This window comes from Excalfactoria chinensis, chromosome 1, assembly GCF_039878825.1.
Source record: "Excalfactoria chinensis isolate bCotChi1 chromosome 1, bCotChi1.hap2, whole genome shotgun sequence".
Lineage (NCBI taxonomy): Eukaryota > Metazoa > Chordata > Aves > Galliformes > Phasianidae > Excalfactoria > Excalfactoria chinensis.
The window spans coordinates 112,877,941-113,166,298 of record NC_092825.1 but is presented as its reverse complement, the minus strand read 5'-3'; the positions used below and the strand labels follow the sequence as shown (position 1 = coordinate 113,166,298).

Below are 288,358 nucleotides of genomic sequence, written 5' to 3'. Positions count from 1 at the left end.
GGCTCCAGAAGTCTCAGCAGGAATAACCCTTTCAGACAAATGAATCATGACATGATTCCAGAAACTTTGCAACTAGATCAGTAATGCTATGCCTTGCTGCACCACAGGCTTCAGACACCAGAAAAAGCTCTTTTTCTGATACTTGCCTGGGTAGAGAAGAGCACACATAAATATGTATATCCACGTATATAAATGTACATATGTGCATATACAGTATGTATGTATACACACAGTCTTCCATAATATGGGAAATCAACTCTGTAGTGAGAGGAATATCTGGCGTTTGTGGTTTTTTTTTGCTTATCATAAGCAAGTTTTCTAGACAATCCTGAGAAAAACTAAAATATATTGTTTTGAGCATTGTCTCACGCATAGTCATAGAGAAGAACATTTTATCCACTCTTACTGATGTTGAGTTGAACCTTAAATTGTTCATCTTCACAGTACTCCTATCCTGGAAAGCATCATGGTGAGAAGTAGAATGCCTCATTCTGTTGAAATTCCCTCTTTTCCATAGAGGATATATAAGGACTATTGGATTTCTGTCAACAACTCACTGCAGCCACAAAAGAGTAATAATTTCTCACTAGTAGCCTGAAATGGAGAAGAATTTTATATCCTTTGATAGAGCCTGCTTGCCTTAATTTTCAAAGCTGCTGGAGTGAGGGTTGTTTGTTGTTTTTTTTTTTTCAAAGCAAGCAAATATTTCAAGGTTGGGGTTTTTTTGTTGTTTTGTTTTCTGTTTTTCTTAGTAAAACTAGAAATGGTCAAGAACTTTGAGAAATGTTTTAAGAAACATTTTCTTTCAGGCATGTTGAGGTTGATTGTTAAAATTTACAGTTTTGCTTAGGAAGGCAAAAGTCTTCACTCACCATCATGTGCACCAGATTGATTTTTTGTACTCTAATCTCCCTTTCTAATGGCCATGGAGATGTAAAATGGCTTATTCGATCTACATCTTAAAATTGTTCTACTTCCACAAAGTAAAAAAAAAAAAAAAAAAAAAAGGTTCCATGTAAAAAAATTATCTGAAAATATTTAAACTGCTTTTCTTCTTTTCTATGAAAATATGGGCATATTTCAATTTTAAGGCAAAGTTATATGTAAATAATCATAACACTGAGTAAAGTGATGGGAACACACTGCAAACCAAATGGAATGGAGATGGTCCTGCCAACCAGGCTCCTCACCCTGAAATCCCTTTCAGGCTTTCTGAATAACAAGCAGAGTATTCAATGGAGAGTGCTAAAAACTAGGATTTAATGCATAACTTTCAAGCAGATGCTTTTTTGAAAGTGTATATTTTGAATATTCAAAGGCATTTTTCTCTGCAGAGCAGCTTTTAAAAAGATTGGCATGCCAGACACATTTCATATTGTCCCTATCTTTATTTAAACAAATTCCCAGACTTGGTGCTCTAAACTATCAAACTTAAATCTCAGCTGAGCCATGCCACAAAAAGAGCTGTTTGTACATACAACCAGCATCAATTGTAGCACACAAAACAGAAAGCATCTTGTTAGTAAATACATTCAACTATGAAGTAGGAATGTTTTGGCTGAAAAGCTCTACATATAGCAATATTTTGTCCAGAGGAGTCCAGTTTAATTAGCACCGGCTAAAGAAATAGATCCTATAAACAAAGTCAATTTGATAGTTTGCTTATACTTGGGAAAAAATTAGATAAAACTTTTGAATATTATTAGATCCCAGTCAGCAATCTGGTCACTAATTTATAAGCTGTTCATTGACCTGATGAGGAGCCACAGAAAAATTCTGGAGTAGAAGGCAACAATCTATGAGCCAAAGATGGAATTATTAAATGTTCAGCTCTGAGCTTCTTTGGTTAAAAGCTGGGGGAAAATATTAAACATATTCTGATCAACATTGTAGCTTGCTGAAATAAGAGTTTAAACCAAAATGTTATATTAAAAAAAAAAAAAAAAAAAAAAAAAGGAAGAAAAAGAAAAAGAAAAAACCCTGCCATTTCAATATAAACTTACTATAATTAATTTTCAAATTACATTTTATTCTTTAGTCAATCAATTAATTTAATAAAAAGCAGATTCCTTCCCAAGACTTCTTTTGATCAATAGCATCAGTAGGAAACACCACTAATGTAGATGCAGAATATCTTGAACTCCAGATGTTTGACCTCCTTATTAGCTAAAACACATAGACTTTGATCTAAGCCCTGATACTAGTGGAAAGGTTCCTGCAGATTTCAGTGGCTTTTGGAACTACCTCATAGTGTTTTTTGCCTCTCTTTTTGCTAAACATAGTTCAAGGTGATCCTTGACCTTGTCAGAGGCACCAGTTGGCTGGAATGTTCTTCTTGATTCTCTCAGTTGGGAATGGAAGGGAAGTTGAATGAATATACAATTAAATTCTTGCTTTAAACTGGTATTTATAGAGATTATGCAAACAGATTAAATGATATTCTGTAAAGTCATAAAAACCATAGTGCTTTATAAAATCTACACATTTGTTTCTCTGCATCTGGTAGTCTGCAAAGACAACTTGAGCATGAAAATAATTTGCTGGACCTGAACCTTAATAGGCAGCGGTCTACATTTGGGAAAACATAACTGGAGTTTCCTTAGAAATAGTTATTTCATTGGCGTGTATGTTGACAATATTTCTGTAAAGAAAATGTGAGATAGATTTGGAAAATGCATACTAGATCTCTTATTGTGTGAACTCCTCAAGAACCATGATTATCAGGTATTTTGGAGCTCTGAAAGATGAGAAATGTATAATGAGAGAAAACTATTTGTAAAGGATATTATGAATCATTAAACCATAATGGCATACAAAAATTTTTGATGACGTTGTCAAATACCTCAGAAAAAAAAAAAAAAAAAAAAAAAAAAAAAAGTAATTTAGTTATTTTAGCTATCTCTGCTCATTTAGTAGCACCCAATCCATACATTTTTGTTTCTCCCCAAAAGTCAGAATGGAATGAAAAATCCATCTTCTTTTTATGTACCATGGAAAAAGGTGCACTTTCTTGTCTGACACATACATTTTATGGTCGACAGTTGTTGTATAAGGAGCAAATTATTACTATATTTAATCATATGTTGGTGGGTGTTATGCCATGAAGATTCTCCTGGAAATGCTGGAAGAGCTGTTTAGTGCTTTTTAGGAAGAAGACAATAATGCAAAATGCACAACAATGAAAGAACCAAGAATTATGTTATGTTTCACATTCATATGTTAATGTTCCGTTGTTTACTAAATTACAACCAAAACAGGGGCCTTGCTGTGCTATGTGAAAAAATCAAAAAAACACAATAAAACAGGACTATCAAATTTTGCGCACATATGCGTTAGCAGAAAAAAAGATTAATGAAACTTAAACATCAAAGTTAATATGATGAGGCATATAAAATTAGGGTAAAAGTCATATTTTGGATTGTTTCAGGCACACTCACTTGTCTACAGTTTGTGTATGCAAGAGACAGTTAAAGTAGAAAGCTTTGGGGGAAAAGAAATTCAGTTTATTTTTCATATAAGCCAATAAAACCTTTAGTATTATTTCATTCATGCTTAGTCCCAGGAACACCTTGATGTGGTTAGCATGCTAGAAATAGAAGCTGCAGTCTTGTTTCAGCAGAGGCTGATGGATGAGTTTCCCATTGGCTTCAAAGACAGCAAGACTGAACAGTGGATTATTGCGGCAGATGAAGCAAAGAAAGATGCTGCTTTGCTAAAACAAAATGTTTGTCTTGTACCAATGCCAACACGTGTTGGGGCTGTTACTGTACTAATTTAAACTTGATTTTATCCTCTGCAACCAGGCTCAAATTTAGCTTAAAAATTAAATTCCATCCAGGCAAATTCTTTCAGTACAGCAGTATCAATAGAATCATCACAGATCATCTCGTTCTTTGCATATTGACTCCTTCAAAATTCTTTTGCACTGTCCACTAAGGTGATGCTCCCCCCTGACCGAAAAGTATGGAAATAACAACCTAAAAAACAGTGTTGACTTCCTAGTGATGACTTATGTCTTTTGGGACTCTGTTTTTCAGTACTGCCCAGCAAGCAGCGTGAGTCAAAAAACTTTCAACACTTGCAGTGATTGTTGATCATGAGGTTTACAGAAGCAAAACCTGAAGCAATTTATCAAAAATATTTCTTTTTCAGGTGCTAGGCTCTAGACCTGTGCCATTTTAGTGTAAAGCTTTGAGTCAAAAGTAGCCAAATTGCTGCAAACATGGGAAATGAATGACTAATCAGGAGAGCTTTCATGATATATCTGAATGCTGCCCTTTGTTGACCAGGTAAGGTCTGCAGAATGAGGCATGCTGCATATAGTTAATGTTCTAAAGTAATCATCACAGAAAGTAATATTTTACTGCTGGGATTGAAGCACACAAGGAATCAGGCTTATTCTGTATTATAATATAGCTATTGTAATATAGCTGTTGCAGTCAGCACAAGTTGCCATATTGAACCCTGGATTTGATACTGTCCCTTTGCACAGCTGTTGCAAGCTGGCAAACCCATCCTTCTCATCTTCATAGTAAAGATGCCCTTCAAATAACACATGAGATAGGTAGCAGTGCATATTGTTGCTCCATACAGGCAACTAAGAGGGCACAGACTTAGGAATGGGCCAACTCTCTGACCCTCTGCACTCCAGCTCTGCTTCTTTGCACTTCAATTTCTGAAGAAATGAATCCTGGACAGGCCCTGGAGCTATGGAGTGCTCCAATTCTATATACAATGTTGATATCCAAGCAAGATGAACCATGCAGTGCTTTTCAGTATGTTACCATAGAAATGGCTTTCAGTATATTTTGGTACTGAAGATGTTTTGGTGTTTTAAAGGCTGTCTTTCCCCCGTGCCTTAACAACTATTCTCTATGCATTTAGTCATCTAGTCCTTAAAAAATGTTTTTTCTAAGAAGTTTAATAAAATCAGTTTGTCTTTCCATTTACATCACCATGAATATCTCTCTTAAACTGTTTGTTGTTTCCTCAAAACTAATGCTGCATTTGGTGCCAAGAAAAGCAGATTCATCTCTGCTGAATACTCTGGAATAAGAATTGATCTCACTGTTTTTTCTACCTCTTTTGAAATATCTGCAGTTCCAAAAACATGTTCAACAACAACAGCAACAACAACTCATTTTATTTTGTTATTATGGAATGATAAAGAACAATAATAGAGAATGGTTAGAGAAGTACATTCTGTTTTGGAGACATCACATACAGCAGCAGAACTTGTCTCTATCTTATAGTGGGGTCATGGCTTGATACCATCATATTCTGTGTTCTGCAGATCTGGAAGTGCTTCCTAGCATACTTGCTTTCTGAATTATCCAGTGCATGTCATCAGAAAGAATTAAGGGGTGTTATAGCAGCCTTAACTCAAGATCTCTCTGTAACCTTCCCTGGTAACTCAATCATCCGCTTTGCTTACAGTTGCTCATTTTTACTTATTCATTATGTGAACTTATCTTTCAGTTACTTATTACACTAATTCATTTTTCTATAATTTCACTAACTTCATTTCTAATGTGTGTACACTTCTAGTATTGGCAGCTCAGATGGTGGTGCATGAAGAGTCTGCGCTCACCTTAAGAACATTCTTTATTGCTGTTCATTTAGTCAATACCTAGATAATTTAAAATCTTTCCTTGGTCAATGTGCTGGCCTTTTTATAGACTCCTTCGTTCAAACACATTTTTCCCCCAAGTGGTATAGATCAATAGCTGACTTGTCTTGACATTGTTTATTCCTAGTGTCTATGTAGGTAGGTTATATGCCAACCAAAGTAAGAAATACATTCAAGTTATGGCAAATGTTTCTCAAACAAAAGTTTTTCAGGAAATGCCGGTTGTGAACTCCATCCCACCTATTGTGAATTTGTGACTATACTAATTGAAAATGTAAGCTATTTTAAAATCTAAAAAAAAAAAAAAAAAAAAAAAAAAAAAAAAAAAAAAAAAGTATGTTTTCAAAACTACTATACTCACAGTAAATATGTCGGAGAAGGTTTTAGGTTCCAGATATCTTTAGGGTATCTTAATCTACAGCCAGAAAATATAAACCCACCAGATTTCAAAAAAACATGAGAGAATTTTATGCTCTGTGTAAAGCCCAAGGATCTTGCTAGAGAAGAGCAAGTTTATCTTCATGATTTGGAATGTGCTCCATGATAAGGTCCAGGACTTTTAACTTGTAAGCTTAGGTGTTAGCCAGACCTTCACTGTGAGCCAGACTTTTTCAGAAGATTGGCAAGATTTGAGAAACTGGACACAATACTTTTAATTGTTTTTCATCAGGCTTTTGATGCAGTGTATACATCAAGTTCTGGCTGCCTCCACTGATTGCCAGACTCCCCAGGAGGCTGGTATTATTCACAGGAAACTTCCAATGGGACAGGAAGTTTTATGTGAGTTTAAGGAAGGTTCATGGCATGGTTCGTATAGATATATTTTTTTAAAGAACCAATTCTTTTCAGTTGTTTCAGGAAGGGGAAGATACATATGCAGATGACATTAGTAGATTTGTGTGGATCAAGATTGTTTTGATGATAGTATTTTTTTGCTGATTTTCTAAGTCAAGAAATAAGGCATAATACTTTGTTTACTGAATAAGACTAAATTAAGTAACTTGACTGCCTAGCAAGCAGCTGATAACTTTAGATTTCAGTCTTCTCTATGTAAACTGACACAGATATGATAGAGTCAACTGAGGCTGAAATATCAAATCTTCTTGAAGTGTTTTCATGGTGCTATTTAAATGATTTACATACTTCTATGGGATCAGTTATTTCTAAAGGCTTATGTAGTCCTTTTGTGGCAAGTCACAGGAACAAGATTTGGTTCCTTTTACTTTGTTTACTAATTAGACTTAGTTTATCATGCAGTAGCCTTTACTCATTTGTTACACGCTTTCCATGTCTTTGTTCAACAGTGTGCTTGAACAGTATCTGTTTTTCTTTTTAATTCTTTTAATTCATTTAATCTCTCTATCTTTAACTTTGGATGTTTAACAGAACAATTTTAACAACTTTATCTGTTTTCTGTTACTTTCTGGATAGCATCAAACACAAGCTTCACAAATGATGTGAACAGATAACTATGAAATACTCATTTTTTGTCAAGCAGCCTTTTGACACAGCTGGATGAGAAATGAGATCTTATTGTCCTCACTGGAATGGATAAGTTCATTCAGTCATGTTAGATGGCACTATTGCTGAAGTAATATAAGGTCTTACTCAACAAAGAGTTAGTAAAAAACCCTGGTACGGGCTATTTTAAAGTTGTGTTGACTGTTATCCTTTTTTACTGATGAATAGAAGAGAGAATTTTCCTTTTCCTTCTTTCCCTAGTTGAGCCTATATCCTAGATGAAACCCATCCTTTTAGAATATTCCAGAGTCAGTTTGTTTCCAGACATATCCAAAAATACATTTGCGATCTGCTTTTTCTTTTTCTTTTTTTCACTTAGGAAATAGGAATCGGGATTGTCAAAGGATGGCTATTTGTTTATATATAAGATCACTGTATCATTTCAGATTCCTTAATTTTACAAATTCTTTAAAGTCTATGTTTGGCATTTTTATTTATTTTATCATTTAAGCCATGGCATTTGGGCAGGTATATGACAGGATTGATTGTGCTATGATTTATTTCAGAAATGGAAGAAACAGCATGTCAAAAAGGAATGGGCTAATGAACGTCCCTGGCCAAGAATTTGCCCAGTTTGGACCTAGTTTCAAGTCCCCAGTCCTTCCGCTTGTCATTAGCCCCATTTGGCTCTGTCAGCTAGAAGCAGATTTTCCATGTATGCCCATTTCTCATCTTCAGCAATAGTTTCTGAGCATAGTCATTTCTGGCACCCTAATTCTTCACTTTGCATGAGAGTTCCATCTGACATGAAAATGCACCCTTTACAGAAAGTTCAGCTGCTTTTTTTTTTTTTTTTTTTTCTTTCTTTCCTTTTTTTTTTGCAAGTTGGCCAGAATAATGGAGAGAATATACAGATTGCTTTTCAGAGACTTTTGCTGACCACCTGCTTCTGAGTGAAACTGGAGGTGTTGATTTAACAAGCGTAGGTCCTCGCAGGCTGCTTCTTTCTGCACAAGCCAGACAAAGAACTGAGATTGGCTGAGGTATTTTTTTCTTAAAAACCCTTCACATTGTATGGTAGGGGAAAACAGGGGCCAGAAGGGCTCAGGAATGACCACTATCCATTGGAATTTAATTCCTTCATTGTTCGTTCTGAACTAGTCTCTTGACCTTGGAGGCACACTGTAAATCACTGCTATTCATTCAGACCTTTGCTTTTGAGCATTCAGTGAGAAAATCCAGCAAAGGGGACTCTGTGGTTTTGATGAAGTTATTCAACCTTCTTTAATTTTTCATGTATGAACATAAAGCTCATTGCCTGAAAATACTTTATACATTGGGAATAATATGCAAACAAATTCTAATGATTTTAAAGGTTGAAAATGAGTTTTATTTTATCCCTGTTTGCAAAACTCAGGTACACCATTAAAAGGAACTTAATTAGCATATTGGATGTTATTACTGATTTTTGCTGCAGTTGTAGCTTTCCTATTACTATGTCCATGGTAACAGAGATTCTCACTGATGTTAGTAGCCAGACAAAGCATAGTTTTATGTGTTCTGTGCAAAATACTTCTCTGGAGCTGTCTGTTCCTGCTATCAGTTACCTTTGCGACACAGACTTGTGGAGCTGGTCATGCTTGGGTGTGAGTTCAAAGGACATCTTGTAGATTCTCATACGGTGAGAAGAGGGCAGATTTCAGCTCATGAAAGATGGAGCTACCTGTGCATAACAGCAAATGGTATTGGTTTCTTTATGGCACTGGAGTCAGGGTGACAATCGAAGATAAAGTACAGTGGCAGGTCACTAGTTTGAAGTGAGGTGGTGTTAGAGCATCTTGTAACTGTTAAAGAAGTTGAATAAAAGTAGACTATGGGAGCTGTTGAAACATATTGACAACATCTAAATCACTAACTGTTTGACAAGGTCAGAATGTGGATTTGTATTTCTAACAAGCTTCAGTCTGGATGGCACTACAATTTTCAGTCTGCAGTAGAGCTGGAGGCAGTCACAAAGTTTGAATCAATGTCTCAGTGCTCTTCCCTTTTCACTTCTTTCTTTCTCTGCCTCTATCTCTCATAAGCACACACACACATATACATAAACACATGCAAAGCTCAAAAATCTGAATTTGAGGTTGGTGTTTTTTTCCAGATTCCTCTGTATATTGCTATTAAGCTAGAAAAGAATCTATGAAGGCTGGTCTGAAAGCAATGACTTCTATTTAATTAAAGCCAAGGACATCAGAGGCAGATGTTGGTGATATGACAGCAGAGGTTGAACCTTTCCACCAACATCCCATTGCATATTATTGCCATATGACAGATGGCAGCAGAGGGCACAATGACATGAAATTGTGGATGAAGCAGAGGGGTGTATGTGAATTCCTCCACACATAAAAAATGGTACCCACTGACATTCATCGATGCTTGCGGAATGTTTAAGAAGACCAAAGAGTGGATGTGAGCACAGGGAAGTGGTGAGTGGTGTATTTCAGCAATGGTGACAGCAACGTGAAAGACAAGACACATTCTGGATGGCTATGGCCAACTGCCACACCACAAAATGAAGAGCATCTCAATCAGTTCAGTGTGTTGGAAAATATGCTGATAATGTTAGAATATCTCAAAATCTGTGCCAGATGGGTCCCACAGTTGCTCACACAAGAACAGAAAGAGCACTGTATTGTCCTGTTTGTCAGGACCTATTGAACCAACACTAGGCTAAAGGTGACAATTTCCTGGATTGCATCATTACTGGTGATGACATGTGGGGTCACCACTGCAAGCCAAAGTCAAAACTCAGGGAGTAAAGCGGCAACAAGTGAATTCCACAAAGGAAAAGTTTAAGACACAGCTCTCAGTGGATAAAGTGGTGTATCTGGGGATAAGAAAGGGCTGATCCTTCTGGATTTTCTAGAACCCAGACAAACTACCAACTCTGACCACTATATCACAATGCTGACTAAGCTGAAAGACAGAACTTCCAGAATTCAGCCGGAGAAGACAACCTTTCTCTTGCAACACAATAACATCAGACATCCACACCAGTTTGAAGACTGTGGAGCACGCTGTCAGTCTTGAGTGGACTGTCCTACCAAACCCATTGTATAGTCAGGATTTGGTGCCTTCTATCTTCCATCTGTTCAAGCTGATGAAAGATAGATGGCATCAGCAATATTTCCTAGCAAAACTGCTGTCATAATAGCTGTGAAACAATAGGTCACCTCCATTGGGACAGAATTTAATGAGCATGGCATGCAAGCTTTTGTTCATTACTGGTGAAAATGCATAGCTAGTGGTGATGACTATTTTGAAAAACAGTGTTCTTTAACAGAGAAATTGCTCTATCAAATGGTGTTATTGTATTCTTTTTAGGTATTGTCATTTCCATGAAAGTAAATTAATATATAGGAGGCATTACTTTCAAAGCAACTTATATATCTGAAGATATTTGTTGTTTTTCTGCATTATTTTGTTGGCATTAAGAGGTCATTGGAAACTATACTGAATGCTAAAAGAGAGAATGGATATTACTGTGGATTAATAATTGGATAAAAGATCACCTTCAGGCTTACAACAGATGGAATGAATATGAGTATAAAACACTATTAATAGCAATGGTTTTATATAATTCATGAAATATCGAAGTTATTGGAGAGATTTACCCAGCTAGGGGCCAGCTCTTCCACATTTCTTGTTACCAACCTTAGTGCATGTTGTCTATCTGAAGAGCACAGAAACAGTTCTGAGAAGAAAGTAATGCTGAAGTAGGGGGAAAAAAAGAGTTCTGCTCTGTACTGAAATAATAGAAGTTTCTGGGATAAAGTCTACTGAGTTTGCTCGCATTTTTTTTAGGTTCATGGAACAATCTGAATTTAATAAATGCATCAGTTAATCAGTAGTTACTGCACTGACTTTTCAAGAAGTGCATCACTTCAACAAACATATTTTGTGAATTTAAGTGTTCATAGAAGGCATTATCAGGGAAGTTGACCCGTGAAGAGAATTTTGAATAGTTTAATCTTGAAGTAACAAAAGCATGAATAGGCTCTGGACAAGACACATCTGGCTGCAGAATGATCGTATTTTTTAAGCACACTCAACAGGAATTTGATTAAACCAGAAAATAAACAAAAACCCCAGGCAAATTACTATTAAAATACAGACAACATCAAAGGGGCTAGCAGCAAAATAAAAAAATTGGAGATGTTTTGATCTAAGGATAATTTATATTCATTTTATCACCCTTTGCACAGAAATTTTTTTAGGCTCCAGGCATGCACATTTGACAAGATTGAATATATTCATATCAAAATGGCAAGCCATGCCTGTCTTATCCATTGATTCTAATTTCTTTCTGCTGGATGAACATTTAGATGCTCCTTAGTTATTGAAACCAGGTTTTGTTTTGTTTTTATTTTTTCTCTCTCTCTCTCTCTTTTTTTTATTTTTATTTATTTATTTATTTGTTTATTTATTTATTTTTAACCTTCTTCCCTCTTCTCAAAACCTGCCATGAAGTTAGTAGTAGGGAAAGAGAGATGACCTCTGCTCCCACACCTGTTAGAAGGCAACAGGAAGGCAAGTAGAAAAGTGTAAACACAAAATTTATTTTGGCTGTTTCAAAGACAGAAAAAGTGAGTGAAATCATTAAAAAAATTAAGATAGTAAGAGACAAAGATGGTTAAAAGCAGATAGTGGTTCTCTCAAAGGATTCTTGATGTGGGGCCATTTAAAGACAACTCAAAAGTGACCAAATACCAACAAAATAAATCAACCCAAAAAACTGAAGGCTGAGCTCTTCTATTACTGATGACCCTAAGTCCCATGGCAGAATGTATCTAGAATGCATATTCAACCAAAGAAGATCAGAAATCTCACTATGTTGAGAGAGGCACTGGTATGACACAAGAATGAAGTCCAACTTTATTTTGTTATGTTTGAATTGGTGACTGTGGTAATTTTGCAGGCAAGTAGCTACATAAACAGTTTAAAATTTTACCAGCATCCTGATTTTTAATGAAGGTTGTGTGCACATTTGCAAGGATGGGCTTTGGATCAACACCCATTCAGCTACAGCTGCCTTTGGGTAGGATTCCAGGAGTATGTCCACTTCTCTTACTGGCAGACAGGTAGTATTTTGTGGAAAAAAGGGTTTAATTTTGGCATGCAGAGCACTGAGTCAAGGGCTGGCTGTACTGCTGAGCAGCTCTTACAGAGACTGAAACACATTGTGTTGTCAATACTCTACTCCTCCTTCTTCCTACAGTCTGTACCCTGTCCTCTGCATATACTGTAGCAGCTCAACAAGATGTGAAATATTTTCCTTTTAAATCTGTCCAGTTCTTAGAGTAAATGAGACTCAGATAAGCGAATAATCATTTAACTGACACTGTGAAATAAATAATTCATAAGACAAAACTACTTGCAGTTTAGTAGTCCAGTAAGTTATGATGCCCTTTCCTGAAGTGTTCTCATATGCCAGGCTCCAGCTTTATTACATATCCACACAGAAGAACCAAACTAAGGGTTTTACAGAAAAGAAAAAGATTAATTTCTCATTAAATTAAGGCAAGCATAGTATCAGTTAGAACCAGGGAAACCATACAAGGAGATCTCTAGTTTAAAACACTTACTATTTAAAAAACACCTAATTTTATTTCCATTTATATACACACTGGAAGTTTTGCTAAATGCTAACTGTCAGAACAAAGGGACAAAGCTGAGAGAATACACATAAGTGTGTTGCTCTAATATTTTTTGTTTATTTTGTTATGCAGCTACCTTCTTCCATTTGTCCCACATCTGCCATTCAACAGAAATAGTCAAATTAAAATAGGCAATCCACATTCTTCATGTTGTTGCCAGTGTAGCCTAATCTTGCTTCTATTAAAGAAATAAGTAGACTCTCTTCTTGATTCGCTGTTGGAATTTTTCGAGCAGAGGAAATAGACTGACTTCATTAGCATTTGTTTACTGACACCCAAGTTAAGTTGTAGGAACTGTCATCCACATCATCCCTTAAATCCATTTTCTAAGCAAATTTTAGCTTTGGATGTTTTGGAAAAAAAATAGAGATTAAATCCTTTCCATTTTTTCCATGGTAAGGCAGTAGGCTGGAGGCAAGCAGAGACAAATTTCTTATGCTTTGAGGAGCCTAAGACCCCCCAAAATAAAACTAGGTCTTGAAACCAACAACTAAACAAGAAGTCCCATTGCTTGCAAATCCACCAAGTGCTTCATACTAAAATAGATTAGCTAAATCTCCACGGTGAACTATGCTGTGTAACTTTCCGTGACAAACCAACAAAAGGTAGTTCTGTGAATAAACACTGACTTGACAGGAAGTTAGACAAATCCACTCTAACAATAGCTTTGGTATTTCAAACAACAACAAAAAAAGTATTTAGAGAAAAACTGGAGGGAAAAGAAAAACCACAAAAATAAGCAACAGAATGAACAAAAACATCTCCAAAAACTGCACAGAGTTTCAACCAAATGCAAATCTTTACCATAAATGAACTGGTGAAATGGTGCTTTTGAGATTTACAGAAGTGAAGCCTCACATAAAATGTGAGGTTTAGAGGGATAGTTGTGTGAACACCAGCATCAGAGGATAACCATCATGCAAATCCATCTTTGCTTTGGATGGCTGTCCCCTGTATTTGATGAACAGTACTTCCAAAGCACTGTTCCTTTGAAGATACAGAACAAATTGTTTTTTTGTTGTTTTTTGTTTTGTTGTTGTTGTTGTTTGTTTGTTGTTGTTGTTTTTCCCCATGCAGTTTTTTGGTCTTGTTTTGTCTGTGCAAAGGAAAGAGAAGTATTCTGCCAGAGGCTTGTGTATCTCCTAAACATATTTATCCACACTTTCAGGTTGTGCCCACAGCATATGCTTTTTTGTTCAGTGTTAAGTGTGTTAATCTGAATTGTAAATATTCATGTAGTGCTAATGCAGGCCACTCCGCATCTGGCATTCTGCAATTTAACACGATTCTAATTTTCTACCCTTTAGTGCAGAGCTTCATCAGGCAACAAGGGCTGGATTACAAGAAAAATATGCTTCTGGGACTTATCCTTCCCCAGTTTCATCTATGTAACTGAGCTGAAATTCTGAATTGTGAATGTGAAGTATATGAAAAATTAAAGATATCTTGCTGCTTATAAAAGTTCTGATTAGAAGATTTCATTCTATTGATTAGAAAAGAAATAAATATTTGAAGTGAACAGAGGCAAACTACTCTCATACTGGCTCACACTGGCTAATCAGCTGCACAAAAGTACAAAATTTATGCAAATCTAAGTCTTCTCATGAATGCATCTCTTCAGCAACGTGTTCGTGAGGTCACTTGTTTTAGATTAATAAATCAGGCAGTTTTAATAGCAGCATACTTGCCAACATTAACCTCTTTAATCAACAGTTCATTTGCTTCCTGGAGGAAAGCTGTCCTCCATGATTGTCATTTCCTAATTAAACATATGCTGAAGACATAGAATAAAGGATACAGAAAGGTTTCAAGAAGAGCTGGTTTTTATTCTGACCAGTGGAACATGCTGAAAATCTTCCCTTATATCTAAAAATACTGTTATTTTTTTTGAAGTAAGTCTGTGCTAATAAAATCCAGGAAAAAAAAAAAAAAAATCTAGCCCAGGTGCAAGCGGAAAGTAGACTATCAGGACCAGCAATGGAACCTCTGAATGTGGTCATGTACTTCTCTATAATGGAAAGTCGTGAAGATTAAATGAATATATCTTCATTGACACATGAGAGAAAGTTTCTTAACTTGCGTACTGCCACACACTGATCTAGTAGTTCTGATAGTACAGATATTTTATTTGTTGAACATATCTTTGACATTTTAAATTTCGTGAGTGGACATATACAGAAAAATTGTAAGGAAAAGGATGGGAACCAGAAATCTGACTCTCCCCTCTAAATCCACTGGTGAGGCTGCTATTGTCTTTAATACTATGGCCTAAGATTTTCAGTGATTCTCAGAAAAAACCTGTAAGATATTATGCTGTCAATCATTGTTAATCATCATAAGAAGAGTTTAATTATTACAGAAAGATCTCATCCTGTGGTAAAAATTCTTACAGCCTCTTTTCATACTTGTGGGCTTCAGTGCATGTGATCTGATTACATTCTGGACATATCCCAGACCGAAATATGTATTGTCCCTCTCAGCCTGTCCAAAGCATGCTAATGTCCCTCTTGAGTGTGGTGGCCCAGCAGGGATGATGTGGTGAACAGGGCACCAGAACAATGAAGTTCAGCATGACATCAATTGTTTCAGCAATTTAAACATGATATACCTATTTCCTTTGGAAATGTCTGCAAGTCATAGGCTGCCTTCATTAGCCATTTCCAAACTATGGAAGCCAGTTATCAGCTCATGATGTCTAATTTGGTCTTCTTTAGTTGTACAGGTTCTTTACACATAAGAGCTCAGAGGTCCATCATGGGTTGAACTCCTCATTTTCAGAGCTGTTAGAGAACAAACTACAAAAGCTGTTCTCAGGGAGGGAGTTTATACTGTGTAGTTTTGAGCTCAACTTTTAATTCAGCATACAAACAACTCTGATTAAAGAGGACATCCAAAGAGGAAAAAGCACAAGTTTCTTTTAATTTTCATTGCCTTGACCTGTGAAGCTCAAGCACTTTCCATAGTGTGTCATAAAAAATTATAACTGTGTGTATAGCCTTCAAAGCAAATATATGCTTTCATTAGCCTTGATCCCAATTACATGTTTTGTATCGCCAAGTAAATGGTAAGTATTTGTGCATGTTCTGTCACTCATTCTTTTGTGGTTCCTGAACAGATAAGAAAGGCTCTCTCTAAAAATGTCTCTCAAACTTAATATTTTATACATTTGTTTCTTCATTCATTACTATGAAATTCCAAATTAAAATTCAGAATGTTCCTGATGCAGAATTCCTTTAACAGGAAGATCAAACAGAAAGAAACCTAATGAATTATTACTTATGCTTATACAAATGTTAAAAATCAGAGGAATGTAATATAAACCTTATAAATGTGTACTATGAGGCGTCTAAAAAGAAGATGATACATGATTTCCTCTCTAAAGTGTTAAACTCTTACAGCTGAACTATGTTGATAGAAATTCCTGTTCAAAGAGAGAAAGAAAGGTTTTCTTTTTATGGTACTACAACAGCTGGAGGTTGCAGTAAGTGTTGTGTCTTCTGTTGCTCTGAGCTTTCCATTTAAACATGACCAATCAAAAGACAGTTTATGGTCTAGAGAGCATGTGTGAATTTTAAGACTGTAAACATAGATGGAAGAGATGGTTAGGTAGAATGGAAAAGAGAGAATAAAAAGGGAAAAGGAGGGGTTAAATACATAATAGTGAACATATGGCTTAAATTGATGACATCAATTGTTTCAGCTCACCTCACACTGAATTCTTTAGTCTTTCATTTCCCATTTTATGAAGGAAATGGAAATAATGAGAATACAATGAATAATGCATATTCATATGCCAGCCAGAGAGTACAGACTAGCACTTTTGCTAATTTGTAATTTAACAATATTCTGTGGAAGGAACAATGAAATTCTCTTAGTCAGGAGACTGGCTCAGAGTTGTTAAGAGAGATGCAAGCTCACAAGTCAATTTTCTGTTCAATTTTTTGGAAAGTCCTTCTGCTCCCAGACATTAGATGCTCTAGTACTAGGCAATTAAGAACACTGCTGAGCTTTCACAGAAACCACTTCCTGATTATTGCTTGGCTTTTTTTGGCAGAACTGTTCATACAGAAGTATTCTTAACAGAAGACTACAAGGAGCTGACCATCTAAAAGGACAAAAGGAAAACACACAATTAAATTGCAGCAATAATAAAAGGAAAGCCTGTTATGAAAATACTTTTTTCATTTAAAAGTTTCAATTTCAGCCAAAACTGACCAAAATATCAGAACTATTTTTAATAACTGCTTTTCTTTTTTTTTCTTTTCTTCTTTTTTTTTTTTTTTTTCTTCTCTTGATGAAATAGCTGGCAATAGAGGTGGTAAGTATGGACACATATTTGCCTATTAATTTACCTTTATTTTTTTTCTTCAGCATGAGAGAAAGGAAGAATAATTAAAAATAAGAGAATTTCATCAGAATTTAAAAGGAGGAAAACATTTGCTGATTTTTTTTTTTTTTCAAATTGCAATGTTAAATATCTTCAATGTCAAAAAGGTTGGTTTTTTTTGTTTTTCTTTTTTTTTTTTTTCCAGCAAAAACAAGTTGTCAAAGCACTTTTTTTTTTTTTTTTTTTTTTCTCGACAAATTGTTTGTCTTGACAAAGTCATTGATCTCTAATCAATCTCCACGTTGCTGAATATGAAGTGCCAGGCTCTTCCAGTTAAACAATGGTGTTGGGAGGACTTATGCATGTAGCAGCAGCCTACGCAAATATGTCAAAGAATAAGACCAAGAGTTGGGAAGAGACATGAGGAGATTTCTAATGCATGTGTACCATTATAAACAACAACTAAAAAAAGCTTTTATTTTTCGGTCAAATTTTACAAGACTGGACTCATGCAGCACATTGTACTTTTCTGGTATGAAATAAAAAGTGACTCTCAGCCCATTTTATTGACCTCCTTCTGTTTCCTTCAGGCTGACAGAAAACTCTATAGCTGGAAGATAACTCCCTAGAGCTGTCTTCTAAGATGAATTCAGTATCTGATATGGAAAAATTGTGGGGATCAGAAAGTGACAAGCCAGAGAGCATGGCCCAAAGTATCTCTGTGCTTTGTGCCTCCCTTTGATCCCATACCCAATACAGATTAGTTAGATTCAAGGACTGGCACCCTGCCTGTACTACGGTAGAAAAAATGATTTGTGCATAAGAAGTCATAGGACAATATCTCCAGTCAGCATAAGCCATCACACCTCTACTGTTTTATTTTGATTCATGCCTGCAAAGGATCCAGCCCTTCAGTAGTTTAACAAAGTAATAGACATAATCTGTACCAACAGGCTTTTAAATGACAATGCCTAAAGCAGGAGTGCATGTAGTTACTACAAAATAGTCTTTTTCAGTGTCCTGGTGTGGACAAAGGAAACTGTGATACTGCACATGCAAAGGCCCTACATAATAATTCATGCAATTCAGGGAGCATCACTGTTCATGAACTACTGAACTACTGCCGTAACTTTCACAGTCCTCCAAAGACTGCTATGTAGATACTAAGATTTCAATTTGTAGATGGACGCCCTTCTTTTTTTTTTTTTTTTTTTTTTTTTTTTATCTTTAAAAATACTACCTAATGATTGTAAACTGCTGTTCAGCTTCCTAAAAGTCTATACTGTAATACATGGGCATGGTTTCATAGAAGTTGTCCTGACTGTCTTGGGCTCAGAGGGGAGCTCATATCCCTTCTGAGATTCAGAATCATGGCAGCAAGACCTGGTAAATTTCTGTCTTCCTTGGGCTCTAGTACCTCTTGGTCTCATGAAAGGATTCTTGGCCCCACAGCTTCCTCCCATACATGATATGTCTTCCTACAGTCCACAAATGTGTATATTTTTAAATCCAAAGCATGCCCAGGAAGGAAAAATATTGCTTTCCCTTTCCTCAGAATGCCCTTTCCATCCCTTCCTTCAAATCTTCTGACAGCTGGCTACAGAACATTTAGAAACACTGAACTGAAAGACTGGTTACCACCTTGCCTTACTGAGCAACATCTCTTAGCTCTCATATTTCAGTCCTTTGTTCCTTCTACATTTCAAATACTTGGCTGGAAACAAGAGAGTTAATGTCTGAGGAGTTCAGGACTGGGATTAGTGTTTGTGGCAATGAATTACTCAGAGGAGCTGCCTGTGCACACCAGTTTTCATGAGGTTTGACACATCCAGTACTTGTCCATATGCGAAGTTTTTCCTACCTGGAAATTCTCCTTTTTCCTGAATTTGATCTCCAAACTTCCTTAAAGTTGGTCTTATATATTAGGAGCTGAAGACTCTAACTCAGCACACTGAAGTGAACTATATTAAGGAAGTTTTACTTGGAAACATAATCCTGAAATGTAGTTGAAATGAACCACGTAGAACTCAGTCTTGCTTTGAGCCTGAGAGAAGTCAAAAAACCTAATCCCACACTAAGGACCTAATTGCCATGCAATGGTAGGGCCCTTGTAATGTGAGCAATATGCTACAAATGATGACACTGCAACATGTACAAAGATTATTTCTAGGATGTTAACGCACATAGAACTTATAATACCCATTTCATGCCTCCTTCATGCAAAAGTAAACTGTATTTAAAGGCATTATACATGCTTGCTATGTAATTACATTAATCAGAGAAAGCTTCTTCTCTGTGTTCCTCTGGTGTTGCCATGGCAGCATCCCCATGTTTGCAAAGTGCAGAGCACCCATTCTTAATTATACTTACAAAGCAGCTACATTTCAAAGGAACACAATAAACACAAAGTTAAAGTGAAGATGCTGTACAGCACGGATATGAACAAACACATTGTTATCACATCTCAATCTCACACACATTTCTTACCCGCTATTAGAAGGTTCCCCTTAAGCCCCAGCTTCCTTTTGCACATTTATGAAAAACTCCTGATTTCTGCCTTCCAGAAAATGCAGTGTACGTCACAGACCCCAGAGCTAGTTCTGCTTCTAACTTGGGAGCTGATCTTTATGAAACCAAAGAAGCTCAGAGAAACCTTTGAATCTGCACCCATCAAACGATGGCAAATGGGAGCATCCTCTTAGTTTCCACTAAGCAGTCCAAATGTCACCACTGCTATTCATTCCCACCAGTCCTCCAGCACCCACCCAGCAGATGCTCAGTGAGCTGCTCCCTGCTGCAGTCACCCATCTCAGTGCCACCATATTGTTTCTGGTGACAGAATGAAGGCCTCACCACCATCAGCCTGAGATGTGAGATGAGGCTAACCAAGCAGAACACATTTCCTATAGAATGCATGATCTCCCAGCTTGGTACAGCACACAGTACCAGCACAGTCCTTGCTTCCCAGTGAATGAATAACAAGGAAACTGAAGTCACAAAAATTTGCATTTTTACCCCTTTAAAGAAATGAGGGATTCCCTCTTTCTGAAATTAATGCTCCCCCTGAAGTTGAACAGAGCTCATGCAGATACGATATGCAGATAATGAATAATGTATTTTCTGGGGGTGGAATGTCATGCAATTTCAGTGCTATTCAAGCCACAAAGATCCATTGGGAGTGAAGTAATTAGAATATTTCAGAGCCCCAGATTTACATTTCTTAAGCTTGTGAGCAAAATGAAATTGGCTGCCTCCAATTTACATGTCTACAATCACACCATGAAAAATCTGTCAGATCACAGCTTTTGGATCTGAAACCTCTGGGGAACAAACAGGTGCTCTGACAATTGGTGGTGTTGCTTTGGTGTGCACACAGCTCATTCCAAGATGAGTCTCTGCTGAGGTCTAGGGTGAACTGGGTTACTGCCAGTATATAAGCACAAGTAGTAAAAGCTGTTGAATCAGACTTACAGGTCAGAAGCTCTATTTTCCTTCTTATTTGTTTCTAGTTTAACTTGCTTTCCCCACATGCATTTAATTGTCACCTTCCACACAGGAAACTGTAGCATTTTCACCTGGCATGTGCACTCAGCCATAGAAAAGGGAAGCATTTTTGTCTTCTCAATGAACTGTGCTCTGAGTTAATTACCTGGGTAAGCAACATGGCCTGTGCATGGCTAGCATATAAGGGCATGTGTGAAGTGATGCTTCTTTTACCGTAACAGGGAAAATCACTCTACAGTATGGGCTGTGAGTTGTAGCCAAACATTGTATTCTCCTGGCTCTGTCTGCCCTGTCCAGATGTATGCCATGGCAGTGGCATTTAGATTGCAGTGACTTCTAAATAGTTTTTCCATCTCATTAGACTCCAGCTTGACAAGAGGGGTTACAAGATTGCCATGACTGGAGCTGGGGATTGAACAAGAGGCCACAAGATCATTGCAAGACAGACAATGGTTGTTTCTCGCAGCGCATGCTGATTCTCAGTACTAGCCTCCACAGATGCATTTGCTTTGCTTACTCTGCAGACAGAACAGGAATAACGTCAGGGTGGCTTGGATAACTACCACAAGGACTTTCCTTTCATTTTGACTTGTACAGGCTCACATTTCCAGAGTTTTTGTTCTGGGACAAATTTTCTCCACAAATTTGAGAAATGTACTGTTGAAAGCAAAGATTATGTAATAAGACTGACTTTTCTGTATAAATATTTGAAATTATACACACACATTTGTATGTATATGTGTATAGATATACATGTATATATTCCTGGTTGTGCTCATACATGGAGGCTGTCCTGCTACCGCCCCTATGTAGAACACAGCTGTTATATAATGTTACCAGCCAGGAACAGAAAAGCAACTATATGACTAAGCATGGAGTGTGACTTATGAATAACAAATTGTACATATTCCCTAAGATATTCCTCTAGCTGATCTCCAAAAAAAGTAATCTGCAAAACAAATGCTTTTGAGAATTCTCCCATCTCCTCCAGGACTACAAGGAGATACTTGAGGACAATGAGATAGCAGAAAAGTAGATGGAATTTATTTCCTATATTTACGTTGTTCCTTGTAGATTACTCATTTTGGCTTGACAATGACTTTTCACCCACTGTGCTGCAGTAGTGCAGTGTGGTTGAACTCAGTTTTGCAGCTGACAGCAAACCCAAACACTCATGGGAGGACTCTTTGAGGGAGGTTCAAGGCTCAGAAGGGTAACAGCTGGGGAATTTGCTCTCCTTCTTCTTGACAAGAAAGAAACCTGCATACAGACACCTACAGGCCTTGTAGAGTTAAAAAGCCTCTCAGTTTGCCAGTACCTCCTGTATGAACTGACACCTGAAGAGACCTCTGAACTTTTCTGTCTGCATAGCAAGGGCCCTGCGAAGTGATGGCATCAGCAAGGCAGACACTGCTAAAATCTTAGAGCCAGATCCTTCTCTTGCAGAAGTGGGCAGGGCTCCAGTGGCACCAATAAAGCTGTGCCAGCTGATTCCTGCTGGGGTTCTCAGAATCTGATTTCTCAGGGAAAAGATATATCAAGTTGATGACAAAATAAGAGAGGGAAAAGCTTCTAATGCCTGAAATATGATTTGGAGACAGAAAAAGAAGGGCCAGGGGCAAAGAAACAAGTATGCGCTTGAAATGATTCAATAAGCAAATAGAAAAAAAAAAAAAACACATGAAAGAAATATCACAGATAATGAGAGAGAAGGGTGATTATTTTCTATCTCCTGTCTGAATCCACATTTTATCAAAGCTATTGTGGCTCTTCCATGGAGACAACATGATTGCCTGATCCAAAGTGCTGTGATTTAGATAACACATCTTCCCACAATAGCATCCTCCAGACCTGGGATCCCTGCTTGGCTTGGAGCTGATAGGGTGATTATACAATGCCCTTATCTTCTGAATTTGTATGATGCTCCCCTTGGAGCAGGCGTGCCTGCACCAGCACCGCAGGACAAAAGAGAATGCTAAGCTCCAGCTCTCCTTCACTGGTCAAGCAGAGCTGAGTCATTACAAATCTCTTTGCAGTTTACTGCTGGCCTTGCTCAGCACAGGGGAGCATCCAGGGAGCAGAGCCATCAGGGGTTGGCACTGAAGCACTGCACTGTGTTGGACAGAGCCTTAACATCATGTTCTTCTCGAAGGCTCAACAAAGCCAACCATTTCTGCTGACTTTTTCATATACTCACCAGTAGGGCTGTTCTCTTATCCACACCGACTCACTCTGCCATTCCCTTGCTTGCTCCCCAACAGTGCAGAGTGAGATCTTTCAGGGTGGATGAAGGCTACTGCACTACAAAAAAAAAACACCTCCTCTCTGGCTTTTCTTGCTAATGAGGGCTTATTCTTTATCTTTTTCTCATTCTGCACTCTTCTCCCCTCCTCTTTTAATCCTAAGGTTTGTTTTAGCCTATCCATTTAGCCTATCAAATCATGGTCTTATTTCCCCTGTGCAGAGGAATACCCCTTTACACGAACAGGCTTTTAATTGCTGAGGTCCAGAATCTGGATGCCTTGGTGAGAGAAAGCTCAGTAGAGTGCAAGGTTCTGAGCAGTCCAAGCATGATACTGCTCTGAAGAGTGAGGACAAGATAACCGATGCTGATACTGACTTTATGGCTGACTACAATTTGAGCTGGATAGGCTTTTACCAAAACAAGTAACTATGTTTAGTGGGTGCTAATTATTTTATGGCATGGATACAGCTTTGTCACACCAAATCTGAATGTAAAAAATGGTGATAAACCATCCCAAGGAAATCAAATGAACACAAGTAGTTTGTCCAGGAACATTCCAGAGATGTACCAAGGTTAAAGTATTTGAGGTCCACCAGCAAAGGGAAAAGGATGCATGTATGGGCAGGCTACTGAAATTATCAGTTCCAAATGAACTACTACCTGATTTGGAAGGACTTCAAATACCTGGAAAATGAGATCCGTGTGCATTTAGCTTCTAATTTTCTAAAGAACTAAAATGAGTGCACACCATAAATCTTTCCTCAGTGATATATTTGTCAAAAATGGTGATAAGGCAGCAGCATAGAGACAACAATTTGGGCAACTCTCCTTCTTTATGCCTCATTTCATACCTCAGACCAACTCTTTGAACTCCCTGCAGCTGTCAGCTCTGGTGAGATTTATTCACCAGTAATAAAGATTCCAGGCATTCCCAAGAAGTGAACACGTTCAAACATTTACACCAACCTGTTCCTCTCTTCACATTAACTCTCCTTTGTGCCCACAGCCTCTCTTCACAGATACTCTGTGACTTCTCCCTTAGCAACTATGCTTTCCTCTCATCGACTGTTTCTGAAAGCAGCCACTCTCCAAGCTAGCAGTGGTTGAAAATATGCCATAGCAGAGAGAGTGGAGTTTTGTGTTCTGTCTTTTGTGCTATGCTTTTTTTTTTTTTTTTTTTTTTTTTTTTCCTTGTAATTGATTTATTTTTCTCAAGGTGTGACTTCACTGTGTAGCAGAACACATCTCATACAACTAATAACAAGCATAACCAATACTGACTGAAAGAGCTCCCAGTGTGGCACAGCACTGTTAGCCTGGTGCTGCCCACAAGATAATGAGCCTTAAGCACATTGCTATGCTAATTTGTCTGTCTCAAAGACTGAAATACATCCTCTGCATGATGTGGCTTGGTATAATACTTTTTGATTCAGGGACTCAGGAAACACACCTGTATAGTATAGGGATGTTCTTTCCACCTGAGAGCAAAAGTGAACAGCCATCCCTTTCCCCAGAACAATCAACCAGCCAGACAGACAGGCAGTGGGTGTTGCAGTGCAATGAAACAAGTCAGCGCACATCAGTGGAGGAAGCTGGTTTACTAGAAGTCCCTTTTTGAATGGTGAGACCCACTAGACACCTCCAACAACTCTGAGTCTTCAGTTATGGCAGTGCTTTTCCTTCTGCAGAGTAAAAGTAGTCTCTCTGCCCTCTATGAAAATCTGTAGGAACATGACATCCAGCACATCTACTAAATTTGATTCCAGTGAGTTCGAAAAAGCTGTGAATAGGCAGGTAGACTTGCACATGCACACCCATGCACATTCTTATTCCAGTAGTCTATAGTAACAAAACTGCAATCTGAACTTTGAAATAAAATGGCATGCTCTATCCATGCTTAATAGAGTTCAAAGTGAAAGAAGCCTAAGTATACATTTATTAATGCTAACCAATGAGTATAATGACAAAGCACATTTAAGCCCTATGGAACCACAAGATCTTGAGCATATGTCATTCCGTTCTCCTCTGCTGCAATCATCATTTCAAAAATTCCATGCAGCAAACACATTTTGTCCTGTGGAAGGATTTTGAGTAGTTCATCATATTCTGAACAAAGCAATGAGAGGACACTACTATACAGCAATATATGGGTGCTTTATTAAAGACAGATAGGCTGCAACACTGCATTTTCTTTTCTACATAGAATTTTATTTTCTTTGGCTTCCTTCTTATATCTAGGTCTATGTGAAGTTATCCTCTTGGATTTGATAGTTGATAATGAACAAATAAAACAAGATCATCAAACACTCAAATTAACTATTTGTGTTACGGACAGCACTGTTTTTGACTATTTATGTCCATCAGTTTTAGCAAGGACAATTGACCCCTTAGCAACCAACAAGAATTAAGGCTTTATATCTGTTGAATTTTTGCCTTTCTGGTGGAAGTATAAGTATTTTCTAGTGATATGTATCCTGTACATATCACTAAATGTACCAGTATTTTATGTCCTTTCTGTGCACCGCCACTCTTCAAAGCATAAGCCTATACCTTATGCTTTGAAGAGTCAGTTTAATGAAGAACTACGTGTGAGTTTTTCCTTTATTTTCATTTGAGCATGCACTGTAACACACTGCTAATTTTAAAGCAGGTAGTACAACTTAAGATGTTTGCTTTTCTAGAGTAAACAGGCACTTCTGGTTCTACCGTTTAGTTTGGTCCCAAAGTATTACCAGCCTTTCCCAGTGTGATATTTACACAGAAGGAATGCAAACTCTCATCCAGCTCAAGTGATTTTTATGGTCCACTGAGTAACAAGATATTAGTCACCAGAAGGTCTTCTGACCTCACTCATTTTTACCTTCTTTTCTGCTAATAAATATATTCCTCTTGTTATGAACTGACCAAGTTTTATGCAGGAAAGGTCACCTTCCTGGAAAATCTGCCAAAAGCAAGTCAATTTCAGATCATTACCTTGGAACTTAAGACAAACAAATTATTAACTTGGATACAAAGTTTTAACAACAACACCACAAAAACAATTCTACTGACCTCTACAGTACAGGAATATGGAGAAATGACATTGTGCACACTGGCCATAGAAATAACTTTAACTCCTCTGTCCATGATCCCTGGATTTGGGATTTCCAGGCTGTTTAGTGGAATCCCCTCAGGCCTTTTCCAGCTGAAATACAAAGAAAGCCTTCTGCCCAAGACATCCCATGGCTGGAAGAACCATGTAATATTTTTGCAATATGAACAGAGCTTAAGAAGAGGAAGGTTGCACATTCCTTGGATGTGGCACAGGGGAAGAACTTTTTTCTTGTGAGACAAACAAGAGATGTGTCTACCCACAACTTCTTCCAAGGGCTCTGCTGGAGTAAGGGTCCAATCTGGATGAAGCATCTTGCCATGTTAGCAGATGGGCTTGAATAAGGCAGCCAAAGGATGAGAGAAAATGGATGTTTGTGGCAGAGAGACAAAAAGGGACTTCATCAGAATTGAAGGATGCAGACAGCTGTTATATTTGTAGACTGCAGTGAAGAAACATAACTGCACACAAACAGTGAACTAGAATTAAGTCTTCAGCAATAGAAAAGCAGTTTTTTTACAATGTGAGAACCTGAGAAAGCAGGTTCATTACCCTCCATGGACAGCATTGTGCCTTGTCACAAGAAGAGGCTGGGGGGACATGTCTTCATCTCAGAGCTGGCATGTTACTCTTGCTGAGATCATATGTAGCTCTGTGCTACTACACAGCAGGAACACAACCACCAAAATCCTTCCCAAAACCAGCAGAAAAATGCCTGAAATGCCTCAGCTCTCTAAGCTGAGCTCTGAAACCTCTGCAGTGAAACAATATTGTTGAGAGCTTCTAACAGTAGTCTGTACAGAAAAATGGTAGAATTAGTTTGTTTGCCAACTGGTAGTGCTCAATCTGCCAATTTAACAGTCAGCTGCAGTCTATGGACAATATAAACTGCTCTCCTGCTGCAGTAATTGTATATTCTAACAAAACTGTAAGATTCACCACTGAAACACTATTTTTGTATATGTTTATCGGGAACTGTGAGATTTAATTAGCAAAAGTGCAAGCATTTTATTTTGTCTGTTGCAGACAGAGATTGGAAATGTGTATATTCTTTGTGGGCAAATGCTCTTCCCAGAGAAACTCTCTTTTATCCCAATTGTTAATCCTGCCACTTTTCCTCTAATTTTTGTTATATGTCTGTTGTACATGGCAATTTTGCAACAATAATTGGTAGGATACTTTTGTGAAGGTCATGTCAGCAAAGGCTGCTCTGAAAGTAATGCCTCCATGACATCAGAGGTGGGTGGTATGGCAGCAGAAGTTGAACCTTCCCACCAATATTCCATTACATTTTGTTGCCATATGGCAGATGGCAGCAAAGGGTCAATCTGACACAGTGGCATCTGACATGAAAGTGCTGATGAAACAAAGGGGTGGAACTGGATTCCTCCATGCAGAAAAAAAATGACACCAACTGACATTCATTAAAGCTTTATGAGTGTTTATGGAGACCAAAGAGTGGATGTGACCACAGGAAGGTGGTGACTGGTGTGTTTCAGCAGGGATGATAGTGATAATGTGCTCTGCTGGTTCAGATTGTTATGAGTGCTGCATGAAAGTTCCTGTTCATCCCTGCAGAAAATGCATGGCTCCTGCTGGTGACTGTGTTAAGAAATAGTGTTCTGTATCTGAGAGTTTGCTTATTTCCATGGAAATAAATAAGAGGTATTACTTTTGGAGTGAACTACGTATTTTGAAGCCTCATTGAACATGCATGGCAAAAGAGGCTTTGCCACAGAAGCTAATATCTGTGAAGGACACAAGAGCATTGATTTGAGTGCAAGTTTCTGTTTCAGGAGCTAAAGCAGACAGATTACATGGAATTGCTATCTGCAACACTTTTGAAGAAGAGCACAAGCTTTCAGAATTGCCCAGAGATTAAATACACTCCATTTTAATGTCTTGAAAAAGCCCTCTTTCTTAAGAGTGGTTTGTTTTCCTTTTTTGAGGTTTCAAACTTACCAAGATGTTCTAAAATGTGTCACAACAAGCAGAAGAATACAAGCATTAACATCACTCTTTTCAGTTCAAGATATATATTCTATCTCAGTATTATAACTTGAGCATTTTTTGAGACTTTTCTGGTTCTTACTCCCAGATGGACTGCAGAAAGCATTTCCTACTCTGTCTTTGTTTAATAGATCCCATTAGTTTCCAAAAGAAAGAGATATAATCTAGCAAAGTGCTTAAGCTGGTGCATACCAGCAAACATACGAGTAATGTTATTGAAGTCAAGGAGAAACACCACCTACATACATACAGTCAATAGGGACTGCAGTGTTTTGCTAGGTCGGGCCTCACAAGGGATGCTGATGAGGTTGGGTAGAGGACAGGCTTTACTCAGACACATCTACCCACTGCCTGTGCAGTGGGGAGGGGCTACAGATGGTGAGAATTTCCAAAATTTCCAAAAGAACATTCTTCAGTGTCTACATCCTCTATGGATGAATCAAGCTCTAATTTTACAGGCTATTGGCTGCTTTCTACATATCCACTTAGATTTTTCAGTACTCACCTGGAATGACTACTACCAAAACTAGGCAACCACTTGGTCTCTGTGCAGCGTTTATCACTGCTGAGCCCACCAAGAAAGGGCAGCAGCTGCTCTTCTACTTTGTTCTGTGCCAGGAACTGAGCTACACTTGCTGGCTGACAGGTAGGAATTACTTCTGACTGTGAGAAATCTGAGATAGGGTGAAGAGATAATTAATCTCTCTCTATTGTCCACCACTCCATTCTCTGAGATATTCAGCCACTTCTTAACTGTGTAGTTACTTCTACCTTCTCAAAATATTCTTCTGAGCAGTGGTGTCATTTATCAAGTGATGCAAAGCACCCACTCTTAATGGATGATAACCTATAAAAAAACATGTTACTAAGAATAGTGCACTGAGACCTTGCTTTAGTTTTTGTCATCACAGCTACTGTGTGGGGAGTCCCAATGAAGACCCAGAGGAGTCAGAGCATCCTTGTAAGGAGTGGGACTACGAGGGAGCTCTGGGAATGCTCTGCTGGCATGTGAGCATCTCCAGCCTGGTGGTAAACTGCTGTGATTTTAGTCACTGGCAAAAAGGAGGGCAAACAAACATAAAGAAATTCAAAGAGAAACATCAAGTTACTGTAAGCAACCTGAATTATGCAGGAGTCATAAGGGGAAAACAGACAGACGTGGATAGGAAAATTACTGAAAAATGTATAGCAACATCTGCCTTGTGTCTGTATCAGAAGTGAGACTGGACTGGGAAACCTGTTTTGATGACATGCTGTGTGAGACTAAACCATTTCTTATCCCTCAAAGAGAATACATAAAACACTGCTCACTCTCTCTGGTAGCACTTTCAGCCTTGCCTGTGCGTTTCTGCAGGACCTGCAGATCAGAGGGGCAGCCCCTCTCTGTGCTGACATGGGTGGACCCCAAGCTCGGCACTGCCAAGGAAGAGGCGTCCTGGTGCCAGAACGAGGCCCTGCTGTTCTTCTTCCTGCTGACATGCTTTGACCCATGATGAACACCAAATCCAGTGTCTGGCAGGCATGGGAGGAAGGCCGTGGCCCCACCAAGAGGTCAGCATGATTGGGTCAGGAACTCTTGCTTTTCAGCCCAATAACTGCAGCTCTAAACATGAAAAATCCTTGTGGACAACAGAGAGGGAAATTCATGAAGGGAGAGCTGCAGCAGTGCCTCCTCAGCTGTCTCTACTTTTCTCGTTTGCAGCACATCCCACATCATGACGGGTGAGGCACACCCCAAAGCACCACCAGCTGTTTTCACACCATCTGCAGTGATATCGGGAATCAGAACACCATCCAGTTTATGTTATTAGACGCAGAGACGCAGAGCAAAGCATATAAGCTAATAGTCTGCTTGTCTGAGACAGAGACATTATCACCAATCAATCATAATTCTGAAAAGATATCATGTAAAGGGATGGAGGGGATATCTTTTCAGAGTTTCTGAGCAAGGATGGAGGGTTTTGAGGAAGAAGTGAGAAGATAAGGTGCTCTTCCTTATATTTTCAACCATTTCCTTTAAAAATAATTTTATAAATCTCGTTCCATTTTTTCTGCCTGAAGTACATTAGTTTCTATGGAAACATTGTAGTCCTTTTTGCTCATAGTGTTTTCTGATATCCATATGTGGAGTAAAAGGACGAGGTATGTCACTGTTGTGAAACAGGCATTTATGTGATGCTTATCACGACTATGTGCAAGAGAGAGGATGCTTTACAGTGGTGTATAATAGATGCAGATATCCAGATGCAGGGAAGCAGCAGTGATCTCAGCTGCAGAATTTAGCACACTCAATACATCAATAGCCTCACTGAAGAAAAATGAGATATTCACGTAATATTTTGATTTTGCCTATTTGGTGTCTTCACTGTGTAGAGCAACACTTGAACCTCAGCGAATTAATCACTGCAGAGTCCAATGATGTAACTCATCCTTTCTGTGACAACATCCAATACTGCTGAAGGAAAGATAAATAAAACAATCATGCTGTTTCTGCTTCATGAAAAAGACAAAATTATATTGTGACACAATGTGTAAATAACAGAACCAAAGCCACCGGTTTTCTAAGTATCTCATTCAGTAGCATAAAACAAGCTTCCAGCAAGTGATGTATGTTTCTTATGTTTTAATCAGGCTTTTATGAATCTACATTTCATATCTGCTGAAGGATTAGTGAAATCCTCCCTATTTGAGTTACATTTTAAAAAGCGATGCTACCACAGTTCAGGAAATATAGACTCCATTCCAGCTTTACTTTTTGATTTATAATATACAGAAGCACAGTTTGACAATTTGTTATCTTTTCTACCATTAATTTCCTCTATCAAGATGTAGAAATCAGCTTCCTTGAATATGCCTGTGCAATGAAAATTAAACTGTCACAGGATTATAACCTCTAATACACAGATCAGTTGTCTTACATATAATATCACAATACTAATAACCAGCAAAATCTGTAGTGATATGGCAGATTGGACAAATTAAACCATGCAAGCAATTGAAACCAGGCAGATTTCTCTGCTAAGAAGACATAGCAATACTTGTAAGTTAGTACAGACAACACAAAGAAAAATACTTTTGTAGACCCTTCCTGTTGGGCACAGGATTCTGCACAGTCTTTCTTTTTGAAAGACATATAGACCTCACATATGTGATGAATCCTGACACATGGGAAGAAGCAATATTTCCTCTAAGAACAGCTTTGGGACTGACAATATAAGCAGACTTTTGCTGTTTCAGGTCAATCTGAATGGAAAAATAATATATATGTATATATATATAGGTAGATAGATAGATAGATAGATAGATAGATAGATAGATAGATAGATAGATACAGTACGAAGTGAATCTTAACAATGAAAGATGTGCGGTCAACATGCTAAGAAATATAGGTTTTGATGTCATAGAATAACAGAATCATTAAGGTTGAAAAAGATCACAGAATCACAGAATCACAGAATCGTAGGTGTTGGAAGGAACCTCTAGAGATCATCGAGTCCAACCCCTCTGCCAAATTTGGTGAATTTATCTTGCCTTCTGCTTCCTCTGAATCTCTCCATTAGGCAAATGCTCACTTAGCCATATCATTCTTCTTTAAGAAGTTTCTGCTTCCATGAGTTTTCCCATAAAATGAAGGTTGCTGAGGCACTCACCATGGTGGCAGGGAAGAATATAGTGAAGAAGCCTTTATGTATACATATTGCCAACTTTAAATACATTTTAGCTTGAGAAGCTATTTTTCAAGGGAAATGGTAAAATATTTGTCCTGGTGCAAGGAAATCCATTCTAGAAATATAGGTCTGGAAGTACTATGGGATAAAACTATTGCTGAATGTAGGATTTGTTTTAATAATGCTCAGTACTCTAAAATGACATCACAACTCCAGCCTCATATCTTTTTCCTTTGTTTTGTACTTCCAAGGAGAGAGGTTTCTGATTTGTAGTAATGTCAGATGGGTCAGCTAGGAAAAAAAGAACATGTTAAAAGGATTGAGAAGCATGGAAGGGGAGGAAATGCTGAATATTTATTTTGGTATTGTCTCTGGGAACTGTTCCAGATCTCAGCTACAAGATGCTATGTCAGAAGGAGAGATAGCTGACAAGCCTCCAGTCTTTCTGAACTATTTCTTTCAGCATTGCATTCAGCATTCCATTTCCAACCCAGAAGAATGATAGCTAAGATATTTCCTATGAATTGCACCCTGGGAAAGGGTGTGATTTTCTTAACACATGTTCTGCATGTATTCCATGAAATGCCGAAGGTAACATCACCATATGTTCTGTAGCATAGAAAAGCTGACTGAATCTGTGTTTATGATACAGTGGATTGTCCCTCAAGATTATTCTGCTAATGCTCATTGCTTATGGCTATTGAAAATGAACTGTATCTCTGCCAGAACTGAGGATGGTTGATCCTATTTAGCTGACATTTATTCAACTGTCTGTAAATCAGTCCTTTTCAATTTATTGTCTTTTAAAGATAGGTAGCAATTTCTCTTCTCTTAGAGCTTTATTCTGTCACTTACTGCTATAACATGTACAAGTGCTACATGCGAAATCAATAGTAATAACAAATTCCCTGGTGGACTTCAAGGAACCTCTCACACATTTTAAAGCCAGATCTGTGCCTGAGGAAGCTGCTTTGACTGGTGAGTTTGCTCTGTTCCACCCTGAATGAATTTAAAGAAGCTGAGTACTAAATGGGGTATTTTATTTGTTAGCACTACAACTGGAACAGAGGCTTTTCCATGGAGGATAGTTTTTAACATCAGGCTCAGCTCTCAGCACTTAGACATCGCTCCAGCTGCAAATGCCCTTCCACAGGGCTGGAGCCATCTGACCCACTCCATCTACAGGGTCAGAGCTGTTTTCACAAATTTTGGCAGGGCTGTGGCTCAGTACATTCATTAACTGATTTGAAAACTGAAGACATGACATCTTCTTGGGGCTGGATGCTGACTGAGGCTGGAGCCTGGCTGGATTGCTGCCAGCAGCTGCAGGCCGTGAACAGCCAGGCTCCCATCTGCAGGCAGCTCTAGGGTGATGTTGGCTACAGCAAGTTATTTGATGCCAACATGGATGATACAAATTCTGTGGTCAAGCCCTTGTCTAGATTACAAGCAAAAAGGATGTTCAAAAAGGAATTTTTACATGTTTGTTTAACCTCATAACCTCTCTGCAGGGAGCCAGATGGAAACATAGGGCCTTGCACCAGGTGGTGAAGTGATGCTGTTGGTGGAAACTGGGAAGAAAGTCTTCTAAGACATCTCTTTCTTCTTGGTGTTCAGCTTCAGTTAATTGTTCCTTTGATATTTTAGTGGGTTTATCGGGTTCAGATGATATCTACATATCTATACACGTAAATATATCTGTGTCATCACCAGTTTATCTGTATATATTCATGCATAAAACCTCTATCATCATCCCAAGGCATTACAGCATGTTGTCATTTCCTAAGGCTTTGCTGTAGCTTTTGATGAGAAGACAGATTATTGCAAATATCTTTAGGATTTCCATTCTGAATACAACTGTTGTATAATGGCTTTTTATTTCTTATTGTTTTTTAATATTTTTTTTGTGCCCAAAGGATCTGTTCCAGAGGGTATCACTCTAATGTTTTCCTCAGAATTTTTCAGGTGTGCTGGAAGCAATCTCAGGCAGAGACAGTGTGGCACATGATGAAACTGAAGCAAGGATCCTCTTTTCTCACTTGTTTAATATTATGCTAATATTTAACAACGGTTAATTAACAAGCCTGCACCGACTGATGTTTTCATAGAAATGTGATTATTTTGCAATATCTTTTCAAAGTAGAAAGTAATGATCATCAGCTAACAGCTGGGGAACAGTCCCTCTGAAGGCAAGTGCCTTCACGTTCATACTAAAAGCCTCAGATGGCAGTTGTGGAAGGTCGTGATCTGACCACCACAAACTCTGTTTTGGAAGGTTGTGCTCTGACCACCACAAACTCTGTTTTCTTCTGAATGTGTGAGGTTTGCAAGGTCACAATCTGGTCATTGCCTGAGCTACTGTGCAAGCAGATGGATGCACATTAGCAACTCTTAGGCCTATCTTCACCTGTCACCACAGCTCCAAGAGAAATCCTTGCTCACCCATTCTGCAAAACATTGGAAGAATGAATGAGCAATTGAGCACCTAAATGTCTTCAGCAGCATTTTATACTCATTCAGCCAAATAATCTTATATTGGCTATTCAGGATTTCATCTATGGGAAAAACTTCTCTAAAATAAAGGGTAGAATTTAGGCCATAAAAATACTGTCTTACAAGGAGCTATTTGTTGCTTTCAAAAGGCAGCAATATATGATTATTGTCTGTGTTGAATAACTTAGTTTAATGCACAGTATTATGAAACCATCAATTTCTAATGTTTTGTGATATATGAGATTTTTCATCAAACTGTCTTCATGAACCTGAACACTTTGCTCGAGAATTTTGAAGTATCAAGGAGTCTGGAATTTACTGTCACTATCCTATGTGAGTATGATGACTGTTTTCTAGGAGATGTATACTTCCTTTGGCTTCATTTTCAACTGTTTTATTTTCCATCTCATGGTAAGGTAAAAACATGTGAAAATACAGATATCAGCCTTTATGTCAAGAATTTCTTCTAGTGGTAATAGTTGTAAAAACCCTCTGTTAGAGAGTCAATAAGCAGTACTCAGAGATGCCTGACACCCACAACCGACCTGACGGGAAAATAATATCTAACTTAATATTCTCTTCAAAGCAGTCTTTTCTCCAGTTCTATTTAACTATGCTCCATGCTAAAACACTAGCTGTTAACATTGCTCTATATGCCACAATATGTGTGTAGGAGCCAGACCCTTTTACAGTCTCCAACAGGAGACAGTTGTGAGAGGAGCATGGTTGGATGGTTAGAAAGCAATGTATGCATCTATGCCTACAGTCCCACCTATGCTTATTATCCTGGAGCCCCTGAGCAACATCACCTTCTTGATGCCTTCCCCTCATGAAAGAGCAAGTCAGGGCATGATGGTTAAGCAGACTGGCGTCCCACCAGCTGCTGTTATCTTCCTCCCTGCCCCACTTTCTGCAGGGCAAATCTTTTTACTTACTGCTGCCTTTTAATCTCCAACTTGTAAAAACATCTTGTCAAGCAGCTGAACATAAGGCGGGGCTTCTGCACAGTTCTAACCTAAGCGACCCAGTCTGGGAACTTTTGGGGAGGATTCTTAGCAGTGTTGTGTTTCTTGCTTTTGTCCATCATTCTCTTAATCTACATTAAGGAACATCAGAACAAACATTCACACCCCCACAGTACTCAGAAGCATATTGTAGGTTTTTTTCAAGTATAAGTTGTGTGTGCTTTCCTAGGATACAAATTCTAACTGAATAGCACATACACAGTGTCTAGCACTATATATGGATTTTAATTATGGTCTAGTACACACCTTAGTAAGATGACAGGTAAGAGTAAAGAAAGAAGGATAACATAACGAAAAGAATACACTTATACTGGAAAATAAATGCTGTGCATTTTATTGCATATGAAATATTGATGAAAAACTGGAACAACTCCATTTAATATAGTGCTGTTCAGACAAGCACAGTGGTTCAGATACCAAAAATATTTAAAACACAAAAATGCTCTCAAGACTTCTTACATGTATACATGTCAGACCTGAGCAAGACGATCTGAGCAGGACTGGGGAGGAATACAAGACTTTTTTTTTGTGGGAGTGCATGAACATTTAGCTGAAACTTCTGAAAATCATCTTGTTTTCCAGGGCAGGTGGAATAGCATAGCGTAGCATAGCATAGAATAAAGCAGACTTGAATAGTTCCAAGAAACTCAGAAAGACCATCAAGTTCAACTGCCTGACCACTTCAGACCTAACCAGAAGTTAAAGCACATTACTGAGGGAATTGTCCAAATATCTCTTGAACACTGATAGGCTTAGTGCATCAATAATCTCTCTAGGCTGGCCAGTGCAACAGTGAAATTAGTTGAGCAATTCATTTCCAGCAAATGAACAGAACCTTATCAAAATTTGTTGTTACAAAGAGGGTTTAAAAAGAAAAGATTCTTCTCTTGACTACAACACATCTCTGCACTCTATTCACACCTATGAGGTTCTCACTTAATTCAGCAGAGGTAGGATCAGGCCCTCCCTGTACTTCTTTAGCAATTGTTTACTCATACTCCCAAAAGGCAGACAACAGTGGAGGTGCAGCTTTCTTCAGCTATGACAGAAGCCCAGGCAGCAACTTCTAGCAGATGGAGGTGCTCCCCAGCAGCTGCTGTTCCCACAGAACAACGATACAATAGTGCAATCATCTGCCCCACATCATCATGAACACCCTGTTCAATATCTTTATTGATGCTCTGGACAAGGCAATTGAATGTGCCCACAGAAATTTTGCAGAGGACACCAAGCTGAGAGAATATGTCAATTTGCATGAAGGAAGAAGGCCCTATGGAGGGATTTGGATAGTCTGAATCAATGGACTGAGGCCGATTGCATGAGCTTTAACAAGACCAAGTGCCAGCTCCTGCACTCTGGCTAGAGCAACCCCACGTGTTGCTGCAGCCTTGGGGCAGAGTGGATGGAAAGCTACACTGAGGAAAAGGATCTGGGGGTGTGCTGGTAGACAGCTGGCTGAACATGAGCCAGTAGCATGCCCAGGTGGCCAAGAAGGCCAATGGTTTCCTGGCTCGTATCAGAAATAGTACAGCCACCAGAAGCAGGAAGGTTCAGGCCAGATATTAGGAACAATCTCTTCTCAGAAGTAGAGGAGAGGCACTGGAACAGTCTGCCCAGGGAGGTGGTGGAGTCACTGCACCATAATTGTTCAACAGACGTGGAGATGTGGCACTGAGGGATATGATTAGTGAGCACGGTGGATTGCTGTTTGGACTAGATGATCTTAGAGACCTTCTCCAATCTCACTGTTTCTATGATTCTATGTCATCTAGAGAGCAAAAATCCTACTAGGGAAACTTTGTTGGGTAGAAGTAATTGCTCACACTGAAATTAAGCCAGAAAACTTTGCCTAATTGCACTGGTTATTAATTGCATATGAAGTGTGTGGTATTTCAGATGCCTTACAAGTTAAAATGTCATGAAATTTCTGCTGACCAGAAGCAGCTAAAAATTCATTTTTACATTTTTACCAATTTCTGCATTATTGCTCTTGCTCTTAATTACTTGCAGTTAAAAAGCACTTTAAGATCAGCAGTTTACTGTGTAAATGTACATGATGTATTGTTTCAAAAGGCCATTGTCTTCAAGTATCCAGCATCCATCTGACTCTTCATTGTTTCCAGTAGCTGTTGCAGGGCCATGAAGAGGATTTACCTGATGATAACTCAGAATACTTGAGCGACAGAGTCATTTATATTTACCTCTAGGTTGGGGTCCCCCTTGTCCTACACTAGCTGTGCCAGCCAAGCACTTAGTCCAAGGTTGCCCCTCTGCAGCTAATGTAGACAGAAGGACCCTCAGAGGGCAATTCACCTTAACTGTCATAAATGTTGTTTCCAGACAGTGTGTAATTCTCCAAAGGAACATTTCTTTCCCCACTGATCATGGAAGAACTATGCAAATCTATCCTCTGCAAATCTATCCTCTGTGTCTTTAGAAGCATTAAGCAGAACATCACAGAAAGGTCAGTTGGTAAAGAAAATAGCTAGATCTCTTACTTTTCCCTTCCATGCTAGCTTCCATGCTAGGCTGAGGTCTTCAAAACCCGATTCACAAATGAAGCCAGAGCCTGTGTTTAGCCAGTGGCTTTTGGAGTTTTGTTCAAAGTACAGTAAGATCACAGGATAATATTTTTCAATGTTAAAGAGATATTGGACACCCAAGAAATATTGGCAAAATCTGGTAATGTAAATGATTCTTTCTGTTTCTTACTCCTGCTAAGAGATACAAATGAACCTGTGCAGAATTGGGGTTGTCTGTCATCTTGTTAATATCATTTTGATTCTTGGTAGCTTGCGAACACTGCATTGATAACATGTCCCATCAGACCCAGGATCATATTCTGCACTGAGCAAAATCTCACTCGTATTTACACAGCAGTTTCTGAGTAACTAAATAACAAATGCACAAACAGTACAGACTTCTGATGAATAAGACCCTAAAGGGCTCTGTTACTGACTATAACACTCCAGTTGTAATTTTCTTTGTTTCCATAGCTGAAACAGTACAAAATAAATGTTTCCAAAAGAACACAGCTCTTCCAGGGTATCCCTGCATAGGCTGTGATGCACACACATTGACAAAATACTGCACATGCACATCTGCAGAATCAGAGGTGTTCCCTGTGTGCAGGCAAGCAAACAAACTACTAGAAAATAGATGTGTTAATCTTTCACAAAACACTGCTAATCTTCCTCCCACTGCTTTTGTATGTTCTTTCCTTCAGATTCCTTTTCAGCATTTGGAAACTTGTCATTAACCATTTGATCTAGCAACTGCAATTCTGCCTGGTCATCACAGTTATTTCTTTATATTTTAAAGAGATGAATCTATATTCTTTGGGAAAACTATTTTCCAGCACTTCATAGAGTGATTTATTTATCATTAATCAGTGGGTGATTAGAATGTTCTGTCCTAGCTACAGACTGCAGAAGTTTCCTTCTTGTTTTATCAAAGAAGAAAAATATTTCTTAAGGAGGTTGTTTTTCAGTTTCTTGAGATAAGAAGGCAGAGAGTTGAACTGTAGTTTCAGCACAGATAGGTAGAGGATTGGTCTTTCTCTTTTTCAAGAGTACAGAAAGAGTACATGGCCACATCTAAAATACTGTAGTACTTGACTTGAAACTTCCTTAGAAGTGCTAGACCTTGTCCCCAGTAAAAAACAAACAAAGAAACAAACAACTGCTAGTATTTTGCTTATGAGACCATATACATTTGAATGCTTCAGAAATGAAAATGAGTCTGTGTGTGATATTTGAGAGAATGCATTCCTTCTGCATAGCACTTAGTGACAGGGAAACAAATTGCAAACATGCGTATAGCTTCCGAATTACCTCTTGGCTTACACAATGAAAAAATACTGTGAGATGAAGTGTCACTGTCTTACATCATGAATAAGTATCGGAACATAAAGCATGCGGTCAATTCTTTACAGCAGTGGCAGCAATCCAAAAGTACAGCTATGCATGTGCTTAAAGGTATACACGCAAATATCTCTCGTGATTTACAATAAGTGTACACTTAAATATTTTTCCAGGTCAGGGCCATAACCTCTGCTCATTTGTATTGCAGCAGAGTTCTATCTCTCCATGTTCTGTGCTGCCATGCAGGAATTCACACCAGATGTTACACATTCGTGTCTTTCAAGTTCTGAAGATGAGAGGTTAACCAAAATTAAATTGTGCAAATTAGTTCAGATAGAAAGGAGAGAAAATTGTTATTTGAATCTGACAGACAATGTGGCTGCACTTTGGGAATGAAATACAAGTTTAAATAGGAAGCAGTGAGAGGAGATAAGAAAACAGGTGCATTGTATGTTATCTAGCAATGAAAAACCTCAGTGATATGGGAATAGAGAATTTATTTGGAAAAGGTGAAAATATATAGAATGGCATGTATTGAACAAAAAAAAAAATTATTTGCAAAAAAATAATAAATTTCCATCAGAAATAATCATGAAGCATGTCTGACTCCATTGGCAGCCCCTTCCTAGGCAGCAGGTGAGGCTTAGGGAACGGGTCCAGCTCAGGCAAACAGAGTGGAGATGCTGTATTGTATTATCCCCAAGCTTACCACCAGTAAATTCCCCTTGACTTCTCTGGGGCATCTGGGAAAGGCCAGCCACAGACTGCCTTTGAAGATTTCATTACCATGAGCTGAACAGTTCATTAGTCACACTGCGCATTCTTTCTCAGCGAATCTAAGACACATAAAGTAGTACTGAAAAGGTCATGCTGTTTAATGTGGGATAAATAAATGCGATCTTATTTTAGTAGGAGTCAATCATATTTCAGTGTTATTATGGAATAGGCAGTGTCAAGTGCCAGCATCTTTAGCAAGCACTTTTGTTTATTGTTTTGTGTATCTCAGGGAGAGTAAAGAACAACTTCACTGGGAAGAAAAGTACCAGTAATATGTCAAAATAGTATTAATGTATTTCTCAGATTTACTAGCTTATCCTTTTCCAAGTGACCGAATTTACGAAAACCAAACTGAAGAAATCAATAAGAGGCAGCTTGTTGTTATGAAGTCTGAGACAGAAGCAAAATGCTCAAAGTGCAGAAGCAGCAATAAGGCTGGGAAAGAAGTTAAATAAATATTTATTTACAGAGATACTTTATTACCATAAAATATTGTAGTTGAAGTTGTGAGTTGAAATGTGCATAACAGGTAACTAAAAAGGGAAATCTATTAATACATTTATGAATTCATTCCTTATTCTCTTTCAAAATCTGGTTGTATAACCAAATATTCAAGTTGAAATATTCAAGGCACATGTGATACAAAGTTTTTAATAAGGTAGTAAGAAATTTTATTCAAGATGCCCAGCTTAATCATTGGACTGGTCAATTCAGCAAACCACTGACAAATTGCGTTTGAAGTTGCCAAACTGAACAACTGTGGAGAAGCAGAACAGAAGCTCTCTGAGATAAATAAACTGGGTCATTTTTTGTAATTACATGTTGGCATTAGAACCAAATCATTGTTAAGAATAAAATAGTCTGTGGGCTGTATGATTTATTAGCCATTATGTCCAGTGACCCAAATGGCCCTGACAAAGGGCTTTTTGGCCTTTCTGTTCCAAAGTGTTCACTTCAGTGAACTGTTTAATTATTCCGCTAACCTGAAAAAGATATAAAGGTCAAACAAAACCTATGTGGTTAGTGTGCGTGTAACATGCTAAGTAAATAATGAATAACATGAATTATTATTTTAAGAAGACAGAAAACTTAATGCTCACCTCAACAGGTTAGAAATCAATCATCTGAACATTTTATGAGAGCTGATTTCTCCCAGAATCCACCATGGGAAAGTAAATAATATATGTGAAAAATTGTGTTATGCAATAAGCAGAAGCATATTAAGACAATGCTCTGTTACTTTGACAAAGTTTTCTTCCCCAAGCACACGAATAGCACAAATAACCAAAATTTTCACATATTTGTTATGCATATATCATTCTATATTTTTGTCTACAGGGCTAAATCCCACCAAGGATAAATAAACAGCGTGATTTGTACTGGCCAGCAGTAACTTTGCTTCCCATTAGCTATCTTTGATATTCCAATGTCTGATGGGTAGAGGTAGGCGAGTGGCAGAGAAAGAAGAAAAAGGAGATGGGTAAAGAGAAAATGTATAGCTGAGGGAGATTCAGTATTCACATGAGGTTTTCCTTGTGTTTGCAGTTTAAGAAAAAGTGCTCTGAGTTTTAACATTTAGGGACACTTCCACAGTAACATACCATTTAATGAGAAAATGTGAACTATTTTACGTTGCTTTGCCCCTGCGAGTCACACTTTAATGTTTGTTCTTCTATTGAAATACTTTGTTTCGAGTTTAGTCAATTAGTCAATATAACATCCAAACCATATTCAAATGTTGTGGATGTTTAGTTTGAGTTGTCGATGTTCAGAAAGTGCCAAGAATATTTACTTTTGACTGGAAATACTGAGAAATGTGGATACTCTAAAATGTGATCATTTTTGGAAAAGTAAGGTTACCTAAATAAACACTTATATTAAAGACAAAACTTTAAAGAGCTTGTTTGGTATAAATTATAACAACTTCAGAACATTTTGAATTCTACATATTAGATACAAGGTAAATTTCAAAATAAATTAAAATTACAGTTATTGTTTCATTCTACAAAATCTTTATCTAACCACTTTTTCTTTCTCTCACTCTCTGCCCTCCCTGTGACTGAAGTATATGAAGAAATAGAAGTTAGAAAAGGAGTAGAAGGATGAGGAAAAAAGTTAACTGCCTACTTCATGAAATATATTTCTAAATTTATTCTAGATTGTTCAGAATATTCTTGCTGGTGATATGAAAATAATATAATTGAAGATTTAAAATGTGCTTATGCAGAGTCCTACTTTCATTTCTGTTTCTAGATGGGGAGGGAAGGTGAGGAGGGTAGGGGAACATAAACTCTTCTTATTTCAAATGAATGTGTCAAATATATAAAGAAATATTTTTATGATTTTTCTAAAGCTGCCATTTCCTCATAAATCTCTGATATCATGATCTTTTCAAGATTTTCCATTTTAAGATGCAAGATCATTCAAATAACACTTCAAACAAGTTGAAAGGAGTTCATGCCTACCATCCACTGAACTACCTTAGTATCACAGACTCTAGGGACTTAAAGTGAGACTAGGATACCATGAGAGCGGTAGTGTGCTCCTGAAACTGCCGTGGTGGCCACTGCCTGACGAGGGTTAGCCATAGATGAACACTTCACAGGTGGCCCTTCCATAGGTGGGCTACCACTGTGTATAGGGTGAGGGATCTCACTTGCCAGGGCTGAGGCTCAGAGTCTTCCCTGGTTCAAACTCCACCAGATTAGGTTAGTTTGTAGCTCCTACCTTCTGCCCATTTTGATGTCCACAATGAACCTTTATTTATGCCAGAAAATGACTTGAAGTCAGAAGAAGCCTCTGAAGGCATTCTAGTCCAGGTTGGATGGGGTCTGAGCTGGTTGGTGGCAGTCATACCCATAGCAGGGGGAAGGAACTGAATGGGCTTTAAGATCCCTTCTAACCAAGCCATTCTACGATTCTAAATTCTATAACCGATAGTGCTGCAGCCTGGGCTGAATCTCTGGTTGGCAAAGGTGGGGGTAGCACAGCCCCATTTCTGGCTTGGCTGCTTTTAGAACAGCAGATCCAGTTGTCTTTCCTCTCCTTGCTCAGTATTTATCCAATTTCATGAGTTCAGAATCAGAAACAACACATTTCTGAAAGGAGCATCTGTCACACTACTTCTATTAGTTTTGTCCTAAAACAAATTTAAATAGGATTTTTAATGTTCTGAAAGACCTCTGTTAGAAATAGATTAAAATGTATGAAGAACAGCATCCACCATGTACACAAGTCAAAGTGTGAAATATTTTATGAGCTCAGCCTCTTTTAGGTCTGTGTGAAAATACAGCTTTTTTTTCTTGGTGATCTGAGCCATGTAAACAACCAAACTAATTCTTCAGGGAGAAGTCTGAAGGCACAAGAAAAAAGAAGCCTAAGAAAAGAAAATCCACGTGGAACTCTGGGGCATACTGTTTAAGTATCCTTAACAGCTTGTTCCAATGCCTGACCACTCCTTCAGAGAAGATATTTTTCCTAGTATTTTACCTAAGCCTCCAGTGGTGTGACCTGAAACCATTCCCCCTAGTCTTGTCTCTGTCACCGGGGAGAAGAGGATGACCCCCTACTCACCGCAACCTCCTTTCAGCAGTTGTAGACAGCAATAGGGTCTCCCCTTCTCCAGACTGAACAGTGCTAGTTACCTCAGTAGCTCCCCACAAGAAATGTGTTCCAGATCCCTTACAGCTTTGCTGCCCTTCTCTGGACACGCTCCAGGGCCTCAATGTCTTTCTTGTAGTGAGGGGCCCAAAACTGAACACAGTACTCAAGGTGCAACCTCACCAGTGCTGAGTACAGGAGGACAACCACCTCTCTGCTTCTGCTGGCTATTTCTGATACAAGCCAGGATGCCATTGGTCTTCTTGGCCACTTGGGCGCTCTGCCAATGGTGTGGCATGGAGGTCCTGCGGGAGATAGGATATGTGACACTGGAAACAAAACAGCTAAAAGCAACTCACCAGTGAGCAAAAATGCAGTCCAAATGCTCCAAAATAACACTGTGAGAGGTATGGAAATGCCTGGAGGATATCACAGAAGAAGTAAGTATCTACAAGGTACGTATGTACCTCTACACGTCTCCTAATTACTTTTGGTTGATGGGATATGCAGGAGTAACCTTGACTCAGTTAAGTTTCAGGTTAAAAAACATACACAGGAGCAGCTCCAAAAGTAATACCTCCTGTTATATTATGTTGTCCCACAACATCAGAGGTGGATGCTGGTAGTATGGCATTAGAAACTGAAACTTCCCACCAATATCCCATTATGTTTAATTGCCATTTGACAGATGGCAGCAGAGAGGCAGTCTGACACAGAAATGCAGGTGAAGCACAGGTGTGTCATTCACTGAATTCCTCCATGTGGAAAAAAATGGCACTCACTGACGTTCACTAATATTTGCCGAATATTTATGTAGACCAACCAGTGAATGTGAGCACAGTGAGGGGTGGGTGGTGCATTTCAGCAGTGCAGACAGTGACAGTGGATCATCTGTGCTGGTGCAGATTTTTCTGAGTGCAGCATGCAGGCTCTTTTTCTTTGCTGGCAAACAGTGCATAACTCATGGTGATGACTATGTTGAAAAATACTGTTTTGTACCTCAGAATTTGCTTTATCAAACATTGATATTGTGCTCTTCATAGCTGCTGTATGCTCCATGGAAATAAATAGGAGACATTACATTCAGAGTGACCTACAGACGTGAGTACATAAATACATAAGAACATTTTCTATCTTTATATTATTAACAAAGTATTATAGTTTTCTAAGGAAACATACATACAATATTTGTTCCCATATAAAATATACAAAAATATATATTTTTATATAAATATATACATAAAATATATATATAAAATATAAGGAAGGCATGCCATTCAGAGGGACCTTGACAGACTTGAAAGATGGGCCTGGATGAACCCAATGAGATTCAATACAGCAAAGTGCAAGGTTTTGCACTTGGTCCGGAAGAACTCCAGGCACCTGTACAGGCTGGGAGGAGTGGTCCTTGAGAGCAGCTCAGCAGAGAAGGACCTGGGGTTCCTGATAGATGAGAAACTTAACATGAGCCAACAGTGTGCTCTTGCAGCTCAGAAAGCAAATGGTATCCTGGGCTCCATCAGGAGAGGGGTGGCCAGCAGGGATAGGGAGGTGATTATCACTCTCTACTCTGCTCTTGTGAGGCCCCATCTGGAGTACTGTGTCCAGGTATGGAGCCGTCAGTACAAGTAAGACAGAGAGCTGTTGGAGAGGGTCCAGAGGTGGGCCATGAAGATGATCAGGGGGTTGGAGCACCTCCCCTATGAAGACAGGCTGAGAGAGCTGGGCTTGCGGGGTGACCTCATTGCAACTTTTCAGTACCTGAAGGGAACCTATAACCAGGAGGGGAGTAAACTCTTTGAAAGGGCCGATAATAGCAGGACAAGGGGAAATAGTTTTAAGTTGAAAGAGGAAAGATTTAGGTTGGATGTTAGGGGGAAGTTCTTTACTAGGAGAGTGATGAGATCCTGGAACAGGCTGCCCAGGGGGGTTGTGGATGCCCCATCCCTGGAGGTGTTCAAGGCCAGGTTGGATGGGACCCTGGGCAACCTGATCTAGTAAATCTGGAAGTTTGGTGGCCCTGCCAGGCAGGGAGGTTGGATCTTCATGATCCTTGAGGTCCCTTCCAACCCGGGCCATTCTGTGATTCTGTGATATTTGGGTAAGGTGGTTGGATTATTTCAGTCAAGCCACATCATCTGAGGACATAAATTTATAGAACAAGAATGAAGGGAACGTGAATGACCTCCTTAAACCAGGAATTATTTATTGGACAGGGGAAAGTTCTCACATTGTTCTGGGGATAACTGGTGATTTTGGGCACCCAAAGCATGCAGTACTTTCATAACATCTGCTCAGAAACAAACAAGCCCAACATTTCTTTTGTTGCTTTGTCATATCAGACTCTACATATTCATAGTCACAGACTATCAACTCTGTCTTCTCAGAAATTAAATACCTGAGTCTGAATTATTCACAAGTGGATCTTTTTACAGCCTGTTGAAAGAAACAACCATTTCCAGAAGGCAATTCCTCTTCTTTTAAGTTAAGTCCTTAAAGCAAATCACCCTCCAGAAACACTTGTTTCTCTTAACTGGTCTTTGAAGGTGAACAGCTCATACTGAGATGTCAAGAAGTTGCTTATTTAATGTTGGTAAAGTGAATCCCTCTCAAAGTCTGTATGTGGAGGCACATAATAGATGTTTATCAGTTCCTGCCTATGTCTAATCAGAAGGCTGTAAAACAAAATCATGTGCTGTGTACGGCTGCAAAGATGGATGTGTATAGGACTGTCTAGTATCCTTGAGCTATGAAGTCTTGAACTTTATTGACAATCTAATGAAGTCACTTATTGATTTTGAAAACAAACACAATTTTATTTATTTATTTACTTTACAAAAAGAGGTGTTATGAATGTGGTTTTCTTTATATTTTTAAATAGAAAATAAAAAATAAAAAATAAAAAATAAAAAATAAAAAAAATAAAAAATAAAAAATAAAAAATAAAAAATAAAAAATAAAAAATAAAAAATAAAAAATAAAAAATAAAAAATAAAAAATAAAAAATAAAAAATAAAAAAAAGCCACAACATTTGTGTGATAATTCCAAGTTTAATTCTAAACAAATTATATGATATTTCACAAATACTGCTTGAAAAACCTTCGATGTTTATGTCTTTCAGTTACAACTTTTAATGATGATCTTTGATTCCACTAATTTTTTTAATGACTTTTATCATACGATTGTTCTAATAGTAATAGTAATAATATTAAGCTATACAATGAAGACAGTAGAAGATACTTAAACTTTCTCAAATTGTCATTTTAGTAAATTTTTATTATTACATCCCTTCTTGGCAAATTTAGCATAAATCTCTATCATATTGTTGCAACAGCCACCACTAAGCTAAATGATACACAACCATAATAAAACCATATTTATAGAATAATTCAGGACAATTCAGGGCAACTGAGCTCAAGAGTAACCTTGGTAAGGAAGCCAAGTGTGCTGTTCATAAAGTGCATCAGCTGTAGGGGCTATTACCATCTCTCATCTCCCTACCAGAGGAAAGGTCATAGCAGCAATGAGTGGTAAGGAGGAAGCATTGTGTTTGTGTACAAGAGAGCAATGGACAAAGGAAGGAACTGCTGCATGTAAGTGTCTCAGACAGATGAGATTTTGCCTCAGCATCAGATCCTCAGGTCTGACCAGCAGTAAGGCAGAGCAGGTGAACCCCATTGCATACAAGCATATGCAGAGGGCACACACATATATATAGGAAACACAGATTTATATACACAGACACACAGATCAACACAGGCTGAAATGCTCAGTACTTGTGCACATACAAATAGCACCAATGTCGTCATCTTTCTTCCCCTCTAGCTTATTAGTATGAAAGTCTTTCAAGGGAAACCTTATACACACAAAATCATAGAAACATAAAATCATAGAATAATAGAATCTTAGAATCATAGAATAATTGAATGATTTGCATTGGAAGGGTCCTTGAAGCCCATCTAGTTCCAGCTCCTCTTGTTGGCAGGGCTGCTCGACCAGCTCAGGCTGCCCACGACCCCATCCAACCTGGCCTTGAGCGCCTCCAGGGATAGGGCACCCAAAGCTTCCCTGGGCAGCTGTGCCAGTATATCACCATCTCTGAGTAAAGAATTTCATTACTTAATAAATATCATACAATCATAGAATTACAAGGTTGGAAAGGACCTACAAGACGATCTAGTCCAACCGTCCTCCCATTACTGTAGCTACAACAAACCACTAAACCATCTCTCGTAGCTCCTCATCCAGACGCCTCTTGAACACTGCCAAGGATGGCGACTCCACCACCTCCCTGGGCAGGCCATTCCAGTGCCTGACTACTCTCTTAGAGAAAAAGTTCTTTCTTATGTCTTTAGCTAAACATCTTCTTAAACAACTTGTGGCCATTTCCCTGGGTCCTGTTTGTTGCTTGAGAGAAGAGGCCAAGACCGTCCTCATCTAAAACCTTCCTTTAGGAACTTGTAGAGTGTAATGAGGTCTCCCCTGAGCCTCTTCTTCTCCAGGCTAAATAATCCCAGCTCCCTCAGCCATTCCTCATAAGAGTTGTGCTCCAGACCCCTCAGCAGTTTCATTGATCTTCTCTGGACATGTTCCAGGGCCTTGATGTAATTCTTGTAGTGAGGACCCCAAAACTGAACACAGTATTCAAGATGCGGCCTCACCAGTGCTGAGTACAGGGGGATGATTACCTCTCTGCTCCTACTGGTCACACTATTTCTTATACAGGCCAGGATGCTATTGGCCCTCTTGGCCACCTGGTTGGCTCATGTTCAGCCGAGCACTGACAAACACCCCCAGGTCCCTTTCCTCTTCACTCAACCCCAAGCCTATAGTGATGTATGGGGTTATTGTGGCCAAAGTGCAGGACCCAGCACTTGGCTTCATTGAACCTCATCCCATTCACCTCAGCCCAGCAATCCAGCCTATCCAGATCCCTCTGGAGGGCCTCCCTACCCTCAGGCAGATCAACACCACCTCCCAACTTGGTGTCATCTGCAAACTTACTGAGGGTACACTCAATCTGGGTCATCAATGAAGATATTAAACAAGATGGGCCTCAGTACCGACCCCTGGGGGACACCACCTGTAACTGGTCACCAGCTGGACCTAACTCCATTAACCACTACCTGTTGGGCACGGCCTTCTAGCTAGTTCCATACCCAAATGAGAGTGTACCTGTCCAGGCCATGGGCAGCCATTTTCCCCAACAGAATGCTGTGAGAGACTGTGTCAAAGGCTTTGCTGAAGTCTAGGTAGACTACATCAACAGCCTATCCCTCATCTACCAGTCTGGTAACCCAGTTGTAGAAAATGAGGTTGGTCAACCACAACCTGCCCTTCATTAACCCACGCTGGCTGGGCCTGATCCCCTGAATGCCACACACATGCCACGTTATCTCAACCAAATTGATTTGTTCTATAACTTTCACCGGTACCAAGGTCAGGCTGATGGGTCTGTAGTCCTCTGGATCCTCCTTACATCCCTCCTAGTAGATGGGAATTGCATTGGCAAGCCTCCAATCCTCTAGGACCTCTCCAGTTAACCAGAAGTGCTGGTAGATGGCAGAAAGCAGCTCAGCAATCACCCCTGCCAGCTCCCTCAGCACCCGAGGGTGAAGCCCGTCCAGTTCCATGGACTTGTGGCAGTCCAGGTGGAGCTCTTTAAATGTCTCCACCTGAATCAATGGGGGTGTATTTTGTGTTCAATCACAGACTTTCAGATCAGGACATAAAATGCCCTGAAGATAACTGGTCTGCCCATTGAAGGTGGATGTAAAGAAGGTACCGAGAACCTCAGCTTTCTCCTTGTCCTCAGTGGTCACATTCCATGCTGCATCAGTTAGGGGTGGACGTTTTACTTGGTTCTCCATTCACATACCACTGATATATTTGTAAAAGGATTTTTTATTTTCTTTTACTGCAGTGGCCATATCAACCATCTTTCAGTTTAAAAGCATTATCTCTTCTCTTTTCACTATGAGTAGTCAGCCCCCAAAACTAAAGTATCTCTCCAGTAACCAGCTTAGTCCCCTTCATTCCTCCAGTAGCTAATGCACAAACCCTCTGGACCTTCTAGTGTCCAAGCCAAATCCCTGGCTGCTACTATACTTGGCTCCCAAGTATATTCATCTGTATGGGAAACTGTTGATCACAGCCTGAACCTCTGATTAACCACCTGAGGCAAGCAATGAGTCAGCTGCAGGAGCACAGGTGAAGGTAATTCAGCTGTGCTACCAGAAGGGGTGGAGCTTGGCTCCACCTCTCCCAGATCTCATTTAAGGGCTGACCACCACTAAGGTTGGGTCTCTTTCTTTGGAGATTGTTCCTTTGTGGAGTTTACTGCAAATCCTCAACACTGGTGAGTACTTTCCATTTATCATAGATATCTTTCATATGAAACATCTGTTTAACCTCTGTTTACCTGTTGACTGTATAATTGTATAACTGTAAAGGTGTATAACTACATCATCTAACTGGCTAGTCATTCCTGGTGTTTGCTACAAATCACACTGACACACCCAACCCTTCATATACCACTTGTGGCACTGCATGCACACAGAAGTGGAGTCTTAAGGTGCTCAGCACAGCCTCTCTTTGATTCCATGGTTATGGTAGTTTCTTTGGCCATGGATCTGGTCACCTCCTGTAGGAGCCCAGGGAAGCTGGATCTCCTTTTTTTTCTGAGGTTACTGGTGACTCTCTGCCTTCCTGTCTGCCTTTGTGTGTGAGGAGACAAGTTCTTAACCACATAAACAGTAAATAAATGCCAATTAATTCCAAATGAATGAAACCATTGGGAGCGACTATCTAAAGAAGCAGAAAACATCGACTCTTTGGCATAATACCTTCTTCACTGAGCAGGGAAACTGCACAACATACACTAGGGTAAGGGTTTTTTTTTAAATGCTGTTCTTACATTCCCAAAACATATACTCTTTCCATACCGTTTCTCTTAGTATCTGGTTTAGTCTACAGAATCACTTAAGTACAAAAGAAAGTTCAAGATTTTTAGAAGTTGCAGTATCTGGTACTAAACCCAAGGTTCAAATCTGAGTGCACACGGGCACTTGCATACTCATTGGAAGAATTTTTTTTTTTGGCTCAGTACAACTCTGTTTTGGGCTTTAAACTCCTTTGCAGCTGGAAGGCCTTAGTTGTGTCATTGGAGTCATTCTGGTGTATTTTCGTCCAAAAGGAATCCACATTTGTATTCACAGACCCATTTCTAATGAATCAAAGTACAATAAGTCCAGACAAGCAAGAACCTCACCTCAGCAATGCACTTTTGCTGTGGACAGAAACTTGACTGCAGGTGTGCTTTCACTCAGAGGAAAGGAAAAATCATATATAGCATGGTTTCTGGCACACACAGGAGCAAACTCAATGTGAGCATTTTTCTAAAGAAAATCTAAAATGCATATATTGGGAGGGATCTACCCTTATTCCATGGGGCTACCTGCTAACACCAACATAAACCTGTGAAAGGCTTCTGCCTCCAGACAGACTCATACTGCCTTCCCCGAAGGGTCTCCATGGCCAAGCCTCTGCAGATGTTGTGCACACGTTTTGGAGGGACCTTGTAAGGTCATAGCAGAAGAGAGTGTGAATGTATGCTAACAGGGATGGTTTGAGGACAGAACCTTGAAATGATCTGTGGACTTAGGTTATCTGCCTGATAGAGCTAGCACCATCTGAAAGAGATACTTAGTTACATTCCAATAAAGAACATTTCTGTTGAAGTGCCAATTCTAGTACAGTATGTCTTTTTAATTTCTCCTTTAAAGCAGAAATATTTAATTTTGCATATTTATTAAGCAACTATTATAGCAATTATAATGTAATTACAGTTTCCAGTAGATTCCATGTTAGTTTGTTAATCGGGAATGGTATTTGTAAATGTAGTGTATCTTAGGCTCCCTGAACTAAATGAAAAATCATAGGCCATACCTATTATGAAGGCATGCGGGGAAGTTAATGAAATAAAGGTGGAAGGCAAGTAGGCCTAAACTGCAGGTTGATAAATACCATCTGGGTGCTTTTATGCAGGAATAAAGTGGCTTTCATTTTCTGTACCTTAATTCTGTTTAAATTGCTGCAAACTCTGGCCTCTTTATCCTGAGTGAAAACACATGTTCAAAGGGTTTAACGTGCTTGACCTTATGCCTGTTAACTTCACCACTTCATTACCCATACCTTTCCCAAGTCTCCCCAACCAAACTTTGCTGTGAAAGCAACTTCTTGCTCCTGCTAATATGCAAGTGCAGTGGTGTGGCTCAAGCAAGACGTGAGCACCACGTTAGCTGTGTGGGACTCCTCTTGTGTGCCCTTACTCTCATGTTTGCATGTATTTTAGGAATTTTAGCTTTCAAAGACAACAAGTGAAGCAACTGAAAGAGCTAAAAGTATTCTGACTCTTCTCTGCACCTTTTCTGAATTTGTCCCAAAAGAAACAAATATAAAAACGATGCAAGACTGGTAATGCGCATCAAAAAAGACTATGGCATTCTCATAGCTGGTGTCAAATATCAGTAAGTATGTTGCCCTCATCTCTACTAAACTCCTCAGGAAGACAAGCTGCATGTTGTCCTGCTTCATCTTACCCACACAGTACCCTTCAATATTTAGAAGGGAAATATTTCTCGATACACTGCTTCTGATTTAATTTCCAGGTTTAGCTTTGTATAGTATTTCTCACCATTTAAAAATACAGGAAGTAATAAAAACAAGAAAAAAGGAAGAGCAATAAACACAAACTGATTCATAACTGAGGTACCAGCCTCGTGCCCAAACAGTGTGGCATGCGTTTGATGTACAGGATGATGAGAAAAATTTAATAACAGCCATTTCATTTGTGTGCTCCTAAATAGGGCAAGAATATTCAGGGAATGTGCTTTACCACTAAATAATTCACTCATTGCAGGTCTTGTTCTCTGGAGAACAAAGGTAATACTGCCTTGATCTATTTTGGTGCAGACTGACACCAGCCGTAGTTCCCCACCCGTGGCAGGAATGCCACTGGCATCACACAAACCACTTCCAAAGCAATAGCCAGGCATCCTCCCTCTTCCTAATTTGAATTCCTTGGCAGAGGCAGTCATGGGGAGCTGTTTTTGCAGGCATCAACCCCTGGCTCAGGTCCAGGCATTCCTGCCAGCAGTTCACTGACCTTATGTTCAGTCAGTTGATTTGAGAGATGGAGTGGTAACAGGGTGGGTTGTGGGGCTGATGCCCCAGTGTATGCAGTGCCAGAAGAGTGTAGGTGTTGGAAGAAGATGTGGGCAGCAGGGGTAGAGACAATGTTCAGTGTTAACATGAGTGGCAACAACACTGTATGTATCAGGAAATCTCTGCCATGCAGCACTGCTTTCCCAGCACCTATGAATGACAGTCTAGAAAAAAAAAGTATAATGATGAATGATAAAAACTCTTCCTCTCTGTGACTCAGGTTGCTGTACAACTCCATGTCTTCGCTGACTTTCAGGAAGTTTTACATTTGCTGTGCAACCTAGAGGGAAAAAAATCCAAACCTGCCTCCTTCAGATGGAAAAGTCTGAGCTCCTTGGATACAGTTGCTATAATATACCTTTATAACTCCATCTCTGGACTACAGATTTGCTTTCAGAACAGGCTTTTGATGAGAAAATCTGACTCTTTTGGAAGATCTAAAATCATATCACGAAAAGTACAGAGAAGTTTTATTTTCACTAAATAATCCCCTAGGGTCATACAATCATCTGCGTTGGAAGGGACCAATAAAGATCACCTAGATCAGCTCCCCTGCAATGAACAAGGACAGCTACATCAGTTTGTTCAGAGTCTTGCCCAGTTTGAGCTTGAACATCTCCAGGAATGGGGCATTCTCCACCCCTGTGGGCAATTCATGCCAGTGCCTCACCATCCTTATTGTAAAAAAACTACTTCCTTATACCCAATGTTAATCTCCCCTCTGTTAGTTTGAAACTACTTCCCCTTGTCCTATAGCCAGAGATTCTGTTAATGAGTATGTCCCCTTCTTTCTTATTTAGAGAGAGCCCCCATTTAGATGCTGAAAGGCCACCATCAGGCCTCCTCCCCAGAGCCTTCTCTTCTCTAGGCTGAACAGCTCCAGCGATCTCAGCCTGTCCTCTTAGGACAATTGACCAAGTTGTTCACATGAATATCATGAAGCAGACTGAAAACAATTAAATGAGTCTGCTTGCTCCATTCTGTGGCAGAAGCACAATCTACATGCTTTCCATATTCAGGTGTCAGGTTAAAAGATTTGGTGCATAAATTTGGATATGTAGTTATGAAAAATACTTCTGGACTTCTGGTAATTCATCAGTCAATCCTTTCTAAACACAGCACTAAAAAAAGCTTAACCTGCCCCTAATACCAACTTCCTGTTCCTTATGTAACTGAGAAATGTCAGTTTATATGGAATTTTTAATTCCTGTGTACTACTGTAAGTGCCATGGACTGCGTGGAAAAGAACACAATCCCTTTTACAGTCTTACATAATTTTCTCTGATGCTTTGAGCTCCTTTAAATTGCCACTTGAGTACAAATTATAATACACTGGACTTTTCATATATAAAGCCTGAGATGTTTTGAAGTTTTGTGCAAAATATGAGCAGTACACTGAATTAATATCAGTAGAAAACTAACCTTTGAAAAGACCCAGTGTTTTCCCATCATGAACGTTTTCTTTCCTCTTCTAACTCTCTGAAAACATAAGTAAAGGAAATAACATTATTGTTATACTACTGTTTGTGGGGTTTTTGCACAATATTCCTATAAATGTTTTTCTGTTGAAGTTTCTACTTTAGAAAGATCTGATATGACTGACATAGGCTTCTGATGCATTATAACGAAATGAACTAATTGACTTTTAAGAGAAAAAGATCAGAACAATTTATCCTGCTCCCATATATCTTTCTCTGGGCAGAAAGGTCATGATGACAAAGTTACAAAACTGAAAAATGATATAACTTTCAAAAGCATGCAAAGCCCCCATTACTCTTCCCCATGACAGTCTTGTGACAAAGATAAGACTCGAACAAACTTCAAGATACTTGATGTTAATAAGCAGTGATGAACGATGAGGTTTCAGTTCTTCCATCAGGTGCAGGGGTGTTCTGGGGATAGCAGCACTGCTGAAGCCAATATGCTGAATTCCATAGTCCGTAAACTTAATGTTCACTTGCTCAGTGCTTTGAAGTTAATGGAATTCTGTAGTTAATTGGGTTTAACTCAGAGGACAATAGGACCCACTAGAATGAGTGCTAACACAAAAGGCTTTGCAGTCAGGCCTGTGTTGCCGGTCAGAGAGATTAACATCACAGAGAAAAGGGACCTCTCAGGAAGAGGGAAGGACAGAATGTGATGTAGAGGAAAGGTGCCCCATCTTTTGAGCTGGCAGCTGTATCGCATACTGTGATGGAATAGGAGTCAGTCAGTACCTCTCTCTGATGATGCCAACCAAATATTTCCTCAGTCTTTCATCACAAAAGCAAAGTGGATAAGTGAGGATGAATAAAAGAGAGCAATATAGAGAGTTAATACAGGTTGCCATCTGAGAAGATGTAGGATAATGATTACAGAGTTCAGAAATAGTCCTATCTGATACCTAGAATTTACACATGCAATTTCACTAAAAAAGTAGTCATTGAAAATACATTTTTTATATTGTTTAAAAATCTTTCTAAGTTCAAAGATCACATCAATTATAACTTCTCATAGTAATATCAGGTTGTTGGTAAAAACAATTTTTATGACAATTTTCATTCTCAGACTGAGAATGATGCAATCAGCTACTCCCAAACTTTCATCTACTGTTACAGCATGCATTGATATAGTAATCACATTTGTGGTACAGTATGCAAGCCCATATAAAGTGCCCCAAATAAAATTCCTCCCTAAGACTTTGATATCCTACAAATAAATGCATATTAAGCAGCAAGGTTTTATCTTTCACAGACTGACTCATTTCCTCTCTCAGTAAATGATCACTGCGTAACCCATTGAGTTTCTCCATAATTATTGACAGCTATGAGAAAGATTTCTTGCACTAACAATAAGGCAGGTGCCATGGAAATTGGGATACATTCATATTGCTTTATCCATTTGTGAAGAATTCAGCCTGTAATTACTGGAGATGAAAATTTCCTGTAGAGTGCAGGAGGTGTCAGATGTAAAACCTGCTCAACATCCCCCCCATTTTTAGCTGTTACTTTTTGTCTCCTGGACTGAAAGAAACAAATGGATGACTGATAATTTTTCAAATATACTGAGTTCATACATTTCTAGCACCAACAGCAAGGAGAACATTTCCTCTTGGCATGAACTATGAACAAAGGATATTTTTTCGTTGTCTGAGGCACACTGCATGCTTTTGCTTAGAAAAAGCTGCTAGCTTCCAAAGCTTTTTCATCAAAATAGAGATGCAACATGTTTGTTCAAGTCATGATGACCATCCAAGTCATTCTGAAATTATCTCTGAAGGCCAGAGAAGCACCTGCACCTTTTTCTCTGCAGACATCACCTGTGAAATTATACAGGAAGTTTTCCTTTTTTACCCAACATCTGAGTATAATAGCTATCATGCTACAGCCTCAGACTGGGTAAAAGTGGTTGCAGAGTGAATGTGACAAGAGGGTGATAGGGGAGTGTAAAGCAGGGAGGATGTTCATGTTGATGTTTTTCATCTGGAGTCAGTAGACCTCATCCATTGCTGCCATTGCTGCCACATTCTGACTTGGTTCTAGGACTTTTGACTTCCAGTGATCTAGCAAGCTCAGAAATAACCTCAGCTCCAGAGAGGAATCTGTAAAATCAGATTGGTTCAAGACAAAGCAGGTGGCCCACAAAGAAAGGGAACGTATACAAATAAATTTTTGTGCTGTTTCCAGGCTCTAACCTGACTTTCAGCAGTTTTGGTGGACTCACTCCAGACTATCTGCAAGATAACCCCTTTCTAAAAAGCCATATGACCACATTTTAACAGTTGGAAATTTGCATCAGTATAATGCATTGTGCAAAATTTGATATCAGCCTGTACACAGATGCAAAGCAGGTTAGATATGATGCAGTTCCATTTGGGGTATGCAATTGTGTACAATGCAGCAGTGCAAATATAAATATGCGCATGTGCGACATATCTACTACTGAAAAGTCTTTGGAACAAATGTGCTAGCACAGTGTTCCAGTGTATCTTGACAAAGGGAGAGGGAAACTTTCTTTGAAAGTCCCTCCTTCAAGAGACTGGAAGAGCCACAGACACTGACATGCTCTGGCTAGAACTCAGGACTCTTTTCTATCATTGCTTTCCCACAGTAATAACTTTAATAATAATAATTAAACAAGACGAGTTATATTCCTTCTCCTGCATGCATTAAGACAGAAGAGAACCCAAGATCGATATTAATTAGATTATGTAGTAGACTCATTTAATTCTCTAAAATCCTCAGAATACTACAGAGAAGAGCACAGTGAAAATGTGCAGGAAGATTATATTAAGTAGGTGCAATACCTGACTGCCACTGGAATTAATAGTTTTTTAAATTGGGGTGGTTGGAGGTTTCTGAGATGTTTCTGTGGCTTGCATTTTTGCTGAGCAATTATTCAGGTAATGCCTGAGAGCTCTGCCAAAGTTCCTATTTCCTGACTTCCCAGTGTTCTTCTTTGCCAGCTGTAGACAAAAACTTCAGGAGGCCACTAGGCTGGGGCAGCACTTGGGAGTAACTTGGGAGGATGGCCAGCTTTCAGTTGGCAGTTTCAGACAGTGAAGCTAGAAGCATCTAATGAATGAAATAAAATGGTTTTATATGTAATGTGATACTGTTTGTCCTGCTTTTTTGAAGAACAGGTGTGTGAGAGGGTGCCTTATGGGAAAATGAGCTTCTGTGGTGCATCTATTTCCCTGAGACCACATTTAGATTGCTGCCTAAAGTCATATTTGGAATTTGTCACACCTGAAAGACATCCTTAGATGCAGGATGCCAAAGTATAGGGACTAGGAATCACCTGGAGGTATTCTGAGCCCCACCCAACCCTGATTTCACTGCTATGGCATTGAGGTAGTGCTGCTTGCCCCAGTTTGAAGTTGATTCTCCATCCAGAGCACAGCTGAATGCAAACCTAGCCCTGGAAAGCAGTGCCAGAACGTGTGACACAAATGTAGGCTCTGTCACTGTGTCTTTAGAAGTAAATGCATAAAGATATTGAAATATTTTCAGGCATGAGAATGATTATACAAACAACCTGTTCAAATGGTACCTGGCAGTTCTGGACTATGACAGCTAACAGCCCCCAAACAAGTCCCAAACACAGCCTGGGTGTTAGCAGAGTCAAAAACAATTCAAAATTTGCATACTGTATGCAACTACTTGGTTCTGGAGGGAAAGACAGTGTAATGCTATGCATGCAAGCTATTCTTTAGTAGCTGATACCAGTGTTTAACATTGAGCCAGGCATGTTTAATTCAGCAGAGTTCAATTCAGTAGCCCTGCTTCACCATGGAGCAAGAAAAATACCAGCAAGTAAGCTCCTGTTTAGTACTTGATCTAGGACTTTTTCTGAGGCACATACTTACTTTCCTGATTTATTAAAGCTATTTTGACACTTTCCCCATGGTTTAATTTCTGTTGAGCCTCTTCAGATATTTAAACCCATGTTGTTCAATATGCTTTCATAAAATTCTTCTAAAGTTTGTCTATGTTTTGGATTTCTTGGCTTTGATGATGATATGCTTAGATTTTCTCCTTTATTTCCTCACAGTTTCAATATTCTTCCTTATCTTGTCATGTCACTACTTTCTACTCTTTCCAACATTTTTTTTTTTTAAATTTCCCAGTCTTAATTTCAGCTCTGTCTACAGATTGAGCTGCTTATAAATTTGTGCTTTTGTTTTTCCAAATTCATTGTAATTCCTACTGATTATTGCACTGCTTTCTGTAGCCTGTTCTCTGCCACTCTCTTTCACTCCTCCTATAATAACTCATTCACCTTGACCCCCAATTCCTACACAGTTACTTTTTCTTCATAACCACAATTCCTTGACACTGAGAGTGTTCTTTCTCACCCAAAAACATTTACCTGTATTTCCTTTTCAGAAGACAATACTCTTTTCCCCATCCTTATTTCTTGTGTTTTAACCAGGTCTGGCTGTAAACCATAGTACAAAATGAAAGTTAATGACATGGTGGTACAGAAAAGTCCAAATTGAAACACTTAGAATGCTTATCATATTTACATAAATTGAATATATATTCTTGTTAGTACTGATCTCCAGAGATCTTTCTGATTTAACCATCAGCCTCTCTAAATTCCCTTTAGTTTTAGCATCACAGCCTATGGATGGAATTTACATTGAGGCCCAATATGACCCAAGGGGAAATATGTGGATAGTTATGACATTTTGTAAAAGAAGGAAATTTGCTTACAAAATTCTCAAGTTTTAAGCACGAAGTTTCACGTAAATATAAGAAATCCCAAATGATTTCTAATCACAAGAATATCAGGGTGAATCAGATCATATTCTCTTGTATCTGCTCCTTTATACAAAAAACTGAAAATGTTTGCCTTTCCTTTCCTCTGAAACACATCAGAAGGTACTAGATGCTTCTTAAAGCTGGGAAATTCGGGGCTATTTCCATAACAGTAGGTTTTAGAGAAAGTTGTCAGGTCCAAGAAATAAAACAAATCTGTCAAGTTTCCCTAGTCATTAGCAGAAAAGGTTTTCCTGCCCACTTCACCCACAAAAGCTGACTGATATGAAGTCTTGTGACACTGGAAGATTTATACACTCTTTAATTTATTCCGAATAAATACTGTCCCTGTGGGATAGAAGCCATTCAGTGTGAACAAAGAACATGCTATATTTAAGAGGACATTACTAACTTGCAAGACATATGGTAATGCTTCCTGAAGTCAGAAATATAATGTAATACTTGTAATACAGCATGTAATACTTTCTGTTCTCCACCAAATTACCAGGGAGACAGACTGTGCTTTTCTGAGTATACTGACAAATGTCCCTTCTCATTATGGTTTTGCCCTTTTTATATTACCATATCATTATTCTTTTTATTTTGTATTATAGTGCACAATTTAGTTGACTGCATTCTTAGGCAATTCTAGAATGTTGTTTTATTTTCAGAATTGCTGAGAAAATTGTCAGATATTTATCATTTTTTCCCTAAGACAAATTCATCACTAAAAACACACACCTCAAGGGGAAACACTCATTGTGCTTAGCCAAGTTGCCAACCAGGCCAATGGTAGCAAAATAACATTTATAACCAGGAACAAAATGCTATGTTTTTTCCCAATGAAATTTCAGAGCTGATTCTTGTTGGCAGCCATTTTACATTTGTGATGTTAATAATGAGTAGGAACCTGATGTTAGTAATTAGTAGCTGTTTGCTTTTATAATCTTTCCTAACAATTTTAGCACAGAAGCAAGCTTCCCTCAGGTTTCCCTCAGAGCAGTGCTGCAAATGTAGCCTAGCAAAGCAGCTGCATGAGCAAGCATCCTCCTCGAACTTGTGCCTAAAGAAAGAAGGAACCCCACTTAACACCTATGCATGTCTACTTTCATGAAGAACTAGAGAATTCTCCAAACTTTTATTTCAAGCCAGCAGTTTCCTTCCACCTCTCCTTGAAAAGGTTCATGAAAAGACCCCCAACAGCATGGGTCATATCTATTGCCCCCCACTACAAGCCTGTAGCTTCTTTGTAGTCAGCATCGGTGAGACTGTACCTTGAATACTGTAATCAGCTTTGGGCCTCTCACTGCAAAAAATACGTAAAGGCCATGGAGTGCGTCCAGAGACAGTGGAATTGAAAGGTCTGGAGCAAAAGTCTTATGAGGAAGGGTGGAGGGAACTGGGATTATTCAGGCTGGAGAAGAGGAGGCTCAGGGGAGGTCTCATTGCTCTCTACAGCTCCTGAAAAGAGATTGTACTAACATGGAGTTTAGCCTCTTCTCCCAGGTGTCAGTTGATAGAATGAGAGGAAATGGCGTCAAATTGTGCCAGGGGAGAATTAGGTAGAGTATTAAAAAACGTTTATTTTCAGAAAGTAGCGAGGTATAGGCATTGGAACAGGCTGCCCAGATAAGTGGTAGAAACACTGTCCCTGCAGGTGTTCAAAAAACATGTAGACCTGGCACTGAGGGAAATCGTTTAGAGCAGTTGCAAGCATAGGCTGCTTGTTAGACCAGATTTTAGTGGTCTTTCCAACTTCAGTGTACTTATGATTCTATAATTCTGCCACAAAGTTGCCCCAGAGCCTAGTCCTTTGTTCAGGGACAAAGAGCAAAGGCAAAAGAGGATGTGGGACTGTGGGATTTCCAAATCCTTCCCTTATCTCTGCAAATGCCTCATACTAGTATACTAGGATAGGCTAGTGAGCTCGAGACTAGTGATTCTTTTCTTGGTATAGCTAGACACAGCCTGACTAATCCTCAAAGTCCTGTCCCCTAAGCCCTGGCGTTAAACATGTTCAGTGATGTGCTCACCTCAGTTGGAAGCAACCATGTGGTGCAGACAGAAATACAAAATTTGTTGACCTAAATTTCCATTCTTTTCAGCCATTCACTGAGCGAACCAGACATTTTACTGCATATTGGAGGACATGAAAAACAAGTACAATTTGGTACAAAGAGGAGATATGGTTAAAGAAGAGATAATTCACCTCACCACAGGAAATACTGGATAGAACTTTTCAGCAAGCATTAATTTAAGAGGAAGAGTCCAGATGATCAGGGTGGTCTTTCCTAATCTTAGAAATCTATTATGTCTTTGTACATTTCCATATGCCTGGGGAAGGAAGTAATAATCAGCAAGCAATTACTTGAGTCCACTGCTTGAGAAAAACAGTAGGACCCAAATTGTGTGCAGAAGGGGTTTTTGTTGGTTTGTTTGTTTGTTCTTTATGGTGAATTCTAATTAAAATGATAGGAAATTCCTGGAGAAATTCTCAGACTATTCATTTTTTAGCATTCTTTGTATTAAAATCGTGTTTGAAGTCCTTGAATTTTTACCCTTTAGCCACCTTTAATCTATTTTCTAATCTCCTAATAGCCTTAATTGAATTCTGAATGCTTGCAATTATTAAACATCTTTAGGGAATTGTGATTTGTATTTCAGATTACACAAAAACAATGTCAATTGCACAACACCTCCACTCCAATCTTTATGTCAAATTAAACCACCAGGTATGTAAGGCATATAATTTACAGGCATGATATTCGCCTTTGAAATACTATTCACCTGTGGTTTCAAGCAGGTTGAAGGATATAAATGAAGAGAACTGAGGAAACAGAGAGATCTAAATGTGGGCCTGAAGTTATGTTAGTGCTGTTGTCTTTTTGGCCTCTTCACCCCCTGTGCAAGGCTGGAGTCCAGTGGAAAGTTCCAGTCAGAAGCAGATAGAATCATAGAACAATAAAATCATTAAAATTGGAAAAGATCACTGAAATCATCTAGTCCAACTGTTGGCCCATCATCACCATGCCCACTAACTGTGTCCCTCAGTGCCACATCCACACAGTACTTGAACACCTACAGGGATGGTGACTCCATCATCTCCCTGAGCAGCCTGTGACACTGCCTCACCATTCTTTCAAGGAAGATTTTCCTAATATACAACCTGAACCTTCCTTGGTGCAACTAGAGGCCATTACCTCTTGTCCTAGATCCTGCATTACTGTGAGATGCAGTCCTAGGCCAGAGCCTACAGCTGGGAGTGGTGTGGAGACAGGGCATTCACTGTCTTCACACTCCCATGCTCCTCCAGCATCCCTTCACAAACAGTTTGCTAGGAGGTTTCACTGAGCTTCCTGCATCCTCAGCCCCTGGACCAGGTCTTGCCCTCAGGCAGTGATGTATTTCTTCCTACAGGATTCACCCCAAACATGCTGGACCTCTCCATCTCACCCAGGACCCCACGGTCTCTTCACACTTAACAGATCCCAGAGCTGCACTGTCCTCCAGGTCTCACTCTTGGACCTCTGAATTGGTCCGGGCCTCCAGCTTCATCTGAATCTTTTTATTTCTCTAAAATTTCCTGGTTTGCCCTGCATATGCCCTCTTCCTGCTTCAGAAGCTTTCAAACATTTTGTACCTGGACTTTCTCCTTCTTCTTCCTCATCTTATCTGCAGCCCCTGGCACCAAAGCTGTTTTTTATTCCTCTCTCTTTTTCATCATTGCCACTTGTTGAAGGGCAGCTGCGCTGCTGAGAAAACCAAACCTCCCCCTTGCTAGGGGTCAGCTCAAACACCACTCTGAAGACAGAAGACTCTGGGAAAGAGGATGGATGGCAGTCCTACCAGGCACAGAACAAACCCACTGCCTTTATTCAAGGACTGGAGCAACTTCCTACTCTCAAGAAATACAAGTGTGCCTTGTAAAAATCAGGAACTTGATATCAAAACACAAACAAGTTTCTGTAACTTGAAGAAAATGTTACTTTTCTCTGTTTGCTTGTTTGTTGCAATACATGTTTTTTTAATTACTGTTAGTTTCCTGCCACTTGTATAGAAGTATTTGTTTTTATATGCAGCACCAGAAATAAAATCTTTTAAAAAATGAATTCCTTTCCTTAACTTCAGGGCAGGATTTCAGCTTGTCATTGCTGAGCATCTCGAATGCTTTCTAGAGACCCTAGCAGAAAATCCATGACATTTCAGGGGAAACCACAATTATGCTTGAATCCATCCCTTGTAGCCACTACAGAATCTGTCTTCACACAAATAAAACAAATGCCCACTCATTATGCTAGTGTCAGAGCCTGGACTTAGTTCTTCTACCTTTATTTAGGCTGAGCAGTGTTCTACTTTGGGAGCTGTTCTATTTACCAAATAGGCATGAAAAGGAGAATTACTGGATATATTTGAAGCATTAACAGATATTATTTACAATCTGTATTGTCATAGCAGCTGATTGCCACTCAAACTCTAGAGAGTTGTGTTTTTGACTGTGTGCTATTACAAAAAGTCTATGTTTGATCTTTCAAGCTGATGTGATCCAGGAGGCATGTGTACCCAAACCTACCCACTGGGACTGTCCATTTGTGCCCATGAACATTTGGAGAAATGATATCGAAGCAGATATATGTAGCATATACTGCTAGATTCAGGTTTGTACTTGAATTATGAACTTTGTACCACAAAAATGATCAAAGGTCAGGAGCACCTCTCCCATGAACAAAGGCTGAGGGAAGTGGCCTTGTTTAGCTTAAAGAAGAGAAAGCTCCAGGGTGACTTCATTGAGGCCTTCCAGTACTTGAGGAGAACTTACAAACATGAGGGAGACTGACTTTTTACATGGTCTGATAGTGATAAGACAAGGGGGAATAGATTTAAACTAACAGAGAGGAGATTTAGGTTAGGTATCAGGAGGAAAATCTTTATTCAGACTGAGGTGAGGCCCTAGTGCAACTGCCCAGAGAAGCTGTTGTGCCCCATCCCTGGAGGTGCTCAAGGCCAAGTTGGATGGGGCCATGGGCAGCCTGGGCTGGTGGGGGGCAGCCCTGCCCATGGCAGCAGGGGTTGGGGCTAAATGGGCTTTAAGCTCCCTTTCAACTCAAGCCAATCCATGATTCTATAATTTTTCCTTGAATATTGAGCTTCACTGTGCATTTGCTTTTACATTTGCTACATAATACATTAAGAGTTTCCTAATAAAGACATGTATATTTAGATTTTAAAAAAAAGACAAAACAAACAAAAAAACCCCACACAAACCAATACACCACAGTCATTTTTACTGCATTATGCAGACTGGAGTAATCATAAAAGATGAGTTAGGACATAATTCTGCAGTTCAGCATCTGTGCAGAAGCCTGCCCCATATGCTGTACATAAAAGTCCTGACTCATGCAGGTGTGACTGCAAGATGGGGCCACTAAACTAAAAGATGAAAACAGCTGAAAAACTTTGGTTAAGACACTTTGGCTGAGATGCTTCAGTTTAAGCAGGTCAGTATGAAAAGTCATTCAGCTCTCCTTTGGACTTCTTAGCCTAGAAAGAGAGAACAGTAATAAAATCAGGCAGCAATAAATTTAGAGCAAATTATATTAAAAAAAAAAAAAAAATACTTCTATGTAGCACATGTCCTGACTATGGAATAGTAATAGGTCATCAAATTAAATACAATGACTGGATGATTTTATCATCACTCATACTGAGCCATGTCTAAGCCAACCAAAACAAGAATATTTGCCCAAGTAAATGCAGGATTTACCCCAGTAGTTGTGAAATTGCTACGATCAATGAGAAGAACAAAAATGTAATTAGAACTCAGGGTCAGTGCATCTTCCATTTACTGTAGTGGGGGAGTAAGCTCCCTTTTATAATTCCATAATTTGCTAGAACTACTGCAAAGGGGCTTCAAAGTGATAGGTACTGCACACTGGTACAGTACTGGGTCACAGATGCTATACTGAGAACCTGACTCTAGCTCCAGATTATGCTAGCAAGCTATAGGGATCATAGCACATTCTGTAATGAGGAACTATAGGGCTTAGTACATATTTTCTGAGAGCTTACTTCCCCTCTCCTCATCCATAAAGAACTTCTCAACACAAAGAGACTCACACAATGGTGTTATAAATTATATGCCAGGTTTCAGTCTGATCTCAGGTATTCACTTCCAAACCTTTCAAAATACCAGTTTCTAATTAAAATTATGACACGTTCTTTCAACAACAATAACCCAGTATGCAAGGACCTGTGTACCTTTCAAATCTTTCATAAGGCAAAGAGTCAGCCTTAATTTGCAAGTAAAGTTTATTGTTCCGGTGGCTTTAGGTAATGAAAACTCGTTAGAAACAGACTGCTGTGTCAGGAATGTGACACAAGACACATGGCTAGGGCCAAATTTGAAGGAATCTAGACAGCCTAGGTCTTTAGGGAGAAAGGTTTTGGATCCTTTGAGTGCCTTCTTAGCACTCATTGACAGAATTTCAGTCCCGCATAATGAAACAAGAGAGCTAGTGTCCCCTTGCTATGCAAAGGGATGCCTTTTATCACGGCTGCTTCAGGGTGGAGGGAATCCTCTTTTTTCCTCATGTATAGATATTAAATATCAGAGTCAGCAGCTGGCATTCTGCAGTCATCAGAGGGAACATCTTGATGGCCGTTGCCTCAGCCTTGGCAGGAGAAGCAGGGGGAATGCGGATGTAGGCAAAAATCTGCACTGGCCAACTCAGAAGCAGGAAAACACCCTTCAGTGGTATTTATGCTTGTCCTGAAGCACTGGGAGGAAAGAGGCTACTAGAAAAGGTGATGGAGAAGCGCTCACGGCCATCCTAGGAGGAATCCTTTAGCACTGTGAGGGATTCCTACAGCCAAAAGCGATGACACAGGGTCTGTAGGAATTATCCCTTTGGGGAAGCACTGACCAAGCTTTGATCCTTCCGGATGAAGCAGCGTGGGGGGCAGCCACCACACCTCAGTGGTGAAACTCGGTGGCCAGCATGAGCCCTCCTGGCTGAGACCGCCTAAATCCTACCCCGAGTCTGCCGCTGGTCCTCCAGCCGCTTTGCCCCATCACCTCTCCCTCTGGGCGAGGCAGTGAAGTAACACCCTCTCCTTTCCCTATCCTCTCGGGGCTCTATGTAAGCGTTAGGTATAAAACAGCCATCTATCATCGGCATTTAACAACCTAGCTTTGCTCGGAGGGAAAGAAAAAAAAAAAGAGAGAGAGAGAGAGAGAGGAAGGAAGGAAAAAAACCAACCTTTACCACCCACGCAGAGATGCTTTTTTAAAGGAAGAAAGAAAAAAAAAAGCACAGAGAACCCAACCGAACAGCAGCGCGATCCTTCGGCTGCTCTCCCCGTTCGCCCCCCCCGGCGCGGTGCCCCCAGCCGGGCAGCAGCAGGTGCTCATCCCCCCGCACCTAGCGACTCATCCCAACCTCCCCCCGCCCCGGGCGGCCTTCGGGTGCCGCTTCCCATCGCTCTGGGAGATATTTTCGGGTGACGGGAGCCACCTCGTCATTTCCGCCAGAAGAAAGAGACCCCGCGCACAGGAACCGCTGCCGCGGAGACCCGGCGGACCCAGCCTCAACCCCGCCGCTCCCCGATCCGCTGCCAGGCACCAGAGCCTTCGCCGGGGCCGGGAGCCGCCCGCGGGGCCGCGGGGGCGGGAGGCGTCGGAGCGTGCCACCGCCTCCTCCCCCTCCTTTTTCCTCCTCCTCCTCCTCCTCCTCCTCCTCCCCCTTGCCGCCGAGCCGGCAACATGAACTGAAATCCCTAGAGAGGAACAGAGGCGGCGAGCGAGCGGAACGGAGCGGAGGCAAGCGGGGCTTTAGCGGGGATTTTGCCTCTTTCGGGTAGAGGAGCGGCCCCGGCTGAGGGTAGAACGCTCCCGACGCTGCGCACAGCCTCGCCCCTCACCCGGAGAGCGGCGGCCGCCCGAGCCCCGCGCCGCCGAGCCCCCATGGCCCTCATTATGGAGCCCGTCAGTAAGTGGTCGCCGAGCCAGGTCGTCGACTGGATGAAAGGTGAGCGGCGCGCCCCGTGTCCCCCCAGTCCCCATCCCCGCAGGTGCTCCCAGCCGACTCCCCCCGTGGTTTTGGGCAGGGGTTGGGAGAGGAGGGGAACGGCTGTCGGGTCCTCACCGTCTGAAGGGACCCCGGGCAGCCCCGGGGCGCGGGGATGGGAGCTGCCGGCAGCGCCGGAGGGGCGAGAGGGGGCCGTACCCAGGGGGCTTCGGGCATGGGGTGCGGGAGGCTGTTCTCGGCAGATTCTCGAAATAAAAGTTGGACCCGTGGGGAGGGCACCCCCTTGCCTTCCTGGAGGCAGCCAGCAGTCTGCATTCGGGGAGCGGCCCCCGCCACTTTAGCAGCCCCCGGCTCGAGCCTCGCCCCAGCCTGCGAGCATCCCACGTGCCCGCAGTGCGCAGCCCCTGGGTTGGCACGGAGGGACGCGCCGATGGCGTTAAGCTGGGTGCGATGCACGGCCATTTGTTGGGCTGGCATTTATTTGCTCGGCTCCTCTGTCTGCTCCCGTTCCCTCACCTGTCACCTCCTCTCTTACCCCCGTATAAAGTCTATTGAGAATAAAACTTGGACTTTCTGGAAAGGCTTCTCTCTTATTCTTCATATGCTGGCTTGGCTTTAAAGCTCCGATTTTAAAAGATAGATATATATATATTTCTCCCTTTTTACCTTTAACTTAATCTGCAGCTGTGTTTTGAATAAATCACCCTCTGATATTATGTATCTTTTTATAAAGATAGAATGACCGGATGGGTACAACTTTCGAACAACTGCTACATTGTGGGAGTTCCTTATAGCGTTTTGCATGCTCCTAATGTGACAGTTCCGTCATCCTTAAAATTTCAGGCATATAGCATATGCTCTCCATGCTGGCGTTTATAGCTGCCGAGTTATAATTATGGTCAGTAATGTACATAGTTTTTTTGCAATCCATAGAATTTTAAAAGCTGAATGTCGTGATACTTTGTATTTAAAGGAGCCAGCAAACACAACTAGCAACTTGAAGGAGCTGCAGATGAGCAGCGCTAAATGCAAGCCCCTTTCAACTCCGGAATGTTTCATTGAAGTCATTTGGCTTGCAACATTTTTTTACTTCTAAAACAGATTGTGTTGAGGTTTTTTTCAAAGCAGCCTCTGAGATCCCTCCCTCATGTACTGAAAATGCAAAAACACCAACGAATAATGACTTTCAGTGATTGTGTTTTTCAAACACTTCAAAATTGTAATACATCAAATAGTTCTTGTAAGTGACAGGTGAGGCACATGCCGCGCTCTGTGTCTATATTGCTTCAATATAGAATTGGTTATTTAAAACCAACAGGCTGACTACATGAAATCCAATATTGAAAATAGTGCAGCTGGAGGGAGGTTCAGAGTCAGAAGCCTGGAAATGACACACGGGGCTGTAGGTCTGATTGGAAAAGAATTAGGTGGACTCTACTGGGAAAAAGTGGGGGAAAAATGTTACTGCAATCACACCTACTGTCTGGATTATGAAGCTCACTTTTAAACGTTCAGACTGTTTATTTTGGTGCAAATGCTTGTTTGTTTCTCAGAACTACTTCCATTTTTTACTGAGCAAACAAACCTATGTTGCTTCAAGCTTCCACTTCTTTGTTTTGTATTCTGAGGAGCCAATGACACTTTATGTCGAATGATGTGCACAGAGGTAACTCAGTTGCCTCTGGCGAGAGCTGTGTGAGGGAATCCACCCACACACCCCAGGTAGTTTCAGAGGTAGAAATGAGTAGGACAGGCAACAGTGTGCAGGTCACTCTGCCTGGCAAAGCTGGGGGGAGGACAGCAGTGGGGAAGGGCTGCAGCAACTTTGTTTTCCTGACTTACTGTTTGAATGTGGATGCTGAAATCCAGGAGAAAAGAGGTTCTTCAACTGTTTTAAGCACATAACCTTTGAGAAACATGGTCCGGAAAGTCTCAAAAATAGCTTATTTGTATTTGTCATTTAGAGGTAAATGCCCAAAATGTGAATGAACACATCTTTCTCATGAGAACTTCAGGGTGAGTGCATTAGTGGTCTCTGCATTAATGGCACTTAATTCTGGTCTGCAGAAATTACCTTCAGCTCCAAGATGAGTGAATATTAGGCTGAGTTACTGGGGTTATTTTACAGAATTACAAATGCTGAACTTGGTTTTAACCTCTTTCTTTAAATAAGTGCCCCGTTATGTAATATGCCTGCTAAAAGCAGTTCTGTAGAGTGTTCTTCAAAACAGATTTCAATGTTCAAAGCACAATCTTTCCTGCAAAAGGCAAATCCTACTGTTTAACATTGTTTACAGTTATCTGAAAGCAAGGGGAAATGAAACACTTTGGATTTTATTGCTCTCAGTGTTTCTGTGATGGTCTTGCTGGTATGACCTGAACGTTTGCAATAAATTCCCAATCTGGAATTCTTTATTTAGGCAAAAGAGCCATGACATCAGTAGCATTTTGTTCAGAGCAGTGATAAAGCATTGGGCCTAGCTTTAAGGATGTGAAAAATGAAGACAAGGAAAATATTCCAGCCCTGAAGCGTTACATAAAAGTGCCGACTCTTGGCCAGATGGCTGGATGGGGACAGGGCTCAAGGCAGTGGGTGTTCACCAAATTAATGCAGCTTCCCCAGTGTGCTCTCAGTTTTTAATTTCTTAACATTCACAGTAGGTCTCGGAAGCCCTTAGTGCTCCTTGGGCTCTAACACTGCTCATAGGTGGATATAAACATGAAACTGGTTATGCACTTGAGTAAACCACTGTCTATAGTTTGCTGTGTGAAAATGTGTACAGTAAGATGTTGTGGATCCTAGTGTGTGAACCAGGTGATGTTAACCAATTAAAGCTTTGCAATTGAAAATGGGAAAACAAAGGGAGCCCCTGTCATCAGAGGAGTTCTTGTCTGTTTTGAGGTGAACTCACTGACACTGAATTGACTGTCACAGAGCTGGGAAAAGAGCAGATGGATTAGCTCATCTCTCCCACAGGATGGCATATTGGATGTGCAGGATAAGACGAATATTTAAATTGATTCAAACTGTGCATTATTTCACTTTTCATATATTTAGTACTAATTTTAAAGGCCCTGCATGGATCAGTGAGCTGAAACTGTGTCAATCAACTCCTCTGCCTCTCCTTTTGAGGACATATGTGGATTCCACTCCAGCGTGGCAAGACGTTGGCATGTTGCATGGGCGGGCACCATCGAACGTCATGGCTTTCACTGAGTTGTGAAGGGAGCTTGTCAGATGTGCTTTTAGATTGCTAAGGCTCTGAGCAAACTCAAAGACAAGGCGCTCAATTACTTTCCAGCCACCAGGAGGTTTTTAACTGGGTCTTGTAATTTTCCTTTTTTTATTCCAGGTTATTTCTAATGGCTGTAGTTTGATAAGGGTGTGCTGCTTTTAACAATAATCTAGTTTTAATTCAGCACCATTTTTGCAGTAGCAACTATGTTCAAAAAGGCAATCCACCTGGAAAAAATTGAAATCACCTTATCTAAAAAAAAGCTTAAATATATACATATTTTTGGGAGCTAAATGACAGCTTATAGAGCTTGTACTGAGCTCATACAGCTTGAACTGCTGTAATGGTAGTTATATTGAAGAAGCTGAAATTTGAGGCATGGTGTTGCTCTAAAGGCTTTTAAAGCTAAAGAATGTGGTCTTTTTACCTACATGAGGTGTACTGTACCAGCACTTAGAAAGATGTAAATATTTAGAAGGACTACTGGAAGAGAGAGGCTGATGTGAATGCTCTAGCAAAGACTGTGAAAGTTCCTCCTTTGGATAAGTTAATGTTACATGGATTTAAGAACATTCCCATTTTCAGCAGTACATTTGCACAAAGTCATCAGGGGCTGCTGACAACTGTGTGCCAGTAGATGTAATGGGAACTGTTTGTACTTCAAGAAAATGCAAAGGTTTGTGGAAATGCTCTGAAACCAAGGCTCTAACACTTAATAATAATTAAAATCTTGCTCTGGGGACCCTTTTACTCTTGTTTCTGCATGTGCATTGCCCTAGGACTTCTGTGGCAATATCCAGATTGTGCTGAAGTCTCTAAACTATTAGCCTGCTCATCACTGGAGGCACCTTACCTTGGGATTTAGACTTCATAAGCAATAAGAATGACCACTATATCCAGAGTTACTATCAGACCTACTTGAGAAGTTCATTTTTGCCTTGGCTTTTGCTAAAGAAAATTATTGTGGATAGAGTTTGGGAGAAAGCTTTTTCTGAAGTGTAGGATTGACTGTGCTGCCTCAGAGATCTATGAGCGTCTCCCTCATGGTAGAGAGGAGGTGCATTTACATGTATGTTACTTGCCTTCATTTTGAGCTTTCTATTTTATCCTCTTCAGTTTTCTTTGCTATGTTGAGTTAAAGGTACTTTTTTTGTACTTCTTGCCTACTGTTACTTTTGAGGGCACCCTTAACAAATGTATTATGATATATGTACATTGCTAAATGGTCTTAGGGAAACAGAAGCTTGAAATCTAATAATATGAAAAATACATGCTTTCTAAAACTTTAGTTCATTGTGAGGGTTGTGGCAGATGACTGATGAGCTGCAGAAGAATCATCAACTTGAAGAGTCATTGTGTATCACCGTATGTGGAATAGATCAGGTGTTCAACATTTTGTCAGCATTAAAACAGCATGTTTTTTTTTCCTCCCAAGAAAAGCAAACCAAAGTTCTGCAGTAACAGAGGGCACGTACAGTTCTCCATGAGCTCTGAAGTGATGCTATTAAATATAGCTACGAGTTTTATTGTAATGCCTAGCAAGAAAATCTGTGAAAAAGCTGTAGAAAAAGATGAAGTGGTACCATAGTTAGAGCTTAATTATGATGAAATCCTGAACTTGCTAATTTAAAGGTAGTTACTCAATTCACAAAAATAAAAATTTCACTAAGAGGATTTTGGAGCCTTGCTGAAAGAAGGAGAGGGGGGTTTGTGTGAAGACTGGTTGTCCCTATCGTGAGTCGAACTGTGCTGTTCCAAACTTCAGTTTTAAGGACTCTTGTTTTAAAACTGCAGTGAAAGCAACACTGAAAGATCTCTCTCTTACACTTGTTTATTTTTCTCTGTGGATCTCTTACTTTTTTTCTTGCCCTTATGACGTTAGGAATTTTAATAGCCTCAGTGGCCATCACATCCATCATGGTGATATATTTTAGAGCATATTCATGATTAGGAAACCTCTCCTACCATCATTTATCACCAGAAAATAAAACTGAAACTCCTGTGTAACAATGCCTGACAGTCCTGGTGTTGCCATAGCAAAGGCAATGTTACATAAGCAGCCACTCTGCAAATAATTCACACAGTCAAATTTTAAGCATAAAATGAACTTTCATTTCTAAACTAATGATCTTTTTGGGAGTGAGCCTTTCTAGATGAGGTGATCTCATTCATTGCCAAAATTAATGTGCGAGCTGGGAAGCTCTTTCGACACTGCCCTTTTACACCTTTATTTTGTTTGAACATATTGTTCTGTTTCTGAAACATCTGTTAGTTTAAATATGGCCTCACAATATGTTTTCTCAAGTGTTGTGGTGTTTTTTTTGTTTTGTTTTGTTTTGTTTTGTTTTTTTCAAAAGTTCATTGAAGTTCTATATCCTGATCTTACAGATTCATTTGCATGCTGTTGTATTAAAGCAAGCAATTTGTTAATGATTGTCAAGAATTTTGTAAGGCAGTGATATAAACCAGATGATTTGTCAGATGAGAGTTTTGAAATATATACATATGTATTTTTAGAATTGTTGCAAGTAGTTGTCTTCTAGTGCTCCAATAATTATAAAAGAGGAATTTTTATTTTCTGTAACCCAACAGGCAAATGGTCTGGCCTTCCTGACTGATCCTCAGAAGGGCAGCTAACCATTTAATCTCAGTAAGTTACTGCAGCGTTTGGTTGTACTGCATTTCTTCAGGCCAAATAGTAGTATTTGTTACTGATTTCCAAAGGAATAGCACGAGGCTGTTTTCTTTGTGGGTGGGCTAGAATTCAGAGGTATGCAACTTGGAGAAAGAGGAACGTAACTCCTTAGACTCCTATTCTATGTGGTTGCTGTTCTTTTTCAAGAGGTCAGTATTTTGTAATTAAATTATAGGATAACCATACTGTTGATCTTCTGTAGCAAACAGTTACCCATAGCAAGATACCTTTAGATTTCCAGATCCAAATAAAATGAAAGCGTACCAGTCTCACACTTATTACTTAAATAATTTGTTTCATGAAACCTTTGAACTTTCAGCTTAGAAGCTGAACAGTTATCAAGGCAAATGCTCTTGAATAAGGATTCCCAAGTATCTTACTGAAAAATTGCAGTTCTGAAAGGTCTCTATCATGGAATGGTGAGAAACACGTTTTCTTCATTCTTATCTTTCAGCTTTCCAAATGCATCTACTTTATCATTGTTATTATTTTAAACTACAGAGAGAGAGATCAGTAGTATTTTTTTCAAGAAGAAAAAAATCAAGAGGACTAATACTAGGCTTATGTTATAGTCAAAATACAGAGGAAAGCAACTTACGTGCAGATCTCCTTGCAGAACTATGTGGAGTATTTAATTTCTCCTTGTGGTCTAACAGGACACTCATTCTTAGATTTAAAATAGTTGACTGTCCTGAAGCAAGCATCTGTTGTTTTCAATGATGTTCCTGCAAGTGAGGGATGAAGCACTGAAAGACACAGATACATCAATCTCTGATGCTCAAGATGAACATTGTTCATATATGCATTCCTTCTTCACCATATGTGGGAATTAGGACATGTCTGGTGAACAAAGATATTTTTTCCCATAAGTTTTCCAGTGCAAGGAATCTCTTTTAGTGTAGAAGGAATTAAGCAATGTCTATATCAAGTCATTTTCAAACACTGGAATTTTGGATATCCAGCCTTTTTTGTTCTACTTATCTGCCAAATAATGTCATCTTTGAGAAAAAGCAGTGGGTGTGAACATGTAAGGTATCTGGCATTTCCTGTTTATCGGATTTTTTTTTTTTTTTTTTTTTTTTTTTAGGTAGAAATTTAGGGCACTTGGTACCTCAGATGAAGTGTCTAGAACAGTAATTTCAAAGTGTTTGGCCTTACATGATGAACATCTGCTACAGTGCCATATGGTAGGAATTTCCAAGTAAACTGTTAATTAATATATGAGTGTACTAGAATTAAGCTGTAATTAAGCTATATTCAACCTAAGTGTATTATTTTAATGCAGTAGGATACAAAGTGCTGCATTTTTACATAATACCTCTTATATTGTGAAGAAGAGAGGGGGAGAACAAAACAAACAAACAACTTTAGGAGAGTTAATGTGAGCCTTTAAATTAAAGGTTCAAGTGCCCTTTTTAAAATAAATGGTTTAAGTCTCTCATCAGCTTCAGACGTTCATTGTTTTGAATGGAACAAAGTCTTCCTCTTGCTAATGCTGAATTCCAGATTATTAATGCTGTGGATATTCCACTACTTGGGCTCTACTGATATCTGGACTCTTAACACATAGGGACCCCGTATTTTCATCTCATAAAACCAAGATGGAAAACATTGGAATATGTGCTGTCTGTAAGGGGAGGAGGGTGAAGGAGAAGATTCAGGTCTTTCTTCCTGCTGGGTGGTGCTGACTGGTTCGTGCCCAGTACCTTGGATTAGTACCTCTGGTGAGACAAAATCATGCTGTGTGTATTGGTGAATATGATCTGTAGGAGTGTTGGTATAGGAACTAAAAGTGTGTATGAGCAATGATGCTGCTGGAACCTCTTCCTTGGCTCTCCTCTATGACGCAGGATGGGCATAGTGAAGGATGTCCAGCCATAGAGCCTAGGTCCTCTCTAAAAGACTCCTAGCTCTAACAGAGGATGATTGTTGGCCTTATAGTAGTTTACGGTTTAACAAAGACAGTTACGTTGTAGAATTTATTTTTAGTTTGGCCAGTTTCACCAGTTGCCAATATATAACTGACCCATTTTAAGTATACCCTATTTCCCTGGCCTCCCTTCATTTTCCCTTCTCTCCTGATAATCTTCATGTCAGTAGGAAGGTGAAGAAAATATTCCTCTGCACAATGAGGCCAGGTAAATATAGGTGGGACATTTCTATGCTGACTAATTGACTTTAGGGCATTTTGTTCCTCTGAATCAACACTGAAACTATTCCCAGGGATGCCAACGGTGTTAAGTCTTTTTTGGTGAGATGTGAACCTGAAGTCTTGAGCAGGTGTGTTTGTTGAAGGCCCACTGGCATTATTTATTATAGTGGGGAAGTTAAACCTAGTGCCCTAATAAAATTCCATTTTAATAATTAAAATCTTTGTAACTGAATTCCCCTCATTGACATTCATGGCTGATGTATGCCTTCTTCATTAATTGCACTGTAGTTTTGCTGGGTGCTTCTGCATAGCTGATATTTTGACTGGATTTTGTAAGATTCTCAAGGCTCAGTGCCGTTCACGTCCTTGTTTTCTTTTAGCTTGTCAAGAAATTGTGGTGGAGGGTTCTGTTGAAATTGATGTGGAAGTTTTTTTCTCAGAAAAGCCGACTTAGGCTGAATACAGTTGACTGCTGTGGATATACGCTTGTCCTGCTTGTGTAAATTTTTTAAAAGCAATCAAACAAAAAATTATTATTATCTTTGCCTAATTTAAGTGTGAATGAATTGTAGAACTAAATACTTAAAAACAAAACATAACAAAAACCATCAACAACAAAAGAACACATTGAACATACAGCGCTTTTAGCTGACTTGTTTACTATGCCTTTATCCTCACAGACAGAACCACGATCACTGTCTCCCTTTCTCCAGGTAGCAATCTTTTTGGTAGGCTTTGTTTTACTAGTGCCAGTTCAATCTTAAGCAAGAAAACCGGTTAGGGTGTTTTTTATTTTTGTCGTCTGCTTCTACTTGTTTCTAAAGCCTTCTGTAATTGCACTGTGATGAAGTGGTCATTACTGCTTTTCAGAAAGGTGTTTATTGCCGTTTTTCAAGTGTTGCGGTCTTACCTTTAGTTTAACCTCGAATGTGGAGGCTTATTGTTTCTTAAATTTCTCTTTATGTCTTTTAGTACAGTGTTGAGTGTTGTGTCCCCTAAGTCCTCTTGAAAATATCTGTGGTCAGTAACTCCATTGCTGGGTATTGGACTTTTAAATCAAATGCATTTTTTCATTACTTTAGCCTTTATTTCATTGTATGTTTTAAACCTTATGGATGGATCTTAGCTGTTTAATGCAGTCTGTGGTCAAAAGCCTATTTCTGGAGCTCTGATAATTGAGTCCAAGAGCACAGTGTAGTGTTAACAATTTGTCATGCTCTGTGTGTGGATTTGAGAGAGGTTCGGCCTGGAATCATAATCACTGCATGTAAGAAATTTCCATAGAAGTGTCATTCTGAACCTTTGAAGGAAAGAGTGCCATTTATGATCAGAAAAATAAAGAGACTTAGCTGTAAGACAGCATTCTACATGAGCAAAAAAATACTTTTTTGTTTTTTTAACATGATTTTTACTTACAGCCTTAAAACATTGTTTTAAATGTCTGCTTCAGCAAACTACATTACTAGCATAGCACATTTGAATGCCTGTGTGAGTTATGAAGCTATCCTTAGCAGCTAAAGAAAGTACACAGTTGTGTATGTAATCATGAGACTTTCATGTTCTCAATTAGCATGTTTCCTTAGCGTTTATTTTATTTTTTTCCTTTTAAGTAATGTATTTGCTGTTCTCTTAACTATGTTGGCTTGAAGACAACTTGAGATTCGTGGCAAAGCTAATGAAGGAGTACTTGCTATCTGTATCTCTAAGAGAAATGCTGGTTGTTTTAAATGACCTTTCAAGCTCAGCCACTCTGAAGTCTTTTGAAAACCATTGTATTTGGTGCAAGGCAAAAAATCAGTTTCTTGCAAAAATAGACTGTGTGTAGTGTACAGTATTGAGTAGATGAATAAAAGATGAAATTTGTTGTGGAAAGTTAGGGGTAATTTCAGTTCCTTAAAAGTTTTCAAAGTTAGTTTAAATGGAACTCACTGATTATTTATTTAATTTCTCTCTTTTGATTGATAAAACACTTTTCAGTCACTTACTTTGATATTATTTACTTTATCTCCTTCATCCTTTGCATTGTCCTTCACAATGAACTACTCAATTATGAACTGGAAGTAACGAATGCTAAAGAGATATGAATGAGTAAACCTGAACAGGCTGGACAATTAGTTACTGGCTCTGGTACTGTTGTCAGACCATGGGATTTTATCTGTGTTCCTGAGATGTTTCTTTTTGAATCAGGGTGAGGTGTTGCACTCTGCGTGGCTGTCAGGGCATGTCACTGCAAGGAGTTAGAAAAGGACTTGAGTCTGTAAGATATTGTGTCCTGAATGATTTTTGTATACACAGCTCAAACTCCTGTTTGGAGATGTGAGTTCTGTTTATAGCAGATTAAATGAAAATATAACTTCAGTATATGGAGTTATTTCAAAAAACAAATAAGCAAAACAGAACAAAATAAACATTTTTCTTCCAACTGAAAAGAAGGTTAACCAGAATACAAATGTGGCTGCCCAGATACTCATAGAAGGGGGGAGTGAGGGGAGGGAGTAAAATAAAATAAATACACAACCAAACCTTACCTTTGAAAATGCTTGTTTTTCAGTTGATAATCTATTTCTATATATATTCTCTATATATAATTATAGAACCTTTGAAATTTTTAAGGCAATCCATACTTTGAACTACAAAGCATTTCAATAACATTAAATGACATAGACTGTATTTTTTACAAAGAAAATGGCTTCCCGATTATAGTAACTATAAAAATGAGTAAATAGATATAAAAGAGTCCTTTAGTGTAATGATTAGATATTATAATGTCAAGAGATCATTTAAGTTTGGGCTCATCATTTTTTTGACTTTTGCAGTCCTTTGGAACATTACAAACCCATTTCATATCAGCCCTCATTGTCAGGGAAATAGATACATATGGATCCCCTACTTGAATACGTGCTTCTTTTGTGTAAATAAACACCATCAGAACAATTGACTTGAATGAACTTCTGATGAGTTCTTAAACGCTCCCTGTAAAGTTATCATCATGTGGCAGATGGGAAGTAAATGAGCTAGGAGTTCAGGGAGGTCAGATAAGGCCAGCTGTAAAGGCTGTATGCTCTCTTTTTGTTCTTTCTTCCAATCTCTTTTTTTTTTTTTTTTTTTTTTTTTTTTTAACCATTTTCCCCCCTTAATGACTTTTTTTTGCTCTGACATACGTGGCTTTAAGTTTGCTCTGTGCCCCTCTAATCCAATTGCTTTGTTTAGTCAAATGAATGTTGTTTTTTTTTGTTTGTTTGTTTTGTTTTTTGCTTTGAATTTTGGCTTTTGTTTTTGTATTAAATGTGCATATGTAATTAGGATATGTTGTTAAAGATTAGATTTTCACAATGGGATGTATGCCAGCTCTTGAAATGAAGTCATGCTTGTCAGGAGATAGTAAATAATAAGCTTAGTAAGGTTTAAAAGATGAGTCTTGCAAAATATTAGACCTTGTAATGAGCACAAAGTGGTAACAGCACATAAATATCAATTGTTCTTCTCCAGTGGATCTGTTTCAATATGAGTTTCCTTAATTTGAATTAAATTTTCTTTTGCCAGTTTTATGAAACAAGCAAAAAGGGATGTTTGTCTTTTGAGAAACCGCAATTTCCCATCCCACAACAATGACTTGTTTTGAACTAAGGAGGGAACAATCTGACATTCATACAGTATCTTGTAATCTTTCTTCCCAAAAGCACATTAAAAAAAGAAAATGCAGTCCACTGAGTCCCTGTTTAGCTGCAAGGGGGGAAATTGGGTTCCTAGCTTCACTTTTGGGACCCTATATTTTGTTTTTCATTATATCCCGAATCGTCTAGTACTTCTGGGAACAAGAGCATGGAGCATATGTTTCCCCATGCTCTTAAATATCTTGAGCACTACAGTATGTGAGCATCTTGGCTGGTGTGCATGCATGCATGGGATGATGTGCCCAGGCTACCATTGACGGTGGCATTAGCAGGAACAGGACCTGGAGCCAAGGATGGGTCTGTCTTCTTGCTATTTTAATCTGCCAAAACTCTGTGTAGTCACACCCTAAAAGATTAAAAACTTTTTTTTAGCCTCCAATTTAGGCATCTAATTTCTATCTTTCAAGTGCATAAGTTTTTCCATGACTCAAGGCAGAATAACCTCTGCTAATGATCTGGACAGGAGGGCTGTCCTTGGGTGTTTCTGATGTGTTCTCTGGCCCCTGTGGGAGGAGGGAAGCTGGCACAGCCCTTCTTTGTGGATACAGCTCTAGCTCAAACAAGGTAGGAAGGGGTAACAGTACATCAGAGTAAATATATATGTGATGGGGAAAGTGGGGTAATTTACATGGAGAGGAGAAAAAGGGAGTACTGTGCACACATGCAATTTTTTTATTTTTTTATTTTTGCTTTATATTGATTTTTTTATACCATTTTATAAACTGTGTTCATAAACTTCTTTGAAAATTGCATGTATAAATTCTTTGATTGGGGAGATATAGTATGAGATGTTACCCTGAGAAAGAGAAATTGCCTTCTCTAGTAACAAAATATTTTGCTTAGATTGATAAAAGAAAAACAAAACCAAATAAGTAATGAGGAAAATGTTTATCTGTTTAGCAGTTTAGGGATACTTATGGAGCAAGCAAACCCTCTACCACCTGGTGCTGAAATTAAGTAGCCATTATACTAAGTAGCAGTATACTGCTATGGGTACCCTGGTATTAGATGTACCATTTTTGGCCAGCACCCAGAACTTACATATTTGTTACTGGAAGGCCTTTAAAACCCTTTTGTAAGAAGCTGTTACCTTGCCTATCTCAACAAAAGAATTTTAGTTATACAACCAAATCTTTTCCCATGTGCTGCTGTACCCTCTGTGTTGTTTGGATCACTGTGGCTTCAGTGGTGTTTCAGCAGGAGGTTAAGGTGCTGCTTACCACCCACTGTACTGCAGGTCCTGTGGGCCCTCCTCGTTACAGGGGGAAGAGGAGGTTAAATGCATTCTGTGATCTCTACTTTAAGTAGCAGCACCTCTAAGTGAATGTTGAATTTGTTGTTGTTGTTTTAATTTTAATGAAATAAATTTGTCTTGTAACAGCTTTATATTCCCAGCTAATTAAAATCACTGCATTATATTGTTCTCCGTATATCCTGCTTGGTAAGCAGAAAATGTTTGCTTTTTGACAGATTCATTTCTTGTTGATACTGGACCTGTGCTTGCGCAGCTTAGAAAATAAGGCACTAAAGCATTTTATGCATCTGAAAATGCAAAGATTTGTTAAGCAATTAATACACAAAACATGTTTGGTCTTGTTTAGCATCATAATATGCAATTTGTTCTTCATGTTTAAGTGCCTTGGCATTATGGCAAGACTAAGTTGAAGGACATTTGGTTTGATGTGTTAAGCTTGGGAGTATGTTTTAAATTAAATAATCATTACAAGACGTAGTATGCCTTTGCTAGCTACCTCTTTAAAAGCTTTCAGGCAGGAAAAAAAAAATGCCTTTTTCACTGAAGAGATGGAATCATCTGAGCTTTCTTAGGCACTCAGTGTTGTTTCATGACTTTCAAATTATGTGAAGTCTTGTATGTTTTTCCAGTGGTCTTCTTGTTGCAGCGCTTTGATGTCTTCTGTGCAGATCAGAGTGTGAACAGGTGGGACTTGAAGGCTGCCATACCACCTGTCACTCCTGATCTGAGATCTGGAGACTTGAGGAGCTTCACCCAGCTGGAAATTAGGATTGGTTGTAGAGATGCAACAACCTCCTAAGCCTGTCAGGTGTTGCTTGCTTTTCCTCCTATCTTTTTATTGTGCCAAAAGCTGTGTCCCCTTGGGTCAAGAACACCATGGCCTAGTGGCATGACAGGCAAGGTGAAGTTAATAAAAGCCCAAGTTATTTAAAGGGAGAAATCTGGTAGCAGTATGGTAATTGTGCAAACTTTTGCCCAAGTGGTAGAAGCCATCACAGTTTGCCATCTACTTCACTGTTATTCTTCTGACCAAATGCAGAATGGGAGAGAGTGTTTCTAATTCGTAATGTGATGTTTTAGGAGAAGCTTGATGAAGGAAACCAGCTGGATGGGGGCCTGTTGTCTTGGGCTCTGCAAAACATAGGCTCTTGTAGTCTAGTTTGTCATACATGGAAAGAAAGAGGAAATGCTTGAGAAAGAAAAAGAAGAGTACAGCAAGCATTTATTTTAGAAGGATTATTTGATTAAATGTTTTTGAGCAATAGAAACCCTTTGGTGTAAAACTCCTGTCTGCTCTAAACTGTAGGCCTGCTTTGATCTGGCACATTGCTTACCATTGTTACAGTGATAAGCAAGACACTACAAAACAAATTTATGCTGAAGAGAAATAAACAAATGCATCCTCAAAATCTATTTCAGAATCTGTATGAAGAAAAACAGTGTTTTGACAAGAGTACTGCTACATTCTCTTACTGTGGATTGTAGACGAGTTTGCTTTCTGTTTATTATGAGGGAAGATGGGATTTCAATGCATACTGCTCAGTAAGTTACAAATTACAAGTCAGATCATAGTAGAACTGTAAAGATTTTTTTTTTTTAAAGGCTACTAGATCATTAGGTGAATCTGTGCTAAAATGAATTCAAAAGGGGTCTAATGCTAATTTCCAATAGAGGCATAGTAAATATTTAAATTCTTGTAAGTTTTATATATATATATATAAACATATATATATATATAATTTTTGTGGCTTTTATAGTATTGCTTTCAGGGTTGTTTAATGATATGCTTGAGGAAAATTTGAAATACTGTCCTCATACAGTTTGAGATTAAGTTTTTTTGATTACGTATAAAAATAAATGAAGATACTGAAATGTCAAGACTGGCAGCTAAAGAAGCTGACCCAGTCTAACACATAAAAAAAAAAAAAAAAAAAAAAAAAAAAGTAATGTATTGGATACACTGTGCAGCATTTCCCTTTCTTTGTTTTGTGAAAGTAACATACTGTGAAAAATGCTTTATGGCATTTGCCATGCTTTTACTAGAAGTTCTTTCCTGGCTCTCTTTGTGGGCCGTGGCAGTGTGCTTCTGCATTTCCCTGTGTGGGCACTTAGCAGATGTGCAGCAGGTTAATTCTGGCTATGTTGGCTGAAGCATTGCTTACAGTAGTCCCAAGCATTCCTGCAGAATTAATGGGTTATTCATGTGCTCATCGGGGTGAAATTACCTGGCGCATCATGTGAGAGGCCTACAATTCAGAACAAGCGTGCAATGAACTCTCCCATTAACAAAGAAACCTCTTTCAGTTTGGTTAATCTGTAGGAGGCAAGGTGAAGGGGGGGCTGATATTGTACTTTTAATAAGATTTCTTAGGTTGGCAGCTGCTGATGTAGACAAGTGTGGACTGTATGGTGCGGAGGGCAGTCAGTGGGGTTCCTTGTGTGTAGGCAGAGGCTAAAGCATCTGTGAGATCCTGCATGACCCTGCACTGTGTGACAAGTAAAGCTGTATGCGTGGGGCTTCAGTGGCCAGCCTAGCAATGCTCTGTTTTCAAATCCAACAAAACCAAAAAGCCAAGTATGTGAGTTGCTTTACAGTGTAGCTAGAAACTTTACAACAACTAACTTTTTTGTCATTTTGTTCACTCATTAGCACTTAAGATTAGCTGTGAAGAGACATGAAATGTTTAATCACCATGTCTAACCATGCTTCATTTTAGCAGTAGTCACTAGTGCAAAGTTTGTTTACATAATAGTAATTAAGTAAAAAAAAAATAATAATTGCTTTTTTAATGTTTTACTTGGATTGCTTCCATTTTAAGTGTTTAGATTACTGACCCAAGGAAGCTATGTTTTTGTCTCCAATGAAACAATATTTTTAAATACTTAAAATCTTGAAGTAGCAATAAAATAATCCTAAATGCCAATCAGAAGTCTGGAAGATTCTCTTACTGCCTCTAAATCTTTAGGCTTTTTTAGTGCTTGTTGCAAAGGTGAATAATATTATTCTAAATTGAAGCAAATGATTTCTCATTATCTAATGGTCTTCTATTTCATTTAATATTAAAAGAGTGACACAGTATTGGTTCCATAACATCCACGCATTCACTGAATTGCTTTTTCTTCCGTAGTGCTGGTTAGATATTTAAAAAGCTGTTTGGAGTAGACTTCTGAATAACTGAAATGAGATCTCTCAATTATAAATGTAAGGAAAATTTATCAGCCTCAGAACTCCTCAAAATCCTGAAGCACAGCTGGATATTTAAAATGTTCCAAATAACAATAAAACAGCTAATTCCACCAGGGGCTGTAATTGTAGGACATTTTTCTTAAATAGAGATTTATTCCCCTGCACAAAGTGGGCATTTAATCAAAAATAACTTTTTCTTCACTATATTCTGAAAGCATAGATTATGTAAAAGATCAAAAGCAAACACTCATTTTTAATGGTAATTTTGTGGAACTCTGGATGGAAAGTATCAGTAAAACTTTACTAGTCAATACATAACCTTTTCTTTGCTACTCTAAATCTCAAAGACCTGCTCCAAGCCATGATGGGAGAAGTCTTCACGATGAATTCAGACAGTGGGGATTTCTGCTAGTATTGCTAACAACAAACACATAGACAGGTCTGTGTCAGTGGAGGTGCCTTAGGTGAAATGTTGTGAGAAAGGAAGAAGAAAAGGGACTTGGCTTCTTGCAACTCCTTCCTGGATGTGCGCTGCGATTGGCCACATCTTTCCCAGCTGGAAGCAATATGGTGAGGTGCCCCTAGCATCTACTGTGCAAGATAGTGGAGGGGAAAATGGTGCCTGGATGCAGCAGTGGGTTAGCATAGGGGAATTAGGGATGAGCGAAAGTTCACTGTTGTGCTGTATTGAAGGCTGTTGCTCCCACTTGCAGAGATGAGGTTGGGACTAAGCTGAGATATGCCTGGGCAAGGACAGTGGGACTCAGGGGATGAATGCTGCTTTAAAATGTCATGGGAAAAGCTGAGATGTAGGAAAACAGCCTTTTGCCTCCTACAAATGCTGAAGGATGACACTTTCATCGAGAAGTAACTGTGAAAACTCTACCAAGAAAAACAATACCTTGTTATGTTTTCCCTGCATGTTGATGGAGTAAATTTTCTTATTAGTGTTTAGAGAATGCTGAGTGATGAGATGTGGGTTTGCAGAAGAAAATATTCTGCTGCTGCTTCTATATAGCAAGGGGGGAAATAATGTCTGTGGACCTGGCTGAGCTGTAACCGTGGTGATAGGCAGTGAGGAAGGCATAATTGAAGAGTAAGGCACAAACTAAAAAGGTTGGTTATTGCTGGAACTAAATAGAATTTTTGGGTCTTGACAAAACAAAAATTATTGAGGGGGAAAAAAAGGCAGAAGGATTGTATATGCTTTACAGCTTGTGGAATCCTAAAAATATATTTGTCCTTGGCAAAATGTCTGGAGGTCTGAGAAATCTTAAGATATTACAAGCACTTCACAGGGTGACATCTGGGAGCTTCTCTGCCTGTTGAGCATTCACTGTAGGAATTGGGCTTGAGAGCTACTTCCTGTGGGTAGCATGTCAGATTTTGAAGCTCTGTCAGAGATTAACTCCTTGAAATTTAATTGAACATGCTATTGCATGTTCAAAATGCTGGCTGTTGTGCTGTTTTGTTGTTTTTTTTTTTTTTTTTTGGTTTTTTTTTTTTTTTTCCCTAACATATAGGATGGGAAAATAATGAAATTAAATTTACCAAAAAGGTGGAATTTGAGTTATTCTGCCAGTATTAAAACATTTCTGTATTAGGAAGAAAAATGAAGGAATATGCCCTATGAATGTATAAATTTCAGAATTATTTTGGAATGTTTTCATACATGTTGCACTGGGTAAAACTGTATGCTTAAAGGTGAAAACTTTTTGTAATATCTCTAAATGCTGACACTTCTTTTATTCTTACAGCATTTTAAAGTAGTTATGTTAACTTTTGAGAGACAATGTAAAGCATGCACTGAGGCCTAAGGTTTCCATAAAATCAATGAAACTAGTCATGGCCTACTAACAGGTGAATGGACACAAGTAACTGCAGCTTTCCTGTACAATTAAAGCTTTATCATGCAGAATATATGTAAACTCACAGATACACAGAGCACTAGAGTGAGCTACTTTAATTTCTGTCAGAATGTTTGCGTACTTGAAGTTAAAATCATATATGGTCTCAGCAATGAGGTCCAAATTTGAGAACTTGAACAGCTGAGTTGCATATACCTTGGAAATGTTACTCTGGGGATTTTCTGATTTTTGGCTTTTTTATTTCTTTAGTGTAAGTACTGCAGTCATTTTAACATTTGCTTGAAATGTGGTTAGTCCTTAGTTACTTTATTGACGGCACTATGTTTTTGGGTTGCCAGTAGCTATGAAAATGATATAATAGCAAGTGGTCCTGCAAAAGTACTTTTACACTGATGCTGTTCATCTGTTTTGTCTGGGATGAAAGTTGTGCTTTCTGAGAAGATAAGTGTTTTTTTTTTTTTTTTTTTTTTTTTTTTTTTTTAATGTCTGTGCATTCAGAAAGCTGTTCTCATCCAAAGTGTTCTTAAACAATTACATTCTTATTGCTATTCTTTAATTGCTAATATTTGTTTTAATATGTCTGAGGATGATTCAGCATGCATTTTTTTTTTCTTTATTTTTATTTTTTTCCTGAAGATGGATGTAGACCTTCTTGAAATGGCTTAGAAAGCACTGCCGCTACAAACCTTAGATACTGCTACTACTACCTTAGGTATAAATTGAAACCTGCTAGTTTTCTTGCTATCGTTCCTCAAGTTCTTTCCCTTGCATGGTTTAAAAATCGTTAGGGTCTACATATTTAAGCTTGTCCATGAACACCTCTAATCCTATGTGTCCAAATTAGCCTTCTTCACCTTATGCGCTAAAGGCGGGGAGAGACATTTTGGGATGGAGTTCAGTAGTGTCAGGACAAACCCTGAGAGATTGTTTGCACAGCTGCGTCTAAGCAGGGACCAAACTGTTAAAAAACCTAGCAGGGGAAAATGAATAAAAACTCCTGTTGGCCAGAGCACTGAATTTCCTGGACAGCGCTCAGGATGTTATGAAGTCATTGCACACAGTGGGTCAAGGCTTTTACCCACATTTTCCCCTTGTGCTCGGGAATAATTCCTGCTTTGTTTTGTTTTGGTGTTTTGTTTTTTTTTTGTTGTTGTTGTTTTTTTTTGTTTTTGTTTTGGTTTTTTTTTTTTTTTTTTTTTTTTTCCCAATAATATAATTGGCCTCAAGCATCTAGATGAAACTCTGTATTGATGAATGATGCACTTACCTAGAACTTCAATTAGGGGACCTTTCCCTGTTGGTGAGCTGCTTCTCTGATGTGATAGGAGACAGTGTGTGTATATCTGTCTTGCTTCCTTGCAAATTGTAGATTATGAAACTGGACTACTGAGCAATAATTTAATCAGTGCATCAGAAGAGCATTAAGCTCCATTAAACATTGGGTCACCATCAATGTCAGATGAGTATTAAATTATGGCTTGCAACTTAGCAATACTCATCCAAAAGGCAGTGCTTAGGTTCTTGGCGAGCATGTAACAGTTTATTATGGAACAGATGCTTCAGAGCTTAACATATGACTGGAGTGTCAAGTTGTGTCAGAGAAGATGGGCCGAATGTTAATGCCGTGCTCAGACTTCATGGGACACATGTTAAGGAATCAATCCTTACCTGAACAGTGTAGGTTAAAAGAATTTAATTAACAAGATCTCCTATCAAACACTTGGAATTCAAAGCACAGCTCATCTGCCAAGGGTTGGCTTGTAGTGTGAATAGGTTGCAATAAAATCTCTTTGCAAATGGTGTTTTGTTTTTTTGTTTGTTTTTTGTTTTTGTTTATTTTTTTAATTTAAAAATAAAAAATAATGTTGGAGAGTTGTGAGTATCTTTCTAGTGCTGGTGCACTGCAATATTGCCAGTCTAATACTTGGAGAATGACTTTAGAAGCTTTGCTGCTAGTCATGGGTTTTCCAGGTAGCAGCAGTAAGATGAACGCAGGGACACTTTCTAGGTGCCTTCCTTGATGTTAGCAGCAGCTTGCATGCCGTAGCTAAATCCTCTTATGATCATCTCCTGCTAGTTATGAAAGCAGTGTGCAGAAGATGACAGAGGGAGAAGGGTGGAAAATGGGTGCTAGCATACTGTTGGTTTTTCCATTACTGCAAAGAGAATAAGGGGAAAATGAGGAAGAGCGGTAGTGGGTTGGGCTAGTAAATTAACAGATGTACTGAGGAAAATTATTATTGATGGTGTTGCTGGGAAAAATAAAAAACAAGAGTTGTTTTGATAGAGACAAAGAATACCTAATCTTTACATAGACTCTAGTTTGGTAGTAAGATGGATTCTTCCACTTTGAGTCCTGACAAGATTTCCCTTCCCATCTGCTGAAGATGGTGGATAGTATTCTGACCAAAATCTTGTCCTGCTGTCAAGATTCTCTTATCAGCCTGTAACTTTGTATTACTGTGTGGCAAACTGGCCTTGTAGACTTACCAGTGAAGTACTGTGGTGGGATATCTTGAGCCATGCAGACTTCTATTTGTTCAAGGTTGTGTCACTGGTGCTCAGGTGTTGCCAGCTATAAATTCTTGCTGCTGTGTGAAAACCACAATGCTTCTGCTCCTGGTGGAGTGGGCTGCAGATTGGATTGTTGCAGGTTCAGGTGAAAAAGCTTGGGGCAGCTGTGCAGAAGGCAGTGGTCTTAAGGGAGAAATCCTATCATCTGGCTGTAGGATGAAGTGACTGGGGTCAGTGTATTGCAAAACTCCTCCAGCCTAGAGAAGCTTTTGTCTGTAATTTTCACCCTATTGTACTGTCTGAGAAGTTTGTGTGTCCTAAATTGTCAAACTGCAAACTGTTATTTTGGTTTTCAAAGAAACACCAATGATTTGGCAGGATATTAATGTGAAAATATTCATATTAAAAGTTTAAGAAACCCTTTCCATTTTTCACTTTTCTCCCCACCATTACACAGAGCTGGCCATTACACAGAGCACCAACTCCCATAGAGACTTCATCAGAGAAGATTCCCTCACAAGAAAAGGATTGACATATATCTTGACAGACATTAGATTTTCCAGACCCCCATCTATCACTGCTGTATGTGAGCACGGGGATGCATGTGATGCAGTGCAAGATTAGACCATAGATGATACATATATGTCTAACCTGTTGGCATTTGGAAATGATGATCAAGTGGTGCATTTTATACCTTAGAAGTAGTGCTTGGAAATAAACAAACTCAAATGAAGTAAGTTTTCTTCTTCTCAAAAACATCACCCTTTAAGTCTTACTGAAGTTCAGAAAGATGTTTTTTTAGTGCTACCAAAGAATTCTGTGGTTGGCAACAAGGACAATTGTTTCCTTCACTCTTCAGTGATGAAGAGGAAGGCATGCAAAGTTAAACAGAATTACTATGGTCAACAAGCTATTAATTTATTCAGCTTTTATGACTACTTGAAGTGGCATCTAACCTGTGTTGCAGGCATGCTTTTAAGAGTGCATATGGAATAAGGAAGATCTTGAACAGTTTTTTTTTTTTTTATTAAAAAAAAAAGTAATAAAGATATATAACAAATTATTTTAAGCTATTCAGAGCGAAAGTTCAAATTTCTTGTTTTTCATTAGCTTATTTGTTTGTTTCTTTTTCTAGCTTTTATTTAGGTCTAGATCAAGTATTAAAAGAATACTTATTAGTTTTGTACTGAGTACTCTTTCAAGCAGTTTATAAGTGCTGTTTATATTAACAATGCTTAGTTGGGCAGGAAATGCACAAGAAGCCCAAGATGCATACTGTGGTTGACTGTGTGTAGCTAGCACAAGAAGTATATAAACAACATTTACCTCCTGGTAGTATCTTGGGGAAATAGGTAGGAATATCCAGAACTGGGATACTTTATCACATGTTGATTTATACAAGTATTTAGTTCTACCATTCAGGGATATTGCAGAGTAAAGGATGATGATCATTCAAAGGAAACTCAAGGTTAGAATGAATTCAGTGGTTAAATCCTATATGGTTGTTTTTGTTTGTTTTGTTTTTTTGTTTTTTTGTTTTTGTTTTTTTTTTGTTTTTGTTTTTGTTTTTTGTTTTTTTTTGTTTGTTTTTTGTTGTTGTTTGTTTGTTTTCCCTTTTTCTCATATAAGATCATGATATATTAGCTTGTGTGAATCTGCTGCTTCTGTAAACCTGTCCAGTTTATTTTATCATGCCTTCTATATGATTTGGTGCCAAGCTGTTTGTAAGCATGGCTAAGAAAATGCATGAGGGCATCACTTTGTCCTGTGCCCTTCTGGATGGCTCCCTACTAGCAAAGATCTGAGAGCTGTTGCAGATGACTTGTTTTCTGTGATGTCTCTGGCCTCTTTCTGCATTAATTACCTGGAAGACTGAGAGTGGTGTGCATCCTTCTCTGCATCAATGGTTCTCAATATTCCTGCCCAAATTTCAGGTGGGAGTTTCAGGTTTTCTTTATCTTAATCTCCACATCAGTTAAGTAAATGGGTGTGCAAAACGCATTAGCACTAAACTGCAGCATTTTGCACTAATGTATAGTGTATAACACTAATGTTTGATGAAATACGTCATCCTGTCTTTGCAAAGAGCTTCAGGGACACAGGATTCATGTCACTAATTTAGAGCTATGCAGTTAGTAGTTGGGGAAAAATATATTAATTTTGTGTGATGTATGCACACATTTCTTTCTATGTGTGTGTGCTCGTCTCTTTTTCCTGGGGATATAACATTGATGAGACTTAAGAGACAGTAACATGTCGCTGTAGATTAGTTCAGTCTTTGAAGGCTTTAATTCCTGCTTACTGCTTTTTGCTCATATGGATAAATCATATGAGCAAGTGATTATGCAAAATGAGAAACCAGTGAAACCGTAAGATGTCAGTTCAACAGATTTTTTTTTTTTTTTTTTAATGTAATTACAAGTTATGCAAAGCTGATGACATTATTTTAGACAGTGTATTGCCAAAGAAAGTCGGAAACTAACAAACATATTTTCCCATCACCCAGCCATATAAGAAGCACTCCCAATTTACGTTTTCAATTTGTATTATAAATTTTACATTATGATGTATGTTATTCTCTTTTAATGAGAGAGAGTTGGGAAGAACATGCATTTGAAGTTATACAAAGTAGACGCACGTATAAGCTTTCTACTTTGAACAGGGTTTGTAGAAGGTTGTCTTAGACAAGAAGCTGAAAACAGTAATGTTTTTGACTTATTAACATAGGCGGGATCTGTGCATATCTGTAAAAAATAAAAATAATAAAGTTTGTAGGGCTGTTTGTAAAGTTATTTGTACATGTTCTGTCTGGCAAAGGGTAACCTCCTCAGGGTTTCTTCTCCATTCTGAATTTTTGCTGGGAGAAAGCGGACAGAACCTGTGTACACCAGATGGTCTTGTAGATGATATAAGCAAAGCTGCATGTGGGGGTAGGAAGAACAACTTGGAGCATAGGTGGAAGTTGTCATGTAGACACTCACAGTCAAGGCTACTATCTTGTCTGCTACTGGTCTGCAGAGAGGCTGAGTGTCATTGGAGCATGACCTAGGAATTGCTTGTGTTTTGAAATGAATTGCTTTGCTTTAACTAAACTGCTGGGACTCATGAAATCCATAGACCGTGTGTGATGGCATCACTATATATATCTTGAAGGTTTATCTGAACTATTAGCTGATTTCTGCCTTAGCGTGAAGCAGTGCATAATACTGAAGTAGACTATAGCTTTGACAACTGTTGTATTGTTTCTTCGGGAACATGATGTTCCAGCTTGCTCCAAGAAATATGTATTTTAGCTTAACAAATTCTTGGCAGCAGAGCCGGCTTTCATTGAGAAGAACTTTATTAAAGGCTGTGACAGAGCTTATTTGACTATTTTGTGTAATAGCATATATTAGCCCATGTGAGAGAGGGAGGAGGGCCCTTCTTGTGACAAAAACAGAGCGTTTAATGTGGCTGCTCCAGAGTGTTCTGTGAAAACGCAAACATGTGAAGGCATTTGAAAGAACAACAAGTACTTATTTATTTACTTGGTTAATGTCAGGGGTGTGCTCCGCTTACATAAACATATTTTGACTGTCTTACACATTATACTTGTTTTTCCCCTTTAATATATGATTCATTTATGTTTTGCAGAGCTGTAGGATGGTTACTGAGACATCTGAAGTACTGCTGTAAGGAAGCAAGTATAGTTTTCCCTTTCTTCCTAAAGGCCCTCCTACACATCACAGTATTTGACCAGCGATTTTAAGTTACAGATGTTTCTTTGTCAAGTGGAGGGGGATGTACAGCTTTTTTCTGCCCACAGCCCAAAAACCATCCCAAATCTCAGACTGTGCTGGATTGTGCAAACTTCTGCTCAAAAAGGCTTTGAGCCTGGGAATTGCATGGGCGTTGAGTGGCTCACAGGAGAGTGAGGGGAAGTTCACTCAGAGTTTGGGGAAACTTTCTTGCCTGCCTGCTGTAAGCTGGGACACTTGACAGCTTCATGCTTCCTTTACTCATATGCGATCCTATGAAGTACAGCTGCAAATAATCATGGAAGATGATGGAAAGCTACAGAAAACTGGACTATTCTATCTCAAGTCCTGAGGGGGTTTCAGCCTCCTTGTTCCTTCTAGCTGTTGGAGAAGCCCACATCACATTTATTTAGACAAAGCCCCCTATCCTCTGGGAATACAGTGGTTGCATTTCAATGATTGCAGTCATCTCTTGGTTTATCACTGTTGCACAGTGCAGGACTTTGCATTGGGCAAGTGCTGTGTATCAGTGGGCATAGGGCCGAGTATAGAGTGTAGGGCTCACAAGGTAAATTGGGCCCTTGCTTGCTTTCCCTTGCTCTAGCACTGTTCCATCGGTGCTGGGCTTGATTCCGGCAATGCTGTTTGCAGCATATTTGAACATCACTAGAGTTCTCTGCATCGTTGGGAGACATACTATAGGAGCCATAAAGCTGTATGCTGATGTTGGATCAACAGTTGGTCTCTTTGTAAGTTTTTTCTTCACCAATACAAATATAAGTCTCTAGAAGGCTTACAGGTGAGAAGAACATGAGGAAAAAAATCTTTACTATCATAAATTGCTTTATATTTTAGGTGAAACCAATTAGCAATGAAATCTTTCCTTATAGTCTGATACATTGTAGCAGTCTCTTAGAAAACATGAAATCCCTGAAGGAGTAGAGATTCAGGCAGATGTACAAGGAACCATGAGGAAAAATGGGAACATTTGAAAGTAAAACAAATTTCTGATGAAACACAAATAGATGTAATACATTTTAGTGAGTGGTACTTAGAAACGTAATTTTGTAATGCTAATTGAAAACAGCCTGTATGTTGAGATAGAACACACTGAAGCTAGTTTGCTTCTGGTAATTGGTATAGAAATGTGGTACCTTGAGGGAAGAAGTTAAAGATTGATTGGATCCCAAAGGCTTTTCGAGGTGATCTGCAATCTGGAGTATACATGAAGTAATGGAAGGAGAGAGATCATGAGAGACTGCAAAGTGAAATGGAGTAGAAGTTAAGCTAGTAATTCAGCAGGGATCTTCCTTTCTTGGCTAGCCAGCTTGAATCTTGTGGAGAGTATCTCCTTGTATATTAGTTTGTCCAGAGTCTGTTATCATGGGATCCTGAATATGACCAGACTGACTGGATTCTTCTGTGTCATAAAAATATATTAATCTTTGCGTTCGAAGTGGCAATGCCACTTTCTTCTCTTCCTTTTTGCAACATTTTGTTGGTGTGTTCCATGTCCTCTAAGCTGTTTCAAAAATGAGTAGGGCATACATTAATGTACGATAAAATTTGAGATGATAAAGGTATTCCCTCTTTTAAATTTTCTGTTGGATTTTGATTCAGTCTTTCTAGTTATGCAATATTGATAATAATTGGGTAACTTGTTAGGGAATTTATGGTTTGGGTACTGCACAGTATTAAAAGAAACAACTTTCCTGTTCTCAGTGTCCTCTTTGTTCTGAATACGAGAGGGACTCCTTCATTAAAGAAAAAAAAAAAAAAAAAAAAAAAAAAAAAAAAAAAAAAAGCTGTTGCTGTTCAGATGTTTCTAGTTTATCCCTTGATGTCTCCCAAATTGTGCTGAACTTCTAAGTCTGAATTTAAAAGCTGTCATTTTATACATTCAATTATGAGGATGAATGCATGCTTTCTACCATCCCCATTGTGCCTGCCCTATGCCCCTGTGCCTGGATGTACTGTTTATCAGGAGCAGTGCGTGCTTTCCTTTGATTAGCTTTATTTGAGGGATTCCTGATTTTTAATGATGCTGTGGGTTGTTTGGCAAGCTCTCCTCCCTTCCACTAGCAAAGAGATTTCCGCTGCTGTTATCAGCCGCACTAACTTTTCAGCGCACTTCAGCATTTCTGGTGCGCAAAGGCCACAGCTGGAGTTGTACAATGTAGTTGTTGTAATCCAATAATAAGAGTCCTAAATATAACAATAATTATAACCTCTTACACTGAGAACAATATTGATAATCAGGGATACTAATTCTTGAATTTCAAAGAAATGTAGCTCTGCATTGGATGTTGCAGTATTGTTTGTGTTTTAAGATTTCAAATACTTAGCAAAACTCATGTGTTATGTGAAGATTTGGGTTTGGTATACAGATGGGCATAATGGTAACAAAAAGTGCTCAGAGAAATATGAATAATGACGTTTATCAACAACTAAACACAACACTGGATAGTATTCTCACCATTAACAAGCCCAACTTTCATAATAAGCCTTGATTATAAATAGTTTAACAGCAAAGACTTGTTTTGCTGAAAATCTTGTCTTCTGGACACTGAACCCTGCTTGGTCTTGTATATCTTTAAATCATGTTGGTAGTTAGTCTATATTTCTTCCTTCTCTACTTAGTTTTCTTTTTCTGAAGAAAAAAAATTGCAGTTTATTGCCAACACTCTCATGTAATGAATATTTTTCCAGGTCTCGTGAAAGTTCCTGATTGAGAAACGAGAGTGTATTTGTAGGCACAGAAACAGCAGATGTTTCAGTGGTAGATTACTAGCACAGGACTTGGTTTTTAATTATGGAATTAGTACTGACTCTGGACAGTGCTTCTTACCCCAGACTGGATTTCTACTCAGCACCTTTGCAGATGCCCTTTGGCTTCCCAGTTCTTATCTGCCAATGTTCCTATGGGACTGAGCATTAATTTTTGCTGCCATCCCATCATAAGTAGGCATTTACCATCTACTGAACTTAAAACATTCTTTGCTCGGTCATCTGTCTCTGAGAGCTGTGACATTTGTTTGTCACTTACAATGACCAGGATGTGTTTCAGATCCCGAAGCATCCCTGGGGACAGCAGAACATAATTTTTTGCTTCTAAGGTCAGGAGTGGCAGGTTGGTCATGCTCATGGTGGCTAGAAGATGTGGGGAGTTTCTAGATGTGCATCTCCCATGAACAGATTGTGTTGAAGTCTTTCCTTTTTTTATCACTTCCCTTACATTCTAGTTCCCTAACAGAGGACGTCTGAGTGCATATCCCAAATGGGAACTGCTGATTCTGGGTTGCTGACCATGTCCAGAAACAACCCTCTGCTTCAACTGCATTAAGTACAGAGAGGTTATTTGTTTGCTTGTCTTGCTCTTTGGTGGAAGGAAAGCTTCTTTTTTTATTATGATACCAAATAGGTTAGTATCCTACCAGCTGTGTATTAATAAAGTAAATGTGTGAATCATAGCACAGTGCTTTAACTTATCAACTACTCAGTTGGACATTTAAATTCACAAAATGGTGTGTGATGTAAGTGGACCCATGTGCAGTTTCTACAGTGGTCAGTCCATAAATATAGTTGATATAAATTTAATGCAGATTTACTGGTTTAGAGGAGAGAAAGCAACTGATTTTTCCTTCCATCATGCCAGTTCAGATAAGAATGCTGTAATAGTAGTTTATCCTCTCAAATGGTATTGCTTGGTGCTACACAAATGCCCAGCTTACGTTAAACTCTAGCTTAAACTTTCTTTAAGATGGCTTGTTAAATTCTGTGCTGTAGTCCATTGCCTGAATTCGTTAAGCTGTAAAACTGACAGAGTTCATGTAGAGCTTAGTCTTACCCTTCAGACTGAAAGATGGATTAGTTTGATTTAAGTTACAGAGAAGAATATCCCCGAATGTTCACTTCTTTTTAAGAAAGCAGAATGTTTTCCTCTCCCCTGCAAAATTATTCCATGTGTTGTCTGTATGTTATTACTCTTCAGTAACTGCTGGGTTTAGAGAACAAGAACATACCAAGGGAAGTTGTTAATTTACATCCTCATTCTGATTTACCAAGGAAGCATAAAAATACAGTCCCCTCTCAAAGTTTCAGGTATAACAGTTACACCTGTAGTATTCATAACGTTTCCTTAACCCCAGGGTGGAAAAAAGATTAATAAGTATACAGGCTCTGTCAGTTTCATTGTAGTTCTCGTAAAGAACCTAAAGGGAAAAAACCTAAAGAAAAAAATTCCTTTACCACCAATTTGGGGAATGGTTTTCTATTTAGTTCTCCCTGTATTTAGAGTTTTACCTTCTCTTATAGCTGCTGAGCAGCTGATAAGAAATCTGAGAGTAGATCTAGTTGTGGAAAAAGTTTTTAGTCATATTTTCTAATATTGGTTTAGGGGTGCTGTGATCTTTTAAAGAGACATTGACATGCAAAGTTAGTAATTTACTTTTGTTTGAATTTTCAGAAGAAACAAGTTCATACTTTAGCTATAGCTGAGATGAACTATCACTGTGCTTACATACATATAATCCATGTCTCAGATAGGCAGTGTACTTGCCCTGCATTCTGTTAAGGACCTAGCAAATAGCTCGCTTCTTACAGAAGCGTCCCCAGAGAGGAGGGAGGGAAATTGAACTTCTTGAAAAGGAGCAGATGGTGGGATCAGAACTGAGAGATGTAAGTGACCCTTCAATGAAATACCTCTGATTTACCATAGGTGTGCATAACCTATTCTGGCTCTGAGCTACACGGCTGTAGTTGATTTTCTTGCTTCAAAGGATAACTCCTTACCTGCAAGAAAATAAGATAATACCTCAGAAAGATCATGGAGTGTGTGATTGTGTTATTAGTTAGAAGACTACAAGCAGAGAAGATTTCCCCTGAGAGCAGCATTGCATCTTGCAATCTTTTTCCAGAAAATTGTATGAGTAGGAAAATGAAATTAAACATTTCCCGATCAGGTTCTACTGTGCCACTGTAATAATAGGAATTCACTTCATAGAAATCTGTCTGATTTCGCATCAGTGAGCCATTAAAAATTGTTAATGATTTGATGAACTCTCAGCTTGGCTCACAGAAGGCAGAACTCATTGACAGAGTAGAGAAAAAAATATATAGATATGGTGTGCTCTGCTTGCAAGAGAATTTTTTTTTTCTGGAGAAATTCTCTTTTTTTGATGCTTAGAACACTGAATTCTGAGTAGTTTCCCTTGGAAAAGATTCCCCCTCCCTCTTATTGTTGCTTATTATTTGTTTAGTCGCACAGGATGTAGCTTGCTTTAAACTCAGTGAAGAGTGTTACTCCTTTCTCTGTTAATGCAGAGAACAGTACATGTGCAAACACAGCCCCTCAGTGGTATTCTGGCTGAAAGAGAGTGCAGTGTATTTTCTTCCTGTTGTAGAATCATGGAGTCACCAAGGTTGGAAAATACCTCCAAGATCATCTTCCATTTCCAGACCCCTGTCTGGCTACATAATGAGAATGCAGAGGGGTCTAGCAGCAATGCCAGACTCCTGGATGGTAAGGTCTGAGAGATCCCATGGAGGAGTTTGCCTTCTGGGAAATGTGTGTTGTTTCTGGAATATGAGACTCAAGGACTCTGTCAAAATCCAATCCCAACAACTTAGACAGTAGAGTGTTTCCTTTGTAGAGCAGGCCTAAAAGGTAGAGAAGTACCATCATACAGTTTTACGCTAATGGAACACCTGCGCCTTTACATATACTCAGAGAATCCTGGGGTTATTTGGAAGGAGAGGGGAATGTTGGATGTGAAGCTGTTCCTCAGTTATTGTCATCACAGAACAATTCCTGCTACATCGAGGCTGGGTGCATGCAGTTACATCAATGCTGCAAAAGACAGGCTGCACTAAAGAAAGCTGTGCTTTCCCTGCTGGCTTCCAGGGTGTCTCCATGGACCCCAGGCACTTGGTGTTCTCTGTTACATCTTGTTCTGTCCCAGCTTAAATGGCCCTGTAAACCAGGAACGGCTGTTCCCTGCAGTCTGCTGGCAAACAAGGCTGTTATCCATGCCTTTGGGGGCTGAAAGGTGTGAATGAGGAGTGCTGACTGCCCTTTTGCATTATTAGTGTCTCCTATTGGTGCAGTTTTGTTCATGGGGAAAAAAAATAAAATTGCTTTTCCTTGATTAAGAAAGAGAATGACAGAAATAAATGACTTTATTTTATTTTATTTTTAAAGATATGCTGTTTAGGAAGTGAGGGGAAGTAACTGGCGAGCTATTCTGAGAATGTCATGTAATCTGCAGTTAGATTATTTTGTTCTTTCTTGGGTCTGTGTTTTATGTAATCAGTGAGTCAATCAATTGTCAGTAATATTTTTGTTTTCTTCAATTTTTTTTATTTTACACCAGCTATATGCATCTGTCTGTATTGCAACTGAATGATAAAAATACACATATAACAGCAGGAGGAAGAGTTTTAGCTTTATTTAGAATTAGCTTTTATTAAGTGTTTACCAAGTGCATCTGTCATTCATACTGTGGATTTGTGTTACTAGATTCTTATGTTGGGAATTATTATTATTTTATTTTTGATACCTGATGACGTTGAACATCTTAATTTTATTATTCTCATTCAGCAATCTGTGTAAGCAGTGTGGGACTTAAGTACAGGAATATCAGAGGTACTTACTGCTGTCTTTTTTTAGTCATTTAGCAAAAGCACATCTACAGTCTATTTTAATACATTTTAGATGAAGCATCTTATGTATCATCAAGCATATTCAATTTCTTTCAAAAAATAAACGTCACTGTACGTGAGACAGTGCATGTAATGAGGTTCATGCAGTTAATTTCCCAAATGGAAATCTTGTGCAAAATACTTTTGAACAAAACAGGTACAAATATGGATAAATCAAGGAGGCTTGTGTCGTACATTTCAAGATGATGGTATAGTGTGTGTGTTTCTTGTATGAGACTCTGTAGTAGGTGTGGATGCACCATGAATGAGGTGAAAGAGAAAAGAAAACGCTATGGAAGGTTTATGCTGTATGCTTGGTCTTCTGCTCAACAGTCAGATCTTTGTTCTTTCACACATCCTCAGAGTTTTTGGACATGTTGATTACCAAGTAAAAATGTTCTCACTGCCTTTACAACTTAAAGAGCAGATGCCTTTTCATCATCAGGGAAAGAGTGATGTGCTGCCTGTTGTTTGTAGGCAACCATCAGAAAGGTGGACATCTCTGAAGATAAGTTAGTTCATTCAAATCTTTGCCAATTCCTGCTACTTAGTAGCAATTCTATTAGTCCACTAGGGGATATTCAGTCTGATGCAAAGCTTATATGGACTTCCAAAAAATGGAAGTCTTTCTTATTCACTTTGCACGGAGAGCAAACAGTACTGCAGAGCTTTCCTAGGCAGGGCTCTGAGGCAAAGATTGATTTGGAAGAGATCTCTGAATTACCTCATGCTCAGCAATGCTCTTTGCTCTAGGCAAAAACATGTAGTTGGCAAAACACTGTTGGACTGGCATGAAAACTGAACAGCTATGGTTGGGGTGGTCCCAGAGCAGAATCTGATCCTGTATAAAAGGATACCAGCAGAGTATTAACAATCTTGTAGCATAAGATATTCTATGATGTGATTCTGCTGTTTTGCGCATGGGCTTGTGGAGTACTGTAGTCAAGAGACCCATGAAAAGACAAGTCACTGGGAGATGGCATCTCCAGTGGTGCCACTCCATCATGTCACCTGCAATGGCAGCGGTGTGCTGGGAGAGAGTATAAGAGACATGAATGTTCTTGATGAATTGCATTAAATGTATTCAACCTCTCATTGCCTCTTAGAGTTTGTCTTTGGCACAAATGCTTTCCCTTGTTGCCAGACTCCTACAGAACTCTGTTAACTAATATAATAGGGTACATACAGCACTCAGAGAAGGCCTCCTTTCCCTTGTTCACTCTTTTCTACTCCCTTCTCTGATGAAATAGAGGCCAATATAATTGCTAATATATCTGTTACTAGAGGCTGTCAGATGTGTGATCATTAGCAGAGTATATGGTAAGAATTCAGGGCTACGTTTGGGTTTCAGGAGTAGTTGGTATTGCCCAGCGGTAGAAAAGGCATGGCTGCCATATCTCTCCAAAACTTATATGTTATAACTTATCACAATTGTAATATAAATTACATTTACATATTTATTTTTAAATATAGGACAGATACTCTCTGTATGTATTTATTCATTACCTCCTATGTCAGTATAGACTATTGTTAACTTTTCTCTTTACTTCTTCCATCCTGTGTCTGCAGGTCTTGATGATTGCTTGCAGCAATATATTAAGAATTTTGAGAGAGAGAAGATTAGTGGTGACCAGCTACTACGTATTACTCATCAAGAACTGGAAGATCTTGGAGTCACACGAATTGGCCATCAGGAACTTATTTTGGAAGCAGTGGACTTGCTCTGTGCATTGGTAAAATTCTTGGGGCAAAAGGGGGGGGAATGAATGTTGTTTGTGTATTCAAATTTCTAGTTCTAAAAAGTTTCTAAACAGTTCAAGAATGAACTGTGTTCAATGTATGAATGATTTAACATTTTAAACCAGAGTCAAGATAAAGAAGTACCTCTACTGCTAGGATAGTGCTTGTTAAATAAATTTGCATCAGAGGTTTAAGACTTCTATTTCTTTGTTTGTAGTAAACAAACAAACAAACAAAAACAAACAAAAAACAAAAACAAACAACAACAACAAAAAACCTACCTAAAATTACAACAAGATTAGACTGTGTTTGTTTTGGAATGTAAAATAGTTAGAATCAGAGAAATTAGAATGTAGTAAATGAATGCTAGTTGCCCTTTAAAAAAAAAAAAAAAATGGTCCTGATGTTAACCATGTCATTTTTCACTGATCTCTCATGCAATCCCTCAGAGTATAGCAAATTAAGTTTTTAGATGATTATTTGAGCTGCTTGTATTTCACAGTAGAAAGGATGAAATACTGAAGTGTAAAAAAAAAGAAGTGTAAATAATACATAAATCTCCAATGCAGAGGGATTCTGGTAAGGCTCTATGTGCTAACTTCACTGTTCTCATGAGCTTCTGTGTGATTGTAAAGATTGGGTGCACTGTCTGCATTTGTTGCTGTAGAAAGGATTGTGAACAGCTCTGCTAAGATGCACTTGACTGCCTAAAGTAGAGTTCTGCAGTTTCTAATATGGACTACTTTTCCAAGCTTCAGCAGCAGCTTTAGGAAAGCTGAATCTTCGTAGAGGAAATCAAAGATGATACACTGAAAGGCTCCTCAGAAGGGCTTGTGGTTTCTCAGTACGCAGCAGCTTTTCTGAATATCGCATTACATCTGTGAGGTGTAAAGAGAGTGAAAATAAAAAACTAAAAATGTAAAAAGTGAAGTAAAGAAGTGGGGAAAAGCCTTTTAGTACAGGCTTTAGATTTTCTTCTTTAGAGTATTATGATCTGAAGTAGCTCGGTATGATATTAACTCCATCATTTTTTTAAGTGAAGGAAAAGTTGTGATCCTAAAAAGTAAATTAAAAAAATTGCTATGGGCATACAAGGAGACAGAGTTTGCCACGAAGTACAGACAGCACAAAGGGAAACAAGAAAATAAATACCTTAATTAACTGAGACAAAATCTAAGGTAGGGTGAACACTGAGGACAATTCTTTCCAAGGGAGACAGATCATGATTCTTTCAAATGTAACCTATTTTCACAGAATGAACCTTGTTTATTAGCTGAAATTTCTTTTTTCTGCCTGAGTATATAATTACAGATGTTATCTTTAGACAAACAGACACATCTTGTATTTGTAGCTCCCTTATCTTAGCTAATAGTATATAGAACTAAACTGGCATAAAATAAGGCATTTTTAGTGAAAGCTTGCAATGCATCTTAAATTCATGAAGTAAGTCTCTACTTTCTTGGTCCATGTGGCATGTAGTATTGCCTGCTTTTCTGAGTTGGTTTTAAAAAAAAACTTTATCATTGAAACACAATAGCAAGCATTCAGATTTCAACTTCTAATTTAAGTGGAGGCTTTTGCAGTCTCACAATTGGCTGCTGATGGCTCCTCAGGGACAGAAAATGCGATTGTTATATTGATTTTAGTGGACTTAATTTAAATTTATTGTTCACCAATCAGATAAACCTCTTAGGAAATTTAATTCAGAGACAATCCTTTTGGCTATCCTGGTCCTATACTTGCAGGCTCTCTTTTTATTGCATCAATAAGTATCTGTCCTGGTTAGTGCTTGCCTGTTCTTCTGAATTAGTTTCTAATGTGGACTGTATGTTTATGAGAATGCTAAACCTATAAATCTTCAGCACAGGACAACTGCTTGTACAGGTGGTTACTGTGCTAGTTTTTTTGAAATGCAAGGTGCTGGACTGTTTCTCCTGCTGCACTGGAGTTTAACAGAGGATTTGCAGTAGAATTTGGCATGAGGCACAGGTATTCAATCCAAGAGAATTAAGATCTAATTGGATGTTGGAAATGATCAGTAGTACGATGGCATGGAAACAGTAATATTAATTTTGCCTTGCAAACATAGTCTCTGATTTTGTGCTAATCACGTCCAAACAGATTGCAGCTTCTGATTCTCTTCCCCATCCTCCGAGTTGGTGAGTGAACACCTAAAGAGGTGTTGTGTTTATTTGTTTAATTTTGTTTTTGCACTGAGAACAATTGAGGAGGACAGAACCACCCCTCCCACCAGTCATTTCTGCTCCCTCTCAATGGGGAGAGGTTTTTAAGACAGAGGGACCATCGGTGAGGAAAGCTTCTGTGTCAGCTGATGTGCTTTAGGAGATGCAGCCTTCCTGTCCTTCTCCAAGGAGTTTTACGGGCAAGATTTTCTCTGACAATTTCTGCCTTATAGCTGTGGTTTTGGCAAGACTGGTTGCTTGTGTTGCTTGTTTGCAGTTCATGGGGCAATGTTCCTGGAGAAAAATGAAGGACCTAAGCAAGTATGTTTGGTGATTATGCCTGGGTCCTACTTGTCCCAGACAGGCTGTGGAACAGTACTAAAAAGACAAACTGTTGGCCATGGTAATAATTGTGAACCACTTATCATAGAACCAAGTTTGGAAAATACCTCCAAGATCATCTCACCCAACTGCCCATCTACCACCAATATTTCCCCTTCTAAACCACGTCCCTTCATGCTGCATCTAAATGTTTTTTGAACACCTCAAAGGATGATCATTCTACCATCTCCTTGGGCAGCCCATTCCAGTGCTTGACCTCTCTTTCATAGAAGTTTTTCCTATTATCCAGCCTGAATCTTCACTGGCACATTTTGAGGCTGTTCCCTCTCTTCCTGTCACTAATTATGTGTGATTTTGTTTGGTAGTGTTATTTAAAGGATATTCTTTTTTGACAGAAGGTGGTAGGTAGCTGTGGTCTCTCCCAGTATTCCCATCCTGTCATGAGCATTTGTAACAAATGGATCCTCCAGTGTTTGTTAGTTGATTGGAGAACAAATGTTGGCCCGTGTCTCACTTGAGTCTCTCTTGGCTGACAATTGTCATACTGTGCTGTTAACAAGAGAGCAAGTATCCTGGGAGTGAGATTACACAGGTTTTCTTTTCCTGTGATGCTACAGAAAAGGGGAGAGAAAGACATAGCCCAGCTGCTACTGCTGTTATAGATCTCACTTGATAATAATAGTGGGGATGTGTATTTTGCATGCTTTCTCAGCATGTTACTAATGTATTTTGTATATTTGCACTCTCCTATAGATTATCTTGCTTTTGCATGTGTTTTGATTTATTTTTTTTTTTAATTTAAAAAAAGTGAATGTCAGAAAGAATGAGATGAATGAAACATGCTCTGCAAGAAGGAGGTCTAAGATGGTAGTTCATTGGTAGGAATTTGTTACATGGTTTTGGGTCAGACCTTGAGTAAATGTCATGATAGAGCTGGTCCTTCAGGATCGCTCTATTTCTAGCAAGACATGTCTCTTCTCCCTCCCTTTTTGTTCAGTCTGGGACATGAAATCCAGACCACATGGGTGACACCAACAGATTCCTGTTTGATGTGGATGTGCATGTTTATTCACTGTGACAAAATCTCAATAAATAAATAAATAAATAAAATTAAAAAAAAAAAAAAAGAAAGACATCTCAAAACTTTGTAAACTAAGAACTTCCATACCCAGATGTAAACATGCAGGAGAAATAGCAATGAATTAGGTGTTATGGTATATTTTCTGTGCTTTTGGTTGATGAAGATGAAAATATTTTCATTTGGTTATAAGCATTGTCAAACATTTTTAAAAATGAGATCTAATATGTAAAATATCCTGTGAAGAAAAGTGTATTTAGAAAACTTCACAAATGACTTCTGGATGATCTGAATTATTTTTTAAACAAAAAAAAATTAGTAAAGTCCTGTGAGTTTGCAAAATATTTTTTCAGAAAACATGAATTTATGCATAAGGTATTCTTGTTTAAAAGAAAAACAACATGTTTTTGCTTTATTCAGAATATTCATTTTAGTTCTCATTTCATACTGGTTACTTACATCTGTTGTGACTTCCCAGGAAGTTATTGCACACAGGATATTTCAGTCTGTAAAGATAAAAGATTGCGGCAGATGAAATAGCAATATTACTTGGCAGAGAATATGATGGGGTGTGCTAACAACATGACATTACTTGTCATTTACCACTAATACAAAATGTTTATATGAAAATTGATGTAAAAAATAGATCTACTTCACCCCTGAATGATTCAATTCCTCATAAGAATTATGTCTTTCATCTTAATTTCATCTTCTTGCCATTTCTCACACAAAAATCCCTTCCTTTGCCCTTATCACTAGTCAAATCTTAGAGCTACTTTGTCAGTAATAGTGAATATTAGACTTAATCCCTGTAGTGCTAAATGAGGAATGCTTCATTCCAGAATGAAAATCTGTGTATGCTGTAGTTAGGATTTATTTCTAATATTCTGCATGCTCATAGCAGAAAAATTACTTACTCTTTTTTCTCTTGCCCTTTGTGAGTAAAAGTTCTACTTATCCATCACCTGCTGCCCTGTCTTCAGCCTAAGATAACTTACTGCAAAGAAGGAAATCCTCAATCAAAAGTCCATAACCAGATTGATAAAACTAGAGTTAAAGTCTGTCTGATAGCTGATATTTGTAGCTGTTAGTAGATCTTTTCTACAGAACTGCAGTAAACCCTGTAGTATGCCAAAGGCAGTAAATATGTCCATATGCAAGGAATGAATGTCCTTCCTCTGACCTGTCTTTGGGTTATTCTGAGTTTTGGGCAAGTGCAAAATAGATGTCTCAGCTGAAAAGGACTGATCTTATTTCCTTAGCTGTTTTTTAGAATTTGGAACTGCACGTAACTGAATATGTAACTGTTATTTTGAATTCTGGAGAAGTAACAGGACCTGGCTGACTAAGGACAAAATTACATGAGAAAGTAGGAAAACAAAGAAAACATAATGAGCACTTGGTCTTGCAGAATCTGCTGATTGAATAAGAGTAAGGAGCATAGTTATATAATTGCTCTATTAGTGCTACAAAGCATAACTAGGGCTCGGCTTTTTGATGTGTTACTTGATTGTGTTGTGGAAAAATAACTTTTTTTTTTTTTTTTTTTTTTTTTTTCAGTAAAAGTGATGATAATGATTAGTATTAATCTTTCCTGGGCTCTGCAGGGTTGTTGCTGACATGTACCTGATGGTTTTCTGGTTTTGTTTTTATTTTTTTCCTGACTGGAAACATTTAGGACAAATATTTATATTCTTATAATTGGTATACGTTTAATAACTGTAGTATATAACAAGTGTAATTTGAACTCTCTGGCTTTGTTTCCTATTCTGTTTATTCTCTATCTATGAAATCTGTATGGATTGTGTTTTGTACACATCTAAATTGTCCCATATGTCAGTTCTGTTCGAAGGAGGGATAACCTTAGTGTTGGCATTTCATAATTCTGGAAGAAAGGTCGTTAGAAATATATGTAGAAATGCTGTAGGCAGAGCTGATGAGGTATAAAGTTACATAAGGCACCATCCATATGACAAGCTGTGTTCTCAGTTGTTCACAACTTTGATCTGGTAAACTGCTTCGTAATTTATGGGATGTGTTTAGCCAAATGCTTTTGAGAATGCGGTTCAGAAGAGGATGGATTTTATTTAGTTTAAGAACAACTTTGAAGAAGATTAGAATTTTTCATGGAAAATTTTTAGCCATTGCAAATTTTGAGGCATGGCTTTGAAATGGCTACCGTGTGCCATGGTATCCATGTTATGCAGTTTTGATTATGTATTTAAGAACTTCTGTAGGCTACCCAGGAGGAGAGGACTGTGAACTTTACCATTTCCAGTTAGCTTGCTTAAAAGCAATTAATATTACATGCAGATGTGCATGTCAAAAATTATATTTGGAGGACAAGAGCTCTGAAAAATAGTGAAGAACAAATGTAAACATGCCTGATGATATGTTAAGTACACTTCTATAGCCCTATGCTATTTTCACCTACAGCTTCTGCATCAGTCTGTGAGTAAGTGGGGGAGAAAAATTGTATTAGAAATAAAACTTGAATTCATCCTTGTGATTGCTGTCCAAACTAATTGGAGATACCAAGCATAATTGAGAAGTTTTATTTCCTAACCCACTGTATTTTATACAGTACAGTAACCTAGACTATAATATTTGTTTTTTCAGGAGGTTGCAACTTTGTTCACCTATAAAAACTAATGTTTATGGTGACAAATATTTGCCATGGAACAATAATTCTTTACCTTCTGTAGCTTGTGCAGTCACAGCAGCCTTTCTCCAAGGGAGCAGCAGAACTGACTGAAGTAAGCACTGGTATCTGCTGTGCTGGTGTTATTTTTCCTGTTGTCCCAATTCACCAGTGTTGCAGTGTTGTTAGTTCCCATCTTGCACCAATTCAGTGAGAATCAACACTGGTCATGTAATGTGTTGCGCTCCATTTGGTTTCCAGCAGTATTCTGGGCTGAAAGAGAAGAACCAACTATTTAAAGAGAGGTAGAGAGAACCATATGCTCATTTTTGACTCTTGGATTGTTTGTAGGAATCATATGATGTTCTTGAACGTAATGTGGCCTTTGTATTTAGGAATATATAGGCTTTTGTGTCTCATAAAAAGTTCTAAACAGGACACAGGTTGTAAGAGATTTTTGGATTTGGTAGTGGGACTGTGAGTATGTCTATATAGTATACTGTAGTGAATTCAGATAGGGAATTCTCTTGGTACTTGAAGTTGACATTTTTAGTTAGCGGGGATGTCTTTGTGTTGTACCACAACAGTGGCGGCATACTCTGAAGGTGTGTCAGCAGCCTCTAGTCACCATGTCTGAGCCAGCAGAAATAGAAATACTCTGCTTTCTGATCGGTATTAAGTGTGAGATGTGCTTACCTGCTAGCAAGGTTTAGCTGCATTTAACAAAAGAAGAAATTGAGTTCTGATTTTATTTTTTGTTTTTATTTTTTTAGTTGTTGATCAAACTAGCTTCCAAAAGTTCATTTTGCTCCCAAAACTTGGTAACTTAGCTCTCTTTCTAGCCTGTGATGCTGATGCAAGGATGGACAGGCAGAGACAGGACTAAGCTGGCTCTCCCCACTAATAAAAACTAATCAAAATTCAACACTGGTGATTACAGCTGCTGCTTGTCAGCAAGCAAAGAAAAGAGCTACAATTCTTCACTGACACTGCCATGTGAATCCACACAAAAGTAATTAGCAGGTAAAATGCCTATTAATAGCTCCCACCACCTTTCTCTTGAGCTCCTGCTGACAAGCTATTACACTGCATGGCTTAGCTTCATCAAGTTCTTGTTTTGTGATTGCGAGAAAAGGAGCAATTAGAGCCATTTCTGTTGAGGTGTAGTGTCTCTGAAGATGCTCTTCCTTTGTGGACCCTCACTGAGAAAGCAGATGTATAGACTTGCCTCACTGCTAGTAATCTCTACAAGCACACAGATTTCTTTATGCTTCTTTTAATGACTATAAATTTATAATCTTGGCTAATGACACTATAAGTTGCGTTAGCACGGGCTAAATGCAGAGTAGGTAAAAACAAAATAATTGTCATCTTTGCCTGCAATTATCTTTTTACATTGCTTAGAGATAAACACTATTTCTACAGGAAGCATATTGTTAATGGTATATTACCACATATAAATTATGACTGAACTTGGCAGTTATTATTTGGACAACATTTTCCTCAATATTAGAACACATAACACATTGGATTTTATTTTTATTTTTTTATGAGGACCAGATAAATGAAATGGGGGGTTTTGTTAGCTTGGCTGCTGTTGTAGGAGTCTTCTCATTGAAGGCTTTGTTAAACAGAGCTGCCCAAAATTATGTAGCTTGCTCCAAAAGTAATGCATCTATGGAAACTAGCAGAGCTACAAAGAGCATAATGACTCTATTTGATGAGCAAATTTTCAGTTCAAGAGCATTTTTTTTTTAATTTTTATTTTTTAATAGTCACCACCATTAGCTATGCACTTTCACAAGCGCTGAACAAGAATCTGATCGTTGAACTTATAAAAAATCTGCACTAGTGGAGGTGATCTGCTCTCGCCACTGCTGAAACTCCACCTACTGCCCTCACTGTGCTTGCAGCCACTATTGGGTTTCCATCAACATTATAAGTGTCAACAAACGTCAATGGCTACAATCTTTTCTGCATGGAGGAATTCAGTTCCCCCTCCTTGCTTCATCTGTACTTCCATGTCAGATGTGATTGTGTCATACTGTCTCTCTGCTGCCTTCTGTCACACAGCAGCAAAATGTAGCAGAATATTGTTGGGAAGGTTCAGACTCTATTTGCTGTACCACTGTCATGGGTTACCTAGATTTACCTGTATCCGTGACAGGGCAGCCACCCTGTAGGGCCTCCACAAAACTATGACAACCACCAACATCCACCTCTGACATCATGGGCCAACATAATAAAATAGAAGGCATTACTTTCAGAGCAGCCATTGTATATTCTGCTTGAAATGTTTATCTATGTTTCACATCCCTGCCTATGTCTGTCTCATACAGATGCAGCTGGAGGCTGTGCCAAAATCAACACCATTCCTAATGAATGACTAAACTGAATGCAGCTTAGATACCAGCTGGGCCCCTCTGTTTTTTACATTAAAGAAAACATACAGTATTGGTGAATGTATCTGGACACAGACTTTGTGGTCATTTACATTGTCCCTTCCTTCCCACATATCTAACTATGAAAAAGGGTGTCTGAAAAATGAAAGAGAATATATCTGTATGCGGTAAAAAACAAACAAACAAAACAAACAAACAAAAAAACAAAAAAACCACAACACTAACCTGTTTTACTTGGAGGTATTGTTGCAGCTTATTCCTACTGAGTCCTAGATCTTCATCAAGCTCTTTCAACCACAGCAACCATAGAAAACCGCAGCGAAAGCAAATTTGTTTTTGTTTGATGTTTATCTCTTTAATTTGGGCAGATTTAATAACTTATTAATTATGAGCTGCTTAACTGCATGACAAAGTATCTTTTACTTTTCTGTCCTAATCTATTGTTTTCATCTTGTAAATTTTTAATTTATAGCCTAATTCTATGTATTGTATAATTGCTATAGAATATTTACACGGTGGAAAAGTCTCATTGCCCAAATGTACCTGCTGTCTAATTGGAAACTGAGTGAGGTGGCAGAGGACAGCACCTATGTAGAAACTGTGCAGTTATAAATATTCCCACAGAGCTATTTGTTGGCTGAAATGTGATGTTCTCAGAAACTGCAGTGGAGATTTTTAAAATGCAACCTTAGCATATTTGTGTTTCCCTCTTAAGCTGAATTCCAAAGTAGGAAAAATAACTGACAGTGTAGTGACTCCTTCCTTATTGTCTCTGATTTACAGGTGTCAAAAGGATGTGGTTGGGAGATAGTCCAACCATATTTTGAAGTCTCTCTTTTCCACATTATTTCAGTGTTGTCCTGGGATTAGAACCGTGGAAATGTTAGGGGTTCTGTGTTTACTAGGTCTTACGTCAGTGAAATCTTCCTGGAGTCCCTGTATAATTAAGGAGCAGATAAGTTGATTTAGTAAATGGTTTGGATTAGGAGAATGACAACCACTGTAAATAATCTTTTTTCTTCTTCCCCCCCCCCCCCCCCCCCCCCCTCCCACCCCCCTCATCTTTTGCCTGTAGGGAAGAAGAATAATAAGCTTTAGTAGTCTAAGACTGGAATTGGTAAGCACATCCCTTCTTCTCATAGACAGATCAGTATGTTGACCAAACCATACTAATGACCCAGGGAGTCTGGGATGAGGTAGGGGGTGTTGTTAGCAAATGAGTTTTTGTATGTAGCTGAGGCTTTTTGCATCCTGTTTCATCCACCTTGAATAGTAGCATAGTATCAAGTAGCTTTTGCCTCATAACAGGTTGTAGCCATGCCACATTGTAACCCTATGATGTGTTTTAGGCAAGGAACACTTTTAGCAGTCCCATCTCTTGTGGCAATGATAAGGTAAATTCTCTGCAGTTGCATATTTATATAAAATAGGAAGAAAAGATCTCTCTTGGAATAATGCTAGTGTTCTTTGTGTTTGCGAGGAAAACAAATCTATTTTAGAACTAACAAATTGCTGATGTTTCTGTAATATATTGTAATAGAACATTAAATTAGGATATTCATATTCTCTAGTGCCATTTCAGTACATTTGAAGGATATTCAAGTGGTATTTGCTAATATTTCTGCATAATTATTTCTGTATCTGCTGCATAGTAGAGGACTGGAATTTCAGCTTAAGGAACTGCCTCTTAAATGGAAGCAAAGTTTGCAGATCCAAATTGGCAACACGTACTATGAGCAAAGTAGCATTGTGTTCTTTGGTCTATGATTATGCTGGTCTTTTGCTGCTAACAAGAATAATAATAAAAAAAAAGGTAATAAACATGCTTTCAACAAAAGCAATCTGGTATTACACTGTGTTCATACTGTTTACTTCTGCTAATTGCAAGCCCTCTTACAGGAGACTGAAGGCAGAAATCTGTAACTGTCAGATCTGAGAGAAACATTGGGTCTACTGCTTGGAAAATCAAACCTCCAGACTAGAAAGAAATGTTGTGTGTCTTTTTTTTCTTTTCTTTTCTTTTTTTTTTTTTTTTTTTTTTTTTTTCCTTAGTGCACTTAAACCAGCTAAAAGATCACTCATAATTTTGTTCTTCTTTTGTTCTATTTTTATGCACTTTAGAAACAGAACATGCCATACATTTAAAATCTAATGAGTGGGTTTATTTATACCTTAATTATTAGGAATGGTTAAGTTTTGAAGCAGATCAGTCTTGCTCTTCTTAGTACTTCATGTTCAGTAGCACAGCTAAGTTTCTTTCTCTGTTTATTCTTTTTTTAATTTCAGAACTATGGTTTGGAAACAGAAAATCTGAAAACTCTTTCACACAAACTGAATGCATCTGCCAAAAATCTGCAGAACTTCATCACTGGGAGGAGGAGGAGTGGTCACTACGATGGAAGGACCAGCCGCAAATTGCCAAATGATTTTCTGACGTCAGTAGTGGATCTCATTGGAGCTGCTAAAAGTCTTCTGGCTTGGTTGGACAGGTAAAATCTCCCAAATGTGTTGCAGGTAACCAATTCATAGACATGCAGAAAACCCAACCTCTTTACAGAACATAATGTAGACGATGGCAGAATCCTCTTACAAATTCTAAGCTTTTCTTGTTAGTTAAATGTTAGTACACGATTCTCATAGCATTACAATACTTCCAAATTCACTTCAATCCTACACATTTCTGGAAATACAGTATAGCAACAGGCTGACATGATTGGGATGTTTGCATATTTTGTTAACAATATAGAATAATACATTGCCCTGCATAAATCAGATTCTTTGCTCTGACAAAATAAAACTGATGAAACTATAGTCATACTTTGCATTATGTGGGTGTAAATATATACTTTTACTCTGTGTGAGTGTAGTCTTGCAGGGAAGGTGGGTTGTGTTTTTAATTATTATTGATTGTATTTATTTATTTATTTATTTTAAAAACCACAGTGCAATGCCTTTGAAACTGAAGATGCAGATGAATGGACTCATTTTCTAGCTAATAAAATAAGAATATATGTGGGACCAGGCTCTTGAAATGTAAACTCTTTTATTCAGTAGACTCCAACTACCAGCGCTTCTTCTTCTTTTTTTTTTTTTTTTTTTTTTTCCTTTCTAGCATTCCCTTAGATTTCAAAACTGAAGGTGCACTCCTACATTTCTACTTAGGCACATAACATTAGATATGCAGAGAAATGATTAAGCTTCTTGGAAAAAGTTAAGTACTGGAAACTGAAGACCTGGGAATTTGTCTTTAGCTCTACCTCTAGCTTATTGCTCTGACTTAGAAGAAATGTAGTTCTCTTTTTTTTTTTTTCTCCCTGCAAATAATTTTTGGCAGAGAACATCATATCATTCTGAGTTTTAAAGCAAAAGGAATAGTGTGAAAGCATGTTTTACATAGGTGTATCAGTGTTTGGGACTTCACTGTGTTTAGTAAACATTGATTGTTTTCTCATTTAAATTGTGGATAATGGATAAAGACCGTTAGTTAAGAATTGGAAATAATATTTTGCATTCAAAAGTCTGAAATTTAAAGGTAGGTTTTTGTGCATATTTACATTTAACATTAAAAAATAAGTTCTTGTTTTGGCAAGTAATAGGAAAAAAAAAACAACATAGAATTGCACCTGAGTGCTAATGTGTCAGTGCATTCCTGTAAACTGGTTAGTTGTAGTGTTGGTGAGGGAAGATCTCTAAAGTGTTTTGTTGTGTTTTTTTTTAAGTGTATGTCAGTCCTACTCTCAAGTGAAATGCAAAATGACGTGTGTTTATCTGAAGCTCATCAAACCCAGAAGTTCCAAGAAATTAAAGATGAAGGCAGCAGTGGTGAAAGTTTGCTTTTAACAGTGTTGTATTTAGCATCCAAATGAGGCTTCCTTGAAGCAATATATTAATTTTGTTCAGATTTCTGAGAAAGTGCTTTTGATGTTCTTTGTAGCCTAAACATGTAGTGCTAGCAAATGTTTTCTGTATGATTTTAATTCCTTTCTGATTTATGAGAGTGTGAGACTTTCTTGTTTAGGTTTGTTCTTCCTTATTTGTGAAACCCCCAAGTTGGGTTGAGAGCAGGCCAATGAATGAATCCTTCTCAGGAGGATGGAACATCTGGAGTGCAACAGCATTCTCCTTATTATAATTTTTTTTTTTTTTTTTTTTTTTTTTTTTTTTTTTTTTCCTAAGCAGCTATTGGGGCCACTAGGGGGAGATAGTAAGATTTTAGATATTAAATATTTAAAGTCAGGAATGTGGACTTAATTTCATTCTGCACAGCTGTTGCTATTAAATCTGGGCCAAATCTGAGTTCTTTTGGTTGGTGCCTAACACCAGCTCCATCTGTAGGGTATGAGAGGGGAGAGATTTGGAGATAGAACTTGTTTATTAGGGTTATTCACTCCATATTACTGTCAATTCTACATTGTCCCTTTGTTGATTTGCATCAGAGGTCACTTAAGGAGAAGCCAGCAGCATCTTCACCTTGCCTAGAATCACAGTGATGTGGTGTTTTTTTATGTGTGGGGAATGATGATAATAGCACGAGTTGTGTTTTGCTAGCTGCTCAAGGAAGCCCTCCCTTTATGATATGTCCATAGGATGTTTGCTACTTATAATGGCCAGGTACAATTATCAAACAGAGTGTGAAAGTTATGATTTGCTGGGTTGCTTTTACTATGGCTCTTGTAGTGGCACTGTGCAGAGCTGATCCAAGGATGCTCTTTGTTCCAGGCCTCTGCTTGTAGCAGTTGTACTTACAGATGTATGTCACAAATAGAGGTTTTTTACTGGAAAATAGGTAGCTTTTACTGCTGAGGTTTTAAGGTCTTCAAGCTTAAATTCATTAAGGAACTGGAAATTTCAGAAGAGAATCCTAGCTGTTTTCAAGAGAGGTTGGCTGAGAATATTTAGGAGCATAAAATGGCTTCTCAGTAGTTATGTCCTGCAAAGAACTTGTCATCATAGAAATAGATTATGTCCTTAAACTTTTTAGACTAACTTCAACTTCCCTTTACTTTCTCAATACACAAAATCTTCAAGAAAGTAATTTGTCTTAATAATATTTTATCCTCCTTCCCTAATCTTCAAATTTTTTGCTCGGGGTGCTTAGATTTGAGCTTCCTTGAACAACTGAAAGTCTTTTCTGAAAGCATGATGTATTTCCACTTGACACATAACTTAGCTCTTAAGCTGATGGAAATACATACTCCACACAGTAGCAACAAACTATTCGTCTGGTGTTCTGAATGACTTGGCGTCTAAATGTCTCTGCTGTGAAGTGATACTTCTTAGGAATTAGATAATAATAAGAGAGGAGCTGTCCAGGCGTTCCAGACTTCAAGCTAGATAATAGCTATTATTTTCAGTCTTTGTTCCTGTAGTTCTTGTATCTTGTAATCTTTGAAATAGTAATTGATGTCATCATTCTGATTCTTTCTTCTTCTCTGGTGTACTGGATTCCTGGAAATTCTTCTGTCTTTAATAGGGTTCGTGTACTCCATCCTGAAGAGGTTGAAACCTCAGTGGTTTCTATACAATATGCATAGTTTGCTGAGATTATGTACAACAGTTATTGTGAATGTATTCCTTTGTTTCTTCTGAATGTCAGTGAAAATGCATATAATATTACCTTCAAAGTTGGGGCAACTTTTCTGCAAATTTGTTATTTGATATAAGTGCAGGAAGAAGATGAGTACTGTTAAGCAACAGAAAAATAGACTGAATAGTTAGAGAAAATCATTAGAAAACACGAGGAAAAAACACAGTCAAGAAAGGCATTCAAGTTATGTAAAAACAGGAACTGAGATAAAACTTGTAGGTCCCTCAAGCCAAACATAAACTTACGGTATATCAAAGAAAAAAATCTTTAATGTATGATTAAAGTAGAATTACTGTTGTGAGTCCATTACTGTGGATTCAAAGCATGAATAAACCAATTTTATGGTTTAAAGTGATCTCTAACCTCATAAGAAGTATATTTTTCTGTACAATAGTGTATCCAGTGGTACCTGCTCCCTTAAACTGAAATTAGACATATTTATTTCTGTTAATCCCAGGTAAGGTTTTATTCTTATGTTTTTGCAGTCCTACATAAAATCACTTTTTACAAGTGTTGCTTTGTGTGTGCGTCAGCATTCACTGCCTCTGTGAGATTTCTGAATTATGTACCATTCATCCGAAGCTTTATTGAACTGAAAGCACTATGAACTCACTCTATGTTGATAATCGAGCTGCTTTTTTTGTATTTTACTTGCATCTTCAATGACACCAGTGAAAGATTCAAAGCTTTTGTCCAGGGGGAAGTATGAACTGAAAAGCAGTGACAGAGCGATTCCAGGAAACTATCCTGAGCTTTTCTGAGTTTGGAGTTTAGCGCAGCTTATAAGTAACTTTATGATTAAGACAGAGCTCTAGTTCTGTTCTCACATCTCGTTTATTTTCTAAAAATTTAAGAAGATATAATCAACTTCCCATTAGTTAACTATCACAAAATTTTGTGTGTTGTATTTTGTTACAGATTTTGATGATCATGGATTAGGATTTGCCAGGGAACACTGGATTTTTCATTTATTTATTTTTCTTTTAGTGTACTTTTTGACTCAGCCATCTGTTTGGGCAGCTATTTGGCATGTCTTTCACAGCAGTGCTCCTGTATCCCTTGTTTTTCACCCCAGCATATATCCCCATAAATTCTTAAACTGCTGCTATGGATTATGCTGAAGTCGAAGTAATAGGAGCAAAGAGATCTTGTGAAATAGCTTTTAAGTTCCAGTCTTTCAGAGTTGTGTCTGGAGAAAAATTGGCAGGCTTACAAATATACATGAGTTTGATTAATTTACCACTGCTATTCCTAGTCTGATATGTGAGCAAAACAGCACAAGATGAACAAAAAGCCCTACTGCAAATAGAAACTGTTGGTCCTATTAAAGAGGCGGGCTGAATTGCTGAGAGCGGCAAATGTAAAATTTCAGAATAAAAGACATTCCTGGCAAACTTAGATCTGCTTTCCTGAGCAGTTATGGAATGATGGTGTGTAATCCTTTCACTCTGAACACCAAGTAAGCAAGTTGTATAGTCATGTTCCTAAGTGTGCTAGTATTTAGCAAAGCACTTGTATATTTACTTCAATCCTGTAAAGGTAGGCTCAAATCCATGCCTGAAGTTATGGACATTTAGATGCTTCAGTGGGTGAGTCTGGACAGCAGAACAGACTCTCTGAGTCTGTTTACTGATGCTTTTTTGAGCACAAAGTATAGCCTGCAATTATGTAAATGCTCTTATTTACATATGGCGATTCTAGGTGGTCACCTTCAACACACTTTGCTTCACTGAAACCATTCGAAGTACCTGAGAAGTGAAGGTCCAAGGGACTCAAAAGACTTTTGAAAGAAAGTAATAAAAACTAGAGGTTGATGGAAATGTTTCAGACCAGTCAAGAAATTAATATATATTTTTAAAGTAGATATAAGTGGTCTAATTAAACAAGGTATTCCTCTAACTTGGTATATTTTACAAGTCTTGAGAAGGAAGGTGCTCTAGTAGGCAATTGAAAAGGTGTATGTAGGATTTATCTGCATTTGTATTTGATCTGTTCTGTCAGTGATGCTGTACTGCATTAAAATAATGCATTTTAAAATCAGATATTAATGAAGAGGAGTTTTTGGTGTTGACAGTGTGTCTATTACTGAAATGAGTGATTCCATAATGACTTTTCTATTGCTGTTTATGTTGAAACTGCTTTGTTATATCAAGTCTTGCTGGACTTTCGTGGTTGTAATTGAGATTCAGGATGTAATACCAAAATATATACCCTTTGACAGTAAATACTTGGAGAGGCTTTTGTCTTTGTTGCTTCCCCAGTTGCCTACTGCAGTAGTCCATGTGTTTGCAGATTACCTCCAGTGAAGTGGACTGAACTGGGAAGGGTGTGGAGAGGGAATTCCAATTTTAACGATCCAGTCTGTAGCAGTATCCCATAGAAGCACTGGCAGAGACTTCCATGTGTAAGTCAGTTGGTTAGCTACTGAGTACTACGGAGGAGGTAGCTTGAAGACTGCTTACCTCTTCTGTAGGAAACAAGGACCTGTCATCTTATCCTTCCAAGTAATTAATCACTTCTCAAAATATTTTAATAAGGATTATGTTTCTTAGGAGGCTTCTCCCTTCTGCTGCCACCCATGTGTCACTTCTTTCCATGCTGTTTTCAGTAAATCTTCACTCTGTAAACCTCAGTGTAATAAAAATGAGTAATGTCTCAGTCTCTTTGCCTCCTCTTTAATGTCAACAAAGTTTATTTGGGGCATTTCTAACGTTCTTCACTAAGAGCAGTGCTGGTAAAAATGTCATTATTTTCCTCATGAACCATGAAACCTACTAAATTGTTAAAGTATGAGAGAAAATCATACAGTTTTAGAAGCCAAAGCCTACCATGAGATTTTGTTTAGAGCAATGCTGGAGGCTTTGAAATGTCAAATAGATTCCAGTTGTGTAATTTGAGGATCAAATTGTATTAACATCCATATTTAAAGTAAAAGAATGCCATTTGTTGGCTTGATTTCCTTCATTTTAAGTAAAAATGAGTTCATAAGTTAACGTGACCTTATTAAATGAAGGTTTCAGATAGATTTCAGACCTTGATGGACTCAATTTTAAAGGGGGGGGCGGGTTGTTTTAAATGTTTGAAGCAAGTGTGGAGAAATGCCATCTTTGTGATGGTAATAATGTCTGTAAAAGCCTCATTTGCATCACTGATGGAGTAGAACTGTTTACTTGCAGAAAATTCCAACCCTGCCTAGTGTTTGGCTGCTTCTTGAGTACACAGAATAGATCAAAATGAGTTTATACTTTAAGACAGATTTGTAACACAGAAATCAGAGGACTGCCAGCCTCACTAACCAAATATGTTTTAACAGTGCCTCCAGAAAATAAGCAAGCTTCTAGGTAGACAAGCATTTAAAGCATTCTGACATGAAGTTTAAGGTGTAGGATGCATGTGGGTGACCTCATTAAGTGCTGGATTACACTTTTTATTTCACCGATCACTTCTGACTGTGGCACATTGTGGGGGGATGTTAAGCTGTGCCACCAGTTTAACCTTTGTAGCCGTTTTTGAGTGTTGATCCATCTCTGTCTCTAAATGGCATTTTCATTTGGATAAAGTTTTTACTTCTTCTGAGTTCCTCCAGTAATTACAGTTAGACAACAGATGCGATCCTGGAAATTCCAGTGAATCACTGGAATACTATTCTGGTGCAATTCACACCTGTGCACCATTCATATCAGAGGTACCTTAGTAATGGTGTTCTCAAACAACTGCAGAGCGTAATGTGGGATGTGTTTTCTTGGGTGTGAAAGTAGTTCAGCAATGTGCTGAAAGACTATGAGAAATTGTGCTTGCATAAATGGAGCTTCTTAAGGAAGGAAAAACAAGGAGAGTTGAACATTTTCCATGTATATGTATCCTGCAATTTACAGTTTTAATAATAGATTGTAATATTCTCTGTGCTTTTAATATCACTAGAAAAGAAATACATTAAAAAAGTTCTATGGGCACTAAGTTCATTGTGAACCACTGAAACAAGTGGATATATGCCAATGTCATTTAATTTTTTTTCCTTCTTTCTTCTTAGATCACCTTTTGCTGCTGTGACAGATTACTCAGTAACAAGAAATAATGTAATACAACTCTGTCTAGAGCTGACAACAATTGTACAACAGGTATGTGAGCATCTACTTAGAAATTTAATCTTTTGTGGTAGTAAATGGCCATTATCTTGTGCACACTGTCTTGTATTATTATTTGTTTATATTATTGTTAAACAGTAATCAGGAAATTCTAGTGCTTCATTGATGCTTTTAAAAATTCAGTTTCCTGATTTTATAAAAGTAGCTTGGGCTGTGCTGTACACATCCTTTGTTTTCTCCATGCCTACTTCAGTAGTGAAATTCATCTTGAGTTCTCTAGTTGAATAGCATTACTATAAATTTGTATAGTCTAATTGATAATTTGTATATTTAAAATCTTATATTTTTCTCTTGGAATTTTCATTAACTACCTGGTTGACAAAGAATGCACATATTGGAGGAGCTCTGTTATGCGCTGCTTAATGCAGCCCATATCATCTAGGCATCTGTAAAGTCACCATGTCCCTGTTTAAAAAATACAGAAGCCAACACAGAAACGCTTGCTTGATTTGCTTCTTTTTGGAGTATATTCTAGACAACTTACCACAACCTTTTGTTTCTTCTCTCTAATATGGTCCCTATCTTTGTCTGATGGAAAGGGAAAAAGTCTCCTTTGCTGCAAGTTCATTCTGATGTTACTGTCAAATGCTGTAAAAATAACCTAGGAAGTTAAACTAGATCTATTCAGTCTGATTTGCGGAATCAAACTCTATAATCCAGAGATGGGTTATAAAGCAGGTATGTTTATTTCAGCGCTGGGTGCAAGGGGGATAGCTCCTCCAAACTTGCACACCAACTGGTAAAACCGTGATACAGATATAGGTACACCTCATGCATAGTCAATGACTTCTATCATGCAGACCCCCTCTTGTTATCGCCCATCCTGTCAGGGAGATGCAACTCCTCTTTTGATATTTACAACCCCTAATCCCCTCCTCACCAGATGTCTCAGGGAGTTCTCACTCCTTATCTGCTCTCCCAGACCCACTGTCTCCATTCCTTGTTACTCTACCTAACTAAATCATTTTCTGTCCTTGTTATTCTACCTAACTAAATCATTTTCTGAACACTACCTTTAACTATCCCCCTTCTAGCCCCCCTTTATTCTGAATTCCAGCAGAGCATCTGTTTTCTGCTTCCCTGTTCATTCCCCCCTTTTCTTTAATCTAGCAGGATTTCTCTCCTGCTAGATCATTCCCTTCCTGTGTGTGGCATCTAGATTCACTTATAATTTCTATGTTCTTGTTGATCATCATCCACCAAAACAGTGACTCAAATCCCGCAGCATTTTGATTTCTTGCCTTAAATTTATCAGGGACACCTCTAGGTACCACGACTGAATCTATATACATTTCTTTTTCAAATGCCAGGGTGAATGGTATAACTGATTGAAGAAGTGCCCAGGTGCCTCCCCAGTTAGATGGTTACCATAAAATCTTTCCCCCACAGTACCACCAGAGATCTGCCCTGGAGATTCCCAATCTTGTATAATTTCCTGCTGAGTCCTCCGTAACATTCAAGACCTCATTGCATAAGGAAAAGTTTCCCATAGGCCTGGTAGCCTTCACACCCTGCCGTGAGAGGCAAGCTGTATGGTTACCTACTGCTGTAGAGATTGCAGGAGGAATCTTGACACCTGTATCAGGCATTGGAGGAATGAGAGAGAGAGATCTGCAGTCTCTGTTTCCCAGGCAGTTTTCTCTTGGTACAGGGCTGCATTCTCTTGGGGTCCTTGGTCCACCCCAGCAGAAAGGACACCACCTGAGCTGTGGGCCGTTCTGATGCACAAGCATAGCAATTGCTATGGTTGAGACTCTGGACAGTACACTTAATCCATTCTACCCAGGCATTAATGTCCCCATATCTTGTTTCAATTTCCAGTGTTTGCCTAAGATCTTTTATCTCCTGACCTGTCCTAACTGCAGGGTTTTTAGGAAGATTTTCTACCCCTTTTTAAGCTCTTCAGTATCCTGGACATTCTGGGTATTTAGTTAGGAGTGTATATGTTCAGCCTCAATAGGCAGTTGTCCACCATACATCATTCCATACACTACAAGAGTCCCTCATTCACATCAAAACTATCAGTTGGTCCCTCCCCTGCATTATTGTCAAATTTTACATTTTCCAGATAATTATCAGGATAACGAATGGGTACAGTAGTAAAAACTTCTTGTTACAACATGGAAAACTTCTTGTGAACATTAGTTCTATATAGGTTATAATACTCTCCCACTTACATATACAATTTATTCACCTATTTGAGGAGAAGTTAAAGGTTAGCTAAAATGATTCTGTGGCAACAGTTCCCACGCCTCAGGGCTAGTGGATGCCTTTAACAGTGTGTAGTGAGTCCATCCTTTCTTGGTTGTCCTCACAGCTATTTCAGTCATTAGAAGTACTTGGAATGGTCCTTCCCAGTCAGGCTGCAGCTTTGTCTCCTTCCCCATCTGGATCAGGATCCAGTCCCCAGCTTGAAATGGGTGAAGTCCTTAGATCCTGGTCAATAGCAGGTACCGCATAAACTGCCTTACAGTCTCCTTGTTTCACAAAACTGCAGCTGTCAGTAAACCAGGAACTTCTACATCTTCTAGGGTTTTGTCCTTTAGGTCTGACTGACTGTCTGAAATGTGCAGCTTCAGTTGTTTCAAAGCAGTCAGGAGATACTGGTTCTCCAGGTGTTCGCTAAGGAAAGATACTGGGTTGACAATATTAGTTACAATTATTTCTACAACATTCTGCTCTATCAGGATGGGCCTGGTATTTCAGGAATCTCTGGGGTGAGAGCCAATGTACCCCTTTTGCCTCCAATACAGTAAACACTGGATGAGATATTAAAACTGGGATCCTTTGGCCCAATGTAGATTTACAGGCTTCTTGAATATTGAGCACCAGTGCAGCCACTGCCCTCAGGCACCCCAGCCATCCCTTACTCGCCTCCTGGGCAATTTGCAGCTCAGGGGTTTGGCAGATGGCTTCTTTCCTGGCATTCCTTAAGGTTCAAAGTCCAGCTGTAATCTCCCAAATATGTCACTTGCTGTTGAGTTAGTTGTGCTTTCTGTAAATCAAGAAACTCAGCAGACTCACAGACCATTGCACAGTTCTCTTTTGTTGCTGTGGCATCCACGTGCTGCAGTAAAGTTCCACCCTGGGATGGAGGATCCCAGGTCTCAGGCTCATGAGTTGACCAGTTCACAAAAATCATTAAGCTGTTCTCACAACTCTGGGTAACACTGTTCTGGTTAACTGAGTCTCTTCTCCCCATATTGGCCAAACCAGGCAGAAGAGACATGCTTCAAATCCAGAAGGTAAACTCCACCTATTCATTCCTTAACTGGGTTAATAAGGTGCATGGATTTGCCACCACTGAGTGTATCCATTCAACAATTCTATTACTTGTCCTCAAGTCTTGTACCAAACTATAGCACTTGCTATCAGAAATTTTTGCAAAATTGGAGTCCAAGCTCCAAAAGGTTATCTATTATTTCTTCTATCCTTCTACAGTTACATATCCTTATAGGGCACCGCTTTACCCTGACTGGGCAATCTCTTGCTTTTAACTTCTATTTAGGGCTTCATGTTTGGCCCTGATGCCCACACCCCTAAGTGCATCATATTTGATATTACTGTGACTCCGGGGGGTACAACATTGTTTTTCCCCATTTGTGTTAAAGCTAGACTTACATCTTTTATTCAGTCAATCTTGTTGGACCCTTAGCTTCAGTTTTATTAAATTTCTTGCCAGAGTAACCTGGCAGGTACAAGAATTACTGTATTCCTACTTTTATTTAATTAATCCAAAAATGTAAACTCTTTTCTTGTTGGGCAGTAGCTTCTACTACTGCTACAAAACTATCTATGAGTAGTAAGAAGCACCCATATCCACCAGAAAATAAACCTCTTTATCCTGCTTCCCTAGATGCAGTTTCCTTTGCAGTTTGCACACTGCTCTCCTTCCAGGGGCGGAACCCTCCCTGGGCTCTTCAAGCCCCCTCTCCCTTCACCTCTCCCTGAGGGGATCTCTGGGTCCTATGGCCCTATTCTAGCACCACAACAGTAATAGCTGTTATTATCACCAATTCCCTTGCTATCTGTTTGTCAGTCATTTTGCTTTGTTTTGTTTTCATATCGTTTACCTCTCTTCAGTCCTGATATCCCTGTTATACCTTGCCAGTCCTTGCCTTCTTCAGCCTGTGTCTGTCCCAAACTTTCTCACTTTCCAAACTCTCATCATTACATCAGCTACTAACATCCTATTTCAGTTTTATCTCCTTCTCTCCAGAGGTGTCCAATGCTAACACTGGAATTTCAGGTTTCCCAGACCTCTGCACATGAAGGCTGTTCTCACTTCCAGTGCCCTGTCCCCTTCACCTCCCCCTTTCCACCTCCCCCTTTGTAGTTTACAGCAGCAGTCTCTGTCTGGCTCTCTCTTTCTCTCCAAGAGTTCTTGCGGGGGGGGTGGAACAGTGCAGGGGGTTGCTCTCATACAGGCACAGATAGCTCACCTTCTCTTTAACTCTTTTTCCTTTGCACACTATTCCACTATTTGTGCCCTCAGTTACATTTCCACATACCCTCAGTTATACTTCTGTATCATTAACAATTACACTTTCTTATACCATCAAAGCAGTTTGTTCTATTCCCTTCAGAACCCACAGAACAAACAATACAGTTTTTCAGTTTCCACAAACACCCTTAGTACCATATAACTTTCCTTTAGCAATCCATAGTGTTCAGTTCCTTGGGCTGTTCCACCCTTATTTTTATGGCCTTATTTCATGTTTTTCTTGATTCCCAATTTCATCTTTATCCCCTAGTTTTAATTCAGTATTCTCAAAAATTGGTACTGTCATCCAGGTTCTCTCTACCCCTGTTGTCTTTAAGGTCTCATTTGTTAATTTGAGTCCTGATACCTTATGGGCCAGCAATGAATGAGCTGCCCCTGTATCAACTAAAACCACAACTTCTTCACCCTCAGGTCCCACTTTTATATTTACATGGGGCTCCTGGTGGGACCAAAATTTTGAAAGCCCTAGAAATTGATCTCATTGTTCTGCTGCTCTTACTTTTATTTAACTCAATTTTATTTTTTTTAATCTCAATTAAAGATTTCATTTCCTTCTTAAAATTTCTAATTTCTCCACTAGTGAGTGGGAGTTTACATAGCATATTTGTCCTTGTCCCAGTGGGACCTCCCATAAGGGGTACACTGAGGTGTTGGTACAGCTAGCATCCCTTTCACATTGTTTTAATTCTCTTCAGAGCCCAGCATGCCCCCCTTTTCTGTGAAATGACCCTATGTTCTTTACCATTTTCTCTTACTGGGGCAGTGCCTGTCTCCCTTTGTGCTGCATTGGGGTTACATGGGGGGGGGGTCTAGAGGGTCCCACTGATTAGTTTTTTGTTTGTTTGTTTGTTTTCCTAATTCCTCTCCCTCCTGGTCCCGGCCCTTTTTCTTTTTACTAATTACAGGCTGATTTCTTGTATCTAACAGGCAGCATATTCTGATTCCTCCTTTGAAAAGGGGTTTTGTTCTTATATATATATATATATAAATTCAAGATCTGACAAACCCAAACTTCATCAGATCCATATTTGGCCAAATATTGATTTTCCCTGTAGAGGCTCTCTAGGCCATATCTGTACACAATATTTAAACAACTTTTCCTGTCCTTTTTCCTGATTTTGGGATCTCTTTTTTTTTTTTTTTTTTTTTTGTTTGTTTGTTAGGTATCTCTTTCCCATGTGTTCCCCCCATTACTCTGTACACACACAACGAGGGGGAGCGATGGTTCAAAACAAATTCTGTAAAGTTAACACGTTAAAGCGGAGGTAACACAACCCTATTGTTTCTCTAATCTGAGTCTTTATCACCCTTAAACCGCGGCATTCTCTACAACAAAAGCAACAGGGTCTCGATAATAATTGTGGTTCGCCTTTGAGGGCCTTTTCCACCGCCAGACTTCGTATGCGCTTCGCTAACAATTGCCACAACGCTACCAATAATTAATAAGACAAACACACAGCAACGTATAGAACATGAAAAAAACTTTTGCTTCGTCCGTCCCCGGCCGTTTCCCTCGCGGGAGGACGGAACCGCGGGTCGGGACTCCGCACTCGCCCCGCAGCTGTGCTGCGTCTCACTCACACCACACTCACACAGACTGCACAAGACCGGTCTTTACACACTTCAAGGTACAACATTTCTCAGAAAATATCAAAGTTGTTGGTTCAACACTTAGTTCAAATGTACAGTAACAAGCGCTAATAAGAGATGTTAATAATGGCCAAATACACAACAATTCCTGCTAATACAGCTAGGAAAACCCAAGTTAGCGTTGACAGAGTATCCACTATACTTTGTCACCAACCAACCAACCCCTTAAGGGGGAGCAAAATAGCTCTCCTCGTGCACGTACGGTAATCCCGGTGGGACTCGAACCCACAGCTGAAACTGCCTTAGTGGGACCCAAACCCACAACTAGAACAGCTCAGACCGCTTCAGTGGGACTTAAACCCACAATTGAAACGGCTCAGAGACCGCTTCAGTGGGACTCGAACCCACGATCTACACGGCCTCTGATCGTGATTACACAACCAACAACCCGGGCCCTTTACCAAAGGGGAGAGCATGACAGCTCACAACTCCTGCGTAGGACGTCTCCTCACGACTTACGGATTCCCCTGTACCCATTAAACATACCTTATCCGCCGATAGACGGTCCTTGTCTGCTCCCGCAGTGATCGGATGAGGGAAGGGAGTCCTTCCGAGAAATCTCGGGGCGCGCCAAAGGTGTCCCCTCTCTCAGCCGGTCCTGCAGCCGAACAGAGAGGGTCCCATCTGGGTCGCCAAAATGATTTGCGGAATCAAACTCTATAATCCAGAGATGGGTTATAAAGCAGGTATGTTTATTTCAGCGCTGGGTGCAAGGGGGATAGCTCCTCCAAACTTGCACACCAACTGGTAAAACCGTGATACAGATATAGGTACACCTCATGCATAGTCAATGACTTCTATCATGCAGACCCCCTCTTGTTATCGCCCATCCTGTCAGGGAGATGCAACTCCTCTTTTGATATTTACAACCCCTAATCCCCTCCTCACCAGATGTCTCAGGGAGTTCTCACTCCTTATCTGCTCTCCCAGACCCACTGTCTCCATTCCTTGTTACTCTACCTAACTAAATCATTTTCTGTCCTTGTTATTCTACCTAACTAAATCATTTTCTGAACACTACCTTTAACTATCCCCCTTCTAGCCCCCCTTTATTCTGAATTCCAGCAGAGCATCTGTTTTCTGCTTCCCTGTTCAAGTCAAGCATCATTCTGTACCCTGATGCAAGTATTTCTGAGGTTACAACTTATCTGTCTAATACTGATATCTCTGGAGAGATGTGGTACTATCTTTCTTTCACCATTGTTTTACTAGGTTTTTGGTGTTCTATTTCATAGAATCATGAAGGTTAGAAAAGACCACTAAGATTATCTACTGCAGCTATTTATAGCAGAAAATCAAATGTTTATTGGACCCAAATTATTCTCCTTCAGCTGAGATTGTGAAGCAGCTTGTTGGCTTTGTATTTCTTTTCTCTAGACAAATGTCAGGATAAATTCTTCTCTGTTAGCTGCTGCAGGGGCGGGTCACAGCCATCTGCTGTGAATTGCTGGCCCTCCCTCTGTGTGCATATCCACTTGCTTTGGGCTGCAGTTCAGTGCTGGGACAGGCAGTGCTTAAGGAGAGATGCATGTGGTGCAACAGTGCCCACTATGCAGAGGGATGAGACTTTGGAGAGCATTAGCTCTCCTGGTGTTTCAGCAAGGGCGTGAGGAAAGGGCCAATGCCAATATGGAGAATTTTGCAGGACTGTGCGCACCTAATAAACTGGAGATTAGAGAAGTGTGAGAGGGTGAGCTGGGTAGAAGTAGGAGTGCTGGGGAGAATTTTTTTTTTTTAATCTAGTTTTTAGAAGTACTAGTCTACTGTCACTCAATTGGTCCATGCTAAATATATCTTATGTCCCCTTGGTGTGAGTTTGTTTGATGACACTACTCTTCTTTTTAAATAAATACAATGCATTTTTATCTAATGCTTTCATAAATATGTACAATACCAAAGATTAGCAGTGTTTGCCTCCTCTCTGATTTTGAGAAGAGCAGTGTTGCTAGTCTTCTGTGCTCAAATTTGGAAAACGAAAATTTCTTTTTAATTTTTGTTTTTTTCCTTCAAATATGATTGATGTTTTTTTGGTGTGGTAATGGAATGTGGGATGCCCCCTCCCTACAGATTATATTAGCAAGGGTGCATTTTACTGTCTGGGCAAGAGCTAAGGTGTGTCTAGCCAGTCTTGTGCTTTGACCATTCTGCAATATTGCCAGGCTTCTCATCTTCACTCTGCCTCAAACTGCAACAGAGGTGCCAGTGACAGTGGCTGTGGAAGAAGGCCCCACCTTTGTTTTTGTGAATGGTTATTCAAGGAATCATATGAATGGCTTGGGTTGGAAGAGACCTCAAGGATCATCAAGTTCCAACCTCTCTGCTGCACGAAGAGTTGCCAGCTTCTGGGTCAAGTACTAGATCATGTTGCCCAGGGTCCCATCCAACCTGAACTTGAACACTCCCAGGGATGGAGCATCCACAACCTCCCTGGGCAACATGTTCCAGCACTGCACCACCCTCTCACTGAAAAACTTCCCCCTGATGTTGAAGCTAAATCTTTCCTTGTTTAGTTTAAAGTTATTCCTCTTTGTCCTATTGTTATCTACCCATGTGAAAAGTTGATTTCTCTCATGTTTGTCTCCCTCTAAATATTGGAAGGCTGTAATGAGGTTTCTCTGCAACCTTCTCCAGACTGAGCAAGCCCAGGTACTTCAGTCTGTCTATGCAAGAGAGGTGCTATAGCCCTATGATCATCTTTGTGGTCATCCTCTGGACCCTCTCCAAAAGTTTCTTTCTTGAGTTGGGGGCTCCAGAGTCGAATACAGTACTCCAGATGGGGCCTCACAAGGGCAGAGAGGTACAATCACCTCCCTTGTCTTACTGGCCACCATTCTTCTGATGCAGCCCAGGATACTGTTGGCCTTCCAGGCTACAAACACATGCTGTTGGCTCATGTTAAGTTTTTTCATTTACTGGAACACATAAGTCCTTCTCAGCAAGGGTACTCTCAAGGAGTTCTTCTCCCAGTCTATGTATATCTGGGATTACCCTGACTCAAGTGCAAAACCTTGCACTTTGCTATGTTGAACTCATTAGGTTCTCAGAGGTCCACTTTTGCAGTTTATCGGTGTTCTTTTGGTTGGTATCCCTTCTTTCTGATGTATCATTTTCAGCACTCAGCTTGGTGTCATCGGCAGATTTTCAAAGGGAACATTCGACCCCATTATCTGCTTAACTGATAAAGATGTTAAAGAGTACTGATCCCAAGACACTCTCTGGGGACACTTCTCATCCCTGGCCTTCTTCTGGTTATAGAATCATTGACCACAACCCTCTGGCTGTGACCTTCCAACCAATTCCTTGTCCACCTAATAGTCTACCTTTTGAAAACAGTATTTCCAATTTAGAGATAAGGATGTGGTGGGGAATCATGTCAGAGGCCTTGCAGAGGTCTAGGTAGATGATATCAGATGCCTTTCCATGGTCTACCAGTGCCATCACTCAATCACAGAAGGCCAAGGGAAGACCTTCCCTTGTTGAAACCAGACTGGTTGCCTCAGATCACATGTTTATCCCTTGTGTGCCTCAACGTATATTCTGGGAGTATCTATTCCATGATCTTCCCAGGCACAGGCGAGGCTTACCAGCCTATTGTTCCCCAGGTCCTCATTCCTCCCTTTCTTATGAGTGGGAGTGATGTTTCCCTTTTCCCAATTGTCAGGGACTTTACCTGACAACTACAACTTTTCAAATATGATGGATAGTGGCTTATCAACCACATTGGCCTGTTCCCTTAGGACTCTGGAATGTGTGTTGTCTGGCTCCATAGACTTATATACATCCAGTCTTGTGAGGCTCTCAGTCTTGCTCTGCCTGTGGGCGGGGTGTAGGTGGAATTTGCTCCCCCAGTTCCCACCAAGAAATTCAGGTCTCTGAGGTTCTGAGATGTGCTAAATATGAGAATCCCATCTGCCAGTGAAAACTGAGGCAAAGAACTCACTGAGTATCTCAGCCTTCTCCATATCTGTTGTAGCCACTTATCCTTTCTCATTTATCAGAGGAGGCATACTCTCTTTTGTCTGTCTCTTCTGACCTATGTAACTATGGAACTGTTGTTTTTAACATCCCTTGCCAAATTCTGTTCCACATGTTTGGATGTGCAAAGATGGAATTAGGCACAGCATCCCTGTTACCTTTGCAGGTGATGTTTCCTTGCTTCCACTGCCTGTACTTGCCTTTCTTTCTCCTCAATTTGACTGGCAGATCCCTGCCAAGCCATGCCAGTTTCCTGCCTCTTCTGTCTGTTTTCTTATTTTGAGGGATGGAGAGCTCTTGTGCAAAGTGTTTCTAATCTGTTGTCCCATAGTGAGTTTTGCCCTTACTGAGCTGTGAAAAAGGGTCAGTTCTCTAGGATAGAAAACATACAGGACATCTATTGCCCTTGGCCAGACTGCTTGTTATCCACAGAAGTAATTGTGAGTCACTGTCCAGCTTCTTAAGTGGGAGTAAGAGCCATCTGATCTGTTTTCATTAACTATATAACAATGAAATCATATATGTATGTGTGTGTATTATATGTATGTGTCTGTGTATATATATATATATAATTATATTTCTCATTAATAGTACGCACTATTAATGAGAAAGTGGTTAGAAGATGAACCACTGCAATATTTCCCAGAAAGCCACTGAGTATCAGCTCATATTTATTTATTTATTTATTTATTTAAAGTCATCCACATTCATGATACTGCTGATTTGCTATGGTCTTAGGTAAATAATTTTCTCTGTATGTTTTTCAGTGTGAAATGAAATAGACCAAATGTTACTATTTAATATCTTTGGAAAAAAGTACTCTTAACTTTGCCAAAACTGACATGCTTTCCCAATCAGGAAGCAGTCCAGTACATGAATCCATACTTTGAAGTCAAAAGGAGCATTTGTGTGCTAAATTTAAGCATGCTCTGGAACAGAATTGAGTTGCAGTCTGAAGAAAGATAATGAAAAATTCCATTACTAGCCCCAAACACATGTGGATTGATCTCTACTAAAAATGAATGTGTTCCAGTTTAGCATTTCAAATTGTCTCTGAGTTTTTATTTTGCATGATCATTGAGCACACTGATTATACTTTCTTAAGGCTGAATGCCTAAAACAAAATGTTTTGATATCACCTTAACTGGTATTTTTTGTATGTTTTTTTGTTTTGTTTTAGGACTCAGTTTCTTTTGTACATGAAGTATCTCACAGTATTTAACTAATTTATAGCAATTTGTAATTTAATTTATATATATATTTTCAGTTTATGAAAAACCTTAAAAAGACGATGTTAGAGATGTTTTTAACACTAGTGCTTTAACCTTTGAATGATTATTTAAAGTTGTGTTCATAATACCTACTTAGAAATCAACTTTGGAATACAGTGCAGAATGGCACATACTAGGGATTAACCATTTCATTTTCTGTGTGTGTTGCATGTTGCCCGCCACTTAATTTGCCTTTGGGAGTTAGGTCCCCCAGGGCACTGCAAATTATTACTGTAACCTGTTTTGCATTCACAATAATCCTATGCTTCTATGCTGCTTTATTTTATTTTAAGATTATTGTTTCCTTCCCCTTAAGACAGTAAGGCATTGTTTGACAAGTTCTTCCTATGGGTTTCTCTCTTAATGCCACCCTCCTTTCTGATGGGCTATTAAATTTAGGGCTCTTCAGTAGCTCCCTACTTTGGACTATCTCCAGTATCATAGAATGGTTTGGGTTGGAAGGAACCTTGAAGATCGTGAATCTCCAACCTCCCTGCCAGACAGGGCCACCAACCTCCCCGTTTACTGGACCAGATTGCCAAGGGTCCAACCTGGTCTTGAACACCTCCAGGGATGGGGCATCCACAACCTCTCTGGGTTGCCTGTTCAGCGCCTCACCTCTCTTACAGTAAAGAACTTCCCCCCTGATATCCAACTGAAATCTTCCCTCCTTTACCTTAAAACCACTTTCCCTTGTCCTGCCATTATCAAGCATTGTAAACAGTTGTCTCCCTTCCTGTCTATGGGCTCTCTTTAGGTACTGGAAGGCTGCAGTTACGTCACCCCACAGCCTTCTCCAGTCTGAACAAGCCCAGCTCCCTTATCCTGTCTTCTTGGGGGGGAGTGCTCCAGCCCCTCTGGTCAGTAGCTCCCAGTCTCTCTTTGTACTGGGAATCCAAGACTCAGAATAGAAATGTATCATATAGAATGATTCTATTAACATTGTTAGGATAGTATCAAATATACTATAAGTTAATATCCTTAGTAATAGTAACATTGTTACAAAGTTTCTCTTCTCTATCACGATTCCTCACTTCTTGCAGTCCTAGTTCTCAAGACTTCGTGGACTTGCTAAATAGGGATTTAAAACATTGAATTTAAGGTCGTGCTAAGTAGCTAATTACTATAGATTTCTTTAAGTAGCTTCAGTAGTTAAGTGGTGTGAATGTTTGATTGGCTTCTTATTATACCTGTTATGCATTAATTGGTGTTCAGAATCACCAATGACAATTAATTTTTTTTAATTAATTAATTTTATTTTTTTTTATGTTCTTCCCTCTCCTCCAACGTTGTTATCAAATGCATTCAGGAAATTTTTGTTATTCTCCTGCTACTAATCCCTGCTCACATTTTTTATTAAAAAGGAGGCTTTTCCAGATTTGGAATTTCAAGTATATATGCAGAGTACACAGTTAATACAAATTGCCCCATTTCTGGTAAGTGTATAAGTAGGAGGATAAGCATACAAGTGGGTAGATAAACAAGAACAGTGAAAGGTTAAAAACTGAACAAAAAAGCTCTATCAGAAAACAATACCAAGGCAATATCTACCTTTGGTACTTATGATCAAAATGATATTCCAATAAGAATGTTATAACTCATTGAAAATCGTGCTGACAGAAATGTGAACTGACCTTATATGATGCAAGTGCTGTTGATATGCAAGATTTATTGTTACACAATGTTCAAATCAGTATTCAGAAGCAGTGGTGTTTCAGAATGTGTATTATCGCGTGCAGTTATTTATTCACCAGTCAGTGTATTATGTATAAGGTAAAGAAGAATTTAAAGGATTGCTGCAAGTACAAAACTTGTTTTTGTTTATCAAAGCAGCTTCAATTTGTAATCTTCAGCAGTGTTTTGCTCCTTTTCAAAGTAAGAGTAGCTTATTTCTCCATAGCACGCTTTTACAGAAAATTTCATTTGTAATTTAATGTCAAATAAATAAATGTCTAGTGGGCCACAGATGCCCTTTTGTGATAGTGGTGCATTATTTCTGCAATTTTCCTATAATGTTTTTTGCTGTTTTTTGTTGTTGTTGTTGTTGTTGTTGTTGTTTTTGTTTTTTGAAATGGAATTAGGTAGGGAGTAGACCAAAGGTTAAAACTTTAATAATAGTATATGGGGATATGAACTTCTTTCAGAAATACTTTGCTTCATGATTGGAGGAAGGGGGAAGAAAAAAAAGATTGCTGAGTACATAAGAAGCTTAGTGACTAGAAAATAAGAATGTGTCACTGTCGGCTTATTCTTTATTTGTTTAGAAGATTTTCTTTTAGATTAGTGGACTCTCTCAGTGGGGAAAAATGAAAGAAAAAGCAGAATAACTTGAGGAAGAAAGAGTACTCTTTTTTGAGCATATACTGGTAAACCAGTGTAGCTGTTGAATTTTTTTTTTTAAGGAAAAGTATCTGAGTGGGTCAGGTGATGGTGAAAGAGTCAAGGACTGCTTGGGTTAATTCACACTTGACGGAAAAGTGGCCGGAAGTCCATGGAAACTGAGATCAAGTGTGGATGTAGGGGAAAAGTGTTTTCAGGTGTTTCATATGTTGCTTTTAAATAGAACCTGTATTTTTATTTTATTATTATTATTATTATTATTATTTTTTTTTTTTTTTTTTTTTTTTTTTCCTTAAACTGATTTATGTGGGCACTGTGCCAGTACTTGTTGAGTGCCATCTCTGTTTTCCATTCAGGTAGGGGCAGACAGGAGATACGCTATGCTTCTTCTTTAGTTCTTTGCAAAAGCTGCATTTAGTCCTTAACGATGATGAATTAAGATTATATTAATCAGATCGGTAGAAATGCAGTCTTGGTTTTCACCACTTTTGCTTCAGAAACTCTAATTTTCCTTTTCCAGAGACAGTGTAGTCTCTGTAAGGAGGTGCTATGAAGCAGGATTTCACTGCAGTCTGGAGAAATACAGAAACTGTGTTGCTAGGAAGCCTGCAGAAGCTTTGATCATGAAAAGTGTAGGGTCAAGCTTTATTTAAGGGAGGTCATGTGAGATACATTTGTATTTGTTTACTTAAATCCATTAAAAACACACAAAGAATTTCAGATTAACCAGTGTAAAATGTTTGAGTCATTTCTGAGCCTGAAATGCCATCTTCCTAAATACCATTATGTTTTCTCAAGTTCAGTTATTTTCTCTGATGGCAGAATAACCACCTAGGCACTATGCATCATGAAGTATTTTGCTGCAATTGTGTTTTATAAACCACAGTTCTTTTACATGACAATCCTAAAGGAAAAACAGAAGGAAACTAAAATTATTTACCTCTAAATGATTTTGGAGGTGACGTTGAGAACTTAAGAACTGCAAAACACCTCCACTACAAACTGTATTTTGCATGTCAATAATAAAAGAGCTCATTTTGAATGCCTGACACTGATTTTTCTGTATTAGCAGTGTGGAATAAGGTGTGTTTTTACTTTGTTGTTTTGTTGTTGTTTTTTCTCATTTGAAATATTTTTGCTTTAGTTTCTGACCTCTCATCTGTTGATAGTTTCAGTGGATTCTTTTTACCCATTGAGAATGTCTTTGAGTAGAAGAATAATCCTGAGGTGAAATTCAATTTAATCTGTGCGAGCACTTGGAATCTAGCAAGATAGACGAGCAAGTGTCAATGTGACTTTAGCCAGTGATGAAAAGCTGGCTAGGATTTCTGACCTAATAGACTGCCAGTTCATTTTAGAAACAGTTTTGGAAGAAATGTGATTATATGCAGATGGGTTGATGGCTGGACTAGATAGTCTTACTGATCTTTTCCAATCTTAATGATTCTATGATACTTAAGAGTTAGTATGTGACCAGATCTCAAAGGAAAGCAAGATGATTCTGTGATGCTTTTCATAAAACAGAAGGCAGAAGTGAGTGGAAATGGAAAATGACTTCAGAAATCTGGAAGAAAAGAGCTCAGTGCCCACGTTGCGTGTCTATTAATCCAGGGAGCATTTTTTCCCAGTAGCTGCTTGATCTGTGGGTGATTTATGTAAGTTGCGTTAAATTTTTACATGAAGCATCCTGTTGCTATGGTGATAGGTGCCACTCCACGCAGATTGTTTAAATAATGTTAAAGCAATTCTTTGTACTCAGTAATCTAGGTAATTGCTATTAGTTTGTACACAAGGGCTGTGAACTTGGAAAAAAAGAAGTAATAATAATAAAAATACAATAATCATTTCAGTTTCATTAAATCAAGGGAAGTCTTCAGACTTTTGCATGCATTTGTGTAGATAGCATAGAAAGTATCTTTTTATGTAGCATTTATTTAAGAGCTGGTATTATATTTTTCACAATAGGGATATTTTCTTTTTCCATCAGTATCGTATATGTTGTGTGCTCACCAATCTGCTTTCTCCCATCTCTGTCTTTTTTTACGTATGTTTCTGATGGGGGAAGATAGCATGGGTTGCTGCAGATATAGATGAACTCTGGCTTAAAAGTAGTTAGACAGGGAATAATAACAGAGAAATGATGCCATGGACTCAGTGTCAAGAAGCTGCATGGATTGAATAAATGCAGCATAACTGGAAAAGAAAAAATATTTCTGAATGGCAGTGGGAAGAATATCAACAGGATTTGTGTGGGAAGTGAAGAGGAGTTGGAAATGGCATCCAGGTTGTGAGCTTGTGGGACATAAGGTGGTGGAATTCTTGACAGAGATAGGCAAAGATGAAGGAAGCAGGGAGGATTCAGGGAAATGTGATTTCAGCTTTTCAGCATACTGCGCTAGGGCTAGTGGCAAATATACAGGAGGAGATTCTAAACTGTGATTGTGAACAGAAGGGATGAGAGCTCTGTGACTCATCTGCTCACAGATGATAATTAAAGCAGCATGATTTTTAGGAAGCTGCTGAGCAACAGGGAAGAGGTTGCAGAAGAGGGGAGGGTTAAGGGTAGAGCTCCCTGGGCTGTGGCAGTCTGGAGGAGGAACAGCCACAGTGGGAGACTTTTTTGGAGCACCTCATCAGGAATAAACTAGGAGAAAGCACCATACTTGACTTACAATTCCACTTGTTAATATATATATATATATTATTTATAAGCTGTGTAATTTTAAAACTTAACCTTATATGGCAGCTGTCAAGGACTACCTGTGCAAATGCTGGGATTCTGCAAAGCTTAAGAGCAGCCTTCTATTGTAATTTAGGCAGTGAGATGGGAGAAAGGTGTTTCCTCTTGCTCTGCAGCCCTGCCTTTGTTCCAGACATATATAATTAACACTGTCCCCAAGCCCTTATCTTTTTCATTCAAAACCCTGCTAGATCTTTTAAAATCAAAGATATGACAAAGCATGAGACTAGGAGAGCTGTGTATGTGTCATGCTCTTAATTCTTTGCCTGTTAGCAAAGGAGAATGTTAACTGCTTTCTAGCTTCTTTTTGTTTGGGAGTATTTAAAGGATTTATTTTCTTGTTTTTTGTGGAGAATAGTTGGGAGGAAGAGTTTGAAACAGACCTATATAGCTACCAATTTGTGTTTTATTATTCCAGTAATTACTCAGTTATACCTGTAAATTGCACATTAGGAATTCCCTAATATCCTTCGGTTTTCTGATGTCCTTACTTATAGGACACTGCAACATTTTTACCATACAGTCTATATTGTATTGATCAAGTTTATTGTTTCAAAGCTATCATTGTTTAATCCTGCAATCAATTATATTAGGAATATTTTCCATGCATTTTCTGTTTTAAGTAGTTGAAGACTAAATTAATTGTATCTACCTTATCTTGTCCCTATTTCAAAATCATATACTATTGTCTCAGTCCAAAAAAAAGCAATAAAGGGTCACAATAACCAAGTCTACTATGAAGACTGTGAAGTTTTTGCTGTCTTTTTGTTGGCAAAACTTTAGACTTCATCATGATCATAAAGAACTTTTATGAAAACATCCAGTGAAGATTCCAGTAAACCTCAGTCTTGTCTTTCTCTTGCCATAAATGAACTGGTCAGAATTCAAGCTAAATGAGCCTTCCTGGTGCCAATGACACAAGCTGTCTGGAGCCAAGACTTGAAGAAAGCTTCTTCAAGACAGAACCGCTTGTTTTGGAAGGTGTGGGGAGTCAGAGGGGCCTGGGAGTTATGATGCGAGCGTTCTCAAGCTAATTATTTCTTATTGTTTTAAGTAGCAGGGCTGACAGACAATTCATTTGACATGCACTGGTAACAATTTAGTTACAGTTTTAACCAATTTGAGAAGCAATGAGGGCTTAACTTAATTCCAGCCAATGGCTATGTTGCTCAAGAGACATTTTATACCAAAGGTTTGGCAATGCATGAGGGCCTGAACTCTCTTTTAGCAATCATGTAATTTATTATTTTTGTTACAAATAGAGAACCAGAGTTGCATACTTCAGAATATTTTGCATGACTGCAAAATAACTGTGACGACAATGCTATCAGACATCTGTCCTTAAGCAGTACATAAAATCTAACTTTTGCCATCTTAAAACAAGACACAGAAAAAGTATAGAACTGATCATGAAAAATGTGTTTCCTAAGTGATTTCACTACCATTTAAAAAATTATGTTCCTAATCTTGCCTATATCATTACATCATTGAAAGACTGGTAAAACCTGTACAGTATACATGCATGTATTGTCTTTGTGTAGGTTAGTTGGTCTGTGGAGAAAAGCATATGAAGAAGACAATAGAGCAGCTCCATCAGATGCAGCTCAAAAGCCACTTTGAAAATGAATGCTCTCATAATAACTTCTTGTTCCATTTGACTCCACCTCTGCAGCAAGCAACTTACAAATTCTTCCAGGCAATGCTCCAATAGTGCAAATTCACAAAATATTTGTTCGGGCTATTATGTTATCTGAGAATCAGGAGACATGATTTTTGTCATTGGCAATTGCATAACCTGCTTATATACCTGCTCTGCTTAGGAGATTTCCCTGCCTTGAAGGAAAAAATAAATTAGGATGATTATGTACATGAATAACTGAGTCATTAATCTGAACAACAGTGAAATACAGTGAAGCAACAATGATACAGCTCTATTGCACACTCTCATCTACAAATGCTGAGCCATTTCTGAGTTGTTGCTGAAAGAACAAATACACATCTTTTAGTAGTTTTCCCTGTTCATAAACTGTATGCGTATTTTATGTTCTGAACTGGCATAACTTTATTCTGAAGGTAAGTTGTGGAGTTGTATAGGAACTGGATACTGCCAAAAAGTATGCAGTGCTAAAGATGCCTACAGGATTTGGACAAAACAGTAATAACAATAAGGATGATTATGTTTTCAAAATAGTATTTTGCAACTACAATGAGAAGTGCTTGGAAGTTAATTGCAATGGGTAATTTGACGTGATGCTTACTCAGACATATAAATATATATACATTTTATATGTGCAAAATTAGAAGTGTTTTATTCTAAATTTTTTTCTCATAGTTATAGTACTGGAGAACTGCATGACCTCCACACTTGCTTGGGATGCATAAGCAGTAATTTCAGTTGGCAGGTTTCTAGACCTCTGTATTTCACATTCTGAGTTGAGATTTAATCAACTTCGATGGAAAGAAAAGGACCAAAGAAAATTGTCAGTATAATTAGCTGACCCAGTTCCCCAGTTCTAAGACGTGCTAGGTTAGAAGTTTAAAAACATAGCCATAATAGCAAGAGGTGAAGAAAAGAAGTTAGAAAAAATAAAGCATCATAACCATTGATTTAGAAACAACAACAACAAAATCTATAACTATTTTATAGAGATTACCTCACATGTGAATTGTACTAGCAAAGCTGAGGAACAGAGTAGGGTGAGATACATGTATTCAGAAGCATTGTCACCATGCAGTGCTACTTTAATTCAGTTTATGTAATTGTAAGTGTATGTAATCATTCTTACTTAGGGACATGATGAAATCAAAGTTTTTATAGAAATAATACTGAAGCTCAAAAGTTCTGGAAGAAGCACAATGAAAGTGATGCACCTCAGTTACACTGTAGCATGTCTTGCTAGTCTTACAACTGGAAGTGCAGAAAAACCCTGTTGCTGATTATTGTGGTTTGTTCTTGTTTACTTCTACTGCATTTTTTTTTTTTTTCCTTTATCTTCTAGCTTTGGACCTTATTTTTCCCTTTTTATTAAGAACTTGGCTTACTTCCATCTATCTCTGCAAAGAAAAGGACCAAAAGGGCCCTGTGACACTTTCGGTGCATGAATTAGAGCTACAAAGTGTGACCATGAAAACCTCATGTTAGCAGCTAAATTGTGCCATTATATTCCCCTTCTAATTCTTCTCCTTTGCTGACAGAACTGTCCAATTTTCCTGTCTGAAACTTAATGGCCAATATTTGACTACATCGTTGTAAATGTAAGTTAGCACAGAGTTTGTAGCATACGGAAAAGAGCTGCATCTCATGCTTTGTCAGCAGCCCCCCTCTATAAATGTCTGCTTTTTAATGTTTGTTCCAGGCTGGATGTGGCTCTGGGAAGCCTGGTCTTGTGGTTGGTGACCCTGCACACAGCACGGGGGTTGAAACTACATGATCATTGTGGTCCTTCTCAACCCAGGCATTCTATGATTCTGTGAAGTGCACCGAGGAGACAATATTCTTCTTCAGCTGTTTGAACTGAAGTTTTGTTTGTTTGGTTAGGTGACAATGAAATAGTTTAGCTTTCATTATAACTTTTCAGTAAATATGCATGTTTCAGGCAAAGCACAGGTAAAAGCAAAACATCTCCCATTTATTGTACCTGCATGTTTGAGTTCAGGGTTAATCACAGCATTCCTCCTGAATAGCAAATAATTGTCTTGTGTAGGAGGAAAACTTTGCTGTAATGTTTGTGTGCTTGTGCTCCCTGTTTTCTGAAGTAGAAAAAAGTTGATGTTAAATTTGTATATGGTCTTTTTCTCACCATAACTGTAATTTTTGGGTACAGTGAGTAAACAGATATTTAAGTAGGTTCTTCAGGAATAGTCAAGGTGTGGAAGGGAGAGTTGTTCTCTAACTGAGGGTAGTATGCTATTAGGAACAAAAAAAATATTTTGAATTGCATAATTAGTGACTCTCTTTGTTGTTCTCAAGTGCATTAAACATTTTAAGTTGAAATGAAGTGGGTATGAAAAAACAGTAATTGTAAATGGTGAAGACTTGCAGTAAAAAATTCAGTTCCTTGTTCTACCTAAGGGATACTGGAAGAGCATCAGCCCAATTACCCACAACACGTGCTTGAAGATAAAGCACAAAATTGTGGAATGACTCAAATAAATAAATCCAGGGAGAAATTAACTGTTGACTGTGAAAGAAAATTACGTATAAGTTTTGCTCTTGGGTTCATTCAAAAACAGTCTCAGCCCTTGTCTCCAGGGATGGCTGAGGGAAGTTGAAACAAGCTTGCTATGATACAGAGATCAGCTTGGTGACCTTTTGTAGGCTTCTTTGAATCTTAGACTTCAGGATTGCTCAAGGCTGTGCTAGCATGGATCTTTGCATTCCTGCACATTTTTCTGAGTTCAGGCTCGAATTATGTTTAGCTGCATGTCATTTATTATTATTATTTTACAGAAAAGGCATATTTTGGAAGTTTTTAACCAAAGCATTGAGTTTGCATTCTTCCAGTTTTAATTTTGTTTACTTACTTAACAATTAATTTTTCTCTTGACTGTAGAAAGATGTAGCATCAAAAATCAGCTGTCCTATATGCGATGAACTCCATTAGCCATTTCTCTTGCCAACTGTACATTTGTATGGATTTGTGTGATGAGGATAGGATTTCAGGGTGACATCACTTGCACCATGCAGAATCTAGATGCCTGGGAAGTTTTCTACTTGATTTAGTATCCGGTAGATTCAGAAATGGTTTTTACTTACACTCTTGGTTTATCAGAAGTAAGCAGGTTTTTTACCTTCCTTTATGCTTGCACAAATGTAGCTGTGTTTCTCTCATATTCACTTGCTTCCTAGTTGTAATAAACCTCTATGGAGTCTGGGTTCTTAATTTCCTTCCCTTAGCAGTGAGAATTCTCAAACAATATCCTCTTTAAGCTGAATGTTAAATTTATAGTAAGCTCTTCATTACACATGAAATAATGATGTCTTCTTAGAAGCACCTTTTTTCTTTTTTTTTTCTTTTCTTTTTTTTTTTTTTTTTTTCCCCTCAATATAAACATTACAACTCCTTCTTGCCTTCTTTTTCTTTTTTCTTTTTTTTCTCTTTTTCCCCAAAATGATTCATAGGAATCAGTGTAGAACATAAGACATATCCAGATGGAAAATGCTACATGTCTTCCCATGTAAAACAATGAAATGTGCATTTTGGTACTAAGATTGCAAATTCTTCATTGATATCTGTATATAATTAAATGATTTAGGTTTTCTTTCTGGCTGTACTTACTGGCAAATGTTTCCTGAATGCCTTGATAAACTTGCTGCTTCTGCACTGATGTTTTACATAAAGCTTAAGAATGCATTTGCTGTTCTTCGCTGAGTAATGCTAAAAACATTTAATGGACTGAAAATTTATTATTAAAAGAGTTGCATATAACAAACTTGTTTTTCGAAGAGGATAAAATGATTAAATATAAAAGGATTTATAGCATGAAACCTTAGGCACATCTTCCAAGTGAGTTATTGGGTAGGATATAAAACATCCATCCTAAACTGAATGTGTACAAATCACCACACAGCTGTAGCACCCTGTGAACTTAGAAAAGAGTGGTTCTTTCACCAGTGTTGGTTGCATTTCATGCATTCTCTTCCTTACTAATTCCTGTATTTCCACTTCACTATATCTGTTGAGATTTTTGTCTGTCAGGAAAACTCACAGCCCTGAGCTTTCCATCTGTTAATCTTCTTATAAAAACAGCCTCACATTCTGGGAAGTGCATTCACGTTTCAGCAGACCTCACAGAATCATAGAATGGCTTGGGTTGGAAGAGACCTCAAGGCTCACACAGCCCTAACTCTTGCCATAGACAGGGCTGCCCCCCACCAGCTCAGCTGCCCAGGGCCCCATCCAACCTGGCTTTGAGCGCCTCCAGGGATGGGGCACCTCAGCTTCTCTGAGCAGCTGTGCCAGTGCCTCACCTCACCATCCTCTGAGTAAACTGTTTCCACCTAACATATAATCTAAATCTTCCCTCTTAGTTTAAAGCCATTCCTTATTGTCCTGTCATTATCAGACCACATAAAAAAACTTGGTCTTCCTCCAGTTCATAAACTCCCCACAAATACTGGCCACAGTGAGGTCACTCCAGAGCCTTCACTTCTCCAAGCTAAACTAAGCCCAGCTCCCTCAACTTTTCTTCCTTTTTTTACTGATGTTGTCACTCCATCACAGAAGACCACCAAAGGTCAGGCACAATCTGGATTCAGTAAAGCTGGCTGTCTTGAATTACCTCTTTATCTCACATGTGCCTTAATACAGCTTCCAGGAGGATCAGCTATGTTGTCTTCTCATGTGTTGATGTGAAGCTCACAGGTGTGTCATTCCCTGGCTTTTCTTTTTTCCCTTTCTTAAAAATGAGAGTGATTCCCTTTTTACAGTCACCAGTGACTTTGCCTGACAGCCAAGCCTCTCAAAGTATGGTGGAAAATTGTACCGCAACTGCATCAGCCAGTTCCTTCAGGATCTTGGGATTTATCATGTTGAGCCCCATAGTCTTGTACACGTTCAGTCTCGTGAGATGGTCTCTAACTTGCTCCACTCTTAAAGAGGGAGATTTTGATCCCCTGTCTCCCCATCTAGAGGTCTGGGGATATGAAGGAGTGGGAAGCCTTACTGCTAGTGAAGACTGTGGCTGGACTTGAGTATCTCAGCTTCCTCCATTTCTGTTAAAGCCAGTTCTCCCTTTTCATTTACTTTCAGAGAGAGTATGTTTTCCTTTGCCTTTGTTGCTGTCTTTGTGCTTTTGTTACATAAATCTTTCCATTCTAATTGAGACTTGGAAATCTTTTGCTTCATCCTAGAGCCGTTTCAATTATATTTAATTCTTTTTAAGGATAAATCTAGGAAAGGTGATTGATTGAATCGATCTAACCTGTCCTTTCTGCTTTACTTTTTCAGGATTGCACAGTATATGAAACAGAGAATAAAATTCTTCATGTGGTAAGAACTTTTTGGATTTCTTTTAATAAATTCACTTGCATTGAACAAACAGGACTCTATCTCTGTGTGTTTCATACTCTTTCTATGTACTGTCAGTGTGATAACAAGCTAGTCTTGGTACAACTGATTGCTGAATATGTGGAAATAAGTGCAAATAGGTAATGATTGCTAGGAAAACCATGCTTGACATCTGAGAAGCCAGCAACTTTGTAATGGCTTGTGTTTTAGTTTGGTTCATGCTTATCTGCTGCTTGTAAAGTGTGGTTAGGAAAATGATTTTGAAGAATGAGATTTCTTTTTAGAGAGACATTTTCTAGTCTCGTATGGTATCATATGTATTTATTAGTGACGTAGCTTCCTTTATTCATCCCTCCTAGGAGAACTGAGCTAGTCTAGTGATAAGAAGACTAATGCAAAGCTTTCCTGTTGAATTCTCAGCATAAATATAATAGTCTATTCCCAGATTTTCTACTGCTCTTTTTAACAAATAAAATGGCTGAAATTTGCCAGCACTTGGACACCAGAATATAAAATGGGCTGGAAAGGATGATACTTTAGGGGATGGAGAGAAGAAAGTTAGAGAAATTTGTTATGAAAACTATTCTATGATTCTCTGATCTAAGGATAACACCTAACTTTTAAATACTATATTGTCTTTCATGTTCTGTTGGTGGTTTAGTGAGTATGAAGTTAACCCTGGCCCTGCTTCTGAAATGTGAAGTTTTGCTGAGATATGAAGTCTTACTTCCTGAGGGTGAAAAATAAAATAATTTAGTTTAATAATGGAAATGATAATCTTTTGCCTTTCACTTTATTTCACTTTTGGATAGGTTTTGCTATCTTATTTCTCTTACGGTCTGAGTTTAAGGAAGAAAAAATACTTTGTTTTAAAAGATGAATAGTAGTATTTGCTACACTTTTTTATTCACTGCTCTCATATCAAATGCATGGCAAGCAGAATTCCGTAAGCTTTTGACACTTTGATTTCACGGTGATGTGGAGTAAAATGTCTCCTTGTAGTTTTAAATTACACTGACATTTTTCCCCTGTGGGACACAAGGAATTTACATTTTTAGTCAGGCTGACATCATCTTCTTTGCTAGGCTGATCTCTGCAAGCATTTAAGTAATGAAGTTTCTAATTGCATAATCTTGGCAAAAATAAATAAATAAAGTGCTGTAAATTTGAAACCATTATATAAAGCCTGGTTTTCAATACATGCTTGTTTTCTGCTGAAAGAGCCAAGGTTTTTTTTTTCTTTTACATCTGATATATATACAGTGTATAACATTTGCAAATTAGCAAAAAGGATTTTAAGGAGAGCTGGCAATGGTAAGAGCTGATGAAGCATCAATTAATATAGTCTCCAACATAATATTTTGAGGAAACCAAGATAGATTCATTTAAGATGCAAATGGACAAATCTGAGACATGTTTCATTACATTTACATTAAAAGTAACAGTAAACGATGAAGTGATGTTATTTTACATTATTCAGACCAGGTTCATTCAGGTTTATTACTTCAATTTAATCCACAGCAACCACTTTGTGGTGACACGTGGACACTTAAGTTATTGTAGAGAGCTTAATCACATTCTATGGTAAGCGCTCAAGCTTACAAGGAAACATGAGCAGAACACCATACTTGTTGCCTAGGGTTCAAGTTGACTTTATGTATTGTACATAGCGATTGTTTCTGATCATGTTGCATTTCAACTGATGGATGGAATTTCATGAAACAAAAGCTGACCAATAGCAAACAAGGAAAGAGAAAGATCTCTGTCTGAATAATTAAAAGATGAGTTTTGAAACCAGATTTTGAATTTGAAAGGGTACATTTTAGAAGTGCAAATGAAAAGATTAATGGTAGAATTAAAAGCAGTCACGGTTTCCTCTAACTCTCCTGGGAAGACAGAAAAAGGTGTTGTGGATTTTGCCTATTAGAAAATCAGGGGAGGATCAGTGCAAGAGAGAGGTTAACAACAACAGTAACAAAAAAGTAGGAGGGGAAAAGCCTAATGTTTAAAACTTTAGAGAGAGTATGCTTCTTTTATCTCAGTATCAAAGAAGAGAGGACAGTTGTTACCTTATTAGATATCAAAATATTTGAATGCACACACATGCAGAGCTGTAAATGCAGCACAAACCAGGTTAAAAAAGTTTGAGAGGGTGATTAAGAATTGAAATCTCTTTTTATAGACTGTATATGCTTGAGGTGAATGTTAATAGGAAGGTTCTCCAATATCAAAAGAGTAAATTTTAATGAAAGCATAGAAAGAATCTTGAATGTGAAACCTGGAAAATCTAGCAGAAATAGGAAGGACTCAGACAGATACAATATACTTTGATTTTCAAAAGAGATAATTTAGTTCTAAGACTAAACTGTTGGGAACTAATTTTCTAAGTATGTTACCTATTAGCAAACAACACAAACTCCTGCTGATATCAGACATGTCTGACTAGCATTTAGCTATTTTTTTTTTTAATGATCATATACCAGTGTGTAGCTGGAGTGAATTAGAGAGGAACTTGAATTCAGAACTGCATGCTTGTCCTGTATGATCATATGTACAGTGTCCTCTTCTAGACAGAAAAAAATCAAGGTTCCTCCCAATAGTGAAAGGCAATGACTTAGAACTGATTGGCAATTAACATAATTAGCCTTTATTGCAAGGCATTTTTCTCACTAAGGACTGAATTAAAGATTTAAAAGATCCTCTTTTGCCCATGTAGCTACAGCATAAAAATAAATTAAAGATGGGTATGTACTCTTATTCTTTAGGACATCAAGAAATTTGCTATTTTACTATCACTGGATAGAATGTAGTTTATTTTTGTCCACATCACCTGTTAGTGGTCCCGCAGTTTTATTTAAGAGCAGGTTGAATGTATCCTTCATTCATGTGCTTTAAAGTGTTTTTTTGTGCTCATGTGCAATTGTTCAGAGGCTGTAGTGCTGCAAGCACACAACTCTCATGGAGTTCCTGCCCAGTTCGCAGCAGAACAAGCCTCTGTTGTGCTCACCCCACCCATCACCTGAGCCAAATCAGGGGTCAAGAGTGTGTGTGGGCACAGCTGGGGTATGTGAGACTGCTCTGCTTCTATCAAAATGCATACGTGGGTATTGCCAGTGTCAATGAGTCACTCACTCTTCTCACTTTCCTTGGAAGCATTGTGAAGTACGCAAGTTAAATGACAAATTGTTTGACTTTAATTAGATAGGGCCAGAAAGTAGTTAATGTGTTCATTTTGTAGCAGCAGTAATTTCTTTTGAAAGCCCTCTTTCTTTCAGATAACAGTGTGGGAGTTCATGTGGAGAGATTGCTGAATCACCTTATCCATAGATAGTATGTTTTAATGTCAACAAACTTATTCTGAAGTCAACTTTTTGTCAAAGAAATGCTACTCTGTGGTGACAGGAATATATAAATCCATCTCATATTCAAGAAGGAAGTATTTTTGTTTTCTCTTCAAGCAACTGGATCTTCAAATGCCTTATAAAAGCATTTTGTCTTCCCTCACGATATTAGTTTAATTAGAGAACTAGACTGTACTATTTACCTAAACTCATAAAATGAATCTAAAGGAAAAAGGTCTTATGTAAAATAGATGAAGTTAATCATTTCAATGTTGTTTATTTATTCTAAACAGAAGTTGCAAGAATGTGTACTTGGGGAAAAAAATGTTTCTGCTTTAATTTTCTGCCATAGAATTCAGGTGTGTTAAACCAACTTTAAAGACTTGTGTATTTCTTAAAATAATTTTCACTGTAAATTCATTTGTAGAAGCATTTGGTCTCCATGCAATAAGAAGCATAAAACCATATGGGAATAATATGCTGGATTTTGCCCATTATAAGATTTCTCCTTCTGAAATATTCATGACAACAGAGAAATGCTTCATATTTCTATCACTGCCAATTTCTCAATATGTTTTTTCCAGGTTAACTTTTGCTCAGCAATCCACATAACAAATAAATAAATAGATGGTAGAAATTGTGATAATTTATTAATGTCAGCACAAAATAAATATCAGCAAAAAACAATGCCAACAAAATTAGGTGGCAATATAAAATATTAACTTTAAACAGCAGGATAAAATATAGTTGGACAAAATATGAAGTAATAAGCCATGGGTTGTTGATTTCTTTAAAATTGGAAATTGCCATTTTGTATCCAGAATCTTTATATTAATTCAACCAGAGATGACAAAGTGCATGGAAAACAGCTCAGCTTAAAAAGGTTCTGAATTAAATTAAAAAGGTTCTGAAAATTCTGTTTATTTGGCGAGTTAAGGTAACATTCACAAAAGTCAGAATGAAGCTCTAAAGTCTTTCAAAAATAATTTGTTTCTTTCCAGCAGTTCAACACTGTATGATAGAAGTATGTAGTTCAGTTTAATCAGTGTGAAGCAGTGTAGTATTAAAGTGAGAGTGAGGCAAGAAGGACTAATTATAGAAAGCAGAAGAGGTGTTCTAGTCAGATTAATAAGTTTTTACTGAATTTTCAGCTTAATTTTCTGAAGATTATTCTGCTTTTCTTGAAAAGGTACAGCTTTTTAAGATGGAAAACTGTAGAAATTAAAACTGGAAAATGCATTTCTGCTACATGTTTGAATATTAACTTCAAAGTCATGGCTTGAACCAGTGATTTAGCACCTGGTGGAAGGCAGGGCCAACCCAGGGGAGTTCAGCTGCAAACAACACACATGAGTGACCAGAAGGGGTGAAGTCAGGACTCACTGCTTCCCAGACCTCATTTAAGGGTTGGCAGAGGAGACAAGTGTATCATGCTGGAGACCTCTGCTTATCTAAGTCCTTCTAAGAGCAAACAGCCTTTTTTCTTTTGTTTCTGCATCCACAATTGCTGCATTTGGTCTTATCCTCATCTGCTGTAGCCTAAGGCTTTGCCACCCCATCATTATTGTTGTTCTTTCCATTGTGTTATGGTGTTAGAAGGTGTTTTTGAAAAACATGAGCTATTTAAATTATTTTCTTTTGAGTTACTAAACTGAAAAAGGAAAGAACAAGTAATGGATCAGGATGTTCTCTTTTTGCTAAAAATCTTGTAGAGAAACCTCAGTTCTAATAATGCAGTCCTTCCCACTGAATTTGAGTATTTGTTATAGAGCTATAATTGACTAAATGCATTGTCAAAGGTATCATTTTGATAGTCTGATTAAAGAAAAAAGAAAAAAGTAACCACCCACATCCCTTCAAGATTCTATACCTTGCAGATGGGTTCAGCAAAACTCACTCATTCTGCATCCAAATTAAGATGGAGGTCATTAAATTTTGTGCATCTGTAAATAGTAGATTAGGCCTGGATGCTTCTAAGATTGCTGCAAGTACTGCAGCATTCCCTATGGTTCCAGAAATGATTTGATCCTATATTAATTGATAAATAATTATTCTGTGTGTCTTAATCATATTAGTTAGACTTCATTCTGAATGCTCACATTGCATTCTCAGTAATGCCCTCCTTGCATTCTCACTCTTCATCTTAGTGAGATGTAGTTAAGTTTTTTTATGTTTGTTTTTTTCCCTGAAATGTTAAACTTAACATCACAAATATATTTTTTTCGGCCATTTGACCTGAATTTCTGTGTCTCATTGTCATCCCACTCATCATTTGAATGATGTAGATATGATTGCTTGTGGAAGAGGCTGGTTCTTTTCTTGTCCTGAGCTCTGGGGATGTGTTTAAACCAGGATGCTTCCATATTGCTACTATTTGGCAAGATAAATTTAAGCTTGGGAACAGATAGAAGTCTGTTTGCTTCACCAGAAATATTTGATGACTGTAGAGTTCCTGAGTGAACAAATAATGGGTGACTGGCTTGCTGAGGAAGAAAGCCTGTGGAGGTTTTTCAAGCTAGCCATGTCCATAACTAACCCACCATACAGCAGAAGATGTCTATAATTTTGCTGGTATGGAGTGAATTAGCCACAGAGAATCAGAAAAGATGCAAGTACAATTTAGTCATCTTTTTGTCCTCATCCTCTTAGCTGAAAGGAGTAATTGTAAGAAAATGTCGAGAAGTCAATGTACTACAGTCCAAAAACATAAGTAGAGACAAAGTGTGGTTTTCAAGTAGTTATCTACAAAGTGGAAGAAAACGTTCCCCCTTGAATTTCTGCCACACAATTAAATGCTTTTTAGTGATATTTTTCATCCTCTTTTGAATCCTTTAGCTTTGCACATAGAGACTGTGTTGTAGCTATAATATGCAATTATAAGTTTGTTACTGAATCAAGAGGAGAATTTATTACTAATGTTAAGTGATGAGTTATTTCAAAAGAGAACTGAAGCCATTACTGTAAGGCTTATAGTGAGAATAGGGGCTGTGTAACAAAAAGGGGAAACATAATCGTCTGCTGATTTTTCTCAGTTGATCTTTTGTAACTTGGCTGTGTTGTTTTTTTTTCTTTTGGCTTTTCCAAAATGTTTTCCTTTGTTCAGATGTCTTACATGCTGAAAGCTAAGTGCAGCTTGAGAAAGGTGAGGCATTTCTTAATTCCTGCTGATGTTTACAGGAGCAAATGGATGTTCATTTTCCTCTGCATCTTGCTATACCTATTAGCTGCTCATCATTTTTAGGTTTGTTTCTCCAAAAGTATAAATGCAGTACACTGACATGTGGAAATTCTTTCTTAAAAAAGTTTTTCATGGTGGATTCTGCTGCGTATCAGAGAACCCCTGCTCCTCTCTCTCTTTTTTTTTTTTTTTTTTTTTTTTTTTTTTCCTGGAATATGTCTGTGTGAATTGGTTAAAGATGTTTATATTTTGGCTTAACCACTGTATCTACATTGCTCTCATGAAGCTATCTCCTGGAACTGTATTTATTCATTGAGAAAGTTGCCTCTTTTATCTTTAGTACAAGTGATAGAAGTTGTACCTGTGTTTTGACAGTGATAATGAGTGGCAGGCATACTAACATAATCTTTAATATTCAGTTGTTCCCTCTGCAGTATTCAAATGTGATATCTGAGTTGTTGACTGACTGAGTTTGGAAGGGACCTCTGGGTCCATCTGGTCCAACCCCTGCTTAAGCAGTGACACTCAGAGCAGAATGTCAGGACTACGTCCTTCCAATCTCTAAAGAGAAGATTCTGCAGACTCTAGGCAGTCTTTACCAGTGCTCCATTACTTGTAGAGCACAGGAGAGCTGTTTGGTATTCAGAGGGTCCATCCTGCTCCCCCTGGATGGCAGCAAGATTCTGTATCTTCTGTAAGTTTCTAAGATGCAGTTTTCCCCTTGTTTTCTCACTTATTACCTCTTGCTGAGAAGCACGTTTTCTCTGCTGAAGTCAGAAGGAGGCAAATGGAAAAGTACTAGGTTCACTTGGGTAACATAATTTTCTTTTATCCTTACAAAGTACTAATAGGATGTCCAATCCAAGGCTGAAGAGCAGCTATAGCCCCCACATTAATTTAGTGTATTTACAAATCTGTTGGCTTCTGAAGTCATGTGTTTTTAAATCATATTGCTGTAGGGAATTAGCAGTTACAAAAATATTATCTAGTGTTCTGATGCTGCTAACAATGTCTTCATAATCAGAAATTTAGTTTCCCGAAGAAGCAAAAGGTAACTAACACTTTAGAGAAAAGATGAGTGGTGCTGACATCAGATTTTAATGCATCATAAATGCATGCCTGATATGGCTTGTGCTGAAGTGCTAACTTGAAAAGTGTTGTTTTGTATGATATGGAACAAACTGAGCAACAAATGTATGCTGTTGATGTGCTTGTCTTCTACTCAAATTAATTCAGTAGCATATATGAAAATAATATGTTAGTCCATTTCTTTCTATCAAAGAATATATCACTAATAAAAAACTAAGCATTTCTCTCACCTACAGAATTTGTACCATTTCCATTTGCCAAAGTGAATGCTCCAGTGAAGCCTGGGAAGCTTCATGAAAATTTAGGAAAGCATTGGATATAATTGTAGATTTAGAAAGAGAAGCTTCTCAAGTTGAGCTCCCAAGTAGTCTGTGGAACAAACCTGATGATCTGCTGTGGAGCATTTAGGAAATGTGATGTAGAGAAGTCAAAAGTGACTTACTTGGGAACTTTCTAAATACAGTAACTTGTTGTCTCCATTAAATTAATATTATTCCTGTGTCATGGCAGCATCTTTGCAATGGAAGTTCCCAACTCTGTAGATAGTTTAAGATAAGCAGGGAAATCTTGTCATTTTCCTTGAAGAGGTCAATGAACTCCTAACTGGAATGGGGAACACTCCTAATTTTTCTTCTATGTATGATGTTATCCTAATAAGTACATTAAAAAACCTGGGCCAATGAAGTTAACAATAGTAATTTAGGCAGGAACCAGACTGCAACTACAATCAGACCTGCAATTTTATTTTATTTTTTCCCGGTTAGTGTAAAATTTTGTTATAGATTGATGTATAAGTACTGTTTGAATGTATCCCTGAGCCACCTGAGCTTAGATACTTTTCTTGGGCTGAAAAGAAAAACAAAGCCAACAATGAACCAACCAAAAGCAAAATAAAACTAACCATAAATGAGATGTTTCTGAAAGTAAGCACAAGGAAAAATGCAGTTTTGGCAGTATCATCCTCTGGCCACATTTTCAGTGACAGCCCCTGTACCTTCTCTTTCAGTGAGGAGATGACAGCTACCATGCACAAGTGTACCCTTTGCTGTCCTTTTTCTGGGCATGCTCAGAGTTCTGGTAAAGTTGCCCTTCGCAGAAGCTCAGTAGACCCTTGATCTTGCTTGCAGTCTAACTCTAGAAACAGACTATTTAATCAAATAATAGTAGTTAAGAGCAACTTGTGAGATTCCTTGGGAATTCTAATGTTGGCAGACTTATGCTTTCAGAAGAAAATGAGTTGCTAGATATTTCCTTATGGGTTGTTGGGCAGAGCCCAAACCTATTTTCTACACTTTTTTCTTACTTAGGTCTATGCTTCTGTTGGAGTGAGAAGACAGAAAATATATACTACTCTGAATCTGTTGAGCAGCTTAATTAAAAACAAATTGGGCTCATTCCTTTATTGCTATGCAAATATATGTGAAATGCAGGAAGTCTAGGGAATGTGAATATGTCAATTTATTATGTAATAGCAGTGAGCTTAAATTCAAAATCCTGCAATAAACATCATTCTCTCTCCAAGGGAAAGGAAGCTTCTCAGAAGCAAACAAAACATATTTTAATGAAATTAGGTTTTTGGACGAAGCTATTTCATAATTATTAAGCAAGTAATATTGTGATTAGGTCTCAATATGTTGAGTGACTCTTGAGAAACTGTCTTTATAGACTATCAGTTGATGGCATATTGTTTTATTGAATCAGTCATGTCCGTTAGTGTTCTTTTAGAAGAAAAAGATTTAATTCTGTTGATTAGAAACTAAAAGAAGTAATTCGGGAGCTTATTCTATTTTCTTTTTTATTTTATTTTTTGTACTTTCAATTTTATTTATTTATTATTATTATTTTGCTATTTCTAGTCACCAATAATATATGATACAAATATATGGTAATAAACCTGGTAACATTTAATGGATTTCTAGAGTCTTCAGCCCTGACAAGAGGTCTAGATATTTATGAAGCAGGAAAGAATTTTTTTTTTTTTTTAAATGCCACAGAGATTTGCCCCTTAATATCATTTTTTTTTCCTAGAAAGCCAGTTATATAGCATTCCCACATACAGAAGGTGAGTTTAAATTTCAGGAAGGTCATAGAACTGAAGTCTTCATCTGAAAGCACATCCTCTAACTTCACAACCCCCATTAGAGACTTTGCTGTGGCTCATTTATTGTACTTCTAATGTGCCAGATACCATCCTATTGGACAGCAGAAATAATATCTATGATGGAAAAAAAGAGTCATAGAATCACAGAATGTCAGGGATTGGAAGAGACCTTGAAAGATCATCTAGTCCAATCCTCCTGCCAGAACAGGAACACATGGATTAGGTCATGCAGGAATGCATCCAGGTGGGCTTTGAATGTCTCCAGAGATGGAGACCCCACAACCTCTCTGGGCAGCCAGTTCCAGTGTTCTTTCACCCTTACTGTGAAGAAGTTTTTTCTCATATTTATGTGGAACCTCCTGTGTTCCAGCTTGCATACATTATTCCTTGTCCTATCACTGGATTTTACTGAGAAGAGCCTGGCTTCAGCCTCCTTACACTTACCCTTTACATATTTATAAACATTATTGAGGTCACAATATTTTAGATAAAATACCTTTAAGGAATGCTAGAAGTATATTGCAGATTTATTTATTTATTTATTTTTAAAAAATCATAGTAACTTGCTGATTTCTGCATCTAGTATTCCTGGAGCTCCTTTCATCAAATATTCGCACCACCCAATTTGCATCCAAACTCCTTAAGCTTAGTAGTTTTTAAAGCGATTAATAGGAAGAATAGGAAGTGAAAGCAAGTCTAAAGGTATATGAAAAGTTTGATTTTAATCAGCAAAACATAGTTTATAGTGTAGGACTCTTCATTTTGCATGTGAGGGACTGAGTCCTCTAAATTTCTAAAAGGGATTTTTCAGTGTTTTTCATTGCAGTCACAAAGGACTTGAAAATATACATAACATACAAGTACTGTGTTTAAAAACAACAAAAGTCAACAACAACAAAACCTCAAGTTTTCATTTGTTATGGAGTTTTATATCATTTTTACCTTTTTGTAAATTTCAGCTCAAACCAGTTTTCTTTTATCCAAAAAGTCTTAAAAAATGAATTTTGTGGTCAAGTTGATAATTACCACATTTTAAATTTTCCCTAGTTCAGGTAAAGCACCAAACCTTGAATTTTTTTTTTCATTAATGATGCTCAGACATGAAATACAAAGCAGAAGGAATTTATGTGATTATGTGTTTGTCTGTGCTTGAAAGTAATATTATCTCTGGAAGAAAGTCACATTAGTAATCTAAGTTTTATTATGTTTTCCATCTGATTTTAATTATTCATTTTTCATATTATTGCTGAATAAACAAATCCATCTATACAATATACAAATTTTCCAGCTGGTTGTCAAGTTTGAGGAGAAAACTTCAATGTGATGCTCTCCAACAGGATTAAGTTTCCACTGTCACCGCATTTTTATTTTTTTCACTTCAACTTTTTTTACTTTCCTTTCTCCATAAGGTATTTGCAGTTTGGCACTTAAAATTACGTGGGTGACTTGTCAATGGAGATTATATCCAGTTTTACATCCCATTTCTATAGCACTGTTGTAGATGCCTGTACCTTAAAAAGTATGCTTTGCAGCCTTGGAGAAGTAGTCGGTGCGGTAGTTGGGTTTCGGTCATTTGAAGAGATCGGTTAAATTTAGTCTTTTGAATGTAAGGGCAATTAAGCAGCCTCTTCACAGGTTTTGTTGATACCCACAGTTGTGGGACCAGAAGAATGTTCTAATCCCCAAATTCTCTGACAAAACACACTGAAACCTGAACTGAGAAATTGGTTTTGGCTGCTGATAGGTGATTCCACTGAAAACACTGGAGCTCTCAGAACTGCTTGCTTACAGAAACATGAGAAAATGCTAACAAATAATTTATCACAAGTTCCCTGCCTCTGACAAGAGGGAGTTAGAGATGAGAAAATAGAAAGTACCCATTTGTGACTGCTCCAGCCCTTTTAGAATCTTTTTTGTTGTTGTTGTTCTATCTTGCTGTAAGGAGGCTGCTAAGGATAACAGGTTTAAGAATTATCATCATGAAGCAGTTATTTATTGTAACCTTCGTGCCTGCAGTAAATCATGTAAATCATACTTGGCACCAGAAGAACATGAGAAATTCAGTCCAAAGTCAATTAGCATGTTTTATGAGTACAAAATAAACTTTGGAGTTAATGGGAGTTGCCCATCGTTGTTAAGAGCCTGATTGTCATCTGTGCTGAATGTCTTCACATTCAACTGAAATTAATGGAGCTTGGGGCACTTAATGGCTTTGCGAAATATACAAGGAGAGAGTGGCTTGGAGGTCTCCATGCAATCTCTGTCTGCCTGGGCACAGCACAAAGATATTCACCTCACTGTAGGAGGGCATGGGAGCAGCCCATATGGTCCCTTTGTCTTTACTGAGAAGCAAGAATATTTGCCTCTTTATTTCTTCCTTGATCTGATGTACTTTAAAAATATGATAATTCAAGTTGTAGGTTGATATTTAAATGTTAGAAATGGTATATTTATTATAGCATTTTATTTTTTCTTTTTAGTGTAAAACGCTCTCTGGCGTCTGTGACCACATCATCTCACTCTCTTCTGATCCCTTGGTTTCCCAGTCGGCCCATCTTGAAGTGATCCAGCTTACAAACATCAAGCCAAGTGAAGGGCTGGTAAGAAGTACGCAGTTAATCAAACACATCATCCAGGATAAGAAAGTGATTTTTTTTTTTAAAAAGAATTTGTATATGTGGAAATGAACAGGACATTTTAGACTTCTTTTTCATTCTGAAAATAGTTTGATTTCTCGTGCTAGTTTGATTTCTTGTGCAGCTGGGCCAGTAGGGAAGTGCTTTGTATGGCTGACCAATGTATGTGAAAATTTAGTGAACAAGTGAATGAGGAGTTCTTGCCATTTATAGCAACTTCTAAGAAATGGTTCATATTGATGTAGCATCTTTAAGTCTGAAGGGATTTAAATTACTAAGATCAGCTCAACCAAGAAGTTTGCGTGGGCTTATGCACAAAAACTGTCAAATTCTGGAATATGCCTCATAGCGTCTCAGGGATATAAAGCTGTTTTGTGAGTTATCCAGAGGCTGTGTAGTAGCCTAGTACTGCTGAGAAAGTATGCACACTTAATCAGGTGGTTGTAAAGGCTCATTGCAACCAGCCTGTGTTTGCTGTTCAAGAGTTGACTGCTGATCTTTTGTTTGCTCTATCCAACACTCACTGCATGAGGAACACAACAGATAACAATTGTAGCTGTACTGCTTTGCATCACTACTAATATCTCTTCCCACAATCCTTGGAGAAAGCAGGTGATAAAAGAACAGTTAACCATTTTCTGCCTAATGAAACAACTTCTGCAGCCTAAGCCCAAGTTTATTCTCCTTCCATTTACTTAAATGAGAGAAATCAATGCTGTGCTCTTCTCTGCAGTAGGTGTCTAAGTTGTTATTTGGATGGTGTCGTTCTGGAGAGTATTCTAGCTTCTTGGTTTGTTGTATTAGGGCTTGGGGTGTTTTTCATTTCTGTTTTTCTTTTCAATTTTGCTTTGCCAAGGTTAATTATGCATAGATTAATTATACACAAGCTAATTTTTACTCTTCTGGTAAACTGCAATTACAATATAAGTAAAAAAGGATCTTTGGATAAGTACATACTGCCCCATACTGTTTTTGGTCTACTATTTGTTTTCTACTCCACCACTGGCTTTCTTTTTCTTTCTGAATACATTTCAGACTGTTCCTTCAGGATTTCAGTTTTCTATGGACTCTCTCTTCCCTCTCTTTTCTCCTCTAATTTTCTCACTCTTCTGCCAGCTCATTGCAGTCAACCTTTCTAAATCTCCTGCTGTAATGAAGAAATGTTTTTCCCCTTTCTCTCAGCCACCTCTTTTGGAGTTTTGCCCAATTTTATCTTAGCTTTTCCTTATTTCTTTACTGTTCTGCCTTGTGACTGTGTTGTTTGCTTGTTTGTTTTTTCTTATTTAAGCCTTTCTGTAGGGTAGTGATATGCCCAGTTACTGAAAAATGATAAGACCACTATTTTATATAAACAAGGACATGTTTCATGGGTCTGTTCCAGATTGCTAGATGATGAAATAGATAATCTCTTCCCCCCTCTGTTTTCTACCCTCTGTCTGTCTTGTCTGTTTAAACTGGAAGTTCCTTAGGTACCTTTTTTTTTTTCTTTTTTTTTTTTTTTTTTTTTTTTTTTTTTTTAGTAAATGTTTTAGTAAATGAATGTAGTAAATTCATTTAGTAAATGAATGGGGTCTTGATGCTGACCGTGTCCTTGTAATATAAAAAATAATTGTATATATTAAGAAAATGAATGGTATTTATTTTGGAGTGTACAGCCCTTAGAAGGACACAATCCTGCTTTGAGCTTTTTAGAGTGATTTTTTTTCCCCTTTGTGCTTCCCTATATGCGACTCTTCACTTGCCCTGTATTGTGCTGGCTTCTTTAGACTGTGAGCTCTCCAGAGCAGGAACCAAGAACTACGTATTTTGCACCAAAAAAGCATATTGTACCTATCGGTTTGTTACAGTCTTACTAACATATCATCTTTGTCAGGTTGTTCTTGATGCTTTGTACAAAAGCTTTGTTTCTAGGCTGCTGAGATTTTTACTCATTTAACTAATATCTTTCAATTAAGATTGAGTGCTCTGTGTATCATTTTAAGAAGTAAAGCTGGATTCTGGAGTTTTAATAGTGTTTTGTGCGTCAGAAGCAGGATGAATATGAAGCTCAATAACTTCTGGACCTTCCTCCAGGACCCGTGAAATGGTGGTGGAAAATGGATTATTGCCGACTTTCTTCTATGTTTTGGACCCACGTGACAGTTCTATGCTGGCCTTACTGCTCACACAATAAAGTCTTCTATAAATATAGAAAGATTTCAAGGAAAAAGCAAAAGGGCATGGATGGCTGTTGACTTGGAAGATGTTTTGTCATTTAGCATAAACGGCATGAAAAAAAAAAAAATCTAGAATTTAATATCTCAGAAGAGGAAATGGATCAGGGAAAGAAAAAGAAAAGAAGAAAAAGAAATGTAAAATTTGGAAATCAGTGTTATTTCCCTAAACTCATATGGCAAATATAAGATGGATTAGAGAAAATCATTGGAGCTTTTACAACATAAAAGAGATAGCAATGCTATCAGTATATTTTAATCAACACACACAATTCTTTTACTATATCTGAACTGTTTTTGTGGAAATGCAATTATCAGAAGGAAGAAGTAAATTTGCTGCATACAATGTCTTATTAAAACTAGAAAGCAGTTATCAGAAAATGAACTAAATAATCTGGGAAGGATATTCTTTGGATGTGATACAGAGAAATTCTGGTGTACTGGATAAAAAGCTTGGGTGAAATATGGGTGAGTTTTGATATTGCTTTTTATCTTTTTATTTCTTTTCTTCTTTATCCCAAGACTGCCCATGTGAATGACTGCATACATGTTCATGAATGAGTGTTGCTGCAGAAAGAGTTGCGTCCTGCAGTGGTTGTGAAGCGAGAGTGAACAGGGATCTGTCAGAGTAGAGAATTCTTCTAAAAGCTGTTCTATCTGCATCACTAAGTAAAATCCAGTTTTGTGTGTTTTTTCATGTATTGATACTATCTAAGCTAGCCAGTCTTGTTTCTTCCTATAATATCATTTGCCAGGAAACAGACTTAAAAATATTAGTTTGACTAAAACCAAGTTTGTTTAGAAAAGAAACAATACTACACAACTACTGTTAGACAAAAAGCAGGTTATAGATAGCACTTTTCTTTGGAAGGTTTTTCTTCAACACTGCTTTTTTTCATATTTATTTATTTATTTTTAAATACAGAACAATACTGGAGAACTGTGGCATACAATAGTTTCAATTTCTCCTGTTTCTATTTGGTTTTCTTGTCTAGTCAGTTAATGTATCTGATAGTAAACCTAATTAGTTTTGTGATACAACTTCAAGCTACTTACCTAAGTTGCTAGATTCAGAAATGCAAAGGTGAATGTACTAGAATGTTATACCTTAGTTCTTGGTTCCCCTTCGCTTGCTAAAGCAAACACAAAATAGAACTGCTATGAGAAAATGCACTCATGAAATAGAAGTTATAGGTATAGAAGGACAGCTAGTTAAAGGTGTGCTGGTGGATGTCTAGTTAGGAAGTATTTTTCAGGAATCAAGTGTAATATCAATTCCTTATGCTTCTCTTATTTGCCTTGAAATATTGGATGAGATAGGGAAAGAAAAAGCTGTGGATGGAGTTATGAGCACAGTTGGACTTTGGTCTTCACTAATCCTACCTGAGCTCTAAGACTGAGCTGAGACACTCAAGTTTACTTTTGAGCTGTGTTTTGCACTTCTGGAGCACATTCATGGCTAAAGAGGCAAACACAGCTTCAGAAGACTGCATCAAGACGTCATCATGGAGAAAGTAAAACTCAACTATCTACATGAAAAGATGGAATTTGTATCCAGTTTCCATACAATATTGAGTAAATTAACTGCATAGCAGGTTCTGTTCTCACTTTTTTTTTTTTTTTGTCTCCTTTTCGAAGCCTTAACGAAATAATAATTTATTCTAAGTTAAAATGTATTAATTGGTTTTAAATGAGATTTCTACCTATAACTGATTATTACAATCTGTGATGTAATGAAACACAAGTTACCTTGTCTTTAATTTAGGGATTTGTTTGTTCTTCTTTATTCCCAGGGTGGTTACTGTAGTTATCTTAGTCATATTAAATGCATTACTTTTCCTTTTATAAGAATCCCTTAGGTTAAAGAAGTTAATAGGATCATTGGCATTAACTTTGAGTATATAATCTATGTATCTGCCAGTTTATTTTAATGGAAACAATGGTACACACTGATCACAAAGAGTCTTGATAATACTATGCAGCCACAAGAAGGCAGGGAGGAAAAATTGTAAATGATTTTGGTATTCTTTCCATTTCAGATGAAACAATCTATTTTCTGTACTGTTTCTGATACATGAGTCACTTAAATCCAGCAGTGGGGGAATGTGTGTGAAGGGGTAGCTCATCTTCTGTTGCATTGCATTGGAAATGGCTAAATATTACATATCCCCATTTAAAAGCTGTTTTGTAAACAGACTGGTGTTGGCTCTTTCAAATGATGTGGCATAGTATCAGTGTAACATTTCTTCTTAACTTTGCATGTGTGGAATTCACTTGTTTATTACAGCTTTCTTCTCTTCTGGTGTGCACGGTGTCTTGATTTTAGCCTTTATAGAAAAAAATTGATAACAGTTTTCTCCTCTTTTGCTTCTTGAAGTTCTTTTAGATTTCTAGGAAAGATTATGTTAGATGCAAAGTTCACTACTCCACAAGAGCATACTTTATCATCTTTCAGAATAATACACAAAATTGAACATGAAGTTGCCATTAAGTGTGAGACTTTATCCTGTTTTCACCTTGATGTTTAACTTGAAAGCAGTAACTTACTGTCAGTAAAAACAAAATTGTGACTTTCTTCAGATATTGCTCTGTGTGAACCTGACTTATAATTCCTGCCAGCACTGTGGTTTCATCGTTTCAACTCTTGCCGTGTTGCAGGGTGCCTGGTCAGGTCACTTAGATCCCAATCTTAAGAGTGATTCTATGCTGGTTTTTTTGTTGGTTTGGGGTAGGGATTAGAAATTTAAAAAAACAACCAAACAAAAAAAACCTAAGCCACCCCACACCTCAAAAACAACTTATTTCAGTCTCTTATGTGACTCATTACTCTGTCTTCAAAATGTGTGTATATTAGTGTTTCCCTACCTCACAGGGGTGTTGTGAGGATAGCTGTATAAGAAATGTCTGTACTGTATTTGATATGACTGAGTTAAGCAGGAAACCATGTTCATGGAGACAATCAGTGGAGTGTTATTTAAGGTGGATAGAGGAGCTAGAAGGTGAAGGATAATGCTAAGGGGGTTCCTATCTGTTTGAGAGAACAGGTCCTTGCTTTGTGCTCTTCCAGCTGTGGCAGCCCAATATGACAACTAGATTTGATGCCATTATTGCCACATAAAAACATAAAGGTAGGAAAAGACCTTTAAGATCATCTAGTCTAACCATCTACCTGCTACCAGTGCTACTCACTAAATCACTTCCCTTAGTATTCCATCTACATTTGTTGAACACCTCCAAGGAGAGTGACTTAACCGCTTCCCTGGGCGGACTGTTCCAGTGCTTTACCACTCATTCAGGGATGAAGTTTTTCCTAATATTGTGCAGAGCAAAAATAAATGTTAGTTTTGAGCCTTGACTCCTGAGAAACTCCATTTATTTATTTATTTATTTATTTATTTATTTATTTCCTTCTGGTTGTGATGTTGCCACTTTAAGTAGGATGACTTCTTCCTCTTTCCCGTTATCAAAATGTTTGTGAATTCTGGTCACAAATTAGATTAGTTCAAATGGATATGTCATCTTTGCCTCTTTACCGTGTGTCACTGGTAAATGCATCTCATTCATCAACTAGTAGCAGGTTTCTTTGTAGTGCTCTGATTAAAAGGAGAAAAAGATGGTGGAGCTAATGTTTACTTGAGTGCCCAGTATTTATTTGCTTTCTCTTAAGTAGATAGGGCAAGGGAACTTCCTCAGAAATTGCTAAATGTGCAGTGTATGTCAATTATCTCTCCTTTTTCTTTTTTTAAATTATTTTAGAGGTTGCTATCCAAATGTTCTAGTTTTAACTTGATGAAAAAACGGATTTGTGGTACTGTCCCAGAGTACCCATGTATGAATTTGTAACTGTTCATAAGCTATCCCTTTGTTTCCACAGTTTATGAAAGAAGTGGCAACACTAACAAAGTTGATGTTTAAGTTGTCATAATTTAGTTTTATAGTTGAACTGCTACTGAGATGAGTAAAATAGTCAGAAAGTCTTAGATCCAGCATGCTTTACAGCATTTGTTATCAATTGGAAAGGTATGTTTGCATGGACTGGACTCCAGTCTTCTGTGGGTTCCAAAGCAAAAAAAAAAAAAAAAAAAAAAAAGTTGTGAAATATTTATGGACATGACTGTGGTAATTTTAGGCTGCTTTTGCTTATTAGGGCCAGAATCATTTGGACTGTTCTTCTCTTTGTGTATCAGAGAGACCTGTCCTACACATTCAAGTTCCTTGTGACCTGTACTAAGTCCACAAAATTTGGGGGAAAAAATGGCTTTTAGAGTTATGTTTGGGTGGTGATCATTTGTGAAACACTTTAAAAATTCTTTCCCATGATGTCTTTTTCTTAGGGTATGTACATTAAGTCAACATATGATGGTCTCCATGTAATTACTGGAACAACAGAAAATGTAAGTATTGTTAACACAGGCCTGGAAGCCTTTTTGACATTGTGGTTTATGCTTTCCCTTTGCTCTAGACTACATTTTGCTTGTGAAAGTGTGCTAGTTGGCTGTTGAGGACCAGTAGCATGTTGGACAGCAGAAACGCTTTTGCTTGTTTATCTCAGAATTGAAACAGTTGTTCCCAACTGAGAACCAGGAGCATCAGACTTGATTTGTTCTTGCAAGACATCTAAAATGATTCAGTTGATCAACATAAGAGGTTGTTATCTTGGAGTTCCACTGCTCTGTGGAGGAAAAAAAAGCAAAACAAACAAACAAGGTATATCTGTTATATGTAGACTGAAATGCTGGAATTTGTTGCAGTATTAGAAAAATATTTTATATTTTCCATATGTCAAGCTTTGTTTTGTAATAAGTGCATGGAAATGAAGATGTGCCTCCGCACTGACAAGTAAACACATGTTTCTGCATGAACTGAGCAATGCCCATGGAAAGGAGCACTTATTACTGGTGTACTAATTCTCACTGAAGGTGTTCAACAGCAAGCAAAACATGATAGACCAGTTTTCAGCTCCTGAAATACAGTGCCCTTTTCTTGTTCACCATGCATAGAGCAATAGCATGCTGTTAAGAAATGAGAAAGATGGTCATTATAAACTTCAACACAGAACAACCTACTGAACAGTACTGAACTGTTTCAATTTTATTTTATTTTTTAATTTTTCTTCTTTGTGAATATTTTGATGACACTTTCTTAAAGTCAGAAATGTTTTATTCCATTAATGTGTCAAGTTGTAGAACTATCTACATGCTGTTTACAGCTGCTACATCCGATCTTCAGCAAGACTCCATTAAAATCTCAATAAATTAGAAACTGTTTTATCCCTTCACAGAAATTGCCATCTGATAGCCTTTCTTCTTTCTTTTTTTCTTTTGCTATTGGTAGAATATCCATGTTTTACCCAATAAATTATATCTGTTATAGAACTTCTGTCTCAGGATGCTGCCTGTCTTAGAATAAGGAAAGTACAAGGAAATTCACCCTTGAAATAAAAACTCTAGATACTCATACCTAAAGCTCAAAATATCATCAGTAAAATTAGCAAAGCTAGAAAACAACAACATAAGCATAGTTGAGCCAGCTCTAGAAAGTGTAAGAGTATGGTTTTTACAGCTGAATATCTGATTATACAAGGAACAATTTCTCTCCATAAGTTGCTAATATTGGTTTTAATTTCCCAGGGGCAATGATAAAAATAAAATCTTAATGCATTCCCTCAAAACATTTATCTTTTGTGATTCATAAATGTAATTTAAAACCATGTCAGGAAACTTCAGTTATGATGGCTTTTCTGCTTTTGTTACTGACACTTACTCACTGTAACAACCCTAAGGTTCTCATAGCAAACCAAGACACTGTAGCCTGCTATCTAGGGAAAAGCCTGTTGTGTGCTAAAATGTTAGTGAAAATGAGTTGTGCCTTAGGGAAAGTAAAGTGTGTCTTCTCTTTTAAACACACAGTTGCTAGCCACTTTCTTTAATAAATAAATAACAAGATTCTGATGGATGTGAGGTGAAACATCTAAACAGCATGGTCAGAGTAAGCTGATGATGATGCAGATTCAATCTGACCCATTGATTCTGCCCTGAGTACTGTTTGTGGTGCAGTTGAATTTCAAGGAAAACTCTAGTCCAAATTCTCTTCCTTCTGAACAGAAGTTTATAGCCTTTATCTTTCCAACTCTGCTCGTCAAGATAAGATGTTGACACAACTTTTTATCTGTCACTTTCCTGACAGATCACAGAGAAACACTTTCTAATAAATACAGTAGTATGGCAGTACTAGCTGCCTAATCTAACATAGCATTTTAATCCACAGTTCAGCTTTATCTGTTTGCAATTTGAAGTTTTTGATGTTCAGCTATGAAACCCATTAAGAATTTGCATCTTGCCATTCAGAATTAGTAACCGTCTTTCCCAACATATCAGTTCTATAGTTGAGATTAGTTGAGCTCTGAGCCTTGAAGTATGAGAGACCAGGTTTCCTTACAGGTCACTGCCATGGAAGAGCTTATAGAACCATAGAATCACAAGGTTGGGAAGGACCTATAAGATCTAACCATCCTCCTATCACCATTGCTACCACAAGCTACTAAACCATCTCTCATAGCTCCTCATCCAGACACCTCTTGAACACTGCCAGGAATGGCAACTCCACCACCTCCCTGGGCAGCTTCTGTCTGGTGGTCCTGTAGCATCAGAAAAGCATAAGTTTTCTGGTTCATGACTTCCCACTATTGTTTGAAAATAACAATTCTAAAGCATGCAAGAGATTATGGCTTTCATACTGAGTAGCCCTTCTAGACCAAATTAGAGACAGTCTTTTAAAAGACAAAACAAATTTATCCTCCAAATAAGGTCATTTGGTAATTTGCTTTTCCATTAGAAAATAATGTTTTCTAAGAAATTTAATGGGCTGCATTTACAGCAGGACTGTAACTTCAAAGGAGGTGCTTCCAGTGTTCCCATTTATGGTCCACTGGTTGGGTTTGCAGGGTGTACTCAGGGAAGACAGGCCTTTCAAGAGAAATAATGGGAACAGGGTTGTATGAGTTGGTCTTTCATACAGTTTTGGTGTACTGGGGGAATGGGACAAAGACAACATTTAAGCTAAAGCTCAAAACTAAACGTATTTTGAAGGATACATTTAATTTTGATTAGCTTGTATTATACGAATGCAAAGGCATCGGCAACAGGTACTTCCTTCTGTTCAAGTCCCTGTTAAGCTAAATTATAAGCCAATGATGTTGTGTGACACAGTATTTCTCCCTGTAAAGCCTCACAAATTGATGTTTTGCTTAAAGATGAGAAAATCCATCTAAAAAAAAGGTTATTGATGCTCTTCTGTTTTCTTCAAGTAATTATGCCATTTCTTAACTGCAAGATGTGTATTCTTGTGTCAAAAAAGTATTAAGAAATTGAAACTTCTTCAAAAAACAACAGCCTCAAGACTCCAGTATAAATGATTTCTCTGACACACTGCAGTACATTCTAGGCATAATTGCAATGGTTTATTTATTTTCATTACAGTAGACATTTCCAGTCTGAAGATTCCCATATATTTTACTGGCTCAGCAAACTGCTGCACAAAAATACCATTTTTGTCAAGATTTAAGCTGCAAATGCTGAAGTCAGTACAGGAGAAAGCTTATGTTGTAATAAAATCCCATTATTTTCAAGGATGGTGACACTGGATTCACTACCACAGACATTTTGAAATTCTTAGGTATAAAAATATTGGAGCTAAAATAGTGATATCACACAGCAGCAGGACTGTAAAGATCATTAGCAGAGTGAATGAGCATGTGTGAGTGGTAAAGCACCAGAAAGAAGGTAGATCCCTGGAACACAGTTACTAGTGTTAAATTATTCCTTCAGTTTCCCCCCAAGAAATAGCGCCAAATAGTCAAGGCAGCTTTTCTTTATGTAAGTAAAATTACACTTTTACCAGACTAGCTTGACTTAAAATGGTCTGAGCAATGCGTCCTAGAACTGAGTAATGAGTGACCTATCTTTTAGAAACATATTTCTCTTTGTTGTATTTCTTTTAAGCACCATTCTTCATTTAAGCCATAATGCACATGGGATTGCACTAGAAAGTCATAGCACAGCTATGGAACGCATATTTTGAACGTAGAATGGGGTATATAGGTTATCACAATCTATTTTGCAGTCTTGGTGCATGTTCTCAAGACTACATATTATCTTACCTGAAAATTAATTTCCCTTATTCCTAAAGAATTTATAGAAGCTATTTGAAAATCTGCTCCTGAGCAACACGTTGAGTTTTTTTTTTGTTGTTGTTGTTTTTGTTTGTTTGTTTGTTTGTTTGTTTTTCAGACTGTCAGATTAAACTTCTGCCTTTCAGTTATGATGTGACTTTATAGGCTGGAGGCTACAGTACTGAGAGAAAGATAGAATTGCTACTCTAAAAAAAGCTTAAGGAAGTTATTTTCCTTCAAACATAGGTTTTTTGTTGTTGTTTGTTTGTTTGTTTGTTTGTTTTCTTTTGTTTGTTTTCTATTTTTGGCCTCAGAAAACGGTTGGTCTACTGTAAATATAGATAGTAAAAGAGGATAAAGGTTTCTCTGTTGTTTCTTTTTGTTGCGTGAGTTTTGCGGGGTATTTTTTTGTTCTGACGTTGGCTTTTTTGAGGAGGAGGAAAAGAACAAAACTGCTTTGTTGAAAGTGTTATCTTAGTATTGTGTTGCTTTTTGCAATACCTCAATGCTTTCATCATCATAATGACTGAGACACTATGTTTCCATGTAACTTATATGATCTTCCTGCCTAGTACCTAGCCTAATCTCTGTGCGCTCTTTTAAGAACAGTCATTTAGTGAAGTTCTTTGCAATCTATTGAAATATTTAAAAGTAACTCAAAAGGCAACATTGGGAAATTTGTTCATGAAGCAATTTCAAATCAGTCTTGATAGGGTCAACATTCAGCCAAGGACTGGTTTTCAAGGCTTAAGAAATATCAGGTGGCTTTGTGTGGAATGAAATGATAAAAAAAAAAAATAATAATAATAATAAAATAAAATAAAAAAAAATCATTAAGACTTGATTGTACTTTAAGAAATATATATATATTTATACCTTCCTTAAGAGTTGCTTGTATTGTGTACAATAGCACGTATTATTTTTCACCAACAACAATTAATTGATTTATTAAGCATTTCTTTAATTGTTCATTTCACAGTGGAATGTAATTATCAGTCTGACCTGATTTACATACCTTAGCAATCATACTGCTGAAAGAGATGATGACCAGTAAGGGCTGTATTCTTTATCATCTCTTTTATTTTAAATTCAGTCACCTGCAGATCGGTGCAAGAAAATCCATGCTGGGGATGAAGTGATTCAAGTTAATCACCAAACTGTGGTATGTATAACTATGTTCTGTGTCAATTGCAGATAGAGGTGTCATGGCACATCAGAATATATGTATGGAAGAAATGTGTAGAAAAATATGTTTTTATAAATATTTACTTATTTTAACATCTTTTCTCTTCTGATAATGCATAATTCTCAAGTTCTCTTAAGTTAAGACGTGATCATCTGAGTATCACTGGAGTTATCGTGAAGTCAGACTAGATAATGGCCGCTTGGGAGATATGGTAGGGTGTTCTGCTTACCTATGCTGTGTTAATTAACAGTTCATTTTAGTGTGATAGAAGGTTTGGTTTGAAGACATGCAGGGAAGATGAAACTATTGTGACCTTATGTATCTAAGGTCAAGGTTAACTCCTAGCAGCTGGAAAACTTTTATTTTTCTAAATCTACTGGGATATGTGGAATGTAGATTTCAAGAACAACAGCAGTTTAAATTCCTATGTTGTGCCAAGGATGTTTAGCTTAACATAAATACAACTTTTCAGACCTGAGAAGATGAGACAAATATCTTGGATATGATATGCAAATGCAACTAATACCAGGCAAATTGATATCTCTGTGAACAGATGTATGTTAGCCCATGATGACTTCAAGAATAGTGAACAGTTTAACTACCTAAGAAAAGGTAAACAGAAGAGAGCAGATTGTCAGTATACAAAGCAGCTATCCCTTGTCCCGAGTATAAGCTTTTTAAGATTTATGAGTCAGTTTAGGGTATTAATTACTTCTGTCCTTGCAAACAATTTAAATGATAGAAAATGATCCTAGATTTCCATTATTAATACAGCAATCATTTGTTAAAAGTGTGTTTCATCATTCCCCATAGGGTTCCTTTTATAGCTTTAGGTCACAGTACATCATGTCAGCTTTTCTGCACAAATTAGCGTAATATTTCAGCATACCCTCCAGCTAAGTTTGATATTAAATATACTGTGTGTGCGTGGAACTTAACTGATGAGAAGTTATCTTTTGAACTAGGCAATATAAATTGATAATCATATCAGATCTGGGTGTATTTTAGTATTTTCCCCCAAAATCAGTTCTTCATAAGTGTTGTATGCCATGATTACTTATGTTTATTCTTGATCACTAATTTCATTATATTTTTCTGCATTTAGAAAGCTTACAATACCAATTTAGTATGAAAAATGTTGTAAAACACTGTTACAACTGTTCATTCCTTACACAAGCTTATTTTTCCAATAATTTTTGATGGTGCTATACCATGGAAACATTTACTTGTCAATTTGGAAATTTCCAGTCAACCAGGTCTTAATTCTAGTTTTCTTGACACATCTATACTGCATTTATTTGATGAAGTGATCAGATTCTTACTCCTAACACAATTAATAAAAACATTATGGCAGGGCATAAAAATGAATTTTCTTCCATACCTGGATATAATTCTGAATGTAGGATTTAGGTATTTTGGCTTTTGCATCAGTGAAGCTGTATTTTGAGAGGTACAGGAAAGAAAAAGTAAAGTTGGTTTTAATTCTAGGAAAAAGGAACATAGGGAGCTCAGAAGAGCTTTATTTTTAAGTGGTAGCATTTGATGTTGAAGTTATGTATAGAAATAGGCTATATCTTACATTTGCATATCTTTGTTGTATCAAAAAATTAAATAACTGGCAACTTTGATACTGTATACAAGTAACATCCTTGTATTTTAATGTTGACTTTCCACAGTGAAACTTAATAACGCTTTCCGTATTACCCTTACAAAGGTAGACTGCGTTCTTACCTTTTCCAATTTCTGGAGCCAAAGTATTCAATACTTTCTACAAGTATTGAGTCTTTTATACTCTATTTTTGGCTTTTTATTTCTTTTGGTAAAGGTTTTAATCAGTCCTTTTGTACTACATCATGAGGAATTTAACTTACAGTTCTGAAGATGTTTCTTTTAACCTTTTCTGTTTACTGAATTATTTGTTTCAAATTTCATATACTGCTCAGCAGTTGCAATCACAAGAAGCAGCTGCTTTTTTTACATGCGATGTCAGTATTACACAAGTCGTAGAAATAACTGTGGGTAGATCTTGTAAGGTACTGTTCACCTGTAACTATTCTTTGGATAATGTCTTGTAGTTGGAGAATCAAACTTCAAAAAGAAAAAAAAAGAAACTTTAAATAAATTATTTTAAAGATCTCTTCTTCCATACTTTCTTCTGGCATTTCAGTGTCTTCTATCAAAATTATTAACCAACTTCCAGTACTGTATGTTTCAAAGTGCTGCTGTACATATGAGGAGATCCATGTAATTATTTCTGAAATTCAACTTGTCAACTAACACTTTTTACCAGATTTACATTTTAATCATGAGGATTCTGTGAAATTAGGTGAATAGTTGACTTATTTATTTATTTATTTTATTTATTTTATTTTTAATACAAACATCCTAATACTGGTTGTCAACTAATTTTAAGTTCTCTACTGATATCTCTTTGCTTGCTGCAGTAGTGCTTTATCTTCATCGTATTTCATCTGTCAGTGAAATCAAAGGGTTTCACATGATTACCCAGGTCTTTTGCTGTGTTGTAAGAAAATGTGGATGTATTCCACTTTAACTGGCAGGAAGTTTGGAATGTAAATATCATTTGAATTTTTAAAACAAAGAAAAAAAATAAAACTAAGCCTAAAGTCAATTAAAAGTTAATATTCAGAAAAATGTCCCTTCTAAGTTGTGGTTTATTGATGTTAGATAGCTGAATCTTGTCAGTTTTGTCTTGCAGGTTAGGGTATTTTATGTAGCTGTGTAATTAAAGGCACAGCTCTTCCATTAGAATTCAAAGGACTGCATTCCCTTAAACTTTCATGCAAATTCCATCCTTAATCTCCTTTAAAAGCCCAGCTCTCTAAAACAGTTCCAATGCAAACTAAAAGGAGTTATTGAGGCAGTTCAGAATTTTCACTGTACTTCAGTGCTCGCATTTCTTCCCATATATAATTCAGGAGTGTATTTGGCCTCAAGACACTTTTCCTTTTAGTCAACTGAAAGTGCAGAAACACGAGTTATTACTGTTGGCAGTATTCTTTCTGATTGCATCAGTGATAAGTCTGTGCAGAAAATATCGAAAGCAGAAACCATGAGGTACACGCTGAGAAGCAGGATTCCTGAATGGCAGGCTTTTGTGTCATCTCCTCTGAATAGCTTTTATGTTTGGGAGAAAATTTTTGCATGTTGTTTATACCTTAATACAAGTATGATATGGCACGGATTTCATACATTTGCAATATGGCGTGATAGATGCGGATCTCCCTCAGTTTCTGTTCATTAGCTACAACTCATCAGAATACGTGCAAATAAAGATGATGGAAAAAAAAAATAAATTGTTCAGTTTGGAAAATAGGCAAATATGAGCAGCTATTGACCTTTTCCATGTGGAAGCTACCGTGTTTTTTCTGCATGGGTTTTTTGGACTCGTGTGAGTAACACCTATGGTTTCTATGGTATGTTCTTTAATGTAGGAACTCCTTTAGTCTCTTGGGAACCAAGCCAGGTTAGAAGGAGTTGGTTGCTAAAATTTTTTTTGCATTTTTTAGTTCAAAAATTTTGAGATATTACTAAAATTCATCTGAAACATAATGGATATATTTACAGGACTGGATCTTGCATTTCTATAAAGTAAGGCGTATAGGAAGAGTGTGAAGTCTTTCCAGATCTTAACCTAACTGAATCGTTGCATAGAGAAAGAAAAGAAAAGGTTTGTAAGCTTCAGTGTGCAATGAGCAAGAATTCAACCTCCACAGACTTAAGCTTTGTGGGGAGCTAGCAAATTCCATCTGATAGGAAATACTGAACTTGAGGCACATTTGAAACTCTGGACTATATGCATGAGATGAATTTTGGTGTAGATACCATTTCATGTGGAGGAAAGCAAACCGTAAAAACTATCTTAGAACTTCACAGACATGTTGCTGATATTTCTATTTATTCAGGTTTTTCTGCACTGTTTTGCAGTATTTACTTTTTTTTTTTTTTTTTTTTTTTCAGATATGCGCTTGTTTTTCTGGGTATGGCTATTTCCTATAATACCTTGCTAGCTTGGATTTGAAGGAAACAGTATGTCTAATGAGTCTCTGAGGAAACATGATCTGGAAAATGCAAGGGAGGGGACAGAGGGGATAGCAATCTGAGTCCAAGATTTTGATGTCAAACGTTTGAAAACTCACAAAACTTAGCTTCCACTAACATATTTAACTAATATTTTTATTCTTTTATGAAGTTTCACTTGAATAATGAAACAATGCAGCAAATTCATAAATGTTCAGAAGAAATACACCTTGTCCTCAACTTCCTCCTATTGCTCTTATGCGTGTGCTTTTATGGACGACAAGATTAAATAATATCTCCTGGATCATGATTGTAATGCTTGCCAAATCAACAGGCTCCCTCTGTTTATAATGATTTGAGAAATGTTAACAGGAATATTTGATTTTAAGGGCAAGTGGGATTTACAGCTAAAAGCTTTTTAGGTATACTCAGATACGTTAATGGAAGTCTTTATGGAAATAATCTGGTTCTCTGCAGGGCTCTGTTCTGAGCAATCTCTAGTTTGTCAGGATGTGAGGACCGTACTGTGATTTTTGGCAACTGTAGTCTGTCCTCCAAATTCCCTCTCAGTTTTTCAGATCAGTTCTTTATTCGCGCTTCATCACTGTTACACAGAACTGATAAAGGGACTGAATTGTTGTGATCCTCTCAGAATGAAATATATTGGAATTTATGTTGAGATCATGTGACATTATTCATGATCTCTTTTTTACATAGACTTTTGTTGCTTTTTCTTTTACATAGATGTGCAAATACATAAATGTATTACTTTATATCTCAAATGTCAGGAATACGATATTGCAGCAATTGAATGTGCAAGGGAAAATTATTTTATTGATGACAGATGCAAATCAAATGTTTTTATATTAGTGTAGATGAGATATATATGCAGAGAGCGAGAGAAATTTGACAAATTCAGATGAATTATGTTGTGCTTTCCAAGAAATACTCTCCAGGGAGAAAGGATGCTCAGGCTCCATGGATAAAACATCTTTTCTTGGAGCACTGCCTCATGCTTCTTCTTAGACCAGTGGAACCTGAGCAGCACCATTCAGTAGCACAAATTCTGGATGTTCTTGCCTGCTGAATATGTCTTCAGTTTATCTCTGGGGCTTGTTCAAAGTTGATATGTGAAATGCACATACTGCTTTGCTTTGTGCAGCTTTATTTTTATGTAAAAAGTATGCAGTGCCATTCACATGCACTTCTAACTCTGTCACGAAAAATCATGCAACAAATGGGTCATAGTTGCACCTGTTAGACAGAGCACCATAAGCTTGGCAAACACACACTGCATTCTTTTTCCACTGAACTTTAAATAACTTCCCTTTGCTCTTTCCGTGTGAAATTCTCATAGTTAACCACACACCTGTGCCACCAGCCAGTGGAATTAGGTCAGTTGCAGCAGAAAGCCACATTGTGCCTTTCAGCAGCTACATGTCTCCCAGATGATAACAAAAATACATAACTGCTTTTGCCTGAAGTCAAAATGCTTATTTAGCTTAGCTGAAAGCATTAAGCCCATACCTTGAAATGGAAACCCTGGAAGGGTTAGTCTTAAATCACAACTGTGGTATAAATTGCTTCTTACTGGTTCAGCCTTTGTGAGTGTCGGGATTGGACTTGTGAACTGGATACACACATCCTATTTTCAGTGTGCTCTTTTATTAGTGCTTCACAGCACCTGATCTGTACCCCCTGCTGTGCAGTCACAGCACTTTAAGCACATATGTTGGTTGTGATAAACCTTAGCTGTGGTATCAGGATTCTTCTATTGTAGCTGTATAGAAGTCCAGCTGCAAGTTTCTTGCAGCTGCAAGAAACCTAATTACTACAGGGAGGCCTTGGAGGAAGTAATAGAAGAAACTGTTTCTAGAGATGCCTTTCCTCAATTAGGACTGAGATATGATTCAATGCCAGTGCATGGAATCCCTGAAAATTTTGTCTGCTAACTGATTGCACTCATGGAAAACCTGTAACCATATCCTGCATCCCAAAATGCGCTTGAAAACACGGTTTTCTTTCTGTCCTGTCTGCAACTTCTGAATAGACAGTTGTATTATCACTGAGCTCTGATAGTTCACTCATGATTAAATGAACACGTACAAATAGCCATTCATCAGATTGTTGATTTCTTCCATTATTTTTCTTTGGAAAAATTATATTCTTTTGTAATGAATGATGTGGTCACCACACCTAGGTTAACTTCAAAGGTTCTAATGTCCATTTTAGAAACTGTAGTAGTATTAAGAATTCTACTGCAGTAGCAGCTGACTTTTCAGTAGATGTTTTTCATAGGCATTCATAGTTTCACCACGGTTGATAACCAATTTACTGATTCCACAGAAAAAAATCAAATATTTTAATATAAACTGTTCTTACGACCATACTCATATGGATATATCTGCTAAGAATGGCTGCAGTATTTTGTGTAGTATTCTTGAGTTCTAATTGCTAAATTCATCTTTCTGGACAAAACTTACTGTAGGAATATGCGTTCTAATATTTTTATATACATATATTTTAACAGTTGTTCGGTATTTTGCTTTATTTCCCATATTACATTAATAGTGTTTCTATTAAAAAAGCAGCTGTAAGAGGTTCTCTAAATGGCATTAACGTTTCCAACAGAAATATTTAAATAGAGTATGCTGCCAAAAGCCTTATGAATATATTTCTGATTTAAATATGTATATAACATATACATAAGCAGAGCACAAATGCATATATATATATTTATGTATATTTATTATTATTATTTATATTTATAAACACACACACACACACACACACATATATATATATATATATATATATATATATATTCATGCTCTGGTATTACTGTTACTGTCTGCTAATGTTGCTGTGTTTTGTATTTCCAGAAGATTTAAACTGCTGTTTAAGCAGTATGTCCTTAGTAATGGGGAAAAAAAAGTAAATTCTGAAGTTAAAATTATTCTTTTAAAATTTCTTAGTCTCTGACGTATGAAGTCTATGATTAGAGCTTATGTTATATGCCCAAGTAGCAGATAGATGCAGAATCGGATTTTCCTGTTGTTAACTATGTTGGTGCCTGCAGAAGATACTCTGGACTTTTTGTCCTATGTGAACAAGCTAAAAAGCTTACTGTAAGTTTAAGGGCAGGTACGTAAGTTTGGAAAGAAGGACAAGGATTATTCTGCTGCTAAGAATCTTCCTTTTAACTGAGATTGCTGAAAATTAAAGTACATTGTAGAAAAGAAAACAAAGGATAAGGAGACATCTTCAAAGTCATACAGATGAATTGACTGATAGCATTACACAGCCTGCACCACATATGTGCTAGGACTCAGTAGTTTTGAATACCTCTGTGCTACATGCAGATAGCAGCCGTGTAAGTTACATAGCTGATCTGCTTCCAGCCTGATCTGCTGCTGCGTAATTCATTAACTTTGATGAAATTGGGAGGTGACAGTGAGGGAGTGTCAGATGGTGATAATTGTAGAAGTGGATCAAAGCAGTAGGAAAAGCAAGTTAATGCTGTGTCATGAGGGAGGGAAAATTAAAGCAAGGAAATTCTCTGCTTGATTTGAATTTATGTGCTCTGATTATATAAATTGTTATTTAAAAAAAAAATAAAAAATCATTACTGGCTTAGAACACCTCAGTGGCTTGAATGCTGCACATTGGCTATGAGTGATCACTTTAATAGCAGTAAAATGAAACAGGAACAAAAAGAACTCTCGTGGCTAAATAATGAATGATTTACTATGGCAATTTTCTTTAATTCTCCATCCCTCTCCTTCCTTTAGCTAAATGATGCTATGTAACTTTTCTGCTAAATTAAAGGCTTTTATTTTGGCTTGATTTTTATTTTTTGTGTGTGTGTGGTTTTTTTTTTCAGTTTGCTTGGTTTATTGGTAACCTTTAAAAACTAACTTTTTAATTACAACTTCTGTGTAAACTAGATAATTATTTTTCACTATATGATTCAGATTCAAGAAAGACCTGTTTCAAGCCCTGTCTAACTGTGGGACAGCTGCAGATCTCAGTGAATTTTATACATTGAGAAGAGCAGGGGTCAAAGGCTGTTGAAATTATTGATTCAGAGGAATCCTTCTAAAATATTACATTGTCATAATGTAAATTTAACATGAAAATAAATATTTATGTGCGTGTAAGCACATATGTTTATGTGTATTTCTTATTTTAATTCCAGGACAACCATTTTGGGGAATTTAAACATGAGGACATGCAATACATACACATGCATGCCTCAAATTTCAGTTGTGTGATGTAAGTGCACAAATGAATTACAGTAAGGGAGTTGTGGCTGTCGTGGCTTAATAATGCAGTTCTTCCTGAGGAGCACAGTCCTTCTGCTGGAGATCTGAATTCTTTATCCCCATGAGGAGTGAGGCATCTCACATCTATACTGCAGAATAATCTGTGAGAAACTGGGGGTCTGATCTGGTCTGCCGAAATCCTTCTTGAGCCCTCAGCTCATACAAACTGTCCTCACCTGATTAGGTACTTCCTTACTCAGCCCTGGAGCTGATCTCTTGATCTCTCACCTGTGGCCACCCAGGGATGCTGAAATATCTGTCCCTTGAGTAGCCTCACTGAAATGAAGCTCTGTGTTCCATGGAAGCATCTGGAAATGAGGTTCAATGTCTGTATCCTTGGTAATGAAGAAGTAGGGCCTCCTCACCACAAGGTGCATTTCAGACCCTGTTCCCTGCAGTACATGTCTAACTTATATTTATATCAAACAAAAGTGATCACTGGGAATTGGAACAGGAATCCTTGTTTCCCTGCTCCCGGAGCAGCACACTGATGGTTTCTTGGCAGCTAGATGACTGGGCTTCTTACTCACATGTTCCTGTCATTGTGGTGCTTTTCCTAAGTGAAGACCTTTCACCTTGAAATTGATGCTTGAGCTTGAGAGACTGAACTAACCCCTTTCAGGCTAAATAATGCTGAGATTCACATTCCCCAAGTGGGTGGAAGATTGAGTGAAAGCCTTCCAAACTGCCAGAGCCTGTCTCCCTCCTCTGGTGTTCTATACACCAGAGGTTGAAGAGAGGAACCTTACAGCTATCATGCTGGAGACAGCAGGTGGCTGTGGGGAATCCCATGCACAGAGGTAGAAAAGGTGCAATGGACTTCAGAGAAACATAAAAACCAAGCAAACTGAATTCTAACTTTATGTGTTTGTAGCCATATTCCTGTAACAGGGAAACAGTTCCCCATTTTCTTCCTCAAAAATCATTCCTACTCACTACGATATATTTGTGAAATAGGTGATATTCAAATACGTAAAGTTGGAGTCTTTGCTCTTCCTGAAGAATATCTTTATTTATTTGTCCTAAAATGTTGTTAGGAAATACTCAAAAGAAAAACCATGAGGTGATTTTGAACTGAAAGATATGTGCTATTAATTAGCAGAGCTTCAATACAGAACTGAGATTGTGTTCCTGGATAGTTCATGTGCAGTTGCTGCTCCTGTACAGTTCACATTTCAGTTGCTCCATGTGTAAAACAATTGCCTCTCTATACGTGATGCTCTGTAATTGTGTTCCTAGTAAATGTGAAGTTTGTTGAATTATGATGGAGCAGAACACTGCAAATACTTAAAAAGAGCAAGAAAACAAAATATGGTCAGAAGACATTCTCTGAATCAGATATTTTTTCTGAAAGAGAAATGTGATTAGAGCAGCTTAATGAGTGCTGATGACTTCTGATTTTAGCTCTCAGTTTTGGTTGTAGCACAGTTTATTCACAGGAAAGTCTCTTAATTGTAAGTTTTAGCTTTACATAGCTAAAATGGATATTAAAATGACTTATAGTTCAGTGATAATAAGCAAAAGTTTTAATAAAACATCCAGTTTTTTTTCAAGATGAAATTTTTCTTTAATCTGTATACGAATTGGGTTGTTGTGGCTTCAGACAACAACGCATAGTGGTGTGATCAGTAATGTTCTAAGGGTAAAAAGAACTAACTTCTGTAACAATTGATAAAATATAATCGTATTCATTTAAATAACAAAGCAGATATATTCTTTAATTAGAATTACAGTACATGCAATCACAGTACTATGAATCTCTCTTCTCTGGGAGAAAACTGTTACATAAGCATGGATTTCATTATTATGCTAGCCTAATAAGCTGGATAAATCCCTGAAAGACATCTGCTACCCTCCTGACACTATTTCTCTCACCACATACAGATACAGCTTTCATCTCTGTGGTAGGCCATGCTACAAACATCTTTCTGTGGTTTCCTCACCCCATAATGTTTTCTGGAGGCGGAAGACCCATGGCCTTCCATTATTTTCTAACCTTTTCAGGCATCTGCAGCTGGGAGAACGGATTTCTACTAACGTATTTGTTTCACAGGGCTGCCAGCTGACCATCCTCAGTTGTTGTCAGTGTTCATGAAAATCAATCAGCAAATTTAACAGCATGAAGCCAGATAGTTCCTTGTCATATTCTGACTTGCTCAGGAGATAGCTAGATTTAATAGACAATGATTTGAAGTGCAGTGGGGTTTTATTTTCTTAGGGTTTTTTCTTATGTGCTAGTTTTTATTTATAATATGCAAGGTGGGTGAAAGGGGGTTTCTTAGGGTGAATATGATTTCTTCCTAGAAATTCTATTTTTTTTTTTTTTTTAGCTCAAAAATGATTAAAGCTTGAATCTTGTAATGGTTGATATGTCAAAGAACTCTGGCTGCATTCCACTTGCAACAAGCACTGAAAGAATAAGAATTTTTATTATCTTTCTGTTCTAGTAACCTTTTAAAATTAAACAGCAGAATGGATTTTCCATATTTACTTAGCAATAAAATAGCAGACTGCTTTGCAGTTTATATTTAGCAGAAAATACTACTTTTAAAGAAACAAAGTGTAAAAATATTAGTAGTTTTCCCTTTTTACAAATCTGTAATTTAGGAATGAATTAACCTAATGGGGGAAAGAAAAGCCATTTTCTTGGAAGCAGAAAATCTGCCATGGACTTTCTTGGGATTCTGGTGACTCTTTGAACAGAAATATGCATATAAAAGTGCGGATTCTGTTCTGTTTATCATTTTACTATAATTCCACCCCCATATGATGTAGTTCCAGTCTGTGTTAGATTTACGCGGTGCTTTGAATTGCTGCTGCAGCTCTGTAGTCTCCTCTAGCAATCTTTTCTGGATTATTTCAGACTGTAAGTTATTTAGTAATGCATCTAAGAGCACCTACATTTGTGTCAACCTGTGGTGCTCTCTCCTATCCCTCTTCTCTAAGTTGCTCCATCTTTGCATTTACCTTCTGTTGCTCTCCTTGAGTCCACATTTGTCCTCCTTCATCCTCCTCCAAACCCCTCCCTGCACTCAGTGCTGAGCTGTGCTGGCAGCCTATTGGGGTCTAAGGCACAACACAGCAAAACCAAGTCTGGGTTTAGGTTGCCACTGAAGAAATGTCAGGCCACAACTTTTTTGATGATATACAATTTAACTAGCACTTTTTTCATCCTTATGACTGAGTACTTGGCCAGTATAATTTCCTGATTAAAAAAATAATTCCTTGAGAAAGGTGGCCTAGAAAATAATCCTCTCTTCATCTCCTAAACCAGTGAGGAAACTTTCCTATTACTGTCTGTGTTTGCAGTATGTGGGCAGGATATAGGATATGGCAGGAACTTTAAAAGCTGTGCCAAAAAACCTTGATGGTTACAAGTTGACAATTGACAGCTATGATGGTAATGAGAAAGCTGAAGATCCCGAGGAGAGGTCAGAGAGAATATATTCAAATAATACTTAGAAGTTTAGATTACATATCTCTAAAGTGAATTTCTGGAAAAGCATTTTCAGTTAAAGATATATTCATTGTCTTTTCCTCTTACCAGCCTAACCTCATATAAAATTGCATCTGGATAGTCCCTATCAAACTCAATTTTGATGGGATCTAAACAGTGTGGGAAATGAAACCCATGCCTCCTTCCTGGACACCAGTTTCTTTCAGTTGATTGTGAACCTTCAATCATATTGCTCCTTTTAAACCGATGTGATCATTTTACAGTCAGAATGTGAAAAACAAGCCAAGGACTGCCTGAACCTGCCAGAAAGCTCCTGTTGGAAACCAAATAAAAACAGAGGATGAACGTCATTTGAAATTCATAGTAAACTCAGAGATTTCCTAAGAAAATTAAGGAAAATTGTTTATATTCATGAGCTTCTAAATTAAATACACCAGATCTAGTGCTTTGAAGTGATTTTTATTTTTAGTTTTTTACTTTAATTCCCCTAATTCTCATAAAGAGACTAGATAATCTGCCATTAATAGCAATGTAAAGCCTAGCTGAAATGCACAATATTGTTTATCACTACAAAGTATGAACTTGCAGTTAAAATAGTTTAAAAACTACTAGCAAGGGAAACCAATTTTATGTATATATCTCTGGCTGTTTCAGTGATAAACAGGTGGCTTAAAAGCACAGCTTTCCCATGCAGCACCCTACCAACTTAAATGGCAAGAACCTTATGGCTGGATTCTGTAGCTAGGGTCACATCATGTTCTCTTCCAGGCTCCCTATGCTTCTTTATTCAGTAGAAGTATTCCTCCCCGTAAGTCTGTCTTCAGTTGTTATATTAGGCATCAGTAGCTTACAAAGAGATACCTTACATGAACTGTAGGCTTCTAATTCTTCTTTTGGGTAGCACAGTGCAAATGAAACCATATGGATGCCCAGTGTAATCTTACGGAAGTGTAGGTAATAGATTGTTTCTAATAAGCAGTGGAAGTCTCTGAAAACAGTGTTGTATTTTTTTATTAAAATGCTGATATTAAGGCACAAAGCTTATACTTCCAGAAACTTGGTTTCAGTGCTATTGAAAGAGGATGGAGACTTCAGCAGAATGTAGGTATTGAGCTAAACTTGACTATGTTCATGTTTAATTATATTCAAAGTATAATAGCCATATCCCTAATACAGGGGACTGAAAATAAGAATTCCAGCATGTTTGGAAGTCTTCTGTGGAAGCTGGAAATTATTCAAAAAAGATAAGTGTTGCCAACATCCTGTTTCTTTGTTTATAATAATATTGCTGTAAAAGTACATCTTGGATATAATGCAGTTTTCTGTGGTGGAAAAAGACAGGTAGGTTCACAGTGGCTGAACAAACGTGATGAAGTTTGAACCGTGTTTTTGATAGAAGATTGTTGGTGTGTTACTGTTGGCTTAAGTTGCATGTTTGTGAGAGTATCAGCTCCTAAAATTAGTGATATTAAGGAAACAAAGTGAGTTTTGGTGTAATGGGAAATAAAGTTTATAAGGAGCAACAACCTACCTTAAAAATAGGTTGTAACAAATAGGTATTTGTTACAAATATATTTGTTTCATATATCGCTATACTATCACTATAATAATGATAAGGATCGTCTTCATTGTGTTTGGTCATGTTGCTTGTTTGATCATTTTCAAATATGTGGGTAATGGGTAACATTACCGCTTCATACTTCTAGAAGTTCTTTTGGAAAGAATTTCTAATGTTGGCTTTATGATTTTCTTTTTAACGTGGTTCTCGCATAAATTCTGAAAGCAGACAAATTCTTGCAACTGTGATCCTTTAAACAACAGGAGAGCACACTTGTAAATGTGTAGGATAAAGGTAGGAAAGTTGTCAAATTTACCAAAATAATCACTTTTTAAATATCATGCTATGATTTTCAAGGAACGTGTGATTCTGTGTGCTTGCCACTCTAGGTGACAAACTTGAAGATGCAAGGATGCAGTAACTTAATCCATCTCAAGATAGACGTCTGATCTTGGGCTTTATTTAGACAGATGCTGTTGCCATCACTTGTGCTGTTTTAATATTTGAAGAACATTTTCTCAGCAATACAAAGATTCAGAAAGCTCTCGCCTCTGCTTAGAAATAAAATAAAAAACAAAAACCTCCTGCTTTCCATTTTAGACAAGCGTAATTCAATTGGGAATATTGTATTTTGGTCTAATACTCAAGTAGTGGCTAGACTGTACTTCTGTCATTAATTCGCTATTTGTTTCTGAAATCATCTTAAAGAAATACTATTTAAGAAAAGGCCTTGTGATTCTGATTTCATTTTTATAGCACTGCAAAGAGGACATTTGTTCTTGTTTGTGCTTGCATAAGAAACTAGAAGTGGAATGACTGCATGTGGTTAGTGGGCTTTAAATAGCAACTATAAAGTGCTCAGTTTTCAATTGAAGTGTATGAGCAGAAGCTAGGGCTTTTTAACCTTCTAGTCCCTAAAGTCTGTATACAGAGTAATTTTAAAAATATTTTGAGGCTTGACGGTGTTTTTACAGTGGAGTAACAGTAGCTTATTAATTCTAAAACGTGAAATTATGCATATCCATCTTAATGCATTATAATAATTATTTTAGTTGACATGATTTTTATGCAGTAATTTTATTTTATTTTTTTAGATTTCTAGAGTTTATCTTTAAAATTTATATACACTCCTATTATGTTATTTTACTAATCGTATTTAAAAAGGGACATTACATATTGAATATTGTACCTCAATTTTATTGTAATGATTTTACTGGTTACCAGGTGGGGTGGCAGTTGAAAAATTTGGTGAATGCACTACGAGAGGATCCGAGTGGTGTTATCTTAACTTTGAAAAAGCGACCTCAGAGCATGCTTACCTCAGCACCAGCTTTACTGAAAAATATGAGATGGAAGCCCCTTGCTCTGCAGGTAATGAAGCTTAATCATAAGTCATACACCATCATTTTAGCTATAAACTATCTCAGTGATGCTTTATTGTGCTTCATCTCAGCAGCATATGGATTTACTCTTGTATGCTTTGAAAAATTGTTTCTGAAATGATTTCTCTGCAGTTTGTTCTCATAGGCTCAAATGAAATTAAACCTGTTAGTAGAATTTTTCAAAGTTCAGAAGTAATCAGCACAGTGCTTTGCAAGGAAGAAAAGTAGCCCCAGAAACTTTTCTAGCCATAAGGAAGAAAGCATATCTAAGGAACTTAGAGATTTTACTTTGTCATCATGTTAAGCTCTCCATACAGTATAACTGAAGAAAGAGAGATGGAAGAGATCTTTAGCCCTCAGTTTGATCTGTCATGGAATGTGTATGCAGCCACAGAAAATGTATGCAGTGATTTTATTCGACAAAACACATGACCAAGCAAAATTTGTCCATATGAATAATTTTGCCCGTTTGCCAGAGTATTCCTTGTGAAGGAATCATTGCATATGGATTTAGTACAGGATGTCTAGCTGGATCTTTATTTTTAGTAAGCCTAAGATGTGCTGAAAACCATGGGATGATTTCACTCTAGGATAATAAAATATCAATGTGATAGATTTCTCTAGGAAATAGAACATATCTCCAGACTGATGAAAGTTTTTAACCAACAGATGGAACTGAAAAATAATTCCTTTTCTAAATTCAGTTCAGATAGGACAATGTTTAGAATTTTATTTTCTTTGCATAACGAATGCATTCTCCAGTACGTTTTTATTGCCACAATGAAAAGTCTAATTTAAAAGTAAGTACATCTGAGAAAGAAAAGACTTTCACATAGTTCATAGGAAAGGAAAATGAGATGTGGAAATGCCACTGCTAATGGCTGTGGTGTTTGCCATTTTAAATAGTAGTGGATTCATAAAAAGAACTAATATCTCAAAGAACTTCTTTCAGCTGTGTATTTTTATACATTTATTTTCTCATGGTTTAATACCTCATTGTCTGTCAGATTGTATAAGTGTACAAAAGATTGGGATGTCTTGATCTTTCAGACTGGCAATATATATAACATAAACTTTCAACCAAAAATATCATGAGTGTCTACACATTAAATTGCTGATTTGTATGCATGATAAGAGTGTATGAATGTCCATACTTGAAGGCTATGTTTTTTATTATAGCTTTAGTGAAAACATAAGTATAGAGGAAAACTATGTATCATTGATTCATTGCTTTAAATGAGATCAAATGCTTTCAGTCAGCATCCCTTTTGTGTGAGTTAGGTCCAGTTTGTAAACTTCAGTTTATCATTTGCCTCTAGAATCATTCAACTGAAGATGACACAATAGAAGTTTATAAGATAAGATTGTGATCTTAGCAAGTAGGCAAGTAAATCAAAAGGGTGGGGAGAAATTGGACAGAAACCAATTTCCACCATCTAAAAAAGTCTAGTAAAAATGTGAGGATTCTTATAGTTGTGTTACAGTGAAGGCAATCATGAGATAAAGTTGTGAGCATGTTTGAAACTCCACACTCAGTTCTAGAAACAAAACTCCTTTTAGCATGTTGTATTTGGATCTTATTTACATCTCAGTGTCCTTATTTCAGTGTAAATGCTAATGCTAGAACTTATTTAAGGTAATATTTATATTAAATAGAACAGTTATTGTTTCATTTATCTGAATGAATTTTAAACTGATCTACATTAGTTGACAGTGAAACGGACCATACAATGTCTTAAAATGACCATACAATACTCTTTCTTCATTTGGTGATAAAAAAGAGTGTGGACAGCTAGATCAAATGAAGATTACCTCTGTTAGATAAGATGAAACTGAGCCTACATAGAGGTTTGCTGTCATGTAATGAGGTTAAGTGAAAGATAATACAGAATTTTTTTGTTTGTTATTGACTTTTTATTCCTGATACCACAGAAAATCTGGTTATTTTCTGGACTAAAATGAGTAAAATAGACATTGCTAAATATTAAAGAGATTATGCCAGTATTATGGTGTTCTTTTGATACACCAGGAAATGGTCAAAACCTCATTCAGTACTTCTGTGTACAGTGTACTTGTATGTCTGTTGTAATTTGTGATTTTTAGTGTGAGAAACAGCAGTTTTCCTAAATAGATTATCAAAAAAAGCTCCAGGGGGATGTGAAGGCAAACTTCAGGGGCTGCATATTGAGGATATTTTTGTTGTTAATTTATGCAGATGAGAGGTGAACAGATGTTAGTTATTTGGTGTTAAACTTTAAATGCAGCCTAAGTGTGAAATTGGTGCTGTATGCTTGATTAACAAAAAGCAGTAAAAACAGAATACAATGTAATTGATTGTAATAGCTATTAAAATATGAGGTAGTAATATAAAATTTGAGATAGTAAATATAATTAATAAAAATGTGTTTTAAGAGCTCCTGGTTTTCTATCCCAGTATTTATCTATTATAAAAGACAGAAAATGTTGGGGAAAAGAGTCTTCCAAGGAAACCTGTGTTCTGTGATTGAAGTAACATTGTAGCTGTTCCAAAATTCCTTTTGTTCCAAATTCACATAATCATGCACTTCGAAGTTAGTGAGAGAGGGCAAAGTAAAAGTAATAGCTAACAGGAAAAAAGGTAAAAGGAAGAGTAGTACTTCCACTGCCTTTGGAAACAGGGGAAAGTATGATAACTTGTTTTCCTATATTATGATATCATGAAATAATTATGTTATAACGTGTTATAACTGTGCTGTCATCCCAGAGCTAAGTTAATTGAACCTTATGTATAACTGAATGAACACAAGCTATAAAGACATTAAAACTCAATATAATAATTCTGTTAAAGTACAAAATATGAGAGAAAGCCTCAAGAGACTCTAGAATAAGTTATGGAGATGAAATAGTAATAAAATGTGGATTAGGATCTGAAAACTGATTGCTGTGTTTTTTTCTTTGGCTCCACAAATGGAGCAAACAGAGGAAAAACGTGGTTTCACAGGTTGCAGTGACTGAGTTGGAAAAGTTGAAATTTGCCCCAATGTATGGGGGCTGACAAAAACAGAGACTAAGCTTTTGTATGCATGCAGTCTGTGAGGATCTTTAATGGCTATCAAAGCAAATGTAAATATTTCAGTTATTAAAATATGAAACATTGAGATTCACATTGGGGTTTTTTAATTGAAAGATTTTAAAAATTATTTTTTGCTGAGAATGAATAGTGTTTAGGCATTGGTAAAATGCATTCTGCTTTTTTAGCTTCTGATTCTATGTAGGAACATTAAGTTTGCCATTTGCGGCAGCATGAAAAACTGGATTTCAGAGAGCACAGGATCAGAATCATAGAATCACAAGGTTGGAAATGACCTACAAGATCATCTAGTCCAATCCTCCTCCCATTACCACTGCTACCACAAGCAATAGGTAGTGTGCCTATACATTGGGAAAAGGCTAGAGGAGTCTTCTAGTTCAGGCAGTATGCAGGTACTACCAGTATATCAATCAATGTGGGGTGTGACTTGGCATGGTAATGTGGTCATTAAACTAGTAACCTATCCATTCTGTGTAGCAATCCTGAAATATATAGCCAATGGCTTGACGTAAAGGAAAACAGTACAACTACCTATGACTGTACTATGAACCATTACATAACAAGTGTGTATGTACAAGTGCATTAACTCCATCTTTAAGGTCAATCAGTACTGAAAGAAAAACATAATTTCCCCCCCACCCCCCTTGATGTTCTGATTAAAGGAGGTGGCTTGGTTTTTTGTTTTGTTTTCTGTCACTTGATGACTGTCTCTTTTACTCTTTTAATAGCCATCAAGTATCCCGCTTCTTGCAGTAATCAGAATTCTCCCTTAACACATTCTGGAATCATGACAGAGTGTTGGGAATCAAGGGATTTTCAGCCTATGTTGTTTTTTTTCACTGCTTTTATAAAATCTGAATTAGGCAGCTATGACCTTGGAGAGTTGTTTTGTTTTTTGGTTTTTGCTTTTTTCTTTTGTTTTGTTTTGGTTTGTTTTTTGTTTTTTTTTGCTTTTGCAATTGAAGGTATTCATTAATATGGTATTGTACTACAAATATTAAGATGTTATGCCTGCAAGATAAGCCTTTCTAATTTGCCTTTCAGTTACTTCCTCTGGTGCACTGGTATTTCAGACTGCAATGTTAGTACTTCTGACTGTTACTGATTATGTTCAACAAAAAAAAGTTCCATCTTTTCTTTTTTACTTCTCTCACTCAAGACTGAGGTGATTTAATTGTCTTGGAACTCTCCAGATTTTTGTCTGTCCCCAGAGCAATCAGCTGGCAATTCAAAATGTAATGTAAATAAACCTCTTCTACTCCAGAAGGTCTCTTTCATTTCTTCTTCCCACTTTGAGTTTTTCTGGGGAGGTTTCAAAGGAAGGCTGCCCAAACTGCAGTTTGAACAAGGATGGAGGTTTGGTAAAGAAGATTCTTAGATTCTCTAAGTCAGTATCATCATGATAGCACAAATCTAAATGCAAAGTCATCTTTTACTTTGGGAAAATGCTTTGTAATTACTCAAAAGAAACTAGACTTTGACTACGGTGTGAAGTCTCTTCATCCAGTATCTTGAAAAGGAATTGTCACACTTCAGCTAATTTGGATGAAGCCCTTTCAGTTTCACTGATGTCAGTGAGGTTGGGGGCAGATCCAGCTGCCATCTTGTGTCTTCACTTGGAAAAAACCTTTTGACTTCACTATTCTGCCACAGTCTCAATCAAACTTATTTTAATGTCACCTCTTGTATATTTAAAATAGTTCACTGTACTGTTTTATATGTGATTAAATTTTCCTGTTAAAAATGCCGCCGAGACCTCAGCATCTGTAATTTTTTTTAATAATCTTTATTTTGTATTTGATATGCATTATGTCTCTGCTATGCTATGTTCGACATTTCAGCCTCCTAAGAAGCAACAGTAACAGCAGAGTCCTTGGACAGAGAAAATCTTACTTTTATTATTATTTAGTATTTTTCCTCATTATTTTGCTTCCTTCATTCAACTGTAGACAGTGTTATGTTCTGTTTGATTCATACACAATTAGAATTAATGACCTTACACTTTTTAATCATTAAATTTGAATAAAATACTAAATTGTTGGTTCTTCAGTTGCTTAGCTGTCTTTTAACTACATGGGAATTGAGCATTTTTGCAGTATTGTTAAAATTAATTTGGACTGGGTTTTCCTACCGAGTTCGAATTAGTTACAGAATTTCATTACTTCATGTCATGTTCACCTTATAAAAAGTTTATGTTTTTGGAAACATTTCATTCAGTAAGTTGTAATATATTGGTCCAATATGAAAACATATTTTAACAATAAAATCTGTTTACTGCTGCAAATACTGTGCAAAGAAATTACCACTTAAAATATTGTGTTAGTTTTGCTTATGTTTTAAAAATTGTATGCCTTTATACAGAGCAATGTTTCTCAAACTGTATACTGCAACTACCAATGGAGTTAATGTAAGGTTCAGAGAGTTTCAAAAAGTATTAAGAAGAACTTTAGTTGGTACATATTAATTACATTCATTGTTTTGAGAAAGCAACACTAGCTCTTGGTACCAAGAAGGAGGGAGTAGGGGACCACAGGACTGAGCTAACTGGAGCAGGATGGCTCTTGGAGAAGTGGGAGTCAATATATATGCACTATCACTCAGTAATTACAAGGAAATTTTTACTTATTTCTCTCTCATGGAGGAGCTTTGCTGTTTTAATTAAAGTTGTTTTTCTACTTTCTGGACAGCTGTCAATTTGGTAGAGGATCCGTGATGACCAATAATTCTGAACAAGGGTAGTGCAACCAGAACGTTTGAGAAACAGTACTCCAAAGTGTATTGAAACATGCATTTTGTATTGATCATTGGAAATAAACATTGATGTAGAGCCTTATGTGAGATATTTTTGAGGATATTCCAGTTCTAATATGTTAGAATATTGGAATATGTTAACTTCTAAAATTTCTCTGTCAGGTTGTTCCCATGGGTTAAGTATTTAAATCTGTGGTCCTGAAAACATTTTAGTGTTATTGCTGTTTCAGGATTCCCACTTACCTGGCCAGCCTGCCAAAAGTGACTGCAGAAGGAGCAAGTTCTAGTCTTTGGAAGAGAGTTGACTCAGTGATAACACTTATGTCCAAGGCATCAAAATCAGACATACTGGAATTAGAGTTCTGTGTGATTTTATGTTCAATGTGCCTACATGGAATAATGTAGTCCACGGAATAATGTAGTCCACTAAATGACTGCCGTTGACCAATGGGATGTATGCAATCTGATTTACTTGCAAATTCAAAGATTGACTTAACCTGAATGATTGATGAGAACTGCAATGTAAAATGACTCAAGGGTGCACCTTGCCTGCACGCTGAAGGTTCTGAAGATTCTGTTTTCAAGAAGGAAGGCCTGAGACTTTTAATTCCATACAAAATGAAAGCTGAACTCCTAGATCTACAAGGAGGTAGCTACTGCAATGTTCTCAGTGTGCTGAGCTACTGACAGAGGAGCACATCTGAATGCTTTTACCACAAGGCATTTCTTTTAAAAGAATTCACAGATTTATCAGATTAAGTGATGGTAAATTTAAAAAAAAAAAAAAAAAAAAAAAGTAAAATGAAATAAAATAATAATGATGGCCTGTTTTTAAATTCGGTTTTCTCCTTTTGTTCCAGTTTTTCTGGAACAAAGCTTTTCTGCTTTCATAGAAACGATCCAAAGAGTTGAGTTTGACACTGTGGCCTAGATACATAAAAGTCATGAGGCACTCTAGTACGTTTTGGAGTGATTCTAGAAGATTATGCTTTCTCCTGTACTAGATTTTATTACAACTTCTTTTGGGAGCTTCTGGGCCCTGGGAAGGTTTACATATATTGCAATTACAAGAGGTACCGCAGTCATTAGATTTCCTACTGGCTACTCTGTGATTCTCACTCCTGAAAACATTCCAGTATTTAACATGGGAACAGTTTGAGGGCAACTTTTTACCTTTAGAGCTCTTGTGTATATCTGTTGTACAGTGAATGCTATTTCTTTCAGGTAGCACTTGGTTTTCTAATCACCTCACCTACCCAAAAGATGAGCCAGATTTTGCATTTTTCATAAACATGCAACTTCCATTTATTTACAGTCTCCCAGCAAACTGTTCTGGAGGGCAAGCCAACCAATATGGCTTGTCTGTGTTACATGGTAGAATATTCAGGCTTCAGAAAACTATATTCCAGAAATGAAACACATCTCATTAGGATTTAAATATATAAGCCCAGATAATTCTGGGGAATTCTTTACCTGTGTCTTGTAGCCCTCCAACAGCTGGTCAGAATGAGTATGGGCTTATCAATCCATTGTAAGCCCAGATCACAGTTTTACTTAGGCATGAATTTCCATGTGACAGAAAGCATAAATTCCTATTAATTGTTGCTGTCCCTATGGCCCTGTTTCCTCTTATCTGCCTATTCAGTTAAAAAGCTGTCTTCCACTTCAATGCAGAGAAGAGCAAATCCATCTCCCCAGGTTGTGCTCCCCTCTCAGCGCTCCTGTCAGTATGAGCTATAAGCAACAATGGCTTGGGCCTAACAAGTGCAAACATGATCCTAGTAACAAAATTCTCTTGGCTTAGGACAAAAACAGTTCTACAAGCTGCTCAACAATCTGCAGTGCATACTTATCATAATAATGCAAGGTATTGGAAAGGGAAAATAAAGGCATTGCTTTAGTAAGTGGTTCAAGAACATCTGCGTCTACAGTGTCACAGATGAAAAGTTAAACAATAAGGCTTTTGTTCCTCTGTTTTGTTTTGTTTTGTTGTTTTTTTTCATCCTTCCCCCAGTTTTGCCACCACCTTTAGTCTTATTTTTGCAGACTTCAGTCTTCTGCTTGTTTTTAGTGGTCGTAAATTCTCCTACCTGTCTGGTTTTGTGTTTGTGTCTTTCTCCCTTTCTTCCTGTAAATACTGGCTGTCTTTCATTGGTGTGGTTACAGAATATTCACATTAACTCTACAGAGCAACAAAATAATTTAGCGGTATCATTGTTTATAGGAGATAGACTCCCACACTCAGCAAGAGAATATTTGTTTCCGTGTTTCCGACATCATTCTAAAAGTAGACGTGATAAGTTTGAACAATACATTTTTAAATATACAGTTCATTATATTTGAGATAAATCTAACACAGCTCTATTGCAAAAAAAAAAAAAAAAAAAAAACCACAAAAAAACCCAAACACTACAGAATCCAATTAAAGGATGTCTGAAGTTACCTAAGGGGTGTGAGTTCTTCTTAAAATACAGTTTGAAAAACAAAACAAAACAAAACAAAACAAACAAACGATGCAATGGAGAACGTTTGCTTGATGAGCATAAATTCCAAAGGGCTCATTGCTATCTTGTGAAAGGACCATGTTTTGAAAAAGTTTGTGCTCTTGAGATTATTTTATTTTTATTTTGCAATATGGGTATCAAAGTTAATATCTAGAAAATATGAACTGGTAATTCTCTCAGCACTTTCTCAGTATGTCATGCACTGTTCTTCATAGTGCTGGCGGAAGGATCTTTCTACACACCCATTTGGTCAATGCACATAGCTTCCCTGTCATAAATACAGTATGAACTGTTTGTGTCCTCCAGCAGTTACTAAGTTCAGAAATCATAGGTGTGGTGTTCACCGTGTCTTCCCAAAATCTTTTTCTTTAGAGACTTTGTTTCCAAAAAAATGCAAGAGAATGTACTCTTACAAAACAAAACTCAGTATTTCGTTAATATGAGATTTAAGTTTTAGGGTGCAAGCAGATAGTGCTTTCTTTGTTTTTTTTCTTCTGTTCAGCTATCAGACAGCCAAGAAGCATAAGGCAGACATTATTAATTAGATAATTAGACTAGAGAACTCTATGTTTGCTTCTCATTTTGTTTTTCTGCATTTTCATCTGTATAGAGAGTACTAGCAAATCATGCAACAATTTCCAGTACTACGGTGATTTAATAAAGTCTTCAAATGGATGGTCATTATTTATCTAGTGCAGATAGTTAAGTTGAAGGAGAAAGTCATGCTTAATTTGAGAAAGAGATAAAGATGTGATTAAGAGGAAGGATCATGTTTGGATGGGAAAGGTAGCTAGAAAGCATTACTATTCTGCAAGGAGGGTACAGGGTTTTTTTGTTTTTGTTTTTTGCCTGTGATTTACTTTGTGATGAGTTCACCCAGGAGAGTGAATAATAATAATAATTTCCAGTTTATTCAGTATCATAGCAGAGGTGCTCTTGAGGATGCTGTACCTGACTTTACAGCACCTGCAGACATAAACTGAGCTTTTACAACTAATTCTTAAGCTGTAGAACAGATGGGGGAAGAAGGCATTCAATGTAATGCCTACTTATGAACATTTACTGCAAACACTAGGCTTTTTCTTTATAATGTTAGTTAAATTAAGCAATTCACTGGATTCTATATGCTGTTTACTCATAAAGATTTCACTAATGGTTCTACTAATTACTATTTTTATGTGCATTGGCAATAATCTTACAGTGCAAAGGGGAAAAAAGTAAGATATGATCAGATGAGCCAATTTTATAAGCACAATACATGTCCATTCATAGATGCACATCCCTAAATAGAGGTGTTATTTTTTTCAATATGTTTGAAATCATATAATAGTTTAGAACTGCTATTTCCTTAAATTTCTAAGCTGTAGAGATTTTATTTTATTTCATTTGTTATTTCAGTTACAAGTAAATAATATTTTAGGATAACCATGATTCTCTCTCTCTCTCTCTCTCTTTTGAACCAGCCTCTTATTCCCAGAAGTCCTACAAGCAGTGTTGCTACACCATCCAGCACTATCAGCACACCTACAAAAAGAGACAGCTCTGCACTCCAGGATCTTTATATACCACCTCCTCCATCAGAACCTTATGTTCCCAGGTAAAAAATGTTTAATACTCTGATTCAGTATTTTGTTTTCTCAAATGTGGAATAGTCTACTGCCTATTACAGTGTTGTTCTACTTCAAAAGAGAAAAATTATCCAAGCCCCCCATATATGTAGCTGTGAAAAGAGTTTGTACACTTGCCTAAGAGCTATGATGTGACAATGGAGGCTGTGATAAAAAGCAAGAAACTTTGCAGCTTTGACAGTGAGAGCTCTACTTTGTTCTGCTGTACTAATTTCCTTTTGGTACATATTTTATTAGTATATGAGCAGTTCTCAGGCTTACATCTTAGTGTGGGATTCATTGACCTACCTTCACACATTCCTAAGTGATTCAGTATAATTTCATAATACACACAGATGTTGCTTTCCTAAAATTCAGAGAGCATTACAGCTGTAACCATAGGGATGGCAGTAACCAGCCAGAAGCCTAAAGACGTATTTGCAAGGGACCAGAATTTTTAATGTTTCTGTATCAGACACAGAATGTCCAGTCAATGCATTTTTTAATTACTTTTTGCTGTTCTTTTAGTTTACATTCTTACAAACATGGTAAGGGCAGCATGTTCTTTCTTGTATCTGAATTTCCTGTACCTGAGTTTCTGGTAGCTGAGTTTTTCTTAGGCACTGCTACCAGTAACTCTACTAGACAGTTAATAAGATCTGTGACCTGATGCTGACAAGAATTTCCTGGGGGCTGTCCAAGAGTGAGGTAGGTGGCAAATTAAATTGCCTTGTGGGGGGGAGAAATCATGATTCTGTGATTAATTCTTACTCTTCAGAGAGATGAATAAACCTTCCAGGGCAAAAAGTGACTTTCTACTTCACGATTTGGATGATGTGCTTTTCTTGAAGCCATAAGCTGAGTCTTATCTTCCTTCCTCATCTCTTCTTTATATGCTGCCTATTCTGGTTTTATTTCTAGGGAGTTTAAAAAACAAACAAAAAGCTGCAGAAAGAAACCTCAACCAAAACAGTCTTTGGTTTCTCTTTGAATGTATGGTTACATGGCAAAGACCTGTCACTCTTGCAGCTGAAACTCTACTGACCTGAAACATGTAATGCCTTTGTACTGATGCTGATCATGTTTCCTGCCTCAAAAATGTTTCTGCTATTTGATAAGGAATAAATCCTGTTTCTTGAAGTATTTTTATTAGATATCCATAGTTCAGCAGTTTTTAAGTTCAGCTCTAGAAACTGGTACCTCCAGAATGCATTTTGACTATTTATTAATAACATCTTAAATAATGCTTCTTAATGCACCAGTTCTTTAAGCTACACAGTTTTTATTTTGCCAGATAAATCCTAATGTAGTTCATTTCACAAAGCTGCCACATACAGTACAGTGTTTCTGAATGATCTGTTTTGACATTTCATCAGTTTTTTTTAGTCTATGATTAACTATATTTAAGCATGTCTTTTTTGGGGGTATTATCAAAATGTTCAGAATCTGTCTCTCAGTTTGTTGTTGCTGTTCCAAGGGGAGAATTAAAAGTGAAATGCCCACCTTTCATTCCTGGAATAGAATAAAAGATTTGATATGTTAGTGTAAATTGTAAAACCCCAAACCATGCTGTCCTAGTGATGACACCCACAGATGCTACAGCTGCCAGCACAACCACACAAAAATAGCAGGACCCATCCTTTTCTTGTGATGGTTACTGACAACTGCAGGTAGCAAATTAGTGCTTGGTCATGTCTGTTGAATGCCTTTGGAAGATACATCAGTCTTCATTGTTTTACCTGCCACATTGTTTTACCACTGTCATAGACAGTGTCCCCCAACACTGCCACAATAATGAGCTTATAGTGCTGATGGGGCTGTGCCAGTCCTCCTCAGCAGCACCATCTCTGCTATGGGAAAACCTAGCAGAGTAAGTAAAATGGCTGGAGAAGGTTTCTGTAGTTTCGGGGCCATGTCCAATTCAGGATGGCTCTTTCTTTTCTACTGTGGCTGCCTGGCTTTGCTTTGTGAGGATGCGAGTTTACAGGGCACCAAGAGAAGTATGGGTCAGCATTGTATTTACATGATGGTCTAGAGGGGCAGAAGCTCTGCAGTGTTTGCCGCAACTACTCTCTTAGCAGCCTCCCATGCATTTTGCTGCTCAGAAATTACTTTCTGATTAGCTCTTTTGCGTCTATATCCAGGCACAGACATACCAGAAGTTTTTCAGAGCCCTTCTTTACCTAGTGCAAGGAGAAAGCAACCTTCTTGGAGTTCTCTGTGTAGGTAGTTCAGCATGTTCCTTGCAATAAATTTCTGACCTGGGAAAGCAGCTCATGATAAAGTATCATGTATTCTTTTTGTTTCTGTATGAGTATACCTACTATATCTTGGTAGCCCAAATTGGCTTCTACAGAACTGTATCAAATGCCTACAGGTTCTTCTTTCTTTGAGGTTAGTTAGTAAGAAACTAGACTGAATTTATCCACTCTTACCATATAGCCATGTCTTAAAACTGTTTGATTCAAAAATTCTATTGATTGAAAAAACTATTTGATTTAGAAGTGCACATGTGAAAGTCAACATAATTTCCTTGCCCTAAGTTACTAAATGCTAGTATATTAAAAACAAACAAACAAGCAAAAACATTGTAAAAAGAATAGCTGCACATCACCTTTATTTGTGTGATTCTTTTTTAAAGAAACCATTAATATACAGTCTGCAATGGAAGCAAATGAGCAAAGATGCATGAGATAACTTGCACATATCTACATATGCATATATAATATGAGATCCTGATTTTAGCCAGTTTTATATATTTGCTGTGTGTGTGGCATACTGACATTTTCTCATTTTTTTAAAATTAAACAGTCACATTTTAAAAAAATGAATATCTTATTTCTGTATATTAAAAAATCTCTCTTATTTACTAAAGGGATGAAAAAGGAAATCTCCCATGTGATGATGTTGGCAGACATACAGTGGGAAAACCAGTTCATACAGGATCCGAATCTCCAAACTCATTTCTTGACCAAGAGTATCGAAAGCGTTTTAATGTTGTTGAGGAAGATGCAGTTTTATACTGCTATGAATATGACAAGGGAAGAACAAGTGGTCCTGGAAGGAGGGAGAGTACACCAACATATGGTATGGCATCGATCTGACATGGATTATTACAGTTTGTTGATTTTAGGGCTTTTCATACATCTGCTCTTGTATTTAAGCACAAAAATAATTCCAGTGGCTGTTGAATGTGCTAAGAATTCTGTACAGCCTTAATTTAATTGCAACATAAATGCTTATTTTCTACAAGAATATATGTATTACTATTATTAGGGTGGCAAATCCAGGTTTTTATTGGTGATTTTTCTGAATCTGTGTTCCATAATTTTATCAGCTTAGTTTTCCAGATAACCTTTCAGTATCATTTTGTCAGAAGAACTGGCACAAGCCCATGCATTTATGCTAAACTCGCAGTGTAAATTCATGCTCTCAATATAAGTGTTGAAGTAACCAAATGGGGATTGCTAGGTCACGGCCTGAATCAGCGACTGAGTACAAGGTGAGAAGGCATGGCTAACCAAGGACACACTAGTGCAAGCAATGCACCTGGGCAACCAGAAGAGGTGGCCTCTGGGTCCATTCCTGCTCACTCCCATTTAAGGGTTAGCATCCAATGAAGCAGTACCTCTATTCAGAGACTGCCCCTTCTTGGGACTTCACTGATCTTCAGAAAAGGGAAGCCACTTGTCCCTGTATCATCTTCTGAACTATATCTTCACAAATACCTTTATAAGCGTGTTCGAATCCTGGTAGAAGGCAATATCATCACCTTTCCTTGCTCCCTGGTAGCATAGGTTTAGGAATTCTGTATTAGAAAAAAATTACTGAAGTAATTTTAAAGATCAAAACCATTTCACATGAACAAGGAGATGACATATTGCTTTCATGCTGCGCTATGCTCTAAAGATCTTGTTTTTCTCTATTTCAGAAATGAAGTATGACTGATAGTATTCTTTTTTGTAATACTGTTTCAACATCCTGTAACTCTTTATATGGGAAGTGATGACTTGCTATATATAGCAGTACCTATTTTATAAGGCTGTGTGTTGTCCAAGAAAGAATGTTGTATGTAAATGCACATGTGTATTCATGGTACTTACATACCTTGGATTTTGACTTATTTATCATGAGAACTCTGAAACTATTTCTGATGATAGCTTTTCTCCTCAGAACTTTGTTCTCTAGGTTATTTTCATTTGGAATCTATTGGAACTCTGCCTTTACCTAACATCTTATCTGAGCTTTGGACTGGGAAAACTGATTTTCTGTTGCTATACAAGGAATTGTTCAATGGTAGAGTTGTTAGTAAATGGGAGAAAATGAGGAGGAAATTTTGTTTTTATAAAAGTTATTTTGACAGCCTTGGTATTACCTCTACACACATTTGAATGTTTTTTCACCCCATTTGCTATGTTATTTCAATTATTAAACTGAGCATAGGCTGAATCTTGGGGTTGTAATAGTAATCCTGACGTCATATCCCTTTGCGAAGATGATAGGCTTAATCTATGAGGAAGAATATATTTGGTACATCATGCAGACAAGCTCCAAAATCAGCTGGGAACCATGATACAAACTGAGCTTGAGCTATGTAAAGTATCCTCAGGACTTTAAGCAGTGTGCTTGCACAAGGTTAAAGGATGTATTTTCTTAAAGTGCACTTGTTCCACACAGCCACACAATCCTCCTGCAAAATCCTCGGTATCCTTTTGATTTTGAAGTGCTTTCAGATGTTTTTAAACCATGCCTATATTGTATGAAATAAATGCTAAGTGTTCAAAGTTGATATATTAATTTTATTACTCCTGTATTTCCGTTAGTGGATATAGTCAGTTCCATTAACAGAGATGTACTCCCTGTTCCAGATGTTAAATTTTAATACTAGTATTCTAGAGGGAAGAAGACACTTTGTTCAAGGACTGCTGAATTCATTATTTTATTATAGGATAGTTTTTGTAGCATATTTTCCTATTAGCTGAAAGGGTTATAAATACATGGATCAAAGACTACTGAAAATCAGTCACTTTTTTAACACATTTCTTATACAGCATTTCACTTTTGATCTCACTTCTTTTTTAACAAATTCACATAACAGAGCCCATTCTCACTTAAGTATGCTATCTAAAAATATTACCATTCCAGCATTAAATTCAGAAGTTTCCCACATGCCATTTGTTAACATCACATTTGCAGCTAGGCATGACCTAAGGATTTCACAAAAATCTGGCAAATAACATCCTTCTGGCTTACAATAGCCTATTAATGAAGGTCAAACAGAGTTCGAAGAAATATAGCAATAGTTGTTTTCAGTGTATACTCATCATTAATTATCTGGTGGCATTAATTTTCTTAAATACTTTTCAGTTCTCCTTTGTGAGAGATTAACAGGGTCCTCCATGTTTTTTCTTTGAGGAATCTATTGGCTTCCTTGACACTGTTAGCCAAGAAACTTCTTTTTCATATTCTTACTGGCTTACAGCTGTTGTGTAACTGCTGCTAGTTGGCCTTGAAATGCCTCAGCTTGCAACCCAGCAATGAAATTTTCCTGAGTGTAGTCAACAAGCAAAACAGATTCAGGGGTTTCACATGGGCTAACGTGAAGGAGATACCAGAAGCAGCAGACAAATGAAGATCAAGTGTAAGGAAAGAAACAAATTTGGTCATTGCAGTTTTGCTGCCAGAAAAGCACATACATAAATTCAACAGCCAGAGATACTATGGAAAGGTTATTAAGACTGTAGCTTCTGATAACAGTCCCAATTTACATGATTTTCTATCTTTTGTGGCTTTTTAATTTTTCAAGTGTTTTCCATAGGTTCCTGTGAATTTATTCTTACATAGAAGATAAGTTCATATTTCTAGAAAAAGTGGCCATTATCTTATTTCTTAGCAAGGATAATACACGTGCAATCAAGAAACAACTTATGAATGGTGTACTTTAAATCTCACTGACTTCAAACACAATTATGTGCCCATAACTAATAAAATAATTGATAAATAGAAAATTAAGCATAAATGATTTACATTCTGAGTAATTATGTATTTGTGAACTGATCTTGTTGTCTATACAGAACGTATGCTTTTTTTTTTTTTTTTCCAAGTTCATTACAATACTTTAAAAATTTTAAAAACAACAACAAAACACAACCTTCTATCATTATGTTGCATGGTAGTGGTGAGCTTCCCGCAGGTGCTATTATTTATTAAGTGGATGCATTTGAATATTTGTAGAAATATATTTCACCATAATCAAATATCTTTCTTTTTCACCATATCATGAATTTAACATCAAAGAAGCAGCATAGAAATGATGATCTTTATGTCAGAAGATTTCCAATATATAGCTAACAAAACTTGTATTTTTAACTTTAAGCTCTAATACTTTTCAAACAAAAAATAAAAAAAGAAAAATCCCTTTATGTTCTGTTACCAGTAGATAAAAGCAAAGGCTGATGTTGTTTATGAAAAAGTTTTCTTTTCAGTCTGTGAGATGGATGTTGTGCCATATGCCGTGCCACTTTACAAGTTAAATTTTTGCTTCAGCATGCTACCGAACTTGCTAAAAAAATCATAGTTCGCTTTAAGTAACCCCACTAAGTTGCATTGCTCACTTTCACTGAATTTCCAGCTGTATTTGTGGAAATCTGAAGCAGCAATCATAGTTGACATCATTTAAAAAATCAGTTCTGCAGCTTCCAAATCAAAGCTTAAAAGATATCGTAGTCTTCAGCTTCTCTGATTCTTGCTGTCATCTGAAATCTAAATGAACTTTCCAGTAGTAATGTACTTTGCTCTCTGTGGAAGAAATGCTTCAAAAGGAAACTGTATGTAGAGGTTTTCTGTTTCATTTATGTTGAATGACAGATGAATCTTTTAAACCTCCCAGCAAAAATGCTATTTGTAAAGGTATTTTAGTGAAGTGGATGTGATTTACTTACCAACAATTCATTCTATATATGCTTTAAAACAGTTTTCTATATTTGTGTGCCACGGGCTTTCAGAATAATAAACAGATATTGTTCAATGAAAGGCAAACTAAGTAATTTCAGTGTGTTTCTCAGTCTCAGACCTATCAGTTTGGTGAGGATTTTATAGAGCACTGGATTTATTTTCTAAAGTTTAAAAAAAAAAAATCCATTAAATACTTTTAACTGCATCTTGTCTGTTAAAGAAAACTGGACTTAATCTCTGGTTCAGAGGCTATGCTGGATCCCCTTTCATAAGCAATGCTGTAGAGTAGCGGCTTAACACTTAATTTCTTCTTTCTTTCAAGAATGTTACTTTAATATTGCCTTTTGGTGCATGAGCTCTTTTTTTTCCCTCTGTTTCTAGGGAAACTAAGGCCTATTTCCATGCCAGTAGAATATAACTGGGTGGGGGATTATGAAGATCCCAATAAAATCAAACGAGATAGTCGGAGAGGTAAGTGATCTGGATGTGCCTTGTACAAGGCATTATGGGTTTTATTGTGCTTCAATTGATGCCACAGGAGGCTGTGAATACTAAATGTATACATGAATGTAAGGAAAGATCAGACACATACTTGAAAGACATGTCTGAGTTTTCCTAAATTCACAACCATTGGTAATATCTCAGCAGATCCCTCATATAAAAGCTAGTAGATAATGGGATAACATTCAAAGGTAAGTGTGAATAATACAGTGAACAAGCTTGGGCTGAACATTCAAAGCAGGTTAACTTGTAAATGTATAAGAACACAGTCAATTATATTAATCTAGAATCTGTTTTTTTAAAAAAGATTATACATACAATCGTAAGTGTGCCACAGCTGAAATTTGAAAGTTTCAAGACAACATCAGAATTTATTTATGTGACTTTTCATAAAAGTTTTCATTGTCAGCAAAACTAGAAACCTGAAAGAATAATGAATTTTCCCTTCAAATGAAGATTCAATATTTTCTAGCTATATCCACCAAAAGCAAATAAGTTTTGCTAATTGAAGAGGTCACGAAGTCTTAAAATCGACAGCAGATCTTAGTAAGACTATTATATATTTTGAAAGGACGATTATGATACCTGAAAAAAATCATAATTATGCTTTGTGTTACTTTTCTTTTTACAGAAAATTCATTGCTACGCTATATGAGCAATGAGAAAATAGGCCAAGAAGACTACATGTTTCAAAGGAATAGCAAAAAGGATACTGGGAAAAAATCAAAAAAGAAAGGAGACAAGGGTAATAGTCCAAGTCATTACTCATTGCTGCCTAGTTTACAAATGGATTCATTGAGACAAGATGTCATTGGCACACCTGGACCGGAGACCACTTTGTACCATGTGAGTAAAAATAATATTAACGGAACCTTTTGCTCTATGCTTATTATAAGAGACTGTCGTGTTTTTGTAGTTGTGTTAAAGACTTTTTTTGACTGCTAACCTTGCACTGATTCCTGTTTTTCTGGCAAAAACTTGTTTTAAAGCATTCTGTTTAGAACCATGCCGTTACAAATGCAGGACACCTATAACTCTGTAACTAGAAGATCTTATGTTTGAAATGCAGTCTGGTATCTTTGTCCTGACTTATTTTGCCACTGATAGACAGTGAAGAAGAAGTTTGACTGAATATATTTTGACACAATATGCCACATTAAACAACTGAGTCACATTAGACAACTCCTTTACTGTAGCTACTGGAAAGGCCTGTTAATGGCAGGAAAACCTGTAATGTGGAATAGTGAAGCTATAGCAGACTGGGATATGATGTAGAATGAAACTTCTGAAACATTTGATTTGAAATGATGCAAATTCTGTGTAAAACTAAAAACACACAGCAACTCTTTCTCTTTTTATCTTTTCTCTCTCTCTCTCTTTTTTTTTTTTTTCCCTGAATTTCCTGGAATGGAAACCATGCAGCTTCCTCAGCATTTGGGTCACATCTGTGTCATTATCAGAGTTTCAGTTCTGTTTTATCTTTATTCATTATTTTGGAGGCCCTTGCTGCAAATGTTAAATAATTTTGGATTACAAAGTTAATGATGAATTCCCCTTACAATTCCTGGTCTCCTTCCTTTTGAGTTGTGTAGCCATTTAGGTATGCAGGTTGATATTTCATTTTTTGTTTGTTTGTTTGTTTGTTTTACTGTGATGGTTTTCTGCAGGAAAATCAGGTTTTACAGTTACACTGACTTCCACTCCTTGCTTCTACTGTTTTTATGTATGGCTCTGAAAAGAAAAATCTATGATTGAAAAGCTACCCATAACCGAATTGTTTTTGTTTTTGTCCTGTAGACAAAGTGAAGGGTGGGGAAAAAATTACCATGGTGATTCTTTAGTGCGTGGTTGTTGTTTATTAACTAAAAATTGTTGTCTGAAGGATGTCAGCTGATTCAAAGTGGGTTTCCTGTATTCTGAAGTGATCACAGCAGTATAGTAGTCTAGCATTTTCTTGACCACCAGTATACTAAATTTGCATTAAATTACTGGTTTTAGGAATTATGTTTATGACATAGGCCTGCTGTGATGATCAAAAACAGTGTAGTCAAAGGAGCATTTCAATAATGGCCTTAAAAAACTGCCTCTATCTCTATGTATAGAATGTAATTGATACAAACAGTATAAAAGAAAAAACAAAACAAAACAAAACAAAAAAACAACAAAGAAACCAAACCAACAGTGTCTTATATCTCTGAAGTAATCACCTCTTGTATCTGCTTACAGAAGTTTTTAATTCTCATATAGATAGTCCCTGCTCCACTTTGTTTTCTTTTGTTTTCCACTGAAGAAATCATTTCTAGCATACACTGATATCTAGCATTCTATTTTTCTTCTTCAGTGCTACTGAAGAAATACTAACATGGAGTGTTAATGTTTTTATTAAGCCAAGGCAAACTGTTTGAGCTGCTGCTAATCTAGTGTGCAATCAGGTGTTCAGACTGATCAATTACTGTTGATACAAAATGGTGCAGTTAAAAATGTCTTGGACCTTTGGGGCATAAGAAATGAAAGCTCTGACATAACGATTATAGTTTTTTAAGTTCATTATATTGTTCTGTATAGGAATTTCCTTGGTACATTGTGTTTTGTTTTTGTTGCCGGAAAATAATGTGGTTATTTAGTAGGGGGATTATGTAATGAGTCAGAAGTTGTTCTGTGTCAAGTTAATAATAAAGCCCCTATCCAGATCCATACCCTTTTCTTTTAATCTAAGAATAATGCTGCTATAGACAGAGAAGATTGCCACCTATAGCATGTAGCAAGGGATTATACAAGAAAAAGCAGCCTTGCTTACAAATTGTTTTCAAATGTACACCAGCAAACTTATTTTACTGCCCTTTTCCCCTCGCCCTTCCTGCCTCCTATCCCCTTACCTTTTCTAATGTACACTCACTTATTAACATAGGTATCAGCAATACCTAAAGAATTGCTTGTCACAGGTGAAACAACCAAAATGAGTTTTTTATCTTGTTGCTATGCTGATAAACAGTTTATTTAAAATTGCTTAACCCAAGAATTACATTAATTTATTGGTCACTTTAATTGTACTTGGAAGTAAATTTAGTTTATTAGCAAGAGGTACCCTTTGAGGATCACACATCAGTAACAAGTGGTTCAGGATCAGATACAGGAAAGAAATTAAGGGTTTGTTTCATAGGCATTTTGCTGAAGGTATTTTTCAGGGTCGTGTACACATGTACATGCATTACATTTAATGTCTCAGTTTTGCTCTAAATAAAAGAGGAATAAAATGAAAGTTACTTTTTTTTTTTTTTCCTGCAAATTCAATGAAATTTTTGAATGTTTAACAAACTTACTTTCCTCCTCTAGCAATGTATAACTCCTCATGTGATCAGTGTACATATCAGTGGTTTTTAACTCCAATAAATAATTTTAGTAGTTGCTGTGATCAGCACCTACAGAGAGCCATGCACTCTCTACTTTCCCAGGGAGGACACTGAGGCAATGAGTCTGAGGGATTCAGCAAGGGTTGTAATTTCAGTCTTCTTGTGACTTCTCATGAGGTTCTCATACGTTTGTGCCAGTTCAGTCCTGTGTGTTTGTTCAGCAGATCTGGTGGGTCTGCATTTGCCTGAACATGCAGAGTTATACTGGTTGCAGCAGTGATCTCACTGAACCTCCTGTAAATGAAGAACATTTGTTTATGAGTCTGTTGCAAAAATAAGTTTTTATCTGATGATGAGATAAATTGGAAATGAGGCAGTAACTTTTAAGAAAAATAAGTTGTTTTTTCTACTTGGCTGATACATGTTTCCAGATATTTCATGCTTCCCACCCACCTACCTAGTGAAAAATACAGGAAAATGGTTTTTATAAGTTCAATTCAAAATGTACGTATTTGAACGCTCTCAGTAGAGAGAACAATTTAACCAGACTCCTTAATTTTGAAAACTTGAACAGCTATCTTTGTCTAAGCTGTTGTTTTTCACTTACTCCTCTTATTCTTCTCTGCAAAAAGCCTAAAAGGAAAGAAAAGAAGGTACTTGAACATAAGGTGAATACATCTTTTATAAAAAATCTTGAATCCAGTAGGCATGTATTCATGAAACCTTTTAATTGTAGTATAGAGAGTGCGTGATATATGCATGAGTTCTCTAATAAAAGCGTGCACAAGCTACCCATCAATTTGTTGCATAAATCTTATGAATAGAAATGGTGTCTAATAAACACTATATAATGGAAGGCAGTCTACAAGAAAAAAAAAAAAGAACGAAGGAAAGATACGAGCGGCTTGTTATAATTGTAAGTACAGCGGCATTTAAAAAATGATAAATGTTTGGTTTAGATACTTGAGGAAAAAAAAAAAAAGCACTTCAAGGAAGAAACTGAAAATTCAATTGCACAGATTTTAAGTAGGTGTCTGAAATCTAGGATGCCATTACACCATTACGACAGATGGAGTTGGTACACTTTCTCCTTTAAACATTATGTAGTCCAACTACAGCGGTGTTTAAAAATGAAGGACCTCTTTTTTCTTCTCCCTAATTTCACATTATGTATAATCAGACTGTTAATTAATATAGAACAAAAGTCCAGCAGTTGGTATCACGGTCCAGTTTAACTCAAGTTCATGGTGAAAAATATTTTCCATAAATATATCCATTTTTTTTGTAAGCATTCAAATTAACATTGCTTCTTCTACATGATTTTTTCATTTCCATTTAAATATTTTATTAAGACAATACTGAAACTTGCAGAATGCCTATGGATGAGCAGGTATCTATTGTCATTAAAGGAAGCCTTAAACTCCTTCTTTAAAATAAGCTCACAAGAAATGATTGAAAAAACAATGCTTGCTGAGTTAAAGTTCATAAGCATTGGCAGTTGTATATTTCCAGCTAAAAAAACTCCCACTGTCCAAAAATTAAATGATGTTCATAAAGAGTTCTTTAAATAGTTCATGATTGTGAAAAATTTCAGACTATTTACTATCGTAGAAAGAATAATAAAGCCGTGTTTCTTTGTTAGAAGTTAGCTTTTTGAAGTCTAAGTACAATTTTATATCCACCTGTTTCCATTGTAAAGGTAGGAAAACACTAACTTCAACTGGAAGTAGCAAATATAGCATTAAAATTTCATGAGCAAAGGAAAGTTGTAAAACTGAAATATTTGTCACTATGTCTAGACTTATCAGAAATACTCTGAAGTTGTGCTCCAAGTAGATCCCTGGGCAGGCAGCACAGCAGGACAAGTCAATAGTCTGAACTGCTGGCATTTCTGGTCTCTTTCTAAGTATTCAACTGTTTGTAAAGATCCAGGCCAGCATAGCTGGACTCTGGTCAAAATCAAACAATGGGATATCCCTCTCTAAGGGTGACCAGAGCAGATACTACATTGACATCCTATTCTTCTGTATGTAATGCTGGTCCTATTCATTTTCTGTAGCCTTATGAGAATGAAGGAAAGCACTTTGGCCTGTTCTACAGCTTCAAGTTCTTGTTAATTTTCTCATCAATGAAGTAGAATCATCTGAAGTTCTTTTAAAAAGTTCAGAAGCAAAGGTGCTGGTAAAATTCTTCACATAGAGTAGAACACTCAATTTTGCTTCAGCATCATAAGCATCTAGCTTGTATCCATTTTTCATGTCAGCTTCCTCTAGTATAACTGAGCTATAGGAGAACTTCTGTTATAGGAGAAGACTGGAAAGAACTATAATTAAAAAATCACTAAGGGGAAAAAGGACAATACAAAGAACCAGAATGGAAAATCTAGTGTATACATGAAACTGGGTCTATTTAGTCTGGAGAAAAGGAGGCTGAGAGGAGACCTCATTGCTTTCTATAGCTACCTGAAAGGAGATTGCAGGTAGGAGGGTATCGGTCACAAGGAAACAGTCTCAAATGAGACAGAGAAGGTTTAGATTGGATATTAAGAAGAATTTCTTCACAATGAGGATGCTCATTGGAGGAATGCCCAAGGAACTGGTGGAGTAGCCATTCCTGGAGAAACTGAAGAGACATATGTATTTGGCAATAAGGAACATGTCTTAGTGCTGGGACTCAGTAGGTTAGGTTGATTTTGTAATCTTGATGATCTTTTCCAAGCAAAATGATTCTGTGTTTAAGAAGAATAGTAATTATTAGTTAATTGCAGAAACCAGTATGAGCCTGCAAACTGCACAAGTAAAAATCTGTACCAGTAGAGGTGACCCACTGTTTCACAGCTGCTTTGATGGCACTGTTGGTGAAATGCACCACCCTCCACCTTGCTGTGTTCACATCCACTGGTTGTTCACTATCAACATTAAGCAAGGCTCAGTGAATGTCAGTGGGTGCCATTTTTTCTTCTTGAAGGAATTCAGTGAAACAGCTTTGCTTCATCTTCACTTCTGTTAGGTCTCAAAAACCTGCAAAAATGAACTTGTGGCCAGTCTGTTCCATTGCTTGGCTGTTCACATGGTAAAAAAAGTTGGAAGTGAGTGGTAAAACAGAGATTTCAGTAGTAACTTAAATAGTAACTTGCCCAGATATAAGGCATTGTTTCTGTTGTAATGCTGCTGATTAACTGAAATAATCTTGTAAAGAAGTCTTAGTAATCTCACATTTGTTCTGGCAGTTCTAGATTTTCACTCATTTGAACTCAAGAGAGTGGATGTACAATGGAGCTTCTATGTTTGACTTCTGAATAAGCATACTGTTTGTGAAATAGTAATAGTTTATATCCTCAGGAGATTTTTAATTATTTTAAACATATGGAATGTTACCTGCATTCTTCCCAAGGAATATTATTCCTGTCAGTGGTGAGAGAATACTTCCATGTCTGCATTGCTTCTCTTTAAAAGAACTAGTTTGAAACTATGAGTTTTCTCTTTCTTGGGGAACTGGTTGCTAAAGACAAAATTGAAGGTACTGCATATGGGAGATTTTGCATCTATTCCTTTTTGCCCTGTAATTTTTGGAAAAATCTAGAATTGCTATCGCAGCAAAGCATGGTGGAGACTGGTTTATGGGTCATCATGAAGCACAACTGGACTCTTTCGTCGAACATTTTCTACTTTAAATTTACTCTATTATCATCTCCCACTTCTGACCATGAGGAAAAAAATGGCCTGTTATAATCTCTTTCTATGATGAAGCTGGGAAATTCTTCAAAAGTGAGAGTGCTGCTGAAAAGGTCATCTGGTCCAACTTTGCCAGTATAGATTTATCCCCTACTGCATATGACATAATGCTCTGAAAGCGTAATTTTACACTGTCAAGAGATGTAGATCTATAGACTAATAAATCCCCCAGCTTAGAACATTTCCTAATTTCCTTTTATATCCCTATTCTGTGGTTGTTGTTGTGTTTTTTTTCCTGTTATCTATTTCATTTAATCGTTTCATGTTGCATCCTGCCTTTATTTCCTGACAGAGGACTTATGCCTTTGTAGGTATTAGCATTGTTTATACACCAGTAAGCTGTATTAACTGTAGTTGGTACAATCACAATAGCACAGTTGAGAGATTTCTTCTAATGCAGAATAAGTGATTTAGTCCCTCAGTCACTCCCCTTTGATAGAGATTAAGCACAGAAAACTGTAGCAGAGAAGCATTTGTTAGTCTTTGCACTGAGGGGACCCAGCATGAGTTATTACTGCAATATTGTGGGGAATGTCACATCTATGAGGAGAGGGATCTAGGTCCTGACTTCTCAACTGGCTCTTCTCCATGCTACTTTTTGTACAAAGGAAAGATTGGGATTATGAAAGCAGTGAATCGAGGACATTGACTGGCATGCATCATTAAATCTGACATTGTAAAAATCTGAATGTTGCTTGAAATAAGGGGGAGCAGATGCTCCTTTCAGAGCACAGTTTCATCAGAATGCTTTGACAAGCAATGCAATTGCTTCTGTACCACTGATTGTTCAAAGTGGTGGTTTTGACTCAGCAGGAGTCTTTACCCCCTTCCTCTGCCCCACTTGCATGATGGCAGTCCCTATGGGCCTTGTGCTGACACACAAAGTGGGAAATTGTATGGTTATATCTGCAAGGAAAGTGGTTCTTTGCAGCAGCGTGGCTCCTGAACAAAAGCTATTTTATGAGGTGTTTCTGTTGTACTGGGAAGAATTGCCTGTTGCTTAGCACCTGATCTGTGAGTCAGCCAATCTGTCTCTGTTACAGCACCGCGGAAGGAAAAAACCTTCATATTCTTCATATAGTAATAACTGCTTTCTATTCTCTTCTGAAGTATATCCTTTTGTTTTCAGATTAACCCTAGTGCAAAATATTTCTAACACTAGTGAATGCTGACTTTAGAATGAAGTGTAAAAACCATAGTCATCACAGAATTAGGAAGACCTAAAGTTCTTTCCTTGCTTCCTGAGATAATCTTTCATGTTATGTTTAGAGGAAATTTTACAAAAATTTCAGCAGTGTATCCTGGAATGAACTATTTCTTTTCCACTTTAATTCATAGATGCAATAGAAGTGTTGGGCATGAATTTTAACAGAATGTGTAAGGACCAACATACAAATACTCTTTCTCACATTTTTCCATGGAAATGTACACTCTACAGTAGATCCTATTACTGTCCAACTGTAACTATTACTATGGCCAACACTGCAAGCTGTTCCTGGTATCATGGTGCAAAGAGACACAAAGAACTGCTTTCTGAAAATGTCATTTTAAACCTGAAGGGTACAAATACAGGGAAATATCCAAGCCTTGGAAATGGATATAACATGTTCTTAACAGTAATTTAATCAGTAGATAACATTTCCTCCTGATGACAAGTACAGATATTTCACTACTTAAAAAGAGCAAATTTGGCCTTGCGCGTTTTCTCTTCTAAAGATGGGCAGAAAAATAATTTGGTGGCTGTGTTTTTCATTTTCTCTGATAAGACTGTTTCTTCCATGTGTACCTGTGTTGCTCCTAGGATCACAGAGTGGCTTGGCTTGAAAGGGACTGTAAATATAATCTAGATCCAATCCCCCTCCCATGGGCAGGATTGCAAACCAATAAATCAGTACCCCATCTAACCTGGCCCTGAGTGCCTCCACGTATGAGGCACCCACAGCTTCTCTGGGCAACCTGTGTCAGTGCCTCACCACCCTCTGAATAAAGGATTTGCTCCTAATGCCTAACCTAAATCTCCCCTCTTTTAGTTTAAACCCCATTGTCCTACCACTACCAGACCACGTAGAAAGTCAGTCTCCCTCCTGCTTATAAGCTTCTCTATTGTGGAAGGCCACAAGAAGTTTTCCCCAGAGCTTTCATTTCCTATTTCGTCAAAATCTTTGCAACTTCATAGTCCCAGAAGAGTACAATTTTCTATTTTCTTGATTTTTCACCAAAAAGGTAATATTTTTGAAAGTCAGAATGAGTTTTCTGTTTCTTTCACTGGGAAAATATTATGCCTGAGTGCTAACAGAGAGTAAATTCCAAGAGTTTGTCTTCCTTGAAGCAGTTGTTTTCTCCTTCATTATAGAATGAATGTACCCTGCATCTTTCTCTGTCACACAGCAAGGCTGAGCAGTGGTAAAGAGATCAGGCAGGGGGATGATCAGAAGTTCCACCGATTGCTCCTACGAAGGGAGCTGTGAATATACTCCTTTTCATAATAAGTATATAGGTGTTGTAAGAAGAATAGAAGTTTGCTTGACTGGCTAGTGTCTTCTGGAGGGGCAGTATAAGTAATCCACAAAGTTTCTGGGACACATGCATAGTGAGCTCTTCTCACTGGTGCTTCATGAAAAAGAAAGAGGTACTGGAAAAAAAGAAGATAGTTCCGCATGAACACTGGACTGTTTTAACTGGCTGTTGAATACTGGAGAATGCTACCTGGGGAGTTTATGGAGTTTTTGTTTTTGGAGATAGTCAGAACCCAACTGGAGATGGCCCTCAGCAGCCTGCTCTAGATGGCTCTGCTTTGAGTTACAGGAGAGGATCTCCAGAGGTGCCTTCCTGCCTCAGCCATTTTGTGATTCTCTGACTGATCCATTCAGTGCAATGAGAGATGAATCTGGGAATCACAGTGGGGTAGAAATAAAAATAAAGGATTTGGTACTATTCTTTAATGGTTGATAATTAAGTTTATTTTACCTTCTTAAGTGAATGAAGTTGAAATCTACGCTGTGATGGAACAACTGATGCATCACAGTCTTTTGCCATGAATGATTAAATGTAGTTTTTGAGCCCTTTCTCTCTTTAGACTGCGGTAGGACATGTACCAAAATTACACGTCAGAGTAGATGCAGTGAAGAAGAATGATCTCAGAATAAATTATTCTAAGAAACAGCACTTGTGTAATTGAACTTTTTATCTTCATTTGCTTCAGGCAGCAATGACTGTGCAGTCCTTGTTCTATTGGTAGTAAAGACAGTGGAGGAATATGAGTATTCTTATTTAAGTCTGATATTGTCCAGAAGTTTTACTGCTTCCATATTGCAGTTAGAGTCCCATGGCTTAAAGACCAAAAGGAAAATCTTTCTTGTGTTCCTGTCAATATACAAACTGTGTGTGTTGTGGGGTCGTGATTGTAGCTCCAAAAATATAGCGACCCAGTCAGAGCTGTAGCTATATATGATGAGTGTACATCTAGTACTTCCTAGGTGTCTTTTGAAAGCTCCTTTGGGAGAGGAAAAGGTACAGGAATTAGGATCACTGGTTCTCTCATTAGCAGTGGGCTTTTTGGCTGCTGCCACAAAAGCTTTGACAACTTTTGCAACTACACATTCATTTAGCCTTAGCACTGAAACACCTTACAAAGAAATTCTATTATTTTTGCTTTTCTGAATAAAAGTAAAAGTAAGGAGGAAAACAGTGTGTGGTATATCATTCCAAGTTGTGAATTGGGGGATCAGTTCTTCCAGTGACTGTTAATGTGTCTGTGCCTCACCACTCATTTGACAGACCAGTGATTCACGCGTCTTTCTGTCAAGTACCTGCAATTTAAAAGAGAAATATCCACAGGATATTTATTACAGAGATTCTAGCTTTTTGACGTTATATTCTTTGTACTACAAAACCTCACTTCTAGAGGTCTACTCATATGTAACCTTCATACTGTGCTTTAGTGTTAAATGTCTTATCTAGAAACTTAGTGAATGTCGTTCTTTTAAATCCAGGTATGGTATTTTATTATAGAGTGTTCTCAAGAGCAAAGAGAGCTGTGAAGGGAAGGCAGAAGTCTGCATTACCACAGCACTGAAAGATCGATTTGATTCAATAAATTTTGCTAGTGGGAGGTGAGATTGAAGGTTTCAGGGCACTGTTAATCAGCTGTGATGTCCTTTGCCTATAAATCACTTTTGATTCGAACTCACTATGGATTTATGAATTACTCACTTACAACAACTGTTTTGTCATCAGCCTGTGACTTGAGTTTAGGAACATTTCTGTCTCTGCTTTCATAAATTCGCTGCTATGCTTTTGTATTATATTTTCTTGCAGATGGGTCATCCTGTCTATTGCATTTGCATTTTACCTATCCAGAAGGAAGCACTGCTTTTTGAATAGTTTTGTAAACTCGAGTTCTTGCAGCATGTTAAAAATAGTTTATTTGCAATTTAGTGCCGCTTGGTACCATTCCTAGCATTTAAATAGATGCTAAAATCTTGTATCCACAGATAAATTAGAGAATGTTGAATAAATGAGAGATTCAAAGTCCAGAAGTCAAGTTAAAATAATAGATAATTTGCAAAATATAAGAAAACAAACAAACAAACAAACAGAATGGTTTTATATTAATCACCAGTATAGTAGCATAAACATCCCACCCAGCCTTACAAATCAGATTTCTCAGGCATGATTTTATTTATTTATTTATTTTGCAGTTATTCTTTATTAGCAGTCCCTGAAGTCCAGTCAACACACAAGGCAATTCAGTCAAGCCTGTGACATATTTTTATTGGTTTTTGCCTTCCTGAATAAGACCATAACTTGGAGTGCAGTCCTTTCTTATCCCACTTTTTAGTAGATTCCCTGTTCAGTGTGTTTTTACCCTTAGATAGTTCATCTGATCCTTAGCCAGGATAACTGGCTCCTTCAAAGTATTAACTCATGCCTCATCTCTTCTATGAGGATGAAGTTCTGTCTGGCTCAGATTCATCTCTTGCTACAAAAATGCCTTGCAGATGCCCTGTGTGGACTCAGGTGGCTTCTAGACATTGCTGACAGTAATCTTTTCTTGTTTTGAGACCTAAACATAACAACATGTCAATACGTGGCTTGCTGTAAACAAAGTATTTATCTACTGTGAATGCAATTCTGCTGCTGATTTACAGCAGGTTTCAAACATCCTGAGGTCCCAGAGGTCTTCTCTCATCAAACATAGTTCTTGAAAACTATGTTTTACATAAGCATATATGAAAATAATGCTACCTGTCATTAGCTCTTAATGGAGGCTAAGCAATATGGCAAACTAAAAAGCATAATACTGTCATTGGGAATACATAACTATTAAGCATGAGTTAGATGACAGTGATGGGTAGTGTGACAATATAATATAAATAGACTTGAATTTTTCTATTTTTTCATTTTTCATTTCCAAAAGTTTTGGATTTCCATACACCAAGAGACTTGGTGCATGTGTCTCACACAGAGAAACATGGATCATCAGAACTGTGGAAAAAGAGCACAGTCGATGAGGTCAAGTTATTGAATGTGAGAGGTCCAAAAAAAGGCAGCACCAGTTCACTATTTTTTTCCAGATATCAGTTTCTCTATCTGCAGAAGAAAAGTTACAGTAAATAGAAATGTTGCAAGCTACTTTGCTGAAACTCAAGAAAGTTATCTTACAGGGACAGAGAGTGAAGTATTTGACTGGAAATAGTTCCTTAATATCTAAACTTGCAGCTTCAGAAAGATTGGGTTTGACCTGAGGTTTCAGAAGGAAGAACAAACAATAAAGATATTTACAATTTTCCTTCCAAATGAGAATTAGCTCAAACATAAGGGTTCTATTTTATTATTCTCATAACCTGTTTCTCACTTCCTGCTTTCCAAAAGGATTAAATGGAGAATCCTTGAAGAAACATAAAGAAACAAACATTTGAACGAGAACTTTTAGAGCCATCAAATTTAACACTAATTTCTATGTCTACTCCAGATCTTCAGAGAAGCTTCAGTTAGAATATTTTGTAAGAGAGCTATATTTTCTGTTACGATGAAGGATTCCACATGATTTTTTGAACATGTTTATGTTTTGGACGTGGGTGTCATGTTCTGTTGGTCTCAGGCACATATATGTTAGCTGTTAGTGAAGCTCTTATATAGGTATTAGAGGAATAGTTTGACTCCATTTCTTTGGGCTTCCTCAGATTTCTGAAAAAAACTGTAGCCCCAAATCAATAGTTTTGATAACCCTTTGTTATGCATTTGTCTTTTACTTTAGGTATCAACTAGAGTTTTCTAACTACTACTACAGTTTGAATTTTATGAAATATCCATCCCTTTTGATAGCAATTTCACACCAAATTAATATTGATCAGTTTATTAAGTTTCCTATTTGTCATGAAATAGAAACATTCATTGAAACTTAAACTATCTAATGTTTTTATTTAACTGAGTTTTTTATTATAAATTTTGATTTGATAGAGAGCTATCAAACTACTGCTAAGTAGTCCATAATAGTTACTCACATTTGAATATATTTGAATAGTTACTCATTTCTGAATGTTTACCATTTGCTCTCAGTTTCATATCTTTTCTGATCAAATATAAAGGAGTCCTGGTACTATTCAAGAAGCTGAAAGTAGGCTTTGAGGATGAGAGAAAAACCTTGAAGTCTCATTTCTTGATTTCCTGTAAGCTTTGTGTTGTACATACTATAATGCTGGCGTGTTAATGCATGCCTGTAGTTTTTTTCCAAACTATGCTTCTATTTGTGATTACTTTCTTGCTAAAGCAACCAATAAAATTACAAACCATTGGTGACCTCTTTTCTTCATGTGAACTTCCACCCAGAATTTTTTGACTCTGTAGCTGTAGTACCATGCTATAATCATAAAAGCACAGTGAAGTGTACATACCCCAGCGCACAATGCTATTTATTACTATGAAGTTGTATTGATGGGCATTCAAAACTCTGTCAACCATTTTGAAGAGTGTGAAAGTAAATAGAATCCACATAGCAAGTTTAATAATGATCATTTGCAGCTGTTATGGCTCATGTGTGCAGAAGGAAATCTCAAATGCCTGGTGAGAAATGCAGCCAAGCCCTCAGAACTGGCAGACTGAAATACTATCTAGAGGAAGGCTAGCACCTTTGTCACAAAACAAAAAAGCAAAAAAACCCAAACCACGAAACACAGAAACAGTAATCCCTATTGTAGATTTTTTCTTTCTCTTGAAATAACATGCACTTTGGTGGCTGCTGATAGGGAAGTTAGATATATAGTTATATAACTAAAATGTTTCTGTGATGTTCTGTATAGACGTGTTTTTTGTCAGAGGATTTAGTTTAGGTATATTATCAAATACAAGTTCAAGCATTACATATTATAGAAGAAAATTACTGAATTTAAATAACTGAAGCTCTGGGTACTCAAGAGAGCTTTACAACAAGTGTCGTCTTTATTTGGGTAATGGAAAGTTTTGCTAATTGTATTTTGGGCAACAGAAGAACGTGCCATTCAGAATTTGAATAAACAGTTGCAAATTTTCTTCAGGAATGAAAATTTCCATTTGGGTTGTTAATCTATTTCATCTTTTCAGTGGAAGTTTTGTTTTCATTTATCTATTTTTTGAGTTAGTGACAGTTTTCTTTAATATAGAATGCTATTTTCCATTTAATGTTATGTTTGCTTTCAGAATTAGTAGGAGATGAGTTCTTGGAAACAAGGACAAGATATATGTGAAAATAGTTGCTCAAAGCAGAACCAAAATGTAGTGTACATGTGTTGAAATCCAGCCTTGTGGGAGGATAGGTGATTGAACATTGTAGTGCAGTAAAATCGCTTTAGTACAATTGAATTTCTGGTTTTGGTGTGAATCCATATTTTTAGGATTTGTGGTATTAAAAAGTGTTATTTTTATTATTTTTATACTTGTCACATCACAGATCTAAGCTGTAAAGGGGGAAACACTATGATGGTCAATAGTGGGACAAGTCACTTCTATCAACCAAATAGTGTGAAGCCTCCCTATTTGGTTGGATCTAGGCTGCAGATGACCTCAAAGAACATGTTAGCATTGGCTCCAATTTCAAAATAAGTCTTTCTCTGAGCGGGATGTAAGACAAGAGCTCTTGAAGTCCCATACATTCTCCATTGTTCTGAGATTCCAAATGGCATCAAGAAAGTGGCTTTATTCATTATCTAATAACTGTGAAGAGGCTGCAGATAACATACGATGATCTCCACAGTAAACATTTTTAGATTTCATCCTCACTTGCTGTAGTCTTGGAGTTGTATATAGTGCCATATCATGAATGGTGTAGACTAATGCATACTGCTTATAAATATTCTGGTTAAAAACAAACAAACAAACAAACAAACAAACAAACAAACAAAAAAACATTTCCCAGGACAATGGTTATGGCCCCAAGCTGCCAGAATGCAAGCAGCATTTGTACAACACTCTCAGACACAGGGTTTGGATTTTGGGTGGTGCTGTGTGAAGCCAGGAGTTGGACTCAATGATCATTGTGGGTTCCTTCCAACTCAGGATTTCCTTGTGTGCTCATGAGCCATAGAAAGAGAAAAATAAGCTTTTGTTGTTTTTTTTTGTATTGATATGTCGGCCAGACCCTCTACATAGAGAGGTCTGCTGCCTCCCGGGTGCCCGGGTTAAGGATGTAAGGATGAAGCTTCCTTCTCTAGTCCACCCCTCTGACTACTATCCCCTATTAATGTTCCAAGTTGGTAGTGATGAGGTAGGCAGAACTTCCATGAGGACTCTGAAAAAGGATTTCAGAGCTTTGGGGCGACAGGTAAAGGGTTCGGGAGCACAAGTTGTGTTCAACTCTATCCCACCTGCTTCAGGGAAGAATGAGGGATTCAATATAATGGGCCAACAGATCAATACCTGGCTCCGAGCTTGGTGTGCCCGGCAGGGGTTTGGGTTTTTTGACCTTGGGTTCCACCGGTCAAAAGGGATCTTAAGGAGAGAATTGGGTAGGTTCATCCAGAGGGCTTTAAACTAGTTATGAAGGGGGGTGGGGCAGTAGCTGGGGTCACCAATATGGAAACTGCATGCAATGTCCCTGTGCTTGCAGGAGAGGGGTATGCTTCTAAACCCCTAAGGTCTTGGCCCTTGGTGAAGGAGGAGGATGACTTGCCTCCTTGTAGGAAAAACACGAGGGCTGGTGTTAAGCTGGTGGCTGTGGAAACGCCTAATAGTAGTCACAAGGCTATTAGGGCTGCTGCTGATCGCAAGGAGGCCAAGCTCAGGTGCCTTTATGCTAATGCACGCAGCATGGGTAATAAACAAGAGGAGCTGGAGGCCATTGTTTGTTCAGAAAATTTTGATATAGTTGCCGTCACTGAAACATGGTGGAATGACTCCCACACATGGAGTGCAGTGATTGAGGGCTACCAACTTTTTAAAAAAAATAGGCTAGGTAGGAAAGGAGGTGGTGTAGCTCTCTATGTTAAAAAAGATTGTGAATGCGTGGAAATCAATAATGATGATGACAGGGTTGAAAGCTTATGGATCAGAATAAAAACCAAGGCCAACAATACCGATGTTATTGTGGGAGTTTGCTACAGGCCACCTACCCAGGATGATGAGGTGGATGAGATGCTTTATAGGCAATTGGGGGAGGTCTCAAGGTCACTCCCCCTCATTCTGGTGGGGGATTTCAACTTCCCAGACATCTGCTGGGATTACAATACAGCAGACAGGGAACAGTCTCGGAGGTTCCTAGAGTGTGTGGGAGATAACTTCCTGACACAGTTGGTGAAGGAGCCGACGAGGGGAAACAAAACTCTGGACCTGCTGTTTGTTAACAGAGATGGTCTGGTGAGGGATGTAAAGGTTGGAGGCCGTCTGGGACAAAGTGATCATGAAATGCTAGATTTCTCGATCCTTGTCGAACCGCGGAAGGGAGTCAGCAGAACTGCCACCTTGGACTTCCGGAGGGCGGACTTCAACCTCCTCAGGACTATGGTTGAGAGGGCCCCCTGGGGAGTATCTTTGGAGAGTGTGGGAGCCCAGGAAGGTTGGGAATACTTTAAGGAAATTGTCCTAAAGGCGCAAGAGCTGACTGTCCCAAAATCGCGAAAGATGAGCCGACGGGTGAGGAGGCCGGGCTGGCTGACCAGAGACCTTTGGCTTGATCTAAAGAACAAAAAGAGAGTTTACGGTCTCTGGAAGAATGGGGGAGCTACTTATGAGGATTACAGGTTTGTAGTGAGGCTGTGCAGGGAGAAAATTAGGAAGGCCAAGGCGCAGCTAGAACTGAGTTTGGCTTCTAAGGTTAAGGAGAATAGTAAATGTTTTTATAAACACATCAATACCAAGAGGAAGGCTAAGGAAAATCCCCATCCCTTGTTGGATTCTGAGGGCAACTTGGTCACTGAGGATCGGGACAAGGCTGAGGTACTTAATACCTTCTTTGCCTCGGTCTTCAATAGTTATGCTTGTAACTCCCTGGGAACGCAGCCCCCTACACTGGTAGACGGGAAGGGGGAACCAAAAGAGCCTTGCGTGATCCGTGATGAGATGGTCCTGGATCTACTTAGAAAGCTGAATGTTTATAAGTCCATGGGGCCGGATGGGTTGCACCCTAGAGTTCTGAGGGAGTTGGCGGATGTGGTCGCCAAACCACTATCCATAATTTTTCAGCAGTCTTGGCTGACTGGGGATGTCCCGGTGGATTGGAGACTGGCAAATGTGACACCTATCTTCAAAAAGGGCCGGAAAGATGATCCTGGCAGCTACAGGCCCATCAGTCTCACCTCGGTGCCTGGGAAGGTTATGGAAAGGATAATCTCAGGTATCATCATGGACGAACTAAAGGTCAGCCATGGGATCGGGCCTAGTCAGCATGGGTTTATGAATGGTAGATCCTGCCTGACTAACCTGATTTCATTCTATGACAAGGTGACCCGCTTAGTAGATGAGGGAAAGGCTGTCGACGTGGTCTACCTGGACTTCAGTAAGGCCTTTGACACTGTCCCCCATAACATTCTGGTAGAGAAGCTGGCTGCCCGTGGTTTGGATGGGTGCACGCTCCGCTGGGTGAAGAACTGGTTGGATGGCCGGGCCCAGAGAGTTGTGGTCAATGGAGTGGAATCCAGTTGGCGGCCGGTCACAAGTGGCGTCCCCCAGGGCTCGGTGCTTGGGCCGCTTCTGTTTAACATCTTCATTGATGATTTGGATGAGGGGATTGAGTGCACCCTCAGTAAGTTCGCAGACGACACTAAGCTGGGAGGGAGTGTTGATCTGCCTGAGGGGAGAAGGGCACTACAGAGAGACCTGGATAGACTTGATCGATGGGCCAAGGTTAATGGAATGAGTTTCAACAGGGCCAAGTGTCGGGTCCTGCATTTTGGTCATAACAACCCCAGGCAATCCTACAGGCTTGGGGAGGTGTGGCTGGAAAGCTCCCAGACGGAAAGGGACCTTGGTGTGCTGATGGACAGTCGGCTGAATATGAGCCAGCAGTGTGCCCAGGTGGCCAAGAAGGCCAATGGCATCCTGGCTTGTATCAGGAATGGTGTGGTGAGCAGGACTAAGGAAGTCATCCTGCCCCTGTACTCAGCATTGGTGAGGCCTCACCTCGAGTACTGTGTCCAGTTTTGGGCACCTCAGCACAAGAAGGACATGGAGGTACTGGAGCAGGTCCAGAGAAGGGCAACGAGGCTCGTGAAGGGCTTGGAGAATCAGCCCTATGAGGAGAGACTAAGGAAGCTGGGGCTGTTTAGTCTGAGGAAGAGGAGGCTGAGGGGAGACCTTATTGCTGTCTTCCAGTACCTGAAAGGTTCTTACAGTGAGAGTGGGGCAGGTCTATTCTCACTACTGACTTGTGACAGGACGAGGGGAAATGGCCTCAAGTTGCGCCAGGGCAAGTTTAGGTTGGATATTAGAAAGAACTTCTTTACAGAAAGGGTGGTTAGGTACTGGAATGGGCTCCCCAGGGAGGTGGTTGAATCGCCATCCCTGGATGTGTTTAAAAGCTGCTTGGATGTGGTACTCAGGGATATGATTTAGCAGAGGTTTGTTGTTGTGGTATTGTTTTGTGGTTGTTTTTTAAGAGATAGGCTACTGGTTAGGCTGCGGTTGGACTTGATGATCTTCAAGGTCTTTTCCAACCTGAGTAATTCTATGATTCTATGATTCTATGATTCTATGATTCATCATATGATGTAGTAAGAATTTTTACTATTCAGACACTATAGTGTGGCCATTTCTTGGTTTCAGCACAAACATAATTTGTCTATCTTTTATGTACAATTAAAATTCAAAATGATTAAAATTGTGTTAAATTAAATGTTCAGAATGATTAATTACAGAATTCTTTAATTCACTGGAGTGATGATGATTATCTGAGTTCAAATTTTTTAACAGCAAAGACCATAAAATGTGTTAATATGCACTGCTACTTTTAATAAGCTAGGAACTTCAGGAACAATTTCTGTCCTGTCTTATTTCGAAGACAGTGGGTTTTTTCATGGGATTGGATCAACTGGAGAGGAATACTTTCAGTCAAAATCCAGTTAAAAAAAATTAAAAAATAGTTTCTATTTCAAAATATTGATTTGTGAGATTTCTTCACTGTTGCAATTTACCATAAATTAATATTAGACTCATTTCTAAGCAAAATATTTGATGTCCCAATGATCATCATGTAAATGTCTTTAGACTAAAAGCATCTAACTAAAGCAATTATGTCTGGAAGATCATAATTAGACCATTTGTTACAAATGCAAGAGCTGCATAGCTTCGCTATCATAGGAAACAGAGGTATGTTCATTTTAATTAATGGAATTAGAAATGAGGGACTATTACACAGAGAATTTTCAGTTAATGGCAGATTAATTTGTGGTCTACATTAGTATTCTTAACCAGGTGCTTCTTTTTTACGGTCTTATGAACATATTACCTTTTTACAATCAAAATTGACACCTTTTTGGCCTTGAAGGCTATTGGCTGAAGTTGTTACCCAAAGATGACTTCATTGTGCACAATATTACAGTTCTTTTATGTTAGCATGTGGTTGAATACAAGCATTGCATTATCTCTTTTGCTTTTATTTTCTTCTAGACATTTCAGCAATCTTCTCTGCAGCAGAAAAGTAAAAAGAAGAACAAAGGTAAAAAATAAATTTCTTTTCATGTGTTGATAGGAAGAGAATTGCAAACATCAGTGTTTACATATGCCAATACCTTAGACCAACTAGAACTTGTTTGCTCCAGTCAAACATGTAATTCAGTTGAATGGAAATAAATATCGAGTTCCTTGAACATTATACTGAGAAGCTATTAGTCTGCTATGGAAGTCTTATAGTAGCCTGTTACCTTATCACCATACATCTGCTACTGTTTTATTTTATTTTATTTTATTTTATTTTATTTTATTTTATTTTATTTTATTTTATATATATATATATAAAATATATAATAATAATATTAATATATATAATATATAATAATAATATTAATATTAATATTAATATTTACATTTTAGCCTCTTTGGGGACAAGGCTGTTTTTGCAGCTGTATCCATATAATGCCTTACTGTGGTTGTTACTCATTACTTAAGCTGTCTGGTAATTATATCATGGTGAACTGTTTTCCTTTGATTTAGAATTACAAAGGCCTCAGGAAATGCTGTGCTGCAAAAGGTTCAAAGAGAGGTTTTTGAATACCAATTAAGTATTTATCTAGTTTTATTTCACAAAAATACTGAACAATTAGGAGCCAGGTGTGAAATATATCAATTTATATGCTGTACACCTTAATCTGACATGAAATAATAATTTGTTGAAAATGATAAATAATTATTTTTCTTACTTCAAATATTTTGCCTTTCTTTTCTCAAAAGTATCTATCTTTGTTGCTTTTTTTCTTTTTTGACACAGCTTTAGAATATGAACTCTGTAAGGTGGTGAACACTGATTTGGTTTTGTTTATTTTTTTTAAGTTGTGGTGTCTTGTGTAGAATTTGTGGTCCAAATAAAAGGTTTGTAGTAATTTAGGAACACAATGTGGAGGTTAAAATTTTTCTGTAATGTTGTGAAGCAAATTTGTAGTGCTTTATACCTTACTTGTTGGCATAGGGGACAAGTCAAATGCTTTCGCAACAACTTGTCATTTTCAGCTCCTATTCCTGGTAAAAGCAAAAGACGGATCTCCTGTAAAGATCTTGGCCGAGGAGACTGTGAAGGCTGGCTTTGGAAAAAGAAAGATGCTAAGAGTTATTTCTCCCAGAAATGGAAAAAATATTGGTTTGTTCTGAAAGACACATCTCTCTACTGGTATATCAATGAAGAGGTAAGCATGTATGCTTACTGTTTCATCATGTAACCCGTGTAGTGCTAATGCCATGGTTTTGTGGAAAGCCAGTGCTTTGAGTGCTTATCTGTGCAGATAGATAGCTTTACTCACCCAAATAACTGCTCTCATGTTACCTAAATTACCACTACGCTCATATTTCCTAAATTACCACTAGAGTCTGGAGAGAATTAATTTTCAGATTTACCCTTTACTACAAGAATTAAAAACACACTTTTCAGTGTCCTGCACTCACCATTTTAGCATAAATCTGTCCTCAAGCCATTGAAAGGGAAAAGTAGTTTATTTAATGTTGTCATTCAAGTTTAGTCATGAGAATGTAAACTTTAATGATGTGCTGCCTACCGTTCCTTGTTTATATGTGCTGGTGAGATCACCAAAAGCTCTAGCAATTTCAGAAGATGCTTTTGTTTTTTCATTTGTTTTCTCCTGCCATTCCTTCTCTGTAGCTTTTGTTATGATTTCAGGGCTCGCATATACTGATATTAAGAGCACCAAGCAGCCCAACTGAACCATTTACAGCTTTGATTGTGTGACATGTTTTGCATTTGTACAGGATTATTTATATCAGCTTAAGCAGAAAAGCTTTTTGACAGTGAGGATAAAACCTTAATTTTTAACTCTACTAGTATCCTCAGATAAATCCATTACCAGCATGTGAGTGCACTCAGGCTTGGACTGCTTTACTTGTTGTTTTAATCACTGCAAACATTTATGCACAATATTTTTTAAATGTCACAATCCCAAGCTTCTCCCTGAGTAGACTGAGTAGATAGAAGGCAAGCTGTTCTAGGAATAGAGCTCATTTTCCCACACATTCACTCCATTTTTGCCTTCATCCCACTTTTGTGTCAGTAACCCTAACTCCCTCCTCCGCATCATCCCTCCTGAAGATACTCTACAAGGTCATCATCAGACTAGAAACTCATAAGTACTAATACAATGACTAGCCACCAACTAGACAAGGAGGTTGGGGAACCATTGAGCCATGTGTAGCTTTCCTTTGGAGAGAGCAGTGGTCTGAGGTCCTGTGTCTCCTCCCTGCCCTGGGTTTCCTTGGCTTTCTGGGGCTCAGCTATTTTTCTGAGACCTCAGCTTCCTCACCAACAGATTCAAAAGCTGGGAGGGTACAGGGAGGCCTCAGTGACAGATGGGCAGATAACTTAAACATGCTCTTGACAATTGTTTTTTTTTTCATTGGAAACCATGCAAAAAAGAAACAAGTTTATTATAAACAACTTCCTTTCCATTTTAAAGTTCTAATGAAGAACATCTTACAACTTTGTACCTCCCACAGAACGACTCCAGTTCCACTTTTATATGCTGATCTTTGCCATTTATTTATTTATTAGAAAAAAAAAAGAATAGTCATATAGACTGCACATGTAGCAGTGGAGATTCTGAGACAGAAAGATATAATCCTTTGGAATTCCTTTAAATATAGTTGTGTCTTCTTCAGCTTCACTCTCATTATCCTGTATTAATTTCTCAGGCAAAGTCATCAACAGTCAAAGAAGAGAGTGTGTGGTACTGATGTGTCAGTGGCTTGTAATAATTCTTTCAAATTGTGTGAAGTCAATTGAGGTTGAATGTCTGATAAAACAACCTATGTGCATGTCTTAAGAGGACAGAGAAGATTACATGTCTTATCTGTGTGATGGAAAGAGATAACAAGTAGCTGCAGTGACACTGCATATCCTAGTTGTGTTATTGTATAAGGATGAGAAATACCATTTATTTGAATTGTTGTGTTTTGGTTTTTTTTCCACTATTTTTTTTTCTGTTCCTTACAACAAGCTACATTTCTACTTGCTAATTAGCTCATCCTCCCCTGAAATTAATTAATTACAATAACTAACTGCCTGCATACATTTGGTCATTCTGTATATTTTCAGATGCGCATTCAACTGTGAAATTGTTCGAGAAAACTGGGTATTTAAAATGATATTTTACACCAAGGGATCTTACAACTTTGGCAAAAGTCCCAGTGACTTCTGCAGGAGCTTTGCCAGAGCAGAGCGTACATTGGTATTGCTTATATAAGAAGCAGGCAAATGCAAATGTCTTTTTTTTTTTTTTTTTAATGTGGATTTTTATTTTTTTTTTCTGACACCTTTACAACAGTACTATTTAGAACTATCTTTACAGGATGAAAAAGCAGAAGGATTCATCAGTCTACCTGAATTTAAAATTGACAGAGCCAGTGAATGTCGAAAGAAATAGTAAGTATGATCAAAAATACTGCAGTGATACAATAGGAGCTGTACAATACCATAAAAAAAGTGAAACAAAGGAGAATGTTCTTTGAAGCAGCGACTTAATGGACTTTGTTACAGTGATCATTTAGTTATATCTCAGAATGAGTTCATACAGAACAGCTAAATTCAGTGTGGTTTCTGTGTGTCATCTTTCCTAAAGAAGAATGGTGATCTTTGTGCTGGTTTTTCATTTCTCTGTGAATTTTAGTCATGGTGGTGGTGGTATTTTTTTAACTTTCATTTGAGTTAAGAGTAACAAGGCTATTTACTTGCTTCTGTCTCATTATTATTATTTTCCTAGTTTTCTGCTCTCCTCTCCTTTTCTGAAGGGAAGGTTGTTATTTTTATTGTTTGAAACCTGGCCAAAAATCTATCTTTAATGCAACTGCAGATTAGTTAGCATGATCTCAAACTCTGCTGGCATATTATATTGGTTCTGAGGCAGACTAAAACAAGGGAATGGCAGAATGGCTTGATCTACAGTATGACCTAAAGCTTTAAACTTTCCTACTCACTTATCCGTTTGCTGGTATCCAAATTTGCACCATTGCCAGAACCCATTTTTCATTTAGATGCAAATAACTATATATTAACTGATATGAGGAGTGAGTACTCACAGAGGTGTTCTTAGAGTCATTATCGTTGTAAACTTTTTAGCTTGGCTTCTACCATTGTTTGTTGGCTTTTTATCATTGTTTGACTGAAGTTTATCAACTGTGGAATTACTGAAAAAATGTAGAAAAGCCACTTCAAAAGCAAAACAGTGTATCTTATTCAATTAAGAAGACACTGATTTTGTACAAGTTGGTCTACATAGCTCTTCAGGGTGATTGCTACTCTTCATTATGATCTCATAGAACCAAATATAACAATTGCATTGAAATATCAATGTGGTCTTACTGTGTCCTTTGTCCTTGGACTGCAACACTAAAGTGTTTTATTTGTATGTTTTGTTGGGGCAGCAACATGAAGTCAACCTATTTCTCAGAAATGCATCCTGCTTAAATTGTTTTTTACTTGATTTGGTACCTGATGGATAGCAGAATGTAAAATGTGGCTGTTAAATTTCCTTGCTTGGATGACAGATAAAGTAAAAAAAAAAAAAAAATAAGAAGCCAGATGGCAGATCCTGTAACAATTTTAGGAAGTCAGGTTTTGGGTCTCAGTAACTTGATGATGTCTTCTTAAATCGAGCAGACGTCACTGTACATCTGCTTTCACTTGCATAACATTGTGTTGTGCTCTAATATGTAGGAGTGCTGTTTGTCTCATTTTTGCACACTACTTTCAATAGCAGTACCTTTCCTGGACTTCAATTTCATCTGTCTAGTTTCTCAAAAAATATATATATTTATATATACATATATATGTATATATAAGTACACATGTGTGTATATATTTACATACAAACACATTACAATCTGCAAGCATGATACACAGCAAGAGCATCATTACCATTTTTCTAAAAAACGAAAGATTAGAGAGAGTTGTTATATATGTATATATATAAATATATATGTATGTATGTATGTAAAATCCATTGTCTCTCAGAAAAAACGTTACTGATGTTTTTCATATATCATGCTTAGAGTATTTCTTATTTTCTTGAGGAGTATTATGCTTTTTTTTTTTTTTTTTTTTTTTTTTTTTTTTTTTTTTTTCTTATTTTGGAAAGACCTTCAGGCCATTCTCAAAAATGATTCTTCTGTGTTGTGAATTATTAATTACTGTCAGATACATTTTCTAGATCTTTAAGACCTTCACCATAAATCTTTATGCAACATAGTTACAAAATTCTTTCAAGTAATTCACTCAGCCTAGTCATGTTGATTACCGTGGTGGAAAGAAGAGATGAGATGTAATTGCCCATTGCTTAGAATGACCTCAAGAACACATTGTTGATTTATAAGGGCTTTTCAAAAGTAAATCACATCACATTTTTCTGTTTGAAACTCGGTCATCAGAGCTAAAGGTAAACATCAAGGTCATTGGGATGTCATAAATTACCAGGACCGTGAGATTTTCAGTTCTGTTGAGGAAATTCTTCGGTCAATTTTTAGTTGAGGTAAAAATGGACTCTTTCAGCATATATCAGTGAAATTGCAAAATGCATAAAACCATCACTGTAAGTGTACAGTCTCTATTTATACACATGAAAGAAGGTGTAGTCGCAGAAGATTTCAGTCAGTGAAGTCTGCCATTATCGTAAACGCTAATATCATAGAGTTATAGAATATCCTGAGTTGAGAGGGACACACAGGACTCAAGGATGTTGTATTTTTGTGTCATGTGTGGGGGCTTCTGACAGCTCAGGAAATCTGGACTCATCTCATTGCTTTGTGACCACACTACTTTACATTGGAAAAAAAAAAGAAAAAGAAAAAAAAAAAAGTTGTACCATTACATTTGTATAATTATGTTTTTCCTCTACAGCGCATTCAAAGCCTGCCATCCTAAGATCAAAAGTTTTTATTTTGCTGCTGAACATCTAGATGATATGAACAGGTAAGGAAGTGAAGCAAAATTCAAGGAACCATTCATTACACAAGGCATTTCCTTGAAGCCAGTGATAACAAATTAGAATGTGATAATAAATTGTGTAGCAAAGAAGGTTGTAGTTAAAAAAAATATGTGCAGAGTGGCATTATTTCTGAGTGTCTGCATATGCTAAACATTCAGTTCATGCAAGAAGTATCTTTTTTGAAAGAAAGATTTGAGGATTTTTGCAAACAAGGTTTTGTCTCTCTAAAAAGAAGCAAAAAACTTTGCAGTTTTCAGAAGAACTCAAAAGCACAATTGAAGAATTCTTTGTTTCTGTAAAGCTGTTCTTAGCTGTGTAACATCTGCAAAGGTGGAATATCTCCAACTTGGCACCACAGCCTATCTTCACAGATGCATGATGCTTGCTCTGAGGATGCTTCTATTCTCCGGCATTTGGGGGAGAAAGAAGTTGGAGAAGGACTTAAAGCAGCCACTGATTTTTGGTGTTCAGGAAATAGGATCTAGAGATAGCAAAGCAGTTGTGCAGACTGCCTTTACCAACATGAATGTAACTTAAACGTTGAAGTGAGATTTTAGTTTTATTGAAGTTAGCATGGAAAATCTCAACTTAAAAAAAAAAAAAAAAAAAAAAAAAAAATTAAAAAAGAAAGGATTTAAGTCTTGCTTCTTTGCATGTTGAGCTTACCTGTAAGTATTTTAGGTCTGTTTTTTCAGAATGACGGAGACTTCAGCACAAAATAAACACATTTTCTATTACTTCATTTAAATGGCAAATTAAAAACATAGATTTCATGTCTATTCAAATATCTGAGAATTCATTTCATTTATTTTCACAACATACACTGAAATTAACTCATAATATGGAGTTTTCATCATATGATAGGGCACAAAAAAGGTCAATGGTTGCAGCCTGATAATTGTTCTGTATTAGATAATGTTTATAGGCATCCTAGCTGAGATGCATTTGAAACTAGACAAAAATGTGATAAATCCCAATCCATAAAACTCATTAGTAGATCACAGTTTAATCTTTTCTGCTGTTCTGGATTCAGCTACCTGGCCAAGCAGCTTCAGTGTACGGCCAGTTCTTTACTGATAATATATGACTGAAAAAAAAGATGCCAGTACTGTGCTTGCTTTTATTTAGAAGTAGCTGCCTGTTAATGTTTTCAAAAGTTCATGCATGACTAAAACTCACTTCAAAAATCTCTCCCCAGTTAGAAAACTTTAAACCTTTTTGTTTGTAAAATTTTAAACTTGCCTGTACTAGATAACTCTGTCAAGCCAGTCACTCAAAGTGTGGCTTGCTGCACAGCAAACAGAATAATGACGTAATCTATTCAGCATATTCTGAACTACAGCAGCAGATAAATCACTTCTGTCAGTAGGTCCTCAGTCTGTGTGACAAGGTGACTTGTTTCTGAAAATAAGAATGTGTATAGCTCTTCAATAATCAGAAAGCAGCAGGACAAGTGCATCAGTACATTAAAAACATATTGCACAGTTATAACTTAAGAGCTAGTAGGTTTTCAACTTCCCAGCATGAGCTATATTTTATTCTTTCTTATTAGTGGTGCTTACTATCTTATTTAGAATCAGCTAGACTAAATTTTGTTCCATGTTACACACATGTAAATTTCAAGTAAGCCCATCAAGCTCTATGGAATTACTTGGAATTCTTATGTCTGAATTGACATCACTGTTTCATCATATTTTTTTAATCTTCTTTGACTTGTATGTAATAAAGAGTGGTTCGCCTTCATAAACTCAGTACACAAATTAACTCAATGGACTGAAAAAATGCATTAGGAAAAGGTCTTTCAAATGCAGAGGCAATGAAATACATTGCTTCCTAACTAAAAGCATATTCTAATCTAGCCAGAGTCAAATACAGAATTGGTATATTACAAGGTAAAACAAGACTATTTTGAGCAATTTCTGTTATTTTTCAGTTTCTGGGATACGTTTTAATTATGTATCACTATTCAATTTTTTTATTTTTTTTTTTACTACTTTTAATCCTCATTGCTATGTTTATAAGAAACTTGGGGAGCTGTGATCACTGAACTTTATTTTTGTGAAGTCCTTTCCCTTTGCATGGCTGTACCAGGAAATGTGTTCTTTCTACCCGGTGTGTGCCCCGGTGGCGCAGCGGTAGAATTCCCGTCTGCAACACCAGGGGGCCCGGGTTCGAATCCCCCGCTGTGGAGCAGGGGGTAGAAGTGCCGCTCTGCTACACAGAGGGCTCGAATCCCGGGAGTTGGACTCGATGATCTCTAAGGTCCCTTCCAACTCGCACAATACTATGATACTATGATGATACTATGATACCCACGCAGAGTTTGGGTGAAAGAAGGATAGAATACTCTTTACTGATGCAAAGCACAGTTTTTCTCGTGTAAGTGTATATACACTAAAATTCCTTCCTTGGAAATTATTTTTATTCCAAGAAAATATTCTACTATAGAAGGCATTCCATATGTCTCTTCCTAATGACACTGTACATAAATTTAATTTGATTTTCCAAGGTAACTATGCCTGCCTCTTTAAGTTTTCAGCTAGGCAGGGAAATACAGTCAGTAACTTCATGTGGAATGGTTGATGAGAATTTCCTTGAACCTATGGTAACCAAACTGTATTCTTTGTCTTTTTGTTGGAGGGCAGGGTATTGAAATTGGTAAGAAATTTCTTCCTCAATGTAACTAGATGATCAAGACCAAAGACGACTAGTCACCTTGTAGTATTATCACATGAGAATGTTTCGCGGTGTATGAAGGTGACCTCTAAATTTTTTCCAGCATCACCTACAGATGTCTTCATTCTGGTTAAAATGCAGTTGATTGCTTCTAGACACTGTATGGTGCCCATACTGCCATATAGCTAGTTCATCCTAATCCTTGAACTTTATCATTAAGGAGAATTGGACACACTAAATTAAATTTGACTATAAGCATTGCATGTACCTGGAGTTTGAGATAATAAATTGTTTCCTACTGTTCTCTGAGAATGCCAGTACAGTGCGTTTTTCCTTACAAAAGTTACAGATCTATAGAAATATTTTTATCTAGTTCTAGTGTGAGTCATGAAATTGTTTTAATTAAATACTGAGGAGAAATGTACATGTCCTATTCTTAAAAAGATTTAAAAAGGAAAAGAAAAAAGAAAACCTAGATGATTGCTGCAAGTACCAATGTTACTTACTGTAACTATTTTAACTTTTATTGTCATAGCTAACAATAACAAACTTCTCACAAGAAAGCTGAAGCTGTACTTGCAGTAAGGAGGGAATATTTTTTTGGCTTCTTGCCCTTGAGAAAACTACAGTGGTTATTAATACAGAGCACAATGTAGGGAAGGGAGTTTAAAGTCTTCCCTTGACCAAGGGTTTTGCAAATTACTTTCAAGGAGTTTTTTATTGTATGTTTTAATATTTATATTAAGGAGTTCTTGTATAACTGTACACTTGATACTTTTGTACCCTATGTTGTGTAAAGCAGGTATGTTTTACTCTTCTTTTGTTCTTCCAGAGATCTTGACAAATTCCTGTGATATATGTGATATAAGCCCAATGTGATAGATTTCTCATATGATTCTACCTAGAAGCAAACTAGACATGTTTAATCAAAATAATGATTTTCTAACTGTACACATTCTAACTGTATCTAATGAATCTTTAGCGGCCATATATTAGAAAATCTGCAGAAGTCAATGCCATTCTCTTCAGCTCTGAACTAGCAGACCACTCAAAAGCCACTGTTATTAAATCTTTACAACCATATCACAACCTTGTCACTTGCCACAGGCATTGCAGATGACGCAAATCATGAACAACAGAAAATGATTAAATGTGAAGTCAGTCAGCTGTCTCCCTTTTAGACTGGTATACAGCTCCTGTGTTATCATTAGATTATACTTCTCAGAAATAACATTTTTATGGAATTATCAACTGATTGTCAATTAACTCTTCGTTAATTTAGTTGATTGCCTCACTCAATATCATGCACACAAAATTCTATCTTATGTTTCAGATGAAATGAAATTTCCCAACTGGATAATTCCCATAGTTATCTTGCCTATTATGTTGTGGTCAGCAGGTCTATTCCAAGAGGTTCAGTAGGTGGTTGTTTCATGTTGGCTGCCTTGGGTGGTGGTAAGCTTTGAGCTTTGTGTTCCCCAAAGAAAGCCTTCTCAAATGAGGACAGTTTTGGAAAAGGATCACTTTTTATACTATGAAGATGTGCAATAATTGTCTACAGCACCATTTGTTGGGTCTCTGCTTCCATGTGCCTGTGACTTTTATAAATGCTTGGCACTTTCTAACAAATGCAACTAAAATTTTGTCTCATCTTCAGTTTCTCTATCATTCTGACAGAAATATTGATTGTAAGGTAATATGAAGTGTGCTGTAATCACTTCAGGAGCAGATCTCTAGCATCCTTCCCAGTGTATAATGACTTCTGTACTTTTAATGTAATTTACAGATAATATATCACTTTTTGCTGGTCACTGTTTTGGGAGGGACAGTTGGAGAAATTTATTCCAAGGGGGGCAACTGTATTTTATGATCTTATGCCTACTTACCCTGAACCAAAGTTTCTCAAAGGTCGGGATGCGGAAGTGGTTAAAAAGGTCTCAGAAAGATCTCTCTTGCTGAGAAAATAATACATGGTGTTTCCACATGTGCAGTGTGCAAGTAACACCCCTAAGACACAGTTTTATGAAACACATTTCTGAAGAAGACACAAAACTGACTTCAGTTATCTCTCTGCCAACACTAGCAGTAAAATTGCAAGCTGCTCGCTAGCTTGGCAAAGGTCTATCATCCTGACTGTGGGATGGTTGGAGTATGCAATTCCAGGTTTAATGTGGAATGGACAATCATAGGAGGTTGTCTTGTGTGTTTAAAACCTCATCGATGGAGGAACTAATTTAGTGGAAGTGTTCAGATGATGAATACACTGAGAGTCACATGGGGGAAGAGGGCAGGCTGAAGCAAAGCATTGGTACAGGCAGCTGAATATACACCTCGCAATGACTGCTCTCCTAGAAGAGAACTGCAGCAGTTTGTTATAAATTTGTGCAGCTCATAGAAGTCTTTTTTCAAGTCTAAGTTGAGGTGAAAGCCTTAATGTGAATTGCATTGAGGCAACTGCCGTTTCTCCCTCTGCTTCTCTGACACAAACACAAAAGTGAATTCTGGTATGCCTCCTTCTCTTTGTGCTTGGCACTGTGGGTAAGCCCCAAAACACATAATGGTATAATTAAACTTCACTGTCTGTTTAGGATGGAGCCTGTTCTTTTGACAGCGGGTTTCTGCTCTGTTCCTCTGCTGCGTTGCCTATTCAGCCTTAAAGTATTGCTTAATCTCTGAAAAGTGGTGTTTATTCTTAAGAAATCAGAACAGCGGGAGTATTGACATGATGGCATATCTGTGAGCAGCAGACTTAATAGCTCTTTGGCCATCTCCAAATCCTGTATTTACAGATATTTGACATCATACATGGTTTTCCATTTGAAGCAAGATCTACGCTGTAAAAAACAGTTTTTTGAAGAGCAAAATTATAGATCTTTGGAGGCTACCTCAGTAAAAGTATCAAAGAAAACAGATGTTTAATCTGAAAAAAAAAAACAAAACAAACAAACAAACAAAAAAAAACCAAAAAACCAACATTATTCTGAATCTCCTTCAGATGCTCATGCTTTTGTTTTTTGTACAAGTGCACCATAAATTAACATTCTGGATCAGTATCACTGCTCTTTTAATATTATTTCAGATGGCTAAACAGAATTAACATGCTTGCTGCTGGCTACGCAGAAAGGGAGAGGATCAAACAAGAGCAAGGTAATGTGTTATTATTTTGGTTTCTTCTGTCAGCTCTTGTAACAAGTTCATCTGCTCTTTTTTTTTTCCCTGCTGTGTATCAGGCCTCATTCTCATCATCTGAGAGCAATTCTGAAATGAGTTTCACTGTTGTTGTGATAGATAATTTTTTCTCTTGGGGGTTTTTATTAGCTTCTTCAGATTCTGATCAAAGTACCCTTGTACTATTTCTATGAAAGCTGCAGAAGTAGATAAAAGCAGAATATTTTCTGCCAGTATTCTCAGGTATGTGGTACCTAGGTATGTGTTCCCCAACAGAACAAACTTAAGAATCTGTAGACTGAAAAAAAAAAAAAAATTGAAATCATTACCATTTGGTATTTGAATGTGCAGGAGTAGGAATGTGTGAAATTGGTCTCTGGAACAAAAACATCCCTCTAAAGCCTGCTGACAAAATTGGATTTCCCTTAAAGACTTAATTTTAAAGCCATTAAAAATTTTGGTGATTACTTCTGATTTTACTATATTGAGGTGCATGCTAGAGCCCTGTTGCCTTTTCAGTGAAGCTCTTCATTTGGAGTTGTAGGCTTACATCATTTTATATATTTTTTTGTCTAGTATTTCATAGCTTTATAAAAATAGCATATATAAAACAGTGAGTCCGTTTGTTTTACTTTGCTGCAGTAGAAATCCTGTTGGCCAACAGGATCCATTGCATTGGGCAGGTTATTTTCTCAAATTGCCAGAGGCAAAGATTCACAGAAGTATTTCTATCCAATAGGCTGGTCTGGAAAGCATTTGGCATCTCAGTCCTTACTTTTTTTACATGTGTATCTGGCTGCAAGCAACAGACAATGACAGCGTTCTGAATGAACTAGAACTTATCTGGGTGCCTGTCTACCTGCTGCCTCCAAAGTCAGAATACCACATTCTAATTCTATGGCTTCTCAGCCTTCATCAGTGAAGCTCTAACTTTTGTTCTGAAAAGCCTGTATCTAGTGCTGCAGCAGCAATTTAATTTAATGCAGCATTTTCTTTACAAAAACTCAATTTCTAGTTGTTTTTCAGGGAAAGTTTGTATTCAAAAGATAGTCTCTAGGCTTCACAATTAGGCATGTGGTGTTCCCCTCACCACCCAGAAACCTGGATCTATGCCAGCCTACGTAACAGCAGCCTTAGCCATGTCCTTCTGACATTAGCTATGTCTCCCTCCTGGGAGACATGCAAAAGACTTCATTCTCCATTGAGAAGCAAGGATGACTTTAGCAGGCAGGTGAAAACATCAACAGAGTAAGATATTCTGTAATGGCAGAAGATGAACAGGCATCAGGAAATGGTATGTGCCTTAATTCATACCCTGACTGTCTTACTACAGAGCACCCTAGAGGGATCAGCCTGCTCTTGGAGAACAGTGGCTTACAGTATTGAGATGTATTTTGATGGTAGCAGTGTGGGAGGGAAGTTTTGTGGGTGTTCTGCCTTTCCCTCAGATAACTAGGTTGTACCTGCTGCTGTCTTGTTTCTAATTATACCTTCCAGCAAATGCAGCTGCTTAGTGTGGGAGTGCTGCCCATCTCCTGGTGTGGCCTGTTATTGTCTGTGCACACCACATCACTCATTGTACCAGGTCCTCTGCATTCACATAGCCCAGGAGACATGCTGCAATCACTGCTGCTCTAGTCATTTTCTCAGTGCCTCACCAAACCAAAATCTGCTTGGAACCTGTATTTCCCATGCCACATAGCAATAACCATTTTGGAAGAACCTGCATACCATCCATTGCTGCTTGAAGAGGCCACAAACAAACTCTGAATTTTGGAGTATTCAGGGAAATCCTCCATGTTAGCTTCCAAAGGCAAACCAAAGCTTTTATAGAAAGGAGGCTGGCAATAGTATTACAATAGCACGTGGGATGAAAAAGGAAAGAGTGTAAGAATGGTTATTCTAACACTGCCCAAGTGCACAACTGCAGAAATAGTGCACCTTTACAGATCCAGATGGTTGTGAAGATTTTTTTTTTCCTACCAAACAATTGCTGAATAATAGCAGATGATCCTGTTCTTAGACATGAGATCACATGTATCTGAATAGCCTCGTGTTGCCTATTATTAAAATGGCTCCCTGCTGAAGATCATCAGTGAGACTCCACTTACCACTGAAATTATATCCCAGGCACTGAGGGAGCTCTTTATTTCCACACTAATGCCATTTACTCAAATTGATTCATCGTATGGAGGTAGAGAATGCTATATCTGCTTTATTCTCCATATTTGTGTTTATGGAGGGAATCAGCATCGCATTCCCCTTTCGCTGCAGCGTGAAGCTTTTATGCCTCTGGTGCTTATCCTTGGCTCCCAGAACAAGGGCTGTTAAACAGCTGAGCTGTGCCCCTAATTAGCGGAGGCATCAAGTTAACAATGTAAAGCCTCTCTATCACTTCAAGCATTTTTGAAATTATAGAAACTGTGAAGCTGGATTTTTCTATATTAAGTGACTGTTCCAATTGTCATCTACATATTTAATTTCACAAAAGGTCTTTTATCAGTTCAGCCCCTTGCAGGAAAGCTTTAGAATGCTTCTGAAACAATTCAACAGTAGTTGTCAAACTTGTTTCAATTAAGAGTTGAACAGTTCTGAATCTAAAGTGTATAAATATATTTCAAGTGCTGTACAGATGCACGAATCACAAAACTGTGGGTGTATTGCTGGAGAAAATGTCACATTCTGTACAGAACAGTTTTATAAAAATACCATCAGCTTTCCATATTAAATACAATGAACGCTAGCAATATGGCAAGGGACTTTCTTGGATGGAGAAGTTACATGCTCTCCAGTCTTAGAAAGTTAGAGAAACAAAAGGGCTTGCTTATCTAAATAGAAACGTTTTAACTAGAAAATGGCAGGTCAATTTTGTCTTACTTATAAGACATACAGACTCTTGCTTATTCAGAAAGCTTTGAAGATATGGCTAATGCTTTGAACATGTCTGTTGCTAAATTGGACAAAGTGTGCAAAGAGAAATATGGCAACCATTTGATGCCATGACACACATTTTAGGTAGACTGCAATGTCTCACTTGCCAAAACCAGAACATTTTTAAAAACTGATGGAGGTTAATTTCATTCGTTTCACCTGAAAATCGGCCCCTATAACTGCAGATTTTTTTTCTAGGCAAATACAGTAAGTTGCCAACATGATTTCCTATTTGAGGTAAGGTGCCCAAAAGCACGATCATACAATATTTTATGGTTTAGACTAGAAGAACTTTTTTGTACTTTTAGCCAAAAATGAAACCTGCACTGAGAATGCTAGATTGCACTTCCAAAATAAATAGACAAGCTCCAAAGCTGCAGAAATCACAATGAGTGAGAGTTCTGACAGGCCTCACACAAGAAGTAGCTCCACTAAGCTTTGCTATAATGGGAACAACCATACTTGTATGCCAATACTCTGAGGTTTTCTGAGTTGCTGGATACAAGAAAACAGAAAATGACTTCACCATTTGCTCCGGTGTAGTCTTTTTCTCAGCTAATGATGAATTATTAGGAGATGTCTGCAGGCAGGAACATTTGGAATTAGGTTTTTGGTTGTTTTTTTTTTTGTTTGTTTGTTTTTTTTTTTTTTTTTTCTCTTTATTTCATTGTCATGATAAAAATTATTTGTACTATTTATTTCTTACACTATTTGAAGAAAACCTCTCAGCTATAAGCTTGCATGAGGCAATTCAAAAAACCCAGAGTCACAAAAGAGATGTAACTGCTTCTAAAGAATAAATCAATATGGCTGAACACTCCTTGAGTACCATAGTCTGAAAAGATAATGAATCTTAGAGACAACTTTTTCACAATGCTTTCATCTTAATATAATTATTTTTATTTTATTTTATTTTATTTTATTTATTTTATTTTATTTTATTTTTTACTTTAAATCTTGAATAAGATTAGGTACAGTGAATTACACAGTTCCTTGAACACGCAGAGTGGAAACTAACTGAACAGTATAAACTAAACTTGTCCTGTGGTATAGTGGCTTACCCAAATACTAGAGGGTAATACAGCCAGAAACAAAGTGACAACACAAATGTTAGCATCAGTCTTAAGATGTATAGAAACATAAAAGCTATCCATCTGGATCTGAATCAGCAGCTAGTTTTCTTTTCTATGGAATATTAAGATCTGTTGTCTATTTAATTAGATCCTATTCTGCTTCAAAAGTAATTGCCACAGAATAAATAGGAATTATCATGCTGTACAAACTTACATGTGTTTTTCTCCTTCAGTAAGCTACCAAAAATATCATGGAATCATAGAATCATTTGAGTTGGAAGAGACTGTTAAAGGTCATCTACTCTAGCGTTCGCTATGAAATAGACTTGGCTAAGACTTGATATCATTAGAAAATGAAATCTCATATCCCATTAGATTTAGCTCAAAATCTATGTGTCCTTTGTACTTTCTTTCATCCATCTTTTAGAATTCTATTCTTAAATATAATTGTCACATTCTTCCTTAGCAAACCACCTTTAGGTTCTTGGTTGGGTAATAGGATAGCAGCTATTTTATAGTGAAGATATAACATGAAGTTTTTCTGCCTTATGGTAAATGCATCTTCTTTCTTTTTATCAGAAATTTAATTGAAAACCTTGGGTAACTCGTAGTGTGGAAAATGACAAGAAAAATAACATTGATTATTCATGCAAGCAATAACCTCTACTTGCTTGATTTGCTAGTTGATATTGATTAAATTTGTTAATGTTATTTGCAGTCAATAAGTCTTTTGAAAATTACTTCCTTCTTTTCCGCTCAAAAAATACTCTCAGTAATTTCCAGCCAATATATGTACAATCATAATTATTTTGATGATTTAGCAAATCTTTGAAAATCTTATTGCACCAGGTGTATTCTGTATGCATGTATTTATAAGGTGTGTACAAGAGTTATATCAGTGGGACTTTTGCAGGTTGTTGGTTAATTTCTCTGTGATGGGAAATTAGACTTAATACACCCAGTCATGTTTTGAATTTTTCACTCCTTATTTTAAAACATTTCCAAATGACAGCAGCTAGCACATAGAGTCAACAGTAATATTTAACTCTCAGTAATATCTACAAAGGAATTTCTAGTTGTATTTGTGAAAACAAGTTTTCTGATATAGAAACTTATCAAAACATGTTGGTAGCTTTTGACCTGATGTGTATGTAACTTGTAGATTACTGGAGTGAGAGTGATAAGGAGGAGGCTGACACTCCATCAACACCCAAACAAGACAGCCCACCACCCCCATATGATACATACCCACGTCCTCCTTCGGTAAGTCACTTGCAACTGCCTAATCAGGAATGGCTGCACAAAGTGTCACTTTCACCAACTCTTCTGATCAGAACCACGTGCTTGCAAACATTGCACTCCAGTATATTTTTTAAGTCAGTACTGGGCTTAAGCTGTTTCTTTAGTATAATGCATTGCTAGTTTTCCAGAACCATCCTTGCCATTTCCACTGGTGTGTAGAAAACACATGTATAATCCTACTCATTGTACAGACATGAATTAAGTTACAGAATTCTTTCTCTTCTTAATCATGATAGACCCCTGCTCATCCATGTAATTGCTCACATCTCTCTTATCATCTTCTTTGACAAGATGCAATACCCAGGTAACAGAGTTTCTTCTCTAAGATACTACAGTGGTGCTGAGAAGCATTACAGTAACAAACTACATTTGATTTTCCAGAGAAATGCCAACCTAAAAATGTTGTTTTGTATGGCCAACAGCAATTCTGTTGCTTGTTAAAAAGTAGGTTTATCTATAAAAGAGAGATACTGAAAGGCCTCCCTGGAGCCTTCTCTTCTCCACACTGAACAGTATCTCTCAGACTATCCTCATAGGGAAGGTATTCCATATCTCCTGTGTCTTCCACGAAGCCATATTCTACAAAGTTTTCTGAAAAATAATTGAGTGACCCTCTTCTACTGATTAAGAGACATTCTATAGGAGTGTGTATCAGTGTGTGTGCAAGGTCATTACCAAAATGGGGGCCATCGGTAACAACAAACAGTATGTGATTGCCGTTAGGGGTAAGCCGCAGTCTCCACTGATCTGAAGTTTGCTCCATTGCAGATGAGTTGCACCAGTCCCTACGTGGAGCCAAAGCACAGCCGCCTCTCTTCCACAGAGACCTCCCAGTCGCAGTCATCACATGAGGAGTTCCGCCCAGAGGCGGCGGGGAGTGTCACCGACTCACCAGTGCGCAAGACAGCGAGCCAGCGGCGCTCCTGGCAGGACCTCATTGAGACGCCACTGACGAGCTCAGGACTTCACTACTTGCAGACGCTGCCGCTGGAGGACTCGGTGTTCTCTGAGACGGCCGTGGTGTCCCCTGAGCACCGTCGGCAGTCCACTTTGCCCACCCAGAAATGCCACCTGCAAGATCACTACGGCCCCTTCCCACTTGTGGAAGGGGAGCGGATGCAAGTGCTGAACGGGAATGGAGGCAAGCCCCGCAGCTTCACGCTGCCACGGGACAGCGGCTTCAACCACTGCTGCCAGAGCCTTTCGGTGGGAGCCACCGATCACCACGAGGAAGTGCAGCAAAAGGAGGTGGAAGAGGAAGAGGAGGAGGAAGAGGAGGAAGTCAAAGCAGCAGAAGAAAACCAGGAAGATAAAAGTAAGTATGGGATATTTCTGTGGCTTTTCAGCAGCCCTGTTTGTGTTATGTAGTGGTTGTTTTTCCCTTTAACTATTTAAAAAAAAAAAAAAAAAAAAAAAAAAAAAACTTCCCCCATCTCCCATATTTTACCAGGTTTACTTTGTTTTGTACCTATTTAATCAACCATATGTATGAGGCTTAACAGTCTGACAGAGTGCTGCATGATCTGTCATGAGCCCCAGATGCTTCCCCATTGGCTGGTCAGCAGCTGTGCCCTACTAGTGTTTCTCTGTCATAAATGGATGTTGCTTCTGTGCTTTCTTCCCACTTGCCCAGTATTCTCCCCCACTGACACACGTATGTGTCAGGCAGGACATGCCGAGTCCAGTTTTCCAGCCAGCCTCTCTCCAGGTTGTAAAAAGCACTCAGTAAACCCTGGTTTTGCAGAGTCAGGCTGTGAGTCTGTGGTGTCCAGGGGAACAGGTTATAGGACAGCCCAGAACCCGCAGGAATTTGAAAAACAGTGTACGTTCCCCAATTCCTCACCTTGTCATTTTTAATTACAGAAGTTCAGAAAACAAATATTTCAGAACAAAAATTAAAATAAAATATCTACGTAACCAGTGGGGTTTAAAAACAAAGCATCCTAATACTGAGTAACTGCCTCTTACATGGCATGTTAACTCCATAGATATTTGTGCTACTTGTCAGAAATATTCCAATTAAACAGAATGAAGGTCCCTGCTCCTCCTGAACCCGTAAACACATTTCTGTGTCTGTTTCATGCTCTGTCTTCACTGTCATTTATGGAGCTTCTCAGCGTGCGTTGCTAGCAAAGTTCAGTTTGCACCCAAGTTGTCGGGTCTGTCAGCAAAGCCTGCATTCATGTGCTCTGGGGTTGTGCTGTGATGAAGTTTCTGCAATGGCAAGGAAAGTGGCAAGGATGACCTCTGAAGCTCTCAGAGGTGTGGTGATCTCATTCCTTCAGATTTTTCACTGTAAGGAAGGATAAAAATGGTAAAGAGATAGGAAAGGGTAGTGAGAGCTCTGGATAACTACCTGCCTGCCTAAGTTAATTCATTCAAGTTAGCACCTTTTTGAGCATTAAAGTTCATTATTTAGTCTACATGGGAGAAATCAGCAGTTTTCCATTTTCCATTTTTGGTCAGTAGATTCTAGACTTCATCAGATGGCTAGAAAGTGTTGTCCTATTTTTAGCTTTCAGTTTTGATTTTCAGATGGGTTTTTACTGGTAGCAGTAAGAAGATTTTATATATATATACATATATATATATATAAATATTTCTTGCAGGCACTGGGACTGGAAAAGAGCAAGGAGACTTCCCAGCAGTGCCTGTTCTGCTGGACATTGTTCAAGGATCCTGTTGCAGAGCTTAAGATGTCAAGTGTTTTAGACATCAATTTTGAATCCTTTAGAGTCCCGAGTGTAACAGGTTTTATAGTGTGCAATACTAATAAAGGACTTGTGTTTGGATTAGCAGGCCAGAACTTGGGCTCTTCTCCACATTTCTCTAAAAATTTCCAAAAAGGGAGAAAAAAAAAAAATTAATTGGCAAGCAGTTTCACTGTGTACACATACTTTTATTTTTCTTTAAGTGAGAAGGTTTTCATGGTTGAAGCATTAATGGGAGATTGGTTCTGAGACATTAATGACCAGCTAGACAAGTAAAGTGTGCATGGTGAGTTACTGACCATGAAATTGTAAAAACAGAGAGAAAATTCTGTTTAGTCTGTTGAAAAGTTTAGGTGCCAAATTGCTTGTTGCTATGGCTACTCTGTTCTGTTTGCAACACTGGCTTTTTCCAGCATGGTTACCAGTAAAAAAGGCAGGAGGGATTGCATGCAAATGGTGCTCTGTGGTGCAAAATCTCAATTTCTGGGCTGAGAGGAACAAGATTTGCTTGTGACTGTTGAGCGTGCTGACAGGATTGGCCTGACACCTCTGCTGGTCTGGGAGCACAAGAACTTGCAGCTGGTGGGGAGGGGAATCCTCCCTATTGGGAGAGGTTTTAGCCTCTCTTTCTGGCTTCCTGATGTGGTATCAAACAAACCTTTAAAATGTATTTATTTGCCTTGCACGTTTGTGATCTTGACATAGCTCTAAACTCTTGGATGACTGTATGTGTTCCTGTGTATACGTGTCTGCGTTTCAGAGCTTAACCATTCCTCTTGCTGTTTGTGTGGGACAAGGAATACAGCGCCTTTGTGCTTGCTGCTGTATGAGTCAAATGTCATTGCCAAAACTTTGTTTTCTCAGCTTCTTTTATTCCTTTCCCACTTTTAAAGCCTCCCGAGTTTCAACCAAGTAGTGAAATGTGGTCCTGTGTTTTCTAACTTCTATCCCAAAGATGTTTTCAAACAGCCACCACACACATTAGGAGCTCCGTGCTTTCTGTCAGATGCTGTCTTTGGCTGCTATAATTTGCATGGTTCTGTTGACTCTCTACAAAACCTATACTGATGTGCAGCAGCTGAGAATCTGCTCTCTGCTAATCAATGCTATGTGCGCGAAATAAATACTGCAAGAATGTCCTGACACTGCAAATAGTGCTGCGTACCAGCCCTGCTGTAATACCTGGATATATCATTGTAAACTAAAAATGTGTTGTCCTTTCCTGTGCTTATCCATTGGGACCTAACTTTTGTGTGTTGTTCAGTTGCTTCTTTTTGTCTCATTATATCACATTAATGCTTCAAGGCTAATCTTTGGTTATTCTATTTCCCTAACTGACTTTTGTCTCAGTCATTTAGTTGTTTGGTACACATGCTGTCCTGTAAGGTCTCTTGCTTTGTAATTTAAGAGGATTCTTCTGTGGGGTATTTGTGTTTGTCTATGTGGTTGTTCCCAAGGCTGTGAAAGTGGCAAACAGCACCATACGTGCCCTCGTGCTGTGATGCTGTGAAGCAGCTGCACACAAAAAAGCATGTGAGAGGCCTGGCCCTCTGCACTGCATTTCCATGGTGCGGTTGTGAAGGATGTGTGCCCTTCCATTTTGCTTTCTGCTAGCTGCAGTGAGAAGAATGAAAGAGCTGTGCATCACATCATTGCCACCCCTTCCCCAGGCCCCAGGTCCTCACTCTCTGTGTTTGTTTCATGTTTCATGACTTAATGCTAAAGAGCACCTAAGGTCTTCTTGGCAGATTATTGTTATTTGGAAATACTGTTGCTGGAATCTCTTTCATTTCTTAGGCTTCTTTGGTCTGTAGTGAAGGAACAGGAACATCTCAGTGTTCAGTACTGAGTAGAAGCAACTGCTCGCTCCAAAGTGTGTAACTGGTGTGGAACCACTGACCTCTCTGTAGAGAAGCCTTCACTTTCTGTGCTACCTCTGAAACAGTGCAGGAAGAGCAATAGCATCAGTAGGAGACTTATCGTAAAAAAAAAATATTTCTTATACCCAGTCTAAATCTCCTCTATTTTAGTTTGAAACCTCTTGCCCTTGTTCTGTCACCACAGATCCTGCTAAAGAGTCCATCCACTTCCTTCTTACAGCCCCCCCTTTAGATACTGAAAGGCCACTATCGGGTCTCTCTGAAGCCTTCTCTTCTCCAGGCTGAACAGCCCCAGATCTCTCAGCCAAAATACTACATTGTGTAGTAACACTTGTAACACTTCTTGCTTTTACTTCTCTGCCTTTTGGATAGGATATCTTTTTTACTTTGGCAGGCAAATGTGGGAGTTAGGATAAGTAATGCATAAAGACTGGATTGTACACACTGGAGCTGTTGCTGATGTGTGTCTGCAATTAATAGGACAGCTTGCTTTTCTGACAGCCCCTTTCCATTAGGCAGGATACCATTAGTGGTGCCCTGTCATCTGACCCCACCTAGTTAGTTTTATCTGCACCAATAGGCAAGGGAGAGGCCATTAAGATACTATATATTCCCCTTTGGAATTTCTCAGGTTAGTAAAGGTGTGCATGCCTGCTAGCATCTTAAGTAAGCAGGGCTATGAGAGATGACAGGTCATGTTTCACATTAGAAATATTCCTTTTGAGGCTGGCAAATTGCACAAAGTGCGGCACCCTCTGGGACAGTAAGGAGGACGTTATTCTAACTTAATACATTCACCATCAGTCATGTACAAACCAGAGCATTTGCCAGGGCTGGGTTGCTGGGTTTTCTTCTCAATGTTCTTTTGGGCAGCTCAGCATGTGTACTCAGACACTGAAATGAAGTGAAGAAAAAGGACGCTTTTTCTAAGCTGTGTGATTGCCACCTGGCTTTTCATTCATGATTCCAGCATGAGCCGTCCCCCTGGCACCAATCTGTGTGCCCATGCTCTGCCCCACTGAGCCACCCAATGCCAGCACCCAGCTGGTAGAGCTGCTGGGCACTCAGAATGAGCCTGGGTAAAATGCCATGGAGTTGTATTAAAACTTTTAGTCTTATGTCTCTTAGTTCATACTGTAAATGGCTAGCCAGTGGGGCATTGGTATGGGTAGTTGATATCTCCAGAGGAAAATTTTCATCAGTAGTTTGCTGTTTCAGGCAGGAAGGAAAGTGGTAAAGCAGACAAGTCAGTTGCTGACATTGGGTTATTATCCAACCCTCTTTTCAGAGCTTATGTGTTAACACAGAAAATGTTCAGTGGAGCAGCTTGTATCTTCTGTGCAAAACTGTTTTTCTTATTTTTATCTAGAACGTTTAGTGCTTCATTCATCATAGGATCCAGTGGGACACAAGAGCTGTTATATTCAAAAATTAATCAGTGGGGAGACAGCATCATTGATAATCTAGCCTATATGTCAGGCTAAATGTTTTTATCTTTGTTAAGTTTAAAATTCCATGTTTATCTGAATAGAAATTTCTGTAAGCTTCCAGAAGCAAGTATATATCTGGGAAAAAACTGACCCTAAATGAGAGCTGCTCAATTATCTTCGAGCCACTGTCTGTGCATGTTCAGTTGTATGTACATATGTATTATACTTCTTATTATATTGAAAAGTATACTGATACACAAACCAACTTGGATAGACAAGTACCAGGACTAGGTTTCCTATGCATCTTCTTTCACAGAATCACAGAATTTTTCAGGTTGGAAAAGACCTAGAAGATCATCTAGTCCAACCATTACCAATACTTCCCAGCTAAACCGTATTCCTCAATGCAACATCCAAACGTTTCTTGAACACTCCCATGGTTGGTGACTCTACCACCTCCCTGGGCAGTGCATTCCAATGCCTGACTACCCTTTCTGAGAAGAAATACTTCCTAATGTTCAGCCTGAACCTCCCCTGTCGCAGCTTGAAACCATTCCCTCTAGTTCTATCACTGTCTACACGAGAGAAAAGGCCAACCCCCAGCTCACCACAACCTCCCTTCAGGAAGTTATAGAGAGCTATAAGGTCTCCCCTGAGCCTCCTCTTCTCCAGGCTGAACAATCCCAGTTCCCTCAGCCGCTCCTCATAAGGCCTGTGCTCCAGACCCCTCACCAGCTTCTTTAAAGTGTAAACTTTATTAAAATAATTAAAAAACAGGGAAAAAAAAAAAAAAAAAAAAAAGGCTTTTTTGGTTCTCATGAGCAAAAGAAATTCTACTACACAAATGGTTTTGTATTTTAAATAAAAACAACCAGATACAAAAACTCTACATTCAGATTTTAAGTTTCAGTAGGAAGGGAAAAAAAAAACCATCTGCAGTGTTCGAAAGCCAAATATTTCAGCAGTGTGTGGAGACAGGACAAGGGGAAATGGCCAGAAACTGTAGCATAGGAAGTTCCACATGAATGTGCGCAAGAACTTCTTTACGGTGAGGGTGATGGAGCACTGGAACAGGCTGCCCAGGGGGGTTGTGGAATCTCCTTCGCTGGAGATATTCAAGACCCGCCTGGACACCTATCTGTGTGACCTGGTGTAGGGAACCTGCTTTGGCAGGGGGGTTGGACTCGATGATCTCTGGCGGTCCCTTCCAACCCCTACAATTCTGTGATTCTGTGATTGAATCATTTATTGGGTAGTAATTCAGAAAGCGATATGGCCTGTCAACAAAAGTAAAAGCAGTTTAGTTTTATGCCCATTAGACTTTATAAATGTGAATGCATTCTACCCACGAATGTCCTGTTGCCACTCTTTAATTTTAATTGATTTCCATTGCTCATGCTACTAAAAATGCAAAGGAGAGGTGGAGTTCAGAAACAGAAATATTGTTATTTTCCAGCTCTTCCTTTTATATTAATAGCCTTGGGCATCATTGCCAACAGAGATCATCTGATTTTTCTTGAAATATATGGATTTTTCCAAGCAAAAGAAATATAAATGAGAATTTCTTGTGTGGCCGTTCTTACAGCGTACTTTTCTATCAAAGAATCCTCAGCTGTGTTACCAAGCTGGCAGCTGTCAACAGAAACATGCTAACAGAGGCACTGTCATTTTGGGTTGAAGAGCAAGGAATCTATGTGCATGATAATATACTCCAGCTTTTCTTTTTTCCCCCATTTTACGCATCAGTTCTCTTTCAAAGTGTCCTGTAGTCAGCCTGTGGTTTGCCTTTAATTTTTTGGTTTCCTGAGGTAAAGAAGCTCTGTCTCTGCCTCTGCCCTGTCTGAGGCTAGAAAAGATGACTTGTACTTGGTTGACCACTTGATGTGCCATGCAAGGAAGACAGTCCAAATACCCCAGTTCCCACTGCTTGCCATACTAGACGATATGTGATTGATTATTCAATAGTAACTCAGAAAAAAAATGAACCTTTTTTTGGTGCTTGCAGGTTTCTCCCTCCAATTCCAAATGAGCTTACATCTTAAAACATAGCATACATTTTTTAAACGAGGCTGTGTAAGTTTTTAGAAATTATTCTGTGTACAAAATGAAGAACAGACTCTTTTTTTTTCAATTACCACGTCATTTCCCACCAAGAGGAGAGGATTCCTATCCATTTAGCCAACACCTTAATTCATTTCAAACATGAAAAACTAATTTTAACTATTTATATACATCTTACTGCAAGCTCTTTGGAAACAGATTTGGAGATGTACAGAGATTTGACCACTGCAGGAAACGGGAGGAAACTGGTTTTATCAATGGGATTTTTGCTGAACTGTGATGGTTTCTCTTAGAAATTCAGGACACAATTGGCCCTATCTAGAAGTTTTGAGATGCAAAGCAAGCATAAACCTGCAGTGAAACAAGTTAGCCAGTGACTGTGCACAGGGAGAATGTTCTTTTGAAAGATATAATCTTAAAACACTTTTCTCTAAACTGAAAAAAAAGCTGAAACTCTTTCTATAATCAAGTCAGAAGCATATGACAGTCCCATCAGTAGGTCTGGGAGAACTACGGCCTTTTCAGATTATATTTATTACATCTCCAGGTGTTACCATCTGCTGGCTGTGGCTCTCGGGTTCTTTCAAGGCAACTGTTAAACATATGCAGGGGAGAACCTGAGTCATTACTGCCTGGGAGAATATAGGAAGGATGTAGTTTTATGAGTCTATTAACATGCTGAACTTCTGTAGTGTCGCCGTGTAAATATGCTTTCTCATTTAAATACTGTAGGTTGTGGGAAGCAAGATGAGATATTAGAACATGCAGGGATGGGGTTCTCAGTGTGAGCAGTCAGCATCTTGCTAGAATCTTGAAAAAGAGACACTGGCATAAGCAAATTGTTACAGAGCAATTTTGTTTAAATCAATTTTTTATGAAAAAAGTCGTTTGGGTTCTTGGAATTAAGATGAAGGTCATCATGGAAGCCTACAAAATAAACGTTGCGGTGTAATTTTTTCAGTTTTAGGGTCTTAGGCTAGTATTTGGCTGAAGCTCCTCCTTTTATCCTCTAGCTGCTGCTGCTGCAGAGGGTGACATCTAAAGATGTCGTGTCCTGTTTGCTAACCTTATGCAGCTTCCTTGGCTGTCCTTGTTAGACAGCTAAAACTGCAATAAATGCTTGTGTTTTAGCATCTTAATCTCTACTCAAGACTTGTTTCCTAGCCCTTTCCACCACAAGAAAGTAGCATACATAGGCTAAAATCTTGGTCCCTCTGAAGGCTCCAGTGGAACTGTTAAGTATTCTGTGCAAGCTTCAGAGCCAGTGAGCTGGAAGTGATTTTGAGGGGTTATCTCTACTCTAGATCTGGAGCCATTATGCCTACTGCATCCATCATAGTATCATAGTATCGTGCGAGTTGGAAGGGACCTTAGAGATCATCGAGTCCAACTCCCAGGTTTCGAGCCCCCTGTGTAGCGAAGTGGCACTTCTACCCCTGCGCCACAGGGGGGGGATTCGAACCCGGGCCCTCCAGTGCCGCAGGCAGCAGCTTAAACCACTGCGCCACTGGGGGCACCCTCAAGCATCCTCAAGCAGTGGGTCTTTTTCATCCCCTTCAGATAGCACTTTTCCTCTTTTCTGTATTGAAAAGGAATTTATTTCTTCTCTTAATAGAGATTAAATTGTTCCCTTTGCAATTTAACCATAGCTTTTTCCTGTCACTATTGCATGGAAAACAAAACTGCTCCATCACAGCAGCTGTTATTTAAGCTGAAAGTTGTTGTGAAGACTGATCTCACTTTTCACCCACTTACTGTTTGGTAGGCTTCTGGCCATTCTTGCTGAATATAACTGATTTTCCCAGCTGCCCTACCTCATCTGGAAAGGCACCATCCAAACCACAGAATCATAGGTGCTGGAAGGGACCTCTGGAGAACACCCAGCCCAGCCCCCTGCTGAAGCAGGTTCCCTACAGCAGGTAACACAGGAAAATGCTCAGGCAGGTTTTGAATATCTCCAGAGAAGGAGACTCCACAGACTCTATGGGCAGGGCTCAATCCGGATGTAGTGCACCTGGCTGACACCAGGAAGATTGCTCCAAACTGCGTGTATTAGACACTGCACTTTCCAGCTGTATGGTACTTCACATTTCACTTTGTGTTGTGCAGTGTGCTAGATAAGCTTTTCTGCTTGACTGCTATTTTTCATACCTTAATGAAGCCTCATATTCCTGTGCTTCTCACAAATCCACACTAAGTAGCTCAAGTGGATAAACACCTCAGGTGATTTAAAATATCTAATTGAGCTAAAACTAATCAACAAACAAACATGACAGCTTGTAAAAATAACAGCCTGACTAGAGAAAGTAAATGCCTTGCAAACTAACCTGGTGCTTGCCAAGTTTTGTGCCTGTTAGCATATCGTTTACCATATTGTTATATGAAACTTAACAAGGGGATTTCATCCCTCCAAGTCATTCCCACTTCTATGACTGTCCTTCTGTCAACTAGTCATTTGAGTTGAAAAAGACCCTTAAAGGCCATCTGGTCCAACTCCACTGCAATGAACAGGGACACCTACAGCTACACTGGGGTGCTCAGAGCCCCATACAGCCTGCCCTGGGATGGGACACCCACCACCACTCTAGGCAACCTGTGCCAGTGCCTCACTATGCTTACTGTAAAAAACTTTTTACTTATATCCAGTGTAAATGTTTCCTCCCACTTCTGTGTTTGTGTACTGTAATAGGTTTGCTCTATTCCACCATCCATTTCATTAGTAAAATCTGGGCAGCAGGATGCCATTGAGAAAACCCCACAAAATACAGCCTTCTTTGCTAGCAGTAGGACTCAAATACCCCTTCTGCTTGGGCTTCACTCTTGCCATTGGTGGGGACACCCTGGCTACCTAGGGTGGCTCCTGCTGCTCAATTCTGGGAGCTGAACTTCTGGAAACAAGATGGAGCTGCGTTTTATACCCATTCTGCATCTGAATAGCAAAGGGAGGTGTTATCTGGAGATGAGTGGGAAGTGAAGACTCATCCTTTTGTCAGATGGGAATTTCTTCAGTCTCTAGAGAGCTTAATGCTCAGAGTTTACACTAATCATACAGGGTTTATTTGCAAGCTTTCCTATTGTTTTTCAGTATCAAGCAGAAGCAGTTCTTGTGAAATAAATGTCACGATAAGACAGTACTTTTTTTGGGGAAAAAAAAGGAAAGAAAAAAAAGAAAAGCCTTGCAATCAGACAATTTTGCAAAGATCTCAGTTCTCATTAAATATTAAAAAAAAATAAAAAATAATAGGTTCCTAGTTTTGTTTTGTGAAATTGTTATTAAAAAGCTGGAAGATGGTTTGTCTCTTTTTTGGCCCCACTTTGTGAGTTTGGATCTTGTTGATCATTTAAGACTCCCATATCACAGCATCAAGTAGTGTGATGTCATATGCAAAGTGTGAAAAAAGTTCTCTGCAGGATTTTGCAGTATTTACAAAAGAAAATGGCTGCATGTTAAATAGGATGGTTATTTTCTGCCTCCACAAGTTGAGTATTTCAAACACCAAATAATAACAGCTTATTATTTCTTCTCTTTTGGATTATTGAAGCATAAAATCTGGCCTTTCAAAATACTAAATATCACCATTGATTTGTCTAAATGTATTTGAATTATCATGAGAAAATGAGGAGAAATGCTGCCAAAGATCTTTGATTTAAAAACATATTTCTGCCTGTTTTTGACATATTGATTTAATCCAGTAAAGATTTACAGGAATTGAGGAGCTGAGATTAAACAACCTCACGTGGGAGATTTTTCGTGGTTTTAAATTCCGGGGTGGGCAGAGATCAGACAGTAGTTTGCTAAGACTTGTCCACATGGTATGATTTTTGTCCAAAGCTGATCTGAGCCTGGGTTCCCATCATAGGGGAAAAACTGGCATTCAAAATAAAGCACAAACATTAGTCAATGAGTGTGATGGTTTTTCCTCTGAGTACCTGAGGAGCTTTGGGGGCCACCTTAGGTTCAGTCCTTTTGTGCTGGCACTTGCAGCAGATAGGCAGTGCTTGCCTTTAGGCTGTGTGAGGAGAAATTCTACAACTGCCTTGAAAGGAGGTTGTAGCAAAGTGGCAGCCAGCTTTTTCTTCCATATAACAGTAATATGACTAGAAGGAATGGCTTGCACTGGTTTGGGGAGTGTTCAGGTTAGATACTAGAAAAAAATTAATCTCAAAAAGAATGATGAGGCATTGGAAAAGGTTGCCCAGGGAGGTGGTGGAGTCACTGTCCCCTGGAGGCATTCAAAAACTGCAGATGTGGCACTGAGGGACATAGTTAGGGCATGGTGGGGATGAGTTGAGGTTGGTCTCGATGATCTACGTAGGCTTTTCCAGCCTGTGATTCTGTGATTCTATTTCCCATAGTGGGGAGTGGAGCCTGCAAGGCAGAGGGGAAAAACTTCTGCTGTGGAGAACCCCTGGGAATGCTTGGATAGGGAAGAAGTTTACTTTGATCTCTTTACTCATCAAAACTAAATAAATAATAAAACTCATTGGGGATCATTGCAAATTCAGTTCTAGATGAAATGAAACTCAAATTTGGGGTGCAGTCATCTGACTTGAGGGGGCCTTTGCAATTTGCTTGCATGCAGCTGTGGCAGACGTGGCTCAGACTACAAGGGGCTCACTGCAGTGGGCTGCTTTCAACTAGCACAGTGTTTCCAGTGTATGCAAAGTAGTCACTATAGAGAACATGAGAACTGGGGAAAATGAGACGTAAAGAATTATTTTCCTCTGGTAAAAATAGCAAAATCTGTTTTAGATTTCATATAACAGTATTTAATAGCATGTACATTTGGTGTGAAAGTGATCTTTTTTACTGTACTAATGTCAACACTTGAAATCTAATATGAAAATCATACTTAATGTATAAAAAGCTTTAAGCTGGTTATTTTGGAAACTCTTCTGCTTCTTTCCTCCCTAACACAATGTAATTTGCCATTTGCTTTCAACTTTTAATGAGTAAAATAAATTTTATTTTCAAGAGATTTTTAGTTTTCAATCAAAGTAAGCGCATTTGCAGACTTGTACAGTATAAAATCTAATTTAATGGTTTCAGGGACACCTAGAATAGCTAGCGTCTGTCTTTTCAGAAGGTGGAAGGACATGTTTTTATTTGGTTCTGGCTTTGTAAAGAGCCTCAGAAAAATCACCTTTATATTTTACTTTCCCTCTAAAGCTTTCCAAGGGCATTTTGTTTATATTTTGTGTCACTAGGGACTCTGTTTGCTTTGTGTATAGGAACTGCTGAATCACAGCCTGAACCTCTGATTAACCACATAAGGCAAGCAATAAGTCAGCCCTGGGAGCACAGGTGAAGGCAATTCTCCTGTGCTACCAGAAAGGGTGGAGCCCAGCTCCACCTCTCCTAGACCTCATTTAAGAGCTGACCACAAGTGGGGAGGGGTCTCTTTTGGAGATTGCTCCTTGTGGAGACTTTTAGTGAACAAAAGATAAGGGTAAGCACCATCCATTCTTCCTTAGCCTAACACTTCTGTATATTTCTTAATTATAACATTGGTATATTCACTGTTTGCATACCCTGCCCAATGCTACAGTATGATGTTGGCATTTAGTGTAATGCTTCCTAAAGCAGCCTCCGCGTTTTCCTGATTTTTGTATCAACTCATAGAAAATTTAAATCTCAGAATTTTGACAATGCTTTAAGAAATCATGAAGAATAAAATGTAAAGCAAACAGAAAATGCATTTCTGAATGTAGTTCATTATACATTAACAACAACTAAAAGGTTTCTGAGTTCTCTGCTCATTTTGCTTTCTAATACTATGTAATCTACTTAATAAGTTCCACATGTGTGGCCGCCTCATAGCAGACATTATGAATTTCATATTATACACAGGCTATCTTTGCATCTTGGCAAGCTCTAGTCAATCAAGACATTTGATTGTGTGAACAGTTTGCACAATCTTTAAAGTATGTGTAAAATACCTATATCGTAAGAGATGTGATGATGTGCGTTAGTCTTGTTAGGAACTCTTGTTTAAAGGAATGCTGAAATTTTTGGTTCACCTCATTTTTGAATCATTTTTAGAAAGTGGAAGGAAGCTTCAGGTTCTCATAAAGCGATAAAGGGAGACCTGCAATTTGGAAGTCAAGGAAAATCAAAAATATCAGCCACCCTCTTGCTTTTCTCCATCCTGAAAGGCTGGTTTTCTATGCTTGTACATGTTGTGGCTAAACAAGATTATGGGATTTATATCGAGAGTACTAAAGTCTCTTGAAAGACAAGGCAGGTTTTAAGTCACTTGGGAAAATAGCAATTGTTCAGTTTTATTTCTTTATTGATGGTATTATTTCTGATCTTTAGAGGAGGCTTCCTATAAGTGGCTGAGGCCACAGACAGAAGGCCATGAGCAGCCAGCACTGTCCCTCAGAGCCAGGGGACGCCTATAGTCTTTGGGCACCTACTTAAAGGAGAACAGGAGCAGAAGGAGAGATTTAACGTTTCACTCAGATCTGGTGCTTCTAACCACCACTGCCTGGATACCATGCGTGTTCCTGAACGAGCATTGCTATTCCCCAGGATGCCGAGGGTGAGGAGGAGTTGCTGAGAGTAGCCAGATGATCAAAGAAAAGCAGTCCCCTTCAGAATGGTGGAGAATTAGCTTACCTACATAGGTAACAACTACTTTCCACATGCCATGGTCTGTTTGTTGAGAACAGACAGGAATTATCAGGGTGCCTGAGGAAGAGCAGGTAAAATGCAGTACTGGGTGAGATGGAGGCAAGAGGCTCAGGACTAGAAAATGGTGTTATGAATCTTTTCCCTGATTAGAAAAACTATCTTAAGAACATTTTGGCTTGATAGTAACACTTTTCTCTTACAAGAAAATCTACTGTAAATGTAATCATGCTGTGTTTGCCTTTGGTTCACAGCTTAGCATGCTGTGCAGGTGATTCACATGAATGTTCTTTATGTTGGGACTGTGTTCCAGTGAGCTGTGCCATGTCATCAAACTATTTCCTCAGCCCAAGTTATCCTCCAAGGGGGAGAATCCAGCATAACTTCATGATGAGGTCATAAACCTTCTCACAGTGCTTCCTTAACTCATGTCTTTGGAAACCATGAGTAGAGGCGCCTGGTGAGACATTTTCTTCAGGTGATTTACTCATTTGTGCCACACTGAAATGGAGTAGGTATTTTAAAAGATGAAGTCATAAGCTTGTTTCTTATTTTGTCCTTTTTATTAGTATTATTTCTTCAGCCTGTAGTTGTTCATATGCAGCAGTTGCTGTAGCTAGCTCTATTATAAATGGTCAAAAGTATATAGCTGGCCATGTGCTTTGCAGTATTTCAGAGTTCATGGAGAACATTTTCTGAGTCACATTATGTAAATTGTAGCCATCAACTTTTATTTCATTACCAGTAGTTGTGCTGATATGGAGCCCCTCACAACATTAATGTAAACAGATTAAAAAAAAGAAAAAAACCATTTGTCCATTCCTACCTTCTTGTGTACTTTCTCATAAGAAAATTAAATGTAGAATGTTCTTTTTCACAGAGTTTTAAAATAAATGCATCATATAGTACACACTGAACTTTGTTACCTCAGTAACAGCAGTAAAAACTTTAATATATCAGATAGAAGCAAGGTCAATTTCTTCACATTTTTACTTCCAAAAAAAAGAAAAGAAAAAAGAAAATGTAATCCTTGCAGAATTGCAAAATTAAGAATTCACTAAGCTTGTGTTGTTTGCTATTTTGTCTTGAGGACTAACTTTTCCATTCTGCACAGCAGATGTGGGCTCATAAAAAATAGACCAAACGTCGATTCGTGAAGTTCTGTACCAGACTTCAGACTCTTAGCTATTTGCAGTAAAAAAAAAAAAAATAAACAAAAACCCTGGAAGTGGTTGCTTCTGAAGAGTGGCTGTAGAGTTTTGAGCCTTAAGTTTCATTTCCAAGTTTCAACAACCTGCCTTGAATAGGGCCTATTAGCATTTTTCTCAGGAAGAGTTAAAAGCATCTTACTTGTAGGTCTACATGGGATGTTCGTCCAACAGGTGGTTTTATTGGTCTTGAAATTAGGTGTACTTTTAGCTACATCACATGGTGAAAATGAGCTGCCTGACTTACAGGTTGGAGAGAAAAGCTTGTCTTTTGGTTAGTTTTGAATCTTCCAACCAAACTTTCAGATGTTCCCAGTAATGCAAGAGGCAATGATCAACCTTTTTCTCTGTTTACTTACTGCATGTGTGTGCTCCTAATTGTATAGATTTCTTATATCTCTTGTCTATAGGGATCAAGTTTTAAACAGTTTTACACTGTTCAGTTGCACCTTGCAGGAAAAGCCTTGCATACCACCAACAATCCTAGCTGCTCATATCTCTACCTGTTCACTGCTTTCTTAGACGAGAAGGCTAGAACAGTATAAACCCTTCAGTATGTGACACGTTATAATGTAGTATTTTAATGTTTATGCCTTATCTTCCTGTATTTACTCAGAATAAAAAGCCAAATATCTCAAGTTCTCTGTTTCTGAGGAAGTTGCTTTGAAATCATTAAAAAATATTCTACAGTTGTGGCTTTGCAGTCCATAGGAGTTAATAGGAAGTTTTTTTATAAGTTGGTTCCCTTTACAGGGATATTTTCCCTCCTTATAACATGAATTCTCTGATTGGACACCAGGAAACAGTGCAGTGATGCAATTACTGAAACAGCCCTCTAATTTTCAGTTAAAAGTCATTGGGATATTATTATTGTGCTCTTGAAAAGGAACATTTTTTTGACATCTCCAAAGCTTTTAGAAGAGGTTTTGCAGGAAAAGGGAAACTGGAACGTGGGTTCCAATATGGCTGTGCCAGTGAGCCCTGTGTTCCATCACTCCAGGAGGATGGCAGGGAACCCCCAGGCCCCAATGGGCAGGGTGGGAGACAGGAGAAGGACTCTGCCCTTCTTCACTGTTCTCTGCTGTCTACTTTCACCCACCTCCACTTTGCTATGAATGGCTGCCTTGTGCTTTGTGATGAACAAGGAGCTGTTTTCTGCACAGAATCACTTAGCAAGTGTGAAGCATTGCTATCCTATTAAAGAAGTAATATTCACTGTAGCATGTTCAGGGATTTAAAATGATTTAAAATGTGTTGTTTGTTGCTACCTATAATGTAGAAATACACTGGGTGACTTGAGATGTTTTCAGCATTTGACTCCTATAAGAGGAGCCTTTAGTCCATTGAAATCCCTGTTCAACTATGATTTCCTCTAATTACACTGGTGAGTGCATTTGTGGAAGATAGTAGTCTTAGGATATACTTAAGAAAGAAAATAGACCACCTCTGAAAATGGCTCTTGCATGTTAAAAATATATGAGCAATTATAAGCAAAAAATATAGCAATGTTTGGTTTACCATAAGGATACCTTACATAAGACCTGTATGTGTAAGCTTTTTAGTTAGTTATAATTATTCTCATTAAAATAAATAAATCGCTAGATGAAAATTCATTTTTCTAGTACCCACAAGATGTGAAAAATGTTGTCATTAATTCTTCATTTTATGTTCCCAAGTAGGTAGTGAATTCACTGCTGCAAAGCAAGCAGCTAACTGCTGCATTGATCCAATGGGCTTTCAGGGAACTGTAACCCCTGAGAAAGCAGCTGATTCATTCTTTTAAAACAGGAGAGATTTCTGGCATGTCTTTACAGAAACCAAATGAATTAGAGGCAAGGTTTCTAACAGGAATTTATTTATATATGTTGATTTTGTGCAGCATTTGTCAGAGTGAGGGGTTTAGGTCTGATGATGTGGTTTGTTTTTTTCTTTTTTTTTCTTTTTGTTTTTTTTCTCAATACTGTTCTTGAGACTGGACGAGACCTGACTGAATCAAAAACAGTTGGAGCAGAACTGTGACTTGCTTGGCAACAGGCAGGCTAGTCAAGTTCACTATCAAATACATATTAATACATGAGGAGAGAGAATGTTAAGTGAGCCCGTTAAGTGTAGCACAACCAGACGGGAATGAGAACTTGTCAGAATTTGATTTGATGGCCATATTAAATGAGTAACCATGTAGACTGTTTTGTGTGTGTGCTTTTACAGTGAGTTCCAAACTTGATTAAAATATTTCAGTGGGAGACTGATGGTCACAGTCTGCTCCATAGCTTCTGCTAGCTGGGTAGGCCTCAGCAGCATTCATGTTGGGACCTGTGGCAGAAGCTTCTCAAGAACCTCAGCAGAACATGGGCAGGAGGAGAAGATGCTACTTTTTGCTGAGTCTGCTTATTGTACCTTAACAACCCAGTGATATCAATAATGTAAAACTTATCTGATCTGTCCCTGTTATTGACCCACTCTGATAAGATATCGTAGGCCGTGGTGAAAAGCAGCATTGTGGTCCCCTGTGGATGTCAGCAGACAATGAGGACATAGCAGTCTGTCCTGGTGTTATCTAGTCATGCAAGGGATTTTGTTTGCATGCCACTATTTTTGTTGTCAGTATGGGAAGTACAGTTGGAGAGAGCAGTTACAATGCTGCATGCATGTCCTTTATCTATAGTGGTCTCTGCTGCTCAGAGTTAAAAGCTTAAATTTGACATGTTATAATTAATTCTAGGCATTTCTGTTTCACTTGAAAGCCCTGAGCATGCACACGTATAAAATTTCCAAGAAATAAGCTTCTTCTAACAGTGATACGGAGAATAGTCTGTTATGATAATGGAACCAGTTCATAGAATCATAGAGTGGCTTGGGTGGAATGGACCTTAAAGATCATCTAGGTCCAACTCCCTTGCCATGGGCAGGGTTGCCACCCACGAGATCAGTTCTTTTTGAGTATTTCATATTGAAAAAATGGATTATTAAAAAACCAAAAAGGTAGTACATTACTTGGTTTTGTTTGTTTGTTTGTTTGTTTTTTGTTTTTTTCCAGTATTGAAATCCAAAGCATTAGTTAGGACGCAAAATGCATGTTTTTTTTCTAATGTATAGTAACTGTTTCACTGGACAACAAATTGGATCTACAGTTCCTGCTTCGTGACAAGGAAATAAAGATGTGTCTTTCCAAACTGTTCCCAGCATAAACTGTGTAGGTGGTTTAGTAGATTAAATTCAGCTTTACATGCCATTGCAACCATAGCCTGACTAATCTTAACTTATGATAGTATGAAGAATTGGGTTGAAAGGAATCTTGCCTTTAGGCGTATACCTAAAGCTGCATGTGTTATGAGTCCAAAGTGTAATGCAGCAATTAAAGTATCAATATACAGAAATTTGAATAACATTCACAGAATTCCTGAACTGTGTGTTGGGACACTTAACTCCAAATTATATCTTCTATCCTCCAACCATATATAAAATAATATATGTTACTGTATTTTGTAAGAAACTTAGCTGCTCTTTTATCACCTGATTAAGATTTTTCAACCACATGCCTTTTTCCCCCTTCTAAAAGAATGAAGCATGTTTTTCTTTTTATTCCCATGACAATGGATTTATTTTAAAATTTTCTATAATCTCACTTGTTTTTGTCCCAAATTAGAGGATGTCCTTTGTCTGGGAGCTGTGGTTTATGTTGGTTTATAACAGTAATAACAGAAAGTATTCTGCAAAAATAATTGGTGACTTCTGACAAAACCAGAGCTCAGACTGCTCAGCATTGGAGTTGTGGTCTCTCTAGTAAGACCCCAGTAACAAACCAAATGAGTTTTACAGGATTAGAAAGAAACCTGTACAGCACAAGAATAACTATGAAATGTATCTACTAGGGAAGGGCATAACATGGGCAGAATTTGTAGGAATATAATATAGTATGAATCAATAATTTGATGATCCAGCTCATTACATTTGAAAGAACAACCAACACACATACCAGAAGGTGAGCCAAAAATGGGGCCCCTATGAGTCAGTGGCACTACTTCATTAGATATTTAGCTACCAACACTGGTGTCATCCTTATTTGTCAAGTAAGCTGGAAGTTCATCACTTAATAAGACCTCCATAAAGCAACAGTAAATAATACATGGACACTAGCGATATCATTAAAATAAAACCCTTCCTGTCACTTACAGAAACAGCACAGGTAAACAAATGCATGTTCATTAGTAAACTACTTTGACATACCTGTGTTAATTATTACTTTGGCAGAAAGTGGTGAAGAAAGATGGTTTAGAAATGTTAGAGAGATGTGTCCACAAGCATACTGGTCCTTGGCTTCTTGTTTCAGACCTTCACAGAGTACTGAGAATGCTTTGAATGAAGCACTGCCAGTGTGATGGCTGCATATAGTGCTGTCCCTGATTGCAAGGCTTACAGGTGTTTGGAAAAAGTGAATATAGAGGGCTCATAGATCTTTCTTGCGAGTGGGATGAACTAGGTAGGACTCAGTGTACACGTGTAAAGATTCAGACAAGATCATATAGAGAATAATATTATTCTATTAGTAAGTACGTCACTGGTGTGGTGCTGTAATGTGTAAGGCAACCTTAGCCATGAATTTTCAGTTCTCTGACTGCTCTTCATTTTAACACTGGTGGGTTTTTGCTTGTTTTGTGTTGAATTGTTGGCTGTTTTTTTTTTTTTTAGGTCATTAGTACTGAGTGGGTAGAGGGTTATTTTGCTATAAATGGAGTCTATGAAATGCATACTGGGAGAGCAAGGGTGCATTTGCACCTTTAGAAATAGCGTGTTGAAAGGGAAAAAAAAAAATACCCTGCAGATGAGAACCCTGTCATTTCCTGTGCTGCCTTCTGCTTGCCAGGCTGAGAGCAGTGCTCAGGCAGGAACTGCTCACTGCTGGAGGCTTTATGTGCTTTGGCATGCCACCTGTCCTCCTGCTCCCAAGTCCTGCTTTCTCATTGTGGTGCTTTCTTGTACAGTATTTGTGCTCCTGGTTTTCTTTCGTTGTCACGTGTAGATCAGTGGGGACACAAGGGACACTAAAGGCTATACAGCAGCATTGGGAAAATGAAACTTGCTACTTGTAGATAGCTTATTTCTCTGTTAGCCATGCTTCAAATATTTCCCTTTGCTGCAGTAACTCAAACATCCATCTGAGTACTGAGTGACTTACATTACTGCCTCCCACATCTAACTTGACTTCTCATGTGACAAATGGCAGTTATGTTGTTTTGGACTATAGTGCCAGGGGGCTGCACTGATGTGCCATCCCAACCCTCTGCATGGCACTCTCTCTGTGACACAGGCAGTCCTGAAGGCTCTGGTTGCTTTTCTCTGCTGTGCAAGGAATGGTTTGTAAATTTGCCAGCATTCCTCCAGGGAAGATGAACAACATCTGGCCACATTTCCAGACCTCATAGTATCCCAGTAGCTGCCACTGGACTTATAACATAAGCAGCCAAGTAGCGGTCTATGGTAAATGGGGAATGATTTTTCCCCCCTTGCATTTACGTTCACCCCCTGTTCAGAGCCTGGTAGTTCAAGTGTAGCATTTGTCTTCAAGGGAACATAGTACCAGACATGCTTCATTGCTGGACTAGATAGACGCTAGTTAAGAGATTCTTGTCAAAGTTCTTCTGCATCTCTTATGCATGTATAGGCAAATGTAGAAATCTGTACACAAAATTGGATACAGGTGAAGGAAAGCAAAGAGATTACAAACACAGTTACAGTTTAACTGATTTGCTCTGTAGATAGGAAGTAGGAGGTTTTTTTTTTGTTTTTTTTTTTTCCTAGAACTACAGTGCTTACTTCAAAAGTTTGCTAACCTGTTATCATTTAACAAAACCCTTCTCTGAAAACCAAATTTACCATCAACCATGCTATAACTACCATCTTGTATTCACTTTAGACAAAATAAATAATGTGAACATTAATAAGAATGTTAATTCATAACAATGTTCATAGAGAGTATGGTGAAGCACTGGCACAGGCTACCCAGAGACACTGTGGATGCCCCATCCCTGGAAGTGTTTGAGGGAAGATGGGGGGGCTCCTGTACAGCCTGGTCTAGTGCTTGATCTGGTGGCTGGCAATCCTGCCAATGGCAGGGAGGTTGGATCTAGTTGATTTTTGAGGTCTCTTCCAACCCAAGCCATTCTGCGATTCTATAAAGAAGTGTACTTTCAAGTGGCAGCAGTAAAATAGTATACACTTTCCTTAAAAACTAATAGTAAAAATGAAGTAAAAACCCTAACTTAAATTATATCTGATTAGTGATTGCTGATGTGCCTTCATTATTTATAAACAGGTCTCAAACAAAGGGAAATAAACAGCTGGTCCACCTTCCATGTCCCTTTCCTTATGTAGGACTTCTTGTGTGGGAGCTATCTTAAGACCTACTGATCATGACTCAAATATTTCCCTCAAGTGAGAACTTTCTCTTCTCCTATGCTTACATTTCTCTTGAGTATTTAGACATGCTGGCATGACTAGAGAGGCCTGCAGTGCGCCCTTTAGTTTTTTCTTGGGTTGATCCCAGCCTTGAACTATTCTCTCACACAACTTTCGATGGGTAAAGGGCCCCCATTGTAACAGGCTTGCTCAGACATAAGAGTCTTCACATCTTATGATATTTGCTGAAGATGTATTTGACAATTTACAGAAGGCAGATTTTTTTCTCTGCAATCCCTCTGAGAACGTCATTTGCCATACAGCTCTTCTCATAATACAAGAATAAATTAATTAATACATGCACTTATTTTTTTCACAGGGTTGAATTCATTTTTGTATGTGAATGAGAGTTGGTTTGTTTTTCAAAGTGTTTGCAAATCTTGTGAGTTTCATAAATCGTAGTGTTGATAAGATCCATCCAAAATCACATTACTTGTTCTTTGTTATTTGTATTTGCTCTCCTTTAAAACAAACTTAGAAAAAACTCTAGGCTGGAAGGGGAACCATGTGCTGGATTTTACTGAAATCATTTTGCTAATGTGTATTTTACAATGATAAGGAAATATAATGTTTCTACAAAAAAAGCAGAATTTCTAAACTCTTAAGTGCATCCACCTTAATAGAATTATTGTGCAGTTGCATTCTGTAAGAGTAAAAATAATAAGAAACTCTATTTAGAAAACCCCAAGTGTGCCTGTTAATTATATTCACTTTCAGATAAATAGGCTTTTAAATAGGATTTCTTTCATAAGCAGTCATCTGCTAATGCAAAATGTAGTTGGATTTTAGATACATAAAACTATCCTGTCCTGCCAGCCAGTGAAGGTAGCTTAATTCTTTCATACATCCTTCAACTAGGTTCATCAGGACATGTGGAAGAGCAGAGTTGAGATATCTGCTTGGTAACATCCTAATGAAAATGCCCCTTGTTTCTTTCGTAGCTACCTTTTTTTTTTTTTTTTTTTTTTTTTTTTTTAAATGAAAAGAGGAGTTTCTTTTGTCCAAATCTGTCTTCTTACAGGAAATCAAACTTCCTGATATTTTAGAGATGAAGTTTTAGGAACAGCAACCATGAGACACCTGGATCTCCTGAAGCTGCAGAAGCAACATCTATGAGGCTGCAGGATCCACTTAGTGCCCTTTTCCAAGCAAATCCAAGACTATTACTTTAAACGCTGTGACTGTCAGTGTTATAAAATAGGATAAAATGTGAAAAGCATTTCCCTTTGCAGTCCGCTGAGCCTCCTTTCTTCACAACTCCATCAGTCTTGCAGTGTGCTGGCTTGGGCTTTTGTTTCTCAGGGGTTTGGTTTGGAGTTGGTTTGGGTTTATTTTTCTTTTGTGTTTATTTGTTTGCTTGTTTGTGTTCATTTCAGTTGTATAATCAAATGTTCCCTATTTAAAATCATAAGTTACATAAAATCGTCTCTTTGCTATTCTTAGGACATAGTTATATAAACTATTTTCCCCTCCCTTGTTCTTCCTCTTCTCCCTCTTAACACACAGAATTCCCAGGAAACCTAGGAAGTTCAGAAGAGCCTGAACTTCATTTGAGCTCTGCAGCATTGCTCACAGCGTGCCTCTTTGGAAACCCATTTTCCAATTGCTGCCGTGGGCAGATTAAATGGCACGTGTTTTTACCTGGAATTCTTTCCACCTCGTGCCTTCTTTCACTGAAACAACATTGTTTTTCGCTCTCCTAGACCTTTCCAGATATCCTCAAGAGTAAGAATGACAGAGCTTGGTATTTTCCTTCCTTCTGCATCCTGTCTTTTGAAAAAGTAAATTCCTTAACATGGAATAAACAAATCTCAACAATTAAATTGGATGTAATTTTATTCAACTAGGCCATTACATTGGCCTAGTTGAACTCTTTCCCGAAGTGAGGCTTGTTTTTTGTTTCTTTTATCAACAAAATATTCCACAGCTTTTCCTATCCGTGATCTGAAAGCAGAGTGGATTTTGAGAATCATGGAAAGTTTCATACTTTTTTACAAATAAGAATAATTCACAGCAAAATAGGGGAAGTGCTGAAACCAGCTGGGCTTTTGAAACTGCCCTGTGTGCAAAGACTGCACAAATACACCAAAAACTCTTTAGTAAACAACTTAGCAACATGCTGCTTATTCCACCTCTCTCTTTTCTTTGCTAACATGAGTCCACAAAGATTTGTGAGTTCTCAAGTCCTAGCTTTTGGATGTCAGCATGATTTAAAAGTCACATGATTTCCTACTCAATCTTACCCTTCATCCAAAGTGTCACAGTACTAAACTGTCAGCTAAAATAACAAAAAGAAACAGATTGCCTTGTGCCACCTCTTTTTCTGTTCCATACATAAGCTGCTGTCAGGGTATCTTTCCATGCTCATGGCATGTTTGGTGGATTTTGGGCACATACTTTGCTTTCTTTTGTCTCATTCATGTGACCCTTTTCCAGTGTTTCCAAATGAGTTCATGTCTTTAAATACAAAGGAAACCAACCCAATCTGGTTAGGATGTGCATTGTTCTCTTGCTTAATTTATTTTTAGTTAGTCTTTGTTGTTTTGTTTGGTTGCCTTGTGGGTTTTTGTTGTCGTTGACTTTTTTCCCTCCAAACATATCTACAAAAAGCATATATGTAACTTTCTGCCCTAAATACCTCTTTGGATGGAGCAAGTTGTCATACCAAAACAGTGCCACGTATCTGTTCTCACAAGCATACCTGCATGAAGATTAGAAAAGCTCTGTAGTGCTGCAACTGTATGCCAGATTTGCTATTTGCTCTTGTTTGCATGATAGTAATTCAAATATACTAATATGATATGGAAATAATGGCACATCACCGTTCTCTCAACATATTGTATCACTGCTTTATCATATTAGGCTAATACACTGCGAGAGTTGATAGCACCCCTCCATGTCAAATCGGATCCACTTCTCTTGGCACTGAACCGATTGGACTCAAAGGTTGATAAACTTATCATTAGCGAATTGGCACGACGGAGACTCAACTTCAGCCTCTTGCAAGACGCCTAATGGCCTCCGTTCAGAAAGTCAATTCTTCTTGAATAACACTGGTGTTTATAAAAAGAGACTAGACCTGTTAAAGCGTAGACAACCATATGCCTGGATATGAGGCCTCCAGGAAGGTGTCAAGGGCATGGCCACTCTTTTGAAGAATGCACCCTTTCCACAATGGGACTAGGCACAAGGTCAGATCCAGTCTACACGGAGCACATTTGCAGAAAATACTGCCCTGCATGGGAGAACGGAAGGGGAAGAGGGTCTTGACAGGGGAAGGGCTTTGATGTCACTCAGTTTTGTTCTGCAGACCTCGAGGAATTAAACAGGGATTCGGCTGTGGTAACGCTAAAATCCTGTTGCTTTTACTGAACTGCAGTGAATCCATTCAGGCCAACCAGACAGATTGTGCCATTTAAGCATCCTTCGCTAATGTGAAGGATGCTACCTTACTGTATCATGCTAAACTAAGTGTATTCTGTCAAGTGGAGGTGTGCACAGACCTTTCAGAGACTTCTATTTCTCTAATGATTTGTAACGCATTACCAGAGGGTACACTGACACTGGTTTGGATGATGACGGAGAAGATACCTCATGCTGAGATTTCTTATACTCTGCAGATAAACTCTTCAGTTCCTCTTTATCTTCTAGGAGTTAAACATGTGAGTGATGCTGCCTGGAGAAGCAGGCACAAAGTATTCTCTGTATAACACCCCGACTCCAGAGGGCTGTTTGGGGGCCAGTATTCATCTGGATGTCACTCAAAGTAGATGCAGATATTGTATTTATCATTATGTTCTGAGTCCCCTATGGGTTGATGTTTGCCTCTATCTCTGTGGTTAGAATGTGGATTTTCCTTAATATATTTGGCTAAGGGTGTATTGTAATAATGTTAATGCTAATTACTTGATATTTCATACTATCTTACGGGGAGATACTTTTAAAAATGTATTTTGAAATGTTTTCTTTCTGTTTGCTCAATGTATGGTATTGCATTATGTTAATACCAATAAAATTATATATATATATAGTTATATATATTTCCCTTTTATAAAGAAGTAAATTATGCTTTTTTGCCTCTCAAATGAAATGTGCAGTGAATAAAATACATCATTCTGCCTTACAGCAGGTGACAAAGCTTATAATAGTTTTAATATTCTTTTTTTGAAAAATAAAAACTATAGTATGACATAAACTAGTTGAAAATTCATCAAAATGCATGTTGTGTTTCTGCTTAATGGGACTGTCACAAATCAGCCTAAGTATTTATCAATGTTGTTTTGGCATCTTTAATTTTTTCCAATCGAGAAACATACGCTGTATTGCTATTATTGATTACAAAATTGTACTTTCATGATTTTGTGCCTGTTGGCCAAATAGACAAGCCCACTGAGTTTTTATGACTCTCTTGTCTGTAGGAATTGATTTTTAAATTTAATTCAGTGCTTTTTCCGATGCTTGGCAAAGGCAGAATTTATTTTTTATATAAGATTGCCTTTGAAGTATCTGCCTCTGCCAGGGCTGATAAATCACGGCTAAGCACATAAAGGTTCTGCAACCTGAAGGATGTAATGTATCATTAAAACTCTGCTGGAATGGCCTGAAACCTGAGCCAGTCCTTCACGTTCTGTCATTAAACTCCATAATTAGTTAGAGATGAAATGTTTTGGAAATGAATTAGAGAAGCAGAAGCAAAGATGTGAATCTAAAGTATCCTTTGGCTGCCATTCTGGATTATGCTGATGGCTTGTTTGCAGCCTGCAGCCACAGGCAAGCATATATATGCACTAACATGAATTAGATCGTCTTCAGCTTCCTCTTTCTTTTCCCCACCCTTTCTAACATATTGTATTGAGTATCATTGTTTTGCAGAGGCATTCAGAGGGCTGTAATTAGCAGTCCCTGGCATTTAATTGCATACCCATTTGTTAAATATTTTTTTTCTGTATGCCTTAAAATAAAGTATAGAAAATGGCAGTAATGTTTCTTTAATGAAGGTATTTGATTTATTCATGAAGTCAGGATTTTTGAAAGTGTTATTTTGGGCTTAATAAAGGAAATAAGCCAGTAACTTCTCATCTTTGCCATTGTCTGTAAGGGCTGATGGTCACTTCTTTCTTTTTCATTTCTTTTGTGTGCGCGCTCTTCCTAATGGATGGGGAACAGACCTTTCTTCTGTGATGGCTGTTAAGGCCAGTTTTGAGACAAAGTTTATGTTAAGGTGCCTGCATGTTCACAGGTTCATTGGGCATTATGACACATGATGACATGAGTGGCCACATGGCATTGCATTTCTCTTGCCATTACTAAACATACAGCACTTGTTCTCAAAGGCACCAGGCAGGGAATGAACTCTGTTCAGTGTTTACAAGCAGTGGCGATGTGATGGGCATTCAGCAGCTGGTGGGGGTGCTTAAGATCTGGCAGTGTTGTACCCTAAATAAATGTGTAAATTGGGGTGCAGATTCATTAGTCTGGGATCTACTCAGTGCAGCTATCACAACCTGTGTAATTATAAATCCCATAATAAATCTGAATATCTGAATAATTAAGACATCTTCTGGGATAGCATATTCCAGAGTATTTCGGGCCCCCTTCACAAATGCCTCAGGAGCTGCTTCCACAGCCAGCTGCCATGCAACACAGAGGTAACCAAGCTGGCAGTTAAAAGACACTAGTTTCTGCCCACACTGATTTACCACATTTCTTTCATCTTGAAATTGGGATTGATACCCCTGGGTGATGCAGATGCTTTTGAAAATTTCACTCAGTATTAGATTTTCATCCAAATAAGCAAACATGGGATGCAGCCTGAAGTAGAGTTCATTTTCTCAGTGGATATTGCTCATGAGGAACACTACCCCTTCTGTTCAGGCTTGCTTTCAGGTACCAAGGCCATCAGCTGTGGCAGGTATTACCGCTAAGCAAGCATGACTGTCGCTTGATTTTGAGCGGTGAGTAATGTTGCCGGGTCCATATCACTTGTCACTTAATCTTTCACAACTTTATATGCTGTAACAGCTTAGGTTTGTGGGGAAAAAGACAAACAAACAAACAAACAAACAAACCCTCCTGAAGGAGTAATTGCTTTCATATATTGCTTCCATAGGGACAGCCTCATCCTGTTTAAGAGTCACAGCATCCCCAGAAGTGTAGCAGTTTATCCACTCTGCTTCAGAACTGGCTTACCTTGTAAATACAAGAAGTTTTTCATTGTTTCTGAACTGAGCAGACTAAGGGGAAGCATACTACCAAAACACATTTGCTTTGTTTATTTCACCTCAATATTGGTAGCTTGTGATAAAGTTGAACAGTGCTTATACCAATCTGTGACAAAGGAAAATGTCAAGATACCCTCTTTCACTGTGTTAAAATTCTCTCACAGTCAGTAAAATCTGTTCAGTGGATGACGGTTAAAATGATTTCTTTGTAGGCAACTTAATGAGTAGAGCACTCTGACAAATACCAAAGGATGCACTGCTGCCACAAAGTTCTGCCACTGATCAGAGTTCTCTGTTACACTGAATTATCTCAGCCTCATTCTTATGCCCTTTCTGAAGTCACAGCCTACCAATATAACCACATGAAACAGCAGGGCAGAGAGCACACGAGGAGTTTCTCCCATTGCTCATTTGAGATGTGTAAGAGCTGTCAAGTGGCTGCACGAACAGAGTGAGTTAATTATTCCCTCTGTCTGTGTTTTCCCTTCCCACTAACATATTAACCCATTTGCTAGCACCTGTCCTTTATTGCTAAGTGGATGCTGAAAGTGCCTGCAGGTTGGCGTCAGCAGGTTGGCATCAGCACGACACTGCAGGTCTCCAGGAAGGTACCTGGTGGCTCATGATACTTCTAAAATGTTGAAGTTTTTTTCAAGCTGATTTTGGCATCAACCATTTTTAATAACCAATTCTATTTGCACGAAGAACTGAAGAGCAGTGTCTGGTGTGGGCTTGCAGCAAGGCCAGCCCAGGTATTGTGCTTCAGCCCATAGAACACAGTCTGTAGCCAATGGGGGCTCATGAGGGCAAGGCCGTGACAAGGAGCAGACAGCCTTTCATTCATTCATTCATTCACCAGAGAGGTGATCTAAGAGAAGAGAGATTCACAGGGATCTACAGATCCAAAAAGAATAGTGCCATAAATGTGTCACAAAAAAGAACTAGACCTTTGATGCTGCAGTATTTGGTCAAGTATCTCACAGGCCTTACAAAAGCTAGTGTCAGATCCTTTAAAAGTGCCTATGGTGTCTAACCACTTCTGATTGAGCTTGGCTGTGTGGAAATGGCCTGAAATACCTTCTAAAATCTGTCCCATGGGAGATGGGCTTTCCACTTGCCTGCGCTGTTCACTTTATTTCAGGAAAACAGTGTGCTCGCAGAGGTGAAAGACAGACTCACTGCTCCAGTGGGGAACACCAGCGCAGAGTAGAGCTGGATTAGGCTGGTGCCCTCAGCAAGGATGCTCTCCAGGAACCTCTTTGCCTGCAGGTTTACCTAATGGGAGAGGACAGAATCTATTTACAGCTATCTGATAACCAAAAAGTACTGCCTCTTTCAAGGAAAAGATTGCATAAAATGTAAATTTAATACTAGTTTTCTGATCCTCTGCATCACTAAACACAAGTATCAAGGCTTGAGTTTAAACACTGCTTCTCCCCTTCTTGAACAAAGGTTTTGGGGAAAATCTTGTGCTTTCTGGTACATGGGTCAGTATTTTAATGGAGGATTGCATAAATTAGAAAAGGGCAGGCAAGGGGAAAGGATAACAGAAAGGCTGCAAAGGCCAGGTGCTTAAGAAAAGCCCATAGCTTTTCTTAAGTATTTCTTCAGCTTGCTTACTCTTTTCTTCACTTGTGGAGAACTCTCATTAATAGATTAACATACATAGATTTATATGTATATGCACTTCTATCTGTACATTCACTCACATGCCCATTCAGGTCTTGATTTTGCCACAATGTGGAGTTAGAGAAGACACAGATTTCTCTGTGCTCTAGCAGGGAAATCTGCTCCTCCTGACTCAGAGCAGATGACTCGCAGCTGGCCTCCATACAGACCTGACTTGCATCTCCTGCTGCCTCCTGCCACCTACTCTGTGCTGTGCTCAAACACGGCAATGTGCCTGCTGATGCTCTCCTAGCAGGAGCTGATCTGCCTTGTCACCATGCTCCCCACACTCATGATCAGGGCAAACTTGGTACACCTCATGCAGTCTCCTTGTAAAACTCCATCTGCCAGTGGTTTCACCATTGTCTTCCTTTGATGACGAAGAGAGGGAGAAGGCAAATACCTAGCTTTGTCTGCCTGCCATCAACCCAAATAGGGTAATAAATGACTGTAATTCCTGTTTCTTTGCATCATAGGCATTTGGATATGTCTCCTCTTGTGCAGTTTGGAATCTAGTGATTAACCTGAACAGCAGCAAAGATTTGTTTTGGCCAGGTACCGAGAAACAAGAACCAATTTCTTTGGAGGCTCTCTCATCTCCACTCCAATAGAGCTAACACTCACATACATTCTTTCTATCCTTTTGTTTCTTGCCTTAAACACAGGGACATCCCTTCTACCTTTCCCTGAAAAACAAATAAACACAAAAAACAGGAATTTGTGCTTCTGTGTGAGATAGTAACAGGACCTGGGTCCATGTCCCAGAGACCAGGAATAATCTTAGTTTTGTTGGATTGCTTACTGGCAGCACTAAAGAGTCTCAGGAGTCTTCAAGCAGGTGTGAGAGGTGAAGTGAGAAGGCGTAACATTAAACTGAAGCAAATCCTGTGAGATTTTTAGGAGGAAATTAGCATATGGTTTATATTATGATTAATCCTGTCTTCTAACAAACTTACCTCCTTAAGATCCTGGGGGAGCCAAGCTGAGCTGTTTCCCTTGCCAGAGCCAATGAGTTCACCAAAAGGAATGAAAATGGGAGCGTGGGTTTCAGTGGAGCTGGGGGATTTCAGCCTGTTTGCACGTTGTTTGCTCTCTGTCACAGATTTGCAGCAGCTTTGCTTTCTCAGGATTTGCAGAGGGCGGTGATTTTGTTCAAATGCAGAGCTAACTGCAAGTAGAACAGTGGGTGGGCGTGCATACAAGGAGCTGCACAGAGAAAAGCATGTCGCTAAGATGTGAAAGGAGCAAACAGCAAAGAGGATAGCAAAATAAATAAATAAATAAAGGAGAAAACCATTAGAGCAGGAACTGTGTCCCTCAGTTGGGATGAGGAGCCTGAAGATGATGGGCAGAGTCTGGATGGAGTTGGAATGCACAGGCAAAGAACAGAGAGGCATACAAAGGAGAGCAGCAGTCCTTGAAGAATCTGCCTTTGACAGCACAGCAGGTGACAAAGCTTGTGATGGACTGTGTTGTAGGATCCTTGCCTGGGCAGCTGTGTGAACCCATAACACCAGGTACAATCATTGTGTCTGATGGTACCTCACTGAAAGAGAGACACCACACAAGCTTTCAGTGGCTTGAGATTTTACAGAGAAAGCGAGGCACAGAAGTGCCGGAACCTCCACTGACAATGTCAAGATTACTCCATTTAAAGCAGATTTGTGAGAAATATAAGCCCAGAGATTACCTGTGTCCAGATGCATTAGCCAGATGGGTTGCAGCCAGGACTTTCTACATGTCGCTAGTTCAGGATCATCTTCGTGAATCATTAGCTCACACAGAACCATCACCTTTTGTTCCACATAAACACCAGCATTTATGGTTTCTCTCTGATCACTTTCTCATTCAGGTACCTGATGTTCCTATTTATTGCACTTACTGTTTTTTTTTAGAGGGAAGTAATGGAAAGATGAACAGCCCAGTGGAGCAAGGAGGTGGTTACACAGATATCCTCATAGGTTTCAGGGCAAAGTAATTCTAAAAACAAAGAGCACAGTGCTAAAAATCCCACCAGTCTTTCCTGAATGTCAATAACCCAAACCATTCCTGACCTCCTAGAGTTTCACCCACTCAGCCGCAACCTCTAGTTTCCTCCCCTGAGAAAATGTAAAAGTAGATAAAAACATTCATGGCATTTTAAGAAGCGGAAAGCAGTAAAAAGAAAACAAAACATACCAACACAGCATTTACTTGAATGTAATGTTTTTCAGCTCCTGAATTTAATGCAAAAGGTTTTGCCTTCTTTTGAAGACAGAGCATAAGTTTTGTTTTTTCAAAACATAGTACCTGTGTATTATTGCAATTGGAAGACGTGGTTCTGAATTTTGATCCTGTGTGCTGCAGAGTTTATGCAACTTCTTTTCTGCCTCAAGGTTACAGAGTTGTTCAAGGCTTAGGTCAAGCAGCGTGCAAAAGGACTGTTATAGAAAGAGACCCTCCTTTTAGCAGTGTGTGGAACAGCCATGTTCCTTTATATTCAGAGAAGTGAGGTGGCTGGAGAGATGCAGCCTGTAGCTCAGCAGCCATGTCAGAGTGAATAACTACCTGCTGCACTGGCTGCTCTTCTGAGGTCATCTGCAGATCACATCAGGTCATGTTTCCTGCTTAAAAGCAGCATTCTCTGAGGCCTTATTTCCCCTTATGAGGAAAGCCCTGCTGTAATAGCGTATCACTTGCATAAATATAAACCAAATTAAGGAAAAAATAAAAGAAAAAAAAGAAAAAGCATACTTTTAAATCGCAGCTGTATGTCTAATCAAGTATTTCAATTCCTTTCTGGCACAAGGGGTTTCACCAACACCCACAGGAAATCAATCAAAGCCTTTAGAAGAAGGGTGAAGGAGGGGAGATTTGTCTCTAATCTCATTCCCGCCTACTGAGGGCCTACTCCAGCCACCGAGAGCAGCAGCACCATTGCTTTCAGTGTTCCTTTGGAAAAATTAAACACTTGGCATGTGTTACTGTGACGCCCACTGCCCTCATCCCAGCCGTGGGTGGACTGAGGCAGTCTCTTGCCCTGCTTCAGCTTCCCAAGCATCAGCAGCAGAGAGGCACTTAAAAGCAGGGGCCTGCTTTCTGTCTCCCCTGCTCTTGTCTTCATAGCAAATCCCATTCCTTCTTTTCCACACTGCCTGTAACTACAGCATGGTGGTGACAGAATCTGATAGAAGGCAGCACCAGCGGGCACAGAAGCATGGATGCATTTTGGAGACCCTCCAGTAAGTGCTATGAGAGGGCAGCAAGGCTGCTGCTTAATCCTGCCCACATTATTCCCCTGTAGTGCCCCGTAGTGTGCTCCCATGAGATCTCAGAGCTGTTCCCCTCACCCATTTGCAGCCCCTCTGCTTAGCAGGCCTGAGGAGGGGAGCCACAAGGAGCACCAGGCAGGGCAGACCTCCAGGCTGGTGGGTGGCACAGGGATGGAGGCCATTCCAGGCCCTGCAGCCTGGCATTTGCATCTACAGAAGCCATGTTAGGTTCATTGAAGTTGCTTGTCAGACCAGATGCAACCTTGGGTTTCAACTCAAGCTTTGTCCTTGTCTGTGGTGGGGACCTTTCATGTTTTAGATAGCCAGGTGTTTTCAGTGACAAGTCTGGACACGGTGGCCAGTTTCTGGTCCAGACTCCACATAACCTTAGCAAATCAAATTAAAATTACATGGAAACAAAGCACTGGCTTTCTCCTTCAGCAGGTTTTCCTGCACTAATCTTCAGAGGATACAACATGGTTATGCTGCTGGGGAAGAGACAAGATCTCCTTTGCTTTTCATAAAAAGTGATAAGAGAAAGAAAGGAGCAGACGTAAAACAGTCCCTTGTCAAATCTAGATGTTTTCTTTTTTTGGGTTTGTTTTCTTTCCTTTTAGAAAATCCCTCCCTTTCTGACTCTACCAACTTCACACTGGCAGACTTCAAAGTTCGGAGCCACCTGACAGAAATATCCCAAACATCAATTCTCTCATTGCTACAGGGAGTTTTTAAGAAAGCATAAAAATGAAAACTGTGGAGAATTTTAACCAATCTGTTGAATGCTTTACTTGTTAACACAATAGATGTGTTAACAAGAAAGAAATCAACTAGACAGAGCTGCATCCCATTTCTGTTTTTCTGTAAGTTCTTCTTGGACATGCAGTGATAAACAAACTCCAATATATATATCAACTGAGGGAACCCAACACCTTTGTCAGTAAAAGGCCTCTAACTCTTCTTCGTGTCTATGCATCTTTAAAAAGAAAAGAAAAGAACACCCCCCCACACCATGAAAAAGGCAAATGAATAAACAGATAGGGGATATATCGAGATTAATTGCTGGCTACAAAATGTTTTGGCTCTGTAAAGATCTATATGACTGCAAATACCTTTTGTGATGGGATGTGGTGATCTTGGTTTCTAGAGTTCTTGCTTGAGTCTGAGAGGTGAGTAGTTGAAGTGCTGCATGCAACGGGCTTGAAAGGGTCGTTGTTTCAAGTCACCACTGATAGGCATGTGTGTCTGCAGCAGTGGATGGCTGTTGTATATATGGGATGTTGGTGAGTGGCGGCAGGATCAGAGCTGGCTGCTCCCCCAGGGCTGCCATGGCTTCCCACGGTCATCGCTCTGCTCATCATGGCACTTCACTGGCACTTTGCAAGTTTCTACATAGTCATTAGTGTCTTTGGGAGGAAATGGTGTATGTGAAATTGATATGTTTTGATGCTTTGCAGATTAAGTATTTCAAATGCTTAGACTAACATTTCATCCCAACTTTTATTCGAGTTTGTTTCTAAAGAAGAAATGTATTTATTTATTTTCAATTATATTTTCCTTTAAAATGCTCTCAGCACTAGTTAGAACAAGCATTACGAAGACTATAATGCAGCTTGCTGTAGTGCTGGGCACCATGCTCAGATATCCAGTCTATAATCTTCTGTTAAAGCCTCTATGTTTTAATACAGGAGAGAAATATCACAAGCAACAGCATTGTTGACTAATGAAAAACACTCTTAAGTATCAAAAGCACATGCCAAAAAGGACTTTTATAGGAAGGAAAACTACATCTGATCCCAAGAGCACTGTCATCAGCATCATTCAAGGGCACCACCAACATCATGATCTCAGGCCAAGATCTGGTCCCTGATCACCTTCTTCACTAGATACTTCCAGTGCTTTCTTTTCTTGTTACTACTAAATTACCAGCATATTTAAATGCAATACTAGAGATGAGATTTTTGACAGTATGGCACTGCAAGATTATTGCACCTTGCACTGTTGCTTCTTTCTGTGCAGGTCAAGACTTTACATTCTTAACTGACTTCCTCTTGAAGGTAATAGTTAGTGAAGGAGAAGCAGCAGTTTTTTCAAGAACCTAAGCAGGTTTGAAATGTTTTCCTTATGATCTGGTCATCATCAATCTTGATCATCATCAAAGAAACATTTTGCAAAGGGTTTGGGTAGACTGTCATATAACTGTTATTGATCCACTGTTCTTTTCTCTGTTTTTTTCCTTTTTTTTTTTTTTTTCCCCCTCTTTTTCTCATTACAGTTGAAACTACAGAAGAAATAGCAGCAGATTCCTTGCAAGACTTGTACAGAGCCCTGGAGCAGGCCAGCCTTTCTCCTTTAGGAGACCACCGGATCTCCACTAAGCTGGAGTATAGGAAATCTTTTATAAAGAGATGTAGCGATCCAGTAGTTAATGAAAAACTGCACCAGCTGCGAATTCTGAAAAGCACTTTAAAGGTGAGATAAAAGGGAGGAAAATCCTACCTTAAGGTTGGATCTGCCAGTATTGTATTCAGAGATTAACTGTGTGTGGCTGGAGCTCAGATTGAATATGATCTGTGAAACATGCAAGGATGTATGTGTAACCACGGTTCATGAAGCAGAGGAAAATGTGCTTTGGGAGAGGAGTCAAAGAGAGGAGAATGTTTTAATTTGTGCCCAGGTAAAATTTCACCTCTTCCTCTAGCTACTATGACATCATTTGACACCAGATTAACAGAGGAGACCTTAACCACCTGTTTTGTCTCTGAAAACTTCCATTTATAAAAATGCATTTACTCCAGAATTGCCGAAGTCTAAAGTGAAGCACGGTCAGCCTTTTGGAATGATGCGGTACCTTTTAAAACATTTTCTTATTTTCTCATTACTGAGTTTGTCTGGGAATGAACTGTGTGCTCGGTTTTTGCATAGACCGGTGGGATCATTGTGTTTAATCAGTAGGATTGATTAAATAAATAGATAGTGGTAATGATGGATTTGAAGATTTTTATCATTATTGTAAGTGCAGTGCAGCTAATTTGACCTCCCTGTCAGCTTCTTTATTTGTTACAGCAGTTTCAAATCTATACTGTTAGAGATTTCAGCAAACAATATGCTGGATTTCCCCAGGGTCTCTGTTAACTGTATTAAATTACTACATTTTAAGTCACTAGATAATTGTACAGTGGATTTTGTAACAGCTTTTATCAAAGAGAGTTTTACCAGCATTAATTAATTTGGTTTTCCATCACCTAGAGAAGCATTTAAGCAATATTATTTTCATGCTGTGAGACTCCCGCCCTGAAGAATGTCTTTCCTATGTTTAACTTTTTGCACTGCATCATCTCATTGAAGGCAACTGAATGAACCAGGGTATGTGAGTCTTTGCTAGATTGTAGACTGATAGAAAAAAGACAAGGTGCCCAGGCTTTCCATGTAATTTTTACAGGAGAAACTGAAGCAAAATCATAGCCATCTCAGATATGCAGAGCAGGCAGGAGTTTCACACAGAATCTCCGCTCTTGCACCTTGGTGGAATCACTCATGCCAACAGTATGTTAGAGTTGTTGATCTGAAATATAAAAAATAACACATTTCTTGATACTTGCAGGAATTACACAGCCTTGCTGCTGTTCCATATCAGCAGCTTATCAGCATGCTTAATTGCCTTTCTTGTTAGCATTTACTGATACCTGAGTTACATTATGCCAATGGTTTTCTACAAATGGAATTGTTTTCTCTCCAGGGTCTTCCAAAAGCAGCTCATCCCTTTAACCCAGCAGATGCCTGTTTTCATGCTTCTCTGTATCTTCTTTCTTTTAGACTAAGCAAACATAATTTGTTTATTCTCTTTCCATGACACATATTTTCTGAACTAGTCACCAATCTTGTTTGGACCAGAATGACATAAATAATTGACAGTGCAATGCCAACAAGTATCAAAGACAGATTATTGCTGTTTCTTGCATATGGCAACAGTGCAATGTGGCGTGCGCCTGTTTTACAGAGGCATCACGGTAACTCATTAATTGTTTCTAGCTCCATCCTAACTCACCTCTCCTATTTTACTGGTAGTAGTATTTATCAGGAGCTACTGCTGTTAGCTAATAAATTGTCCCCCCTTTTAATCAATGCCATTGAGTTCTCCTTCCTGAATACGTTCACTTGCACTTCCCCATTGGATTTGGTGTTCTGAACTTTCCCTTAATTCATTAAAATGATTAGTAATCTGTACAGCCCTCTAAGTTGGTTCCAAGTTGGTTCCAGCTTTCTGTTCCATCAGCAATGGAAAGACCTTTCTGCTTTCTTTGTCCTGACATAGCCACAAAACCATTCTCTTCAGCAAGTATGAGCCACCTGACTGGCAGTGCTGGGTTGTGTCTACAGGTGACAATCTGCAAGAAGCACGTTATGGTAGTTCATGCAAATATATGTTAACTGAGAAATTCCAAAGGTTCTCTTCCTCTGGTTAGCCACAGCTGTATGACTGTTCCTGAAATTGAGTATTCTAGCATATAGTATTAATTAGCTACTGATTGCAAAGCATGAAAAATACCTTTAAACATACTACTTGTTAGTGACATCTCTGACCCTTCTGATAACTTTTCCACCAACATGAGCTGACATTGCTGAATACTCCCCTTAGCATGCTCTCTAGAGAAGTTTATCACATTTGCAGAATAAACATGGCAAATGTCAGTTAGAAGTAAGGTCTGTGAAACCCATCTGGCCTGGAGGATAGAGGAGAAGTTCCTGGTGACCAGACCATGCCTACACAGAGAAGTGCTGGATCTTGCCTGTTACTTGTTCTTTCAGGCTCAAGGCTGGTGCATCCATCTTCCACCGCTAATAAAAACAGTGAGCAGCTGTGTGTGTATCTGCAGCTTGCTCTGACCCATGCTTGCTGCTTGTCACCTCTCAATAAGCTAATCACCAGTCAGTGATTGGGATACAGCCACATCCCCTGCCTCCATGACAAGTGGGGAGGTGCCAACAGCTGTGTTAGATTTTACCCATTCCTGCATTCTGCTTGCCACCACTGTGGTAGGAGGAGGTAGCAGCCAGCCACCTCACAGCATGAACTGCTGGTGAGGACATTACCAAGCTGAAGATTCCTAGCACAGGCATTTGCTCAGGTGTCCCCATGACAGGCCCTGTAAAAAAGGCTTAGCTCTGCTGGCGGGCGAGTGGCCATCTGTCTGCAACCCACGCACAAACATGGTATTTCTCATGCTGATCAAGAAGAGCAAACAGATGGCGCTTGGCAGCATGAAACTGATCCTGAAAATTAAAGCAGCTAGTAGTAAACAGCTCAGGGCTTTTTTTTTTTTTTTTTTTTTTTTTTTTGCAGGAGCTGAACAAGGGGTGAGAGGGGAGTAGGGGCCATTGCTGAGGGTGTGGGACAAGCTGAGGAGTGCCCAGTCCTGCAGGGTGATGAGTGACATCATGGGAAGAGGCTGCCATGTGTGAGTGGTATCACAGCAGCCCTGTTTCCCAGACCTCTGTGGCATCCTCGCTCCCACCCTACCCATGCTGTTTGCTCATTGCCCACACTGACTCTACTTGTCTTTCTTCTCCCACAGGCCAGAGAAGGAGAAGTAGCCATTATAGACAAGGTTCTGGATAATCCAGATTTGACGTCTAGAGACTTTCAAGAATGGAAACAAATATACTTTGACATCTTTTTGGACATCTGTCACAACAGCACCCCGAGGGGCTCTGTTAATGGCTCATCTGAGGTCGACGCACTTCTAGCTTCCTTAGCGCACACACACTCCTACATTGAAACACATGTATAAGGGACCCTCCATTTGCTACACGCTGAGCCTTTACATAAGTGCATAAATTAGGTTTTATATCAATATGCGGGACTTCTAGTAAATTATCTTTTAATGTCGCTCAACTGTGTGAAGTACACCTTTAATGGTCTATGATACCATGTCTTTAATGAGTATTTGTGTGTTTTATACACTACCAATGCTCCACTTGTGTTTACCTTCTGTGAAATAATGAATATGATCTTCAACTATTAGATAGAAGTATTTAAAAACATTTTTTGGAAGACTGTGGCCTTCACAGAGGAAGTTCTGCAGGCTAAAGGTTTTGTTATCGAAGGTTGCTTTTACAATGATATTTTTTATTACATAATTCCAGTATTGTATTGCGTTTTTGGAGTGCAGGTACTATCTTGGTGGCAGGGGAATAAAAGAAAAATTATATTTAATGAGAAACTCTAGGAGTTTTCTTACATAACAGGGAAAAAGTGTAATGCAGTGACTGTGTTTCCATTTTGTTGAATACAAGAGGGTGAAAATCAGCCCACAATAATGACTAATATAAATTTAAGTATTAAACATTTAGGTTTTATTTCCTTGTACTTTTAAAATTTCTGATGCTAAGGTTTACCATCAATGCAAAGGGATGCTGGTCTGTATTCTAATTAAGACAAAATTAGGTGTTGCTTGCCTTTTAATCATATTTGGTTAATTTTTGAAACAAAAATTAGCCATGGTACTGTCATTTATGCTGCTTTTGACTAAACGGATATGATTTTGCAAAAGAGATAAAGTAGACTTCGAACATCCTTGATAACTGCATTTCTATTGCCCAGAAAAGCAGCAGTGGAAAAGGTTTCCAACAAAATGCCCCCAACCTGAGAGGCTTTGAAAATTCCCACAATAGAAAAGGAATGAATACAATTTTTCAAGTACTCTCCTCTGTGTTTTTTGAGCTGTGAAATTTGGCCATATTGTACTCGGGGGGAAAAGTATGATAGGAACAGAGTTAAGCACAGAACCTGAAAACAACTGAGAGCTCGGAAAGTCTCTGCTCTGCCTCTGAATGTCTCTGGATCCTGCTGAGTTCACAAGCCAACAGAAGGGTTTTAAACTTCACTGAGAGTTGAGATTTGCTGCAGAGTACACAGTGAATATAAGCAGAAATATCTCCTTAGATTAAGGCACACCTCTGGAATAGGGAAGTGAGAGGTAAAACACCATCTATTTACTCTTTGTGGTCTTGTTTTCAAAATGCAATCAGAGCATGACAAAGCATTTGTGCTGTTTTTCAGAGTTTTGCTGCATAAGTTAGGACTTGAGACATAGCTTGATAATGCTCATGCAAGAGGGCACAGCCTCCTTTATTCTTTCTACAGCGAGTTGTAGGTTTAGCCAACTTTTGACTATTGCCTATACAGCTCAGTGAATGTACTCCAAACTTCATGAGCTCTGGTACTTTCTGGCAGTTATATCCATGATGAGATGAAGGAAAGAACAGTCAGATTTATTTATTTGCTCTCTCTCTCTTTCTTTCTTTCTTGTTACTTTATTTGCATTCATTCCTTTATCTTTCTCTTTCCTCCTTCTTATCCTATTGCATTCAGATTGCAAATGTTTTGCAGATTTTGCACAATTGTACAGAAGAGTGGCCTTTCCATAGCCCATTTTCAGTAATCCCATATATTCAAGTCAGTAGGGATCATATATTAACGACATTTGTATGGAATTCTAGATCAAGTGTAAAATTTGTACCATTTAGAAGAATATTGTTTGTACAAACTGAACATTTATTTACTGCATGTACTGACTTGTATATTAAATTTGTGAGGTTTTTGTACATTTCTCTTAAAAAATGCTTGACTTGAAATGGGTTGTGCTGTTGTTCCAAGCATTTAGATTCTCTTGCTACTGTTTTACCGGACCAAAAGTAAATATATTCATATAAAACCTCTTTATATCTGATGGATGTATATGCACATTGTGTAGTTGATTCCTTGTCAAAACCAAGGCAGCTCTGAGGACTTAGATCTGTTGCTATGCAACAGCTATTCTGCCTGCACTTTACATTAGTAAAGTCAGCTTGATTGCTTTAAAGGTGAAAATTAAACATTGCAGTTTTTTAAGCTAGTCTAGTGACAAAGAACATGTGTCCTATCCATTGTGCTGCCTTCTTTTAAGACTATTAAATGTTCTTCTATATATATTTTTATTGTATTAACTCTCAACCTAGGAAGGGAACACTGTAAAATGAAGTACAATAAATTTAGCTTTTAAATGAACATCTCTGATTCAAGTTTCAGTTTAATGCATACAAAAACAGTGACATCTGACCACATTACCCCCATTTTGCAGATCAGTGTGCCTTCAAGTTCCTTGGCAATTGGGCAGTGTCTGCAAACTCAGCCAGCGTGGCCAAAAAGAAGTAGGACTGTTGCCCATTGGTTTGTAGGCTGTAGGTAGACTCAGAATGAAAGCCTTCTGTTGTGTTCCTTCCCCTTTGCACTCCTTGGTGAAAGTAAACCTGTTTGCTCAGTTCTCTCAGGTTCAGTAATGAACAATTTTACCGTTATGATCAGGTATGATAAAGCAGTGTGTGCTGTTGAGGTAAGTATTGGGGCATCAGGTACAGCAACTCCTGAAACATGTGTCACATGGTCTTGCAGTACATACATCAATTCACCTAAGGCCATCTAAACTAACACAAGACTCGGACACATGAGAAATGTACTGTACCAGTAGTGTTTCTTCAAAACAATACAAAATAATCATCTGAAAGGCATGCTACAACAAAGGCTACTCAGAGAGAAATGGCTTCTATGAAACAAGTACTGTTTTAGCATATGGCCATAACTGAGGCTACATTTTAAAAATCCACGCTTTCTGTCCAGTAATTTCATGCTGTTTAGCTAAAGTACTCCTGCCTAGTATGTAGCATATGAAATAATACCTTTCCTTGGCACTGCTTGTGATTAGCTCTTACAGGCATCAATTTTTTCATCTTTATACATCTCACTTTCACTTGGTTTAGCCATATCATAGCAATTCAATAGCACTTACCAACTGGGAAAATTACCCCTGATTAAGAAAACAGAAAAGATGGATTATATTTTTTAACCTTAGAATAAATCTGACTTGCAACAACTCTTAATTGCTATCTAGTTAATACTCTTCAAAAAATACGAGCTTCTCTCCTCCACATGTGCTACTTGCTACATCTTTCCCCAGCGAGGATGGCTTTCAGATCTACAAATTGCTGCACCTTTTCCCAGGTTTCAGTCAGTTTTCCTTGCCTGTTTCTACCCATTGTCTTGCTTATCACTGCAGAACTTCAACTCTGTCACATCCAGTGCCATTACAGTTTTCTTCTTCCCCATTCCATGTTGCCTTGGCTCAGCAGTTTGGCAGCTTCTTTTGCAGGGTGTCACTGCCCTGTTCCTCAGCCATCTCTGACAGCTGCAGCACCGCACACTGCAGCCCACACCAGGGCAGGGGGGCTTTGCAGATCTCCTCCCAGCAATCGTTGTCAATGTCATAGCCAACCACATCTTGTGTGGGGACTTCCCGCGAGTCTTGCCATTTCTTTCCCCCAATGAGAAGAGCTGTTTCCTCTACAACCACCAGACCATAGCAAAATCGGTCATAGATCAGTGGCCTCAAACGTGTCCATTGGTTTTGATCAGGGTCATATCTTTCTATTTCAGAGAATGGTTCATATAAACCTAAAAATGTGAATATGGCTTCTCTGATTGTCGCCATTTGATGCCCAAACCGAGCAATGCTCATGGGCGCTTGTTTCATCCATTGCCCTTCAAGTGAACTCAGAGAATATAAGTCCTTGCTCGTGCTGGCTGGTTCTGCATATTTGCCACCTGAAATGTATATAGTACTCTTGCAAGTGGCACTGGCATGACCATGGATCTTGCATGGCAATTCCCTGGCCTTCGTCCATCTGTCCCGGCTGATGTTGTAGACTTCCACAGATGAATGCAGACACCCATTCTCACCCCGTCCACCAATGGCAAAAATATTGTTGCTTAAGACACAACAAGAAAGTTGGCATCTCTTTTCCAACATGCCCGTGATTTGGGTCCATGTGTTAAACCTTGGATCGTAGCGATGGACCTTGTTCGTAACTGATAAGATCTTGTCACTGTTCGAGTTGCCTGAAGCTTCACCCTCTACTTCTCCCCCCAAGACGTAGAGGAAGTTCCCCACTACACACACACTGTGGTTCTGTACCCCATCACACACCTGTGTGAGAGCTTTCCATTTGTGGTTGTAAACATCGAAAGCTACCACTTCAGTGATAAGACCCTCACTTACGGTCCCTCCCCCAAGCAGGATAATCCGAGTTTTCTGGTTCCTCAGTGTGGTGGACTTGTCCTGCAGGATTGGCTGTCTGAAAACCGATGTATGGTAGTTTATTGCTTTAATGATCAGGCATTTGATACTTGAAGTGAGGGGCACTTCTGACTGTGTGTAAATTTTCCTCAGGTCTTCCACCGGGATGAGACCATATCTTATGTGTTCCAAAAGGCTGCTTCCATGAACCAACCTGGATTTATCCTGCTTCAGCCACAGCAGCAGAAGATCCAATAGCCTAGTTTCCTTCACCATAGGGAGATCTGGTGATTCTACCACCGCTAGCAAAGTTCTGAAATTCAGCTCAAGCAGCCCTGCCAAATCCAAGTCCAGCAGCTTCCAGAGGTTGTTGACAATGTATTTTTCTGCTGCAGCTAGGGCATCCGGCAGGTAGAACCTCCTGGCAACATTGGCAGAGAAGCAGCAGTTCTCCAAGGAGAGGTTGTTAACCAAGTACTGATTGCACAAGCCAATGGCATCAGTCACTTGCAAGTAACTCGCAGCTTCCAAAGTCTCCTCCAGACTTTCAAAGGAAAGAGGCAGCAAGGAAGTGTAAATGAAATCCAGGACATGCTGGAGACCAGTGGGTGAGACAACTTGCAGCTGAATCACACTGGCTTTAGACTCCTGTGTGTAACTTTTGAACATGGCTCGGAAATAGTCACTAGAGCATGCCAACAAAGACTTGTGTGCAGGAAACTCATTTTCCTTCACTTTCAGCAAAATATCGCACAGAAAGCCCTCTGATCTCAGGGTCTGATACTGAGAGAGCACGGTGGTGCAGTGCGCTTTGCAGTAGGACAGGAAGTAGCTCATTGTAGGTAATGCAGTGCTTTCTGCTTGACTAAGTTACTGAAGTAAAAATGGAATTAGACTATGAAACAGATGCCTTAATCAACAGCCATTGTATGAATGCCCACCAGACCTCCAGCTGCTAGAGAAAAGCCCAACCAAAAAAAAAAAAAAACCCACAGTCTCTCGCCTGGCAGAGAGTTAGTAGATTTGTAGAGAATTCAGTGCATTCCTTTATAGAAAAAACTGCTGAATGTCATAACAGCTGTAATAACTTTTCTCACCTCCGCTGCTTGTGTAGGGATGAATGAATGGTCCACGGCTGTGCTGAGAACTTGTTTGGCTGGCCATCAGGTGACAGATGAGGGAGCTAGATGACAATCCCAACAAGTGGCACTTTGTGTCTGCTTAGCCGTCGCCCTCGGTCCTCTTTGCTCCTCAGGCAGCTCAAGTAATAGATCCTCTCTGCCTGCCAGTGCATGGCTTGGGGCAGAATCAGATGTTTTATCCTCTCTTGTGTATGTTTCAGACTCCGGTAAGTCAGACCACACCACACCTGGGACAGCAGCCCCTTTCTGTCCTCTTTTCACGCTCTCTCAGCTGAAGATCAGGTCAGCACCCGGGGATTATTTTGTGAAGGTTTCCTAAGACAATAAATCTCTGCCTGGGAGGCGCTGAGACAACCAAAATATCTCAGTTGGTCACTGGGCCAATCCAGCCCAGTGCATATCTGAGCCCCGCAGCTCACATGATTCAGGCAGGGCTCACAGCTACCAGAATAGCTGTGGGTGCCCAGCCCCCAGCCCCCCCACCCCCCCGGCCAGAATCCAACTGCCATGGGCCAGGCCTGGGGCGGGTTGCAGCCCTCAGCAGGCCCACAGCCCAACAGCCGGCCTGGGGCACCCAGAAGGGAAGCACAAGAGCAATGCATCTGCATGCTGGAGTCAAAATAGAGCCCTGCTTCTGCCAGAGTGGCCGGAGGGCTGGATACCAGCTGGAAGCAGAGCCCATGCAAGGGCTTTCTCGTTTTCAGCTTGTCCCAATTAAAAACACATACAGGGATTCTCTCTGATTTTCACCTGAGCCTTCCAGGATCTAATTTCTACCAGGAATAGTAGCTCTGGGCAGGCTATACATGCTGATTTCTTACAGCTTTCCTTTCATTTTCTGTTTGTTTGTTTGTATCTCTGGTAGCAATGTGCAGGAATCTCCCTTTGACACTTCTCTTTCCAGGTCGAAAGCCCTCAGGATTTGCAAAGTGGCAGGGTAGGTGAATGCCAGTATTTTGCTGCCAGCAGGCCTGAGGTAGAGGAGGATCACACAGGACTGATAAATCTCATCTACTGCTGAAGCCAAAGGTAAAGCTTTTTTGCCACGCTTTTAAAAATATTTATGTGTTTTAGTGAAGTTTATCAAGGGATGTAATCAAGGGGTGTTTGGAATCTAACTGAATCCCAGCACAGACCACGTATGCCACTCTGCTCCTCTAGGGAACACAAGCTGTCTTGGTAAACAGGCTGATACCTGTGCATGCTCTGCTCTGTATGTGGGGGAGGATTCTGAAAATGTCATTCTTCATTGCTGCATACTTCCGTACATTTATCTCCTGCTTGAACCCACTTCCCATCATGGCATTAGAGACCATTAATCAGGATCGTGTTAATAAAATCAACCTCCTTGGTAGCAGAATAACATGTGTGGACACTAGATACAATGTAGGAAAGGGACGCTTTCTCTCTTTCTCAATGGGTCTGCCTGCATACATGTCAGCATCACTCTGAATCCTTTCAGATGCTATGACCAAAGCTACGTAGCTGAGACCAAGCTTCATTTTGCAGCTTTACCTATCTTGCATGCAGCAGAGGCTGGGCACCTGTGCTACCCCTTTAGCAGTCGTGCACCCGGTGCGACACAGAGCTGACCAAACTGGCTTTGCATCACTGGTGGAATGCAAATCCTGCACAAAGGTGTTCGGGTGCCAGCTGCTGGTAGGGCACTGCCAGCAGAGCCAGCATGGGGTTAACAGGGCCTGATTTAACACCCATGCCAGATAAGCAGCTCCTGTAATTGTATGAAGATTGGTTATGCAGTTCGCTCTCATACCTCCTCCATCTTCATGGCAAGCTGGCTAATGGAAATAGTAAGAATCATGATCCATATAAAGCTGTTTATTTGCTTGGAAATTTATTGTTGTTTCTTTTCAGTTATAACTGAAACAAAGTGAAACCCTTTCCAATCCCTTGCTCTGGAATGACAAAAAAAGATTATCAGTGACAAAATGAGGTTTCTCCCTGCTTTGCTTTTTGGCAGTTCGCTTAGTCTAACTTGGGAGCCCTCCTTTAATCAACAGACAAATTATATGCAGGCAGCTGCTCAGATCTCCAGCACCTTTGGAGAATTTTTTAAGTTAGCTTTAAGTTTTTTTAAGTTGGCTTTAAGTTAGGTTTAGACTTCAGATTTTGAATATATTCTCTGTTTAAATCATTGCTATTGTGCAGTAGATAGTCTGCAATAAAGAATATTCTGGGGGTGCAATGCAAAAACTGTTGGCTTCCTTTTCTTCCTATAAAAGGCTGGAAAATGTTCTGAATTGCTGCACTGTATTCCATTTAAACTTACAAGTAGGCCATCGGTTAGTAAACACTTCAATTACCATTGTAAATGTTCCCAATTATTTTTTGAGTAAAGGTTATAAAAAGAGTTGTACAAGTAAAATTAGTATCATTAGTAACAAGTGGCTTGCTGCAAAATATTCATTACAGAAATCTACAGTGGAGGATTTCCAAGCTATATTTCATACCAGAAGGAAATCAGTGCAATCCAGAGTACAGCACAGTAAAAGGTTCAGCTGTTTAACAGTGTACTGCATCAACACGTACAGCACAAGTGAGCCAAATGACTAATGGCATATGATGCTGTAGAATATAGGCTTTCCAGAAACTACTGCTAAGAAAGATTATATTGATTTAAGTTGTCCTGTAAAAATCACTGGGCTGGAGTTTGTATTTCATCCTCGAATAATCATACACAATAGTATTTGGGTCAACCCATCTATTTAAATGCAAGGATGTTTGGACTGGGAAAGCATCCTGTAGAAACAAAATAGTGAGGGACACGAAGGAGAAATTTCCTTGCAGCTAAAAGCAATGTATGGTGAGACACTGTCTGTATATGAAAGCATAGAAGAAAGTCTGACATCTTGGGCATGGGGTAAAGAGTCAGAACAGGGATTCCAGCAAAAACCCACTGCATGAAGATGCCTGCTAAGCCATGGCTGTGTGGCAGTTTTCTGTGGATTTTTGTGGAAGAGGGGAAAAGGCAAAAATGCTGTTGGCACCTTTGAATTCAGGGATGCAAACTCCAAAGCTGCTGGGCTAGCAGTAACAACATTGATATGAGAAAGTCAAAGTGCAACAAATGGTAAAAAACAATATGAAATAAAAGCCTTTAGATTACCTGTATCTCATTTGTTTCTTTTCTTTTTGCAGGTTCCCTTTCAGTTGCCCCCAACAAAGGCAGAGGCAGTTATGTCTCCTATTGCTCTCCTGCTGTATTAGAGGTAAGTTTCCTTGGGGAATTAAAAAAAAAAAAAAAAAAAAAAAAAAAAATTGAGAAAAGTTTTTAACCTGGGCTGTTGCCTCAGAGCATCTGCAGTGGGATGAGTCAGACAACGCAGCTGCAGAATAATGAATGCGATCGTGTTTTTCAACCAGCTCACTTCAGAGCAGCTGTACTAATAGCCTGTGCAGTGTTTCATGATTGAGGGCAGTTTTTACCTGCTGCCTGGAATGTTTGCTTGATGTTTTGCATCCAGCCCTTGCTGTTCCCTTTGAGCAGGCAGCAGTGCCTGTATTGCAGCTGGATGAGAGGACCCGAAGTTCCTTTCCTAAGAGTTCCCCTGCTCTGCATCTTCTCAAAGACTGTGATGGCCACTGCTCAGTGAGGACAAGTGTGGATCCCATGGAACTGGGTTGGGTTTCACACTGCTTTTGAGACAAGTGGGTTGGGATTCAGCTCTTCCACCTTCTTCCATTCCCTAATTCACATTCAAGCAACTGCTTTTTGTTGCTTAGCAAAGTAAAGGTCACAGTGTAATCACCTTCTGTTAACATTGTTGGTTTAGGAGATAATGAGAGCCTGATGTCCACGCTCAACTGATCACTAAAGTGTTCCTAGAATGTGTATTCTACTTCATTGTTATCATTAGCATCAACAGTATCTTAGCTGGTGTCTCCAGATTCAGCTGCCTCTACAACACCTTCTTTACCACTGGGACAGAACGGACTGCAGCTGCACCTACTAATCCTCATAAACACCCGTGTTTGTTTCTTACCCACTTGAGAGAGGTGAGACCACCTAAGTCCTTGCACTGGATGAAGCGTCCTACATATCTTGTAGGATGGACAATGAATGGCAAACCAACAAAGTCTATAGAGAGCTTTTTTGTCTTGGTGACATTTGACTGTTAAAGAAGAAAGCTTAGGGAAGATGGACCTATGAAAGTCACTGAGAGGGGAATTTGAAGCTCAAAAACTTCTGAGCAAAACCGCCTTTTCAACTCTGCAAAAAAATTTGTTGTCATTTGGTCTCATAAGTGGCCCACTTAATAAGGACATAGTGTCTCTGAACAGAAGCATGGGAAGTGCCTAACTTTAGAAGCCAGCATCCCTTGGATGAGCTACCCCAACCTTTCTCAAGTACCAAGCATGCAGGATAAGTATTTTCTGTCTTGCATAGTGTGGATTGGTCCGTGATTCCTTCTTATTTGGACTGGTAAAATTGCTCTTGGAGTGAAGAAACATTTCTCTTTGGGGACGGTAGTTAAAGGATATTCTCCAGGAGGCATCCGTTCCTTCAAGAGAATTCAGAGTCTTCATACACACAAAACCAGTCCAGCTTCATCCTTTTCCTTTCCCATACCCAGAGGCAGTGCTGATGCCTAAAACCCCTTATTCTGATAGTGGTTGTGTCAAGGGGGAGGGTGCAGATGAAAGTTGAAGTTATGTGGGAAAGACAGTCAAATGGAAATACCATACTACCGCACAAATTTAATATCATACCTGCTTCAGTTTCTTTAGCCTTGCAGGTCAACACATTACTGATACTTTTGATACTTTGACAGCAGTATGGTTGTTTACACCAACAATGACCATACTGGCAGGGTAAGTACATGACTTTTCTGACTTTTCTAGCTTCTTCTCTATATGAGCTAACAAGCGAGTTACTGTAGAGAAAGTTTCCTTAATTTGCACTGTGGAAATGACAAATCTGATCGGAGAAGACCTGATTTATGCAACATAAGTGGGTTTACGTATGCAGAGGAGTAAATAATCTCAGTATTTACACTTTAATTTAGCTCATGGTAATATATGTGCCTGCGGCCCTGGCACAAAAAAAAAAAAAAAAAAAAAAAAAAAAAAAAAAAAAAAAAAAAAAAAAAAGAGTCAAAATTAATATTGTAGTTTCAGAAACTGGGCATGAGGCAGGCTTCCAAGACATCACTGTGCAGAGAGCTGCTTTGCATTGCTGCTATGCAGCTTTATTACACTAACTGAGCCAAAGCTTTTCAAATGAAAGGTTGCCTTAAGTATTTTCTCTCATACTTCTCACCATCAGAAAAAGGAATCCTAAAATTATCATTGGGGTTGGGTGGTTGCATTCCTTTGAGAAGAGAACACTCAAGTTCAGAAGATAACATGGCTGTACCCAATCAGTTGTGATATCCTGTGCTTTTAATAAGCAAGCTACACAAACGAACTGTATGGTACTTTTACTACTTGTGGCTATGACTAAGAGACTATAAGTGGAATAATAAAATTAAAGTGATAATCATTGAAGTCTCCTGTCCTTTTTTTTTCTTTTTTTTTTTTTTTTTTTCAGGTGGCTTTATTTACCTTTGATTAAAGAACATGTTAGAATTCTGACAGATTTTATGCAGGGTGTTATGTTTGCAATTTTCTAATAGCGAGATTTGTCATCTAATAACTATTTTCCAGTTGTAGGGATGTAGAGGTTGGTTTTGATTCCCTTGAAACCAATAGGAATTTTGCCATGAACTCTGGTACAGGCAGAAATATAATGCTCTTGTCACAGAGAGGTATCTGTCCCACCTTAGCTTTTCAGCCTTGTATGCCCACTTTCTCACCTGATATGAGGACATGTTATCTCCCAATGGTCCTACTGAAATAAAGACTGCGTTAATGATGAAGCCCTTTACAACTAAGCCCGTCATCTGCTATAAAAGAGTTGCTGATGTGTTTCTCCATGGAGCATGTGATTTTGCTTATGTTAACTCTTAATATGTAGACAGCGCATCAGCTGCCTGCAAGGGTAGACTGCCCTAGTGAGTGCACTGTGAAGCAGGGGTAGAGCAGAGGAATAATTCCCAGTCAGACATTCCCAAGCTGAAGCCTGCACTGAATCTCTGGGGAGCAGTCCTCAACATGGGCCAGCGTTGTGTGTGTGCTTGCTGTCCCTGCTACTGATAACACTTCCATTACTGTAGAAGCAGACAGTCTTGCAGGTTTGCTTCTCACTGCTTTTGATAAAAAGCTAAGTTTTGGTTTTTTTTCCTGTTAGGCAGATAGGAGCTTCTCCTGCTCTTGTCCATATTTTCAGAGAAGTTACTGGAGGAAAATACAGCATTTACGCAGTCTGAATTACTGAATGTTACCACAATCTCCAGAAAACAAATACTACTGGGTACTAATGTTTCTATAAGCTGTGATTTCCCCATACATTAAAACTACAAAGATGAATAGAAAGGCATCACTAAGCCATTAAAGAACAAAAGTGTTTAGGGAAGCAGAAAGAGCACTCAGAGGACTCAGGATTCCTTTAGGCAGTTAAATAGTCTTTATGGCCATTCCCATTCATGACAGTGTCCTTTCTAGTTACTGAAATACCGTGATTCTGTTATCAAGGTGACACCACAGTGTCTGCCTTGGTTCAGGACAGTGCTATGAATGATAGATGCTTTAGAAGCATTCAGAAAATGCTGGCAACTGCCCTCTCGTGAACCCACTATTGTAAATCACTGCTGTAAAGAAATACAGTTGCTCTTAATTGTTTTGGTTTCTCCTAGAAACAAATATTTACAGCTCCTGGTTCACACGGTCTTCTAAAGGTCACAGAGTCTAGCTCTAAGAGAAGACAAACTGTTCAACATTAAACTATTTCACATTGGCTTCCTGTGTAAGCCTGGGCATCACTGTGGGACTCTTGTAGGACAGAGGAACAAAGTTCTCTGTTCTCCTGACCCATGTCAGCACGTTATTTTTAAAAGCTCATGTGCTCAGTGAATGAAAAAAAAAAACACCTTCCTTTTGCGTACCCTTTACATGGGGTGGATGTGTTTCATGCAAATGATCTGCTGGGAAGTTAAGAGTTACTTTCTCATATAGGTGAGAAAAGAACTTTTATCACATTGCTATTAGTGGGAAATTTTGCATTACAAAGATTAAAAATGAGCCAGGTTTTCCAAAAAATTCTATGCTATATGCTATATCTATAAGCTACAACTATAAGCTACAACTATATGTAGTAGCTTATAGAGCTTATAGAAAATCTGCTTGTAGAAAACCTTCTCATCTTGGCTTCTGGCTTCATCTTCACTCCCTAAGATTATTAGAAAGACAAGAAAATGTTCCAACAGTTATTTCTTTTACTGAGTTTTCATTTCATTGTTATGAAAAATCACAACTGAGGGAATCACCAAGGAAGGAAGTTGTTAATAAATTCTAGGTCCTGACTCTTCACATGCTGTTCATTTGAACTGTGTAAAATTTCTAACAACACCAGCCACCCACATGGTCAACTCAACTGCTTGCCTGTGAAGGCGATAAATGAACTGGAGAGCTAAGTCAGCCTGGTGCTGAGGATGATTTGGAATTTGACTTAAACTTTTAGTCATTTCTCCTCTTCTTTTTCTGTCTTGGTTGGTTTTGGTTTGTAGAAGTGTCACAAGGTGAAGCTTCACATGACTGAGGGTTATATGACTGCTTACGCCATTTCTCCTGACCAGGATCATTTAGTTCTTGCTTGGATTCATCAACAACAGCTCATCTTCTTTTAAGAGCTATTATTTTTGTCATCTGACCTAGAAGAATCACAAGAGACCGTCTTTGTTTAAGAACTGCCAGCATGCAAGTTAAGCAAGTATGCCTCAGGGAGTATAAGCCACTGCCAGCATGAAAATTTATAGGATTGACGTAATTTTCTTATTTGTTTGCTCTACTCTTTTTTTGCAAACTTCCTGCACAGGTATCAATTTTAACATTACGCAAACATGTTACATTTATAAAGACCAATAATATCAGCTTTAAATTAGGATACGCTTTCTAATGGTATGCATAATAAAATGCTAGGACTGGGTGTCTAGGGAGGCTGTAGGATTGCCATTGTAAAGAGTTACTTGCAATACGCTGTAAAGAATATATCTGGAATTAGGCAAGTATAGTTGCTTGTGCTTAGAGGCAAGGAGATGGATTAGATAGTCTTTTGGGTTCTCCTGGGGGCTTTAGTCTTAAGATTTTCTGCTCATGTTAGGCCTTAAATCATGAAGTCCTATGGATCATGAGGAGTGTGTATTAATAAGTGATTCACACAAGTGATTTTTTTTCTAAATAAAGATGCTTTTCTTAAAAATAAAAGCCTTAAACTGGAAAAAGTTTAGGATCATGCTGATGTGTGATGTTTTAGAGACGCTGTAATTGCTCTAGTTGGAAAATTTACTGAGCATGTCAATAAATTAAAAATTGTACAGGACAAAGGGTATCTGAAAGCACCACCTCTCTTCCCAGAAAGATCTACTGCAAGGTTTCTGCCCAACATCACTGCTACTTAAAAAGCTAATTTGTGGGGATGTCACATCTTCAGCACTTTTACTGAAATAGACCAATCTGAAAAGGGTGTGTTTCTGAGAGCTGACTGGAGTCAGAGCTCCACCATGGCTGTAGATGGAAACTGTTGGGTTTTTTCCTACACTACGAACAG

At 38.3% G+C, this 288,358-nt stretch overlaps 2 protein-coding genes across 7 annotated transcripts; one reads left to right on the top strand and one right to left on the bottom strand.

Moving 5' to 3' along the window:
• The first annotated feature begins 66,602 nt into the window (after positions 1–66,602).
• On the top strand, positions 66,603–276,487 carry CNKSR2 (connector enhancer of kinase suppressor of Ras 2). 6 transcript variants are annotated; one of them, XM_072328325.1, is made up of 22 exons: positions 66,621–66,896; positions 99,483–99,646; positions 110,586–110,788; positions 117,917–118,004; positions 141,462–141,503; positions 153,711–153,830; positions 160,414–160,473; positions 165,343–165,411; positions 180,041–180,187; positions 189,987–190,120; positions 193,006–193,217; positions 197,466–197,555; positions 198,217–198,431; positions 217,744–217,792; positions 218,800–218,972; positions 221,142–221,215; positions 223,685–223,756; positions 229,528–229,595; positions 234,783–234,883; positions 235,691–236,237; positions 270,715–270,911; positions 274,016–276,487. In XM_072328325.1, the coding sequence occupies exons 1-22, from the start codon at positions 66,833–66,835 to the stop codon at positions 274,229–274,231; spliced, it is 3,105 nt and encodes a 1,034-aa protein (XP_072184426.1). In that variant the 5' UTR covers positions 66,621–66,832; the 3' UTR covers positions 274,232–276,487. The 6 variants fall into 6 exon arrangements, with proteins under 6 accessions (XP_072184446.1, XP_072184473.1, XP_072184426.1 ...); XM_072328334.1 differs by lacking the exon at positions 180,041–180,187; XM_072328363.1 differs by lacking the exons at positions 270,715–270,911; positions 274,016–276,487 and adding an exon at positions 260,165–262,279.
• A 1,113-nt stretch (positions 276,488–277,600) lies between these two features.
• On the bottom strand, positions 277,601–279,388 carry KLHL34 (kelch like family member 34). Its single transcript, XM_072326848.1, has one exon. It carries the CDS (start codon positions 279,386–279,388, stop codon positions 277,601–277,603), a length of 1,788 nt encoding a protein of 595 aa, XP_072182949.1.
• Between the last annotated feature and the right edge of the window lie 8,970 nt (positions 279,389–288,358).

Excerpts from the sequence above, each read along its gene's own strand:
- KLHL34 (XM_072326848.1), bottom strand. The coding sequence starts at position 279,388 with ATGAGCTACTTCCTGTCCTACTGCAAAGCGCACTGCACCACCGTGCTC.
- CNKSR2 (XM_072328325.1), top strand. The coding sequence starts at position 66,833 with ATGGCCCTCATTATGGAGCCCGTCAGTAAGTGGTCGCCGAGCCAGGTC. Across the intron at positions 193,218-197,465 it reads GGAGAGTACACCAACATATG|GGAAACTAAGGCCTATTTCC; the intron begins GTATGGCATCGA and ends CTCTGTTTCTAG. Across the intron at positions 234,884-235,690 it reads CATACCCACGTCCTCCTTCG|ATGAGTTGCACCAGTCCCTA; the intron begins GTAAGTCACTTG and ends GCTCCATTGCAG.